Source organism: Mesoplodon densirostris, chromosome 15 (assembly GCF_025265405.1).
Source record: "Mesoplodon densirostris isolate mMesDen1 chromosome 15, mMesDen1 primary haplotype, whole genome shotgun sequence".
NCBI lineage: Eukaryota > Metazoa > Chordata > Mammalia > Artiodactyla > Ziphiidae > Mesoplodon > Mesoplodon densirostris.
The window spans coordinates 22699684-22936421 of record NC_082675.1 but is presented as its reverse complement, the minus strand read 5'-3'; the positions used below and the strand labels follow the sequence as shown (position 1 = coordinate 22936421).

The following is a 236738-nucleotide window of genomic DNA, read 5'->3' as shown; positions in this document are numbered from 1 at the left end:
ACAATGCAACGGAAACAGACAAATACATCCCAAAGAATAATTGTAAATCTTACAGGATTTCATGAAGTTGATGAGAGTGATGTTGGAGAATCACATGCAGATCTACTGTCCAGTGATGCTCTGGCAGAGTGCGACCAGGTGACATCTGAGGAGAGACTTCATGGTGATGACATGATAGGTACCTCAAAAAATAATGGTTTGACTCTCAAAGGATTAAGAGAAGTCCTGTGACCAAATGTAAAATAGACAGCTAGTGGGAAGTAGCTGCATAGCACAGGGAGATCAGCTCGGTGCTTTGTGACCACCTAGAGGGATGGGATAGGGAGGATGGGAGGGAGACGCAAGAGGGAGGAGATACGGGGATATATGTATATGTATAGCTGATTCACTTTGTTGTAAAGCAGAAACTAACACAGCACTGTAAAGCAATTATACTCCAATAAAGATGTTAAAAAATGTGGAAATAGATAACAGCCTTTAAAATGTTTGAAAAATTATCTTTTTTAAAATTCTGCAAAAGTCAAACAAAATGAAGGATAGCATAGAGTGTTCTTGGACAGCTTTGTCAGAAAAATTATACCCCGTCCCCCACCAAAAAGTCAATCCTCAACTCTTAATTCATTTTAAGGAATAAGATATAAAGATGTGAAAATATTGAAAAATTATTACACAGTTGCAAGTATAATCTGAAATTTGCTAATTACAAAATGAAATAAATTTTATTTTTCCAGCTCTGTCGAAATATAATTGACATATAACATTTTGTAAGTTTAAGGTGTGTACGAAGGGATGATTTGATAGATGATGTATTGTGAAATGATTACCACAATAAGGTTAGTTAACACATCCATCACCTCACATAGATATGAGGGGGATGGGCTTGGGGGTAAGAACTTTGAAGATCTATTCTCTTAGCAGCTTTCAATATACATAAACTTTGTTTTCTGTGACAGTCCCAATCAAATGGATTTTTTTCTCCCAAAACATGCTTTGAAGTTTGGTTCCCAATGTACATGTATTCATCCTAGATGGAATTTTAATGGTTACCCTTGGATAACGTGGACCTCTGGTATGAAAGCCGTTTCTTCCTGTCCTCTCAGCTGACCACTGAGCATCCCTGTGGCAAGGATTTTCTGAGGCAGAACTAAGAGACTCCTAGTCCTGCCAGGACCATGCACTTCATAGGTGGAAGCCTGAGCCCAGTGAGGAAAGGAAAATGGCACCTCTGGGGGTTGTTAAATAACCACCACCACCTGTGCCTTTCCTTCCCCTCAGTCTGGATCATTCCTTTGAATTCTAGACCTAGATACTCTCCAGCCCTCAGGTCCTTGAACTTCATTGTGTGTGAGAGTCACCTACCCTGGGAGTAGGTTGGAAACATACATCCCCACTCTAATATTCGGACTCAGATGACCTAAGATGAGCCGGAGAGGTATATTTTTAATGAGCTCCCCAGGTGCATGTTGCCCTAGTCTCTTTTTGGAAGTCGCTGTACTTTCCTCATTTTTCTTGGTGACTCCTCAGGTAATGCAGGAGGGCTGATTCTCTGTGAAAAGCTCCCCTCTTCTGTCTCCTGCAACTTGGACAGACAGCAAGATGAACCTCTGGGAGCTTCTTTCTCTCCCATAGTGAGATTTCTTTGTCTTTTCCCTGACCTACTTGCCTGGGACTCTGTCTCTGCCAGCATCCCCTTGGTCTGGCCACTTTCAAGCCTAGCATCTCACGGCCCGTGCTGAATAAGATTGAAATGGGGCCTAAAAATAGTTCCTTTAATGGCCCCTGCATTGCAGCCTCCACTGTCTTCTTGGCTGGAAGGCGGCCAAACTGACTCAGCACACAAGCTCGTCTCGGAGAGCTGGGACAAGGTTGCAAAGATAGCTTGTGAGGGCTGGGAGGAGGCTCTGCTTCCTGGGAAGAGGATATCAGGGCCTGTCGTCCTCCAGAAGAGATTTTCCCTCTTGAAAGGAACAAGCTGAACAAAAGAATCCTTTGGCCTTAAGGAGTAAGGTTTTAAAACTAGTGAGAAGCCCAAGACAATCTAGCCCCTTGAGCTACTGAACTGAGCCTTTTGTGTCAACAGTGGGCAGATTAGGGGGAAGGGGCCTGGCTTGGGAGGACCTCAAAGCTTCCTCTTCAGCCTTGGCCTTGGCCTTGGCTGGGGCACGTCCCAGATGGCAGCCCTCTTCTGTCATCCTCCCACACCTGGGACTCAGCCCAGGTTCCTTGCCTTTTTAAAGCTACTACCCATATTCTTGATTTCTCTGTGTCTCCTAGCCTCTCCCTTTTTCCAAGCTTGCCCTCCCCTAATTGTTTTCTCTGCAAATAAATCCAAAGACCCCTTTTATTTTAAGGGTATAGCTGATGATCACTCTGGGGAAACAAAGCTAAAAGCTGTATCCATGGACGGCGCAGAGCTGCCAGGCTTCCAAAGGAACTTTCTCCCTGTCTCTGTAGCCCCAACTCTGTCCTTTCCATGGTGTTCAGCAGCCTCTCTGTTGAGCTCAGATGTCAAGCATCGACTTTGGGTCAAGCCCTGTGCTAGTCATGATTTTACATTCACTGTCCTATTTAATTACTGCATGCTGCCAAGGGTACATATTCCCTTCATGTTTACAGATGAGGAAACTGAGACTCAGAGGGTTAAATGACTTGTCCGTTGCTCACAGGATTCTTGAGCTGCCCACCCAGGATGCGAGCACAGCGAGGTCTGTCTGCCTCCAAGGCTTTCCTTTCCACAAGAGTAGCTTCAGGCTCAACGTAGCTTCAGGCTGGCGCTCTTTCTGGGCCATTTATTCATTTCAGCAACACAAGTACACCAAGAGTACTGTGGTGGTCAAGAGTTACAGCCTGGTGTCAGACCCACCAGCTGGGTCCTGTCCCACCCCTGAGCGGCTGTGTACCCTGGGCAGATTGCATGAATCACTCGAAGCCTCAGGAGTCCTCATCTGCAACTAGAGGTGACAGTCAACCTTTCTCCCAGGGTGGTTGTGGGAATTAAGAATCAACTCAGCACTGTGCCAACACCAAGCACCGCTCAGTAAAGGGGAGCAATTTTTTTTTTTTTACATCTTTATTGGAGTATAATTGCTTTACAATCGTGTGTTAGTTTCTGCTTTATAACAAAGTGAATCAGTTATACATATACATATGTTCCCATATCTCTTCCCTCTTGTGTCTCCCTCCCTTCCAACCTCCCTATCCCACCCCTCTAGGTGGTCACAAAGCACCGAGCTGATCTCCCTGTGCTATGCAGCTGCTTCAGGGGAGTGATTCTTGTCTCTGCCTCCAGGTTTCCGCCTGGAGAAGAGGCCTCCTGAGTGAGGAAGGCCTTACCTTTCTGATGCCCTTTCCCCTGCTGGAGGGTTCCCAGGCTCTGGAAACCTCGCTCTCTCTGGCCCTGTCCCTCCTTTTCGGCCGCATGTCCACCAGTCAGTGGCCAAGCTGGGCTCTGTCCTCAGCTGGAGTCAGGCTCTCATTACCCGTCACACTAGGCCAACCACAGCCCGTTAGCCATGCATCTGTTCCCTGCTGTCTGTGGGCCTGTGTCCTGGTCCCCACCAGAGGATCACCTCAACTTCCTGGGCTCTCACCACATCTTGTTCTAACTTGGCTTTCCCCCACCTCTGCAGGTGACCTAAGGTGTGAAAGGAAACCCCAGCACTCCCCAGTGGGGCTGGTGGAGAAGGACCCTCAGAGTATTTGTGAAATGAGTGAATGGATGGGGGTCCCAAAATATTTCAAAGATGGACCCAGTCTAACAAGTTGAAATGTAAAGTCCTACAGAAAGTCTTAAAATCCAACCACTCACCCATGTGCTGGGATGTAACAACAGCTTGAGTTAAAATATGTGACAGTTTGGGTGAGCAACTGGTTTAAAATGGCTGTTGGGGCACCTGTCCTGGCAATGCAGAGAGTCGGTAGACCCTGAAATTATGCTATTCCTTCCCTGATTCCACAGAACCAGTACAATATTTACTTCCCACTGTATCCAGAATAACCACTTATAGGCTAGATGTTTTCTATTTTCTGATTTCATACACATTTATATATTTTCTTACTAAACTTGGATCACAGTGTACACATTGGGTTTTTTTAATTTAATTTTTAGAATAAGTAATACATTCACAAGCTTCAAAAACCAGAAAGCATAAGAAGTGAAATACAGTGAAAGGTTTCACTACCAATCTTATCCCCCACCTGCCTAGTTCCCATCTCCCTCACAAATAAGCAACCAAGTTGCTTAGTTTCTTTTGTATCCTTTCAAATTCTTTAAGCAAACACAATTATTTTTGCACACAAATATCATACTATATGCATCTTGATTTTTTTTCATATCTTGGATATCTTTCCTTATCAGTACAGAGATACAAAGTTTCCTCGTTCTTTTTTAGAGCTGCATAATATTCCATTGAATGGATGTATTATAATTTATTTAGTCATCTTAATGGATATTTGGTTACCAATCTTTGCTTTAGTAAATAACCTGTACACAGAGCCATTTCACCCATATGCTAATACATCTGTAGGTTAAACTTTCAAAAGTAGAAATACCAGAGTAGAGGGTCTATGTTTTCATAATTTGGAAGGATATTTCCCAATTCTCTTCCATGAGAGATATACCAGCTTATGTTCCCACCAGCAACCTATGAGAGGACTAGTTTCTCCACAGCCTCACCAAAATATTATTAAACTTTTGGATTTTTGCTGATAGAATAACTAAAAAATTGCATTCATTATAGTTGTTTTTTTGTTTGTTTTTTTATTTTTAAGCAAAAGAGAGAATTCATTGACCCAGGTAACTAAGAAGTCCCACAGAGGAAGACTTCAGGCATGGCTCGATTCAGCTGTTCAAACCGTGTCATTGTCACTTAAACACTGGCAGTAATTCCAAGGTGCTGTCTTCTCTGCTTCTATTTGTTCTTGGGGTAGCCTTTGGTAAGGCTTCTCTGCACCAACAGCTCCCACAATATCATTGGAATTGGCTCTCATTGGATAAACTTGCATGACATGTGAATCTGTGAACTAATCACAGAGGCCAGGGGATAGCGTATGATCCGCAATGCCTGGAACATGTGCATCTCTGAGTTCTGGGTACATGGGGTCACCCAAACCATGTGGCCTATATTAGGTTTCTATGGCTGATGTAACAAATTACCACTAACTTGGTGGCCTAAAAACAACACCGATTTATTCTCTTACTATTTTGGAAGCCAGAAGTGCAAAATCAATTTCACTGGGCTAAAGTCAATATTTTGGCAGGGCTGGGGGCTCCAGGAAGGAATCTATTTCCTTGCTTTTTCCAGCTTCTAGAGCTAGCTTCCTGTTTTACTTGGCTTGTGGTCCCTTCCTCCATCTTCAAAGTGCATCACTCCAATCTCTGCTTCCATCATCACATCACTTTCTCCTCTGACTCCTGCTCCCTCTAATAAGGAGCCTTGTGATGACATTGGGCCCATCCAGGTAATCCAGGGTAATCTCCCATCTCAAAATCCTTGACTTAATCACATATGCAAATTCCAGAGATTAGGACTTAGACATCTTTGGGGGATCATAATTCACCCTACTACATGGCCTGAGAGTGGGGACGTGTGGTTTCTCTTTTTATCAGTAAAAGAGAAAATGGAAGCTAGAGTGGCAAAAGCCAACAGAGACCCACAAGAATGCAACATACAACCAATTTTATTACGTAACCCTTTGTGTTTACTCTTCTATATTTGTTCTCCTACTAGACTGCAGGCTCCAGAAAAGGCAGAACACACTTCTATCTTGCTCACTTCTATATCTCCAGGATCTTGCCCAAGGTGGGTACAGTAGGAGATCAATAAATATCTCTTGAGGGGCTTCCCTGGTGGCACAGTGGTTAAGAATCTGCCTGCCAATGCCCAGGACACGGGTTCGAGCTCTGGTCCAGGAAGATCCCACATGCCACGGAGCAACTAAGCCCATGCACCACAACTACTGAGCCTCCTCTCTAGAGCCCACGAGCCACAACTACTGAAGCCTGTGTGCCTAGAGCCTGTGCTCCGCAATAAGAGAAGCCACTGCAATGAGAAGCCCGCGCACTGCAACAAAGAGTAGCCCCCGCTAGCCGCAACTAGAGAAAGCCCGTGCGCACAACGAAGACCCAACACAGCCAAAAATAAATAAATTAATTAAAAAATATATATCTCTTGAATGAATTAACACATAAAGCTTATAGTCTGTAAGGAGAAGATTAAGGTAAAATGGTGTTAAATTCAATGAGTAAACAGATTTGGGATAGCAAGAAAGGCAGGAAGTTATTTTTATAATCATTAATGTACTATTTAAGGCTGACATACATATATATATAACTGTTAAGGAATCTCCAGGTGTTAGCAAAAACCATAACAGCAAAAAAAATCCCTCCGTCCCTGTATCTCCCTCATCTGGGTATTACAACCTGCAGGGTAGACTTCTCAGAAAGAAGCCAGACACCAGAGGTCACATATTGTATGATTCTATTTATAGGAAATGTCCAGAATATATAAATCCATAGAGACAGAAAGCAGATTAGTGGTTTCCAGGGGCTGGGGGGAGGGGGAAATGGGAGAGACTGCTTAATGGGTAAGAGGTATCCTTTTGGAATATTGAAAAGTTCTGGAACTAGATAGTAGTAATAATTGTACAACATTGTGACTATACTAAATGTCACTAATGGTGAATTTTATGTGTATTTTCCTACAATAAAAAAATTTTTTATATCTATTGAGTGAATAGAGGTGAAATTCACGTAACATAAATTAACCACTTTAAAGTGAACCATCCAGTGGCATTTAGTACATTCACAATGTTGTGCAACCATCACCTCTACCTATCCCAAAACATTTTCATCACCCAAAGAGGAAACCCTGTACCCAATAGGCAGTCAATCCCTATTTCTCCCTATCTCCAGTTCCTGGCATCCACCAGTCTGCTTTCTATTTATTTAGCCATTGATGGGAATTCAGGCTGTTTCTACCTTTTGGCTGTTGTGAATAGTTCTGCTATGAACATGTGTGTATATTTTTGTTTGAGTATCTGTTTTCAATTCTTTTGAGTATATAGCTAGGAGTGAAATTTCTCAGTTACATACTAATTCTATGTTTATCTTTTTGAGGACCCACCAAACTGCTTTCCACAGCGGCTACACCATTTCACATTCCTACCAGCAATGTATGATACAAGGTTTCCATTTTCTCCACGTTCTCACCAACACTTGTTATCTCCCATTCTTATTTTATTTTCATTTTTTTAAATATTTATTTATTTATTTTGCTGTGTCGGGCCTTAGTGGCTGCATGCGGGATCTTCATTGCGGCATGTGGGCTCTTTAGCTGCGGCATGTGGGATCTAGGTCCCTGACCAGGGATCGAACCTGGGTCCCCTGCATTGGGAGCTCAGAGTCTTAACCACTGGACCACCAGGGAAGTCCCTCCATTTTCAATCCTTTTAAATTTATTGAGGCTTGTTTATGGCCTAAGATATATGATCTGTCCTGGAGAATGTTCCATGTGCACTGGAGAAGAAATGTGTATTCTACTGTTGTTGCATGCAGTGTTCTATAGATATCTGTTAGGTCTCATTGATATAAATTACTTTTAAAATTAAAAACTTGTTTCTTTTCTGCAGCAACATGTTTACTAATATAGAGGTAATTTAGGGACTTCCCTGGTGGTCCAGTGGGTAAGACTCCATGCTCCCAATGCAGGGGTCCAGGGTTTGATCCCTGGTTGGGAACTAGATCCCACGTGCATGCTACAACTAAGAAGTCCACATGCCGCAACTAAAAGAACCTGCATGCTGCAACTAAGACCTGGCACAGCCAAAATAAATAAAAATAAACAATAAATAAATAAATATTTTTAAAAATAGAGGTAATTTAATTTATTTAGCCAATCTCCTATTGTATATTCAGAGTATTTTCCATTTTTCCAAAACATAAAGCGAAGTAAATATATTTTGTATTTGAATATTTCTGTACAGACATGATTATTTAGGATACATTCCTAAAAGTGGCATACTTTGGTTAGAGTGTCTAAGCTTTTAAGGCTTTTGATATGTCTCATTATGTTGCCTTCCAGGAAGGTTTTGTCAATTTTCATTCCAATCATTAGTGTCAGAAAGTTCAAGTTGCTCTGCACACCCACAAACACTGGGTATTACTGCCTATTTGGATCTTCTGCTACAAGCACTCAAGCCACTGTGGACAGTTATCATTGTTGCTGCCCAGCATCCACTCCTTTTTTTCTGCTAACCATCCTCTAACTTTCTTTTGGAACCACACCTCACAAACTCTCAGTTTCAGTTTGAGGGGCCCAACGAGAATCAACCCCTGGACTTTTCCTGGAATATTGAAAAAGAGTTCTTTTTTCCCCCCAAGTTTCCTAAACAGGTGGGATGTAAGCCTGAAGCTTCTGGAGACCACATGGAGAGGTCCTGCCTGAGAATGAAGCCTACACAAAAGGAGACAGCTGAGAGATGAAGAAACGAGTGACAGGATCTTGGGGAACATTATTTGAGAATTCCCCTGGCTCTAGCTGTATCTGAAGCAAGTCAACCTTCTTGAACTCCTTGGTTATGTAAGCTAATATGTTATATCAATCATTATTATCAGTAGCAAGTATTTTGCTTAAACTGGTTTGATTCTGTTTGATTCCCCCTAAAAGAGTCCCTACTCTCCTCCCTCCAGGCACTTGGTAGGACTGCTCTGCCCATCCCCTCTGATGTTAGATATAACTGTGTGGATTGCTTTGGCTGATGAAATGTTGTCAGAAGAGACCTGTGCCACTTCTAGGTAGAAGTTTTAAGAGCCTGTGCGTGGTTTGCTACATCCTCTCGCCCCTGCCTTGGTGAACTTGGAAACCTGGGTCTAGATGGATCCCCTATTAGCTTGGTCTTTGAATGACCATTACGAACAGAGACCCCTGCCGACCTACCCAGAGTGTATAACATAAGTGAGAAAGATGCTTTCTTTGTGTTAAGCCACCGAGATGTAGTTGTTTATTGTTATAGACAGAACCTAACCTCTTCTTTCTGAAGCAATCCCCCTGGGAAAAAAATGAAGGATGGTTTTCATCAGCTCAGCTGTATCTGCAGAGCCAACAGCTAACCAACAGGAAGGGCACATCCTAAAGCAGTCAGCTCCTTCCACATTTCGTCTCTGTCCCCCAGGCCTCTAACATCTGACAAGCAATTCCATAGCAAATTGACTCTATTGGTTTTTCCTAAGGTTTGTTATCCTCCCAGAGGGAGGATGATTTTGTTTGGCAGATGGTTAAAGTCAGTCTGGTTGGTATCTGGCCAGCGAATCCTGCCTACAGCATTGGGTACACATCCAGTTAGGGCAAAAAAGGAGGGGCATCCTGGTCAGATCCTTCTGCCCTGCCTGTGCCACTTAGGGCCACCATGAGAATGATATCATCAAGGAGGGCTGGAGCTTTTGGCATTCTAAATACCTTCAGCATTTGGTTTAGGGGTGGCCATGTAATATGTCCCTGGAGAGGATGGAGGCAGGATGGCAGAGTAAGGATGAGCCTGGGTTCTGTGGTCAGACAGGCCTGAATTTAAATCCACGCTCCACCTCTTCCTAGCTCTGGACTTTGGGCAAGGTCTGCTTCTCTGAGCCTCAGTTTCCTCAACTGAGAAATGCAGGTTCAATAGTGCTCACTTCATTGGGCTGGCTGTTTTAGACTGTGGACATAAAGTGTATAGTCCAGGGCCCAGTCCTTGGGGATGCTCAGTAAGTGGTGACCATGGATTCTAGTCTGGACAAGTCCCGTCTTTTCTTCTGTGGACATCAGCTGAGACAATGATTCATGAGAGAGAGCCCTTGTAGCTCTAATACCTTTCTTGTCTTCCCTGTGGTTTCAAAACTGAGAAAATGTAGATTTTCTAAGTAAGGGTCACTGAGGATAATTTATTAAAAAATCAGATTCTTAAGAAAACTAATATCCATGTAATTCATGTTTTCTCTATAAAACAAATAGGAAAATGTAGCTCTGCTACCAACTGGCTGTTGGGCCTTAGGCAGACTCCTGTCTCTCTGGCCTCAATTTCCTCATCTGTATAATGGGATTGAACTAGATGCTATTTGGGTCCCTATTTGCTTTGACTGGCTATGATTTACTTATAGTAATATACAGGGGCCTTTGCCTTCTCTTCCCAACCCCCATCTATTCTTATTTTCTTTCTTTTTTTTTTAAGTCTTTATTGAATTTGTTACACTATTGCTTCTGTTTTATGTTTCGGTTTATTGGCAGGGAGACATGTGGGATCTTAGCTCCCTGACCAGGGATCGAACCCACACCCCCTGCACTGGAAATCGAAGTCTTAACCACTGGGCTGCCAGGGAAGTCCCTATTCTTATTTTCAACCATAGCTCTTAGGTTTTGGTACTTACCTCCATGTTTTTTGTTTTGTTTTGCTTTTTGTTTTTTGTTTTTTGCGGTACTCGGGCCTCTCACTGTTGTGGCCTCTCCCGTTGCGGAGCACAGGCTCCGGACACGCAGGCTCAGTGGCCATGGCTCACGGGCCCAGCCGCTCCACGGCACGTGGGATCTTCCCAGACCGGGGCACGAACCCGCGTCCCCTGCATCGGCAGGCAGACTCTCAACCACTGCGCCACCAGGGAAGCCCTACCTCCATGTTTTTAATCATATACAATTTATTGATATATCTTAAACTTTTTATTTAAATATACAATTTATTGATATATCTTAAACTTTTTTCTTAAACTTTTTATTTTGAAGTAATTTTAAATTTACTGAAAAGTTGCAAAGACAGCATAGAGAGCTCCTGAATGTCCTCACCCAGCTCCATCTCATGTTAACAATCTTACATGATCATGGTACATTTGTCAAAACTAAAATTAAAATTAATGTTGGTACATTACTATTAACTGAATTACAAACTTTATTTGGAGGTCACCGTGTTTTCCACGAATGTTCCAGGATCCAGTCCAGGGTTCCACATTGCCCTGTGTCATTATGTCATCTTAGTCTCCTCTAGTCTGTGATAGTTTCTCAGTCTTTCTTTTCATTTATAAATATTAAGCATTTTCTCCAGAGGAGTATAAGAGATGAGTATTTTTGTCAATTACACACTCCATTTTCCCTTTCCCATTTTTTGTCTTGCTTTTTGGTATAATCCATATTCATTGCTTTTGTTATTTTTATGTAAATATTGTTACCTGTTGATTTGACTAATGTGTTATAATTACACTTCCTCTTATACATAATTTTTTTGTTTGTCTTGGAGTTATTTTGTTTTCTTTGAAACTGACAATCTTCCCACACTCTCCAATAGTTCAGTAAAGGGCTTTCAATTCAATTTTATACATGGTGGATCATGTCAAATAATTTATCAGTTTAATTTTTTTCTTGGAACCCACCCTTCTCTCCCCAGACCCACGCTAGTCTAGATAGGGCTGCACAGCTCTTGTCCATCAACTCTTCTTTGTCATCATCCTGGGGATTCCCTTCTTGTCTCTTCTTTGTTATAGTCCCTGTTTTCTGTATTCTTAGATTTTCTGTTTCTTGGTTTATAGTCTCCTGTTGTTGGAGCATGTCCCCCTAGTGATTTCAGAGAAAGGGTTTATGGGAAGTAAACTTTGGGGACTTTGTATGCTTTAAATTGCCCTTTATCTACCCTCACACTTGATTTATCAGTATAGACTTCTAGGCATTTCCCATCATTGAGAAGTTTGGGACCATTCTTGTTCTTGATCATTTTTTTTTTTCCTCCTCTCTCTCTCTCTAGAAGATTTTAGAATCCTCTCTATCCCTGGGTTCTGAAATGTCAGGTCCAGTTTATATAATTCAGATGGCTGACTCCACCCTGGATCTAGAGTTTGACATGTGACCCAGCAGGTCCAATTAGTATGTTCCATTAATTTCAGGATAGGCACATAACCTGACCATGTAATGAGACTCAGTTCTCAGACTTTGGTTGAACTGGTGGGGACACAGTCTCTCTCTCCCTGATTTGTACCTGGAAGGGTGCAAGCCCATAGCTACTTAGGATCTCCATGAAAAGAAGGCCTTCCTGAGAGGGAAGCTGTATTAGTTAACTATTTTATTTTATTTTAATTTTTTGGCTGCGCGGGGTCTTCGTTGCTGCAAGTGGGCTTTTCTAGTTGTGGCGAGTGGGGGCTACTCTTTGTTGCGGTGCATGGGCTTCTCATTGTGGTGGCCTCTCTTGTTGCGGAGCACAGGCTCTAGGCATGTGGGCTTCAGTAGTTGCAGCACGCGGGCTCAGTAGTTGCGGTTCGCGGGCTCTAGAGCATAGGCTCAGTAGTTGTGGCACACGGGCTTAGTTGCTCCGTGGCATGTGGGATCTTCCTGGACCAGGACTTGAACCCGTGTCCCCTGCATTGGCAGGTGGATTCTTAACCACTGTGCCACCAGGGAAGTCCAGTCATCTATTTCTATGTAACATATTACCTCAAAACTTAGTGGCTTAAAACAACAAACATCTATCATCCAGGTGCCGTTTAGCTGGGTGCTTCTTCCTTAAGGTCTCTCAGAAGGCTGCAGCCAGGGTGTTGTCTGGGTCTGAAGGCTCAGCAGGGGAGGATCTGCATCTATGCTCAACAGTGTGGTTGTGGCAGGATTTGGTTTCTTGTTATACTGAGGACTGCAGTTCCTCACTGGCTGTTGGCCAGGGGCCTCTTTCAGTTCCAGGCCATGTGGGCTTCTCCTTCCTCCATTGGAATGAGCAAGTAGAATGAGCAAGAGAGAACAAGCAAAAGAGAAGCCAGAATCTTTTTGTAATCTACTCTCAGAAATGACATCCCATCACTTTGCCATATTCTAGTCATTACAAGTAAGTCATGAGGTCAAAATTTTACAGTAAAGACCCCACATAAATCCACAAAAGCACCACAGCTTTGAAACTCGTGTCTGGAGAAGCATGTTGGAGTCCAATTAAGTGACTATTGACAAATTGTTCCCAATAGTGGTGACTATAGTCTTCACTACAGGTGAATTAGCTACATGTGGCCCCTCTTTCAGAAAGCTCATCCCTCCTTACAAAAAAGGACACATGCAGAGCTCTTGAATAGATGGCTCAGTGTCCTCAGGACCTCACCTCTTCCCAGACTTCAGCGTGCATTAGAATCAAGTGGGATTTGGTGAAGCATTCATTGTCCCAGGCCTACCCCTCAGATTCTGATTCAGTGGTCTAGGGTGAAATCAAGAAGTGTGCATATCTATAAGGCTCCCAGATGATGCTTATGTAGGTGGTCCATGGACCTCACTGAGAAACCACACACCTGTCTACAAGATTTTAAAGATAAAAGCACCGAGCACATTGCCTGGCACATGGTTTGTGCCCGGGAAATAGCCCGAGAGGCCTTGTAACTGGTCCCAGACCCGCACAAGACCTCTGATTCCCATTCAGTCCTGTGCGTTCTTAAGAGTGAGATCAAGACTTCCCTTGCCCATCCCCCAGCCTGCCCACGGGAAAAGAATAAATAACAACAGCAGCATTTTCATTTTATAAGCACTTGGTTTTATTGCACAGAAGCAATTGAAAGTGGACTCCAGTGGAAAAGTGCGCCCTGGCATGGTTCAGTGGCCAGCGCCCAGCCCCACCTGCTCCAGCTCTTCCAGGATAGAGAGCTTTGGGCAAGGGCTCGACCACTCCTTTGGAAAACAGAAGGCATTCAGGAATAGGTTAAGACATCTCAAGCATAATGTGTTTCTAACTGCTCATTCATTATTGCGGTCATCTGTCAGTTGCACATACAGGAAATAAATGCACTTATTTGGAGAGGAGGGGGCAGTTTTTATAGTCAAGTGTTTACATGTGGCATTCGGCATATATCACATTCGGCTACATAAGCTATCATAACATAATTGTCCATCGCCTAGGGAGGGTTTGGGGTGTGGGGCCGGGGGTTGGGAGGACCCTCTCCTGCTAACACGTTGCTAATAGAAATTCCTGTTTGGTGAAGGAGGGCCCATAGTCTAAGCAGAGTTTCTTCTTAAAGAAAAGGGAGAAAAAATGAAAATTTGTTACACCGACCCTTGAGCTCCCAGACCCTCCTGAGTTTCTTTGGCTGCTCTGGATGTTCCTTTCTCCCTGCCTTACTTCTCTCCTTTGGTGGCCTTGTCTTCTGTGGCCTTCTCTGGAGGCCTGCTGTCTTTCTGGTCTGTGCTAGAGGATTTCTCAGCCTTTTCTGCCTTGGCTTTGCCTGGTGTGGAGGCCTCCTTGCTGGGCTCCTCCTTGGCTTGGGCCTCTGCTTTGGGTTTCTCCTCAGGCTTCTTGGCCTCTGTGGCCTTCCCCTCCTTGGCGTCTTTTTTCTCAGGTGCCGCTGGCATCTCTTCCTTCTTTGGCTTTTCCGGCTCTTTCTCTGCTGCTTTGCTGGGTTCTTTGGCCTTGGCATCATCTGGTTCCTTCTTGGCCACCTCAGTCTTCTCTTTGGGTTTGGCTTCTTCCTTCCCCTTGGCAGCAGCCTCCTTCTCTGGGGTCGTTGCTTTTTTCTTATCTTCAGCCTCTTCCTTCTTGGCTTCAGCTTTGGGTTCTTTGGGCTTTTCCACAGCAGGGTCCTTCTTCTCCTTCTCGGGCTTTGGAGCCTCTTTCTTGGGCACCTCATCTTTCTTGCTGTCCTTCTTCTCCTCAGTTTTCAGTGTGGCTGGAGCTTTCTCTTCCTCTGTCTTCTTTGGGGGCTCTTTGGCTTTCACCTCCTGGGGTTTCTCTTCCTCCTTCACGGGGGACTTTGCCTCCTCCTTCTTTGGGACCTCCTTCTCAGGAGCCTTGGCCTCCTCCTTCACAGGAGACTTGACCTTCTCTGGGGATTTGGCCTCCTCCTTGACAGGGCTTTTGGCCTTCTCCGGGGACTTTGCTTCTTCCTTCACGGGAGACTTGGCCTTCTCAGGGGACTTCACCTCAGCTGGGGACTTGGTCTCTTCTTTCACTGGGGATTTGGCCTTCTCTGGGGATTTGGTCTCTTCCTTCACTGGGGACTTGGCTTTCTCTGGGGACTTCACCTCCACTGGGGACTTGGCCTTCTCTGGGGATTTGGTCTCTTCCTTCACTGGGGACTTGGCCTTCTCTGGGGATTTGGCCTCTTCCTTCACAGGGGACTTGGCCTTCTCTGGGGACTTCACCTCCACTGGGGATTTAGCCTTCTCTGGAGATTTGGCCTCTTCCTTCTCTGGGGATTTGGCCTTCTCTGGGGACTTCACCTCCACTGGGGACTTGGCCTTCTCTGGAGATTTGGCCTCTTCCTTCACAGGGGACTTGGCCTTCTCTGGAGATTTGGCCTCTTCCTTCACAGGGGACTTGGCCTTCTCTGGGGATTTGGCCTCTTCCTTCACAGGGGACTTGGCCTTCTCTGGGGACTTCACCTCCACTGGGGACTTGGCCTTCTCTGGAGATTTGGCATCTTCCTTCACTGGGGACTTGGCCTTCTCTGGGGACTTGGCCTTCTCTGGGGATTTGGCCTCTTCCTTCACAGGGGACTTGGCCTTCTCTGGGGATTTGGCCTCTTCCTTCACAGGGGATTTGGCCTTCTCTGGGGACTTCACCTCCACTGGGGACTTGGCCTTCTCTGGGGACTTGGCCTTCTCTGGGGATTTGGCCTCTTCCTTCACAGGGGACTTAGCCTTCTCTGGAGACTTCACTCCTTCTGGGGACTTGGCCTTCTCAGGGGACTTGGCCTCAGCTGGTGATTTTGCTTCTTCTTTCACAGGGGACTCAGCCTTTTCTGGGGACTTGCCTTCTTCCTTCACTGGGGACTTGGCCTCCTCTTTCTCTGGAGACGCGGCCTCTTCTGCTGGGGGAGATTTTGCTGCTTCTTCTCCCCCTTCCTCCTCCTCTTTGGCCTCTTTCTCTTCTTCTTCAGTCACTTCCTCAGTCAGCTGGACCTCCTCTGTCTGTTCCTGCACAATCACAGTTTCCTTCTCTGACTTTTCTACCACCTTGATCTTCTCTTCGCTTTTGACTTTTATATGAGTGGATATGGCAGGGATTTTGGGGAGTCCTTCTAGAAGGGAGAAAGGACTCGGGCCAAAGCCAATCCGACACTCTTCACCCTCCAGGAGTTTTCTGCAGAATGGATAATGGAACAGGTTACTATTAACTCAGAGCCGATCAATGAGTTAGGGGGCTTCCTGAGTTACTCTGAAGGTCCACCGCATCCAGTGATATGCACTTTGGTGGAGGAAGGGATGTGAATGGTGGGCACTTTGAGACTGGAGAAGGTCACTTAGCAGATCATCCCAGGGACCACCCAGAATCCACACCCCAATGGCACTGCTCTTGTTGAACGCAGCTAAGGTTGCAACTTATAAAACTTTTTTCTCCTGAAAAAATGGCCCTCAAGAGAAAACACCTATATTAACAACATTTATACTTATTGTCCCTCAACTAAAATGTTATTCAAGAGGAAGGTGGAAGTATGAGCAAGGAATTCCACATGTATAAACCTGGGTTTAAGAGGTCTTAGAATGTTCCCATTTGAATTTCAAGGGTCTCCTATTACCTTATAGTCTCATCCTTTGGGTTTTAGGAACGTGGTGGGGGCAGTTTCCACTCTTTCCTACTCACTAGACATGTGACTTTAGCTAAGCCACTCAAACTCTTTCATCCTCAGTCTCCTCATTGGTAAAAACAGGGTCATTAAGAGTCCCAACCTCAGAGGGTTGTTTCAGTGAAATAATAAATAAAAAGAACCTGGCAATACCTGCCTCAGAGTAAGTGTAGGGGTTACCCATACAGACCAGGGCTTTGCAAAATTTAACGGCATGCAAATCACCCAGGTATCTGATTAAAATGCAGATTTTCATTCAACAGGTCTGGGGTGCCTTTCTAACCAGCTTTCAGATAATGTTGATTGTGCTACTCCATGGACAACACTTTGAGTAGCAAGACTAGAGATTAGAGCCAAGAGGTGGGAAGTGAAGGGTCATTAGCCAACAACTGGGACAGGTCCTCATGGGGTCAGCCCTGTTCCTTAGCAGGAAACTGCTAAGCTGGGAGGTCTCTTGACTTTCTCATGGCTACTTTTTACTGAGGGGTTTCTCTGTGGCAGTCCAGTGGTACCTGTGTTACCTGGATTAGCTCAGGAACAGGATTAGCACCTCCTCCCAACAATCCCAGGACGTGGGTTACTGTTATTATCACCCCTATTTTATTTCCCCAGGAAACAACTGCTCAGAGAGCTAGAAATCTCTAAGAGGTAGAGTTGTGAAGGCCCTTGACAACTCAAGTACCTCCTTTCCCTCCAAGACAACCTCTAGCTGGCTGGATTTGGGAAGAGGGTGAGGAGCTTTAACCCTCTGAATCACTGTCAGAATGAAACTAAGTCACTCTCAAGATATTTGTCTCTCAAAAGGTAGAATGGTGGTTGCCAGGGCTCGGGGGAGGGAAGGGAAGGGAGTGGAGAGTTACTGTTTAATGAGCACTGAATTTCAGTTTGGGAAGATGAAAAACGGTCTGGACATAGATGATGGTGATGATTGCACAGTAATGTAAATATTTTGAATGCCCCTGAACTGTATACTTAAAAATGGTTAAATGGTAAATTTTCTGTTATATACATTTCACCGCAATACAAAAAAAAATTTTTTATTTTTTTGTCTCTAAGACTGGCAGGCTACCTCACTGTGGGGCTTAAAATCCAAGGCTTCTCCTTCTAAGAACCACCACCCAAAGGCCCCCTGGCCCCCTCACCTGTAAGCAGCAATCTCAATATCCAGAGCCATCTTGACATTGAGCAGGTCCTGGTACTCTCGGAGCTGGGCTGCCATCTCCCACTTGGTGTTCCTGAGCTCAGCATCCAGCTGCTGGATGGCTTCCTGGGGAGGAGAAGTCACATACATGTCACGCGCCAGTCAGCATTCTGGCCCTCAGCACTGGAGGAGCTGGGGCGGGCTATGCAGACCCAACGTAGTCCTGTTCAGCCAGGCTTGCTGGGGCCAACCCCCACCCGGTGAAAGCTACGGATCTCATTCATGGACATGAAAGCCACCTGGAACAAAACTCCTGCTGTGTGTATAACCTCAGCCTAGGGAGTGGTCTGGAACGAAACACACCAGACACCAACAATGGTCATCACAGGTCAGTGGGATAATGGGTGAATTTTTACAGATCTTAAGCTTAGAAAGGGCTCAGTGGGAACACGGCCTTGTCTGCTTTGGCTCCCTATTGTTTTCCCAGTGCTCCAAAGTGCCTGCCACACAGTACAGGCTCGGGAGGCATCTGTTGACCGAGACAATACACAGAAGCACGCTCAGTACTAGCTGAAGCTTCTCCCCTGACCCCAAGCCCACTTAGCCACTGCTTGAAGTGAATCAGTATGGCTGATTTTTATTGCCTCCTTTTTCTACAATCACCATATATTACTTGCATAATAAGCTCTTTAAAAGAGGTATTTTCTTTTGGCAGTTGTCTTTAATGGGAGGTATCTGCCAAGGCCTTCCCCAGGCTACCCTCACTCATAGACACTGTTTATTGTTTACTGAATGCTCACTATGACCAAGACCCTGCTGAGCACACTCACTCCTCGCATGAAAAGTTCGTCTCTCTCTTTAAGCTTTATAGCTCTGCAAAGGAGGCTTTTTTTTTTCCCATTGCATTGAGGGAATTCAGAGTCAGAGAGGCAGACACTTTCCAGGGGTCACACGGCTAGAAAGACATACTGGTACCCCTGGTATGTCTGACTCCAAGGCCCATGGTCTTAGCTATGATGACCCCACTCAAAGAGGGGCAATGACTTGTCCAGGGTCACCCAACCAGGTGAGACAGCCTGGCTCTCTGCCCCACCCCTGCCCACCTGGTAGGATGCGATGTCAGCCTGATGACGGTCCTCCAGCTCGGAGCGCTGCCTCTCCAGTGAGTCCTTGGTGCTTTTGAGCGCCTCCAGCTCTGTGGTCCTGGCCTGCAGCTGCCGCCGGTACTCAGTTATCTCCTCCTGTGCCAAGCGCATGGCGTCTGTGTTCACCTTGGCTGCCTCTGACAGTCGGTCCAGTCTCACTGGGAGAGAAGGGAGTAGGGCACAGGGTTAGACACAACTGGATTTGGATTCTACTGCCCAGATCTGGAAGGTGACACACATGGGTTGAGGACCTACTGAGTGCCGGTGCCATCTTGGATGCTTAACTCACCCTATCCTTTGTGATAGGCAAATGACGACTGCCCAAGGCCGGTAGGCCAGTTTGAGCAGCAGAGCTGGGGTTCAAATCTAGTGTCTATCTGGCTTCAAAGATCACACTGTCTCCCCAAATTCAGGATCTGGAAACTGCAGGGCAAAGGAAGCCCACATTTCTGGCCCTCCTGGTTCAGCTCCCCAGCAAAGGCTGGCAGTGCTGAGGGTTCATATGTGAAACCTGACCCATGGGGCTTAACTCTGAGCTTGTGGTTGAACAAGTTAATGAGTCTGTGACCTTTAGAGGCACGAGGGCGCCGTGAGCCACCATGTAGCCATAGCCCCTTCCTTGCAGGTTTCTGCTTTGCAGAGCCCAAGGTCACTGCAGAGCCTGGGGCCTGCGTGCCAGCTCCTCTGTCCCTTCCTCCCCCTTGCTGCGCATTCTCTAGCACAGGAGCCTCTGTGCCAATGGCAGCCACACCCTGGCCCCTGTGAGCAATGGGCTGCAGGTTCCCAGAAGACTTTTCAGGGGCCAGTGGGTATCTGGAGGCTAGTCTGAACCTCCTGAATGTGGACATCCTGAATCCTGAGATAATGACACTCAGGACCTGAGTCTTGGGCGTGGGGGAGGAAGAAGGGATGCCAGCTGGGTGGTCCAGAAGTCCTGAGATGGATGAAGGGCAACGCCCAAGAGAGCAGAGAGGTTTGCTCTGGGAGGAGCCTTGCTGCAGAGATGGGGGAGGGGATGGTTCTACCACTGCAGAGGAGAGGAAGGAACTGGAAAAGCAATGCATCAAAATCCCAGCTTTTCTGGTTTTTCTCTGCTAGTACTGGCAAAGATTTAGAAACCATCCAAGTCGGTGAGGATTCTTACGCACTGTGGATCACAGACCTGTCTGAAAATCACTGAAGCCTCTGTACCCTCTCCCAGGAACAATGCAGAAGTTTTACAGACAGTTTCAGGAAGGCTCATGGAGCTCCCCAGGGTAAGAAGCCCAGTTAGTCGACCCCCCTTTCAACCCCAAAAGAAATGAAAACCAGAGAGGGCAAGTGTTGGCCAAAGTCACCCTGCAGGTGCTGGGCACAGCTTCAAAGCTGCTGCAGCTGCAACCTAGCTGACTCAGGGTGGCACGGAGTTGGGGGAGGGAGATGGGTTTGGGAGGCTCCAGGCTTTTCTGAAGGGGAGCAAGGACATTAAAGGGCCCACAAGCCACTTGAGCTTCAGGTACCAATTGGTTGTAATGGTGGTCCCCCTGGGGAGAAAGAATGTGAGAATGACCCACCCTCCCCAACTGTAGTGGGGAGGAGCCCGATAGGTGTCAGAATAGGGTTCCCTGCAGTGTGCAAGAAAGGAGGTGGGCAGCATTGGACAGGGAAGCCATGTTACTTTGAAGGGCAAAGAGCGCCCCAGCGACTAGAAGCCGGCACCGCTTTGGAGCAGTAGAGGGAACCTGATGAAGAGGGGCCTCACAGTGGGGTTACCAAAACTCGGGAGAAGGAGCAGAAAGGACCCAGAGTTGAAGGACAGATATAAGGACCCTGGAGAAGGCCAAAGGAGAACCTACAGTTGGGGGGAAGTGGGGGTGTTCCACAAGAGACCCAGAGTAAAACTGTTTTTTAACTAAGGGGCATGCACTCTGCAGGAGGAAGCTGAGCAACGCACCATCCGGTCCAGCCACCTCTATGCAGAGTCCACCAGCACCCTAAGTCACGCCACCCTTCCCCTCACTAACCGACCAACAGAGGGCGCCCCATCCTCCCTGTCCCCGCTCGCCTGCGAACCTCGGAACCACTCCTCGGACTGTAGCGTGCTCTGCACTGCGTGGCCTTCCAGCTGCGCGCGGATCTCGCGCAGTGCCGACGTCACGTCGCACTTGAGGGCGTCGCGCGCCTCGGCCTGCGCCTGAGTCTGCGCGGCGCTGCTGCCCTGGATCTGGCCGAGCAACTCGCCCACCTCCTGCTGGTGGTGACGCCGCAGGTAGCCGCACTCTTCCTGCAGGGCCTGAGCCTTCTTCTGCAGCTCGACGCGCGCCGCTTCGGCCTCCTGCGCAAAGCGCGCAAGTGCACGCGCCGCCGCCTCAGCCTCCTCGCGCTGCCGGGCCTCGTCGTCTAGGCGCTGGCGCACGTGCGCGATGTCCTCCAGCAGGTGCTCTTGCTCCAGGCGCAGCTGGCCGCGGGCCGCGCCCAAGCGCAGCACAGCGCCGCGCATCTCGCGCACCTCGCGCTCGTATAGCTCGCCCATGGCGGCGCGGCCCGCCTGCTGCTGCCGCAGCGCCGCCGCCTCTCCCTCCAGGCTGCGGTTATGTGCCTCGAGCTGCCGCACCTTGTCGATGTAGCCCGCGAAGCGGTCGTTCAGCGCCTGCAGCTGTTCCTTCTCGCTGCGCGCCGCCGCCGCCGCCACCACGCAGCCCTCCGGTCCGTTGCTCAGCGTGTCTAGCGAGTCGGTGCTGGAGGCGGCTCCCGCGCCGCGGAAGCGGCTCGGCGAGGCCGACACGGAGCTCACGGACGTCCGCGCCCATGAGTGGAAGCCGCTGGAGGAGCCGGCTGCAGAGCGCGCTCCACCCGCGCCGCCCTTGCGAGTCAGCCCGTAGTGCAGACTGCCGCCTCCGTGGAGCGGCGGGAAGGCGCCCAGCAGCGCCTCAGCGCCGCTGAAGCTCATCTTGGCCGGAGCAGGTGCGGCTGCCGGCGGAGCGGGAACCCGAGGCCGGGACGGGGCGGGCGGCACTGCGGTAGCACCCGGACTGCCGGCCCTTTTATAGCAGCCCGGCGGGGTCCAGCCCCTCAGCGGTTGCTGGGGGGGTGAGCGGGGGAGGAGGGCCCCGCCCTCTCCGCCTCCTCCCCCAGCGGCCCGGGGCCGGCTGGCTCCGCCGCAGTGAGAGGGGCGGGGCAGGGAAACCAAGGAGTGAAGGGGAATCGACGACGCAGCGTCAGAGAAGCACCCCCGAAGCAGAGTCAGGCGGTAGAGGACTCCCGGAGTGGACCGAAGGGGAGCCCCCTGATGCGGGTCGGGAGACCCTGCTACTATGTTCGGAATTAAAGAAGGAGCCTGAAGTGGGGGGAGGGCAAGGAGACCTGATGGGAATAGGGGCAGGATGCCTTCGGGATGGAGCGATAGAAGACTCGGTAGGATGAGAGGACCCCCGAATGAGAGGGAGCACAGGTTTTTCCACATAATTAGACTCTCAGGATAGGGGATGCAGAGTGTCTGCAGCCGGCCCGGAATAGGGGAGGGAGAAAAGTAAACCTGAATGGAGGCATAGTGGGCAGTACAGAGGGTAGAGGTAGAAAACCCCTGAGTGGAGGTACACTGTTCCCCTAGTAACTAGAGGGGCCACCAGGAGAGGGCTCAAGGAACTTTGCAGCCGGCTCCGGAATACAGGAGGAGGACCTGGAGTTGGGGAGGGCAACAAGGCTGCCCTGAATGGGCGTGTGGGAGACACTGCAGAGGATGGAGAAGGGAAGCCCGGATTGGGGGGCACAGTGGTCTCCGCAGGATAGGAGGCAGGAGACCCTACAACTGGCCCCAGCAAGGAGGGCCCTCAGTGAAGTGGCAGAGGGTCCCCTGTAAAGGCAGGGTGTGTAAGGGTCAGGGAACCAAGAGTGGGCGTGCTGCGGGGAACTTGGCATGAAGCTGGGAGAGTTGACGCCTGTGGGGAGTGGGGGAAGTGACAGGAGGGCTAGGAGTCACTCAGGCCAGGGTCTGCACACTGAGGTCAGCTCCACAGTTGCTGGCAAATGACCTTGGACAAGTTGTCCCCCCTCCCCCCACTCGGTTTTCCCATCTTTACAGAGAAAGGACCTTGCCCTGGGTCAGGCTGTGACTTGAGACCCCCTGCTCCCCCAGCAGCTTCTGACTTGGGGGATCTCTGGCAGAATTGGGGGAGGAGAACCCTCCTACTGCCCGTGGATATAGCAGCCATTTTCCCACAACTAGGAAGTCCATCTTTGTTCCTCTCCCCTCCCCATCTCCTCAGCTTCAACTTGTAGTCTCTCCCCGACACCCACAACAGACAAGTGGGTGCCATGCTAGATTTCCCTTCTCCCCCCCGGAGAAGTGGTGGGATACTTTCAGGGTACCAGAGTCCCTCACCCCTATAAACCTTAATTCACGTAGAAAAGAGGACCCTGGTATTTGGAGGGCCCTGCAACAGTTGGTGGTTATTTGGCTTTTTCTTAGGTTTGGCTCCTGTCAAGTGCCTTGGGAGTGGGGGCGGCGCTGCGGCTGGTGCTTCAGCACCAGGGACAGGGCCTACTGCTCATTGTTGGGGAGGAAGGGGTTAATTAGCCTCTGCCTTTCCCTTGAGGGATGGGACAGAGAAATGCCATCTCCCCCTTGCCTGATCTCTGTGCTATGCAGATAGGGAACTGAGGAGGGATGGGTGAATGATCCAGTGGAGAAACACCGGCAGCCAGAGACCCAGCCCCTTGACCTTCTGCTAGGGATCTGGTCCCCTGTTTTCTGTGACGTTCTCCCACATACACACCTGGGCTGTCTTGCCTCTCCATTGGGAGCTGAAGGGACACCCCTAGATGCCAGATGCCAGGAGGGAGCCTTGAGACCTCCTGGGGAGTCAGTGTAGACTCCCCTCCCAGACCTGAGCCTCCCTCAGGCAGTTAACCCAAACATTTACAGTTTAACATGGTTTTCATTCTGTAGGATCCCCAGGATGGGGACAGAAAAATACCCTAGGAAAGACCTATGCCAGTTCTTTTCTTTTTGCCTTCCACCTCACTCCCAGACCCCTAGTTCTAAGCGGACCCTCAGAGATGGGGAAGTGATGGCGCTGTCCCTTTAACCACGTCTTACAGGGAGGAGAGTGTGCTGGGGAGGAGGTGGGAGGGGGAAGGGAGTTTCTGGTTTTGCATGGAGAAGCAGAACATGATGAAGCATTTTTCCCCTGTTTAAAGATCCAGCCATGCTCCAGTTTGCAGGGGGCAGAAGGGCACCTTTGCAGTTGGTGGAGGATGGAGGTGAGTGTCTGGTCTGAGGCTTCTGATAATGGCATTTGGGGGGCTCAAGAGGGCTCCCATGCTCTCACATGGCTCCCCATTACTTGTCATTCTGCTTGGAATCTTGCCATTAGAGCCCTGTTCCTTTGGGTCTTTTCAGTCATCTGCATAATGCAGATGCATCCTCTGGGTGTGGGGAGGCTGACAAGCAGCTGACAGCAAGGGAGAGTGGTAGCAGAGGCTGGGTAAAAGAGGGGAGGGGCCAAGATGGATTCTTTCAAGTCTAGCGGGGCACAAACATGAGATTCTAAGCAAGAAGTCCCAAGCATGATTCATGTGGCTGGGGAAAATGATACGAGAGTGGGAGTCCTGGGGTCAGTCCCCCTCAAAGGGCCCTTCAGGCTCACCTCCAGGAAGCCATCTGTTTTACCCCTACATGTAGTCAGTTATCCCCTCCATGGTCCCCAGTGCTAATCCACCACATCACACTTACCACTCCAAGTTGTCATTGGGTGAATGAATGGATGGATGAATAAATTCCATCAGTTCTCCAGCCAAACTTGTGGTCTAGAGGGGACTAAAAATGATCCTGCCCTGAGTCCTTGAGTCTCAAATCACTTTCATCTTCCTTCCCTCAATTCTTACCATTTGAAAGTGAGTAGAACAACATATTCATTCATTAATTCATTCATCCATTCTTCACATGTTTACTGAGTGCCTGCTATGTGATAGGCACACACAAAACACGGAGGTTCAGAACCCCATAAACCTCTAAAATTGCCTCCCTGGGACAAGGGTTCTCAAGTCCTTCCCAAATCCCAATGCAGCATTTCCCAGGGCACCTTCTTGAGGATGGTGATAAGTGTTCCACAAAAAGGAGAGGAAAAGAAGAATTTCACAGTTAAAGGAGTTAAACAGGGCTCTTGGGGCAGCCCTTGGAGCCTGGACGTGGTGATGACCATCGGGAATCTCCCAGAGGTGCCGAGTTCCCCAAACTTATTAGACCACAGGCCCTTCTTGTCCCCAAGTGTCGCCCACATTGGCCCGCACTGCAGAACCCACTCAGACATGGGCTTCAGCCCCTGTTCCCCCTGGGCTGCCATCTGGGCTCCTGCGTACCCCCAAGGTTAGTGCTTTTCAGGAACAGGGCTGCAGTGTGAAGGGTAAAGCAGTACAGCCCTCGGTGAATATCGGCCAAGCATTGCTGCCACTTACTTCATTCATTCAGTGTCTACAGGATTAGACCCTGTGGTGAGCAGTGGGGACTCTGAAGAATGAGACCCTAGTGAGGGGGAATCCCCCCATGTGTACAGCAGAGAGAACTCGGCCACCACTTTCTCCTTGGTACCTCCTCAAACTTGGCAAGGATCACTGTCCCTATTATAGATGAGTAAACGAAGGCCAGAGTAAGGTAGTGAGTTGCCCGAGTTGACCCAGTGACAGGGTCTCAGATCATCCAAGCTTAAGCTGGTGCTGTACACAGTGGGTGGAAACCCATTTCTCAGGCACAGTTGGGGCCCAGATGGCCTGAGGTTGGAGGAATGAGAGGCCCCCAGAGAGAGAACAGGCAGCTGGCTGGAATTGGGGTCTGGCCCTGACAGATCGCCCAGCTGAGAGCCCCTGTGACCTGTAACCCAATGTCAACACATCCTTTACGTGGGGGCTCACTCCCAGCCTGGGCATCCTGCACCACTGTGTCATCTCTCTGTGACCACTGTTTGGGGGGGTGCATTTGCTAAACTCATTCTCTTCCTCCTTTCCATAGAACTTGACCTTTTCTAACATGGAAAATTCTACTATCTTGTCTCCTCCCATACAATGTAAGCTTCATAAGGACAGGGACTTTTGCCTGTCCTATTCAGTACAGCTTTCCTCAGCCCTTGGAACAATGGCTGGCAAACAGTAGGTGTTTAACAAGTAGTCGAATACCTGAGCAGTCCTGCCTGAGAAGCTGGTGAGCACCTGGGCATTTCAGCACCAGGCATCTGGACAGCTCCCGGCCGGCTCAGCCCTTGGAGGGTGGCCGCCGCAGGCTTGGAGCCTCCCAGCCAGCCTGAGCTGCGCACGGTCACCTTTGCTGGGGCTCAAGCCCTGCCCACTGCATTGCTTGCAAACTCACCTCAGTAATACCTTTTCCTTTTTGAGTTCAGCAATTACTTTTATGTATTTGTGAAGTGCCAAGCATTTCTCTTTCTCCTTATCTCTCTTTGGTGCTCATCATGCCTCACATACTCTCTCTCCTTCCCTTCTCTCTGTTCCTTCTTCTTCTATCACGTCCTTCCATCTCTTCCCCACCCCCAGTTTCTCTGTCCTCCTTATCCCTTTCCTCCTCCCCTCTTCCTCCTCCCGCTCCTTAGAGGTGTCCTATTTTTGCAGGCCTTGATTTATAGTAAAGGGGAGGCAGCCTCCCTCCCCCTACTCCCTTTATGAAACAGACAGCAAAAACTGAACTACGTGCAGTTTTGCATAAGCCTCCCCCTCCTAGTATCCACCCATAGTTGTAACCACAAGGGGACTGGCCCAAAGCTGATGAAAGCCTGCAGCAGGTCTGCCTGCCCACCCATCTGTCTGCCGCCCTGGGATGACACCGTGTGGGAGGCTGAATTCTGCCACAAAGGTCAGGAGCTGGTGGGTGGATTTACAGATCAGCCCCATCTCTCCCGCTCTGGTTCCCTTTGCGAGCAATTATGGATGAATGATTCTCCGGCTGTGGTTCCCGAGTCTGAGGGTGAGATGGTTCATTCGTTTTCCCTAAGGGAAAAGTTCTAGCAACTAGATGAGGCTTTCGGAGTTACACACGCTCTAGGGCTGTTTTATTCTTGTTATCTAGTGCAAGAGGCTAAGCAATAATAGGACTCAAGGCTCTCCACTAAGTAGGGGAAGAGGTACCTCTGTTTTTCTCTCTTTTTTCTTTGGATGCATTTTATTTGCTTCAGTAATGGAAATCAAATAGTTGTGCTTTAACTAACATGATTTCATAAAAAAGCATTATTGCATGGTTTGACATTTTTGCAGGGATCTTCAAATATTTTCTTTAAAGCTTTGAACCAGTCATGTTCATCATTATTTCAAAACATGTTCATCATTATTTCAGTTGAGTATGACACATCAACTGAAATTTTACATACTTGCAAAAATGTCCATCTCATCATAATTTCACTATGCAAGTTTTTCTCTTTTTTTTTGGTTTTGTTTATTTCTTTTTTTTTATTTCTTTTTTTTTTTTTTTTTTTTTTTTGCAGTACGCGGGCCTCTCACTGCTGCGGCCTCTCCCGTTGCGGAGCACAGGCTCCGGACGCACAGGCTCAGCGGCCATGGCTCACGGGCCCAGCCGCTCCGCGGCATGTGGGATCTTCCTGGACCGGGGCATGAACCCGCGTCCCCTGCATTGGCAGGCGGACTCTCAACCACTGCGCCACCAGGGAAGCCCTCTTTTTTTTTTTTACTTAATTTTTATTGGAGTATATTTGTGAGGTACCTCTGCTTTTACACCTGGCCTCTCTCATTCCAGCAACCCTATGAAATAGATACTGTTACTATCCCCACTTCACGGTTTGGGAAATGGAGGTTCAAGAGAGGTTGGGAAACTTGCCCCAGGTCACAGCTAGTAAGTGGTGAAGCTGGGATTCAAACCCAGGTCTGATGGGCTCCACAGCAAACATGCTCAACTACAAGACTGTGCTATCACCTCTCACGTTCATAGGAAGGCCCAGCTAGGTTCCCACAGGACCACTGCTTTAGAACTGGACCCAGCACTTTCCTGGTCCCATCACACTGGCTGGAGCTTTGCTCTGGGAGTTCCTTCCAGCATCTTGATGGAAGCAAGGGGGGTTGAGAACTGGCATTGTCTTGGGGAAGGAGGCCCCCCAGGCAGTACAGTCAGGAAGTTGAAATGACAGCTGACAGCTTTCTGGATGGCCTACCCTGAGGAGACAGATAACTAGACAGCAGTCATGGAACCATGATTGATGTTCACAGTGTAGATTTTTTTTTTTTTTTTTTTTTTTTTTGCAGTACGCGGGCCTCTCACTGTTGCAGCCTCTCCCGTTGTGGAGCACAGGCTCCGGATGTGCAGGCCCAGTGGCCATGGCTCACGGGCCCAGCCACTCCATGGCATGTGGGATCTTCCCGGATCGGGGCACGAACCCGTGTCCCCTGCATCGGCAGGCAGACTCTCAACCACTGCGCCACCAGGTAAGCCCTCACAGTGTAGATCTTGAGTCATCAAGAAAACAATTTTGGCAACCTCTGTGTGGTGAGCACTTGCCTGCTGTGTGCTGACCCCCTATGTATGTGGTGTCTGCAACAACTGCCCTAGGTGTGCAGGGTCATCCTCCAATACAGAGTAGGACGTCTAAGTCAGAGAAAATGACCTGCCAAGGTCACCGAGCAAGGTGGTGGTGGGGCTGTGGCTCACAGCAGGGCCACCTGCACTTCCCGGGATCCACAATCGCTCTCAGAAAAAAATATTTCAGTGGTGCTTCATCTCTTTATTCTGGAGGAGAAGGCTGTCCATAGTACATTTGAGAAAGATTCTATGCCAATGAGTTTAAATTGGGGTGTTGAGGGGGAGAACTATCAGTTGGATAAAAGTTCATTTCTGATGGTCGGTGTTGGCAGGTAAATGAGGCATCACTGGGCCTTAAAAGAGGCCCCTACAAATGGGCACAGCCAGGGCTCTGGGGACATGAAGCTTGTTTTGCTGAGGGGCAGCCACATCCTGGCCCATCCCTTTGAAGTCAGTCTACATGAGGACACACAGGGCCTGGCAGCAGCCTGGCACCACCCAAAAGCAGCAAACGCCAGCAGCAAGGAGACATGCCAGGAAAGTTTCTAAAATCTCTTCCTCGGCCCTGAGCCAGGTGCCTGCCACGGATGGGTGGACGGAAGATTGCGGGAGCCCATAGCAGACCTGGACCGGGCACTCGGTCACACACGCCAGTAAAAACTCTGCTGGGCACCTGAACCGCCTTCTGGCTTCTGGGGAGGTTAGTGGTGAAGGAAGGAGGAGACAGCTGACCTTGAGGTCTTTGCTCTCTCAGAGGGAGTTAGTGGAGAAAATGTGCTTTTTATTTAAAAATTTAAAAAATTCTGCCACAATGCTGGTCACCAAAGCAAATCCCCTGGCCCGCCTATAACCTCTGAGTCAGAATCTCTGGTGGAGGGGCCTGGGGATGTACATCCTGCACCAGTGTCCCTACAGCAGAACTGCCTGTGTTGATCTGGCCTTGACCAACCTTCCAAGTTCACTGATTGAGCCCTGCTGGTAAGTTTTTTACATACCTTATCTCATTTAGGTGTCACATCCACTCTAAGAAGCTTTGGTGAGAAAAATTGAGGCCTGGAGAGGTTAAATCACTTGCCAAGCACAAAACTTGGCTCTAGAACATGGCCACCTGGTCCCACCTCCCTGTCTTTGCTCACAATTGGACCTCTCCTGGGAATGCTGCCCCGCCTCATCTCTTTCATCCGAGACTTCCTCCTTCTCCAAGTCCTTCCTGCTGCCTTGAACCCCATTCATCACCTAAGTGCCTGTCCTGGGACCTAGGTGATGGCATGTGCTGCAGTCCCTGGTGCCTGTGCCTTCATATCCTTCCTAGACCATGAGTCCATGAGTGCAGGCAGTGGTCCTTGTACTGGGGCACTCAGGATGTGTGCAGTGGGTGAACATATGGCGGGGATATAAACACTTGAGGCACAGAGAGAAGGACACAAGAATGTTTCCTGGCGGTGGCTTTGGAGGGGGCAGGGCTGGATGGAAAGGACAGAGAGAGCTGGTATGCCCTCCCCTGCCCACATCCCTCTCTGCCCAAATCTATTCTGCCTTCCAGGCCCACCTCTGTGAAATTCTTTTTTTTTTAAATTTAATTAATTAATTTATTTGGCTGCTTTGGGTCTTCGTTGCTGTGTGCGGGCTTTCTCTAGTTGTGGCAAGCGGGGACTACTCTTCATTGCAGTGCGTGGACTTCTCATCGTTGTGGCTTCTCTTGCTGCAGAGGACGGGCTCTAGGCGTGGGGGCTTCAGTAGTTGTGTCACGCGGGCTCAGTAGTTGTGGCTCGTGGGCTCTAGAGCACAGGCTCAGTAGTTGTGGCGCACGGACTTAGTTGCTTCGTGGCATGTGGGATCTTCCTGGACCAGGGCTGGAACCCGTGTCCCCTGCCTTGGCAGGCGGATTCTTAACCACCAGGGAAGTCCCTCCATGAAATTCTTGATTCTGCCATAATCTCTTGTACCCGGAGCTTCTTCTCTGACATCGTTTCCCCCACCCCAAATTCACTTCCCCCCTTTACATAACTTCTTTTTATGCTTTAGCTATTCCATGTTAACTCTGCCTTCAGGGAGCCTTCCCTACCCCCAACGTGTGGGCTCCATAGCCCCCTGCCTTTCCCTCATTCTAGCCTAACACTGTATTCTAAAGGGCTATTTGTCTCCTAACTGGACTTTGGGCAAGGGTGACAGGCATCTCTTATTCAATGTTGCTTCCCTAGGACCTGGTACCAGAGTATTAGCTCAGTGAAGTTTGTTGAATGAATAAATGCCAGTCCACGGTGACTTCCTATAGACTGTCCTCCACCTTATCCATCTATAATTAGAGCCATCTTAGACTGCGTTTCACAGCCCAGAGTTCAAGGAAGCCAGGCTAGAGGGACTTAAAGGCCATCAGTTGTACAGATGAGGAAACTGAGGCCCAAGTGGTCAGTGGCAGGTCTGACTCCCAGCCAGTGCTTTCACTGTGGCTCACAGCTACCTTGCTTCTGGTTCTGAGGCTGAAGGTCCTTGGAAGCAGGAATAGACACGTGGACTTTATTTCCTGTCTTGGCAAGGAGGGTACTTTGCCCATTATCACAATTATTGCCTTTTACTGGGTGCTTACAAGGTGCCAGATCTTTTACATGTATCTTTCCCACAGTTTGCAATTCTCACAATTTACACAGGGAATTGTAATTACCCTTAATTACAATGAACAAACAGGCAAGTTAAATAGCGTGCATATTTATCAATGTGTCTTCTAGTTTCTCTCAAAAACTTATCGGGGTTCCATTGGAGCCTCACAAGACTTGTCATCAGCCCATTTTCCAGAGGAAGTAACCGAGGCTCCAGGGTTACAGAGCCTGTTTCTGTGCCTCCTAATACGTAGGCCGGCTCTCTGGCCTGACAGACTCGCGCCGGCAACAGCGCCCTCTACAGGCGGAGGCGGGTACGCCTGCGTTCACGGTCAGCCTCGCCCCTCGGCGCCGGAAATGCCCGAGCGCTCCCTCCGGCTTCCGAAGACTGTCGAGCACTCCTCCGAAGCACGGGCTCGGAGAAGCCGGGAGTGCTGCCTACAACTCGGACCTAACTCCCAAGCAGCCTTGGTCAGAAGTCGTCGGGTCAAAAGCATCCCTGGAGGGCTTCCCTGGTGGTGTGGTGGTTAAGAATCTGCTTGCCAATGCAAGGGACACAGGTTCGAGCCCTGGCCCGGGAAGATGCCACATGCCGCGGAGCAACTAAGCCCATGTGCCACAAGTACTGAGCCTGAGCTCTAGAGCCCGCAAGCCACAACTACTGAGCCCACGTGCCACAACTACTGAAGCCCACGCGCCTAGAGCCCGTGCTCCGCAGCAAGAGAAGCCACGACAATGAGAAACCCGCGCACCGCAACAAAGAGTAGCCCCCGCTCACCACAACTAGAGAAAGCCCGCACACAGCAACGAAGACCCAACGCAGCCAATAAATAAATAAAATTTATTTTAAAAAAGCATCCCTGGAGACCGCAGAAAGGTGGCGGCGGCCTTGGTTGCCATCGCTCCCTTCGTCGTGAATAAAGCCGGGACAGAGGCCGAGAGACCACCGGAAGGGCGGGACGAACAGCCTCGAACGCAGGAGGCGGGGCTCTGAGAGGGGCCCGGCCAGCGCTCTTCGGGGACGGGGGCTCCTGGGGAAGGGCATCGTCCCTGGGCTACCTTGCCACAAGCGAGGACACCGGTGCGTCATGCCATGGGCCTGTGTCCGGGCGTCTGTGCATCTGTGGGCAGCAACCTTCCCCTCCCCAGGCCTCAGTTTCTGCACCTGTAAAATGGGGGGCTCTTCCAGGACACTTCCACAACTGCAAAAATCGGAATTTCCTCCAGCATTTTCAGAATTCCTGTCTCCAGGCAGGCACTGAGAAATTAGAGCTGCGTCCCCGTGGAGGCGCAGAGCTCTGAGATCTCCTTCCCTTGCTGCGTTAGCACTCCAGACACTGGAGAGTTCTGGAGGTTGGGGACCAGATCCTTCCTGGTGGAACAGGCGCCCTGCAGCCAGAGATGTGACAGACATGTGACATGGCCATGAAAGTAATAAGTAATTGTGGTAGCTCAAATATGTTGAGCACTTACTATATGCCTGGCTTTGCATTAAACCTGTCACATGTATTATTTCCATCCCCCAACAGCCCTGCCTGGTAGGTCCTGTATTTGCCATCCCCAGTTTACTGATGAGACATTTGAAGCCCAGAGTCACAAAGTAGTAACCAGTCCAAAGTCACCCACCTAACAAGTGGCTGAAGCAGTAGTCCACAGTCTTACCCACTGTACTGTACCGAGAAACGTTTGACCTGGAAGGCAGATGGCAGAGGAGGAAAATGACAAGAGCCTACCAGTGTTAATAAAATATACCGTGAATTGAGCACTTAGTAAGTGTTGGGTGCTGGCCTAAGGTCCAGCATCATTTATACTCCTGACAGTGAGCCTATACTATAGGTTTTATTATTGCCACTTCACAGATGAGGCTCTGATAGGTCATCTCATATGTCTGGTCACTGCTAGTACAAAACTGGAACTTTTGGGTCCATTAATGGTGCACCCTGCCTGCCTGTATATCACTCTTAGAAGACCCCACTCTTCTCTGAGTCTCGGTTTCCCCTTCTGTAAAATGAGAGGCTTGGACTGGAAGGCCCTGGACATTGTTTGCTGAGCTCACATTCTTTGATTTTAGGGAGCATTGACATGACATCCAGAGTCCTGGGTTTGTTCCTAATTACCTGTGACTTGGGAACACCTTGTCCAAGTCGTGCGAATCTCTGGACCTCAGCTTCCCGCTTCATAAAATGTGGAGACTAGACAATCCCAGTCACCAGGGCATCTTCCGGCTTTAATATTTTATGACTGCAAATGAAGAGACAAGCTGAGGTTCGGCAAACTCTGCATCCTCTGAGAAATGGTAATGAATGTGAATCTACCACCCCACACAGAACATTCCTGGTGCTGGGCTTCCAAGGACAGACACCTATACAGGTGAAGGGGAACAATCAACAGTAACTAATGGTTCAGAATCCACCCTCAGGTCAGACCAACCCAAGACCGAATGCCTGCACTCCCTCTGGGATACCGCAGACAAGTGACTCTCCTTTCTGTGGCTCGGTTTCTGCATCTGTAAAACGGGGTGTAACAGGACCAGCTTCATTTGAGATTTGGTGAAAAAACATACGCAAAAAGCCTAACACCATTTCTGGCTTAGAAAACCCTCAATAAACACAACTGTTACCGACTGTGTCTGCAGCACCATTCTGGACACCGGGAGAGTTCCTGAGCCTTGGAACTGCCCAGCCTCTGCCCCTTACGGGTCGAGGGAAGAGAGGCAGGGTCCTGCTGAGTCATCGGGGGACCCAGATGTGGGATGCAGGCTTCCCTGTCCCGGAGGCTGAGGGCGTAGGCTGCCAGGCCTGATGACATGACGGCTTAAATAGCATTAACAGCATGCCAGCACATCCCTGGCTAGTGGCAGCCCCCGGGGAGGGACAGCAGGCCATGTGAGTGAGGAGGGAGGAGGTGGAGGAATGGTGTCAGAACTGCTGCATTGTGTGCCAGGGGCTGCAGCTCCATACAGGCTCGGGGTCGAGACAGTGTGCTGTGCTTCAGGCTCTGGTGAAGTGTGTTCACGTCCGTTGTGTCCCCAGTACAGGACTGTGTAGCCTGCACAAGGTTCTCAACCTGCAGTACAGAGACTCGACTCCTGGGGGCCTGTGGGTGAGCTCCAGCGGGCCAGGAGCCCTCAAAACTGGGCGCAGGATTGTGTGAGTGACTCCCCAAGAGGCATAAGACCCACAGATGTAAAGAGCTCTAGATTCAGGAGTCAGAAGAATTGGTGTAAGACCCTGTGATTCTAGTAAAAGGCATCCTGCGATTCGGTTTAACGGCCCACACCACCCCCTACCCCCCCACCCGCACTCCTCCCTTCCTTCCCTTCTTCCATCATCCATTCAACAAACAATTCCTGAACCTGTTCCAGGCTCAGGACTGTGCCAGGAATACAGCCACGAAGAAGACGGGAATCCCAGCTCCCCTCATCACCAAGTAAGGAGCCGATTTTATGAGGGTTGGTAGAGGGGCAAGTCCAGGAGCCATGGGAGCCACACGCTGGGGCTCCTGACTCAGCGTATCTGGTGGGGGAGGTTGGGGAGCCAGCAGGGGAGTCCTGGCTCAGTGCCTGTGGCCTTGAGCAGATCACTAACTCTGCTGAGGTTTCCCCCTCTTGCCCGTGGGCCTGATGACACCACTTTCAGGGTGGGATAAGGGTGGAGGAGATGAGGGCTTCCTGTTTGGAATAGCCAGGAGGAAGAGCATTGGTGTGGGAGTCAGGAGTCTGGCCCTGCTCCCCGCTCTGCCTTATCTCACTGGGTGACCCCAGACACCTCCCCAGGGCCTCCATTTCCCAATCACAGAGAGGGAGCCAGGCTGCCCGGTCTTCTGTGGGCAAAGGCACATGGGCAGTGGAGTGCCAAGAAAGCGAGCAGTCAGGGAAAGCTTCTCAGAGGGGGTGGCATAGCTGAGGCCTGAAGGATTGAGAGCAAGGGTTATGAGAGAACTGTGTGTGGTTTCTGGGCCTGGGGTTTCCCTGGCAGAAGCCCTGAGTGTGATGGAGGAATTTGGGTGTGGCGCCCTGGATTCAGGTAGAAGGGAGGGGATGAGTGGGGTACTCAGTGAGCTCCCAGGCTCCCTAACTGGGGGAGTTGAGGATGAAGAGCATGGCCTCTGGAGTCAGGTGGGCCTGGGTTCCAATCCTTCCCATTATTGCTTCATTGAGGCCCTTGGTAAGGTTTTCACCTGTCCAAGCCTCAGTCACTTTCATCTGGGAAACAGGAGCAATAACACCCCGTTCAAAAGGTTGTTGGATATTATATGACTCCATTTATATGAAATATCCAGAATAGGCATATCTACAGGGAAGAAAGTAGATTAGTGGTTGCCTGGAGCTGTAGGGATGAGGGGCTTGAGGGCTAATAGTTAAAGAGTACAGGGTTCATTTTGGGGGTGATGAAAATGGTCTAAAATTGATTATGGTGTGGTGATGGTTGCACACTCTGAATATACTAGAAACCATCGACTCATACACTTTAAGTGGGTGAATTGTATGCTATGTGAATTATATCTCAATAAACTGTCACCAAAAACCCAAAATGTTATTGGGAGAATTAGATAACATGCTACATACCAGGCCCATTGTAAGCGCTCCCTAAACGTTAGCTACCACTGGCATCGTTTATTCCTGGCAGCAAGCCGGCCCTCCCTCACAGAGGGCTGATAGGCTCTGGGAGGAGGAGGGGAAGGGTTCTGGCCCACCACTGCTGGCTGGGGCCCTAAGCAAGGCACATAACCTCCCTGAGCCTCAGTTTTCTCATCAGTGAATTGGGGGTGATTTTCCAGGCCTTGGCCACCTCTTGAGGCTCAGATCAGACCGTGGGTTTTGCCAGACACAAATGCAGGGTTGGACGTGTCTCCACTTACATGGAGAAGTGGGGGAGGGTGGTGGGTGTGCCCTCTCTCTGCCCCCCACGGGGCTGGCTTCCTCCATCCACTTATCTTCTGTACTGAGTGCAGGTTGGGTTGAAGGCTCCGGGTGGAGGAAAGAGCAGGGGCCAAGATAGTCAGAGCCCCCCCCGCCCGGAGCTCAGAGTCCAGGAGGAGGGGCCTACAAGGGTCTCGGGGCGAAGATGGAGCAAGCCAGCTGTGCAGGCCTCAGTTACCTCATCTGTAAAAGGGGGAAAAATAATGCCTCCCTCATAGGGCTGTGCTGAGCCTCACAGTGGCTGGCCCAGCACCTGCGCTGAATCATTATTGTCACTATTGCTATGATTAATGTCATTATCATCATCCATCAAGTGCCTTTTTTCATCCCACCTCAACTATCTTGTCACGCAGTGAATTGTGTCAGGGCTACATCTCCCCTTTCCCTGCTCCAGGCCATCAGTCAACTCCCTCAGGGCAGGGACTGGATGCCCCCTCCTGGCACTGCCCCTTTCAGACCCAGCCCCCAGGCCTGAAGAAGCTCCTCCTCTGCTCAGCCTCAGGCCCCCTTTCTGCCCCCTTTCTTCAGGCCCAGCCACTAAAGACACGTCATCCTGGGGCCTGCAGGCCTAACCAGGCAGGAAATGAAAGCCCAACTCCTGCCCTCTCCTTCTGCCCAGCTGCAGGGTAAGGTCACCAGGCCACCCCCCAGCGGGCCTTTCTGGGCATTCTGCTCTCACTGCAGCTGGGGCTGGAGCGGCTCAGCATCTCCTCCCACGTCCCTCCCTCTGCAGAGCTGCAGGCCAGGCTGGGGACTCAGCCAGGGCTGCAGCAGCCTCTGCAGCATCCCCACTGCTGTGGTGGCAGCAGGCACGGGTTGGGGTGCGGTGGGGGCGGCTGCTTCCTCTGTTGGACACTACTCCCTGCTCTGGACCCTTAGCCGCAGTGCCAGTTATAGGGCTCCCCCAAGGCTCTCTCCAGCAAACTGCCTGCAAACCACTCCCTCCCTCCCCTTTTTCCTGGTTCCCATTTGCAGACAGTCAGGTTGTTTCAGGCTGAAGCCTGCGGAGCTTCCCTGAGCACTGGGAGGAAGGAGCAGGTCCCATCCCAGCCCTGCCATAGGTGGGCTGGGCAGCCTGACGACGTGACTTACGGATTCTCTCTGGGCCTCAGGTTCCCCTTTTGTACAGTGTGAATGATCTTGAAGGTGTCCTCACTGCATCCTGCTTCTGATTTACCCTCACCTCCCCCGACCCTGAATTTCTCACCTTGGAACTGAATCTCCTCTGTGTCTGAACAGGGAGCTCGGCAACCAGGCAAGGCAGACAAGGGAGAGGAAGGATAGGGTGGGTGATGGGGATGGTGGAGAAGCCCAGCCTCGGAGCCCCATGGCCTAGGGCAGGGCTCCCCTCCCTCCAGGCCAGTCCTCACCTCCCTGAGAGTCAGACCTGAGTTACTGGAGGTGTATCCCTGTGCCAGACATGGTACTAGCGGGTGACAATAAACAAGGGTCTCCTTCCCCTTTGAGGCCCAGCACAGCCCCCTCAGCCTGGGGTGGTCAAGTCCAGGCCCCTGTAAACTGTGTAGGAGATGGGGGATGGGCTGGCAGTGGGCATGTTGTGACCAAGGTGGTTCCCAGATGTGGGGGGGGTGGGGGGGCATCACTGAACCTCCAGGTGATCTGTGATCCCTGCTGAGTGGTCAGGAAGTGGAGAGGCCAGGGCAGGCCACAACCCTGGGTGTGGGCAAGGGGCCATGGGACTGTGCAAGGGTTTGGCAGGCTGTTTGCTCATTTGTTCATCCACTCGGCAAATATTTAAGCAGCATCATATCCTTGAAGGCTGCTGTGTACCTGGGCCTGCAGAAGACAGCTGAACAGGGCTATATGCCAGGTCCTGTCCTAAGCACCTTACATGAATTAACTCACTTTTATCCTCACAGAAACAGTATGGGGTAAGCACTGTTCCCCTCATTTGGCACAGAGAAGTTAAGTAATTTGCCCAAGGTCACACAGCTGATAAGAGGTAGAGCTGGGCTCTGAAACCAGGCAATCCTTTAAGGTGGATGACAAAAGACTTTCCTCTGCTTCCCACTGCCCTCAGCACCAAGCCTCCTTCCTGTTTGTTCTGGAACAACCCATTGGGTCTTCTACCTCCAGCCCTTGCTCTTACTGCTTCTCCTGCCTGCATTTCCTTTTCTGACCCCCTTTCTCCTTTTTAAAAAAATTTAAAATTTTCTTTCTTTATTTATTGGCTGCGCTGCACGGCATGCGGGATCTTAGTTCCCTAACCAGGGATCAAACCTGTGCCCCCTGCAGTGGAAGTGCAGAGTCTTAACCAGTGGATCACCAGGGAAGTCCTCCCTTTCTCCTTTAACTGACTGACCAACCCCTGATCATTCTTCAGTGCTCAGGTGTGGCAACACCTCCTCCAGGAAGGCTTCCTTGTTGTCCTTCCCTTCCCAGGCTGGGTTAGGCTCCTTTGCTGGCCTCTCTTAGTTCTCTTTCCCTCATCCACCACGTCTCTCTCTTGTAAGCATTGGTTAATATATCTGCCTCCCTCCCCCACTGGACTGTGAGCCCTTCACCCTTACCCTGGCACCCTGTGCTGGGCACCATATGCAGTACCGAGATCGCTAGGAAATGTTGAATGACCAATCTTGACTGTTAAAGTCTTGTGGATAGTGGGCAAGTTCTAATGTCTCTGTTTCCCAGAGGAGGAAACAGAGGCACAGAGCAGTGACATAATCTACACAAGTCACAGAGCTAGTGGCAACAGAGCTAGCGTTTGCTGGAATGGCCTCCATATTGAGGATGAGATCCTGGAAGGTGACAGAGGACTGTGGCAGTAGCCCTTGCCTGGGGTCTGTCAGGCAAATGGCCAATAATCATAATAATAATAGCAATCCCATTCTAGGAGCTCTTATTGTGTGTCAGGTGTCATGTTTAACTCTTTGCATGCATGCTTTTATTTATGCTTTACCCTTACCCTATGGAGTAAGTGCTATAATTAACACTCTTTTACAGTTGGGGAAATAGAGGCTCAGGGAGGCTAAGTGACTTACTCAGGGTCACACAGTGATTTACCAATCCAGGATTTAAATTTTTAAAATTATTTATTAATGGTTCAAAAGTCCAAGGGCCCAAAGGATAGACAGTGAAAAGTCTGCCTCCTCTGCCTTGGTCCACAGCCACCCAGCTCCTCCCCTGGAGGCAACCAGGATGATTCTCAAGTGTCCTTCGGAGCAGGATTGTGTGTTCACAGGCAAACCTGAATGTGTGTTATTCAGAGCCAGGTTTAAACCCAGGTCTCTGAGTGGCTCAGGGCTTGACATAGAATGTCTGTCATGCCCTGGTGGAGACGTGGGGGTCACTGAAGTCCTCCATCCCCCCGCCGGGGCCCCTCTCCCCGCTGCCATTCTGCCCACCCCCACCCCCCAGCAACTGCCTCTCCTCTTCAGGCTGCAGCAGAGCCTGGGCGCTGGTCCAGGGCCCTGCCCGGCGACTGGGAAGGGCTGCGGCAGGCCTGGGGAGACCTCTTCCGCCCAATCTGAGACCCCCTTCATTATCCCTCACGGATGCTGCTCAGTGTGTGGGAACAGCATGTGCAAAGGCTGGGAGGCCAGAGTGAACAGAGGGGGAGTGTCAGGGCAGGCGGGGCAGCCTTGGTCTTTGGGGACCAAACTGACTTAGGTGTGGGTCCCGGCTCCAGCCCTTCCCGCTGTGGAACCAGGTGAGTCCACCTCCCTGAGTAGCCTCTGTTTTCTCATTCATGAGGATTAAGAGACAAAGTACCTCAAACTGGGGAATGTAGTTGGCCCTTGATAAGTGATAGGTGGGTTGTTTCAATTATGGAGGCCTCTGCTCTGAGCTTTTCCACCATCCCCTTCTATCTGACCGCTGAAAAGCACAGACACGAGACCCTCAGAACTCTTCCTTCTTTCCCACTTGCAGAAGGAATTGAGTGTGAATAAACATTAGGTGGTATTATTATTGTTGCTGTTGTTGTCATTATTCTTATTTGGTGCCCAGCCCTGTGGTGTCCTTGGGTGTGCAGACCCCAAGGACTCCCACCCCCACCCAACTCTCTGGGATGACACTTTGTGGGGAAGCTCAGTGGCAGGAGTTTACCCCTGATGGTGGGCAGGGCAGCAGGGGGTATGTGCACGGGTTTGGAGAGTGGGGAAGTGGGGAGCTAACAGAAAGCTGGGGAAGCTAAGAGGACAGAGCACAGGGCTTGGAATTGGATGTCTTGGTCAGTAGCCTTGACCTGCCTGAGCCCCAGTTTCCTCCTCTGTGAAATGGGGGTCATCTTCCCTCTCCCATTAACATCACGGGCTTTGGGATGCTCAGGTGGGGGAATTCATGAGAGGGTATTTGCCACCTGCAAAGTGAAGGTCACGCAGGCTGATGTAGGCTGCAGACCAGCTTGGTTCAACCCCAAGGATATTAAAAGGCTTTAATTTGCAAATGGATAGTCATCATGGTTGCCCAACATTGTGAATGTAATTAAAGCCACTGAACTGTACACTTAAAAATGATTAAAATAGTAAATTTTATGTCATATTTTTTACCACTTTTTTTTTTTAATGTGGGGGGGGGAAAAGAGGATTTGAATTAGTTACTGTATCAGTCAGAAAAACAGAGCCCACTTTTTTTTTTTTTTTTTTGTGGTATGCGGGCCTCTCACTGTTGTGGCCTCCCCCGTTGCGGAGCACAGGCTCCGGATGCGCAGGCCCAGCGGCCATGGCTCACGGGCCCAGCCGCTCCGCGGCATATGCATCGGCAGGCGGACTCTCAACCACTGCGCCACCAGGGAGGCCCCAGAGCCCACTTTAAGGGGTTCCATTGGGGCAATTTTGAAAAGCCAAACAGGAAATGGGGGAGTGGTTACTGGAACTCATGGCCTGGAATCATGGAGAATGGGCTGCAGGCCGGGCAGTGGAGCTTCGGAGGATACCCAGCCACTGCGCACAGAGGGTGGGGGGGAAATACCCTGGCTTCTTCCCACCCCCCAGTCTCCGTTCAGTGCCTCCCATTGGCTGAACCCAACCAGGGCCAGTTGGCAAAGGAACTTGGGAAATGTAGTTCACAAGGGTCAGCCTCCCGGGATGCCGAGCAGAGCAGCAGAAGGGCAGTTTTGAGATCACATAGCAAATGACCAGAACTGTTGTCTACATTTAACAACCAGGTGGGGACTTCCCTGGCGGTCCAGTGGTTAGGGCTCCGCACTTCCGCTGCAGGGGGCCCAGGTTCAATCCCTGGTCAGGGAATGAAAATCCCACATGCTGCGTGGCACTGCCAAAAAAAAACCCAACCAGGTGATTTAGCATAAAAATCTGAATTCATAGCTTCTCCTAAGACACCCTTGGGCCCATTTTCCCAGTAATCACCCCAAAGGAGGTGGGTGAAGAAAGGAAGATGGGGGTTGGGGGGTGGTGAGGCCCACCTCTGCCTCGTCGTGCTGGTGCACTGGCCTTGGGGGGCCCTGCTGAGGAGTCCTGAGGCGCCTACAGGGTCCCTAGTATTCTGACTTGCACTCAGTGAGGCATGAGGGGACCCCAGGTCCTCCGGAGTGGGGTAGAGGTGGGGGAAGCATGAGGACCCTGCACCAGGTGGACTGAACGGGCAGCCAGAGGGGCCGGCGGGGCAGGACTGGCCCCTAGAAAGAGTGCATCGGGTATCTGGGACTGCGGGAACCTTCCTATCGTAGCTCTTGGAGACTGTCTGGGCCTATGGGGGTTCTGTTTGTCTGTCTGGTTGCTGTTTTAGTTCACTTTCTGAGGCTGTCAGGCCCTGTGTTCAGATCAAATCTTCCAGGAAAGTCCAACATGTAAACGCATGGCAGAGCTATCCTGGAGGAAGAGGTTAGGTGGCCCAGAGTTTTCCTCTGAAAATCCAGAGGCTTTGGGGGATATGGAAGCATTCAGGAAGGGTCTCAGACCTGCCCAAGGTTGCACATGTTGTTTGAAGAGAGGTGTGCTTAGGCCACGGGCCTCTGGGCTCCTAGGAAACAGAGAGCACCGGCTCCGGAGTCAGTCAGACTTGGGGCAAATCCTGGGTGTAGCTCAGTGACCTCAGACAAGCCCCTTCACATCTCCTTAGAAAGGGCCAGTACCTCCTTCACGGGGTGTGGGGTAGGGTAGGGGGGCTTATGTTTGTCAGGTGCCCACACAATACCCAGCATCAGGGTTGTCCTGGTTACCAAGGGTCTAGTCCCAGGGCTGCCCTCTGACACCCACCCCCCAGTGGGGAGAACTCCCCAGATTCCCTCCTTTGCTCTTCCTGCCCCCTCCCAGGCCACGCAGCCAGCAGGAACTTGTCCTCTGCAGGAATGTGCAGGGAGAAAGTCTCCTTTTTTGATGAAACAGCGATGAGGTGATGTCTGGGTTTTTTATATCCCCATTGCTGAACTGGTGCCAGACACAAGAGTCCAGGCCAGATTCCATTAGCCACATTCGTCCTCTGGGCTCCTGGTCTTGTGGGGACCTTCTGGGGGTCCAGCTTGAGACCCAACAGCTGGGAAGAAGTTGGGGGGGCAGTGAAAGTGGTACCAAGACCTAGTGACTCCACTGGGGACCCAGGCAGGGTCTTTAAGAGCCTGCCTCATTCAAGAGTCTTTTCTTTAAAAAAAAAAAAAAAATTAAAAATAAGTAAATAAATTAAATAATTATTTTTCCTTCTTAGCAAAGTAAGAAACCCTTTGAGGCATGAACTGAGGATAAACTCCATTTTGGAGGGTAAACTGAGGCCTAGACAGGTTAATTACCTTGCCCGTAGGAACCCAGTATTAAGTGTCAAGTCATGGTCTTAATCCTGTTGATCCCTTGCTTATCACATTTTAGAAGCCTGAGTCCTCAATACCATCTGGGTCCCTGGTTGACTCAATGTGCTCAACAAAAGAAACAATGGTCTGGTGAACTTGGGGTTGTTGGTGATACTATAATAGGATCATATTTTAAATGGGAATAAAAGAAATCCCTAAAAGCATACAATTGTTACAAAAATATTCAGTTCCAAAAATGTCTGAGGTACACAGTAAAAGATCCTGAAACCACACACCCTAGAGACAAGCTCTGGAATAATTTTTTATATAGATTCCTTTAGATTTTCCTATGCATTTACAAGTAAATGCTAATATTTATGTTTTTAAAAAGATGATACGATACATTCTGTTTTGCAGCTTGCTTTTTGAAAATAACAGTAGCTCTGGAGACACAGAGGTACCTAACCAGGCAGAGTCCAGAGTTGTGGCAGATCTGGTGGAGGAGGCAGCTGGTAAAGTTTGATGCAAAATTGTGTGTTGTGTGTGTGAGCACTTTTTAGGGGTAGTGATTATGACTCTCATTAGGATCTTTTTTTAAAAAATTTTTTATTGGAGTATAGTTGATTTACAATGTTGTGTTAGTTTCAGGTGAGGATCTTTAAAAAAGATTCAGACCCAAGCCTCTTGTTTTTCAGACGGAGAAAGCGAGGCTGGTTGAGAGGGAAGGGCGTGGTGAGTGGGGAACCCAGCCCTGTGGGATGGCCTGGAAGGATGAGGGCAAGAAAGCTGCAGTCACCTGCCCTGGGCATCCTGCCTGGGCTACAGACAGGAGCTGTGCCCTACAGAGCCAGGAGGAGGGCAAGGGAGTCAGCCCTGCCTGAGCTGCCAGGCAGCGCCTCTGCAGTCCCTGCGAGGAGAATATTTACAGCCACTGGGAGCTGGGGAGGGTACAGAGGAAAAGCCTGGTGCAGCACTTTGGAAGTATGCTGCCTGCAGTGCCTGCAGTGGGCCAGCTTTTGGGCAGGCCTGGCTCCTCCAGGCTCAGAAAAGCCCTCCAAGGGGAAGGCATGGGGGTGGGCGAGGGGGAGGAGTTAAAGGATGCTGTCAGGATCAGAAACACCCCCTCTCCCCCAAACATACACAGAGCTGGTGCTGTACCCAGACCCTGAGGAGGGTGCTGAGCATGGGGCCTGGCCAGCTCTTGTTACTGATCCGTACAGCCAGCAGGCTCTACAGAGCTTGGGCTGCTCAGGCCTTTTCCAGCTGCCGCGGTGGGAGGGGGTGGGGTATGATATCACCAGTAACGATGGGCACCGTCCATCGATCGTGTCTCCTATGTGGGCCTGTGCACCCCAGCCTTCAACCCCCACAGCAACCCCCTGGGGCGAGTTCCTGTTATTCTCCCCACCTCACAGTGGCTCAGCGAGGCCAAGAGCCCACCCAAGGCCATGGGGTCAGCAGTGGCACCGTGCAGATGTGAGCCTCATACGCCCGGTGCCTGAGCCCCTGTCCTCAACCAGAGCTGCTCTCCTCTGCCCTGCTTGGGCAGAGCGGGGTAGGGGAGCCACACCCTGGTGCAGGAATAAACTATACAAGGTGAGGGTGGAGGAGTTATTATTGTTTTTGAACTTAAAATTTTTTATTTATTTATTTATTATTTGGCTGCGTGGGGTGTTAGTTGCAGCATGTGGGATCTAGTTCCCTGACCAGGGATGGAACCCAGTGTCCCCTGCATTGGGAGCATGGAGTCTTAACCACTGGACCACCAGGGAAGTCCCTGAACTTTTTTTTTTACCGCAAGTACACATCACTTTTGTAGTTAAGGGGAAAAAAAAATTTTTTTAATCTGTATTCCTTTTTTTAAATTAATTAATTTATTTTTGCTGTATTGGGTCTTCGCCTCTGTGCAAGGGCTTTCTCCAGTTGTGGCAAGTGGGGGCCACTCTTCATCACGGTGCGCGGGCCTCCCACCATCGCAGCCTCTCTTGTTGCAGAGCACAGGCTCCAGACACACAAGCTCAATAGTTGTGGCTCACGGGCCCAGTTGCTCCATGGCATGTGGGATCCTCCCAGACCAGGGCTCGAACCCGTGTCCCCCGCATTAGCAGGCAGACTCTCAACCACTGCGCCACCAGGGAAGCCCTGTATTTCTTTTTTTTAAATTTTTATTTTACGTTGAAGTATAGTTGATTAACAATGTTGTGTTAGTTTCAGGTGTACAGCAAAGTGATTTAGTCATATATATACATGTATTTATTCTTTTTCATATTCTTTTCCCATTTAGGTTATTACAGAATATTGAGCACAGTTCCTTGTGCTATACAGTAGGTCCGTGTTGGTTTAATCTGTATTTCTTTTTTTTTTTTTTGCGGTATGTGGGCCTCCACCGTTGTGGCCCCTCCCGCTGCAGAGCACAGGCTCCGGACGCGCATGCTCAGTGGCCATGGCTCATGGGCCCAGCCGCTCTGCGGCATGTGGGATCCTCCTGGACCGGGGCACAAACCTGCGTCCCCTGCATTGGCAGGCGGACTCTCAACCACTGCGCCACCAGGGAAGCCCTAATGTGTATTTCTGAAATGACTAGCAAATAGCTCAGCTTAGTGCTTTACATGCGGGGCCCAATAAAGGCCCACTGAGGCTGGACACCGCAGGCCTCCTGCCCATGGGCACCCTTCTCAGGTGCCACCTTCCTCAGACCCAGCCTTGGGCCAGGAGAAGCTTCTTCCTCTGAGTTCCTGGCCTCAAAGTAGGGTGGGCTTCCTGGCTGAGGAGGCTTATGGGCTGCTGGGGGTGTGGTGGGGTAGGGGTGGGGTGGGGGGCTTGGGAAGGGTGTACAGCCTAGATAAAGGCTCAGAAATGTGAGCAAGTGTGAGCTGATTTTGGAATAAGATCAGCTCAGGAGAACTTCTGGAACACTGCCAAGAGCAGAAAATTCTAGGCAACAAGGCCTGCTCACTGTTGGTGAAACCGCTGCGGACAGAGGGCCAGGGTGACACAGGAGGCAGGAGCCATGGTGGGGGCCCAGGCATTTCAGCGAATCCAGACCACCCTAAGCTGCTGCTTAATCACGTCATTTCTTCCTTCAGCCCAACAGACTCTATTTAGCCCCGCTTGGTGCCAGACCACGTGCTCCTAGCCACTAAGACAGGAGTATGCAGTGACATGGGAGGGGCAGGCACACACAGCTCAGGGTGGTGGTTAAAAGTCAGGCTTTGAAAGGAGCCTGACAGGGAATTCCCTGGCGGTCCAGTGGTTAGGACTCATCACTTTCACTGCTGGGGCCCCTATTCCATCCCTGGTCGGGGAACTAAGATCCTGCAAACCATGCAGCACAGCCAAAAGTAAGTAAATAAGCAATAAATAAGTAAGTAAGTAAATAAATAAATAAATATAAAAGGAGCCTGCACATCCCTGCAGAGGACAAATCCCTGCTGGCTGCGTGGCCTGGGAGGGGGCAGGAAGAGCAAAGGAGGGAATCTGGGGAGTTCTCCCCACTGGGGGGTGGGTGTCAGAGGGCAGCCCTGGGACTAGCCCCTTGGTAACCAGGACAACCCTGTTGCTGGGTATTGTGTGGGCACCTGACAAACATAAGCCCCTCTACCCTACCCCACACCCTGTGAAGGAGGTACTGGCACCCCCTTCTAAGGAGATGTGAAGGGGCTTGTCTGAAGTCACTGAGCTTAGCTCAGTGCCTGGCATACACTGAGCCTCAGTAGATGGTGGTTCTGATTTACAACCACAAATACAGTCATTGAGGAAGGTGGAAAGGGCCGTGCTAAGTGGACAAAGGCACAGGGTGATAGGGGAGCCCAGTGGAGGGGCAGCAAAACTTTCCTGGAAGAGATGCAGCTGAGCTGAGTCTAAGGGAACCTTGGAAGTGTTCTCGAGGATAGAGGGACCAGTACAGGTAGAAGGACATGAGGAATTCAACAGGTGGTCCCTGTGGCCAGAGCTCAGAGTGGGAGGGCAGGGGAGGAGGGGGAGAGGCTGCAGAGGTCACAGGGCCAGGTGCCAGGTGGAGAGCTGGACCAGGGAAGGTTCTGAGAAGGGCTCAGGCAGGGGCGATATTTGAAGGCTCCTTCTGACAGAGGCTGGATCTGGGGGAGCTGGGGATGCGACGGTGGCGGGGAGGCACTGCTGGGGGGCTGTGTGCCACCCTGGGCTGGGTGCAGACAGAGAGGGGCCACAGAACAGGCTGGGGGGGCTCACTCTTTGGCTCTCTGCCGTGGGTCCTGAAGCCTCCTCACCAGGGCTTCATGCCAGTACCCTTGAGAGCAGCTCAGCATCCCCCCTTCACCTCCAAACCCACCTCTAGCGCCCAGGTGGTGGTGCCTAGGTGTCTCAGGAAGGTGGGCGTTGGCTGGGGTGGGTAATTGTGATAGCCCCAGGCTGTGTTCGCTTCTCTTCAGTGGCTCCGGGAGGTTAGGACTGCTACTCCCCCTGGTTTACAGAGAAGGAAACTGAGGCTTGGGGAGGTTGAGAACCTTGGCCAAGGTCCCACGGCCTCTGAGTGGGGGCAGACAGAGCCAGGACCCAAATCCAGGGTCCCAGTTCCACTGAGAGCCCCTAAGTCCCCCAGATCCACAGGCCAAATGCAGCCTTGTATTACTATTCATTCATTCACTCATTCATTCACTCATATCACTCTCATGAGCCCCAGCTGCTCTGCTAAGCACTGGCGAGGCCTCAGGGAGGAACGCAGGCAGCAGACCCTGTACTGCCAGGGGGCTGCCCTGACTCTGTGTGCAAAGGACAGCAGCTCCAGCAGCAGCCAGGTGGTGGGGACTGGGGAGACCAGGGACACCACCAGCCCCACCCCTTGATGGCATCCACCAGACGCTACTGCTAAGGGACGCAGCGTAGATGCCAGCAACGTCCTCTTTGAGAACAGTATCTCCTCAGTACCCAGGCAGGTAAGCCATGTTGGGACAAGGGGATCCGCCAGTTTGGGGGTTACTGGGTGAGGAATCGGGCAGGAGTTCGGGGCTGGGGGGACACTAAAGCAATATCTTCTAAAGGGCAGCTCATGAAGAAGTTATGAGGGGTTCCATTATTTGTGGGTTTGGGAAACTGGAAACTGAGGCTCCAGCAGACAAATGCCTTCTCGCCTTGGACACTCAACAGAGAAGTGGTGCCGTGTGCATTCCTGCCCTGGCCTGAATTCAAGTCACTCTGCCACCCTGGTGAGGCCTGGGAGGTGGTCTCCTGCCCTGTTGTCCAAGCCTCTGGAGCATCCACGGTGCGTCCCCCGTGCTGCGGCCCCACGTGCTGTCCCCCCACTGGATCCTATCAGGCCAGAGCTCTTCCTGCAGAACGAGTGCCTGTGGGGGGAGCACAGGGAGGCTGAGATTAGGCAGCTGAAGTAGTAGGTGAGCATATGGGGGAGGGGGTGGGCTTGACAAAGAGGACCAGCCAGCAGGGCCGGGAGCAGACTCTTCCCCTCTCAGCGCTATTTTCAGTGTAGGGGTCTATGCAGCACGTGGCATTTCACGCTTGGGTTTTTGTCCACATCTTCTCATGCAGCAGGTGGGGAGGGTGCTATGATCATCTCCACTGTGCAGATGAGGAAACAGAGACTCAGGGAAGGCAAGTGACTTGCCCCAAATCACGCAGCCGGGCCAGGTCATCTGGCTTCTGACATCCTGCTGCACAGTGAGTGGCCCAAGAAATTGTCCTCTTTTTGGCCCTCCTGCCGTGGCTTGGCAGGAGCTGAGGTGGACGTCATCCTGGTGCTTCACCAGCACCACAGTGGCCACGTTCATCACTGGGGACCCACCGCAGGTGAGGCACTGTGCTAAGGCTCCACATTCATTATAAGGTAAATCCTCCCAGCGACTTCCAAAGGGAAACATTTGTCCCCATTTTATAGGGGATGGAAAGGAGGCACCAGCAGGGTAAGAAACTCACCCAAGGCCACGTGGCTAGAGTCAGCACTGTAACCCAGGTCCTCTTTCTCCTTGTATAAAATTGAGATATAATTCACATATTATAACATTTACCATTTTTTAAAGTATAAAAGAAGCAATTTTATTAGATGAACTCATTTACTTGGTACATTAAATCAGACAAAGAAAACTATATGCACTGCGTAAAAAGAATCACATACTCATACTCCTTGAACACCCAGCAATGGTCAAAAATAATGAATGTAGAATGGATCCCAGGACTGAATGCCAAAGACACGCGTACAGAAAAACATCAGGCTTCTAACTTCACTGAATCCAGTACTAAGCGTCCTCCTTATATTCCTCAGCATCTTCTCTAACAACTGCAGAAGATCGGTAGAGGCAGCTCCCATCCTGCACTGGCAGTCTGGGGTCAGCAGCTCTGGAGACCCCCAAAGCTGGGGCAGCTGTTGGGCGTCTGGTCATAGGGCTCTCCCAGGACCTGGTGGAGAAGTGGGATGCGAGCTGAGCCTGGCAAGGGGGCTGAGAGTCTGGTGAGATCCTGGGGGCGGAGGCTGGCTCTGAGACTGCCAGGATGGGATGGCAGAGGCTGCTGCCCAGGTGAGGCAAGAATACCTGTGCAGCCTGGGAGCAGCCACACCTGGCTGGGGAGTTGGGCAGGCAGCTTCCTAGGCGCCCGACAGGCCTGATGTGCAGCTGTGGCGACCTGGCTCCTCTAGGGGGCAACCTGAGCCTGTCATGAAATGGGAGTTCTCAACCCAGGCAGCATCTCACCTCCTGCTTCTGCAAGGATTTACCCAGAGGGTGGAGAGCCAGGGCTGTGGGATCCAGTGAACTGTGGTTCAACCTCAACCACAGACAGTGATGCATTTAGTCTAGAACAATGGTCGATGTCCACGGTATGCTCCCTGGGCACCAGGCATTGGGCATGACCTCCTTTGGTCCTCATGGCTGCCCTGAGGAGTGGTCATCAGAGGACACAGAGGCACAGAGAGAGCTAGTCATTTGCTCAGGGTCACACAGACAGAAACGGCAGAACCTGGGTCCAAGCCCAGGTCCATGTGATCCTGGGCTGGACTCTTCCCAGCTGTGCTATCTCCCAGCTCAGCTCCTTTCCAGCTGTGTGAGCCTCTATGTCCTCACCTATGAAATGGGGATGACAACTGTGCCCACCCTATGGGGTCATCATGCAGAGTAAGGGACACAGCCCAATTAAATTACTTTTTTCTCTTTTTTGGCTGCACCACATGGCATGCGGGATCTTAGTTCCCTGACCAGGGATCAAACCCACGCCCCCTGCAGTGGAAGTCTTAACCACTAGACCACCAGGGAAGTCCCAATTAAATGACTTTTGTGCAGAGTCTGGCACATAATGAATTCTTGGCAAGTGGCACCGCCATCACCATCGCCACCATCATCTCTATTATTACTGGTAAGCTGGGAGTCACCTGAATGATCTTCCAATCCACCCCCTTATTGTACAGATGGGGAAACTGAGGCCTGAACTGAGGGGTCGGTGGGTCACATGATCGGTAAGCAATGAAGGAGTAACAGAAATCCTCACGCAGCTGAGGCCTGCCACATCCAGCCTCCCACCCTGCATGGTGATAACCTCAGGCCTTCCAACGAGTGTAGCCCTCCTGGGGGTCCCAGGTGGCACCAACCCAGCTCTGTACTCCAGCTGCCCAAGGTGGAGCAGATGGAGCCAAAGCACCAAGGGTTCCTACAGATACAGTGGGCATTTGCCCTGCTCAACCTTGGAGACCCCCATTCCTCTACCCTGGATTCTTCCTAACTCCCAGGCACCCTGACACCCCTAGGGACATCACTGCCATCTGGGCATGGCCTCAGCGCCCCCTGGTGGCCACCCCAGGCCTGAGCTGCAGAGTCTGGCCATCACAGATGTCCAGCTCACCTGTGTCTCTTTACCCAACTGAGTTCCGGAGCAGGGTCCCACCCTGGATGCTGAGGCCCAGCCCTGCTCCTGAGGAGCGGATGACCCCATCCTGGTGGTGGTACCCACCCACGGAGTCCCAGCACCAACTTTGTCCCCTGGGTGCCCCAGTTCCAGGATGTCCATTTACCAAAATACCCCCAATGACACAGAGCATCTGATTTTTATGTAAGATTCAGTAGGTAACTGCAGCTTTTTGTTGTCAGCACCAGCTTGGGAAACTGTGTCCTCCTCCTCCACTGATAGCTGCAGGACAGATAGGAAAGCTGGACTCTGAGCAGGCCTGGCGGGAGGACCCCGATGCTGGTGACCCTTGGAGGCCCTGAGCTCTAAGGGCCCACCTGCTCTGAACCACTGTCTCTCCTCTGATGCAGTTAGGGTTCAAGTGGAAACACCTGGCCACAGAGAGTAAAGGATTTGTCACAAGTGTTTGAACTTAGGGTGACTGTAGGGGCATCTTAAGCTGTCTCTGGAAGGCTGTATCCTTGAGTCTGTTGCTGGAGCTTGAAGCCACGGGGTAGGCTGCCGGAAGGGCAGATGGATGTAAGCGGGCGGGGGAGCAAGAACGTGCTGGAATCCACAGACACAAGCCCGTGCAGACAGGCTGAAACCCAGGTCAGTTCTTACTGCCAGGCTGCTCCTCACAGAGCCAAACACACACCATCGGCCTAGGAGTTGAAGTTACAGGCCCAACCCTGGGGAAGGTGGGCCAGTGGCAGGCATGCAAGGACCTCTCCTGTGACCCACCCAGGGAAGGGAGCTGTGGGAAATGTCACTCAGTCTAGCCAGAGTGACACGTTACACGTCCACCACAGCCTCTGAGGCAGCCATCACAATCCGTCTAGATGCTGATGTGGACTTGGCAGTTCCCTCATGCCCTCCCTAAATTCCAGTCTCCATCAGGGAAAAGATCCTGGGCTTGGAGGCCTACAGACCTGAGCTCAAACTCTCCACCTGGATGGATGAACTGAGCTTTGAGCCTCAGTTTTTCCATGTGTGAAACAGCAGTAATAATAGTACACAGCCTGCAGCAGTAATATGAGGATTGAAGATAATGCACATAGCACACCCAGGATGCTGTGTTCAGGTAACCTAGTTCATATTAACCTAAAGAAAGCATAATGAACAAATTTAATCTGTGGTTAATAAAATCATGATCCCAAGGTAATTTGTTTGGAAAAATGGTTGATTCCAGTGCTGGGGCAGAGAAAATACAAGATGGGTCTGGAAACTTCTTTTTTTTTTTTTTTTTTTAACAGAAGAAATGTTTAATATTATCAAAATGTGTAACATTACATTTTGAACAGTTTTTCTTTCATATGGTAGCTGGATATTTGAGGGGTTTGCCAGGGTAAGGTTGTAACTCTGTAATCTCAAAGCTTAATTTGTGGTTGATGGGACGGGACATCATTTCAGATCTTTTTTTTTTTGGCTGCGCCACACGGCGTGCAAGGTCTTAGTTCCCCAACCAGGGATTGAACCCGGGCCCTTGGCAGTAAAACTCGGAGTCCTAACCACTGGACTGCCAGGGAATTCCCCATTTCAGATTTTTAATCCAAAGTTGTATTGATTTTATTGGAGCACTAGATCTTCCATGAACAAGGACTCCTTTTTTGTGTGTGTGTGTGTGGTACACGGGCCTCTCACTGTTGCGGCCTCTCCCGTTGCGGAGCACAGGCTCCGGACGCACAGGCTCAGCGGCCATGGCTCACGGGCCCAGCCGCTCCACGGCATGTGGGATCTTCCCGGACCGGGGCACGAACCTGTGTCCCCTGCATTGGCAGGCGGACTCTCAACCACTGCACCACCAGGGAAGCCCAGGACTCCTTTTTTTTTAACCCTATTTTTTAAGTTGAAGTGTAGTTGCTGTACAATATTATATGTTATAGGTGTACAATATAGTGATTCACAATTTTTAAAGGTTATACTACATTTATAGTTATTGGAAAATACTGGGTATATTCCTTGTGTTGTATAATATATTCTTGTAGCTTATTTTATATGTAATGGTTTGTACTTCTTAATCTCCTACCCCTGTATTGCCCCTCCCCCTTCTCTCTCCCCACTGGTAACCACTAGTTTGTTCTCTATATCTGCGAGTCTATTTCTTTTTTGTTATAGTCACTAGTTTGTTGTATTTTTTAGATTCCACACATAAGTGATATCATACAGTATTTGCCTTTCTCTGTCTGCTTATTTCACTTAGCATAATACCCTCCAAGTCCATCCATGTTGTTGCAAATGGCAAAATTTCATTCTTTTTTATGGATGGGTAGTATTCCATTGTGTGTATGTGTGTGTGTGTGTGTGTGTGTGTGTATACAACTTCTTCATTCATCTCTTGATGGAGAACCTGGAAATTTCTTGAGGTACCAGAAAGTAAGGAAGTGCTGAAAAAAAAGATGAGGGCTATTGACAGGAGCTAACCTTAAGGAATTCCCAAAGGCTGAAGCTGGACAAAATGATCCACAAAATAAATAAGTATAGAATTGGATTATAACTCAGAAAAAATGTTCATGAGTTCCTAAGGCTAATAATTGGATTTAAATAAAAATCAAATATGAATAGAAATAAATAATTGAATAAATAAATTAATGGGGAAGAAAGGGCAGCTCTTCCTTACAGTAGAATTCCAATTAATGCATACAGAAGAAATGAGGGAAATAGAAAATCATCATTAGGCAAACACCATAGTGATAACTGTTGCAGTCAAGAACAAGTGAGGGATGCTAAAGTTAGTGGGAAAAAGTGCGATATGAAACAGGATTTTGTATAATCTCACAGTATTTCCCCACAACATATTTATTAATTACAAAGGAAAAATAGTAACTTTACAGTGGAGAAACATGACAGATAAAACTTCAACCAGGTGACAATGGTTGACATCACCAGTAATAAGATCTATGGCAATCATGTACCATGTATCCCCTGATACCACGTACCAAGAAGGGCACATCACTTTTGTGGTATTACCAAAAATGCATGATGCTTAACGTTGATAAATTAAGGGAAAGACTGAGAAACTGTCACGGACCAGAGGAGTTGAAAGAGACATGATGGTGAAGTATAATGTGGCATCCTGGATCCTGATGCAGAAAAGATATTAGTGGGAAAACTGGTGACGTTTGAATAAAGCCTAGCGTTTAGGTACTAGCACTGTATGAACAGTTTTGATGTTTTGGTTTTGATCCTTGTACTACAGTTAGGTAAGATATAAACATTAGAGGAAGCCAGGTGAAGGGTAAATGGGAACACTCTGCTATTTTTGTAACTTCTCTGTAAGTCTAAAAGTATTTCAAAATGAAAAGTTTAAAATAATTTTATAGGTTCAAAAGGAAGTTCAGTGGGAAATCTCCTTCCCTCTGGTGTCCTTCAACTATGCAAGTCCCTTCCCCACAGGGATCAATGTTATCAGTTTCTGATATTTCCTTCCAGAATAATCTATGTGTCTGCAGCAACTAGTCTAGATCATATCTGTGGGGTTTTTTTGAATTTTATTTTATTTTTTATACAGCAGGTTCTTCTTAGTCATCAATTTTATACACATCAGTGTATACATGTCAATCCCAATCGCCCAATTCATCCCACTACCACCACCACCACCGCCACTTTCCCCCCTTGGTGTCCATATGTTTGTTCTCTACCTCTGTGTCTCTATTTCTGCCCTGCAAACCGGTTCATCTGTACCGTTTTTCTAGATTCCACATATATGCGTTAATATACGATATTTGTTTTTCTCTTTCTGATTTACTTCACTCTGTATGACAGTCTCTAGATCCATCAACATCTCTACAAATGATCCAATTTCATTCCTTTTTATGGCTGAGTAATATTCCATTGTATATATGTACCACATCTTCTTTATCCATTCATCTGTCGATGGGCATTTAGGTTACTTCCATGACCTGGCTATTGTAAATAGTGCTGCAATGAACATTGGGGTGCATGTGTCTTTTTGAATTATGGTTTTCTCTGGGTATATGCCCAGTAGTGGGATTGCTGGGTCATATGGTAATTCTATTTTTAGTTTTTTAAGGAACCTCCATACTGTTCTCCATAGTGGCTGTATCAATTTACATTCCCACCAACAGTGCAAGAGGGTTCCCTTTTCTCCACACCCTCTCCAGCATTTATTGTTTGTAGATTTTCTGATGATGCCCATTCTAACTGGTGTGATGTGATACCTCATTGTAGTTTTGATTTACATTTCTCTAATAATTAGTGATGTTGAGCAGCTTTTCATGTGCTTCTTGGCCATCTGTATGTCTTCTTTGGAGAAATTTAGGTCTATTTAGGTCTTCTGCCCATTTTTTGATTGGGTTGTTGGTTTTTTTAATATTGAGCTGCATGAGCTGTTTATATATTTTGGAGATTAATCCTTTGCTGATTCATTGGCAAATATTTTCTCCCATTCTGAGGGTTGTCTTTTCATCTTGTTTGTAGTTTCCTTTGCTTTGCAAAAGCTCTTAAGTTTCATTAGGCCCCATTTGTTTATTTTTGTTTTTATTTCCATTACTCTAGGAGGTGGATCAAAAAAATCTTGCTGTGATTTATGTCAAAGAATGTTCTTCCGGGCTTCCCTGGTGGCACAGTGGTTGAGAGTCCGCCTGCTGATGCAGGGGACGCAGGTTCGTGCCCCGGTCCGGGAAGATCCCACATGCCGCGGAGCGGCTGGGCCTGTGAGCCATGGCCACTGAGCCTGCGTGTCCTGAGCCTGTGCTCCGCAACGGGAGAGGCCACAGCAGTGAGAGGCCCGCGTACTGCAAAAAAAAAAAAAAAAGAGTTTTCTTCTTATGTTTTCCTCTAAGAGTTTTATAGTGTGCAGTCTTACATTTAGGCCTCTAATCCATTTTGAGTTTATTTTTGTGTATAGTGTTAGGAAGTGTTCTAATTTCATTCTTTTACATGTAGCTGTCCAGTTTTCCCAGCACCACTTTTTAAAAATAAATTTATTTATTTATTTTTGGCTGCACTGGGTCTCAGTTGCTGCGCACAGGCTTTGCTCTAGTTGCAGTGAGTGGGGGCTACTCTTCATTGTCATGCACGGGCTTCTCACTGCGGTGGCTTCTCTTGTTGGGGAGCATGGACTCTAGGCACACAGGCTTCAGTAGTTGTGGCTTGCGGGCTCTAGACTGCAGGCTCTGTAGTTGTGGCACACAGGCTTAGTTGCTCTGCAGCATGTGGGATCTTCCCGGACCAGGGCTCGAACCTGTGTCCCTTGCACTGGCAGGCAGATTCTCAACCACTGTGCCACCAGGGAAGCCCATCCCAGCAGCACTTACTGAAGAGACTGTCTTTTCTCCATTTTATATCTTTGCCTCTTTGTCATAGATTAGTTGACCATAAGTGCGTGAGTTTATCTCTGGGCTTTCTATCCTGTTCCATTGATCTAAATTTCTGTTTTTGTGCCACTACCATATTGTCTTGATTACTGTACCTTTGTAGTACAGTCTGAAGTCAGGGAGTCTGATTCCTCCACCTCTGTTTTTTTCACTCAAGACTGCTTTGGCTATTCGGGGTCTTTTGTGTCTCCATACAAATGTTAAGATTCTTTTGTTCTAGTTCTGTAAAAAATGTCATGGTAATTTGATAGGGATTGCATTGAATCTGTAGATTGCTTTGGGTAGTATAGTCATTTTCACAATATTGATTCTTCCAATCCAAGAACATGGTATATCTCTCCATCTGTTTGTGTCATCTTTGATTTCTTTCATCAGTGTCTTATAGTTTTCTGAGTACAAGTCTTTTACCTCCTTAGGTAGGTTTATTCCTAGGTATTTTATTCTTTTTGTTGCAGTGGTGAATGGGATTGTTTCCTTAATTTCTCTTTATGATCTTTTGTTGTTAGTGTATAGGAATCCAAGAGATTTCTGTGCATTAATTTTGTATCCTGCAACTTTACCAAATTCACTGACTAGCTCTAGTAGTTTTCTTGTGGCATCTTTAGGATTCTCTATGTATAGTATCATATCATCTGCAAACAGTGACAGTTTTACTTCTTCTTTTCTAATTTGTATTCCTTTTATTTCTTTTTCTTCTCTGATTGCCGTGGCTAGGACTTCCAAAACTATGTTGAATAATAGTGGCGAGAGTGGACATCCTTGTCTTGTTCCTGATCTTAGAGGAAATGCTTTCCATTTTTCACCATTGAGAATGATGTTTGCTGTGGGTTTGTCGTATATGGCCTTTATTATGTTGAGGTAGGTTCCCTCTATGCCCACTTTCTGGAGAGTTTTTATCATAAATGGGTGTTGAATTTTGTCAAAAGCTTTCTCTGCATCTATTGAGATGATCATATGGTTTTTCTCCTTCAATTTGTTAATATGGTGTATCACATTGATTGATTTGTGTATACTGAAGAATCCGTGCATCCCTGGGATAAATCCCACTTGATCATGGTGTATGATCCTTTTAATGTGTTGTTGGATTCTGTTTGCTAGTATTTTGTTGAGGATTTTTGCATCTATATTCATCAGTGATATTGGTCTGTAATTTTCTTTTTTTGTAGTATCTTTGTCTGGTTTTGGTATCAGGGTGATGGTGGCCTCATAGAATGAGTTTGGGAGTGTTCCTTCCTCTGCAATTTTTTGGAAGAGTTTGAGAAGGATAGGTGTTAGCTCTTCTCTAAGTGTTTGATAGAATTCACCTGTGAAGCCATCTGGTCCTGGACTTTTGTTTGTTGGAAGATTTTTAATCACAGTTCCAATTTCATTACTTGTGATTGGTCTGTTCATATTTTCTATTTCTTCGTGGTTCAGTCTTGGAAGCTTATACCTTTTTAAGAATTTGTCCATTTCTTCCAGGTTGTCCATTTTATTGGCATAGAGTTGCTTGTAGTAGTCTCTTAGGATGCTTTGTATTTCTGCGGTTCCTGTTGTAACTTCTCCTTTTTCATTTCTAATTTTATTGATTTGAGTCCTCTCCCTCTTTTGATGAGTCTGGCTAAAGGTTTATCAATTTTGTTTATCTTCTCAGAGAACCAGCTTTTAGTTTTTTTGATCTTTGCTATTGTTTTCTTTGTTTCTATTTTATTTATTTCTGCTCTGATCTTTATGATTTCTTTCCTTCTACTAACTTTGGGTTTTGTTTGTTCTTCTTTCTCTAATTGCTTTAGGTGTAAGGTTAGATTGTTTATTTGAGATGTTTCTTGTCTCTTGAGGTAGGCTTGTATTGCTATAAACTTCCCCCTTAGGACTGCTTTTGCTGTGTCCCATAGGTTTTGGATCATCGTGTTTTCATTGTAATTTGTCTCTAGGTATTTTTTGATTTCCTCTTTGATTTCTTAAGTGATCTCTTGGTTATTTAGTAACGTGTTGTTTAGCCTCCATGTGTTTGTGTTTTTTATGTTTTTTTCCCTGTAATTGATTTCTAATCTCATAGCAGTGTGGTCAGAAAAGATGCTCGACATGATTCCAATTTTCTTAAATTTACCGAGGCTTGATTTGTGACCCAAGATGTGATCTATCCTGGAGAATGTTCCAAGCGCACTTGAGAAGAAAGTGTAATCTGCTGTTTTTGAATGGAATGTCCTATAGATATCAATTAAATCTATCTGGTCTATTGTGTCATTTAAAGCTTGTGTTTCCTTATTACTTTTCTGTCTGGATGGTCTGTCCATTGGTGTAAGTGAGATGTTAAAGTCCTTATTACTTTTCTGTCTGGATGATCTGTCCATTGGTGTAAGTGAGATGTTAAAGTCCCCTACTATTATTGTGTTACTGTTGATTTCCTCTTTTATAGCTGTTAGTAGTTGCCTTATGTATTGAGGTGCACCTACGTTGGGTGCATATATATTTGTAATTATTATATCTTCTTCTTGGATTGATCCCTTGATCATTATGTAGTGTCCTTCCTTGTCTCTTGTAACATTACTTTAAAGTCTATTTTATCTGATATGAGTATTGCTACTCCAGCTTTCTTTTGATTTCCATTTGTATGGAATATCTTTTTCCATCCCCTCCCTTTCAGTCTGTATGTGTCCCTAGGTCTGAAATGGGTCTCTTGTAGACAGTATATATATGGGTCTTGTTTTGTATCCATTCAGTGAGCCTGTGTCTTTTGGTTGGAGCATTTAATCCAGTCACGTTTAAGATAATTATTGATATGTATGTTCCTATTACCATTTTCTTAATTGTTATGGGTTTGTTTTTGTAGGTCCTTTTCTTCTCTTGTGTTTCCCACTTAGAGAAGTTCTTTTAGCATTTGTTGTAGAGCTGGTTTCGTGGTGCTGAATTCTCTTAGCTTTTGCTTGTCTGTAAAGCTTTTGATTTCTCCATTGAATCTGAACGAGATCCTTGCCAGGTAGAGTAATCTTGGTTGTAGGTTCTTCCCTTTCATCATTTTAAATATATCGTGTCACTCCCTTCTGGCTTGTAGAGTTTCTGTTGAGAAATCAGCTGTTAACCTTATGGGAGTTCCCTTGTATGTTATTTGTCATTTTTCTCTTGTTGCTTTCAATAATTTTTCTTTGTCTTTAATTTTTGTCAATTTGATTACTATGTGTCTTGGCATGTGTCTCCTTGGGTTTTTCCTGCTTGGGACTCTCTGCACTTCCTGGACCTGGATGGCTATTTCCTTTCCCATGTTAGGGAAGTTTTCGACTATAATCTCTTCAAATATTTTCTCAGGTCCTTTCTCTCTCTCTTCTTCTCCGACCCCTATAATGCGAATGTTGGTGCGTTTAATGTTGTCCCAGAGGTCTCTTAGGCTGTCTTCATTTCTTTTCATTCTTTTTTCTTTATTCTGTTCCCTGGCAGTGAATTCCACCATTTTGTCTTCCAGGTCACGTATCCGTTCTTCTGCCTCAGTTTTTCTGCTATTGATCCCTTCTAGTGTATTTTTCATTCCAATTATTGTATTATTCATCTCTGTTTGTTTGTTCTTTAATTCTTCTAGGTCTTTGTTAAACATTTCTTGCATCTTCTCGATCTTTGCTCCATTATTTTTCTGAGGTCCTGGATCATCTTCACTATCATTATTCTGAATTCTTTTTCTGGAAAGTTGCCTATCTCCACTTCATTTAGTTGTTTTTCTGGGGTTTTATGTTGTTCCTTCATCTGGTACATAGTCCTCTGCCTTTTCATTTTGTCTGTCTTTCTGTGAATGTGGTTTTCCTTCCACAGGCTACAGAATTGTAGTTCTTCTTGCTTCTGCTGTCTGCCTTCTGGTGGATGAGGCTATCTAAGAGGCTTGTGCAAGCTTCTTGATGGGAGGGACTTGTGGTGGGTAGAGCTGGGTGTTGCTCTGGTGGGCAGAGCTCAGTAAAACTTTAATCCTCTTGTCTGCTGATGGGTGGGACTGGCTTCCCTCCCTACTGGTTGTTTGGCATGAGGTGACCCAGCACTGGAACCTACGTGGCTCTTTGGTGGGGCTAATGGCGGACTCTGGGAGGGCTCACACCAAGGAGTACTTCCCAGAACTTCTGCTGCCAGTGTCCTTGACACCATGGTGAGCCACAGCCACCCCCTGCCTCTGCAGGAGATCCTCCAACACTAGCAGGTAGGTCTGGTTCAGTCTCCTATGGGGTCACTGCTCTTTGCCCTGGGTCCCAATGCGCACCCTACTTTGTGTGTGCCCTCCAAGAGTGGAGTCTGTTTCCCCCATTGTACACCAATGTTTCTATAGCATTATTCACGATAGCCAAAAGGTGGAAGCAGCCCAATTGTCCACTGATGCATGATGAATGGATAAATATAATAAAATATGGTCTATCCATACAATAGAATGTTATTCAGCCATAAAAAGGAATGAAATTCTGACACATGCCACACCATGGATGAATCTTGAGGACATTATGCTAAATGAATTAAGCCAGACACAAACGGACAAACACTGATTCCACTTACATGAGGTACCTTGAACAGTCAAATTTGTAGATACAGAAAGTAGAATCGTGGTTGCCAATGGCTAAGGGAAGGGGGAAATGGGGAGTTTAGTGTTTAATGGGTTTAGAGTGTCAGTTTGGAAAGATGAAAAAGCTCTGGAGATGGATGGTGGTGATGGTTGCACAACAATGTGAATCTACTTAATCCCATTAAAGTGTACACTTAAAAATGGTTTAAAAGGCAAATTTTATTTTATCTATAGTTTGTCAAAAATTTAAAATTCCCTTACTGTTATTTTAGTGGGATTTCAGAAAGGAGCAGAATCACATGCCCATGTTGAATCCACTACCTGACCCAGAAGTCTCAGGAGTTGTTTAAAAGAAAGGGTTTTATTTGCCGGGTGTGGGGGTAGTTCTCTGGTTTTATTTTTAATTTCTAGTTTTGTAGATTGTTATCAAAGAAGGATGTATGAACTCCAGTTCTTCTATATTGGAATTTATTGACATTTTCTCTGTGCCCTAATCTATGGCCTTTAATAAATGTAATCACTATGCTTATTTAGTGCCTGCTAGCTGTTGCTCTAGGAATATTACCTACAATATCTACTGTAATTTTCTTGACATCTGTATAGAGTATTAGTACCACTTTCTAGATAGGGAAGCTGAGGCTCAAAGAAGCTACGTCATGTGCTCACAGACACAGCCAGGAAGTGGCTGAGCCGAACTAATATTAACACAAATAACAGCTGCCTTGAAGGAGGGTTTCTAGGTTGCCAAGCGCTCTACAGAAGTTCTACAATTTAATCTCTGTAACAGCTTTGCACGAAGGCTCAATCAGCCCCATTTTCCAAATTGGAAAGTGAGGTCCAGCTGGGGATTTGAACCCAGGTGTGTTTCAGAGTCTGGGCCTTTTCGACTGCACCAGCGGAGGGTCACCCAGCCCTCTCAGGGGCACCTGAGAGAGGGGAGCAGAGCCCTTTGAGAAGCAGCCTGCGGTGGCGGAGAAACCAGGAGGGTTGAGCAGCATTTTGTTCCTGGGAAGCCCAGAGACGGTGTAATGAGAACATTTGCAGCAGGGAGAGATGGGGGCAGCGGAGGAGGGGTCCTGGGCAGACTCTAGGCCCCTCTGCCCTGGGGGCTGTGCCAGTCCTGGCCTGGGCGGGGGAAGATGTAGCTGCCCACCTTCAGCAGGTGGGACACTGGCCTAGTCAGTGAGGCTTGTGGACAGTCACCTCCTGCTTCCTTCCAGAAAGGCTCTGCGGCAACTTTTAGAAATGTGTAAGATAAAAACAACAGAAACAACAAGCACACACAAACTGAAGTAGAGGAATAGTAATCACAGGAAGAAGAATCTAGAAAGAAGGCCTAGACGTAGAAAGGCTGATGTGGGGCTGCCCATGCAACAATTACATTGGAAGGGAAGGGTGGCAATTAATGTCACCCGTGCGCCCTCTAGTGGGCACAGACGGAAAGAATATTTAATTTGTTCAACCTTTATTTATTATGCACCGGTGTGGAGGGAGGGTGGGAAGGGCGTGCTCTGAGCTTCTGTGTGTCACAAAGAGGAAGGAACTTGCTGAAGGTCACACAGCACCAGGTCAGTTCTCGACACCACCTTCCTCTGATTGGATGAGACCTCATAGGCAGGTGAGGATGGGACAAGGGGGAAAGCCTGGGCCCTGCAGTCACCAGCCCTGGCCTGGACTCCCAGCTTGGCGCATTGTTGCCTTGTGAAGTTGGGAAAGTTCCTCAGCCTCTAAGGGCTTCAGTGTGCTCACCTGTAAAGTGAGGGTTATCGTAGCACCCACCTCTTGAGAACAGTGAGTGTTAAATAAAGTGATGTAGGTCAAGGGTATACAAAGTACTTGGCCCATGATGGGTTCAGAGTTCTCAGAGTGGAGAAACTGGGGCCCAAAGAGGTGCACAGGCCTGTCCAACATCAGCCAGCACAGTAGGCCAGGGTAGAAAATGAAAAACGTCCTCCTTCAATCAGGAGGTGATGTTGTTAGTAATGGTGTATTTGTTGGAAGAAGCTGATTCTCTCTCCAGGTGGGCTTGGCCATCACGGCTCTTCTCCACCCATCCTGGAGTCTCAGAGGGCCAGGGTGAACCACACGTGCCCCAGGTGCGACTGTCCTAGCCACAGCGCTCAACGTTTGATGGTGAGTGTGACTCGGCCGTGTGGCCAGCTGGGTTTGGTGGTGGAGGTGGAGAGGGAAGCCCCCAAAGGCCCCCTTTCCCTGCTTCCGTCTCCCACCTCTGCAAGCCATAACTATCCGGCCTTTGGCCTCGTCTTGTTAGTAGCATCCTTTTAGCTTTCCTGTCAGGCTGAGCTGTGGGAGAGAAGGCCCAGGCCCACAGGGGAGTGGGGGAGAAATCGGCTCTGCCCACTGGCCTAAGTCTTCTCATCTTTCCTTGGAGACAGTCATGGGATTGAATTGTTGGGAGAGTTCAGTGGGTTAATATGTGAAAAAGCCAAGCACAGTGACTCGTTTACAGTAACTGTTGGTAGGAGGAATATCATCCTTCACAGTTCAGGCTGGATGTCACCTCCTCCAGGAAGCCATCACTGAGTGGTGTTATAATTATCCCTTTGTCTTTCTCCCACACTCCACCATAGCCCCAAGGAGGGATCATGCTGCCTTTTGCTCATTGTTGTATTCCCAATATGTCTGGCTTAGTGACAAATATATTTTAGGTGAATGAGTGGGACTTGTGAGAGCACATATCCAAGGGCTCTGGGGCCAGTCCCTCAGCGCTGCCACTCACACACTGTTTGGCTTAAGCTCTTGGAGTTGCAACAACCCTCCACCTGGATAAAGTGGGGCTGAAGTGAGAAGGAAATGAGACCCTCTGCACACTGCCTGGCCCACCATAGGTGCTCCATAAACATTCATTGTTGCTCTGCACTTCCCGCTTTGGACTCCCATAGCCCCCAGCCCATCCCCTACCACAACACCAATCACACTCGTGTCTGCTGCTCTGTCATCCTACCCAGACAAACTGTAGGGTCAGCAAGAGCAGGACCTTTGCCTCAGCCATGCGACTATCCAACACCCAGCCCAGGGCATGATTCAGATCAGGGACTTAGGAACTGCTTTCTGAAAGACCCAGATGTCTGGTTCCCTTGCCTTCCTGCCTCTACACTGTTGTCCCTGGATCACCTTTTCCTCCTGTCTCAGCCTATGCAACTGTGTTCTTATGGGGCAAAGCCTAGCACAAATGTCACTTTCCTCAGGATATCCTTCCTGAGCAAACTGACGCTGTGACTTCTGTCTCCTTGGAAATCTTCAATCTCTGACTGCTTCTACCACTAACTTGTCACTTTCACATAAGCTGTCCAGCTTGGTACCTTTAAGTTCCTTGGTTTGTTTTGTTGGATAATTCTTCTCTTTCCATGTCACATTCCCAGTGAAATTTTGTTTTCCAATGAGGCCGATGGCATTTGCCAACATTTGTCATTAGGGGAAAGGTGGTTCCTCCAGACAGCTGTATATAGCACATGGAACATGGCATGTACATTTAGAATTCTATTTGTTTCCTGTCTACTTCAGAAGAGGATTTTAAAAGTGGAGTAAGGTCTGTAATGTAGTTAATGGTATTGTTCCAGTGACAATATCCTGGTTTCAATATTATACTACCAATATATAAAATGTCACCATGGAGGGAAGCTGGGTGAAGGGTACATGATACCATTTGTGTACTATTTTTGCAATTTCCTGTAAGTCTATAATTATTTTAAAAATAACATTTTATAAAAAGTAGTTGAGGGACTTCCCTGGTGGCACAGTGGTTAAGAATTCACCTGCCGATGCAGGGGACACGGGTTCGAGCCCTGGTCTGGTAAGATCCCACATGCCGTGGAGCAACTAAGCCCGTGTGCCACAACTACTGAAGCCCACGCGCCTAGAGCCCGTGCTCCACGACAAGAGAAGACTGCAATGAGAAGCCCGCACCCTGCAACGAAGAGTAGTTCCCACTCGCCACAACTAGAGAACGCCCACATGCAGCAGTGAAGACCCAACGCAGCCAAAAATAAATAAAATAAATAAATTTTTTAAAAAAGTAGTTGAGGCTGATTAAACATATAAAACTATATTAAATATTGAAACAGTAATATCTGGATTAGATGGGACATACAGACTTGGCTGTGCATGCTTATTTATCAATACATTTTATAATATTAAAAGTTTGGTGACAACCTAAGTGTTCAGCTGTAGGGGATTGTTTTTTAGAACAGTGATGCCACCCATATGTAGAATTCCATGCAGGCATTGGAAAGCACCAAATAGAAATGTATTTATTGCTTTGGGAAAGCTTTACCAATATCTTGGTGAGTTAAAAATACCGCATGATATGTTGAGTCCGGAAGGGTATTCACCAAAATGTTAAAAATGATTGTCTCAGGTCGGTGGGATTGCAGATGATTTTTTATCTCCTTTTGCTTACTAGTATATTTCCATTTCTCTACAATGCAAATATTATTTTAAATATTTTAAAGAGAATGATCAGAAATTATCTAGGAGGAGGAGAAAGTTAATAGTACCAGAGTTGGGAGCGAGATAGCTATAGCAATTGAGGTCCTGGCCGACCCAGCAAAAGGGGAAATGGGACATTATGAAGTTCTCCTTGGAGGGTCTGAGGTTTTCCCCTAAAACGCGGAATTCCCCTAAGGGCTGCACTGAAGGGCTGCGAGCGCTAGACTAGACTTACAGCTCAAGTTTAACTCTTCCCTTCACAAGGTAAGTGCTCTTGAGCAACACCTGCCCCTTTCAGAAACTCAGTTTTCCCGTCTGTAACACAGAAGGGAAACGGACCTCAAAGTCTATGCGAACTTTTCCATCTCCATCACGTTAAATTGCTTAACGGTTAGCTGGCCTAGTTTTTCTCCGCGCTCTACCGAAGACAGCGGCAGAGAAGGACGTGTCGGGGGCGGAGTTAATTCCGGTAGGCCGCGCCCCTTCTGGCCCCACCCCGCGGGCCCCAACCCCCGCCCCAGCCAGTGCACCCTTGACCCCGCCCCCAGCCCGTGCGTCCACCGGAAGTGCCCGCACGCGGGCAGCTCACTTCCGCCCGGCAGGTGACAGCCGTGAGGCTCGGAGCGGCCGGCGGCACGGACGCACCGGGAGAGCGGGAGGACAAGGCCGCAGACATTTTACTGCCGCGTCGAGCAGCGCCGTGGCGCCGGGAGCCGTTCGGACCTGTGGGTGAGGAAACGGGAAGCCCGGCGAGGCCGGAGAAGTGGTGGGGCGGGGAGTCAGGGGTCTGAGGTGAGGGGTTTCTGGGGTCAAAGGTCACGGAGAGGACAGGGAGCTGGAGGGGCTAGAGTGGCTTCCCAAGCCAAGACGAGGCAGAAGGGCTGCGGATTCATTCATTCGCGCCCCCTTGGCCACCGGCCTGCACCTCAGCCACCCCAAGTCCGCAGACCCTCCCGGGGCGCCCTCCCGGAGAGACTCCTAGACTTAGGCCTGAGGGAGCCTGTGCCTGGCCAGACAGGAAACTTCTCTTCGGGTACTGGTTCCCCCGGCACAGTCACCCCCGTGGCTATCTTGAGGCCTCCTCGTCGTTCAGGGCCTTATCTCTTTGCCAAGGTTCAAAAAGGAAAAAAAGAAAAACTAAGAAATGGCCCGGCGCCTCCTCCTCTGGGGTGGGGTTGGGCTTGGTCTGTCCGTAGGCACCTCACGGACAAGTTAACTGGGGACACCTGTAATAATGCCAAAAGTACTGATGGAAATGCTAGCTACTGGTTACTGAGCTCCTACTGTGTACCAAGCCCTATGCTAGGCACTTATAATGCCACATTTAAGCTTCCCAGCAACCTTTGTGAGGTAGCTACTGTTGTTATCCCCATTTTATCCACGAGGAAACTGAGGCACAGAGGTTAAATCACACCTGTAAGTTCAATCGGGTAGTATAGACAAGAGCCAGGGTTCCCACCCAGGCTCTCAAGGACCTGTAAGTGCAGAGACAAAGGAGAGGCTGGGGCAAGGTTGGGGTGTAGGGGCTATTTAATATCCTTAGCTACCATTAAATTTGCACGTATATAAAGATGTAGGCTTCTTGCTTCTCGTCTGATCTTCATAAGGAGTATTTGATTCACTTTCTTCAGGATGAAACAGCCCTGCAGGCTATTGCTATAACTGATTACCTTTCAGGGCAAGAGAGGAAGTTTTTCCTGACTATTGAGAACTGTGAGACATAAAACAGGCTGGCCATGAAATGAATTTAAGAATATCCAGGACTTCCCTGGTGGCGCAGTGGTTGGGAATCCGCCTGCCAATGCAGGGGACATGGGTTCGAGCCCTGGTCCGGGAAGATCCCACATGCCGCAGAGTAACTAAGCCCATGTGCCACAACTACTGAGCCTGCGCTCTAGAGCCTGTGACCCACCGCTACTGAGCCCACACAGCACAACTACTGAAGCCCATGCACCTAGAGCCCGTGTTCCACAACAAGAGAAGCCATGACAATGAGAAGCCCGGGCACCTCAACGAAGAGTAGCCCCCAGTTTGCTGCAACTAGAGAAAGCCTGCGTGCAGCAATGAAGACCCAACACAGTCAAAAAACTAACTAAAGAAATTAATTAAAAAAAAAAAAAAGAAAAAAACAATATCCAGAACCTCTCTTGAGAGTGGTTGAGCTGCATTCTTTTTGGAGTGAAGAGAGGAACCACATGACCGCTAGAGGATCTTTTGGCCCTGGGTTCTTAAAGAACATTCCCAAGGGAAGGGTCTGTGTCTCTGAGAAAAGTACAGGCCCCATGGCTTCTTGACTGGGGAGCCACATCTTGTCCAGGAGCTGGTAAGGTGGTTTCATGGCCAGAGGATGAGGCTTTGTGAGTCTGAGCCTTATTCCTTTGCAGAGACATTCACTTGCTCCTGTTCTGCCTCAGTTTCCCTGACAGCAGCACAGACCTGCTGATTTCCTACCCACTCCTAGGTATTATAAGCCTTAACGAACCCTTGAGGGTTTCTACATACTTCTGAAGAAAGCTGCGATATAAATATTACTGTAGTGCCTGTTTTTAAACTCTACGATCTGTTCTCCTAGTTCCATTGAATTCACGGAAACTTAATATTGTCACCTTATCCCCATCCTTCCAAGGGAGGATTTGAGATGAAGTGACTTGTCACAGATGGTAGGAACATGAGCAGAGCTCAGAGCATCTGGCTCCCTGTCCTGAGTTGAGCCCACCAGGCTCCTTCGACCTCTTAGAGCAGCTTCATGAAGAGTGGCTTCACTAGTTTTCAAAGACTCAGATCCCTTAGAGGTTGTGTAGAGATGATCTGTTGAGTGTGGTTTGAGCAGAGGCTTCACCTGAGCGACATGAATAGCTCAGAGGTGTGATGGAAAAAGCACTCCTCGACTCCCCATCAGTCAACCCTGGGTTCCAGTCCCAGCTCAGCAGCTTCTTGGTAGTGTAACCTGGAGCCTTCTTTACCTCAGCTCTCAAATAATACCTTCCCCTTCCCCCCGCCCTGCACCGAACACTGGCATATGTGGGGGTTGGACAAGGACATTTGTCAGAGCCTGTTGTGGTGGTGGGTGCCTTGACCCTAGGCAGTTGACGCCCACTGGGGGCCTGGTTTTGGGGGTGTTACTTCCATCTGCAGACAGAGACCTTTATGTACATAGGACTTCTCCCATCCTTCTTGTTTCACTTCCTAAAAGTGTTTCAGAAGAAATTCAGTCTGTTGGTCCTGCTGGCTCTGGGCTTGGACTTTCATCTTTTTCTAGTCATCCTTTGAAGCTGTTGCATGTCTTGACTGCTCACTTCCTGAAAACCCCCACGCCTGGCTCCAAAGCCTGATGTGCTGATGGTGAGCAAACATTGCTTGGTTATGAGTTTCGCGCTTTGGTGTCTTTCTGAAAGCTAAAGGGGCATCTGTTGCTTGTAGGTATTTCTTTTTCTGAACAGGTCTTTTTGCCTAAGATAGGTCACTGATAAATTATCAGAGCACAGGAATGGTTTTTGTGTTCTTCTTCGCTTCACACAGAGAGGAACAAATAACTCCAGAGAGAGAATATTACTTGGGCAAGTGGGGAATCCTTTAAAAAAAAAAAATTCTGGGCCTCCCTGGTGGCGCAGTGGTTGAGAGTCCGCCTGCCGATGCAGGGGATACGGGTTCGTGCCCCGGTCTGGGAGGATCCCATATGCCGCGGAGCGGCTGGGCCCGTGAGCCATGGCCGCTGAGCCTGCGCATCCGGAGCCTGTGCTCCGCAACGGGAGAGGCCACAACAGTGAGAGGCCCGCTTACGGCAAAAAAAAAAAAAAAAATTCTGCTTGAATATCCATCAGTGGATCCTCATTGCTCTCAGGCTGAAACTCACATTCCTTAGCATGGCCGTCAAAGCCTTTTGAGCTCTGACCTCTGCCGGGTTCTCCTGCCTCATCTCTCCTACTCCTCACTTCCAGCCTCTCCCCAAGTTCCAGTCAAACTCAACTGCTTGCCACTTCTGCCAGCCCCAGTTGTTTACCTCTGTGTCTTTGCATTGTGCTGAGCACCAGTTCCTGTCACACACACCTGCTTCTTTGCTAGATGACTACTTGGTGCTTCCCATCTGATCATCTCCCCCATCTTGCAGGCCTGAGCTGGATGTCCTGTGGCATTGATCACAGTGGGTTGTCATTGTCTGTATACTTGGCTGTCTTCTAAGTAAACAGCTCTTAATCCCTGGAGAGGACTTGTTTTAACTGTCTGTGTCTCCAGCACCTAGTGAAATATCTGGCACATAGTAGGTGCTCCGTAAATGTTTGGTGAATGAATATCACATTGAATTTTTAGGATTCCTTGACTCCTAAGGAATTCAGAGCACTTCCCAGGTGATCTCCTGTCCATCCTTATGTCACCCCAGGAGGGTAGGGAGAAATCTGCCCAATGGTGGGAATAACTACTCTCGAACTACTGCTCCCACCCAGCCAGCCATCAGAGTGCTTCAGGGCCTCCAGAGACCTGGGGGTTGGGGAGCAGCAGGAGATGCTGGTGGTAACGGCTCTCCCTGTGTAGTAGTAAAAGTGGCTAACATTTATCACGCACTTGGTGGGCTGGGTACTGCTGAGGGCTTTGTATGTATTCACTTGTTTTAGCCTCACAAACCCCTCAAGTATGTGACATTGTAATTCTCGTTTTGCAGTTGTGGTATGGTTGTGCCTGTTAGGTTGTGTAGACCCCTTGAGAGCCCAGGTTGTACCCTCTGTGGCCACCTTTCCTTTCCCAGTCCCTTGTTCTTGAATTGTCTCCTGTTATTTAATGGAGCTGAGGAAGAACTTGGCTATGGTTCTAGCCTCCCAAGCCTCATGCTTTTTGGGTCTTTGGCCTTGGGCTTGACCTCTGACCTCCATTAAGAGGGTCTCCCTGGAGTTGGGAGGGCTTCTCTAGTCAAGGTAACAGTATGGTTGGTTGACTACAGAATGCCCAGAGGTCATTATCAGACAGGATGCCTTAGTCACTGATCCATTGTCTCCTCTGTGGACTTGAGTTGCAAGATGGTAGGTTTGGAAGTCAGGTCTCAAAAGCTTTAAAACTGGGACTTCAATGGCGGTCCAATGGTTAAGACTCCACACTTCCACTGCAGGGGGTGCGGATTCAGTCCCTGGTATGGGAAATAAGATCCCACAAGCTGTGTGGCGTGGCCAGAAAGTTTAAAAAAAAAAAAAAGTTTTAAAACCAGCCCTTCAGTGTTGTTTTTCAGCACTGAAGACATTCGTTACAGCTGAGCTCTATAGAGGACTAGCCTTGGGTGACTTACTTTTTTATCACACCCTAATTGCTTTTAGGGTCCTAAGCATATTTAGAGTAGAATGACAAAATTTCATTATAGCAAGCTATTGAGTCTGTTCTGTGGTTTTCACTCTGATCTCTAAGGGCTAGGTGGCTGGATGTTGAGACACTGAGGACAGAGCCTTCATATGCCCAACATTCATTTATTCGTTTGTTCGTTCCTTCATTCATTCAGTATTTATTGAGCCCTGCCGTGTGCCAGCACTGGGCTAAATGTGGTGACAGGTAAACAAGCCAGACAGTTTCTGCCCTTGGATTGCTTACCACATTCTAGTGGGGGAGAGAGACAAAGAAGAAATAGACAACAAATGTAATAATTAGAAGAACAGATAAATCATGAGGGAAATGAGGCAGAGCAGCTCACCTCTGTTAAAATGTAAGCCAGATCTCAGGACTATTGCTTAAAAACCTCCAGTGGCTCTCAGCTCATTCAGAGTAAAAGCCAGAGTCCTTACCTTGACCTGTAAGGCCCCCTCCATTCTCTGACCTCATAACCCACTGCCCTGCTCACAGCTCACTCTGTTCAAGCCACATCGCCTCCCTGCTGTTCCTCAAACAGGCCAGACATACTCCCACCTTTGCACTATTTTTTATGCCTGGAAGGCTCTTCCCCAGGCAGTGTCACCTCTCAAGGAGGCCTTTTGTGGCCACCCTGGTTAAATTTCAACCTCCCACTCGTCCTCCCCCACACTCCCTGTCCTCCTTCCCTGCTTTCTTTTTCTCCATAGCATTTATCACTGTCTGAGATACTATATATGTTACTTATTTATCTTGCTTATAGTCCCTGTCTGCCATTAGGATGTAAGCTCTATGAAGGGAAAGGTTTTTGTCTGTTTAATTCACTGCTTCATCCCCAGCATATAGACCTATTTATGGCTCAGTAAATATGTGAATAGGAGTACTGGGCTATGAGGACAGAAAAATACCTACTTAGTGCGTTCAAGGATGGTATCTTTGAAGTGATGTCACCTAAGCTGAGATTTGAAAGATAAGTCTAGAAGCTGGAGAGATAATCCAGGCAGAAGGATCAGCAAGTATGAAGGCAGTGAAGAGCTTGGCAACTAGAGGAACACAGAAGGCCTGTGGGCCTGGAGGGTTATAGGCGGAAGGAAGGGCCTAGCTGAGCTCACATCATAGCCTGTGTCAGAGCCCCCTCTGCACACCTCCCTCAGCAATTCGTTTCCCCACTTCCTGCAGCTCTGGTCACTCTGAGCTGATGCCCAGGGCTGGGGATAGTGATCTGATGGTGATCTGAAGGAAGTGGCCTGAACGTTTTTCCCATTGGTGATGTTGCCACCTGACCTTCTACGCTTTGCCCTTTCTTCTCTCTCTTATCATTTATTTACTTACCTTCCATTTACTGTCTGTAAAATGGGCTAGGGCGTTTGGCATTCTCAATTTCAAAATAGCTTGACAACCAGAACAGATGTAGCTCTGACCCTGGCAAACACCATGAAATCAACGTTGGGAAGCTGCTCTCTAGCTGAGGTTGGTTTACAAAACATGAAATATCCCCAAGAGGAGGATTGAGCACCAGTCATTTGAATATTTACTGAGCAGCTACTACTTGCCAGGTACCAGTCTAAGAGCTAGGAATACGGTAGGGAACAAAATGAACAAAATCCTTGTCCTTATGGAATTTCATTATGGAGGGGAGAAAATAGGTAAGTGTTTTATCCTATGTTGGTGATAAGTACTTAGAGGAAAAAACAAAAAGAGGAAAGAAAGATAGGAAGTGTGGGGGATTTGTTGGGGGCGTGTACAGTTTTAAATAAAGTGGTTGGAGAAGACCTCAGTGAGAAGGTGACATTTGAGCCAAGACATGAAAGGGGTGAGGGATACATAGACTACCAAATGTAAAATAGATAGCTAGTGGGAAGCAACTGCATAGCACAGGGAGATCAGCTCGGTGCTTTGTGAGCACCTAGAGGGGTGGGATAGGGAGGGTGGAAGGGAGACGCAAGAGGGAGGAGATAAGGGGATATATGTATATTTGTAGCTGATTCACTTTGTTATAAAGCAGAAACTAACACACCATTGTAAAGCAATTATACTCCAATAAAGATATTAAAAAAAAGAAAAAAAAGAGGTGAGGGACTGGGGTGGGGGGGAGGAAAGAAATAGGTGCGGGAGATTAAGAGGTACAAACTTCCAGTTACAACATAAATGAGTCACAGTTATGAAATGTACAGCGTGCAGAATATAGTCCATAACTATGTAATATCTGTATGGTGACATATCACAACTAGACTTACTGTGGTGATAACTTGGAAATATGTATAAATATCGAATCACTGTGTTGTGTAAAAGGAATTAACATAGTGTTGTAGGTCAATTATACTTGAAAAAACAAACAAACTTATAGAGAAAGAGATAAGATTTGTGGTTACCAGAGGTGGGGGTTGGGGGAAGGGGAATTGAATGAAGGCAGTCAGAAGGTACAAGCTCCTAGTTAAAAGATACATAAGTATTAGGAATGTAATACACAACATGATAAATATAGTTAACACTGCTGTATGTTGTGTATGAAAGTTGTTGAGAGTAAACTGTTAGATTTCTCATCACAAGGAAAAAAATTTTTTTCTGTTTTATTTTGTATTTATATGAGATGATGGATGTTCACTAAACTTATTGTGATTATCATTTCATGATGTATGAAAGTCAAATCATTATGCTGTACACCTTAAACTTATACAGTGCTGTATGTCAATTATATCTCAATAAAACTGGATGGGGGGAAAAAGATGAGGAGCTGAGCCATGAGACTTTCTAGAGAAAGAGCCTCCTTGGCAAAGTGAACAGCATGTGCAAAGGCCCTGGGGTTGAAACATGCCTGTTGTGTTCCAGGATCAGCAAAGAGGCCCATATGGCTGGAACTGAGGGAGTGATGGGGAGAACAGTGGAAGAAGAGTTTGAAAGAGATAATGACAGGGAGGGTGTGTGTGTGAGAGAGACAGAAGGGGTATGCATCTCATCCAGGGCTTTGTGGGCCATGAGGCCATGGTAGGGACTTTGGCTTTTACTCTGAGTGAGACAGGGAACCATTGGGGGATTTTGAGCAAAGGGGTGCCACTGTCTGATTTAGACTGTCATGGGACCATTCTGGCTGTTGCCGGGATGGGTTGTCAGGTGCAGTGTGGAAGCAGCTTTGGTAGCAATCTCAGTGGGAGGGGATGATGGCCTGGGGCCAGGTGGTAGTGATAGAGCTTGTGAGAAGCCCCTTCATGGACTCTGAATTCATTTTGAGGGTAGGCCCGACAGGAATTGCTGATGGATTAGATGTGTGATATGAGAGAGAGTGTGTTATCAAGGGTAACTGAGGTTTTGGGCCTGAGAACCTGTCAAAGATGGTTTTGGTAATAACTGGATAATGAAGACTGCAGGATGAGTCAGTTGGGGGATAGGAGGAAGCAAGTGGTAGTTTTTATCATTTTAAGTTTGAGCTGCCTGTTAGCTATATAGACATTCCAGTGATATCAGGCACTTTGAATATATGAGCTGGGAGTTCAGAGGAGAGGTTGGGCCTGGGGATGTAAAGTTGTGAGTTGTCAGCACATAGATGGTACTTAAAGGTACGACACTGGATGAAGCAAGCAGCTGGAGGAGGGAAGAGGGCCTCTGGGAAAGGGCAGAGGAACCAGGCCTGAGCCCTGGGGCACTCCAGGTGTTGAAGGAGAGGGAGAGGAGGAGGAACAAAGGAGACTAGACAGTGGGGTAGAAGGGAAAGTAGAGAGCATGGCATCCTGGAATCCAAGGGAAGAAAATGTTTCAAGGAGGATGGAGTGATGAGTAGCATCAAATGCTTGTTAGCATGAGACTTGTCATTTAATAAGATCACTGCATCTTCTGCTCGCAGGGTCCAACTCACCCTGGCATCCAAGGCTGTCTTTGAATCTCATCCTTCCCTGACTAACCTCATCTGCTCCTTTCCCTGCCATGATCTTGCCTTCAGCCAAGCAGGACTCTCACAGACTCCTAAATATGTGTGCTTGTTTTGGCCTTGGATATGTCACTCCTCTCTCAGCATCTCTAACTCCTCATTTTTAAATAGAATTAAATGACACAGGGGCTCTAAATTACTTAGCACAGAACCTGTGCCCCAGCCAGTGTTTGTGTTGGTTTAGTTATTCCCAATTCACTCCCTGTTATGCTGGCATCTTGTGGGTCTTCTCCATGTCACCTTCGCCCCACCCTTTCCAAATCCAACACATATTTTCATGTCCAGCCAAGCCCCTTTTAATCCAAGAGGGCTTCCTTTGATGCTCCACTTATCTCAAAGTCTCCTCCTCAGAGCTTTGGTGGCAGTTATCTGGAGGGCATGATTACTCTGCTGTTCCCCTGAAGTCCTTCACCTGCCCTCTGAATCTGTAGGGGCCATCAGGAAAAGATTGCTCTTTGTCTACTGTGTGTGAGCTCCTGTGTGGGGCGCAGTTGCAGGCTTGGAGCCAATGGTGCTCCACACTGTTAAACATGCTATATCCAAAATGTGACAGATTTTCAGAAAGTGTTCCCAATGTATAGGCGGGAAAACTGAGGTCTCGGGAGCCTAGTTCTGTAGTCTTTGGCCTCTGTTTCCTCATCTTCATTGATTTAAGGATTGTTCAGAAGAAGCCCCTATTATTTCGTTTATTTATTTATTTATTTATTTATTTTTGGCTGTGTTGGGTCTTCATTGCTGTGCCCAGGCTTTCTCTAGTTGCGGCGAGCGGGGGCTACTCTTTGTTGCGGTACGCAGGCTTCTCATTGCAGTGGCTTCTCTTGTTGCAGAGCAGGGCTCTAGGAGTGCGGGTTTCAGTAGTTATGGCTCACGGGCTCCAGAGCACAGGCTCAGTAGTTGTGGCACATGGGCATAGTTGCTCCGTGGCATGTGGGATCTTCTCAGACCAGGGTGCGAACCTGTGTCCCTTGCATTAACAGGTAGATTCTTAACCAATGCGCCACCAGGGAAGTCCCTATTATTTTGTTTTTAAGGAACTTTTCCTTGGTAGCAGATCTTTCCACGCATTACTGCTTGTAGATTAGTCGAGAACTGGCCCTTGATGCTAGAATTCAGTCCTAGAGACTCAGTGCTGATAGAAGAACATTTGCATGTACCATTTGTCTGCCTTTAGTTCCTTTTCATTTTGAGACTTTAATTGCTAGTGGGTCTCAGAAGATTGACTTTGACTAATCAATTTTCCTCCAAATCCCAGGAGACCCATAACTGGGTGATCTCACCCAGACAGGCTTTCACTAGGCACATTACCAAACTTGACATTCCTGCTGTCCAAACTGGATGGGCTGGCCCTAAAATAACCTCTAATTCAACCTTCGCGGGACTCGGCAGGGATGTGTGGCAACATACTTCACATACCATTTAGCCTTAGAGTGTGTGTGTTTCTGCCAGGGTTTCCTCAGAGAGGAGGAGCTGCCTCACTGGACACAGTGGGACATGTGTGACCTCATTATGGGGCAAGAGTAGAGTGTGTCGGCGCTACCATTTTCTAGCTGTGTGACCCCAGACAAATGCCTTGACCTCTCTGGGCTTCAGTTTCCTTATATGTAAACTTGGGATATTATCAATACCTTCTTCACAGATTACTGTAAAGCTCTTTACGTAGTTTCTGGCCTATAGCGCATATCCATCTGTCATTACCACTTCCACTGCCACCTTTGTTTCAAATCTTGTGCCAAGCCCAAAGAAGAATACAGCTTTTTTTCTCATAGTAATTGAACTGGCTTGAAAGAGCCTATCTGAGTTTGGTGACCACATCGTCTCAGAGAGAAAGTCTGAAATCTGGTTTTTCTACTGCTGACTCACCTTTTAATCTTCAAGGTGGCCTTACCTGTTTACCTGTCTGTAATGTGAACTTTAGTACTGACTTGTGAGGACCTTTTCCTTTTTTTTTTTTTTTTTCAATTTATTTATTTTATTTTTCTCTGTTTTGGGTCTTCATTGCTGCACGCGGGCTTTCTCTAGTTGCGTTGAGCGGGGGCTGCTCTTCATTGTGGTGCGCGGGCTTCTCATTGAGGTCTTCTTGTTGTGGAGCACGGGCTCTAGGCACATGGGCTTCAGTAGTTGCGGCACACGGGCTCAGTAGTTGTGGCTCGCGGGCTCTAGAGCGCAGGCTCAGTAGTTGTGGTGCACAGGCTTAGTTGCTCCACAGCATGTGGGATCTTCCTGGACCAGGGCTCGAACCCGTGTCCCCTGCATTGGCAGGTGAATTGTTAATCACTGCACCACCATGGAAGTCCCCCTAGCTTAGTCTTGACTGTCCTTGAGCAGGTTTCTGAAAGCTATTCATCAGGCAAGGGTTTAACAGTGAATTTCAGCACTGAAGTTGGAAGCCACCAACACAGACTTTTAAGGATCAGTTTTCCCTGCCCGGATATCCTTGAATTCAGAGATGGGTCTTGGGAGCTGGATCAGACCCTGTCAGATGTCTCTCTCCCCGTTTTGTTTCCTCAACTTCTCTGGCTGGTCTCACTACACCGATAGTCTCCCTGGTTCCATCACTGGATGCTGATGGCGTGCAGTCCACTGTGCTGGTGCTGCTAACTTCATGCTTCTCGTCCAACTGCAGAGTATGGGCTGCTCTGACATGAACCACTGCCCTGAGACTAGAAAAGTCCTCTCCCTGGCCATTGGCTGGCCATTTGGGGAATTGCTTGGCTTGTTACTGTTTTCCCTTCTACTGAAGACCTAATGAGGTTTGCTGGCCCTGGCTGCATTCTGAATTTGTTTTCTTTTTTGTCCCCTTGGAAACGTTTTCTGTCAGGCTCTGTGAATGATCATGCTCCATTTTCTCTTGTTTGATACCCAGGAAGAACACTCTGGTGAGGAAGTGGATTCCACCTCTAGCAAGGAATCATAGAACATGAGATTCAGGAGGGATCTTGTCCTTTAAACTTTGTTTTCAAACTTTGTTCTATGGAACTATGGGGTGTCTGAAGGGCCCCCGGTGAGGAGGGGGAAAAGTGGGCATAGTGAAATGAGTCAGGCTCTGGGCCCTCACCCTTACTTCAATCAGAGCAGTTCCACTTTTATTTTAAACAATTTAGAAACGGGGTGACGGGGGGTGGGGCTTGAAAAGCCATTGATCTGGTTGAATTCTCTTGTTTGACAATTGGAGAAAGGAAGGCCCAGAGATGGGGGGTATTTGCCCAGGGTCACACAGCTGTTGGTAGCAAAGCTAGAATTCCTGGCAGCCATCTTGGCATTGGATCAGCCGTGCCATCTTTGTGGAAGGTTAGCTGCAAAGCCTCACGTTCCCGGTTTGCCCAGTTGTCGCTGTCTGGCACTCATCAGGGAGTCCTATTGTTTTGATCTGTTATGGGCCTTTGGTTTTCTAGCTTCTCTGGGAACCTGTCCTTTCATTTTGCCAGCAAACATTTGGTGAACTCCTGGAATATGTCAGACATTGTGCCAGTCACTGGGTTGACAGCATTAAACAGGAAAGATCCTAAGTTAGAGTTGTGAGGAGGGCTGTGGAGAAGTCCACAGTATGATTGACTCAAATGTCAAGGAGGCTTCTGCCCCTCTGGGTCTGGAGAGGGGTCCTCTGGAGCAATCGTGTTTGAGCAGAGACTGAAGGAGGAGCCCGGGGCTGGGGATAGTGTTTTGAATTAGATGCACCATTGTTTTCTAAACTGCATTATGTTTAAAAGAGATGATACATGCATAGGATATAAAATTCCCAAGATAGACAAAGGTAAACGATGAAGGGTCAGTCTCTTACCCCAACCATTGGTAATCCAGCTTCCTTTCTTGGGGAAACCACTGTCCACTTTTCTTATTTACCCTTTCAAGGATAGTCCATGCATTTGCAAACACTTGGTATTTATTTTTATTAATATTTTAATTTTTAATAGAAATGGTAGTATACTACATATAGTTTTTCATCTTGCTTTTTTTCAGTTAATATCTTAGAGAGTGTTGCATACAAGTACATGTAGAACTGGCTCATTCTTTTTCATGTTTGCACAGTATTCCCCATGTCTGTATGTAGTGCCATAATTTTTTAAACCAGTCAGTCCTCTGTGGGAGGACATTTAAGGTGTTTACAGTGTTTTGCTATTATAAAGGATGCCACGTGAGTAACTGTATCTACATAGTTTTATACATATAGAAGAAACTCCTGGAAGCAGAATTGCTATGTCAGTGGGTAAATACCTTTGCAATTTTAGTAACTGCTGTTGCCAAATTACTATAGAGGTTGTAGCAATTTAGACTCTCACTACCATCATATGAGGGTATCTATTTCCCCACATCAACACCAACAAGGAGTGTTAGCAGACTTCTGGGCCTTTACCAATCCAATAGCTGATGGATGGTATTTCATTGTAATTTTAATTTCCATTTCTCTTACAAGTAAGCCTAAACCGTTGTATTTCATGTTCTATGAATGGGTCACATCCTTCGCCATTCTTCTCTTTGTAGTCAGTTTTTATGTATTAAGGAAAATAAGCTTTTGTGATGTGTTGCAACTTTTTGTGTGTGTGTGTTTCTTTTGTTTTGTACGCCATTTGGTTTTTATTGGTTTTGGCCATGCAGGAAAACTTGATTTTTATAAAATTGAATTCATAGATCTTTTAAGACTTCTTGATTTTATGTCATACTCAGAAAGGCTTTATTTCCTTTGGATTATACAGTGCTCTATTTTTCCTCTCCAGCATTGGGTTCTACTTTGTTATTTAAAAAAAAATTAATGTTTGTTTAATTTACACCAAGTGAAATGCTCAGCTCTTACGTGTACAGTTTGGCTAGTATCTGCATCTAAATACAGATCATTTCCGTCACCCCTAGAGTTCTTTCACCCACACATAAATCAGTCCTTCCCACCTAGAAGCATCCACTGATCAGATTTCTGTCACTGTAGGTTAATTTTGCCTCTTCTGCTTATTCTAGAATTTCATATTTACGATGTTTATGTTTGCAGTTGTCAGTGTCTTTCATTCTCACATTATCCCCTGTCAGTGGTGAATTCCCCATTTTTTTTAAATTTATTTTTTTATTTATCTTTGGCTGCTTTGGGTCTTCGTTGCTGTGCACGGGCTTTCTCTAGTTGCGGCGGGCGGGGGCTACTCTTCATTGCAGTGCGCGGGTTTCTCATTGCAGTGGCTTCTCTTGTTGTGGAGCACAGACTCTAGGCGCGCTGGCTTCAGTATTTGCGGCTCGCGGGCTCTAGAGTGCAGGCTCAGTAGTTGTGGCGCACGGGCTTAGTTGTTCCATGGCATGTGGGATCTTCCTGGACCAGGGCTCAAACCCGTGCCCCCTGCATTGGCAGGTGGATTCTTAATCACTGCGCCACCAGGGAAGTCCCTGAATTCCCCATTTTTAAGAGATGAAGTTGAATTGTAGAGATGAAGTAAACTGTAACCTCAGCTCAGTATTCTTCAGTTAATTATTATTAGCAAGTTTGAGACCTTGGAGAAAAGTTGAAATATATTCAATATTTTCTTTTTTAAAAAATTAATTAATTTATTGATCTTGGTTGTGTTGGATCTTCGTTGCTGTGCACAGGCCTCTCACTGCAGTGGCCTCTCCCATTGCGGAGCACGGGCTCCAGGCACGCGGGCCTCAGTAGTTGTGGCATGTGGGCTCAGTAGTTGTGGTGCACGGGCTCTAGAGCGCAGGCTCAGTATTTGTGGTGCACAGGCTCAGTTGCTCTGTGGCATGTGGGATCCTCCTGGACCAGGGATCGAACCCTTGTCCCCTTCATTGGCAGGCGTATTCCTAACCACTGCGCCACCAGGGAAGTCCCTCAATATTTTCTCAAAAAATTTTTTTTTTGGTGGCGCTGTGCAGCATGCGGGATCCTAGTTCCCCAGCCAGGGATCTAACCCATGCCTCCTGCACTGGGAGCACGGAGTCTTAACCACTGGACCACCAGGGAAGTCCCTTAATGTATTTTTTAATAGATTTAAATTCATTTTATTAGCTTAAAACACAGAAAGATATTTTTAATCTCCTGGTCATAAAATTACATTTAGATTTGTGATGACTCAAAAATTTAAAAAGTGTTGAGGACTTTTTTTCTTAAACCCAACCCTAACTCCAGTTGCTAAAATTCAAAGTCTTTAGCTGACAACATTTTTTATGAGTTTTTTCCTTTCCTTTTCTTCCTAGGGCCTCATTTTTCCACTCTTAAATTACATCTTTGTCCCTGGCCAGTACGTCACTGATTCTCACCAAGGACTTCTTTATAATTCTAGAAAACGTAAGAGAAAACGACTCTGTTTCAGACCTTATTACTCAGTTCATTTCTTTACACCTAGTGACAAGGGAAGCAGCCCTGTCAATAGGATTTAAAACCAAGAAAAAAGTGAGATTAACAGGAACTGGCCCTGGGATTGTGGCATCAGAGTCATCTACTGAGAATGGATGTGGGGAGGGAGGACAGAGGTAGGGACAGCAACAGTGTCTCCTCAAAGACAAACTGGTCCCAGGTGTGCCCCGCTTTGAATTTGGACAGTGCCATCCCCTTCAGGCATTGTTTGGCCTGTAAATACTGAAACTGAGGGGTATCCCAGCATAGAATGCTGTATCCTTAGCAGAAGTAACTCATCACATTGGCCAGAGCAGCTTCTGAAACAAAAATTCCCTCCAATGATTGCTTTTTTTAATGCTCTCTCTCTTTTTTTTTTTTTTTGCGGTACGCAGGCCTCTCGCTGTTCTGGCCTCTCCCGTTGTGGAGCACAGGCTCCGGATGCGCAGGCTCAGCGGCCATGGCTCATGGGCCCAGCCGCTCCGTGGCATGTGGGATCTTCCCGGACCGGGGCACGAACCCGTGTCCCCTGCATTGGCAGGCGGACTCTCAACCACCGCGCCACCAGGGAAGCCCAATGCTCTCTTTTTTTAATGCTCTCCAAAGTTGGAATCTAAACACTAAGCTTTTTCTTGCCTAAATTGGCTGCTTGCTTTCAATTGTGGCTCATGTACATGGTCAGAGTCTTGGCCCCTGTGGCCTCCATTAGCAGGGATACAATGCATAGTGACGGCTGAGAGCAGGGCCAAGAAAAGCACCAGTCTTTCCTGTGGCATCTGCAAATCTGAGCTCAAAGTCTGACTGAACTGTAGGGTTTTTTCCATTCCTGCAGAGAGAATGAAAAATCTCTCTTGCGCTGATAGCCTAGGCAACTGCAGTGAAAGAACATGAGGAGAGAGCCACCCTCAGTAGATCCACATGGTGCTGGTGATCTTTCATGGTGAGGTGAGGTTTTTTAATCGGTGCTCTGGGGTGGCTTTGCAAAAGCATTTTCATTTCTCCCTATCTTCTCCTTCCTCCTCTACCTTAATTTCCTGTATGTGAAACAACTTCAGAGGGATACAGTTTCTGCATCAGCAGTCCCACTGGGCCCTCTGCAGAGGGATATGTGAAATAGATACTGCGGAGGAAAGAGGCCGCCAGCGCCAGCTGTCACATGGGGTGGCGGCTTAAGTTTGTGAGTAGTTGCTTAGCACCTGTAAATGGAAGAGTGTCATCAAAAGCTCCAGCTGTAGGGGCATCAGCAGCTGTGGTGGCTTCACTAGTTGACCCTGCAGCTCTCTTGCTTTTTTTAATCCCCCAAAGAGAAATTTTCCCACCCTTTCTTCCATCTGGGTGGTTGCATCCAACACAGATCTGCCAGGCTGTGTTCTGGGAATTCAGGGCCCTTGGATGTTGTGTTGTGCCTGCAGATGAGGGGAAAGCCTGTGACACCCTCCTCTACCAGAGAAGGAAGAATTTCTGGGCAGCACTGAAGTTGGACATCTAAGGTAGTTTTTGCTTTGTTCACTTTGATTTCCTTCTAGATTTAACGTTGGAGGGGTTTGTACGTTACTTTCTGTGATTCTTTTGGCCTGTGATTTTTAACCCTTCTTGCCTTCATTGATCCCTCTTCTTCAACTAAATTTAACCTTGGGAAACCCAAGGTACTCTCCTATTCTGGATACCTCTGGTTTTGCTCTCAGGCCTGTGACTTCTGAAGCCATACAGCCTTTTATTGTGTGACAGACATGCCATTGCCTTCTTTACCTGCTCATTCTCAGAGCTCCACAAAGAACCTCTAGGTTGGTGAGGTTTTTCTGAGAAAATGGCTTTCTCTGTGCTCAAAATGAAATTATTATTATTATTTTTTTTTTTTTTTTTTTCTTGCGGTACGCGGGCCTCTCACTGCTGTGGCCTCTCCCGTTGTGGAGCACAGGCTCCGGACGCACAGGCTCAGCGGCCATGGCTCACGGGCCCAGCTGCTCCGCGGCATGTGGGATCCTCCCGGACCAGGGCACGAACCCGTGTCCCCTGCATCGGCAGGCGGACTCCCAACCACTGCGCCACCAGGGAAGCCCAAAATGAAATTATTTTTAATGTATGTAAACTCCGGTAGGAAACAAATGCTTATATAGTTACCTCACAGCTGTTGAAGAGCAGGCTGAGGGTCCCTGGGCTTTTCAGTGGCAACTTTTCATTTCTTTCAACAACTATTGACTGAACCCTGGCCACGCTTGTGTGGAGGATGGATGCAGCTGTGGACCAGGCCGACTTGGGTCCTCGCCTTTGTGGATCTGTCTGCAGCCCTAACCCCTGCTGCTGAGACTGGCAGTTAGCGGCCCCGCAGCGGCACTGGCATCAGCAGACACAGGGGTCTCTTCTGCTCTTTCCCACAGCTCCCACAGAAAAGTGCCATCATCCCTTTTCAACCTGACAAAGCAAAGGGAATGTGGAATTGTGTCTTTTTCTTTATACTTTTGTCAGCGAAGCCTTTATTCCTTTATCCTAATGGGATCCACAAAGGCTTTAAGACAGCCCTGAGGCAGTACTTATTGGTTCCCTGTTGGTTACTGAAACAAAACCTATGGGCAGGCATCTCAGTTGGGAAACAGCCCTGTTGCCATCCTGCCATAAATACAGGCTTAAACTGGAAAAATACAGTTGGGCTGCAGGGGAGCTGTGTTGCCATTGTTTCCAGAGATTTTTTTTTTTTAATAAATTTATTTATTTTATTTATTTATTTTTGGCTGCGTTGGGTCTTCGTTGCTGCGTATGGGCTTTCTCTAGTTGTGGCGAGCGGGGGCTACTCTTCGTTGCAGTGCATGGGCTTCTCATTGCAGTGGCTTTTCTTGTTGCAGAGCATGGGCTCTAGGGGCACGGGCTTCATTAGTTGTGGCTCGTGGGCTCTAGAGCTCAGGCTCAGTAGTAGTGGCACACTGGCTTAGTTGCTCCGCGGCATGTGGGATCTTCCCGGACCAGGGTTTGAACCCATGTCCCCTGCATTGGCAGGTGGATTCTTAACCACTGTACCACCAGGGAAGCCCCTCCAGAGACTTTTGAGATGTTCCTTGACTCTTCACATCCATCCCGAGAGTAACCTTAATCTCCCCCCACCGATAGCAATGAATTGAAAGAAGATAATAATGGTTTACATGTTTGAGTCTCTTCTATAGAGGCAACAGAAGGGACCAAGTGAGTGAGTTTTCTGCATGCAAATGTCTGTTCTTTGGGGTGTGTGGTTTTCTGTACCATGTGAAACTATAGGTAGGACTGGAAGTTGAAAGTCTCATGGCTTTTTGGACTGAGTCCTTAAGCCACTCTCAGGGTTCTGTCCTTTCTCTCAGATGGGGAAGCAGAATTCCCTCCTCTCTAGAGCACAGGTGCTGAGCTCAGATGGACCTGAAATTGTCTCCCAGTCCAGCCACTTACAAGCCATGTGACCTTGGGCAAGTTACTTAACATCCCCGAGCCTCAGTTTCCTCATCTAAAAAGGGGGTAAAAACAATTACTTTATTGGTAGAATTAAATGAGATGATGTGTGTAAAGCTTTAATAGGGGTTCAGTAAATGATAGCTTCTTAATACATGTTAGAACAACCCCTGAAGCCTCTGCCATGCATCCAGGGTACTTGGCTCCTGTGTAGCTTCTTTTATCTCTCATCTGTTGACCAAGAAGAACTATTGAAGTTACGTAGTAAATGCTCAGCAAATTGTTGAATGAACGAGAGGGCCTTGGTACTTTCTTTGCCCTGTTGCCTTAGACCAGTACTTCACAGTGTGAGTTTTACCCTAGGAGGTGTCCTGAGAGATGCTTTGAGAAAACTGGCCAGTCAGATTTGGGGAGTGCTGTAGAGTCTGCAGTGTGTAGTTTCTAGCCCTCTCTAGAGATGAATAGTGCCTATCACTGTTTAGAGAAGCTTGGAAAAGTTGGATAGAGAAGAAATCTCTCTAGCTTTTTAACCTTGGCATTTTCCAAGCTCCTTTGACTATATAGGCAATGATAGTGATAGTACTTCCATGAGGCTTCATTGAGTTCACGTGTGAGAAGCACTTAGTGCTGGGCAGAGTGAGCACCACAGAGGGGCTGCTGTAACCATGACTGTTCAGCGCTTTTTAATTTGTGGACTCTTCCAAAGTATTGAGCCATTCCCTACTGATGGACATTTAAGTTATTTCCAGTGGTATATTGTTATGGACAGTGCTGCAGGATATAAAACTCTTTTATCCTGTGCAGGTATTTCTGTGGGAGAGATTCCTAGAAGTAAAATCACTGGGTCAAAGAATATGCACATTTTAAAATCTGATAGATCCTTTGGAATTACCCTCCAAAATCTAATCAGCCATTATCTAACAGTTCATTTGCCCAGTAAAGAGATGAGAAGTTATCTCCCCTCACCAGGCATGCACTGGATCCCTCTCCCCTCTTGTGAAATGAAAATGGAATGGAACACAAGGGCAAGTCACCTCTTTTCTGTCTTGCAGAGTCTGGCCACAGATAAGGGACCAAAATGACGGACTCAAAATATTTCACCACAACCAAGAAAGGTACTGTTTGTTTCATTGTGGGGTCTTTTTTTTTTTTTTTTTGGCTGCCTTTGGTCTTCGTTGCTGCACATGGGCTTTCTCTAGTTGCGGCAGGTGAGGGCTACTTTTCATTGCAGTGCACGGGCTTCTCATTGCAGTGGCTTCTTCTGTTGCAGAGCACGGGCTCTAGGCATGTGGGCTTCAGTAGTCATGGCACGCGGGCTCAGTAGTTGTGGCTTGTGGGCTCTAGAACGCAGGCTCAGTAGTTGTGGCGCATGGGCTTAGCTGCTCTGTGGCATGTGGGATCTTCCCGGACCAGGGCTCAAACCCGTGTCTCCTGCATTGGCAGGCGGATTCTTAACCACTGTGCCACCAGGGACATCCCCATTGTGGGGTCTTACCCTCTTCTTTCCTTGCCCGACCCTTCTGCTTGCTCCCTGTGGTAGTGGCATAGAGGCCTGGAAGCAAGTGGCAAGAATCACTGAGAGCATTTTGAACCTTGTGGATCCAGAAATTTGAACTGCGGATGGTGTAAGAAGTATGACTACTTCTTTCAGAATTCCAGAAGGAAAAAGCATTAGCTCCAAGTATAGAAAAAAGCCCTCTTTTGCTCCCCATGGCTTTAAATTGTTAAAAATGATGCCTCGGCTTCCCTGGTGGTGCAGTGGTTGAGAGTCCGCCTGCCGATGCAGGGGACACGGGTTCGTGCCCCGGTCCGGGAAGATCCCATATGCCACGGAGCGGCTGGGCCCGTGAGCCATGGCCGCTGAGCCTGCGCGTCCGTAGCCTGTGCTCCACAACGGGAGAGACCACAACAGTGAGAGGCCCACGTACCGCAAAAAAAAAAAAAAAAAAAATGATGCCCCACTGCCCAGAGGAACGAAAGCACACAATCCTGTCATCAACTGCACAGTGGTATCTGTGCATGTTTGGTCCTTATCGTTGGGCACGTTTTACGTGGTTGAAGTCAGAGTTTATATCCTGTTTTTCATCTGGCATTATCATAAACGTTTCCCCACAGTTCTGAAGACTCAGTCTGTTGAGTTGCTGCATCAAAATTTGCTAAGCTAGTCTTGTATTGTTTGGGTATTACAGTTGATTTTGCTTTTCGGGAAACGGAGTTTGTTGTAGTGGCTGACAAATGCGCTTTAACCCTGTAAGTATCTTTCTGGCTGGCCCTTCCTTCTTCCTTCCTTCCAAGTGAGATTAACACTCGCCTGCTGACCAGATGAGGAGAGTTTGTTGTTGGGTCAGCTGAGTCAGAACCTGCAGTCCCCTCATCAGGTGGTTCATTTCTCAGTCCAGTCAGTTTTCCTGTGTCTTCCATGTGCAGTGGAGGAGACAAACGGAGTCTCTGACCTGGCTTTGGTTGTCCTTGGGCAGAGAGGACAGTTTATTTATTTATTTATCTATTTATTTTAATTAAAAATTTATTTTATTTCATTTATTTATTTTTGGCTGTGTTGGGTCTTCGTTGCTGCATGCGGGCTTTCTCTAGTTGTGGCGAGCGGGGACTCCTCTTCGTTGCGGTGCGCGGGCTTCTCATTGTGGTGGCTTCTCTTGTGGAGCACGGGCTCTAGGCGCACAGGCTTCAGTAGTTGTGGCTCATGGGCTCTAGAGCGCAGGCTCAGTAGTTGTGGCGCACGGGCTTAGTTGTTCTGCGGCCTGTGGGATCTTCCCGGACCAGGGATCAAACCTGTGTCCCCTGCATTGGCAGGCAGATTCTTATCCAGTGCGCCACCAGGGAAGGCTGAGAGGACAGTTTATTAAGTAGTGATCACTCTAAAGGGCAGTGGGTGCTGTGATAAGGGAGGGGTGGGGCCCGTGGGAGGGCTGGGGTGGAGCTAGACAGATAAAGGGGGGCGGAGTGAGTGCTGGCCCAGGTCCATCAGGGAAAGGAAAGCCTAGGCACAAGTTACTGAAGAGTGTGATGGAAGAAAGGTTGGAGAGGTTTGTGGGGCCTGGCGAGCCAGGTCAGAGTGGGTGAACAGTGCCGAGTAAACTGAGGTGTCAGTAGTGGGTTTTTTTTTTATGGGTTTTCTTTTGAGGAAAATGTCTAGAGAAATGTCTGGGACCAAATTTGACATCATTGATGGTTTTAAGCAGGGGGAGGTCAGAGGCAGATTCTAATCAAGGATTGAAGTGGGTGAGGCTGTGGGGAGGCAGGGAGATCAGAACCACAGTTCGCATGAGAGATGATGCTGCCTGAGCTGGGGAGGAAGGTGGGGGTGTTGGGGATAGAATTGGATGCCTCGTATGTGATTGAGGAGGTAGGCTTGGTGACTGGTTGGATTTGGGGCACATTATAGGAAGGAGGCATTTCTGAAGCAGGCAGATCCTGGGATCACCCCACTAGCCTTCTTGGGGCCAAGGTGACTCGGGCCTAGATCCATCAATTGACTGCCAGTTGTACTGAACCTGGCCAAACACCTCAAACAAAGCAGGGGCAGCCCAGCAGCAAGGCCCAGGGTCAGTCACATGGTCTGTTGGATCCCATAGCACAGACACAGCCCCCTTAGTCTCTTGGAGGAGAAGGGCGTGTGTTCCTTCAGCTCTCCAGAGCCTTGGATTTGAACTGCAAGGTCTGCAGATTCCTTCTGGCTCTGTTGAGCAATATCCTCAATGTGGCCTTGCCCGGGCTGTGCTGCACGATTGTTCTTAATTAACCTGCTTACTGTCTCTCATCTCAAGTTCTTTGCTGAACACCACATTGTTCAGTCATTTAAAAAATTTTTTTAAAAAGAACAAAACAAAATAACTCTGTTAGTTTTCTTTTTTTCACTGTAAATCCATCTAGAACTTCTTCTAGGACTTCCCCCACATGATAGTTTCTGCTTCACCCCCAACCCAAGTAACTTGAGAGGGAAGCCCGGGACTCTCCTACAAAAGAGAGAGCCAAGACAGAGGTTCACGTGGTAAATTAGTAATAATAGTGACCACCTTTAATGCAGGCCACTGAGTGCCAGGCACTGAGCTGAACGTTTTGCATCTGTTACATGAGAAGAGTCAAGGCCCCAGGCAAGTCAGAGAGTACAGACAAGGAAATGGTTTCAGAGAAGCAGGGTGAATGTCCTGGGTCGGCCAGAGCACATGGGCTTTGGAGCTGGCAGACTTGGTTTTGAATCTTAGCCTTCCTCCTCATGGCTGTGTCCTTGGGCAAGTTCCTGAACCTCTTCTGGCCTCCATTTGCTCATCTGCAAAATGGGGGCAAGTGTGGAGTTGTTGTGAGGATGCAATGAGAAAAGGTGTGGGAAGAAGTTAGGGAGGTGCCTGGCTTAGAGAAAGGCTCAGGAAAGGCTGGCTGCAGCTGGTTTAAGGGCAGGAGGCCTGTCTCACTCCAGCATCTGCCCTCTTAACCTGTTATTGGGGTTATCAGGCCCCTGACTACCTCTCCATGGCAGGGCCCTGAACAGTCCTACTTCCTCGTTTGCTTTTTCCAGATCATCAAGTTCTTAAGAACAGTTTATTAAATGCTAGAGCCCTCGTGGGACAGCTGAATTCCCATTTTCAGAGCCGAGCAACCACTTGTGGATCAGGAAGTGAAACCCTGAGTGAGCTCTTTTAACTCAAAGCTCTAGGAAAACAGGAAAAGCCTATGTGTTGAAACTGAGCAAATCCTGCCCTTTTCCCTCAAACCTTAAGTCCCCAGGTTCCATCCCACGCTGCTTTGAGGGCTTTGGGTGAGGGTGGCTGAGGAGAGCTTTGCTTCCCTCGGCATGTTTTTAGCCATCTGGCTGAGCAGGACCTGGCAGCACACTTTTTGTCTCCCTCAGAACCTCTGTAGCTTCCATGGCTCCTCTTCCCTCAATCTGACGTGATCTCCAACCTTCCTTCCTGATAATTCAGTTGTTTCTGCCTCTGCCCGCCCAGGGCCAGGGTCTGAAACTGCCTTCCGCGGGCATCACAGAGTGTCTTCGCTGCCTCCCTCCCATTCTTTTGGAAGTTGGGGACTGGGAATCGCCCCTTGGCAGAGTGGAAATGGATCACTCATGCTGCCTCCTTTTTTAGGGGAGATCTTCGAGCTGAAGGCAGAGCTGAACAGTGACAAGAAGGAGAAGAAGAAGGAGGCGGTGAAGAAAGTGATCGCGTCCATGACCGTGGGCAAAGACGTCAGGTGTGCAGGGGTAGGCCGGCTGGCAGCTGGAGGCAGCTGACAGAGGGAAGCTTTTGAGCTTGGGCCCAGTTCGATCCCTCCTTTAAGGTATCCCTAGGGACCCATGTCTCCCCTGGTGTAGCTCCCTTCACAGATCTTTCCAAATAGAAGGTTTTGTTTGCAGAGGGGTCATGCGCTCAGATGTTGATGGGGTCAGGCAGCAATGGAGCAAGTGAAATGGGCTGGGTCGAAAAGGCAACAGGCAATGCAGTGGATGTGCTCTGAGCCCTGTCAGGAACTCCAGAGGATGCTGCCTACTGGAGAAAATGACCCCAGGTCTTTCGGTTTTTAAAAAGAACAGGGAATCTGGATTTTTCATTTTAAATCTCCTTGTTTTAGATTGCCAGATGAGGAAATTCCCTGGCAGTCCAGTGGTTAAGACTTGGCGCTTTCACTGCTGTGGCCCCGGGTTCAATCCCTGGTCAGAGAACTAAGATCCCACAATTTTTTTGGTGTGGGCAAAAAAAAAAAAAAAAATGGCCAGATAAAACTAAACAAACAAATAAACACTGTGCAAGTAAAACACACCTGCACATTGGGCTTGTTAAATTTGTCGTCAGTTTGCAGCCTCTGGTGTGCATCTGTTGCCAGAACACATCACATGTAGAATTGTGGCCACTCTTTTGCTCATGCATCTCCCCAGCCTGGAACGTCCCTTCCTCTTGTCCATTTACACTTCTGCCTCCCTCATCATGCCGGCTGACTACCCTGAACACGCAGCATTTGCTGTGTTCGTGTCGCCTGGCACTAATTGTAGACTGTCCTCCTCTTATGTATACTTATGCTTACCTGCCCACCACATTGTTGAGTCCCCAAGGACAGGAGCTGGGTTCTGTGACAACTTAACACTTGCACAGTGCTTGAGAGTCAGCAAAACACTTTTAAATGTTTTCCTAGCAATTCCCATACTGTAGGTAAGGATATTTTTCCTGCCAAAGAAACCAGAAACAGTGACTGCCCCATGGTCTCATGGTTAATGGAGGAACTGGACTCATGCTCAGCCCTTCTGAAATCCAGACCCAGGGTGCTTTCCCCCATTCCCTCTCCTTTGGGCCCTTTTGGTGCCCAGTCCTGTGCCTCACAGGCCTGGGTGCTGACGTGGAGCAGCTCCCCATCTGGATCCCTCAGCAGGAACCCACAGCTCCAGACTTCTCCATGGATTTCCCTGTCCCATTGCCATGCTCATCAAGGGGCCTCTTGACAGCACACAATAGAAACAGTTCTGCAGAGAAACCTGCTGAGGACACAGCGGCAAAGGAATCAGGCATCTGCTGGAAAACTGGGCCTCCTTCCGAGACAGATTCTTCCCAGGACAAAGCTGCTTTCCTTCAACTAGAACACCCCTGTCACAGAGGAGGCACCCCTGTCATCTCAAATGAGCTTGTTGTGCTGATGTGATGGGCCCAAAAGAGCAAGTCAGTCCTCTCAGCTCCCCCCGTTCCTGGTTCGTCATCTTCCAAGGTGATGCATCAGCTTCAGCTCTGACTGGACTCTGCTGCCTGTCGGGGCTCAGGAAATTAACTTTGACCTCTTAAGTCTGTGTTACCGGGTCCTTGCCCATAAAATCACAAAAATTGAGAAGGGAGGTGATAGATAATTCCAGAGACAGAAAATTGACCACTAACCATATTTCACATGTCAAGGGGCCTGTGATCCTGGGACTGTGGGGTACCATGTTGGGAAGGGTTCTGCCCAGTATAACAGCGGTCCTGAGCACGGGCTGTGGACTCAGACCTGGTGCCTTAGGCAGTTGTTTGATATTTGTGAACCTCAGTATTGTCTTCCGTAAAGTGGGGATAATCCACTGACTTCTCAGGGCTGTTCAACGAGATCATTATGTAAAGCCCCTAGCACCAAGCCTGGTGTGTAGCGCGTGCTCTGTACACATGGGCTGGTTCTTAGTGGGTGCCTTGTAGTGACTGCAGCCCAGCCCACCCCTGCTCCCCTAAGCCCTCTGCAACCAGCAACCCAATATAAGCAGCCATGTCAAGTATCAGAGAAGGAAAAACAATCGTTTTCATTTCTGTAGTACCTCCTAGATGTCAAGGACTAGATTCCTTAAGTATGTTGTCTCTTTCAATTATCACAAGGGCACTGTGAAATGGGGTTTTGTTATATCTTTCTTGCAAATGAGGAAACTGAAACTGGGGATAAAAGAATTTTCCCAACTTGATTCAGCCAGCAAGAGGCAGAGCTGGGTTTGAGCCAGGTCAGATGGGCTCTAGAGCTCATGTTTGAACCCTGTGTAAAGAACAGGGGACTTTTTTGCTTTTAAAGTCACCCTTTGGAATTCCATTTCTACCAACAGATGTTCACGGTAATGGAGCTGTTACCCTGCCTTTTACTAAGAAGTCCTGTTATGTTTTCCTTCCCTCCTTCCCACTCACCCTCCTCTCCAGCCCCCATTAGCTGCCTGAAAAGTCTTCCTCTTCTTTTTTTCCACCTTTCCCACATTGACGCTGCTTTGACCTGCCAGTGCCCTCTTCCCCGACGTGGTGAACTGTATGCAGACGGACAACCTGGAGCTGAAGAAGCTGGTGTACCTGTACTTGATGAACTATGCCAAGAGTCAGCCCGACATGGCCATCATGGCCGTCAACACCTTTGTGAAGGTAAGTAGAAGCTTGGTGTGGGGCTGGGGCGCTCACTGCTCCATCTCCCCTCAGTCTCCCGGGGTGGGGCGCTACAGCCTTGGGTAGAAACACGGAGGATCCTTTCCAGGCCATCTGACTCCCAGCCTGGGGGTCTCTTCCTCCAGCAGAGGGCTCCCGTTGTCTCCAGAAAATCTGATGCTACAGACCCTGCTAACTCATTCCACGTGAGGTCGCCCCAGGCCTTTCGATCCCCGTGTGCCCTGGGGTGAGCCATGGCCCTGTGTCATTTGCCAGCTGAGGTTGCAGCATGTGTCTGAGGGCTTCCGTATTGCCCTTCTAGACTTCGCTCCTTTCTGCATGTTCTGTCCTCCAGATTGAGGAGAAACAGGGACTTGCGTTGTCAGCTCTGTGCACCTTTAAAACCTTAGCTCCCCAGCCCTGTCGATGCTTATATGTGGGCGAATGAGGGTTCTGTGGCCCAGTGGGAAGATTGAGGGTTGTGGTGTTGGGTGGACGCGGCTTGAATTGTGGCTCTGCTCTGTGACCGGGTGAGCTCCCGACCTTCCTGAGGGCCTCAGCTCCCTCACCTGTGAAATGGGAACAGTATTGTGTGTCTGCTGTAAGGATCAGAGGGAACAGTGCAAAGCCTGGTATCTGGCAGATGCTACGTGCTACACACATGGCACTTACTTTTGGTGCTGTTGGCCGCAGTCGGTGGGAGATCTCACAGCAGCTGTCTAATGTTGCTCAGCTCACCCCTGCCCCTGGCCAATGGCTGGTTTCCCTCAGGACTGTGAGGACCCCAACCCCCTGATCCGGGCCCTGGCTGTGCGGACCATGGGCTGCATCCGTGTTGACAAGATCACAGAGTACCTGTGCGAGCCACTCCGGAAGTGTCTGAAGGACGAGGACCCATATGTGCGCAAGACGGCGGCCGTATGCGTGGCCAAGCTCCACGACATCAATGCCCAGCTGGTAGAGGACCAGGGCTTCCTGGATACCCTTAAAGACCTCATCTCTGACTCTAACCCCATGGTAAGTCTCTGCCACCCACCCTGCCACCTCCACCACCTCCAGGGTTGCTTGGGAAGACCTCTGCTTGACCCTCCACCAGGCAGCCCCAGTTCTTGGAAGTTGGAGCCCTGCGGGGTGGGCTAGCTGTTTTCCTACCCGCAGTGGTTTGGGCGCCATCTTTGGAGTGAGCTAGACCTGGATTCCCTTCTCTGCACAGCCCTCTCTAAGGAGCTGTGTGACCTCAGGCATCCTACCTAACCTTCCAGAGTCCTCTTTTCTTCATCAGTAAGATGGATCTAATTCTGCATGGCTGCCGGGGGTGTTGGGAGGCTTAAGCCGTTAAGGTAATGTGCCTGGCGTAGCCTGGCACAGCCTGGCACACAGTGGGTGTGCACCTAAGACTAGTACCCTCCTCCCCCTTCCAGTCACTGTCATTGTCACCATCCTCTCACCAAGACTGTCAGAGAGCTCTGAATGTGAGGTACTTCTCCCTTTCCCCACTTCTCTGCAGGGTTGTAGAGAATCACCCTTAAAGTAGCGTAGCCTGGAGGACAGGGCACCAGAACGCAGCTGGGAGGGGAGCTGGTCTCCTCACGGCTGGTGATGACAGCAGTTTGGAGAACAGTTCGGTAGGGCCATGTTTAAAATGAAATATACAACCCACCCAGCCCAGACGTCTCATTCTGTGTCCCTCTGAAACACTGATCACACACGGGTGCCGAGTGGCCAGGACGGCGATGGCCGTGGGAGCACTGCTTAGTTACAGGAAAGTTGAAAACCACGCAGAACACACATAAAAACGGCTGCTCTGGTGGAAATGGGTTGCAGCCCCAGAGCTTCACCTGGCAACCCCTCTGTGCTCCAGCCCCTCCAGCCCCCGAGGGGCTCTGCAGGAGGAACCTTCTAGCTCTGAGAAGCACAGTTGTCAGCTCCCACAGTGAGCTGCTTTAGCTGGTAGAGTGGGACTGCGTGTTAGGTAGCAGGGAGCGCTATCTGTTGCGGGAACGTGGAGCTACATCTTTCTTGTTTTGTGTTTTTCTTTATTGGCAGGTGCACTGACTTTAGTTTCAGCTTACAGAGGAGTCAGTAGGGTGCGTGCTTGGAGTGGGTCTCGGTGCTCCAGACCCTGCCCTTCATATTCCTTTCATATTCCTTTCCGGATGTTTGAGCTCTGACTGGCCAACATCATTAGCCTCACTGCTTCCCTGGCCTGAGAGCAGCGTCCCAGCCTCTGCCCCTTCCACCCTCTCAACCAGGTGGTGGCAAACGCAGTGGCTGCCCTCTCAGAGATCGCCGAGTCTCACCCCAGCAGCAACCTGCTCGACCTGAACCCGCAGTCCATTAACAAGCTGCTGACGGCCCTGAACGAGTGCACCGAGTGGGGCCAGATCTTCATCCTGGACTGCCTGGCCAACTACACACCCAAGGACGACCGGGAGGCCCAGAGGTAAGAGGCTGCCCTTGCTTGCCGGCCTCACCAGGCCCTGGGGTGGGAGGCTCCAACCATGAGCTGGCCCCAGGCCTCCGGGGGGCTTCTTTCCAGGCCTTGCCCCACAGACCATCGTCAGACACAGAGCCAGCAGGTTGACAGTGGTGTTGCTTCAGGCAGTCAGCTCACTGCTCACTGAGGGCACAGAACAGAAGCCAGGGCCTGACCTGGGAGCTGACAGATCTCGGTCACTGTGGACTGAGGAAAGAGGTGGACAGCATGAGAGCCACCACTCGTTGAATTCTTACTGGGTGCCTGGGGTTCTGCTGGGTGCTTCCTATGCGTTAGATAATCTTTAAAGAAACTCTGTGAAGGCAGCCCCATCATTGTCCCCGTTTTACAGGTAGGGAAACTCTGGCTTAGGGAGGTGGAAGAAATCACCTGCGTCACCCAGCTGGGTCTCCCCTGACTCTTGGTCCTAACCAACATGGTATCCTGCCCCTTTTGAATGCCCTCACAACAGAAGGGCGTGAGTTGACATTCATCCAGTGTTTACTGATTGCCAGGCACTGTGCTCAGTGCTGTACATGCATTGTCTCATTTAAGCCACCAGCAACCGTGTGAAGTTGGCATCATCATCTCCATTTTTTTAGATGAGGAAACTTGAGGCTCAGAGTGGTTTTAAACTGCTTGGGGTCAGTTAGCAGGAAACAGAACCAGGAGCTAGGTCTTCCTCCTACAGAAGACATGCTATCTTGATAACTAAAAACAAGGTGTTTCCCCTTGCTTGTCTCTCCTATTTGTCCCCCTTGGAATGGACCACAGCATCTGTGAGCGGGTCACCCCCAGGCTCTCCCACGCCAACTCTGCTGTAGTGCTGTCTGCTGTGAAGGTGCTGATGAAGTTCATGGAGATGTTGTCCAAGGACCTGGACTACTACGGCACGCTGCTCAAGAAGCTGGCCCCGCCCCTAGTCACACTGCTGTCGGCCGAGCCGGAGCTGCAGTACGTGGCCCTGCGAAACATCAACCTCATCGTACAGAAAAGGTACTGGGACCACCACATATGGGTAGTGTGTGCCCTGGGGGAGATCTCCTGCTGGGAACAGGGGCTCTGAAGGGAAACTGACCTGTCACCGTGCAGGATATCTCAACAGCTTAACCCAGGGGTTCTGAGCCATTGGTATCTTTGTCCCACAGGGGGACATTTGACAATGTCTGGAGACATTTTTGGTTGTCACAGTGGGGACTACTGGCATCTAGTGGGTGGAAGCCAGGGATGCTGCTCAACATCCTACAGTACACAGGACAGCTCTGCCCCCCCATAGAACTATCCATACCAAAAATGTCTGTAGTGCTGAGGTTGGGAAACCTCGGCTTAGCCTAACCAGATAGCATGCCGGATAAAGGCTAGCATGCACTTCTTAACCATGGAGAGTGGATGGTCCACAGTCCACACAGCCTTCCTGAAACAGGCTGTAAGATTGTGTATGTGTGCGCACACTCATTTTTCCTGGGTAAGAGTCCATAGCTCTTGGGCTTCCCTGGTGGCGCAGTGGTTGAGAGTCTGCCTGCCGATGCAGGGGACACGGGTTCGTGCCCCAGTCCGGGAAGATCCCACATATCGCGAAGTGGCTAGGCTCGTGAGCCATGGCTGCTGAGCCTGCGTGTCCGGAGCCTGTGCTCCGCAACGGGAGAGGCCACAACAGTGAGAGGCCCGCATACCGAAGAAAAAAAAAAAGAATCCATAGCTCTAGAGGCTGGAGGACTCCAAGATGAGGCGCCATGGATTTTGCATTAGCCTCAGGGCCACTCAGAATGCTGAGCACCCAGTTTCCGTCCACCCAGTAGGAATGACCACAGTAGTGAGCCACTGCTTAAGGGAAGGCAACTGACACCCGGGGTGGGTTGGGCTAAAAAACAAGGACCAATCCAGTAAGGGTGCTGGGCAGCTCCGTGGAGTGGGGCCAGACTCTGCAGTTCTACTCTAACTCCAAAGGGCCAGCCTCTTTGGTCAAATGGCTGGATCAGCAACTAACTCAAAAGCAGAACAAGGGTCTCTTGTGGACAGGGAGCATGTGTGGAAGACCACACATGCTCCCTGTCTTTATAGCTTCAGTCTGGTTCTTAGTACACACATGGGGGCCCAGAAAGATCAGTGGAATTCAGACATTTGTGAGGGTTTGGGAGGTAAATTGGGGCAAGCTTTCTGAGTGCCTGAACAAAGGGATGAGACTAGGGATTCACAGTTGCAGTGCGGGGTTTAGTGAGGTGTCGTGACCTGTGGATCCCAATCAGCAGGAGGGGCTCCCTGTGCTATATTTAACAAGGCAAACCTCCTAAGAAGTTGACCCTGTTGCTGAGGCACCACCAGGCCCAGGCCCAACATGTTGTTGGGCAGCTTGTGCCGAGACCTGATGGCAGAAATCACAACTTCTGCCGCCCAGCTCAGGATCCTGCCTCACTTTGCCAGGACCTCCCCGCAGGCTGCTAAGCAGCACTGAGGACCACCTGGGCAGGGTCCCTCCTTTCTCTTTGCTGGGTCTTCTCGCCTCTTCACCGTCTGTCCTCATTCCTTTTTGTTCCTGCTCTCTTTTCTGGAAAGGGTGCGGGAGTAGGAGTCAGGTAGGGGTGGTGACTCTCATCTTGCTCCCGCCCTATTAGCACTAGATGTGTGACCTAGGGCAGGCCCCTCCCCCCTCAGGTGCCGGTGAGGGAGGAGCAATGACACTGGTGACAGTTCCTGCCTAGCAAGTGCCTTCTCTGAGGCAGATACGGATCATGCTAGATGCTTTGCATCTGCCTCTCACAACAGCCCTGTTATGTAGGTGCCTGTGTCGGGATCCCCAGGACCACCCCCCCACACACACACACACTTAGAGATTCACTAGAAGGACTCCCAGGAGACAGCATATCATTGTTTTCATAGCTGAGGTTTATCATCCACCTAGTAGGGCTGCACAGCTGGATCATGAGGGAGAAAGACAGGTGGAGTCTGGAGGAATCCTCGTGCAGGCTTCCCATGGGGGGTCACACAGAGCATGTTCCTCCCCCAGCGACAGTGCAGCAGCATGTGTGTAATGTTTCTGCCCAAGGATGCCTGTTTGAGACTTAGCACCCTGGGTTTTTTGGGGGGGGATGAATCATAAAGGCACCCTCTGCCTGACACCTACCAAAATTCCAGGCTCCTAGAAGGAAAACAGGTGTTCAGCAAAAACCATGTTGTTTATACAAACAGTCAAGGCACAGTTAACCACGTTTATCATTTAGGGAATGATGAGAACACTCCCAAAAGCTGAATTCCCAGATGCCAGGCCTTTCTAAGACTGGCAACTCAGGCCTGCAAAGGTAATGCTTCTGACACAGAACGCTTCCTATTTCGTGAGTGAGGAAATGGGCCTGAGGTCACCAGCTAGGATTGGAACTGAGGCCTGACTCCCAAGCCTGTTGCCTGATGCCTGTGGCCTCTTGAATGTGATCTGTTTCTTGCTCATATTCCCTCTTCCCTTCCTGGAATGTGGTTGGACACACAGGGGCTGGTCAGAACCTTGGTTGGCAGGTCCTGTGCCCAGGAGCGTGCAGCCATGGGGGCGACTGCTTTCACGGATGTCAGTTTCCATGTCCGACCCCAGAAATGTCCCAGCAAATGTGAAAGGGTTTTCTCACAGGGCCTGTGACTTGCTCTTTGCTCTTTGGGCAACCTTGCCCACCACCAGGCCTGAGATCCTGAAGCATGAGATGAAGGTGTTCTTTGTGAAGTACAATGACCCCATCTACGTGAAGCTGGAGAAGCTGGACATCATGATCCGCCTGGCCTCCCAGGCCAACATCGCCCAGGTCAGCAGAGGGTGGTGCCCAGCGCACCGGGCTCTGTGAGCAAGCTCTCCACAAATGTTAACTGATATTTATGTGATTAAAGAGTTTGTTCTCTCTGTTATTACTTCACATCCATTGAAGTGGTAGTTAGGTGGATATGTTAGCTAGATCAACCAAACTTAAGGATTGTCCATCCCTGCCAATTAGTCCTTCCTGTTTTCCTCTTGGGGCACCTGACAGCTCTCTCCCTCCCTTGGAACTTCCACCTTGAACAGGAGGCAGAATCCCACCCTTTTAGGGGTGTGTGCATACCCGCAGACCAGGGGTGTTCCAGGAGGTTGCCCTGCCAGATCCCCCCCAACTGCATCTTTGTTTGGGCCACAGGTGTTGGCGGAGCTGAAAGAGTATGCGACAGAGGTGGATGTGGACTTTGTACGGAAGGCTGTGCGAGCCATTGGCCGTTGCGCCATCAAAGTGGAGGTGAGGCTCTGAGACTCTGTCCTTGGCGGGGGGAAGGAGGAAAGGAAGCTGAAACCAGGAAACCAGTCTGATTCCAGCAGAATCTGCCAGCTGCTCATGGTCCAGGAAGGCCTGAGGGTCACAACTGGAGCCCCCAAGGCACCCACGGTACAGATTTGGTTGGGCTCCTTCTCATCTGTAATCTCCCTTGGGCCTCTGAGTTGCTGCAGATGAAATTAGCCCGTCATTGTCAGGGGTCTCCTGCAGCATTAGCTAAGACAGTGTGGCAGCCCAAGCTGGTGGTGGCCCTGGTAGACTTAGCTCTCACTTTGTGGAGCTTTGGGGCAGGGGCTCTGCCTATTGGATGTTTTGGCAGGTATCATGATTCAGCTGTCCATGTGCCCTTATCTTCAAATTCCCAAGGGTCATTCAGACCCCTGTGTCCTGGCACTTCGTCCCTCCCATTCTCTGCCTCTGGAGAGGTTCCTTGATCACTGATCTGATTCTCCTTAAATGGGTCTCCTGGAGGCTAGGGGATCTGGGACAGCTGGTCAGTTCAGCCCAGCCCCTTGAGACGTTTTCCATTTGGCACCCGTGATGGCAGTCTGAGAAATCTCTCCCATAGAGCCTAGTGCAGTGTGTTGGAGTAGAGGGTGTGGGGAGGGCTGGTCCAAGCAGAGACCTCCTAAATGCTTTTGGTCATGGGAGCCCATTTTGTGGAACAAGTAGAAGTGAAGCCCTGCTCTCAGGGCTTGGCCTAGAAGAGCTCCAAAGACCCTCCCTGCTCTCAGAAGCTCTACTGGCCTTCTCCTCAGTTTAATTCTATCTCCCTGTGTCCCTGCCATCCCAGGACCATCATTTTGTACTCATTCTCCCACCTGTTACCTGCAAAGAGGGTTGTCCCGTTTTCCTACTGTGAAAAGGAAGGTGGGCAAGGTGTGACGAGCCCTTGACCAAGGCATGTCGGTCAGAGGTTCTGCTGCAAGTGGGTGCAAGGCCTTGCCCACACTCTCCTCTTTCCACACAGCAATCCGCCGAGCGCTGTGTGAGCACGCTGCTCGATCTCATCCAGACCAAGGTCAACTACGTGGTCCAGGAAGCCATCGTGGTCATCAAGGACATCTTCCGCAAGTACCCCAACAAGTATGTGGCTGCCCCCCGGCCCCATGAGGGTGTTGTGGCTCTACTGGGGATGGGCTGGTGGGGAGGAAAAGCAAGGAGGAGCCTCTCCCTCTTCCTTACTTTTCAGCTGCAAACAGCATTCTCAAAAGAAACCCTTTATTTTTTTCTTATTTCTCCTGAGCCGCCCCTGCTCTGCTCCCCAGGCCCAAATAAGAACTGAAATGTAAAGGATAAAACTCAAATCCTGTTACTCGCCAGCCTCTCGGGCTCTTGTGGGGCAGCTGCCCGTCTCTGTTGGCCCCTCCTGGGCCTCCCCTGGGTGGCCCGGGCTCCCTCAGTGCTCACGTGCCAGCCGTGCCCTGGTCTCCAGGTATGAGAGCGTGATCGCCACGCTGTGCGAGAACCTGGACTCCTTGGACGAGCCTGAGGCCCGGGCCGCCATGATCTGGATTGTGGGCGAGTACGCTGAGCGGATAGACAACGCGGATGAGCTGCTCGAGAGCTTCCTAGAGGGCTTCCATGACGAGAGCACGCAGGTGAGACGTTGGGTGGCCGACTTGGGCATGGCCGGCAGCTCAGCACCTGCGGTCCCTCCTGCCCTGAAACCCTCCTCTCAGCCAGGAGGCCTCAGGGCCCTGCCCCTCTTAAAACTGCACTGATGGTGCGGACAGACACAGGAGTGCCGTATGGGTGACAGGTGTGGCCCCTTTCCTCCCACACTGCGGTACCTACGGGGGACATATGAGGACACTCTGTGGTGGTGGATATTGAAGACTGCTAAAGTTTCTGGTTTTTTTTTTTTTTTTTTTTTTTTTTTTTTTTTTTTTTTTTTTGCGGTATGCGGGCCTCTCACTGTTGTGGCCTCTCCCGTTGCGGAGCACAGGCTCTGGACACGCAGGCCCAGCGGCCATGGCCCACGGGCCCAGCCGCTCTGCGGCATGTGGGATCCTCCCGGACCAGGGCACGAACCCATGTCCCCTGCATCGGCAGGCAGACGCTCAACCACTGCGCCACCAGGGAAGCCCTCTGGTTTTGTTTTAATTTTGTATTTATGTTTGGATAGGTAGTACATTGACTTGGTTCAAAATTGAAAAGACACGAAAGGATATATAGTGAATATTCTGTTTCCTACCACTTTCCTGGTCACAAGTTCTCCTGGAGAACACCATGTTATTTATTGGTTTCTGGCAGGTACTTCCAGAGAGAGAGAGTTTAGGAACACACTAGCCAGTTCCTCTACAGAGACTTGAATAGTCAATTTTCATCGCTTGTGGTACTTATATTCCGTAAAGTCAAACACTAATTTAGTAATGCTAGACCATTGCTCCCAGGAGAAATATAGAGTTGGGTTCCTACAAACCCCAGTCACAGCATTTTTATCAGCTGGTCAAGGTAAACCTTATTTTATGTGTGTCTCTGTTTAGAGACACCTTATTTATTAATACATACTGTTGATTCATTAGCATTGAACTCATAGCCAGCAGCATTGTAACTCACGCCTGAACAAAGCTCATCTAACACATGTATTTTCTCTAAAAGGCACTTCACAGCCTTCTTGCGCTTAGGAACACCAGACAGCGCTTTAGCACTACACTGGGAGTGGGGTGGGGGCATTTAAAACAGCAAAATCACCAACTAAAAGCACCAAAGTGTGAAAGACATGGCACTAAGTAGACTGTGAAGAAGTCACTTGTTTACAATATGAGAGCTGAGACAGACGGCAGAGCACCGCCTCACTCGACCTCATCTGGGAATGTGTACTTCAGGCAACTCGAATTTTTCACTGCTGTGCACGTCTGTGAATGACCGTGAAAATGCCACAAGCACTGATTTCAGGGTCACCAGTAAATTTTAGCAAGCAGACAAATTTGCAGATATGTCCTCTGTGAATAATGAGGATCAACTATATATATATATATATATTTCCTTCTCACTTTTAAAAAAAATTATTTATTTATTTTTGGCTGTATTGGGTCTTCATTGCTGCGCACGGGCTTTCTCTAGTTGCGGCGAGCAGGGGCTACTGTTCGTTGCGGCAGGCTTCTCATTGCAGTGGCTTCTCTTGTGGCAGAGCACAGGCTCTAGGCACACGGACTTCAGTAGTTGTGGCACACAGGCTCAGTAGTTGTGGCTTGTGGGCTCTAGAGCGCAGGCTCAGTAGTTGTGGCACACGGGCTTAGTTGCTCCGTGGCATGTGGGATCTTCCCGGACCAGGGCTCAAACCCGTGTCCCCTGCATTGGCGGGCGGATTCTTAACCACTGCGCCACCAGGAAAGTCCCCTCACTTATTTTTAAATACTGATAGTAAACTATACAAATTGAAACTGATCAGTACCTTTCATTTTTCCCTTAAAAATACATTGGAAGGCCATGCCATTATTAATTTATGCCATTATTAATTTATTAATTTACAGTTTCAGAGGAGTCCTTCATGCAGAAGGACCATGTTTGTTTAACCAGCCTCCCCTGATGGATATTTAGGTGTCCACAGCAAACAGTAGTTGGGTGGTGGTGGTGGTGGTGTTTTAATTCGGTGGCCTGTTTCCTTTGCCTCCTGGGTTCACAGCACAGTTCAGAGCTTTTATAAGAATACTTAATGCTTTGCAGTTTGGGAACTTATTTATTAATTTTTGGCTGCATTGGGTCTTCGTTGCTGCGCGGGTGTTCTCTAAGTTGCGGCAAGCAGGGGCTTCTTATTACGGTGGCCTCTCTTGTTGTGGACCGCGGACTCAGTAGTTGTGGCACACGGGCTTAGTTGCTCTGCGGCATGTGGGATCTTCCCAGACCAGGGCTCAAACCTGTGTCCCCTGCGTTGGCAGGCGGATTCTTAACCCCTGCGTCACCAGGGAAGTCCTAGAAACTTACTTTAGATTGTCTCTTTGAGCCCCCTCGTCCTGGCTCCTAAGCCTCTCCAGCCGTGGACAGGGAGCGCTGCGTCTGGCCTGTCTGAGGGCAGGGGCAGTGGCATCTTGGCAGGGGGACTGCTCTGACCTGCAGACTAACAGGAGCCTCAGTGTGTGGGGGGGGAGACTAGAAGGGAGCTGAGGTGGCCCTGTTCCCAGGCAGCACTGCAGACCCGACAGTGGTGAATGAGCGCTGGCAGCCAGCTGCCCGGGGTTGAGGAGAACTTGGTAAAGAGTCCCTGTGTGGCAGTTGTGGTGACGTTGACGATGATGGTAGCTGTTGTGCATTGAGCAGAGGACACAGTTAGTTCTTTCTGTTTGTTGTCTCATTGACTCTTCCCATCAACTCTGTGAGGTGTTGCCTGCATTTTATAGATGAGGAAACAGACTCAGAAGTTAAATGGCTCGTCCAGGGTCACCAGCTGGGAAGTGGTAGAATCAGAGTTCAAATGAGGTGTGATCTAACTCTGGCTCCAAGTAAGCTGCCATAGATTGGTCTTCAGAGCTCACAAGAACCCCCTGAGGTAGGCCACACCTCTCCCTCAACGACTGAGGGTAAGTGGCTTTCTCTAGGCTACCCAGCCAGTGACTCGAGCCAGGTCTGGAAGCCAGTCCCCGAGCCACCTCCTGCCTTGGACACAGCTAGCCTGCTCTTCTGCCATTGGCCCATGTGTCACCAAATTGCAGGGCCTCTGGATGCTTAGTCCCAGAAACAGACTGCATCCCCTCAATCCTGCCTCCTGCTGTCAGCCTGCCCTGCATACCACGGTAGTAGCTAAGCCATTTGTTTTTGTAAGTGCCCTCCTGCCACACAGGCCCAGGAGGTGCAGCCAGCCCCGTTGCCACCCTTCTGCCCCAGGCCTGTCCCTAGCACAGTCCGGGGAGCCTCAGGCTCTCCTCTTGTCCCAGGACTGACAAAATGCGATGGGGCTAAGGAAGGGCTATGCACAGAGAATTGTTCTTTCAAAGGTGTGTTTTTAGTCAGCAGGTTTTTCTTAAGTGCCTGTTACACACCAGGCACTAGAATGAACAATAGCCAGGGATGCAGCAGTGACAGACACGGTCCCTGCCCTCAAGGGGATCTCTCCATAGGGCGGCCCAGTGGCTGGAAAGCATTTCCAGTACTGTGGGGTGGCGCTAGTGAGGGGGACAGGAGGCTACAGAAGTGGGGAGGGGACACAGGAAGGTACGTTCAGGTGAAGGCAGTGGCAGGTGAGAGGTGGGGCTGGTGAGGGCGGGGCAGGAATGGTTCCTGCCCTCTGGTGGAAGCACAGTTCCTCACAACAGGCTGACTGTGTGGGCCCTGCTGCCCTAGTCTGCTGGGCATCCCTGGCACCTGTTCCACTTGGTGGCAGATGGTCTTTAATAAGGATACCAGGCACACGCGTTGCCTCCGTAAGCTGCGAGCTCCTGAAGGCTGTGAGGCCTGGAGCCCTGATGGGTTTCTGGGACCCTAGCGCTGGGCAGCAGCCCCCACCTGCCTTGGGTTGCCAGATAGCACCGTGGCCAGCTCCTTCCTGAGTGGTCGGGCCAAGGTCCAGGCCTCTCAGCACTACCTCACCCCTGCTGGACTTGGCCTGTTTGTGTGGCCAACCCCAAACTCAGGAAAGCTCTTCTCAGCCTTTGAACATCGTTTTCCCCCTCTGAGGTCCTCACCTGGTTTCCTACTGTCCCCACAAGAAGCTTACACTCCTTCCTCGCCTCCTCTCTGTCTTCCTGCAGGTCCAGCTGCAGCTGCTGACAGCCATTGTGAAACTCTTTCTGAAGAAGCCGACAGAGACTCAGGAGCTGGTGCAGCAGGTCCTCAGCTTGGCCACTCAGGTGGGTGCGCAGCCTCCCTGCTGTGCCCAGCACAGCCCTTGTTCCACGGAGGGAGCTTCAGTCCAAGAAGCCAGACCTGGGTGGTCCTGCCCCTAAAACTGGCACCACTGGGATTTGGCCTCAGAGCATTCCAGGATCCCTGCTCAAGGAGCTCAGTCACAATCAAATAGAGGTGGGGCGGGGGCAGGTGGTGACTTTGAGCTAGACCATACTTGAGAGAGGAGAGGGAAGTCCCTGAGAACCGGGAGGGCAGACGGTGGAGGAGGCAGGGAACAGAGGCAGGAGCGGGCTGGGGGGAAACCCGGGGGCTGGGCCACATCTATTCAGGTGGTTTACAGGTGTGCTCCCGCCAGCGCTCAGGTTGCCATCATCAGTCGCCCTGTGATCCCACCCATGTCATGGGACTACGGATGGGGTTCCCCCTTCCCCTCACCTGGTTGCTCTGAGTTTCACTGGCTTCTCATCACCTCCCAGGACTCAGACAACCCGGACCTGCGAGACCGCGGCTACATCTACTGGCGCCTGCTCTCCACGGACCCCGTGGCTGCCAAGGAGGTGGTGCTGGCGGAGAAGCCGCTCATCTCGGAGGAGACAGACCTCATCGAGCCCACGCTGCTGGACGAGCTCATCTGCTACATCGGCACCCTGGCCTCCGTCTACCACAAACCTCCCAGCGCCTTTGTGGAGGGGGGCCGGGGCGTCGTGCATAAGAGCCTGCCACCCCGCACCGCCTCGTGAGTACCGGGGGCCACTCGCTGGCCTGAGCCTCCCCACCTGCTTCCTCGGTTCAGTAGCACAAGCACTCGGGCCTGAGTCTGAGCAAAATTACGATTCTAGCAACTTTTTAGTGAATGCTTACTATATACCAGGTATTGACTTGGTGACAACAGCTCTGAGAGATGTCCCCTCTTAAGAGATGGGGACAAGAGGCATAGAGAGCTTGAGTGCCTGGTGCAGCATCCCAGGCAGCAGAGCTGGGCTCAGACTCGATTCTGCCTGACTCCAGAGCCCCGTTCCTCTCGCCTTCCTGCTCTGCGGCTCCCAGGGTTGTTGGCCTGGTTGTCCAGTCCTCTGGGGACCAGCACCCGCTCTTCTCTTTAGAGCGGGCTGAGTGAGGGGAATACAGATGGCCCTCCCTTCCCTCAGCCCATGAAGCTGGATCTCTCGGAGAGCCAACAAGATGGATCAGGCGTCGGAAGGGGGAGGAAGGGGGGATATAGACAGGCTTCTGGGACAGTGAGGAGACCCAGGTGCCTGTCTTGAGGGTGGATCCTGGAGACTGGGGGCTCTGGCCTCGCTGAGATAGCCTGACCCCCCACCCTGCTGAGTCTCTTTCCCTGTCCTGGCAGGAGTGAGAGCACGGAGAGCCCAGAGACGGCCCCTGCCGGAGCGCCCCCTGGCGAGCAGCTGGATGTCATCCCCACCCAGGGCGACCTGCTGGGCGACCTCCTCAACCTGGACCTCGGCCCTCCGGTGAGTGGCCCACCCCTGGCCACCTCATCGGTGCAGATGGGAGCTGTGGACCTTCTCGGCAGCGGCCTCGACAGCCTGGTATGTCCTGGGGCCCCCTCTGGATGAGGTTGATAGTGATCTTTGGAGGAGCGATCGTTGAACGCCCTCTCAGGCACATTTGCCTGCGAAGGTGATCATGTAGCTCCTTACACATCGGTGAGAGACTGAGGCTTAAAGAGGTCAGGTGACCTTCCTTCCAAGAGCACACAGCTGCTAAGTGGCAGACACAGGATTTAGCCCCTTGCCGGGCTGCTGAACCCCAAGAGACCTGGGGCAGTGTAGGGCTGTCCTAGCCCATTCCCCTGAGTCTGGCACCTCGGCCCTGTAAGGTTGGAGGAGCCATACCTGCATCCACTTACCCCACATGCTGCACTGGTTGGGGGTAACAGCCCAGCAGGCCTGAGAGAGGCCCATGAGAGGTCAGGGACAGTCCCTCCTCCCCTGTGAAAGGGGGTGGTAAGACTGGCCTGGGTGTTTCCTTGGGATTTCTTCAGGCAGCTGGTAGAGCCGGGTGGAGGGGGCAGTGGGCCCCTTGTCACTTGGCCATGCCTGGCTCAAGTCCCCAAGGCCACAGTATAGGAAAGGGTAGGAAGGACAAGGGTGGTCAAGTGAGGCCAGTGGGTCATGCCCTTCATAGAGACAATGTGAGCCCCTCAAAGGCCCGGCACAGCCTCGCACCAGGCCCCTTTTGGGTGCAGCAGCAATGACTAATTTTCTCCCTCTTTCCCTCTCTTTCTTATCTCTCTGTGTCTTCTTTCCTGGCTTTTCTCTCTGCATGTGGCTGCCTGTTCTCTTCACCCTGCCTGCTTCTGCTTGGAGATGGGGGATGAGCCTGAAGGGGTATGGTTCAACCCTTGTGCCACCAACCCTGCTCCTCCTAGATCTCCCACCCAGCATCCCAAGGGTCGGATGATGTCAAAGCAGTCCCTCCCTGCTAGCCCTGGCCTCTGTCCAGTGTCCTGGCAGCCTCCGCATTGACTGCCCAGCATCCAGCTGCCGTTGGGCCCCCATGTCCATTAATTCCTCATCCCATCCTCACTACCCTACAATGAAGTTGCCTTGTCATCCTGAGGCTTGCCAGCCCTCTCAGTCCCCACAACCCCTCTCTGACATCCTGGGGTGCGTGCTCTCATCTGATGAGCACAGCCCCCTCGCAGCATTGTGTCTCAAGTACCCCTTTATCCATGGGCTGTTTGTGAGTGTCCCCAGCCCTTTCCCTCAGGGCCTGCGGAGCACAGGAGGGCTCGGCCTCTCCTCTCCACCCACCTCACTCTGTCTTGTTTCTGCAACTTAGAGTTGATGTGATGGCAGCCCTGCAATACCCCCTCCTGGCCTGCCCCCCTGTTTTCTAAAGGGCCAGGTGGCCACACTCATCCTGAGGCCCTGATGTCCCTGCCTTTGATGCCCGCCTCTGACCCGTTTCCCTTCCTTTCTAGATCGGGGCCCCCAACTTCGTATCACCCCCAGCAGCAGCAGTACCAGCCAACCTAGGAGCACCCATGGGCAGTGGCCTGAGTGACCTCTTTGACCTGACCAGTGGCGTGGGCACCTTATCAGGATCATATGTGGCTCCCAAAGCAGTAAGTGCCATGGCTTCTCTTGTGGCGGGACGTGTGGGCTCCTTAAGTGGCCCACTGTGTGGGATCGGCTCAGGCCGGCCAGGATGGGCTCCTGGAGCAGCAGTTGGCCAGCACGATGCTGAGGGCAGCAGGGAGCACAGGGAAGGGATGCTAAGTCGGGCGTGGAGGCCTGGGGAAGGCTTCGCAGAGGGTGGTGTTGCTGGAGCTCAGGCCTTCAGATCAAGTCAGAATTAGCAAGGCAAAAAGGGGGAGAGGGCTCCAGGCCCAGAGCTGAGGGAGAGCCCACACCTTCCAGAAAACTGGCAAAAGTTCCATCTAGTTGGGTCAATGGTTCTCAGTGCTGTCCTACCCAATGCTCCTTATTGATAACGGGTTTTATAACGCCCCTCCTTTCATAATAAATGAGATCTGTGGACTGTACATCCTACCTATACATATAATTTCAAAAATGGTAAGATGTCATCGCATAAAAGAGACTTAAAAGGAAGAGAGTAAAATGATATATTTCAGTGTCGTGGAGGCTTGGGCATGCCCGCCCCGGATCTGATCACATTGTTGGGTGCTGGCAGTAGTGCAGAGTCACAGTGACACCACAGCTATTGAGAGTGTTTGTAGCTCACGTGCCATGAGTGATGTGGCCAGAGGTGCCATTAGTTTCTGAAATGGTGACTGCCAGTTAAGTTCCAAACAAAACAAGGAACAGGCTTCCCTTGATTTTCACCATCATTAGTTTCCTGGAAATTTCAGGGCATGTTGAAACCATGCAGAAAATACTCAAGGGCTACAGGACAGTGGCTCATTGTGAAGACCGTTGTCCTCAAGGCAGCATCCCTGACCCCAGCCCACTAAACACAGTGTGTCCCCCCTCACCATTGCCTGCCTGGCGGTGCCCCACAATGCCCACTGGGCCAGCCCGGGCAATACCCCCGCCCCCAGACTCCCGCCTGGACTAGAGCTGAGGAGGGAGGAAGCTGGCGAGGTCGGCGGCACCAGCTTTGAGGCTTTGTTCTTGATCCTGATTCAGCAGGAGACATTGGAAGGTTTTAAACAGGGCTGAAGCAGATTTGCACTTGAGAGCGATCCTCTGGCCACCATGTGGAGGTCAGACTGGAAAGGCTAGAGCAGAAGCAAGGAGCCGGTGAGGAGACTGGCAGGAGTTGGCTGATGGCTGCCGGACAGCAAGGCACTTGTAGGGGTGGAAAGGAGGCTGGACTGGAGGCAGGCATGGCAGGACGTGGCAGGACATGGGGCTGGCGGGGAGGGGGATTCCAGCTGGAACAGTGGGCAAGGGGCAGGGTGAGGGAAGGAGAGCTGAGTTCGCGGTGTGAGAACACGTGGGCCTGGCACTAAGGAGAGCACAGTGTGGGCCAGGCTTTCAGCCTCAAGGAAGCTGCCAGAGGGGACAGACGTGGCCTGATCCCTCACAACACTCAGGTCACACGCCACGTCTGCCGCTTCGTTCCCAGCCAGAGCCCCTCTCTCTCTTCCGAGGTCCCCTCCCCAAAGCAGGACACAGCAGGGCTTCAGGGGCACAGGGACATCTCCCTCATGACTGGGGAGCTATGAGCCAGCACCTGCCCTGCCCTGCCCGCTACACCACAGTGCTGGTGGCCAGAGCCCCCAGCCAGGATTCCTGGCAGGATCTGGGCCCGAGGGGCCCCCAGCAGACGGCAAGTCTAGTGCTAGCAACCACACACTTCCGTGCCGGGTACTGCATGAACATGGCATGGCCACCATCCCGCTAAGTCCTCCCAGCAGCCTTATGATGCTGTTATTCCCATTTTTGCAGTTGAGAAATCTGAGTGCTTTTTCCTGAGGTCACATAGCTGATAAGTGACAGAGTCTGGAACTAAATGTAGGGCTGTGGCACCAAAGCCTCTGCCCCCAGCCCTTATGCGATCTTCCTGTTTTTCTTTAAAGATTTAATTTCATTTATTTTTGGCTGCATTGGGTCTTCGTTGCTGTGCACAGGCTTTCTCTAGTTGTGGTGAGCGGGGGCTACTCTTCGTTGTAGTGTGAGGCCTTCTTATTGCAGTGGCTTCTCTTGTTGCAGAGCACGGGCTCTAGGCGCGCGGGCTTCAGTAGTTGTGGCTTGCGGGCTCTAGAGCCAGGCTCAGTAGTTGTGGCTCACAGGCTTAGTTGCTCCACAGCATGTGGGATCTTCTTGGACCAGGGCTTGAACCCGTGTCCCCTGCATTGGCAGGCGGATTCTTAACCACTGCGCCACCAGGGAGGTCCCCCTTATGTGATCTTAAAGTGTTTTAAGAACCTCAATGTGCCTATCTTAATGTCAGGGGTTGTCAGAATCAGCTGGCCCTCAGGGAGCTTGCCCTCTGCATGTGGGTTCATTTTAACAGGTATTATCACTGCTTTGTCTTAGTGGAGAGCCAGATGAGTGTACCAACTGGAAGGAGAGGTGAGGGGATCCCAGGTTAGGAGTAATCAGGGCAGGCTGCCTGGAAGAGGAGTTCTTGCAACATGGGCAGGACTTTCCCTCCCGCTACCGTAGTCACAGGCGGGTTCTGGGATGTGGGTGTGCTCTCCCTCCAGAAGCAGTGGCTGTGCGGGCTACATTTTCCTGACAGCGCTGTGACTACCTCGAATTGTTCTGCGTGCATTCCCCACTCCTCCTAGTCAAGGGGAATGAGGCTCTCTGTACAAGAACTTGGAGTTCCTCAGCACTTGGGCCAGTGGATGCTGACAGTTCTAGACTCCATGAACCTACAATGACCAAGAGAGATGAGGTCCCCACCCTCGGCAGTCAGGATGGTGACAGTGCCAGAAAGAGCCAGTTCTGCAAGAACCTGGGAAAGGAAGCCAGGTTCCTTGGAGGGGCAGAGAGCAGGGAAGTCACCGTGGGAGCCCTCTGAGTGCTGTGTGCCAAATCACAGCTCATGGCTAGAGCAATGAGATTCTGCCCTCACAGATTTGTCTGGGGGAATCAAAGAATGATCAGAGTTAGCAATTAGGACGGGGTCAGGGTGGGGTGTGCTTTCCAAGCAGAGGGAACAGTGTGTGTGTGAGGACCAGAGCCCAGGGAGAGCAGGGCACCAGGCCTCGGAGGCCGTGGGCAGTGGAAGCATTGCAGGATTGAGGGGGTTCAAGGGTGCCCTGATCAGATTGCATTTTAAAAGGTGGCTTTGGGGCTTCCCTGGTGGTGCAGTGGTTGAGAGTCCGCCTGCCGATGCAGGGGACACAGGTTCGTGCCCCAGTCCGGGAGGATCCCACATGCTGCGGAGTGGCTAGGCCCGTGAGCCATGGCCGCTGAGCCTGCGCGTCCGGAGCCTGTGCTCCGCAACGGGAGAGGCCACAGCAGTGAGAGGCCCGTGTACCGCAAAAAAAAAAAAAAAAAAAAGATGGCTGCTGTGGAAATTGGGGATAGAAGAATTGGGCAGCTATGTGGGTGGCTACCATCTTACCTGGGGAACTCTGATGGTGGCTCAGACGCAAGCGGTGCCTGTGGAGAGGGGAGAGCAGAGAACGTGGTAGCAGATGGGAGGAGGTGGTGTTGACAGGACCTGAGCTGCATGACCATGGTGTGGGGGTCAGGGTGGGCTGAGGGCTGGTGCCCAGATGCTCTGGTTCCTGGCGTTGGCGACTTGAGAGACAGTGGGGCATTCACTGACACAGGGCACCTGGGGAAGCTGGCCTGGGGCGGGGCTGTGAGCTGTCCTGGTGAGAATGGCAACTTGAGAGGCATTTGCGCGTCCACAGATGGCCCCCACTGGTGTCCCTCACGGGCAGAGCTTTAATTCATGCTGTTCGCTTAGCAAACGTTGCCTGCATACCAATCTCACACCAAGCTCCGAGCCAAGGATGCAAAGACAGAAAAGCAGGGCCCTCCCCTCAAAGAGCTGTCTGGGGACCGAGAAGACAGTTTATTTGCTAAAACGTCACTGCAGCGGGAGCCTGGAGAAGGAGCCTGGGGGCAGGCTTCCCAGAGGAGGTGGGCTTGAGCTGAGACTCGGATGACAAGGGCAGCCAAACAAGCAGCAGAAGGCCTGCCAGGCAAGGGGTCCTCTTAGTACTGTCCTTGGTCAGGCCAGTTTGTACAATTAAAGGCCAGCCCTGCCTTCTGCGAGGAAGGGCAGGCTGTGAGAGCCAGGGAGGCCTCAGGCTCTGGCCGAGGCCCAGAGTGCCCTTGGCTCTTGACTCTCCTTGGCTTGTCAGGAGGCTGGCAGGGCCCGCTTGTCTCATCGCCTTCCTCAGCCCTGCTTCTGAGTCGTCCTTCTCTGACATCCGGAGACTCGGCTCAGCCTTGGGCACACCAAGTTCCTCCCTGCCCTGCGCTGCTCCAGCATGTGGCCACACGGCTCGGGGGTCCTGGGCAGGCTGTGCAGGAGCCTTCCTCCCATCCCACGGTTCACATGGTCGTCCCCTGATGGTAAAGGCAGGTGTGATTGATCTGAGAGGCCGCTTTAGGTGTGAGGGAAGGGGGGGGGTGGGGGAAGGACCCTCATGTGGGCTGTGGAGTTGGGGGCATGGTGAACACCAGCCCCCTTCCCATTGTCTTCCCTGCAGGTCTGGCTCCCAGCTATGAAGGCCAAAGGATTGGAGATCTCAGGCACCTTCACCCGCCAGGTGGGCTCCATCTCCATGGACCTGCAGCTGACCAACAAGGCCTTGCAGGTCATGACCGACTTCGCCATCCAGTTCAACCGCAACAGGTGAGCTCCCTGAGGCCAGCCTGCTGAGAGCCCATGCTGGTGACTGCAGGCAGGCGCTGAGGGCTGTGGGCCTGGAGCTTCTTTCTGGTGAAGGAGGATATTCCTCACAACCACATCTCAGGCCAAAACTCTCTAAAGCAGTGATTTTTCCCCACAGTAACCTCTTTATGTGGACACCAAAGTATGAGGTGGAGGGGCAGCATACCTCCCCTTATTTTTGCCTTCCCCCACTGCCCGGGGGGCATTTTACTGACATAATCTCCAGATCTGAGCAGCTCCCGTCTCAGGAGTCTCTAAGAAGGAGGATGGGGAGTGGGCCTGCCCGCCAGCCTCCCCCATGTGGCAGGATTAAACCACCAGACAGGGCCTCTGTGAACGGTGGCTGCTCCAGGCTCCTCACCCCCACCAGGTCCCCTGTCAGTAGGGAAGTTCTCCTGTCTGGCACCATCAGGGTCTTCATGGACCAGGCCAGCTAGGCCAGGGCTCTCTGGGGGACCCCAGCAGCCTCTCCTGATGATCCTTCTTCCTGAGTGGCTCTAGTGATGAGCAAACTGAGCCTCTAAGAAGTTGACTGAAGGGGCTGTTTCCTCAGGGAGAGCCTGTGGGCCAGTGGTTTCCTACCGTCTGTCAGACCAGGGAGGGTGGGCAGCTCTGCTGCTTACCCTCAGGGAACCCTAGAGGCCACAGAAACACTCCAGTGTCTCTTACGCTCTTGAGCATCCTCCTGATTTGCTCACATGCTGCTATACCAAGAAGCGGGGCTTTTCTGAATCTCTGTGGCCATCTTATGATCTAGCCAGTTCTGGCCCAGACAGTAAAACCCAGTATCTCGCTTGGGATGGTCACATCCCTCCTGGGAGATGGCGGTTGGTCACTGAGAGTTGGGCAGTCACAGAGTTTTCAAATTAAAAGAAACTTAAAGTCGCCCTGGTTTGTTTTGTTTTGTTTTGTTTTTTCCCCTGGTTTTAAATGGAACTCCTTGAGGGCAGGGCAGGGCAGGGGCACGCTTACCTGGGCCTGCCCAGCACCTCACCCAGAGGAGAAAGAGGAACAGAGATGGGCTTCAGGCCTTCAGCTGTCCCAGATTTCTCTTCCTGTTCCTGTGGCCATTGAGGGGTGGGGAGTGGGGGTCAGGAGCTTGTCCTTCAGGCCTGGGTCTGGGCCTGGGATGAGGCCGGCTCACTGGAGAGGCTTCTCGCCAGCTGCTGCCCAGGCTCCGGAGCCCCAGGAGCCCACCTGTCCTGTGTCAGCACCTGTTCCCCCGCCACCCCCACGGGGGCTTCTCTCTCCCCAGCTTTGGCCTGGCCCCCGCCGCCCCACTCCAGGTCCATGCGCCGCTCAGCCCCAACCAGACTGTGGAGATCTCCCTGCCTCTCAACACGGTGGGCTCAGTCATGAAGATGGAGCCTCTGAACAACCTCCAGGTGTGTTCCGGGCAGGGCTTGGCACCCCAGTCCTTACCTACCTGCCCCGGGGAGGAGCCTGGGGGAACCGTCTGGGGCCTGGCTGGTGCTGGCAAAGGGCTGTCTGTGGAATCTTGCTCTTGGACACAGACTGGGGGCGGGGATGGGGAGTGGGGGAGGCCGGTGGGAGGGGGTGTTGGGCATGGCTACTGGGGAAGTCATGAGGGGGAACCTGCTCAGGTGGGCTCACAGGAAGCAGGCACTTCCTGGGGCCTCAGGGTGTCAAGCATCAGGGACTAATCGGGGACCCCCTTGTTCCTAGGTGGCCGTAAAGAACAACATCGACGTCTTCTACTTCAGCACTTTGTACCCGCTGTACATCCTCTTTGTGGAGGATGGGAAGATGGGTGAGTCATGAGGGTGCCCCTGGGGTCCCTAGAACAGATGGATTGGCTTTGCCCCACGATAGAGTCCATGAGTTGCCAGCTCCCCTGCAGAGTCCGGAGTGAGGGTCACACCTTCACCGGGGCCCCCAGGGTCTTATCTGGCCAGCTCTGCTCCTCAGTCTTGCCTGCAGCCTCTATACAGTCGTCCCATGGGCCCCCCGAGGCAGGGAGCCTCGGCCATGTGTCACACCTGATGCCCATCCCCTGTGCCCCAGCTGGAACCCCTGGGAAGACTCATTCCAGCACCCAGAGGGCATGGAGCACTTTGCCCACATCATCTCTGTCACATCAGAAGCCCTGTAACACTGCTGTGACTAATGAGCAGGGTGCTCGGCTCCAGAGCAGCGGGAGGTCAGATGTGGGTGGTAGTGGGGAGAGCTCTGAGGCCCAGAGGCAGGAACCCTCAGTCTTTTGGGAACAGCACAACTGGCCATCCTCACAGAGCTCAGGGTTTGCTCAGGGAAGCAGGAGGGGCTGTGGCAGAGCCAGTCCTGTCCTCAGCTACAAGGTGGCACTGCCCCCCAACCCACTTCCTGCTAAGGGTTACTGAGCGGGACCAAAGGTGTATCAGGATCCCACCTCTACCCCTCCAGACCGGCAGATGTTCCTGGCCACGTGGAAGGACATTCCCAATGAGAACGAAGCCCAGTTCCAGATCAGAGACTGCCCCCTGAATGCGGGTAGGACTCCTGAACCCCGCCCCCACTCCATGCTGCCCCTCGCCTGTGCCCCAGGCCTCCCCATCTCTGACCGGAGGCCTTCTGACCCCCAGAGGCTGTGAGCAGTAGGCTGCAGAGCAGCAACATCTTCACCATCGCCAAGAGGAACGTGGAGGGCCAGGACATGCTTTACCAGTCCCTCAAGCTGACCAATGGCATCTGGGTGCTGGCGGAGCTGCGCATCCAGCCCGGCAACCCCAGCTTCATGGTGAGGGCCCCCGCTCCTGCCTGCCTGCCATGGGGCCTCTGCCTTCCTGTCTGGGCAGCCTCTCCCGTTCCCCTCCTTCCCGGGCCAGGGGTCGGCCCTGAAGGGGGGGCACTCTAGCCCAGCTGAGCTGGGATCCCTTTGAGCCTGGCATTGGAGGAGCATCAGAATTCTGACCTTAGAAAGCTTCCAACTCAGTCCCATCTAGTTTCTCAGATAAGACACAAAATTGGGTCTCAGAACAGTGAGTTGGACCAGAAGATTCTGTAAAATTGGGCCCTGTGAGGCGGCCCCATTGGCCCAAGGCCCGTCTGACTGGGAAGTGGCTCTGCTGGGCCCCGGCCCTGGCCCTCCGGCTCTTCCCCACCTGAGTGTCCTCCTGGGAGGACGTGGATTCTGAGCAACTCATCCTTCCTGACCTTTGAGTCAGACCTCAGTCAGGATGTGGCTTCCCAGAGGCCAAGCCGTTGTTCTAGGCCCCAGAGAGCCCAGGCTTTGCTTCTCCCTGCACCCAAGTCTCGGGCAGGCATGACCCTCCAGAGGCTGCTCCCTGGGCCCCACTGGTGGTGTGGGTGCAGAGGTTGGGTGGGGCCTCGGCAGTGGCTTCGGTGGTGGTAATTTCCGTCTCCCTGTGTTCGGTTGCTGCATGTCCACCTTCCCTGCTGGTGCCCGTGGTGCAGGACTTGGAGGTTAGCGGATTGCTTTTCTCTTCCTCTTCCCCTCCATCCTCCCAGCCATACCTCGCACACCCCATCTCTTGGACCGGCTCTCCTGAGTTGGCCTCACCCCGCTGCTCCCCAAAGCCGGGCAGACATGCATGCAGTCTGCAGGCCGGAGGATAGGCTGCCCTGTGCTCCCCAGCCTGGTGCCTTCACTTCCCACAGTCAGTGTGCACAGAGCCCTTCGGAGGAGACTGGGGCCCTGACTGCTAGAGCGCCACGTGCCCCTCCCCCTTCCCAGCGGCCCCCTTCAGAGCAGTGATGTTGGCAGGATGGGTGGCTGCGCTTGTCTCTGCTGCCAGGGCTCTCCAGGCTCTTCCCACAGTTAGAGCCGAGCCAAGTCTGGCGTGCCTGCTTCCTGTGCAGGGAACCAGAAAGACCACCCAGCGTCCCCATGGCCTCCCTCCTGGCCCCAAACTTCCTCTGCCTTCCATGGGCTGTGGGGGTCCTGGCAGCTCTGCAGGGTGCGGCCAGCACTGCCTGGCAGCCTCGGGCTCGTGATTCACGCTGCAGAGGGCCATGGTGGCAGGCGGACAGCAGGCGTGTGGGCTGCGAGTAAATTTGGTCCCCACCCGGCTGGCTGCGGCGGCCGCCCCCTCGCCTACACCACACAGCTGCCCCAGCCGCTGCTGCCACCAGGCCATGTGTGCGCACCACCCTCTCCCATCTGGTTCCCTCCTTCTCTGCCTTCCCCACCTGTTCCTTCCTGGCCCTGGAGAGGAGCTCTGGGAATGAGCGCTCCCTGTCCCCCGACCCCTCTCTCCCTGCAGCTGTCCCTGAAGTGCCGAGCACCGGAGGTGTCCCAGCACGTGTACCAGGCCTACGAGACCATCCTCAAGAACTGAGGCCCAGTCCAGCATCCGCTCTAGCCTTCCACCAGCCGCGTCAAGGAGCCCCCTGGGAGGTGGCAGCACCTCCTTCTCCCGGGAGGGGCTGGGTGAGGCTCCTGGCACCCACGGGCTTCCCTGGTCCTGACAGTAGGGCCTGCCCGGGTCCTCAGGATACTCCCGTGTTTGAGACCCCCCTCTTTCCATTGCTGCTGACGTTTAGCGTCAGGTGAGGAGGGGACCAAAGGAGCCAGAGCGGCACAAGAGCTGGACGGGGAGATCCAGGGTTTTTCTCTTGCTTTTCCCAGCACCTGAGGGCGAGCACACAGTTCCCTCCTCAGGCTCCCAGCCCAGGAAGCCCCCTGCCCCAGTCTCTCTTGGGGTGGTGTTAGTCTCTCTTGGTGGTGCCCTCCCCACCGCCTCTCTCTTGGGACGGGCCCTGGCAGGCATCCTGGTGTGTGTGGAGGGTCCACTGGGTACCGGGAGAGCTGCTCTGTCAGGGCCTGGGGCTCCCAGGGCCTACAACCCCACCCTCCCGAGCACTGAGCTGCTCGGGGAAGACCAGGCAGAAGCTCCCAGAGCCCCTCCTGGGCTCCTGCTCCCCTGGCAGACATGCACGCCTGCTCCCCCTCTTGCCCACGAGGACGGTCTCTGCCTCTGATACATTCCTCGATGTGCCCAGGGTTCCTGGAGCGGAGACACGGCTGAGAGGTGGGGCATGTGGGCGAGCAGGGTGCATCCTGTCTGGGGTTTCTCCTTAGCATCTGCTGCCCCTCTCCTGGCCTCCTTCAGTTGTGTCTGACAGAGCATTAGGTTTTCCTGTTACTGCTGTTTAATAATAAAGAAAGATTCTGCTTTTGGCAATCACGGACACTTTTTTCCTCTTCCACCAAATGTCAGAATTAAAAACTGCTTCCAAGTGGTTGAGGATGGTTTTCTTGAGCCCTGCAGTAACGATGTCTAATATATATAAATAGAGACTATATATTGTATGTTTACTCTTATTTTCAAAAAGAGAAAGTGAATAAAAATGATGACATCAAGTGTGTCCCTGGCCAGTGTGTCAGGTCCTGAGGCTCTTCTGGGCAGGGTCCTGGATCTCCTGGGGTCCAGGGTCAAGGGTTTGAGCTGTGTCAGCCCCTCCCTAGCCCTGCTGACAGTACCTTTCCCTCTCTTGTCCTTGGAAACTGCCTGCTGAGGCCTGCTGGTCTCCCAGCACCTCTCCCACCCTTGACTCCAGCTCCACCCCAGCCCACGCCGTCTTGCCTTTAGATGCTGGGAGGGCCGAGCCCATCTTGGTTTTCCTCAGCTCCTGGGAGCGGCAGGGAGGCCCAGCACCAGGCCTGGCTGGGCGGGCTGTTCCCCGCCCTGCATCTGCAGCAGCCTCCCCAGCCACCACCAGGGACACCTCATGTGGCCCCAGTTCTGGCACTGGCCTGGCTTCCGGGGTGGGGAGGGAGGTGGGGGGACTCTGGGCAGGGCTCTGTGGGCAGAGCTGCCAGTGGGTTGTCAGTGCCTCGTGGCTGGTGGGCCCTCAGCCCCTTCTTGCCATGGCCACTCCCTGCACCCTGCCCATGCCAGACACACTGCTGTAGGAATTGGCAGGGGCGCCTGGCCTTCCACTGCCCCACCTCTGACCCCTGGGGTGTCACCATACTGCCCTGGGACCCTAGAGTCTAGAACCAACCAAGGCCCCTGACTGCACAACCCCAGTTCTCTCCTCACCTGAAAGTTCCGGCTCAGAAGGCCCCACACAAACGCAGCTGGAGTCCCCTCCATCTGTGGACTCACCGCAGCCTGCCCTGTCGCCTGCTGTCCTGACCTGCTGAGACCCAACGCCACCCTGCCTTGTGAGTGCACTGCTGTCCCCAGTGGGGTGATGATGAGGCCCAGGACCAAGCTAGCCCCTGAGGTGAGGGGGAAGTGCCAATGAGGAAGGCTGTCCCGGCCAGACAGAGGCCCTTGGACTGTCATCGGACACCTTGGGTTCATGTACTCAGGCCTCAGGTGGTCGTGGGAGGAAACTTACCATGATTTTGTCTCTCCAGCTTTCCTGTCCCTCCCTCACCCCAGTGACACCCATCACATGCCTCCTCCCTCTCACGTGCTCTCCCCGGTCCTGGTGTGCTCAGGCGTCCTTATTCTCAGCTCCCGATGCTTCTCAGGGGCCTTGGCATCTCGCAGAAGATTCTCCAGGGTCCTGAGCCTTCCCAGCCAGTCGGGGAATTCAAGACAGCAACCAGTTATTTGAGAGGGTCCAACAAACACCCAGGGGCCTGATGGGTTCCCTGTGTGCCAGACACCCTGCCAAGGGCTGCGGTGTGACCTCACTGTACATTTTTTTTATCTTCAACTAGTGGTTTGTTTTATGGAGAGAGTGTTTCTGGACCACGGTGAGATCAGTCACACAAAGGATAAAGTTCTCCCTTCCACACTTCCTCAGTTCTTATTTTCCTCCCTAGAGGCAAAGTTCATTGCTACATTTTGGTTTTCCAGGAATAATTCTGTGCCTGTATAAAGCAAATCCAGGGACGTGTTTACTAAATAAATAGTAGCACATCCTAGACGCTACCAGCACTTTGCTTTATTTACCTATCAGTACAAATAGAGCCACCTTGGAATTTCTTGTGCAGATGGGCTGGTGTCTGCAGACAGACATTCTGGCTGTTTCCATCTTCTGCGAGTCCAAGCAAAGGTGCAGTGAATATCTTTCTAGACATCCTTGCTCGTAGACACAAATGCAGCTATAGGATCTAGCCCCAGAATTGCTGGACCAGAGGGTATAAGCATTTCACATTTTAAATTTTAGTTCTTGTTTTGAAAAGATAATGCATTCACATGGTTCAAAATCCAAAAGGCAAAAAGAATGTAGAAGTGAAATAATCCTCCTTCTCATTCCTCTCCCTAAAGGGACCAATGTTACCTTCCAAAGAGACTCGATGACGTCTAATACGATTTTTTCCCTTTTTATACACAAAGAATAGCATGGAATACACCCCAATCTGCATCGTACTTGTATCTTGGAGACTTTTCCATTATTAGCCCATTATAGAGAGCGGCCTCATGCCTTTATATAACAGCCGTGTGGTTTTCCATCGAATGGAGGCACCGTGATGAACCAGTCCTCGCCATGATGTCCTCTTAATTGTGTCTGGTGGTGTTGGTGCAACTGATACTGCAAAGAACAATCATTTTCATGTCGGTAAATTCCTCAGACTGAAATTGCTGGGTCGAAGGTAGGTGTGTTCATCATTTTGATAGCTACTGCTAAAGCTTCTCTAGTTTACAGCCCCACCAACCAGGAATGTGACGCCTGTTTCCCCACACCCTCATACACTCGGCGTATCGCAGTGTGTTTAAGTGACGGGCAAAAAACTGTACCTTACTGTGCTTTAAACATGCCTCCGTTCATGTGTTTTCAAGCCATTTGTGTGTCCTTTTCTGTGAGCCGTTTTCATATTTGTTGCCCTTTGTTGATATGGTTATTGGTCCTTTTCTTCCCGATTTGTCATTATTTCTCCCCATGTTTTTACTTTTCCATGCTGAAATTGTGTTGGGCATTGTCTTCTTTTAATCTCTTCTTGCTTTTTTTAAAAATAAATTTATTTATTTATTTTTGGCTGTGTTGGGTCTTCGTTGCTGTGCGCGGGCTTTCTCTAGTTGCGGCGGGGGGGCTACTCTTCGTTGCGGTGCGCGGGCTTCTCATGGCAGTGGCTTCTCTTGTTGTGGAACACGGGCTCTAGGCGCGTGGGCTTCAGTAGTTGTGGCACGCGGGCTCAGTAGTTGTGGCTCGCGGGCTCTAGAGCTCAGGCTCAGTAGTTGTGGCACACGGGCTTAGTTGCTCTGCAGCATGCAGCATCTTCCTGGACCAGGGCTTGAACCCGTGTCTCCTGCTTTGGCAGGTGGATTCTTAACCACTGCACCACCAGGGAAGTCCTAATCTCTTCTTTCTTTCCAGTGCTTGTCTCATCTCAGTTTTTGCATTTTGAGCCTGTTCCATGTGGGCTTTATGTTAGGAACGAGGTAGGGATTCAACTTTCTTTCCCCAGATGGTTACCTAGTTGTTTCCACACCATTTACTGAATAATTCATCTTTTCCCCACAGATCTGAAATATCATTTGTATCATATACTAAATTTCCACATATATATCAGCGCTTTTCTGGACTCTGTTCAGTACCAGAGAATTTGTCTATTCTTTGGTCATTGTGTTTGTTTTTGTTTTTGTTTGGCTGTATCGTGTGGCTTGCGGGATCTTCCCCAACCAGATATTGAACCCAGGCCATGGCAGTGAAAGTCCAGAATCCTAACCGCTAGGCCACCAGAGAACTCCCCACCACTGAGTTTTTTAAAAAGTATTGTACCTTTATATTTTCATAATTTATAGTACCCTCTTATTCACCCTTTTGGTCCCATTTGAACTTTAGAACTAAGTTTCTTTTTTTTTAATGATGGTATTATTTTTATTTGGATCACATCAAATGTTTATATTAACTTATGGAGAATTGACATCCTCAAAACTATGTGAGGATAATAATATTAATAATATTAATCTGGACTTCCCTAGTGGCACAGTGGTTAAGAATCCGCCTGCCAACGCAAGGGACACGGGTTCGAGCCCTGGTCTGGGAAGATCCCACATGCTGTGGAACAACAAACAAAATAAATAAATTTTAAACCTGCCGAAAACAAATAATAATAATATTAATCTGTACATCCAAATATAGGAGTAGATACCTTTCCATTGGTTCATGCTTTCTTTTACGTCTCTATAACCTTTTTTTTTTTATAAATTTATTTATTTATTTTTGGCTGCGTTGGGTCTTTATTGCTGCACGTGGGCTTTCTCTAGTTGCGGCGAGTGGGGGCTGCTCTTCATTATGTGCACGGGCTTCTCATGCGGTGGCTTCTTTTGTTGTGGAGCACAGGCTCTATAGTACAGGCTCAGTAGTTGTGGTGCACGGGCTTAGTTGCTCCACAGCATGTCGGATCTTCCCGGACCAGGGATTGAACCCGTGTTCCCTGCATTGGCAGGTGGATTCTTAACCACTGCTCTACCAGGGAAGTCCTGTATAACCTTTTAAGTTTTCTTCATTTAAAAGTTCTTGCATGGGGAATTCCCTGGCAGCCCAGTGGTTAGGACTCAGCGCTTTCACTGCCAGGGCCCGGGTTTGATCCCTGCAAGCTGTGGTGTGCCAGAAAAAAAAAATTCTTGAATGCACATTTATTCTTCATAGATACATGTGTTTTTTCTATTTTTTTGTTCCTTTTGTAAATGGGATATTTTCCATTCTTTTCTATATATATAATATGTTTATGATGTAAATGTTTATTAATATATAATACACAAGAATAAGAATAATATAATATAAAGTAAATAACAAATTATATAACATATAATTTAAAAACTAAACTCCAGACTTTATTCAGTTTTCACTAGTTTTCCCACTCATGTCCTCATTCTGTTCCCGGATCCCACGTTCCATGTGGTTGTCATGTTTCCTGAGTCTCCTTAGGTCTGTGACAGTTTCTGAGACTTTCTTTGTTTGTCATGACCTTAACCATTCCGAGGAGTGCTGGTCAGGTATTTTGTAGACTGTCCCTCAACTTGGGTCTGTCTGATGTTTTTCTCACAGTTAGACTGGGGTTACAGGTTTTTAGGAAGGAGGCGCCCTTCTCATCCCATCGTATCAGGGGTCCACGCTATCAACGTGAGTTGTCGCCATCACATCAGCCTGGATCACTTGGCCGAGGTAGTGTTTCCAGTGGTCTCCACTGCGAAGTTACTTTCTCCCCTTTCCACACACTGTTCTTCAGAAGCAAGTCACGAAGTGCAGCCTACACTCGGGAAAGAGCATGGGGGCAGGGAGCAGCTACATAAAATGTTTGGAATTCTTCTGTAAGGAAAATTTGTTTCTTCTCCTGCATTTATGTATTAATTCAATCATTTTATATCAGTTTGGACTCATGGATATTTATTTTATAATTTGGGTTTAATCCAAAAGTGCATTATTTATTTTGTTGCTCAAATTTTTTAAGCTTTGGCTACTGGGAGCTCTTTCAAGTAGGCTCTGTGTCCCTTTGACATGCCCCCATCCTTTGGCTTCTTTTGAGCACTTCCTTACTTTCCAATACTATAAGATGCTCCAGGCTCATCTTTTATTCATCCTGCTCCAACCCTAGCATCAGCCATTTTCCAGGAAGCCTGGAGAACAGAATTAGAAACCAAGATCTGGGTGCTGGGTGTGTTTGTTGCTCTTGGGGTGGTACTTCTAGGCCCTTTCGGCAGACAGAACTAGGAAATATCCGTCTACATACTTACCTGTGTGTACACACACATGCATCCGTTATAGTTTGTAAACTACCATATAAAATGAAATTATTTTATATGTACAAACTTAGTCTCCCCACCAGCCTTACTAAATTGTCTTGTTTTCCTCTTTGTATCATCTCATTTCATCCCACAACAACTATATGAAGTCAAGACCATTATTATCCCCTTTAGAGAAGGAAACTGAGGTTCAGAGAGTTTAAATAACTTGTACAGATGACACCCCTCCATGGAGGAGGTTTCAAACCCTAGAGGTCTCACTCCAGAGGCCTGGAAGCCCTGCCCTGTGCTGCCTCCTTGTGTCCTGATGGTTATAAAACCCCACGGCATTCAAGGGGCTGACCGGCTACAATCAATGGGCAGTCTTACGATGGCCACCAAGGACCCACCATGCATGAGGCATCCAAGTGGTAAGGGTTTCCCCCATCAGGACTCTGGGGGAGTGAGTTAAGCTGGGACAAGTGATTAACAGGCAGGACAGACTATGATTAATGGTCAGTGGACTGACGCAGATGCCTGGGCGAGAGGAGTCCAGAGCAAATACCCCTGGGAGCTGGACGTGGTCCACGGTGTTCAACCCCAGAGAAGGGCTGGAATCAGGCCGGATGGGAAGAAACCTTTTGGGCAAATGTCAGGCAGTGGCCAACAGGCAGCCCGAGTTCTCTGGCTAGCTAGTCTTTGGGAAGCCTGGCCCTGGACGGCCCACTCCTGTCTCAGCTCAGCTCCCTCAGTGACAGGGGCTTCCTCAGAGTCCCTCCCTACAGGGCCACAGGCTCCAGCTGACCTCCTTCTGAAGCCCTTCTGGTCTCTGAGCCCCAATGAGGTTGGGCTTCTCAGAAAGTCAGCTTCAGTGGCTTAAGGTCCTGGGTTCTGGTCCCTGTGCTGCCACTTTCCTGCTCATCCCTTTGAGCCTCAATGAGCACAGCTACAGTCAAGGCTTGGCACATCACAGGTCCTTTTTTTTTTTTTTTTGGCCGGACCTTGTGGCTTGTGGGATCTTAGTTCCCCGACCAGGGATCGAACCCATGCTCCCTGCAGTGGAAACTTGGAGTCCTAACCACTGGACCACCAGGGAATTCCCCCACAGGTCCTTGATAAATGGGAACGGCTGCTAGTGATACTGATAGGAGAGTTCCCTTGGGAATGTGTCACCCCCGTGGAGTGTGACGACTTTGTGGGAGCTTTTGGATGTACTCTGTCCAGAGTGTCTTCCATCACTCCAAAAACCACGCGCTGGGGCCCTGAGATGCCTCACACACAAGCCCTGTTTGTGGTTCCCAAAGAAGCCCTACCCAATAAAAGGGCGCTCTGTCAGAAAGTGAAGCAAGGAAGGTTTCCAAGGTAAGGACACCCAGAGCTGGCTCCCACGTGTGGGCGGGAGGGTGGTCCAGGCAGGGGTTGGTCCCGAGTGCCCCAAGGAAGACCATAATGATGTCAGCCCCACACCCTGCTGAGTGCCAACAGGGAAGGTGGTGCCTAGTTTATTTACTCCCTGCCTTGTTCCCCAAAGGAACTGAGGCAGCTCACAAAACCCAGATGCCTGAAAAGTTAAAAAGTCAGAGGGGAAATCGGGTGAAGGGAAAAATCACAGCAGAAAGTAAGATAAAGCCAAGGGTCCCCACTCACTGGGCCTGAAGACCTGGAACACCTGCCAGATGTAGCCACAACTCTGGCTCTGCTCTCCCTAGTGGCTGAGAAGAAGAGTGAAAGCAGACCCATATCCCTGATCCAGGTACCATCGCCTGCTCCCAGGAGGATGAACCCCACTCCCCACTTCAAGACTCAGCTCCTTCTCCCTCTCCCACTTCTCCCAGGCTGGGGTGGGCATGTTGTCTGTGCTCTTACAATTCCTGCATCCCATCCCTAGAACCTTCTCTCTTAAGGCAGGACTTTTTAAAAATATCTCAGCATCCTGACAAGCAGTAAGATTGGGGATGTTTGTTGAAGGGACAGATAAGAAAAACCCTTGTTCAGTGCAGAAACAGACATGCCTGTGCATTACCCCCAGTACCTGGGCCTCAGAGATGTGGGAGCCCCCCACTGTAGGGGGTAGGCAAGCAGAGGCAGAGGATGGTGCCAGTAAACCCAGACTTCCCAAGCCCTGATGGGGAAGGAGCTTCCCGCCAGCTCCAGGGAGGGATTTGGGCTCTGGGAATCTGGCGTGGAGGCTGCAGGGTTTGAGGGAAGCTACAGTGGAGACTTAGGCAGAAAACTTGGCCTTAGCTATGACGAAGGTGGTGTCGACCAATTTCTGGATCTTTCAGCATTGTTCGGACAGGGATTTGGGGCTGAGCTGCTGGGACCTGGTGCATACCGGGTTCAGCACCCTCTGTTCCATGCCCCCCTCTATGATGCCATTTGACATGTTATTTAGTGCTGGCCATTTACCCCTGTGGGCAGGAGGGAGGTGGGAGAGCTCCTCAGAAGAGACCACAGGGAGGTGGGTCAGGGGCCACCCACTGCCCCCCAACCTCGGAGAGTCCCCTCTCCAGCCTTAGTTTTCTTTTCCTCTCTCAGAGACACCAGGTTGAGGCTTTGATTCAAGGGTCACATATCTTAGTATAGGGCTTGGCACATAGTAGGTTCTCAAGAAACGGTGTCTGCCTTTGATGGATGTGGAGCAGAGCCGGCGCAGTGCGGCAACTCGCCCAAGGTCACACAGCTGGGCCGGATCCGACCCGGGCGCCCTGACTCCAGCGGGCCAGATTTGTGAGGAGCCAGCTTGGGGGAGCGGTGTTTGGAGGAGGGGACAAGGATGTGGGCGAGAAGGGACTTCTATTTTGGAGCGGGTGACAGGAGTGCGGAACGCAGAGGGGGCTGGGTCCCTCCCCGGGCTCCCCGAGTCCCAGTCACCTTCCCGCGACCCTTCCCGGGAGGGGCGTCCCGGGCGGGTAGGGGGGAGGTGGGAGGGGCGGGCGGGCAGGCAGTTACCTCATCGCCGCCTCCGGGAGGCTCCGCTCGCTCGCTTTCTCGCGCCGCCGGCTGGGGCGGCGACTCCGGGCGCCGGAGCTAGAGAAGGACAGAGGGACGGAGGCGCCGAGAGGCAGTGCCGCCCCCAGCGCCCCTCTCCGCCGCGGGACCCAAGCAGGGGGTCCGACCTCGGTGCGCCGCGCTGCGGGCGGCGCCTCCAGTCGCGCTGCGGGAGGAGGCCGTGTCTGTGCGCGGCGCGCTCGGTCTGTTCCCTCCGGAGCTTGGTACCCGCCGGAGCTGCTCGCACGTCTTCCGTCGGCCTGCTCGGCTGTCTGTCTGCCTTCCCACCGCCAGTTGCGTCCTCCGGCCTGGCCTCCCTGGGCCCCGGGTGCTCCGAGGGGCGATGAGGAGCGCGGCGGAGCCGGGGCGCACCGGGCAGGGCGCGCGGCGCGCGCCGAGCGGCGTCGGCCCATGAGGCTTCTCAGCGCGGGGCGCGGCAGCACGCGCGGGCCATGGGGGGCAGCCTGCGGGTGGCGGTGCTGGGCGCCCCGGGCGTGGGCAAGACAGCCATCATCCGCCAGTTCCTGTTCGGTGACTACCCCGAGCGCCACCGGCCCACGGACGGGCCGCGCCTCTACCGGCCCGCGGTGCTGCTCGACGGCGCCGTCTACGACCTGAGCATCCGCGACGGCGACGGTGCTGGCCCCGGTCAGAGCCCCGGGGGGCTAGAGGTAGCAGCTCGAGGAGTGGGCAGGGGCGTGTGACAGCATGTGTGTGGGTGGTCGGTACACACGTGCGTGTCCGCGTGGACGGCCCAGGGGTGCCCGACTGTGTTCATGGGCTGAAGAATGAATGTGTGTCCTGGCGTTTGTGTGTCGTGACCCCTTCTGCTGGCCTGAAGTTGCCCCAAATCAGGCCCGAGACCCGGCGAGTTTGCAAGGTGGCTTTTTCTAGCTCGCTTAAGTGCCTCTCTATTTGCCTGCCTCCGCTGGTGGGTGGGGATCCGTGCGTGGGGGAGCATGGTCCTGCCTCCCTGAGGGTGAGCGTTGTGGGTCTGGGGCCTTGAGCAGAGCCGCACTGGGAAAGGTTGAAGCCAGACATAGGGGTGTACTTTCTAGGGGGATCATTCTCTGCTCCCTCATTCCTGTGACCTTTAGCAAAGACTCGTCTAGTAATTTTGCAAAGTCCAGGACAGACTTTGAATCCTTAGAGCTGATGCCTTCGAGAGGTGAAGAGGAAAGAGCAGGCAGCATTAAGCAGGGGTTCCTGGAGGGGGTGGCATTTGGGCTAAACCTGGAAGGATGAGTGAAATTTTGATGAAAAGAAGTGGTGGAAGCATTCCAGGTGGAAAGAGCAGCATGTGCTTAGGCCAAAGGCCTAAACGTGTACAGCTGCCGCTAATTAGTGGTCTCTGCGGGCTGGGGGAACACCGGCCAAGGGCTTTGGAATTAGGCTGAGGCATAACTACCAAGGAGGAGGTCTGGGGAGGGGCGGGGTTTGCCCCGAGTTGAACTGTGGGAAACTGGAGGAGGAGGAAGAAGATAGGAGTGAGGGGAGAGGAAACCCAGAGTGAAGGAGGGCTGGGGGCTGACTGGCTTCAGGCACGGTTTTAAAATTCATACCCCAGCGGCCGTGAGGACAGTTGGGCCCAGGGAGCTTGGGAGAGAGGGCGCACAGACGAGGATGAGGTTGGCCAAGGCCTGAACATGAACTGTGGATTTAGCGTCAAGGCCCCTGCTGGAGGCCTGGGCATGGAAGAGTGGGAAGGGGGGCTCCGACAAATTCTGGCCTCCCGCCCCCAGGAGTGGCCGGACCCTAAAGACTGGAGCTTGCAGGACACGGACGCCTTCGTGCTCGTCTACGATATCTGCAGCCCAGACAGCTTTGACTATGTGAAGGCGCTGCGGCAGCGCATCGCGGAGACCAGGTAGGTGAGCGGCAGGTCGGAGGGGAGTGTTTGCGGGTCTGGCCAGGCCTTTGCCCGAGGTGAGTGAGGGCGTTCTTCCGCCATCTTGGGCCTGGTCTCAGGCCTTCCGGGCCTGGCCTCTAGCCCTATGCGGTCTTTAGGCCTGGGTCTTTGTGTCTTTGTGGTTCTGGTAATTTGCTGGGGGGTCTCTGGCCGTAAGAGGGGAATGTATATACCCACTTGGGGGGGTTCTCCGGCCATGGGGTCCGTGGCACCGCGACCCTCTTCCCCATTTGGCCCTCAGGCCGGCGGGCGCACCCGAGGCGCCCATCCTTGTGGTGGGCAACAAGCGGGACCGGCAGCGACTGCGGTTCGGGCCTCGGCGCGCACTGGCTGCGCTAGTGCGCAGGGGCTGGCGCTGTGGATACCTCGAGTGCTCGGCCAAGTACAATTGGCACGTGCTGCGTCTCTTCCGGGAACTGCTGCGCTGCGCTTTGGTGCGCGCACGCCCTGCGCATCCGGCTCTGCGCCTGCAGGGGGCGCTGCATCCGGCGCGCTGCAGCCTCATGTGATCGAATTGGACGACACCGCTGATGGCGGGGAGGGGTCCTCCATTTGACTGGAACAACTAGGGACCCGGATTGGACGAGATTGCCCAACTTCTCTCGGATTGGACAGGACAGTCTCCTCCCTGATTGGCTGAGGAACGCTCCCACCCAGTCTCCTGGGCGACAGGCTTCTCTTTGAATCTCATTGGACCCAGCTAGGCCCCATTGGACAGTCCTTTCTGGGACCTCATTGGGTCACGATCCCATTGGATGGAAGGGACTTGGTATGCATCTGATTGGAAGCTCTCAGACTGCTCTTGGAGTTTCATTGGACAAACGGTTAAATCCCGCCTCTCAGGAAATAAAGGGGGAAACAACTCAAGTGCACCTGGCACTTCTGGGATGGCAGGATAATCTTAAACCTAAAGGTTAGAGCTGCCAAGTATTGCCCCCTGGCAATTAACTCCAGAATCCCAACCTGTAATGAGGGCCCCCAAATGGGTGTGATGGCCCCAAGGCTGAGTCCCCAAGAAGCAGACACAAGTAGCTGGAACAAAACTTTACTGTCAGGCTCTGCAGGGCCACAGGACCTCAGGAAGGGTCCTTATTGGGCTGGCCCAGCCCCCTCTAAGGCATTCAATAATATTAGTAATTAAATAGCAATGCTCATCCCCCAACCGGAATGTACAACAGAGGTCCCATTGTGCCATGTGGTCCCAAGGGGTCTGGTCCCATGAGGTCTGGTCCCCAAGAGGCAGGGGGTGCTCCCTGATGCAGAGGGGTTAAGGCCACAAAGGAAAAGGAGAAGGAATGGGGTATTGGGGGCAGCTGGGCTGGTCCATCACATCCAGGAATCTGGCTCAGCCCTTGGGCTGACTGAGTGCAGGGCATGCCAGGCCCCGGACTCCGTAGGTCCAGATGGGCGGCGGGGGCCCCTCGGTGTGGGGATGCGTGAGGGTTTTCGGTCTGGCTGTGTGTCCATCCGGCCTCGTGCCCAGGTCCTCAGGGGCTCTGGGCCGGCCATGGGGCTCCCAGGTGCATCTGGTGGGCCCCCTACCCCGGGGCAGGGGTTGCCTTCATCGGAAGAGCTAGACAGAGCTGGGCCTCGGGGCCCGGGCAGCCCATTGGCCATCCTGCCAGAGTCTGCGGGTTGGCCACACTTGCCACCCAGGATGCTGAGGGACGAAGAGGAGGAGCTGGAGGAACAGTAGGCTGAGTCAGGAGCTGGAGGGTCTGGGCCCCGAACCAGGTCAGAGGCTGGTCCCGTCGGGGTCCCGCCAGCAGCAGTCTCAAGGGCTCGGGCATTGGCCAGGAACTCCTCTTCCAGGCGCCGGAATAGTTGCTGCTCCTGCTTTGGGTCAAGCTGCAGGGGGGTGCGGAAGACACTGGCCGGGGTGGTGCTCAACTCTGGACTGGGGCTGGGGACCCGGGGAGACCGGGGGGCTGCGGGGCTGTGGGCACGGGGAGTCTGGGGGCTGCTCCTGCCCCGTGGCATCCACGAGTGGTGCCCATCTCGGTCCCGACGCACCAGCAGCACAGCCTGCTCTTCACGGCTCTGGCTCCGGGCCCGCCGGGCAGGGCTGGGGCCCAACAGCTGGCCTCCCCTGCCTCCTGGGGCCCCACGCAGCCGCCCCCGATCCAGCCGGTCTCTGGACTGGCTGCGCGGGGCGGGGGGGCGTCTCGGGGAGGCAGGAGTGCCTGTGGTCACCCGACGGCTGGGCCGTTCCCGTCGGGGGCCAGTGCCTGAGTCTTCACTGCGGGCACCAAGGGGGCCGCTCTGGGCTGAGGAGGCTGAGGAATCGCTGTCCCCGGAGTAGCGGCGGGAGCGGGGATGGGGGGGCAGCTGGTCCCGGGCCCTGGGGCAGGGGAGCAAGAGAGAGAGCTGGGGCAACGCGGAGCAGACTGGCGTGCAGAAAGGGCAGGGAGAGTAAGGAACCAGCAGCCGCGTGGTTGGGGGGGTGGGAGAGGCACCTGTGGTGTGGTGACGGGGGTGCCAAGGGTGTCTGTTGCCCTGGGGACTTCCAGGGAGAAGTGAGAGGCTCTGCCACAGCTTCCTGCAGCCAGGGCCACCCCCGCCGCCCCAGGGCAGCAGAAGTAAGGCCCTAAGCTCCCCCTCCCCGGGCCTCCAGTTTCCTGGGCAGGCCAGCGGGAAGCAGGGTTGGACTGGCCGCCACCCAGCCCCCAAGGCCCGCCCAGCTGTGTTGTTCGTGTTGTTCGTTTGGTTGGGTTGCCATGGAGACGGGAAGCCAGGCCTGCCGCCACCCCGCCACCGCCCTCATTTCCCCCCCCCCCCCCCCGGGAACTTTTCCCAGGGTGTGAGTCACGGAGCACAGTCATCCAGGCCAGGGCGGGCGCCCCCACCCCCACCCCCTGGACCCCTCACCCCGTGTGTCCTCCTGCTTCTCACCTGAGCGGGGTCTCGGGCCCCTCCTTCGAGCTGCGTAAGCTGATGGGTGTCACCTCCGGGCGGGAGCCCCTGCGCTCACCCCCGGGGGCCGGGCTACCAGCTCGGGGGCTGTGGGTGGGCGACACCCGCTGTGGGGAGAAAGTGCGGGCCCTCGTCTGGGGTGGGCGGTGGGCTGCAAGGAGAGAGGACGGGTGGCGCATGAGAGGTGGGGCCACAGAGGTGCCCCCCCGCCCCCCCCCCGTGGGCACTGACCCGTGGAGGAGCAGCGGCAGGGGTCGTGCTTGTCCAGGTAGTGCTCCAGCGTGTCCCAGCCACCGCCCACGCGCACCATCACGTGGCTTCTCAGCACCTGTGGGAGCCCGGCGTGGGCAGGTCACGGCCTGTCCCCCCCACCTCTCAGGCTGCCACCTGCTCGGGTAGCCCCTGGCTCTCACCCGCACAAAGATGAGCAGACTGGAGTCTCCCACGCGGTACTTCCCCTCCGAGACTTTGATCATGGGAAACTGGTCTGGGCAGGTGCAGCGCCCCAAGATCTCTCTCACCTGAGGCCAGAGAGAAGCTGGAGGTCAGGAGTCAGGTCACTCCTCCCCTGGCCCGATGTCAGCAACTCCAGGGTCAGAAGGAAGTAAGTCCTTCTGGAAGCTCTCCTTCCCCTTTGGCTACCAGGGGTCAGGGAGCTGACTAGGAAAAGATGGAGGGACTGTGGTCGGGCCAGGGCCTGGGACCCCAACAAGGCACATCCTTGAAGTCCCTGAGCCCTGGGGGAGTCCTCACTCCCCCTCACCCACTTCACAGACATGAATGTTGAGACCCACAGAGAGGCCAGGTTTGGGGTGGAGGCAGGTCCCACACCCCATGGAGGCAGGAGTGCCACAGACATATGGGGCACACGCATACACCAATGTGCACACCAGCCACCCGCCCAGCTAGCATACATCTGCCCACATGCTCCCCCAGGTCGGGAGCTGCCAGGCTGGCTATGTGGGCGGCCCGCCCGCCTCCTTGCCACAGCGGAGCTGCTGAGAAAATGAGCAGGTGGAGCTTCTGGTGAGCCTGGCCCAGGATGGGGTGGGGTGGCAGCCTCTGCCCACAGCCATCCGGCTACCCGCCTCCAGGGCGGACACATCATGTTCTAACCTCCTGATAAGAAGGAAACTCTTGGCCTAGCTGTGGGGGTGTTAGGGACACCTAGGTCCCGGGAAGAGGAGGAGGGAGCTGGGGTCATGGTCTGGCACCTCCTATGCTCAGGGTAGAACTAATCCTGCAGCTCCTGAAAGGACTTCAGCTCCCAGTAGCAGCAGCTACTCCAGGCTTGGGTTCCCAGATAAGTGATGTGTGCAGGGCCCTGGGGAGAAGGAGGGACCTGCAGAGCCCCTGGGAGCTTCCCTAGGCACTCACTGAGCACCTACTGTGTGCCAAGCGCCTTGCCCAGGACCAAACAACACAGGCACCCATTCAACCTCGAGCTCAGTGATGGTGTGAATGCAAATGTCTAGCAGCTGAGTGCAGGGAGGGCATACAGGAGGGGCTCAAATCACGCAGCCCCCAGGATGAAGGAACACCTAGCACTTATCTGGTGCATGGTTACCACAGAAAGGAAGCAGGGAGATCGTGCAATGGAGCCCGAGTTTTCTCCCAGGCTGTGCTGGGCCCTGTGACCTCACCCAGCACCTCTCCCTCTCTGGGCCTGCTTTACTCCTTGGGGCCAGGTATCCACTTGGTGCTCAACATAAGCACTCTTTCCATGGGGCAGGCTGTCCTGCAGATATGAGGATAGGCCCCCGGAGGTTGCGGGCACCACCCTGCTGTCTGGTCCCTGGGTAAAGGGAGAGTAAGCCAGGCCGCCGGGCATACGTACTCGGGGACTCACCAGCTCGTCAAGGTTGCGCAGGTCGCTGGGTGTCATGCGGGGCCCGCGGGTGGGAGCCCCCGGGGCGGTGGCGATCTCGGCGGCAGCAGCAGAGGCGGTGGCAGCGTCCTCCCCGGCACTGGGGGCGTTGGGGGCCGGGGGCGCAGCGCGCAACTCCTGCTCAATCTCCTGTTCGAACTGCACGAGGCGAGGGGCCAGCAGGCCGAGGCGGGCCCCGCGCCGCGCCACCTCCAGCAGGCACAGCACCACGCTTTTCTCGTTCTTTCGCAGCACCAAATCCTCGGTCTCGAACATGAGCACTTCAGGCACACCCAGCTCTGCGCGGCACCAGCCGATGAAGGTGGCCACATTGTCTCGGGCCATGAAGGAGCCGGGTGCCACGCTGTGTGCCTGGAAGGCCACCCCACGGGCTGGGTGGGCGGTGGCCATCGCGCGGGCGGCCTCGGTGATGGCATTGGCATGCTGGCACAGGGTGGTGCCCGTGGCCAGCCCCGTCAGGAAGCCATCGCCACCGCTGGGCAGACCCAGGCCGTACAAGGCGTTGAGCCACTCGGCCAGGTCCTCCTTCATGGCCTCCACGTAGGCCTCACTTGAGCGGAACGGCCGCACGCTCTTGGCTGCCGAGCCCGCGATGCCCACCACGGGATCTGCCATGCCCAGGCCAGCTGAGTCACTGTGGGCAGGGACACGGGTCAGGATGGCTGTGAGGACCCAGCAGGCGCTCAGTACAGGCTATGCCGCTGACCACCTGCACCCGCCTGTCATTTCAGACCAAATGCCTGGGTTTGAGCCCTTGCTGTGAGAAACTCTTCGCCTTAGTTTTCCCGTCTGCAAAATGGTTACAATAATAGTACCTTCCTCATAGGAACTAATGGGATGATTTTTATAAATGACTTAGTGTCCATAAGTGTTTGCTGCTTGGTTCTTTGGGGGAGGGGGGATTTAAAGACTTGACAGAGTCCTCCCGCCCAGGCAGGGAGGCACCCATCCTTACTGCCTCTGTGGTAGGTGAAGAGATGAGCCCTAGAGAGATGTAGCCCACGGCCCTGGACTCACAGTAGGAACCCCGGTCCCGACCTCAGAGAGGGGTTAAGTCGACTGCTCAGGGCTGGTGGCGATCCCACTTCCTCCGGAAAGATCCCAGGTCCTCCCTCAGCCCCCCTTCCGTAAGGACTGTGTCATTCTAACGACAGAACAGCAGCAGTAGTAAAGTAATCGCAATGACCTTGGCCAGGTCAGAGCGTGATATTATCTCCATTTTACAGATGAGGAAACTGAGGCGCAGAGCTCACTCAAGGTCACAGAGCAGTGGGTGGCGGAGCCGGGCCGACCTGCCCGCGTTGCTGAAACGGCAGCCGGTGGCCCGGGCCAGGCCCCGCCTCCTCCAAGGAGCCTCTCTAGCGCCCCAGGCTGGTGCCTGTGAGCCGGGACTCAGAAGGGCCTTCGCCAGTCCTGGCTGTCCTCTGGACTTCGGCCCAGAGAGGGTGCGGGGCTGCCCAAGGTCACACAGCCCTGGGGAACAGAGGCCCGCGGCTGCCGCCGCCAGGTCCCCTTCAGTGTGCGCTGGGCAGTGGGTGCTGGGGGTCCCCGCGCTCACCTGGCTCATCCCGCGGCCTCGGGGAGCATCGCCCCGGCGGGGCCGGAGCCGGGCCGGGCCGCCGCAGGGAGGCGCCGCCCGAGCTACAGCGGATCCCTGTCCCACCACCGCGTCCTCCGCGCCTGCAGTCTCCGCCCCGCCTTTCTGGAATTCGGATCCGGCCCGGAGGGGGTGGGCGGGGCCGCGCTCTCTTAAAGGGGACGCGCTGTTCCCCGGCCTGGGGAAGGGCTGGAGTCTCCAGATGCGGGGCGGGCCAGGGACTCGGCCCAGCCCTGAGCGGAGGCGGGACCACGGCCCCCAGGCGACCCTTCCAGCCCAGAAGTCCCATCCTCAGCCAGGCTAGTCCCCACGGTCCTTTCCACCCTTCTTGGTCTCCTGGGGGGGGGGGGGGTTGGGTGTTTCTAGTTGCTCTGCCTCCCCAGATAGTGGCCTCCCCGGGTGAGCACAAACGGGCAGTTCCCAAGACGAACTCAGGAAGCGATAGGGGCCTGGGGATGCAAGTCACCTCCGGCCGGAGTGGACCTCCTTAGCTCAGATAAATGAGGCCGTCCAGCCTTGGGTGGCGGGCTTCCTATCAGCAACGCCGGCCTGGGGGAGGGGGAGGATGGCTCCGTTTTACCCCCACTCAACCAATGGCTCCTTATCGAGTGCTCTTTGTTAACCCTCATGTTAGGGGAATCCGTTTCTCACATGAGGACACTGAGGCTGGGGGTGGGTTAGGTGGGTGGCTGAGGCCCACGTTTCTGATGCTGCGGCCCATACCCTGCAGTGGGGACAGGCCAGTCCTGGACCACCTCTGGCTATCGGGGTGGGCCATGGAATAAACGGCAGAGGCTAGGCGGCAGCCTGGCTCTGGAGAGTTAAGAGCCGCAGGTTTCTTTTCAAACGGCAGAGGAGGGACCTGGCTGGGACCTGGCTGGGACCAGCGGGAAATCCTGCCCCAGCTGCCGCTGGGCGGGGACACCAGGCCTGGCTGGGCAGCAGCCTCACTGGCCAGGCGGGGCTGCTGCAGGGAAGCACCACCACCAACAGCCGATGCTCAGAGCTTTAATAAAGCTCCTACTGTGTGCCAGGCCAGCTGTGTGCCCTTGACCTGAAGGAACCAATGAGTCACCTCTGTGAGGGACACTCATGCCCAAACTTGGGCTGAGTCAGGAGAGTAGCTGGTGGCGCCGGGATTTGAACAATGACTATTATGGGAATACCCTCATTCAAGGATCGGGGCATTTGTTACCTACTATGTGCCTGACCTCCTGGTGGCAGGCTGCTCACATGCATTATCTCACTGAGTCCTCATGACCTTTCAAAAGGTGGGCTCTTGGCTTCCCTGGTGGCACAGTGGTTGAGAATCTGCCTGCTAATGCAGGGGACACGGGTTCGAGCCCTGGTCTGGGAGGATCCCACATGCCGCGGAGCAGCTAGGCCCGTGAGCCACAACTACTGAGCCTGCACGTCTGGAGCCTGTGCTCCTCAACAAGAGAGGCTACGATAGTGAGAGGCCCGCGCACCGCGATGAAGAGTGCCCCCCACCCTTGGGCTTCCCTGGTGGCGCAGTGGTTGAGAGTCCGCCTGCCGATGCAGGGGACATGGGTTCGTGCCCTGGTCTGGGAAGATCCCACATGCCGCGGAGCGGCTGGGCCCGGGAGCCATGGTCACTGAGCCTGCGCATCTGGAGCCTGTGCTCCGCAATGGGAGAGGCCACAACAGTGAGAGGCCTGTGTACCGCAAAAAAAAAAATAAAATAAAAAATAAATAAAGAGTGGCCCCCACTTGCCACAACTAGAGAAAGCCCTCGCACAGAAACGAAGACCCAACACAGCAAAAATAAATAAATAAACTCCTACCCCCAACATCTAAAAAAAAAAAAAAAGGTGGGCTCTTACCCCAATACCCAGGTCATGCAGGTCCCACTCTACCCTCTCCACAGCCCCCTCCAACCACTGCAGAGTGAGGAAGGCCCGTGCCTAGAAGTAGTAACTAACGGCTGACATTGACATGGAGCCTACTGGGTGCTGTGTCTTTTGGCACTGCAAACCAAGAGCAAAAAAAGGGGAACAAAACAGAGCCAGCTCCCAGGCTCACAGTCTAGGGGTGGCTCCTGGGCTGCAACGGGGACAAGGCACTGGGGAGAAGAGAGCGGGAAGCAGGAGTAGAGGTGGGATGGGCCTGCAATTTTTTTAAAATTTATTTATTTAGTATTTATTTTTGGCCGCGTTGGGTCTTCGTTGCTGTGCGAGGGCTTTCTCTAGTTGCTGCACGCGGGGGCTACTCTTCGTTGTGGTGCGTGGGCTTCTCATTGCGGTGGCTTCTCTTGTTGCAGAGCATGGGCTCTAGGTGCGCGGGCTTCAGTAGTTGTGGCTCACAGGCTCTAGAGCACAGGCTCAGTAGTTGTGGCGCACGGGCTTAGTTGCTCTACGGCATGTGGGATCTTCCGGGACCAGGGATTGAACCCCTGTCCCCTGCATTGGCAGGCAGATTCTTAACCACTGTGCTACCAGGGAAGTCCCTGTTTGTTTTTTAAAAAATATTTATTTGGCTGCACTGGGTCTTAGTTGCGGCAGGAGGGATCTTTTTTTTTTTTTTTTTTGCGGTACGCAGGCCTCTCACTGCTGTGGCCTTTCCCGTTGCGGAGCACAGGCTCCGGACACGCAGGCTCAGTGGCCATGGCTCACGGGCCCAGCCGCCCCCAGACCAGGGCACGAACCCATGTTCCCTGCATCGGCAGGTGGACTCTCAACCACTGCGCCACCAGGGAAGCCCACAGGAGGGATCTTTGTTGCAGCATGCGGAATCTTTAGTTGCGGCATGTGGGATCTAGTTCCCTGACCAGGGATTGAACCCAGGCCCCCTGCATTGGGAGAACGGAGTCTTAGCCACTGGACCACCAGGGAAGTCCCGGGCCTGTAATTTTTTTTTTTTAATTAATTTATTTATATTTGGTTGTGTTGGGTCTTCATTTCTGTGCGAGGGCTTTCTCTAGTCGCGGCGAGCAGGGGCCACTCTTCATCGCGGTGCGCGGGCCTCTCACTGTTGCGGCCTCTCTTGTTGCAGAGCACAGGCTCCAGACACGCAGGCTCAGTAGTTGTGGCTCACGGGCCTAGTTGCTCCGCGGTATGTGGAATCTTCCCAGACCAGGGCTCGAACCCATATCCCCTGCACTGGCAGGCAGGTTCTCAACCACTGCGCCACCAGGGAAGCCCAGGGCCTGGGGTTTTTGATCAGTGAACAGTAAAGGTGAGGGAGGTAGCTGTGTGGATATCTGGAAGGAGAGTGTTTCAGGCTCAGGGAATAGCCAGGGCAAAGGTCAAGGTGGGTGTGTGCCTGGTGTGTTCAAGAAAGAGGGAGGGGGCCTGTGAGGTTGGGTGGAGGCAGATGGAGGTGGGGCTGAGGGGGCCATGCCTCTTTTGAGGGACCTGGGAGCCATGGAGGGAATTAGAGCAGGGGAGGGGTCTGACCTGACTTAGGTCATAACAGGTTCCCTGTGGTACTGTGGTGGGCAGGGCAGGGGCCCTGGAGGAAACCAGGTGGTGCCAGTGTTGAGAGGAGTTGGATTCTGGCTGTATTTTGAGGGGAAAGCGGATAGAATGTGCTGGTGAATCGGCTGTGAAGGTGAGGACAGAGTCCCAGGTTTGGGGCCGCTGATACCTGGGGAGGACAGGGTTGCTGCAGATGGGGCAGGGGAAGATCAGGGTGTGGAAACTAAGTAAGTCAATTCTCAATGCTTTTCTGTGTTCTCCTTTTACAATTTCGGGAAAATGAGGCCCAGAGAGGGCAAGGGATGTGTGTGGTCAGCAGCAGCTGTGCAGGAATTTGACCCCTGCTCATATCTACCTCGTGTCACTGCAGGGCCCTGGACACAGGAGAGGTCAGACTGAACCTAGGCCCTGCTGTTGGTCATTGGTGAGACGGTTAAGCTCCCTAAGTCAGTTGCACTGTCTGTAAAATGGGACAACAGCAGTCACACCAGAGTTGTGAAAATGTTATTACTCAGCCAAGTGCAGCCAGGGCATATATCCACTGCTCCTCTGAGGAGGAGGAGCCATGGGGAGATTGTTCCTCCCTATCTCCAGTCCCCTGAGCTGTGGCCTGCCATCACAGAGGCCCACTGCAGACCAGAGACTCCAATATTCTGACTCTAGGACACATGGCAGGTGTGGTGCCCACTGGTGTGGCCAGGCCCATAGCCCAGGCCATGGAGGGCCTTGGCTTTGACCCCCTCTATCGTAAGGCGTCCTCTCCTCTTCCTGGCGGGACCAAGGGAAGCAGGCACTGCTGGTGGGACGAGAGGTTTGGGCTATGGTTGTCCTGAGCCCATCCCCACAGACCCCACAGGCCACCTTCGAGTACAGAATGCTGTGGCTCCAGTGTAGGCTTGGGCTGGCCCTTGGGCAACGGGCTCATGGCTGATTTCCAGCCTCGGCTGCTGGGTGCTAGGGCGCAGCCTGCTGGCCTTGGTTGCAGCCGGAGGTTGGATGATGGGCTTGCCGGCAGGCCCCAGTGGTGCTGGGCAGCTCAGGGCCTGGCTGGTTCCATCCGATGCCCTCCGGGCTAGACTGACCTGTGAGCATGGCCCAGGATGAGTTGGTGACCCACCGGGGGCTTCAGGATGCTTTGTCCAGATGTGGGTCCAACCATGACGACTGCTCCTGCCCCGGCTGCGGGGTGAGTGACCCCAAGCTCCCCTGAGCTGCCTCCTGTGCCCCGGAGAAGCAGGACCGGAAAGCCTGGAAGGCCCACTTTCCCACCAGCCTCCATCTCTCTGTGCTCACGCTCACTCTGCGCCCGGCAGCTCTTGTCAGGAACGGGGCAGGATGGGGCGCTCCAGGGCCCGTGGTTGGGCCTAGGGGCGTGGGGTTTGGCCCTGTCACTGCACTGTCCTCGGCTCCAATTTCCTCCCTTGGAGGTGAGCCACTCCCTGTGAGCCTTTGTCCACGTGTAGGGGCAGAGATCGGTCTCTCACTCACCCCTGAACCTTGGCCTGGATCTGCGGGGTGTGGCCTTGTGGGACCACGAGGGTGTGCGGAAAATTTTTATTCTAAGTGTGACTGACCAGGAGCTCTTGAGAATTGGGAGCGGCGTGAGGAACCTGGTTTCCACTCCCCACCCCATCCCCAGGCTTCAGCCAGCTCTGCGCAGCCCTTTGAGACAAGGCTTGGAACCCACGCCGCCTGAGGGCATCTGAGGTCAGTGCAGTCCAACGTTTCTTTTGGCTGAGAGGACCTGGCCTGCCTGACATAAGCACCTCCACCCTGGGCCTAGGCGCCAGGGACTCGAGGCTGCTCCTGCGGGGGGCCTCAAGCTCTGGGCAGGAGTTAGGCAACGCCTGTCACACTCGGTGGCTGTCCCTGCAGCAGCTGCTGGGAGGGCTGCTCGTGATCCCCTAGCTTGGGCTGCAGGCCGGGGAGGGGGTGGACCGGGCACCCAGCCCTTTAGAAATAGGATGACTGTGGCCGGCAGGTCAGGAGCGGGAAAGCACAGGCTCTGAGGAGCCCCCTCGGGCCTGAAGGCAAGTCCCAACTCCTCACCTGAGCCACGGGGCGCTCACACTGCCTCAAGGGCTGATGAGCACTTGGCACGATGCAGGAGCCCAGTGACAGAGCCCGGTGATGTCGTGGGTGCATTCGGGCCTCAGGAGTGTGAACTCTGGCTCTTGACACCTGCCAAGACTGAGGTGGGAGCGTCCTCGGCTCCTTGCGAGAACAGCACTGGCCTGTGTGGCGGGACTGCGTAAAGGCAGAGAGGGCAGCTCGGGTCACGGGGGACTGAGGGAGGCCAGATCTCATGAGTCATGGCCAGGGTGGCAGGAGCCTCCAGAGGGTTTCGAGAATGGTGAGGTCGGTCAGCCTCTGTGGGGTAAGGGCTAGAAGGGTGGAGGGAAGCTGGGAGCCCTGCGAGAGGGCCGTGGGAGGCATGGGATTTTGGTGCTGCGTCTTGGAGAGCCTGATGGTTTGCTTTGGGGTCTGAGAGAGCAGGAGTCAATGAGGAACTCCAAGGTTCAGGACGAGGGGACAGACTTCCACTTGCTGAGAATGGAGTGGAGGGAGTTGCGGGGCAGGATCCAGCCCTTTCAGCCCATCAGATCCTGGGAAGAGCTGGCACTTGGGAGAAGGGTGGGCGGTCAGCCAAGCAGTCAGGGGTCAGAGGAGCCCTATCATAGCCTGGGAGCCCCTGTATTTAGAGGTCAGGCAGAGGAGGAGGGCAGCAGGAGCTGGGAAGGCACCACCAGTGATCTGGTGACATGGAGATCGCTACTGTCTGGGCAGAGGCAAGACTGGTTGGAAGTGGTTTCTAGAAAGGGAGAGGAGGTGGATGCCGAGGAAACAGTAAAATGGCTTGGTGGCTGGAGGGGGATTAACGAGGGGTAAGGGAGGGTTTTCTAAAGGTGCAAGAGCAATGCGTATTCATTTGGGAAATGGGCTGGTAATGCAGAAAAAGAGGAAACAGGAACCCACATGGTTGTGTGTAAAGTACATCCAGGTGGGCTGGGGAGAGAGCAGAAGACCCGGGGTGAATGGTCAGACCGTGAGGCCAGTAGGGTGCTGTAAGCAGTGTACCCACTTCCCCAGGCCCTGCTCCCACTGGGCAGGGGATGGAAGGGAAAATTCACTCCAAACCCTTGCCCCTTCCCCTGGCTGAAGGTGACAATCTCTCCTTGAGCATCTGCCTGGGGACACATTTATGGACTAAGTTACAATTGCTTACCTGGAAAATGGCTTTTCCCAGATGGACGTGTTAAGAGCCTTGGATCTTTGAATGACTGAAACCTACTGGCCTGCTTTGGATACTTATCTTCATGCGGCTCCAAGAAGAGACCAGACTGACCACAAGGCCAACAGGTGATGGGTCTGGGGCTCTTCACATCTCCTCCCCGACAACAGAAATGTGCTCTGACCCCACACAAGGCAAACAACCAAGGCAGTCTTAACCAAGGCCTCCATTTTAGTCTTAGGCTGTTTACCTAATTTTAAAACTCTAACCCCATAACATCAAGGAAGCACAATAACCACTACCACTTGAGTAGCAAATATAAAAACGGTTCCCCTCCTTAGCTGTCACTAAGGCAGACCTGCATCCTGAAGCGTGTGGAGCCTCAGAGGCCCACCAAGTCCGCCACTGCTGGGAGAGGCGTTCACAGAGGGCCCTGTGACCCAACGCTCCCTCAGAGGGCTCCCAGCCACGGATCCCCAGCACAGCACCCGCCCCCCACTGCAAATCCGACAGACCTGGGCTATGACGTCCCCTTGAGACACGGCTCAGGGTCAAAGTGACACTCGAACCCCCTTTCCTTTGCCAGCAGCACCGTGACCAACACCGCACTGTCACATCTTGACCGTTCTGATTTCCTCACACATGACGCTTGAATGAGCTGTGATCTGGGGGGTTGGGGGCATGCTCCCAGTAGATGTGCAGTGGCTGCAGAACAGAGGCCGAGAAGGATGACGGTGTATAAACATTTGGAATTTTATTTAAAAAAAAACATCACAACCATGAACATTGTTACAGTTAGAGAGGCCCTCTTGGTTCTCCACAATGATACTGAGCATGCTCACAAGGGATTCCCATTGTTTAGTCTTAGTTAAACAACCATCTTTAAAAGAAGGAAAAAAAAAACTCGGCACACTACCATTTAACTTGTTTTAATGTTTCTTCACAAATGGTGAAAAATACTAAAGTACAGACAGGAATAATCATAATGTTGTGGCCAACATTATAAATATGGAATTATAAATTTAAAACATTTTCTGGTTTAAAAAATAAATCTGGTAGTCAATGCAGCTCTGCGGGGTCTCTGCGTCTAGTAGGGCCGGTCTCTGCGTTCCTGACGGTGCTCGCCTCTGCAGGGCAAGAAGGAAAAAGGGGCAATGTGTTAAAATGGGGAGAGGAAAGGAAGCCCTTCCACAGCCCTGTGCTGAGCTTCTTGCCTCATTCCCACAGAGCGGGTGAGACCTGCTCCACAGCTGGTTCTACCACCACATACTTATCCATTTTTCCAGGTCCTCCACGCCCGCCTCTTCTTCCTCCCATCTGTTCCATCAAAGGTCCAGGGGGTCCCCCAGGGCCACCTCGTCTTCCTCCACCAAAGCCACCGCGGTCCATGCCCCGGGTGCCACGGAAGCCCCCTCTGTCTCCACCACGGCCACCTCTGAACATTCCACCAGGACCACCTCGATCCATGAGGCCACCTCTTCCTCCCCGCATGCCACCAGGGCCACCTCTGCCACGGTCACCGCCTAAGGGAAGGGAAAGTACAGGAGAGGACAGAGAATGGGTGAATGCAGAGGTCCCCTCAGGATCTGCTGTCTTCCCCCAGAGCAGAACGGATATTTTACTCACCCGAACACCTGGGTCACAGTTTAGAACTGATGATGGAACTACAGGTGACCCTTGAACAACAGGTTTGAGGTGCATGGGTCCGCCTATATACACATCGATTTTTTTCCACTAAATATCAACTACAGTACTACACGATCTGAGGTTGGTAGAATCTGAGGAGGTGGAACCACAGATATGGAGGGAGGGCCGACTGTAAAGTTCTAAGTGGATTTTTTTCTTTTTTCGGTACGCAGGCCTCTCACTGTTGTGGCCTCTCCCGCTGCAAAGCACAGGCTCAGCGGCCATGGCTCACAGGCCCAGCCGCTCCGCGGCATGTGGGATCTTCCCGGACCGGGGCATGAACCCCTGTCCCCTGCACCAGCAGGTGGACTCTCAACCACTGCGCCACCAGGGAAGCCCCTAAGTGGATTTTTTGACTGCACAGGCCCAGCGCCCCAACTCCCGCATTGTTCAAGGGTCAACCGTGTAACTTAAAGAGCCCCAGTGTCCAGGGCTGCACTTGCTGAAATCACCAACCTGGTTTGGGCAGCTGAATTTTGTTTACCAAGCCCACCAAGTTAACACAAGAGGTTTAGTGCCAAGAAGCTGAGGGTACCTACCCGGGGGTGGGAAAGGTGGTGGGAGGAAGCCTTCAGGCTTTGGGGCCTTACACTGGTTGCACTCTGTTCTCCACGCAAAGTTCTGGTTTCCACACCCCCTGCATAAAGTTACATCACAACAGTATCACTTACTGAACAAGTGAAGGCACCACCTATTGAACAAGTGAAGGCACCACCTGAGCAGAAACCACCATCATCATCACTGAGTCCCAGGGTCCAACACCAGTAAGAGGATCAGTCCACAGAAAACGGCTTTTGAGCCGTAGCCTCAGGCAGCAACACACCACAGCACCAGAGTTTGATCCAGCAAAGTCTCTGTACAACCCTGTGGGCCTGAGTCCAGTGGACTGTGACCTTCTCCCAAAGGCTCCAAAACAGCCAGTAAAGGACCGACTAGGCCACCACCGCCCCCAGCAGAGCCATCAGGGTCATCATGACGCTCCTCGGCCTCTCCAGAATGGGAATATGGGGCAAGATGAAGGGAGACTGCACTCGCGGGCTATCAGTGCGCCCAGAGGAGTACATACGGGTTGGGGCACTGCCAGTCGCCAGCTCGGTGCTGGACATTTCCTCCTCCAGAAGGGTTCCCTCGGGAACCGCGGGGCCCTCTTGGTGGGAAGCCTCCTCTGTCTCCTCCACGGCCTCCCATGCGACCCATGGGTCCTCCAGGACCTCCTGGGCCTCCTGGACCTGCAATAAGAAAGCATCAACCACCTCTTTGCAGCACCAGACTTGCTACAGGCATACGTCTCATGAAGGGAATCAGAGATCACAGCTGTCGCTGCCCCATGACCTGGCCCATACTCTCCCACAGGCCCAAGGGCTAGCCACTATCATCACTGCAGTTAGCTCCACAACTTGAGAAGGGCAGATGAAGAGAACCCATCCTCTTTCTTTTATTCCCACAAACTTTTACCGTCAGCATCCGGTAGGCTAGTATCAACGCTACACACCTTTTCAGTATTGCTAATGGGCTTGCCTTCACTCTAGAAACCAAGTTCCTCAAAGACAAGTGTACTAAAAAACTTCCGAAGCAACACAGAAAGAGCGCACAGACAGCATCCAGTACATACCTCCTCGGAGCGGCGGCGGCATCCCTCTGCCCTCACGGGGGGGCATTCCTCCCCGCATGCTGTTCATTGGAGGCTTCTTCCGAGCAAGAGAAACTTTAAGTTTGCTCCCTTGAAAATCTTTCCCTGAAACAAGGTAACAGAACGCCAATTACTCCCAACCTCCAACTCTTAGTCCCCTTGAGGGACCAGGCAAGGTTAGATGACTCCTTTTTCACCAACCCCGCCCTATTATCAAACCAACCATTCCTGCTTCATCAAGTGTGCCCACCCATGATGTTCCCTAAGATTTTGACAGGCAAGGCCAGAAAAGCCTTTAAAAGAAACAAACAGAAGAACAAAAAAATAGGGTGAGAAGCAAGGACAAGCAGAGCAGGAAGTGGCCAATAGAGGAGAGGCAGAACTTTCTGACACTTTAAAGTTGGTTTTGTGTGAAGTGAAATTCCAGGACCAATGTCAAAGCCACATATATATGTAAACGCAAATGTATACGGCTGAGGTGTCTGTGGGACTTCTGCACCTCTGACATCTGTGCTTAGATAAGAATTACAACTTTAGCATGAGGCTTTGAACAACAATGACGGAAAGTAAGGGATCTCTTAACCCACGGTCAGCACCCGGGCCCTCATGTGGCTGAGGGGAGCGCGACAAGCACTTCCCAGCAGCCATCCAGTGCTCCTCCAGGAGCAGACAAAGGGTCTTCTTGCTCCTTTGGCTCTTGAGGTCCTCCTTCCTGCCATGTCCTATGGCCACACAGAGGGAGAACCTATCTGTCCCCGGTCCCTAGAACCACTTTAAGAGAACAACATTCTAACAGCCAGAATTAAATACATCAGAGCAAGACCCTTTCTTTACCCACAAGCTAACACAGGCAACACTTGCTACCAGACCCTCTGTGTGCCCCAGAGGCGGCAGAGCTCAGAAGGCCTGGGGCACACACCCTTGTAGACCTTGGGTTCCTACCATCAAACCACTCGACAGCAGTTTTAGCAGTTGGCGGGTCTTCATAGGATACAGTAGCATCGCCTTTGGGCTTTCCTGTTTCCTTGTCCAAATAGATATGGATCATGGGTTGTCCAGTCCTCTTGTTTATCTAGGCATAAAATAGCATAATGAAGCTGTGACTAGAATATACTAGTTTTCAGGGGAAAAAATCCATGTGAAATTCTTCTTTTTTTTTCCATCCAAGTTCTTTAAACTGTCAAAAGCAGTAAATTTTCCAGATACACATTCAGAAGGATGTTGTTATAGTTTATCTCTGAGTGGTGGAATTATGGGTGACTTATTTCCTAAATAGCTACCACAAATCTGTACTTAGAAGACTTTCCCTCTTAGATGTGTTTTATCGTAAAACCAAAATAGGTTTTATCATAAAACCAAAGTTCCAAATTGTGTAAATGAACAGTACAGGTCCCATTCCTTCCCCAGCCACCTTTTCCTGTGTCCCTGCACCTGCCCCAACACCCTGTACGTCACCCTAACAGGCACCCAGTGAGCAGCCACCTAGGACTCAGTCAGGCTTTGATGCCATCATATAAGACACATCTCACATAAAAATTACCCTGAAATCATTAAGTAAAACATACAGGGCTGTGAGTGTGCTAAAAGGAGTCTTGGTTATCTCAAGTTCAACACAGCCAGTTTTTCCTCCAGAGACAGAACAGATGACTAGTTTTTCAGCTCAACACCAGATGCAAGTGGCTTGAATTCAAGAGCCACACTGCACAAGAATATGGCTTTATGTGTTTTTTGCATATGATCAAACTCTTATCTGCATTTATAGATAAATTATGATATATATATATGCTGATACCTATGTTTTTATAAAGGACACACACATAAACACTGAAAGGAAATGTGGCGAAATAGTGCTATAAATGATGGGGTATGTCAGTTTAAAATCTGTAATTTTACAAAACTTTGATAGTAAACACTGCTTTCTTAACTACAAATAAACCCCACATACCCAAATAAACAACATATAAATCACAAGTAGAGAGAAATCTCCTTATATGATTTAAGATTTACCAAAATCGCTGGATCAGAAAACGCCATTCAAAATAGACCATTAACTAAAAAATAAATCTAAAAATAAAATAAAGATCTGCAAAACTTTTAAGGAGATTGGCTTTACCAAAGACCTAATAAATGGAGAAATACAATGTTACAATGTTAATGGGGAGTGAGGGGGGAAACTACTCAGTACTATAAAAATGTCAATTCTCCTTAAATTCTTAGACTCAGTGACTTCCCCGCAGTGGTTAAGAATCCGCCTGCCAGGGGCTTCCCTGGTGGCGCAGTGGTTGAGAGTCCGCCTGCCGATGCAGGGGACACGGGTTCATGCCCCGGTCCGGGAAGATCCCACATGCCGCAGAGCGGCTGGGCCCGTAAGCCATGGCCACTGAGCCTGCGTGTCCGGAGCCTGTGCTCCGCAATGGGAGAGGCCACAACAGTGAGAGGCCCGTGTACCGCAAAAAAAAAAAAAGAATCCGCCTGCCAATGCAGGGGACACGGGTTCGATCCCTGCTCCGGGAAGATCCCACATGCCATGGAGCAACTAACCCCGTGTGCCACAACTACTGAGCCCTCACATGCAGCAACGAAGACCCGATGCAGCCAAAATAAATAAATAAAATTCTTACAGGTTCAGTAAACATCCAATAGGTTTTTGTGGAGGTTTTTGCCGCTCTGCACAGCATATGGGAATCTCAGTTCCCTGACTAGGGATCAAACAAGTGCCCCCTGCAGTGGATGCGTGGAGTCCTAACCACTGGACCGCCAGGGAATTCCTCCAATTGGGGTTTTTTAAGGAACTTCATAAACTGGTTCTAAAATGTATATATATATAAAATGTATATATATAGAAGAACAAGGAGTAAACAAGAAAACATTTCTGAAGAAAAAGAATAAAACAGAAGAATGTGCCTTACTGGGTATCAATACTGAGCGTAATTAGCAGTGCTACTAGCATAGGATCACGCAAATTAACCCAGTATACAAAACAGCCAAGAAACCGCTCCAGGCAGAGGTGTACTTTCTATGTGAAAGCATTCTATACCACCAGGGAGAAGATGGCTCTTTCAAAAGATGTTGCAGAATAAAAGGTCTTGCAAATAGAAAAAAAAAAAAGACACACACCAGTAAGGTAATGACCTCTAAGTTCAACTACAGTAAAATTAAGAACTTCTACTCATCAAAAAAAAAAAAAAGAATAAGTGGGCCACAGGGAATTCCCTGGCAGTCCAGTGGTTAGGACTCTGCCCTTTCACTGCTGAGGGCACAGGTTCAATCCCTGGTTGGGGAACTAGGATCCTGCAAGCTGTGTGGCACGGCCAAAAAAAGAAAAAAGTGAGCCACAAACTGGGAGACCTGTATTTGCAACAAAGACAAGAATCAGCATTCACAGACCTACTTGAGAATGGACTTGAGGATATGGGGAGGGGGAAGGGTAAGCTGTGACAAAGCGAGAGAGAGGCATGGACATATATACACTACCAAACGTAAGGTAGGTAGCTAGTGGGAAGCAGCGGCATAGCACAGGGAGATCAGCTCGGTGCTTTGTGCTTTGTGACCGCCTGGAGGGGTGGGATAGGGAGGGTGGGAGGGAGGGAGACGCAAGAGGGAAGGGATATGGCAACAGATGTATATGTATAACTGATTTACTTTGCTATAAAGCAGAAATTAACACACCATTGTGAAGCAATTATACTCCAATAAAGTTGTAAAAAAAAAAAAACAGCATTCAGACAATAAAGAACCACTAATAAATCAACAAAGGACAAACAACTCAATGAAAAATGCGTACAAAACACAAACAGGTATTTCAAAGAAGACAGTGTGCCATTATAACACTATTAATGATCAGGAAAAAGCAAATTAAATTACATTTCCATTTTCTTCTACCAGATTAGTGAAAGTTAAAAAGAAGGTGATCCCGGTGAGGCTGTGGCAGGTGTGCAGTCAGAGTGCCAGTGGGAGTCCAAGCTGGTCAGCCAGACAGTTATTTTGAGGTTAAACACTGTACACATCTTAAGAACCAGCAGTTCTACACCTGGGCATAGTGGGTTCTCATTATCTGTGGATTCCAATTTGCAAATCTGCCTACTCATCAGTATTTTGCCTACCAAAATCAAAACTTGTGGCACTTTTTGTGGTTACTTGCAGACATGCACAGAGCGTGAAACACATGTTGCCAGATGCACATGTTCCCAGCTGAGAAGGAACAAGATGATGCTCTCCCCTCTCGTTCTAGCTCTCTCTAGAAGACCAGAGGACAGAGACTGGGAGGATGGGGCAGTGTTCTGTAAGAAGTTCTGGCTCTGGGACTAGATGGATGAATATGAATACCAACTTGGGCAAGTCACATTTCTGAATCTTTTTTTCTTTGTAAAATGAAGTGAGTAGGATCTATCAGGATGACTTTTTTTAGAATTTATGATTATAATATATGTGAGATGTGTGTATTTGTACATACTTCCCCCAGGGACAGTGGCTCAGCATTCACTAATTCAGTGTTTATAGTGATTTTACAGAACTTAACTACCATGAATAACAAGAATCAACTATATACACAATAGAGAAACTAGCACACCAGGAGACAGGTACAAGGACATTCACTGGAGCACATGGCTTATAAACTAAAAAGTTACCAACAGCCCGTTAAGAGAAGTTATGAATAACTTGTGATGTATTTATGAATGAAATACAAGATGCCCAGACTTTTGGAATTTTGACCTAGGGACCCCACCCTTCTCAAAATCCCAGTTTCTCTTAGTTTTCCTCATCTAATTAATAACCCCACCACCATTACAGCAGCTCAGACCAAACCATTCTAGCCACACTAGCTTCTTTGAGCTTACCAGGCAAGCTCCTGCCTCACTATTCCCTCCACTATTCTGAAATTATTTCCCTGCTCCTAGTGGCTCTGTTCCTCATTTTATCCCTGTTCTATCTTGCTGTATTTATTTTCCTCCCTAACAATCATGATCACTGAATATAGCACAACTATATTCCTTTTTACAATATGTTCCCCACTATATGTAAACTCCAAGGGTTCTTATCTGTTTGTTCCCAGTATACTGCCTTACAGTAGTGTTTAATAAATACTCTTCAAAATTATGTAAAACAAAATATTACTGAGGACACATCTATAAAGTAAAGAAAGGGAATGATAAATTTCAGGATGGGAGTTGAGAGAAGGGGTAAAACTGGGAAGACGTATACCAGGTACTTCAAAGGTACTCATATAAAGCCGTACTTCCTATGCTGGGATATGGATACGTAAGTGTTTTGTTTTGTTTTGTTTTTTGCGGTATGCGGGCCTCTCACCGCTGCGGCCTCTCCGGCTGCAGAGCACAGGCTCCGGACGCGCAGGCCCAGCCACTCCGCGGCACGCGGGATCCTCCCGGACCGGGGCACAAACCCGCGCCCCCCGCATCGGCAGGCGGACTCCCAACCACTGCACCACCAGGGAAGCCCCGTAAGTGTTATTTTTAAAACTATGTCATATTCTGTATTTCACAGTTAGTAATGTTCGTGTTAAGTATTCTTACAATTAACATGATAATTATAAAAATGACCCTGAGTTACCAAGTATGCTTAAATCATGTTTAGCATTTCTTTTCTATAAAAAAATTTTGTTTTTTGTATTTTAAGGAGCAAACCACAATATGGACAGTCCAGAAGGAAAAGTCATGCAACTTCAGAAACTCTCAATTCTCTTTAAAATGCTCTGTGGTTGAAAGATCTGCCAGATCACATGGTCACGCTTTTACTTACCTTGACAACTCCACACTGCTTAAAGAAGTCTGCCAGATCATCTAGAGTCACATTGTCACTTAATCCTTGCACATAAATTGCACTGTTGTCACAGTCTTCATCTGGATCTACAGGTGGGCCTTCCAGAGAAAAGTAGACAAAGGGAGTTACTGTCATGTATCCATAAGGGCTTATTAACCAATGGTCACTACTGCCCACTGGTATTCATCACAAAGCTAAGAGAACTACCAACCTTACTAATAAGAATGACATGGAACTCTTGGTTTACTTTATTTTTGTTTAAGGTGGTTATGAGTAGTCACTCATGATAAAGGAAGCCCCAAACTGCTCTTGACAGCAAGAGTATCCCATTGATTTACCAGGCTGTTGAACCCCAACACACACTTGCTTCTGTGCTATTCATTTATAAAGTACAATATAAAAATCAGGAATTTGGAATTACCTAAATCAAGATCTGGTCCTTCGTCCATGGGTCCTGCCAACCAGGAAAGATCATATAAAATACTGTTAGTGCACGTCTTGCAAGCTACAAACCTTACAAACACACATAGCTATCTACTACACCACCATGTGATGGGGCTTCATTAAATTCAAAATGACCCGCACTGCTAAAATGGAGCAGTGCCCCTTTAACATTGTGAAAGGTTTGCTAGGGTTTGCTTTTTCTTTGCTGGTTTGCTTTTAAACCATTAACCAAATACACTCTCAATGCTTATGTGCCAAATTAGTGTTAAATTTAAGTCAAATTTTTTCCTCCAAATAAACCAAATTTTAAAACTGTATTCTCCCCCATATTACAGAAGCAGTTGCTCAATACTTCAAGTTACCCTTTGTTTTGTAACCATAGGTTAACCTTATTACCCCTAAGACAATGCCGGCAGTACCCATTAGTCTCTTTTGTATAGATCATTTTTAAACCGCTTATGAAACTAATATAAAATTATAGTTTTCTAAAAACTGACTGTATTTTTTTTTAAACACTATCCATGGTAATACTCAAAAACTTACCACCAGGCTTATTGAAGCCACCTCGCTCTCCAGCGCTGCTGGGGGGATAAACGAAGAAATGAAGGCCTTTCCCTTTAAAAGCCAGTACCGCTCTGAGCCTTGGGGGGGCTCGTGGGGAAGAAGGGCACTGGCTAAACACATCTCCAAACAATGCATCTCTCTCATCTTGTCACTATGCCTTTCTTCAGGGCAGCTCGCTCAAATTTCCTTTATATACAACCTTGCTCCTCTGATTGTACACACCACTGTGGTTGGTTCCTTTCATTTCGGGGGGCTGGTATTAATAGTGCAATACTTGGCAAATTGGGGGAAAAATACATCCCAAACACCCACCCCGTCAGCTGAAAAACAGGGAGAGCTTGGTGTGGAGAGAAGTAGCAAGCTGGGGTAACTGCTGTGATGAATCTTTTCATGTTCATAAAGGTGCACCCTCAACCTCTCCCAGGGGAGAGCCAAGTGAGGCCCTGGGCTTCCTAACAAGTCACAGTATAATAAAGCAGGAGACACCAAAGTAAAGGCCTAGAACACACACCAGAGGACGCATCCAGCCGATCTTCAGCATAAAGCCATACATTTCAGGGCACTAATGGGTTTAACAATCGCTGTGAAAGGAGAATTTACAACAAATACCAAGGCTCCACGGACTGGGGGTGCAACTTTATAGACATATCAGTTGAAAACAATGACAATGGCAGTATAAAATCACCGCCTTACATATTTTAAAGGGGGAAGAAATATGAATTGGGCCTTTTTGTTTTTTAAAAAATTAAATAAAGGCAGCTCCTCAGTGGGAGGCCCTGAGCTTTTTCTAACCAGTATTGCACCTTTAATACCTGAATATACAATTTCAAGCTGTTGCATGCAGCTTTGTTTCCTTTTTAAAAGTACACACCATAAAATGTTCTCTCTCTTTAAACACAAAAGTTTACACTTTAATGTTACACAATTCTAGAGTATTATACCTCCTCTGGTTCATTACCAAACAACAAGTATGCAGTTACCAAAGTTACAGAAGGATTCCATTTATACAATGAATACATTTTGTTAAAAATATTCTATGTATATTTTTCCTCTCCATATGGACACCGTGTCTAGTCCCACTTTTCATTATGCTGCCGGCTGAGTACTGAGTACGGGTACTTTTTAAGTATTGAAGTGTATACAAGGCTCTCACTTTGTAACCTGTAGCATATAAATGCGACAAAGCATGTTAAAAAGTTTCCACGTTTAACAGCCAATGAAAATATCAAAATACTGAGGCAATGAAAAAGGGCATGTTAACAACATTGAGTGCCTTACCTGCAGAAGACACTGAAAACCATCACCACACCACAATAAAAAAGAGGGGAGAGGGGAAAGCCCTTGTCCTGTCCCCAAAGGATCCAACCGACTGCTTCACAGTCTGTTGAAAAACCTATGAGGAAAGCCATGATGTTTTCTATGGCTTCAGGAGAGACTTCTCACCCAGAAAGAGGGAACCCCTCTACTAGCAAAGTCTAGCAAAATTAGTAGAATTATTACTTCTGGAGAATTAAAATGAATAAACTTGAAATTGGTTTTGCAATCAAAAAATACTAAGGATTCTAGGTGATTGGAAACGTGATGATAGTGATTTCAAGTGTCTACATCTATTTAAAACATCCATAAAGAAGGTGAAACCTTTATAATGGAATGACATTCTTCAAATCAGAATATTAATTTTACTTTATACCAAATTATTCATAAGTTTTTGCATCTTGTAAAATGACTTTCTTCCAATAAAGATTTCACCAAAGACTTTTTAAGTTATGCAGAATATGCAAAACAGTATTTTAAACCAGTATTGTTCAATAGTAAACAGACTGCTAATGTAAAAAATAAAGACCAACTTTTTAATGTATTTAATCTTGAAGTACATTTCTAAAGAAATTCTATTCAGTTTTTCCTTGAACCTACAGTGGCACCAAATCCAATTTATACTTACATTAACATTCTGCATAACTTTTTTTTTTTTTTTTACTATTTATATAGGGACAGAACACACACAGAACTAAGCCTTCTGGATTATGTTAACCAACATTATACCTCACCTTCATCAAAGTATAGACACCAGAAAGGGGAGAGGGTATGGGAGAAGGGAGGGGAAGGGTAGGCACAGGTAACAGGGTTATGTTACTGATCTAAACAAAGTTTTCTAAACCAGATTGTGCCATCAATTAAAATGGTCAAACCGATTTAGACTTCTCAAAATCTCCAATGGGAAGAGTGATCCCATAATTATATACGTTACTCTTCAAAAAGCTATTGGACTTCTTGTGTACCAGATGCACCTCAGGCCATAGTTCAAGTGTTATGGGACCAAGATCTTCATCACTATGTTCAACAGTTCCGAGTACAAACAGAAGTTGGGGACAAACATTGTGGAAGACAGCTGCATTCCTTTTTTGCAGTATATATACCAGGTTATTTCAAGACAACCATTCAGAAGCAATTAGTTAAATACCTAGGGTTGTTATAAGAGTTGTGTGTGTTCCATCCCAAGTCTATTACCCCCAGAGGCTTTTGACCTCTGGAAACCATGAAGGGAACTGAAAGCTCTAGTTTCAAAACCATTCTTTGTTCTCCCCATCCCAACCAAGTAGATTGGCACTGAAAAAAGCAAACTGCCTCTAGATATGCCACAGAGATGACATTTCCATGTTTTGGAAGATGGCTTGGGCTCATCAGATTATCCATGGAAATGCAGAAATAAATTTCTTATGTCTTTCAGTCCCTTCTTTCCATTGAAAATCCTATGGATGAAACAAAATTAGGTAAAAGGAGAAAAGGTTTGCTCTTACCCCATTCCACCGCGTCCTCCTCCCCGCCCACCTCTGCTCATGCCTCCACGATCAAATCCCCCTCTTCCCCTGCCCCGGTTATCAGGGCCACTCATGCTCCGGTTCTCTCCTGGTCCGGAAAATCCTCCAGACTCCTGCCCATAAACACCCATGCTACTGGGGTGGTCCTGTCGGAATGAACCTGAGGAAAGAGTCACATCTGTAAGCCGTGGACCAGCATTTACACCACTGCCTGTTGTACTTTCTCCTGGAATCATAGAATTCTCAATTGCAAGGCACAAACCAAGGTACCATCTTCTTTACACCTGATTAAGCACCCCTGATCAGTGGGCTTTTTGAAGTTCAACAAGAACAGCTGGCTCATTAAGGCTGAAGTAACCTCATATAGTTCATCTAGAATAAACCACTCCCAAACAAAAAAAGGACTCTGGTCAACAGTTTACAGGGTTCTGTATCCTAAGATGTCTTTAAAAAGTTGCTTCTTTAAACCACACTCAAGAAACAAAAATGGAGCCAGGTTTCTTGGGGGTTGCTAAGGGGTAGTCTCCATCATGTAGCACTACTCATCTCATTGTCATAATGAGACATACTCGGGATGGAATTTAGTTAAAAGACAACAACAATCCAGGTAAGAGATTAAACTGTGAAAACAGTTTTTTGTTTTTGGTTGCTTTTCCACATAAAACTGTAAGCATTCTGTGAAACTTTTTTTGGTTTGTTTTACGAATGTAAAAAAAAACAAAACATAGCATTCTGTTAACTATCAAAATTGCAGTAGTCTTCAATAGCTACCCACTCACTCTCTCTTAATAAGCTGCGGTGGGCAGGCCATAAGAAATGCTGGCTTCACTCACTGCATATAACCTCCCCAAAGAGAGCAGGGCTGGCAGTCTACAACATTTTCTCTGGTCAGTTACAAACTCTCTTTTCTTGTAAGGCATACTAATAACAATTAAATTGGAGAAAAGCCAGGATATTAGCCAGGATATGATACCTTCAAGATGCATCCTGGAGTTCAAAAGTACACAATAGTAAAGAGCATTTCCCCATTTCAGAAACTCCAAACATTAACCATTCTTATTTGGTTTTCTCTCTTAGCAACTCACTCTGCTGCCCGTAGCTGCTGCTCTGTTGGCTATATTGACTTGGAGCCTGGCTGTAGGATCCAGTTTGGGGGGGGTAACTAGTGGGCGGCTGTTGCCCATAGCTGCTTTGTTGACCATAGCTACTCTGTTGTCCATAGCTGCTCGGTTGACCATAGGTGTTCTGCTGGGAGTAACTGCTCTGATCATAACTAGTCGGCTGTGTAGAAGAATAGCTGAAAGTAAAAAAAAAAAAAAAAAAAAAAAAGCTTGTTAGGAAGGAGACTTGTTATTTCTTCTAGTCCCCTAAACATGAGACATAAATAGTACATAACATAGAAATCCTTAAAAATGCAGCTACTTTCTACATATTAACATACAATGGATTTAAAATAAGCAAATGTTTTTGTATTCAGAATAAAGCTCTGAATGGAAGGGAGGGGATATTATTAAAAACAACCCATCTATAAAATGTACAACCCTAGGGCCTCTCCTTTACCCCCACCCTCATTAAAACAATAGTTATTCTCAACCAAATTCAAGGCAAATTTGGGAGTTTAGGTGCTTCCTGTATTAAGGGAAGAATATGCAGATGTGCTACCAGGGAAGGTTGCCCCAGCAAAAAGGCACTGAGAAAAATGAGGCAGTTAAGTGTGGTATTCAGTCCTGAGGCTGCCTCCAATAATTCCCTTGAGTGATGACAATTTCTCTGAAGCTAAAAGGCCACTTGGTGTGTGTTTGGCCACTTTTCTCTTGAGGATAAGTCTAAGTTTCAAACTGCTTTGGTATGTATACAGTTTCAAACTTTCAGACATGCCTGATCATCTATGAAATCCAGGCATTAATAAAGAAAAGATGGACAAGGAAACATCAGTTATCGAGGCATTGTATGAAAGATAAATATTACATTGATATTCATCTTCACACATGTCAACTACAGGGCAGGGAAACTAAACAAAGATACATTCTTACACAGAAATAAAGCTTGAAAGAACTGGTATTAAACTCTGGATGAACCACGATAATGAAAAACCAAAAAGACGACACATTTTAATTCTAAGAACAACAATTTTAAGTATCACCACCTCCCCCTCACCACAGCTGTAAGGATTCAAAGGCCTCTCTTCACACCAAGTGCACCTATTCCACTAGCCAGATTAAGTGCTCTCAGCATGACAGCTGTGGGTGGGCCCTGTGGAAGAACTGCTAAAGCCCTGCCCACTGCTGCTCCAAGCTGAACAGAGACACTTACCAGTCAGCTGTATTGCTCATAAGCCTGCTCATGTCTGCTGTACTTTAATGTATAAACCAATGAAATGAGTACAAAAAGGGGAACTGTTAATTCTACCAAAACTAAGTTAACACTTTAGGACACAATTCAGACAATTCATTTGAAAACTTGCATCAAATTAAATGTGAGAACTTGCAGTTCTTCCTCTACTTTAAAGAAACCAAAACTGGACATTGTAGCTGCTGGTGTGGTTAATGTACGACAAAATACAGAACAAGTAAACTCTTAGTCAAAAGGAAGGGCCTTGGCCTAACCGTTAGAAGGCTGGTGCATGGACTTCCCTGGTGGCCCCGTGGTTAGGAGTCCGCCTGCCAACGCAGGTTTGATCCCTGGTCCGGGAAGATCCCACATGCCATGGAGCAACTAAGCCCGTGCTCCACAACTACTGAGCCTGCGCTCTGGAGCCCACGACCCATAGCTACTGAAGCCTGCACGCCTTGAGCCCGTGCTCCCCAACAACAGAAGCCACCACAATGAGAAGCCTGCACACCGCAACTAAGAGTGGCCCTCACTCACTGCAACCAGAGAAAGCCCGCGCGCAGCAACGAAGACCCAGTGCGGCCAAAAATAAATAAACAAATAAATTTATTAAAAAAAAAGAAAAAGGGCCTCCCTGGTGGCGCAGTGGTTGGGAGTCCGCCTGCCGATGCAGGGGATGCGGGTTCGTGCCCCGATCTGGGAGGATCCCGTGTGCCGCGGAGCGGCTGGGCCCGTGAGCCGTGGCCGCTGGGCCTGCGCGTCCGGAGCCTGTGCTCCGCAGCGGGAGAGGCCACAACAGTGAGAGGCCCGCATACCGCAAAAAGGAAAAAAAAAAAAAAAAAAAAAAAAAAAAAGAAAAAGAAAAAAAAGCCTGGTGCATGAATGGACCTTTAAATTAAATATAAAATGATTAAGGTGAACTTTCTTTTTTCGAAAAAATAATGCCCTGCACTTTACCCAGCTCAAATGCATTGGAGAATGTGGCTTCTGTGGTTCTGTTTACCTGCTTTCATTGTTTCTCATCTGAATAAACTAAAAGAAAAAAATTCAAAGAAAAAACCTAGAGTGATAAAAACGTATTTAGAAGAGTTTTTGACTGTCAGGCACTGCTATCAGAACTTAGGACTGAGGTTTTAATGTACAATATGTGGTCAGGCTTATCACTGGGAGAATCAGATAACATAGCCCACCTGAGGAAGCAGAAGCAAGCTGGCCAGCCTGAAAAAAATCTGTTTTGTTATTCTACTAGTTCACTGGACACAAGAACAAGAATGAGAAGACTGACCTGGTAGGCGGATAGGATGGTGGTGCCGTGACTGGCTGCATGGGGTAGCTCCCAGGTACCTGGGGATAACTGTAGTTACTCTGTCCATATCCTAGGCTGGGCTGGTTGTAACCCCCTGTGCTAGATTGAGGTTGACTAGTCTCAGCGGGTTTGTTACCATCCTGCGGTCTAAAAGGAGAAATAAAAAAGTGAGACTTTTTTCTCAACCACAAAACTCTTGGGTAAGAACTCTACAATCTATGAGCAATAAGCAATGTTAGTATTGAGCTTAGAAATATATACAATTGCAAAGTGAACTACATCAAAACCCAATGTCGGTCCAAATGTTTCTGCTGGAAGACAACACTAAAGATGGGGGAGACTTAATCTCATCCACAGAAGAGACATCAACATGCTCCATTCATTCCATATCAGCAGCTACAAAAGGCAGTTACAATACTTTGTACTGCCCATTTAAGAGATGTGGGAGGGGAGGTGGTTTGTTCGGGAAGAGAATGCCTTTTCTCAAAAAGGACCATTAAAGACAAACATGAAACTTTAACAATAATGCAAATTCTGGGTCAGAGTAACATTTACATAAGTCCATGGCATTTATAAGTTTGGACAATCTGTGGGTTTATGTCTCTTTTTATGTTTCTCATCCATTAAGAAGAGACCTGAAAAAAACATTTCCTAACTTGAACTGCCAGAAATTAATCTAACCCTGCCTCAGTCTCCATAATGGAAATACCAGAGTAGGGCAGGGACACACACAGGGATGGAGACAAACACACACACTCCTCTCACACTCAGGTGAACTGGAAAATAGCCTTGTTAAATGACGAAACCCAATCTTAATCCCAAGGGAAAAAAAGAGGTTTCTATTATCCCTTTACCTTAACAGTTTATAACAGGGTTGTAGCAAAGTGAGCAGATGCTATTTTAAGCAAAGCCCAAGAATCAGCAGGCAGACCAGGGAGGATGTGGAAGCACTGGTTTCTCCAAAGAGCTGAAACAGGTCACAAGCCCCCTCTTTCCAGGGGAAAAGGGAGTAGCTACCACTGATCACAAGACAGCTGTTATAAAGTGTTAAGGATCGAAAAATTAAGAAAAAGTAACCAAAAAGGATGATTTATTCAAAGACCGATTAGTATACACCCCTACCCCCCAGCTATGGCTTGGATATACTGTTGCAATGGAGCATCAAATGGGACTTCAAACATCTGAGAATACTCTAGGTCAACTGAATTGGGACCCTACAGGAATCAGCTTAACACTAACCACTGCACAGGCTGTCTAGAAGAGGTAAACTACCAAGTAGCTCTGATTACGCACTGTGCATTTTAGAAGTAACCTCATGAGTGTTTGCCAGAGCTAATTTCTTACCTCTACAGCAGACAAAAAGTCTAGGTTACAAGTTGATCTCTTGTTTACTCCCTAAAAAGTCTTCTTTCAAACCAGAATTCAATGTTCGTTCAAGACTGTATGCAGAAGCCACCTAAGTGCATTGCCTAAAGCAAAGACCTGAAATCTTCTGTTAAGTAATAATTAATACTGTTTACTTGCTAATCAGTCACGGAGTATGAACTTTGCTCAAATATTCACCCTATAGCAGGGCACCCAGTTAAGAATTTATACTTGCCTGGGATATTTAGATTACCAAGCCAATACATAATACAGAGAAAATCATGTCACCGACGTTTGACTTCTGGATATGGATATACCCTTTACTGACAACTGGATCGTGTGACTATTTCTTGAACCACATGATTCTACCCCCTACCCCAACTGTGAACTACAGTGTTTTTCCCAAAGAGAAAGGTGTTACCCATTTACAGGGTCAATAAAACCAAAGGTAAAAGCATCAAAGTACAATTCTATCAGTTGTTCTGTTGTGAGGAAACCACACTCAATTTTCTTCTGGGCTTAGCAAAGTAAATAAACAGCTTCCTCCTACAGAGAAGTCCACTCTTCTGAAACTAGACAACCCACTCAGTGACATTCCTCATTTTGGCCCCTGGATGGCACCATTTCTCTACTAAATGAAGAGTACTGTTTGTGGTGTGACTGTACCGGGTGAAGAATAATTAGTTAACACCTAAGTATGTGAGTACACACTACAAAGGAACCAAGTCATATATTCTCTAAGTGAGGCCTGCTCTCTTTTCTGAAAGCCTGAGGTTGCTGCATTAGGAGTAGGTGAGGGGGCCTTACCTTGCAGGCGCGGTGGCTGCTGGCTGCTGCCCATAGGCTGGATAAGCAGGCTGAGTGCCATATGCAGACTGAGCTGCATAGGAGGCCTGGGTGGTAGTGACTGTAGCAGTGGTGGTATCGTAAGCACCAGTGCCGTACCCCTGGACAGGCTGACTGTATGCCTGGGGGGCAGTTGGAGTAGAATATCCTGGAATAAAGGAGAGCTATGTCAGATTTCTGGCTCCTCAGAGACCTGCCTAGACACTCATTAACAGGACAATCTGTAAACCACCTACTTTCAACCATCATGATATTTAGCTCCTTTAAATATTTCCCCTTCAGTAAATATAGCAACAAACCAATATTTAAAGCCTAAGTTCTCTGAAAATACTCAGTTTTCAGCAAAGCACTATCTCTTTTGCTCTAAACCACACCTAAAAGAAAGGAGAGAGAGTAGGCCACAGAAAGTGCTGGTATAGAAAAAAGGGCTCCCTTTGCCCCCACCTTGAAAGCATTCAATAAGGCACAAGTCTGCTTTCACTAATTCTATACTCCCAACAGGAATAAAATGTCCCAGAAAGGGAGGTAAAAGGCAAATGACACAACATCTTTAAGTAGCTATAAAATAATGATCTATCATTTGGAATTATCTGCTTTCAGCCCCAAGCATCATGGGCAGTTCACGTTTAAGGAAACTGGAAACTGCAGAGAACATGTGTTTAATTTTCAGTGAGATGTTAACAATTGATTAAACACTCTAAGAACTGCTAATTTTGTTTCGGGTAACAAACAACTAAGAAAATGCTTGTTACCAGCACTAAGATTTGAAATGGCACATTAGTAATAAAGACATACTACAAATTATATTTGCTTACGTACATATGACCAACAAAGGTTTTCCCTATTTAACTTTTCTGATAAATTATTTTAAATTAAAGTTAACATTCCCAAAATAAACATCGAAAAGGTAAATGTTTTTCACATAATAAAACCATTTGAGATTCTAAGCCGGTCATCAAATTACCCACCCCATTTCCCTTATTTACCCACCGCGAGCAAATGAGTCTTTTTCCTGCTCAGCAATACTGGAGGTGGACTCTGCAGCCCCCTTGCTATTTCCCTAACCAAATGTTACAGACCTGCTGTCACGGGTGTGCAGAGACCAAGCTAGGCTCTTTCCCTAGTTCCTGCCTCTGCCAAACCAGGTAGGATGCATGCCCTTTCTTTTCTTTCTTTTTTTTGCCATACTGCTCGGCTTGCAAGATCTTAGTTCCCTGACCAGGGACTGAACCCAGACCCTGGAGTCCTAACCACTGGACTTCCAGGGAATTCCTGGGATCCATGCCCTTTCATCTGGAACTTGGGTTTAGAATGTGACAACTCCCACCCCTGGACCTGCAGCTCCTAATTTGCGTCCCTTTCCTATAAAAAGTATTATAACCTTTCCTGGTGCTTGGCTTCCCTCCCTCCTACTCCTCCCTCATGGTCAACGAGCACAAGTAAGCCATGCAATAAAAAGTTGGGTCTAGCTGTCAGCATTTATGTCCATCAAAGAAAAACCCAAATCTCACTAAAGTAAAAATGTTTCAGTACTTAAACTTCAGTTAGAATAAAGTGTCCTCACTATATACACAAAAATAAATACAAATACCAATTTAGCCAAATACCAACAAATAGCCAAAAACAAATACCAACTTCCCTTTGTACAATCTAAAGTGTCATCTTTTGTAGCACAGAATATAATACTTTCTTCTCCATCCCAAACATTTTAGGGAAATTCTGAAATTAATTATACACATACTTCCTTCTCAAATATGTTGGGCTGAAGTGTATATGGAAGCGTATTTCACAAAACAGGGAGCCCCAAGCACTGGACGTTTTTCGAGTTGGCATGTTATTCATCTGAACTGTTTATTTAATTTAAAAGTTCTTTGCAGAATCCTAATGTCAACCACATAAAGCACTCATTTATTTAACTGGAATCTAATTCCACCTACCCTATTACTCCTACACAGATTTTTTTTTTCCCTACATGAAAGGCCATCTATAAGATTTACAAGAAGAGGACTTCCCTGGTGGCGCAGTGGTTAAGAATCTGCCTGCCAATGCAGGGGACATGGGTTCAAGCCCCAGTCCGGGAAGATCCTACATGCCGCAGAGCAACGAAGCCCGTGCACCACAACTATTGAGCCTGTGCTCTAGAGCCCGGGAGCCACAACTACTGAAGCCCGTGCTCCGCAACAGAAGAAGCCACCGCAATGAGAAGCCCACGCACCGGAACGAAGAGTAGCCCCCACCCGCGGCAACTAGAGAAAGCCCGCGGTCAGCAACAAAGACCCAATGCAGCCAAAAATAAATAAATACAATTAAAAAAAAAAAAAGATTTATAAGAACTAAAAAACAACAACAAAAAGTGACAAGGGCAGTAACTCCTGTCATAAAAGTATCCAGCAACAGAGCCTTGCAGTGCTAAAGATTACACTAATAGACACTGGTTAATTAATAATTTTTTTAAATTAATAATCTTTTAATTAATTGTAGTACCCGCACAAGCAGTCAATCAAAATGAGCAAAACTTAACAGAGCAAAATGATTTAATGACAATAAAAAAGACCAATAGCAAAAACACAACGTATCTAATATGTGTTGATAAATTTAAGGAAAAAGGTAGTAAGAAACATCACACAAACGAACCAGAATTTTTGTTCAACTTCAACGGTAAAAACTAAAGTCTAAGATTTCTATTCCAATTAATGAGTTGAGATTTATATAGCTCCCTCTCATGAAGCTTAATTTTAAAATATTCTAGAAGTGTCTTTTTATATATTTCTTCCAATGATTATCCAATGACTTTTTAAAAATAAATTTATTTATTAGTTTTGGCTGTGTTGGGTCTTCGTTGCTGTGTGCGGGCTTTCTCTAGTTGCAGTGAGCAGGGGCTGCTCTTCGTTGTGGTGCGTGGGCTTCTCATTGCAGTGGCTTCTCTTGTTGCAGAGCACGGGCTCTAGAGCGCGCGGGCTTTAGATGCGGCGCGTGGGCTCAGTAGTTGTGGCTCGTGGGCTCTAGAGCGCAGTCTCAGTAGTTGCAGCGCACGGGCTTCACTGCTCCGCGGCATGTGGGATCTTCCCGGACCAGGGCTCGAACCCATGTCCCCTGCATTGGCAGGCAGATTCTTAACCACTGCGCCACCAGGGAAGCCCTATCCAATGACTTTTATGTGTAAAGACAGTAAGAGGTAAGGAAAAAAGCATTAAATGTTCCTGAACCTACTTACTACCGTCAGGGTCCTGCTTGGTTTGGTTCAGCCTCAATTTGCTCACTAGGTTTAGTTTTAGTTCCTACACTCCAAAAGCTGATGGAAGAATTTGGGGAGATATGAAGGGTCTTCCATAAACTACAAAGTGAAAACATGGCTCCACAGAATCTAGAAAACTACTGTTATTTCCTATAAATGACTTTATCATGTTCTTATAAAATGATCCTAAGGCTCCAAAGGCTAGATCTAAGCTGTATTACTTCAGATGATACTTATTTTTAAAATAAGTTAAGGTCAAAAAGATAAAAAACATCTAGTTATAATAAATCAGTCATGGGGATGTAATGTGCAGCATGATGACTACAGTTAGCAATACTGTATTGTATATTTGAAAGCTGCTAAGAGACACGATCCTAAAAGTTCTCATCAAAAGGATGTGTGGGGCTTCCCTGGTGGTGCAGTGGTTGAGAGTCCGCCTGGCGATGCAGGGGACACGGGTTCATGCCCCGGTCCGGGAAGATCCCACATGCCGCAGAGCGGCTGGGCCTGTGAGCCATGGCCGCTGAGCCTGCACGTCTGGAGCATGTGCTCCGCAACGGGAGAGGCCACAACAGTGAGAGGCCCGCGTAAGGATGTGTGGTAATTCATTTTAACTAGACTTACTGTGGTGATTTCACAACATACACAAATACTGAATCATGTTGTACACCTAAAACTAATGTTATATATGTCAATTACATCTCATTAAAAACACAATAGCTTGAAAATGTAAAGTTCATCCCACAATTTCAAAATCCTGTGCTCAAAATACAAACTGCAGAGTCTCAGTTCCAGCTCTTCCTACAGTTGCCAACACCCACAGAAAGTTTAAACATTTCCCATCCTATTCAATGATATGCATTAATGAGATAGATTAGGAAATACTTCCCAACAAATCCAGGACATTGTCACGAAGTGAGATAAATTACAGGTGGGTTTCTCCCTACTAATGACTCTGATAGACCATATATAACTTGGGGATTAAAGATAGTTTGAAAAATAAAAGTTTTTACATCTTTAAGGTAGGGATCCTGAAATGTCACACAGCACCAAACATAAAAAAGTTATTGTAAAATTTTCACAGGCTCCATTTCAACCCCAGTATTAGGATACAATTTATTCTAATTCTTAAAATAAAAATTTTTTTTGCTCTCTGGAATGCTGTTACATATATATTTAAGACATACTATGGATTAAAATAATTCATTAACACTTAAACAGAAAATAAAATGTGTCTGGACTGGAAGCCAACCAACAGACAAACATAATACATGCAAGGTGGCAATCTGTCCCTCTGAATAAATCTTATCATGCAATCTATCCTTCAGGGAATAGGGGGAAATCAGCTGGGAAGTAGTCACCTGAAATACCTTTGAGAAGGTGAACAACTATTATTAAGGCTTGACACAAAATAATGTAAAATAAAACAAAGCGAAACCTTTCCCAAAATTACATAAAGAAAAGGGACATGAATCTGCGAATGGCACCTGAAGCAGTTTTCCATTAGCACCTCATTGTGTGTGATGTTAGAAAGTTTGAGGGTTAAACAAATGAAAACACCTAAAGGGTTAACATTACAGGGTTAGACAAGATGGAAAGCAATTCCCATGCAAGAATGAGCAGGATAGTCAAACCTGTACTGGTCCCTTCTACTGTGGAAAGCACAAAACAAAAAGTAGAGGGCACACTATCAGATGAAGCAAACAGATGTGAAAATCAGTTTGATTTTTAAGCAGCTCAGTTTAAGAAGGCTCATTCTTTCCCAGTATTAGCATTAGCACAGTCTCTTATATATTCTCCATTTTGTCGTGAGATTACTCAATACACTGTATAAAATAGTTAAAAGGAAAAGTTCTTTTTTCCCTTGGAATTTATCCCACCCACATTCTATTAGAGATCCCTCAAGGAGAATATAAGGAAAAGGGAAAAAACAAAACAAAAACCCCCAGCTCCTCCTAAGAATAAAGGATTCCCAAACGCCAAGGTATCAACCAGAATATACACCCAAGAGCACAAGTAACAAGCTTCTTAGCAAACACCCTAGCTAATGTAACCCCAAAGTCTCTCTAGAGTCTTACCAGTGGGAGGCTGTCCATAAGAAGTTGCATAGGCGGTCTGCCCATAGGTTGCAGTGGTCTGAGCCTGGGTATAGCTGACATCAGTGGGCTGTCCATAGGTTCCGTAACTTTGTTGCCCATATGCCTGCTCAAAGAAAATGGATTTAAGAACTTCATATATGAATCTTGTATTTTAGCAATAAAATGGACTGACTTCTAAGTTCCTAAATTGGAAAACCAAAGTCAAAAATATGCTTTCTGGGACTTCCCTGGTGGTCCAGCGGTTAAGACTTCACCTTCTAATGCAGAGGGTGCGGGTTCAATCCCTGGGCGGGGAGCTAAGATCCCACATGCCTCGTGGCCAAAAAACCAAAACATAAAACAGAAGCAATATTGTAACAAATTCAATAAAGACTTTAAAAAATTAAAAAAAAAATATGCTTTCTAATAAAAAGATTTTAAAAAAACCGACAAGTGATCACAGTATCATGAATGCTTGTTTCCCCTTATCTAATCCACTCATATTTTCATAAACTACAAAAAAGTTCCCGAGATAATCAGGCAAAACCACAATTTAACGATACAGGAGATTAACAAGATGCCCTCAAATGATTAACAATGAGGGAACAGGTGTATAACTGCCAGCACTTAGTGTAGCAGTTTTAGCAAACAGAAACAAATGCTAGGAAGATAAAATGAACAATGAAAATGAAAATGGGACTAAAATCTGTCAGACAATTTTGAAAACTATATTTTCAGCTTGAGACAAAATTTTAAAAATCATCATACCACTTCAAAGAAAATGAACAAGAACGCTGCATGTCTTCTTAAGAAAGCAAGAGTGCTGTCTTTTGAACCTGGACATCAGCAATACTTAAAACCTGGCAAGGAATGAACTGTTTTTTCAGATATTAGCAAGATCACATTCTAGATGTGAATGACCAGTTATATAAGATCAGCCAGAGACATCACATTCTGCCTGTCCTATAATGTTTCCATGGCAGAGCTACTGTATCCATTTTATGCCACAGACCATTTCAGAATTTGAGATGATATTGAGAACACTAGGTGGCTAATTTCTAGTATCTGTTGGCCTGGACTTTAGAATAGACTCATGTACTAGAAAGAGCTCAAAAGCCCTATAGTTAGGCAGCCATAAGAGCTAACCCATCACTTAATGTGTGACCAGTGGCGAATGGTGTAGTATCGATGCACTGCAATTTTTCATCTGCAAAATGTCATAATGTCACCTTCCTCTGCAGAACTGCTGTATGATTAAGTTAAATAAATTTAAACACAAAATATGTAGAAGGAACAAGCATGGAGCAAAACACCTAACTTGAGAAACCATACTAGGAAGGAAAGGAGAGCTAGCAACTCCCAGTTTGAGGATGGTTTCATTACAATGGCACTCCCACTGTGAAAGTTTAAACGCCTGTGTATTTTATGATTACAAGCACATTATACTCTTCTACTACCTAATTTCTGAAAAAGATTCGTGCTAGCTATTGTTTCAATGGCTGATGGAAATATTTAACTTGGGGATGCAGCCACAAATAATTATCTTAAAGATTACCTGGGTGGTCTGTGCATATCCTTGAGTGGGCTGGGCGGTGTAAGCACTGTAGCTGTAAGAGAAATTAAATGCAAGAACTGAATATAGAAATCCAGATTCCATTACTAAATCCTCTACAATTAAAGGAGGCTCTGTACTCTAAAAAACAACCAATCACACCCAAGGTACTGCTGTAAAAGTCTGACTTACCCCTGCTGGGCTGCAGCTTGGCTGTAGGTACTGTAATCTAGAGAAAACAAGGAGAGAAAATAGTGTGAAGCCAACGTTTACAAACAGAAAGGAAAAAAGGGGGGAAGGAATTCAGGTGGCAGGAAGATGAATTTTTTTTTTTTTTTTTTTTTTTTTTTTTTTTTTTTGCGGTACGCGGGCCTCTCACTGTTGTGGTCTCCCCCGTCGCGGAGCACAGGCTCCGGACGCGCAGGCTCCGGACGCGCAGGCTCAGCGGCCATGGCTCACGGGCCCAGCCGCTCCGCGGCACGTGGGATCCTCCCAGACCGGGGCACGAACCCGCATCCCCTGCATCGGCAGGCGGACTCTCAACCACTTGCGCCACCAGGGAGGCCCAGGAAGATGAATTTTTAAAACTGTATTGAGGGACTTCCCTGGTGGCACAGTGGTTAAGAATCCGCCTGCCAATGCAGGGGACACGGGTTCGAGCCCTGGTCTGGGAAGATCCCACATGCCGCGGAGCAACTAAGCCCGTGCGCCACAATTACTGAGGTCCGTGTGCCTAGAGCCTGTGCTCCACAACAAGAGAAGCCCCCCTCGCCATAACTAGAGAAAGCCCACACACAGCAATGAAGACCCAACACAGCCAAAAATAAATAAATAAAATAAATATATTTTCTTTAAAAACGGTATTGAGAGGACCTACAGGACAACACAGATCCAAATGAGTACCTCTTATCTTTCAACACCAAACTAAAAAAATCTGAGCCAGTTAAACAGAAAATTTGAACAAAGTGCCAGCTAATGAGGTCAAGATCATCTGATTTGGCAAAGATACTTTGCATGTTCCCATGACTACAAACCTCCCTTAACCATAGGCTGTCATTTCAAATATATGATCGTCATCCTACAACTAACAGGAGAACAAGATAAACTCAAGAGGATCAGAAGTTTTACCTTCATATAAAAAGGAGGCATGCAACAATATAACAATGTTTAACACCAGAATGGTTACATCAGTAGCTACATCTCCTCAAAAACTAGTTAAAAAAAAAAAAATCACTCCCTCCCTTTAGCAAGTTAGACCAACCATACATAATTCCCTAGGAGGACTGTGAAATGAAATGGCAGAAAACAAGAGGACAATTATCTCAATCCAGTGTTCTAAAGGGTCACATCTGTAGAATAATTTAAAAACTAGACACATTGTAAGTACCAGTGAAGCAGTCAAGGCAGAATCATGATCACTGGCAGAGGAGAAAGCATTTAATCTTTTGGGGAATAACTTGGTTTTAGGTAACATCATCTTTTTAAATTCAAGTGATTTCAACTTAAAAAAAAAACAACTTATCTTCCCCTCTCCTCTCTAAGTAAAGCTTCCTACAACTTTCCTTTTCATAAGAAATTTACAACATGCACAAAAAAGGACTAAAAATGAAAACAAAAAAACCCCTCTGGTCCACTGAGGCGTCTGCAAGTAGTGAAAACAGAAAATAAAATGGTTAAGAGGTTTTCATGGCACTACTGAATCAAACATATATTTTTAAAGAAGTTAAAGTAATTATTTTTTAAAAATCCTGCCCAATTCTTTGCTCTCCACAAGAACTATGTATCTTATTCTGTGTTAGAAGGCAACACTGTCATTAAGGCAGACCAAAGAGTCCTTTCTTCTCCAATCAGAAAACAGTCCCTCATCTGAAAGCAATAGTTGACAGCTCTTTGTGGAGGGGTTTCTAACCCCACTCCATTCAAAGCCTGCTTCACAGTTCACCTGGCCTGCCCCCAGAGCATTTTGCTGAATCCATCTCTTCAACTTGGCTCATTTTTCATCTCTCTACACTTCACTTGACCACTTTCCTTCCTCTGTACACCCTTAACTCAGAACCCTGAATCATCAACATTATCAAATCAACGGCCAAAGGCTATGTATAATGAACAAATTGATTTGTTCAAGACAATCTTAGCTCTGTGACATATAAAAAAAACTAAATGCAAATCACTTCTTCCATGTTGTAATTACAAAATAAACATACCAATGAAGCATCAAAAATCAAATATTTCAAACTACCTTCTGCAGAGGCTTCTGTATGAGAAATGATTCTAAATAGCTGACATGTAAGCTCAATGTCTGCAAGAGGACTGCTACACAAGAACAGTTATGTAAAACATCAAAGTGGCGAAGCTGACATGAACAAGGAATGATCTCAGATCCATGGGAAACCAGCTGACTTAGCCCCATATTGGTGGGCTACAGGAAGGAGCAAATGTGCTTCATGAGAACTTATGTTATCCACCTACAGCATACAAACACTATACGGCTTCAAAAATCTACAGTTACACATTGGTCAGATTATTTAGCAGTTATGTTCTTTTGTTTTTTTAACTCCCAAATCTGCAGCTGAAGACTTTACTAAAAATACAGGACAGGTTGAGGAGAGAATGGGCTGTGACTGGGGGTGGGACGGGGGACCTCCAGAGTACCGACAATGTTTTATTTCTTGGTCTGAATGGTGGTTACTTGGGAGTTCGCGTTGTAATTCTTCGTTAAAGTGGACATATACTCTAGGTACTTTTCTATATATGCTACATATGAGGAGGAAAAACAACTAACATTACCCAAGGTGGTGGCTTTTAGATACTTTAAGGCAGTCACGATCGAAACTGCAGAGATTTAGAGCTTCAGACTACGTCACGAGTTAAAAGTCATTATGGGACAACTTTATGGGAGCCAAAATACTTTGCTGTAAGGTCAGAAGCTAAAGGCTGAAAAAGCTCTTAAAAGGTCTAGCCTAACCCCTTCATTTGGACTGAAAGGAAACCAAAGTCCAGATAAGTTAGTGACCCCCCCAAAGGGCCCCCAGCCAGGCCTACTACTGTGTGTCTACATAATCCACAATTGTAATTCTAATATAGTATGTGGTGGTTACCAGTAAACAGAGCTTGAGCAAAGTAGGACGAAAAAGGGGCAAGTCCAGCCACACACAAATTTGAACACACACATATTTACTCCCCAAATGTTAACAGGGAAGGGAGAGTAGCACTCCCCCTTACAAAATCCTAACACTGCAGGGAAGAGGAAGGTGGAAAGGGCTCTGAGGAAACCATTTCCCACCAAGATGTGTCTAAGACTGTGGTTATTTCAGAGTTCTTTCTTCTAAGGGCACTCTGTACCCTGGCACTAACAGCCAGCATCTACCTGCTTGTTTACTGACCACATAGTTGCGGAGAGTTCTTAAACTGCCATTCCGTTGCTGGATTCTGGACCCTTTTCAAATTAAAACTCTGAAGGACCCAGAGCTTTTCCCATCTTCCATCTTCTCCAACTGCCTCTTAAGGCCTGGAGTCAGGCTGCCTAAGAACACCCCCGGAGGCAAAAATGCCCCACTCGACCAATAACCACAAATTAGTGCAGGAACAGGCTGCAAACTGCAGGTCACGTTTAGGCTACTCTCTTACACACTCCGGGCGTCAAGGACCACCCCAGACATCATATTCCAGCTCCCACCCCAGGCTTTCAAAGTTCAGTCCGCGCCTCCTTCCGCTCTCTTCTATCAGTCCACGAAATAAACAAGCCTCTCGGCTTAACCTAAGCGAATAAACGTGCGAAACGATTACTTAAGTATAATTCAAACGCCGACTGGGGCCTTTTGTTTCCCGTTAAGTCAAAGAGGCCAGAAATTTCTTTCGGTGGGGATTTCTGGCCACACGATCCGGGTTGGCCTTATACAAAAAATCTCCCTCGGCGTTTGCTGAAAAATGGCTCTGGGAATTGTTTTTTGGGGCGGTAAAGGGAATTAATAATGGTAAAAAGCGAACCCCGAAGAGGCAGCCGATTGGGGGGCTGTAAAGGAGCGACGGGGCACTCCGTCTAAACCCCATTTCGGGCAGAAGTTCGGCTTGGGGGTTGGAGCCCGCCGAGGACGCAGCTCGGCGGCCCCGGACGCCCCAGCCGACCCGGCTTTAAGAATGACGGGGCTCCCGCTCATAGGTCGGCGCCCCTCGGCTCACAAATCCGCGAAACCTTTTTTATTTGCTTTTTTTCCCTCGTCTTCTCGGTGAGGCAGAGGAGCGCTCGGGCTTGGGCTGCCGCCCTGGAAATGGGGTTGGGGTGGGGAGAGTCAGAGGGTCAGCGGGTCTGCGGCTTCTCGAGCCGCCGCCGGCCCCCCCACCTCCGGTTTCGGGGTGCCAGGCCCGAAGCCTAGCCAAACCCTCCCCCCACCCCCACGCGGGGGCCCAGAGGCCGCAGGCCCCGCCCACGTGGCGGGCTGCCCAGGGCGCGGGGCCCGACGGCCACCACACAATAGAGACCAAAGCAGGCCCCGCGCGAACCAGCCGCCTCGAGCCCCCCGCGCGCGGGGGGCGCCGGAAGGTTCCAGAACCGGCCTGCCCAGTTGGGGGAGGGGAGGGAGTGGAGGGGGACGCCGGCCGTCGAGCTTCTCGAGCCGCGACGGGTACCTCATACCCCTCTCGCCAGGTCCACTCAGTCGTCCCGACCACCCCGAGAAACGAGCGGTCCCCAATTTGGGCATCCCGGCGGAGCGACCGCAGTTCAACCACACTCACCCGTGGACGCCATTTTCTCTCTCCTTCCTTCTCGTTCTCTCAACGTCCGTCTCCCTCTCGCTTTCCCTCTAGGCGCCGCACTGCGCAGGCGCGAAACCCGCAACCTCGGGCGCTACCATCGGGCTAGGCCACGGGGGTGGGAGAGGGAGGGACGAACCACAGCTTTCTCGCCCTTCGCGCCCGCAAATCTAGTCCTAATCCTCTCTAAAGAGTACCGGATGTGACGTGTGGGCCAAAATAGCACCGCAGGGGCGGGAGCGGCTGGTGAGCGGATCTTGGTAACAAGTCGGAGTGATTCTCCGGTCGATGCTAGGTTGTTTGGAATGGTTACTCCCGCTGGCTCTAGGGACCGTCTCTGAAGAGTCGGCCTTGGAGGGAAACGGAGGCCGGCGGGAGGGCTGGGGGAAGGGACCGGGGCCTAGAACAACTGCTGACTAATAGGCGGGCGGCGGCGGCGGAGGAGGGGGTGGCGTGCCGACCGGTCGGCCCGGGTCACGCGCCCGAGGGCGAGCAGAATGGGCTCGGGGCGCTCGGGTGTCGGCGGGAAGCTAGAGTACTGACTCCCAGCCAAGGGCTCCACTCGGCTTTCTGGGGGCGGGGGGCGCGCTGCGCTGTGAGTACCCCAGACACGTGGCCCGGTCCGCGGGGGAGGGGGCCAAGGCCGGTGGGCTGGATGGGAGGCTCCGAATGTAGTGCCCGGCCCGAGACCCCCCCAGTAACGGTCAAGGTTGAGAAGACCTTTTAATCACCTCTCATCCAACAACCTTGTTTTCACAGAAGGGGAAACTGAGGCCCAAGGACTTGGGGTACTTTTCCTAAAGTCACAAAGCTGAGCCCCACCCACACCCTGGGACCCCCCCCCCACACACACACGCACACTCTCCATCACCCGGAAGAATTGTCCCCGTCCTGTCTTTACATTCTGTCCTCCCGTCTTCCCAGTAAGGTAGGCAGGGCCTGATGCTGCACAGCCCCGTTTTATAGATAAAGAGGCTGAGACCTGGGGCGTTCAGATCCCAGTTCTGCTGGTCCATGGGCAAGTCTCTCACTCTTGCTAAAGTACATGGGGTGGGGGTGGATTGTGAGGGTGCAGGAGAAGGCTGGCAGTGGGTGCCTTGGCTCCCTGCAAGGCTGGCATCTGCCTGACTTCTTGGACTCAACCCAGTCTCCCTAGGCAGATGCCCAGGCCCAGCGAAGGGCAGGGCTCACCAAATCCTTCAGCGGGACCTGGAGCAAAGCTAGTGTCTTTCTTTCAGTGAAGACACATAAAGCACGAGCTATGTGCTAGTAGCACCCTGGGGAACTTGACCATGAGTAAGAGGAGCACCCCTCCTCCCCTAGTTCAGACCACCTGCCTAGAGAAAAACAGGCCAAGCGGTGCTCACTGGATAGGGTAGGCTCCAAGATGTGGAGGGACCAGAGGAGGGGAAGGGGACCTTTGAGCTGGGCTTCAAAGGGTGAATAGGAGTTTGCTGTTAAGAGAGATGAAGGGAAGGACGTCGCAGGCAGAGTTTTCTATATTTTTCCTGCAGGAAACTGGTGGGTGGGTTTTGATGCCAAGGATGCCCATGACAAGGGAGCAGATGAAGCAGCCTTCTTGTCTTTGGGATTTTGCTTCCTGCAATATAAAATCAGTTCAGTGGGAGTCCTGAGGCAGGCTAGGGTACAGGAGTGAGGGGATTCCAGCAGGGCCTAGAGGACAGGCTGTATGGGAGGAGGGAGAATGGGAGAGAAAGCCTTGCCTCACGGGCAGGAAATTGGCACATTTGAGGGCTGGAGCAGCTGCTTCCATGTTCAGGCTTCCCCTTCTTGGGGACAGCCAGGATGGCTACAGTTTATCCAGCAGGAGCTGTGGGACTGCCTGAGTCCATTCCTTTTTTTCATCCTATGAGGAATGGATTTTCTTAATCCCCAATTTACAGATGAGGAAGGAGAGGCTCCAGATTTGCCCAGGGAGAGATACACAGCAGGAAGAAGTGGAGTGGATACTGAAACCTTTCTGTGAAAGGGAGGGTAGGGTCAGAGGGGCTGTGGTCGGGGCTCGAGGAAGGGGACATCTCTGTCCAGTGTCACTGTGTGCACTCAGGGTGTGAAACTCTTGTTGCCTCTCCTCCAACCCTTCTGCTCCACCCCCTCCCTAATCTGCCTGCCCTTTGGCTGGCCTTACCCGCTCTGTCAAGGGCAGCTCAGGCCACCTGGAGCTCTAAGTCAGTGGAGGGGAGGAGGGAGGTAGGAAGGTAGCTGGTCTGTAGCCTGAGGGAAGAGGGAGGCAGAGGAAAGCTGGAGATGGCCCTGAATTTGCCCTGGGGGGCTACACAAATCCAAAAAATTTTGGGAGTCCAGGGCCCCCGTTCAACTTCCCATTCCTTGTGCTTCCCACTCCAGGCCCCTTTCCAGGGCCCATCAGGGCTCAGGGACCTTTTGGCCTGGCCTCTTCCCATCCTCACACATCGGTGGGATGGCAAGATGGCTAAACACATGGTTAGGCTCTGAGGTCCTCTACGGCCAAGTTGCTGCACCCACCTCTCCAGCCTCAGTTTTTATTTCCGTAAAATGGTGCTGTTGATATGGTAGCCGAAAGGAAGTCAGATAAAAGCTGCAATAATAACTGTTGTTATTGTTTTCCTTTACCCCTAGCACACAGCCCCAAGACCACCTTTGACCACCTTCAGACAAGCTATGCATGCCAGAGGTCCCCCTGGCCTACTGACCCCGGCGCTGCCTCTCGCCTCCTCCGTCCTGATGCTGCTCATGAGCGGCCTGTGGCTGCTGGGAGCTGGCCCCAGCCTTGTCCTGGCCCCAGAGCTGCTGCTGGACCCTTGGCAGGGTGAGGGCTGGCCACATGGGCCTTGGAGGAGGCAGGAGACTTGCTGTAGGGCCTGAGACCAGTTGGCAGGAGCAGCATGCATCCTGCAGTTGTCAGGCAAGGACAGGACCCAGGGCCCCAGGGAAGGTCAGCCTTGGACGGGAGCATGCCCAGCTCAACTACAGCCAAGAAGGGAGGGCCGAGGACCTGGGCAGAGGGGCCAGCACAGGGGTGGGAACCTGTGAGTAGGAATTCTTTTCAGACGGCTCCCCTTTCTGGTGGCTTTCCCTTAAAATAAACTAAGACTTTCAGCTAAGCCCAAGAACAGGAAGGAGGCACTAGGGGTTTGAAGAGTGACCCTAGCTGAACACCTGTTTCCCAAGAATGACAGCTTCCATTTACATTTGAGGAACCCAGATGATGCTTACAGAAGTGAAGTGACTTATCCATGGTTGGTTGTTCTTAAGAAGACTGAGTGTTGGGTCTGGCTTGTTCTACTTAAAGCAGCAGGGGGGTGGTCACAGTGTTTGGAAGCCCTTGGTCCCCACCACCAGTGATTAAACTACTGGCAGTGGGCAGACTTTGGCTCCCGGGGAGGGGATGCTGGCTTAGTGGGCGGCCCTGGCGGAGGGTGTTTCCCCATCTGGCACACCTGGGCCAGTCTTGGGGGTTAGGGCCACTAACCTGGCACATAAGCCCATTCTCTCTCCCAGCGCACCGGCTGCTGACACATGCCCTGGGCCACAAGGCCCTCCCAGGGCTGCTGCTGAGCCTGCTGCTCCTGCCCACACTGGGCTGGCGGCAGGAGTGCCACCTGGGTACACTGCGGTTCCTGCATGCCTCCACCCTCCTCGCCCTGGCCTCCGGGATGATGGCTGTGCTGCTGGCAGGCCTCGGGGTGTCCAGTGCAGCCGGGGGCTGTGGATACATGCCTGTCCACCTGGCCATGCTGGCGGGGCAGGGTTACCACCCTAGACGGCCCCGTGGGGCACTGCCACCATGGCTCCTGCCGTGGCTGCTGCTCGCCCTGACACCACTGCTCAGCTCCGAGCCGCCCTTCCTGCAGCTCTTCTGCGGCCTCCTGGCTGGCCTGGCCTGTATCCTTTGCCTGGGCCCAGGGCTCGTGTGGACGTGTGGGTTCTGTGGCTGGGCCCCCAGGGTGCCTGGGAAGGAATTGGCACAAGGGGTCGGGCCCCCACATTCACACATCCCACGAGCATCTCCAAGTCCTCCTCTCGCCTGGCTCTGGGCTGGGGACTGGGGGCTTGTGGCCATGTAGAGGTACCAATTACAATTTAAAGGAGAGCCTGGGAGCTGAAGGGCCCAAGGAGGCACTTAATCTGGATGTCCCAGTGGAGGTGGGTCTACGCCGAGACCATGCAGAAGGAGGGGTTCAGGTGACGAGAAGTGGAAACAGCGAGCACGGGCCCGGCAGACAGTACAGAGGGTGTAAGGACCAGGGTGAGCGTGAGCCTGCGGCTCCCCTGGCACCAAAAGGGGGAATGACCTGAGGCCGGTGGTGCAGGTGTGTTAACCAGGCCTTTGCTCCAAAGATGCTTAATGCTGTCGGGGACAACAGTGCAGTCAGAGGGAACAGTGGGTGCAGGCTGACCCCGGAGTCGTTTAGGATTGGGGACACCTGGCTGAATCCTGGAGAGGGGAGCATGTCTCCCTGGCTGGGGCAGGGCCCAGGGGTGGGCCTGGTCTCACAGGCCTGAGCAGGCACACAGGCCTCCGGGGACAGCGGGCAGGGGGCGGCTGAATGGGGATGAGCCAGGTTTGGGGATGAGGCACATCTGGCTCTGCCTCTCATTGGCTGGGTGGCTTCAGGCAGGGCCCTTTTCCCTCTCTGAGCCTCCGCTGCGGACGAGGGTGATGACACCTCCCTGGCAGGGCCACAGTGAGGAGACAGGAGGGAATTCCCATCACACACTTGGCACAGGGCCTGGCATGTGGCGCAGGCTCACCCCTGGCTGGATGTGGTTTTCCTTGACCGGCCGCCCTGCCCTGGGCAGACAGACGCGGCTGGGGCCTTCCGGTGGCTGGAGATCTCTGAGCAGCGGCTGCAGGCACTGCAGGAGGGTGTCCTGTGCAGGGCCCTGGCGGGGTGCTGGCCGCTCCAGCTCCTTCCCACCCCAGGCAGCCTGGCTGAGCTGCCTGTCACCCATCCTGCTGGAGTGAGGTGAGGGTGATGCTGAGGACACTGGCCCCGGTGGTGGAAGCCATGCCGGCGGCTGGCAGTCAGGCCTTCTGCTTCTGCCCCTCCAGGCCGCCCACCCCTGGACCTCCTTACATGGCCTCCCCTAGCCTCTGGCCCCTCGGCGAAGGCTCAGCCCCGCTCCCGCCAGGCCTGGGGCCTGTGCAGCCGCTCTGGGAGGGCTCCTCAGAGGTGAGACTGGCCTGGTCTGGGCCCAGCTTCCCCCCAGGGACCCCGCTGTGGGCAGCCCTAGACGAGCAGATGCTGCAGAAGGGGATCCAGGCCTCGCTCCTTGAGGGGCCAGTCCAGGGTCCCGAGAGCCCACTCCGGCTGTCTAAGTCCTCCGTCTCCTCCCTGCGGTAAGGTGGGGTAAGTAGGGGTGGGGTCCCCTGGTGTGGGGGCTGGAGGCGGCCCTGACACTCCCCCCTGTCCCCCCTTCCCACAGGCTGCAGCAACTGGAGCGCATGGGCTTCCCCACGGAGCAGGCAGTGGTGGCCCTGGCAGCCACGGGCCGGGTGGAGGGTGCCGTGTCACTGCTGGTCGGCGGGGAGGTGGGCACCGAGGCGCTGGTGACTCAGGGGAGGGGTGGGCCCACCCACCCTGAGGGTCCTGGGCCCCCCTAGCACAGGCAGGCTCTCAGGTGAGAAGAAGCCTGGCCTGTGGGTGGGAAGTCAGAGCCCAGCCCTGTCTGCTGAAGGTCAGGGTGGGTTCAGGGGCGGCCCCCCAGCATCCTGCCCTGGTATTTAGAATAAAAACCAGTTCACTTTTCAACCTGGACCTCCTTGGAGGCAACAGTTGTGTCTGACTCTTCTACGTTAGCATCAGGGGGATGAATGAATGAATGAAAGAATGAATGAGCAGTGAACGAATAGCCGACTGCAGGAGAGCAGCTCCCTGATGTCCAGAGACACAGTGTTACCGAGCTTCTGCCTCAGGGTCTTTGTTGGGCTGGACCCTCTGCCAAGGAGCATTTGTCATGTGTTTCCCAGCTAATTTCTACCCATCTTCAGGTCTTGGCCTACACGGAGACCTTCCTCCAGGAAGCCTTCCCTGATTTGCCAGGAACAGCATCCCTTCACTGCCCACAGCCCCGTGTCCCTGCTGGACAAGGGCCAGTTCAGTCGGTGTCCTCAGGCCTGGCCCAGGGCAGGCTCTGAGGCCTGTGGCTGGGCCCTGTGGGGCCCCCCGGGGGCAGGAAGCAATGTGGGCGTGCTGTGGGGGAGAAGCTTCCTTAGCTTTGTAGAAGCAGCTCCTCCCTCCTGGCCCCTCTCAGTCCTTGCCCCCTCCCAGGAAGGGGAGGTGTAGCCAGAGCCTAGAGGGCAGAGGGTGGGGCATGGGTGTGAGTTGCTGATGAGAACTCTGCAAGGCAGAGGGGCCCGGAAGCTGGACTTTGAGGGGCAGTACAGGGGGCCGTAGGTCCCGGATTGGCCTGTGCTCTGGTCACCCGTGAGGCTGTACCCCAGGCCAGGGCCAGAGTGGAGGGGCCGCAGAGACTGACCCTGCCGTTGGTCACCAGCCAGGGGCCAGAAACAGACTGGGAAACCTGAGGACTACACCATCAGTCTCATTTTACAGGTGAGGAAACAGGCTCAGAGAAGGGAAGCTGCCCCGAGGTCTGGTAGCTCCTGCTGGACACCTGGCCAGCGGGTGGGGATGGCCTGAGCCTCTGTTCTGCTCACCTACCCCCATTCCCCAGCTGCCCAGGTGATGGCCAGGGGAGCCCTGGCCTCACAGTAGTGCTTTGCAGGTGGACAGTGAAGGCCACTGAGAAGACAGGCTGCTGGCCCTGCCCGGCTGCCCCTCATCTAAGCACACACTGAGACCAGGCCGGTGGGCAATGAGGCTGGGGGCCTTTATTGGCCGATACACACTACCTCCTGGTGTCTGTCACAAGCCGTTGTGGGAACAGGTGGCCCCTCCCTCTCCATGCCCCCTCCGCCTGGGACATGAGAAGGACTGAGGGTTCAGGGGTCAGAACTGAGACAAGGAGCCCTGAATGTCCAGTCAGATCAGGTAGCTTGACCTCAGGGCCAGCAACCCAGCACCAGAAAACAAGGAGACGAGGGGTACAGGTGGGCCCCCCAGGTTTGGCTGGGGAGTTGGGAGGTGAGACTGCCTGCCCTCATCATCCCTGGGTGTGCTGAGGGCCGGGCAGAGCCCCAGCTTCCAACTCCCTCAGTTGCTTGGGGCCTGGATGGCCGGGCAGTCGATGAGAAGACAGAAGCTCCAAACCTGCCGCCCCTCCCCACAGGCCTGCATCACCCCATTTCACAGAGGGAAACTGAGGCCCGGGGCCCTGAGCAAAGCCTCACCTCTTGCCTGGACCACATCTCCCTCTCAGGCTCCAGTCCCAGCTTAGCCTCATAAGAGGCAGATGCGCACGGGCTGCCAGGACCAAGACATGCCCACCCCAAAGGCCTAGGTGGCAGAAGGGACCCTGAGGATATTAATAAATACGGATGGCAGACCTTGGAGGCAGCTGGCCAAGTCCAGGCTGGGAAGGGAAGCCTGGCCTGGCCCTTGCCAAGGGGCCACCACCACACTCAGTCTCTCTCGTTTTGGCTCCTGGGGGCCACGATCCGGTAGCTGGTGGCGTGTCCTCCCCTCTTGCCCCGCAGGAGGCTGGGGGTGCCCGTGCCGGCAGGGTCTGCCCCTGACCCCTCTGGTTCTGTGGGAGGGAAGGAAAGAGGCCGGGTTAGTGACGTCTGTGTGAGGTGCCCACCTTCCCTTGGCCCTCTGGGGGGTGGGGGGTGGTGCTCTCTGCCCAAGTCTGAGAGGCAGAGGTGTGGGAAAGAAGGGGGTCTGAAAAGCTGGTTAGTGCCCCTCCCCCCAGGAGTTATTAGCCCCTAACCCAACTAGAACACTCAGGGCCTCTATTTGATTTTCTCTGTCAAGTGGAGATCAATGAACCCACCATGTTTCTGAAATGCTTAGCGTGTAGTAGATGCCCCAGAAAAAGTATAGCTTTTTTTTTTGTTAACATATCTTGGAGCGGAGGTGTGCCCTGAATCATTCCCATTTCAGAGCTGGGTAAACTAAGGCCAGGCATCAGCCTCACTCTTCCTCTCTTTTCAGGTTAGGCCACCTATAGTGGGGAAGGGTTTAGGAAGGCCAGGCTCTGCCACTGACCTACTGTGTGGCTTTGGACCTCTGTCAGGGCCTCAGTTGTCTCATCTCTAAAACCAGGGGGACATTTCCAGATACAGAGGCCCTGGCCAACTCCAGTAATTACTGAAGTCAGTTCTGATTTGGCTATGGTGAGATATGCCCCAACCTGCAAATAAGCTGGCCCCCAAGAGTAAAACCAGATAATTGGCATTCTTCCCACCTGGAAAACTACTCAACCTTCAAAACGCAGATCAGGACCTACCTCTTCCAGGAAGCCTTAGGTAACTATCACCTCAGTCCCTCTCAAAGTTAAATGAGGGGTTAGGCAGCTCGGAAGGATGGGTTGTTTTTTCAGGGGGAGGGCCCCAGGATGGAGGACCCCAGGATGGAGGACTTGGCTGAGCCTTCGAAACCCTGTTCACAGGAGAGACACTTTGACTCTGGTGAGCACCAGCTTCCCACTGAAGGCAATGCCAGGGAGGGAGCTATACCCTCATAACTGTCTAGCGCTCTGACCCTGTGTCCCATGCACCTCTGGGCTGAGATTTGGGGCCCTTGGGGCAGACAGGTATCTGCAATCACAGTCAAGGAACATTTCATGCCCTAAAACAGGGAGCATAGGAGGAGGGTAGCTCAAAGCTCAGGTTCCAACATCAGCTCAGGCCAAGTCCTGGCCCCACCATGCCCCAGTTATGTGGCCTTGGGCAAGTCCCAGAACCTTTAAGCCTCATCTGGAATGTGGGGATGACATTCCTGTCGTCACACCCTTGCAGAGTGTTCAGTGTGACCAAGAGTGGAAAGTGGTTTTCACAGTAAATGTTGGATTATTATGGTCACTAGGTTGGTGTGTTTTCGACCCAGGGCTCCTGCAGGTCTGGTCACTGTGAGTCAGTCATGAGATGCTGTTCTGACATGATCAAATTCAGGGCCTTGGTTTCCCCCGGGCCCCACTCAGTGCCTAGCAAAGCAGAGGGGTCAGGGAACCTTTGCTGATGGAGCCCAAAGAGCTGGCGCTTTAGAGGCCTGACCTTGGGCGGACCCCTGGCCTCACCACTACTATCCCTATATCCCGGGGGAGTCACACGAGCCCTCTGAACCTGTGTTTCTTCATCTGTGAAGCGGGCACAGTATCCCCCACCTAGAAAGCTTGTTGCAAGGACTGGAGATGATGGATGTAAATTTCCCGGCCCAGGTGGACTGGATGTGTGACAGCTGTTACTATTATCATCATTATTGATTATAATCTAAATATGAGCCCCATCTGGGTCTTCTGTTAGCACCTGCTGTGGATGAGGGGCCAATGGGGAAGGCTCCATCTCCTCCACTCCCCTCCTCCTGGCCACACTGCCAGGTGCCTGGCACCTCCTCCCTGGGCTTCTGGAGACAGAGCCGGCTGAGGGGGGTGGAGCACAGATCCAAGGCCACAGTGTGTCCCTTCTGGCTCCCCTCCCAATCCTCCTGAGAGGGGAGTCGGGGGACACCTGACAAGGAGCTGAGCACCTGGGATTTGGTCCTTGGTCCTTCCTCTGGGAGAAGGGAGGAGGTCTGGGAGATGGTCTGAGTTTTCAGAAGTTGGGGAAGCCCTGCGGCATGGCGAGAGCAGCTTTGGAAGCAGAACCCACACACCTTCCCACCTCTAGGCCTTTGTCCCCACGGGGGCTGCCCTCCCACCTCTTCCTCCTGGCACACTCGTAGGGACCTTCCATGACTAACGCAAGGGTCCCATCTTCTGGGAAGGCTTCTCCTCCCACACACCCTTTGGTGCTCCTGTACCCCATGGCCCTCATCTGTATAGATGCTGAGGATTTCCCACCACCCGATGGGCAGCTCCCCAAGGAGGGTACCCTGAGATCTGCCTCAGATCCAGCCTGCAGTAGGTGTGCCCTACAGTTTTGCCAAATGAAGGAGGCTTGGCTCTAACCTTGGTTCTCCTTCCTGCTGGGGGCCTCAATTTCCCCATCTGTAAAATAGATGGGAGGTTGGACATGATGTCTAAGGCTGTGTGCACTGATGCACTAGGACTGGGCTGAGAGATGGGGCAGCTGGGAGAAGGGCTGGGGCCTCTTCACGGGTAGGTGAGGAATGGGATGGCCGATCCCTGACTCTCTCCAGGGCCAGCCACAGGCTCCAGTTTAACGTGGAGAGACCTCCTTAGGCCCACTGTGACAGCCAGGTGGTGTCTAACCTTCTTCTGTGCCTCCCTGACCTACTTTCAAGGACCTTCTCAAACGGGGCCCTGCCAGATCTTCTAGCCTCTGTTCTCACCCTCAGCAACCTCACGGAACTGTCCCTCTGGGTTCTCTCTGGTCTCCTGGCTTTTGTTCATGATGTTTCTCTGCCTGTTCACTTGCCCCCGATCCTTGCCTTTCAGGTCTCCACTTAGATGCCTCCTCCTCCAGGAAGCCCTCCTGAGATGCCCTCTGCCACCCCCCAGCCTGAATCAGGAGCACTTGTGGGCTTTGGTGGCCACCTGTATTCACTCCACTGTGGTATTCCTCACCCTAGGTTTAACGCCCAGTTCCAGGGCTTCCCCCCAGCACCCTAAGCTCCATGAGAGCAGGTCCCTGTCTTATCTGTTGGAGCCTGTGCCAGCGAGGTACCTGGCACAGAGCAGGTGCTCATTCACTCAAGAACTAGTTACCAGAACCTCCTCTGTGCCAGACACCGTCTGCTGGCCAGATGGAAGGGCCGAAGAGTGGCTGTCTGCTAGTCTGGATCCAGTATTGGGAGGCGCCTTCTGTGTCCCCAGGCCCTTCCCAGGCCCTTCCTGGCAGGGGCTGCCCCTGCCTGCCCACCCTGCCGTTACCTGGCCAGATGATGGCTTCCAGCAGGGTGACCCGTCTGGCCAGGAGCTCCAGCTGAGCCTGCTGCTGCAGGAAGCTCTGTAAGCTAGGAGCCTGATGGGAGATCGAGAAGAGCAGACGGTGCGTGTCCGGCCTCTGGGGGCTGGGCTGGGCACCGAGGGTGGGGGGCGGGGCCAGTTCCTGCTGGCTTCCGGGCAGGAGCCTGGGCATGAGTCTCTGTTGGGACCTTGGCTGCTCCTTCGAAGTGGGGACAGGGCTCGCTTGTCTCCTCAAGTGACCAGATAGGTGGAGAACTGGTGGGTGAATGCCTGGAGGAGGGTCTCTCAGGCCACTAAAGGGGGACCGTGGGGCCAGGATGGCCTGCCCAGTGAGAGCCTCTGGGGTCAGAACTGGTGGGTGCTACATTACTCAGAGTCCCCTGGGACCTGAGCCTGGCTCTGTCACCCACAGTCCCCTGCACTTCTGGAGTCTAGCCCCATGACCTGTTGTCCTGTGGGCCTGCAGACTGGCTCTGTTCCCCACAATTTCTCTTGAGCTGAGGCCTGACTGGGGTCTGGATTCATTACCCATAATCCTCCTGGGGGCCTGGGCTCTGACATTATTACCCACAACCCCCTGCACTGTTGCAGTCTGGCTCTGTTAGCCACAATCCCCTGCAGCTCTGGAGTTTGGCCCATAATGCCTTTCAGACTCGAAATCTGTCACCTCTGGTTCCCCTGCAGGCCTGGAAACCACATTACCCACAATGTCTGGAGCCCCAGGTCTTACCACAGGGGTGGGGGCCTGGGTTTCTAGGGCCCCCCCCTTCACCTGTGGACAAGGGACCAGTCATTGAGAGATGGGTGGTCTTGACCTTTTAGGTCCCCACCTGGAGAAGGGCAGGTACCTTATCCAGCCTCTTGACTGGACCCAGGCAGCTCCACCCTGGAGGGCCTGGGGAAGCCTGGCAGGCGGGGGCTGGGCTGTCTGTCCGTCTGTCTGTCTCTACTCACCATAGAGCCCAATCATTGTTTCCAAGATTAAAACCCTCTCAGCTAAAATCTTCAAAGCCTCGCGGAGTTGGTGCAACCCCTCCCCCTGTGGAGGAAAGAGACAGATGCAGCCGTGAAGGGGGCAGGGGAGGGGGCCCTGCAAAGCTTGTTGGAGGCCCATGCCCCACCCTGGACATGCACCTGCAGCTCCACACCACCTGTCACAGCCCAGGGCCCACGGACAGCAGGGACAAGACCAGGAGAGGATGGGAGGGGGACAAGGCAGGCAGAAGCAACCTCCTCAGTAGGATCCCACCCAGCTGGCTGCTCTTTCCTCCCACCCCCGCAAATCCTGCTGCACTGGGGGCGGGGGGAGGCCAGTCTGCAGGGGCGGCACTGCTGTCCCAGAGCCTGCCACAGAACCTGCCCAGAGGGTGCCGCAGAGCCCCGGCCCCTCCTCCATCTCTGTTGCCTGAAACCAGTTGGTCTCACATCATCTGCATGATTCCTGCCACATCCCTGGGCCACTTGTACTCTGCTTTACTTAACAGTCTTGAAACTGACTCCATTTTGCCTTAAATACTGTATGTGTCTCACCCTAATTAACTCCATTGGTGGGATCAGGCTACTTACCGACATCCTTCCCACTCACGTCCAAATGAACATGAAAGAGTAAAATCAGAAAATGTTTGTGTGGCATCGCTGTTGGGAAGCCACGCTTAAAATGCCGGCAAAGCTGAAGTTCAGGCCCAGGTGCCCCTGCCGCAGCCCTTTTGAGCCCATCCCTCCCTGGGCTCTGACTACTCCAGGTCCATATGCTGCACATCCCGGAGCCCAGCCCTCAGCCCCGCCCTCTCTTCTCAGCTGAGTCTCCAGGCCCGGGGATGCCGCAGCGGCCCTCAGACCCCTCCCCTAGGCCTCCCTGCTCTGGGGTCTCCTGTCTCAAGTGGTGCCGGTGCTGGCCAGGGACCACCAGCTGGCCCTCACCTTCACTTCTTCCCAGTGTCTGTCTGTCTGTCCTTTCCTCCGCCAGCATAGGGTCCACAGTCTTGCCACAACTCCACACTCCCTCACTCCTTCCTCTTTCCGAGTCCAGACTAAAGCTATTTCCGGAATGTAGATATCTTAATTCTGACAGAGCACCGGGACAGCAATAGAACTATTCCAGCCCTGACGCATCTGGGAGTCTCTCAGAGCTTCACTTAGTACAGATTAAATGAAGGGATGAGGTATAATATGCATCTTGGTACAATTACTACCTTCAAGAAAGCTGTTCCCACAAAAACATCTAACAATCAAGAGTCCTCCCAACGTGTCTGTTCTGAGCGAGCCCACTGTGGCCATGCTGAGACTGTCCCTTATGATCTGGCTGTCCTGTCCACAACACATGGATGGGGCCACTGACTGGCCATTGGGCCTGGGGGTCACCAGGTCACACTAAAGTAATCTCTCTTCAAGTATTACACCCATCTAAACATGGATGACCTTCAAAAATTACATTAAGCCACTGCCAGCATCGACAATGGGACAAGCTGATGTCATGAGCCTCCTGATGAGATGCAATAAGAGGGCACCACATCCCCAGTGAGTGCACCTGCCAAGGGTATTTAATCTGCATCTCATCACGAGGGAACAGTCAGACAAATCTAGGTAGTGGGACAGTCACAAAATGACAGTCAAGAGAAAGAAGAAAAGGGCAGGGGGCCTATTTTAGATTAAAAGAACCTAGAGACATGACAACCAAATGCAACACATGAATCTTGATTGATCTTGTTTTTTTTTTTTTAAACCAGCCACAAAAGGCATTTTGGGGACAACGGGTAAAATTTATATATAAGCTGTATATTAAGTGGCATCATTTCACTGAATTAATGTCAGCTTTCTCAGGTGTGACAGCGTTACTGTGGCTCTTTGGGAGAATGTCCATATTCTTTCAAGACACATGCTGATGTGCTAGGGGAGACGTGGATGAGGTCTGCAACTTACTTTCAAATGGATTAGAAAAAAAAGATCTATAGATATATAAAGAGCAAAAGAACAAAGGCAGCAAAACACTAATAATTGGTCAGTCTAGAAGAAGGGTACAAGGATAGTCATTGTACCAAATTTTCTATATATTTGAAAATTTTCAAAGTAAAAATATGGGGGAAAATGCCAAAAAAATATTCTGAGTGGGTGGCCTGCTGTTTGCACTGATGACGTCCCAGTGCCCTCCAATCCTGGCCTGAGTGTCCAGGGTCTGTTGGACACCCCCACTCGGCTGTCATGTAGACATTCCCCGTTCTCCATGGAGAAAACTCAGCAGGCCAGCTTCTCCTGGCTCTCTTCTCTCTTTTACTATTGTAAACGTCTCCCTTAACTTCTCGCTCCCCGCTTCGTAGCCAGACAAGCACCCAAGTGTCCCTCAGCTCCATTGACATCTGCCCCTCTTCACTGTCCCCCTTCCAGTTCTGGCCCCCACAGCCTCTTGCCAGGGTGACCAGGACAGCCTCCTGTCTAGTCTCTCTTTCTGCTCCCTTCTCCCATCCTTTCTCCACATGGCAATCAGAGGGGTCTTTTGCAAACAAAAATCTGACCATGTCACTTCCCTACTTATAAATATTTCAATGACTCCCCACTGCCCATAGAACAAAGTTCAAATTCCTCAGCATGGCCTCTTAAGTCCTAAAAGCCTCTATGACCTCTGTCTCACTCCTTGCCTGTCACACTCTGTCACTCCAAGTATTTGCAGCTCCTCAAACACCCTGGGCCCACTCTTGCCTCAGGGCCTTTGCATGTGATGTTTCCTCTCCTCTGCATGAACACCCTTTGCCAGGCTTCGGCCTGGGTCTCCTTATCCAAGAAGATGCTAAATCCACCCCTCTACAATCATAGCTGAGCTCCCCCTGTCCTGTCACTGCTGGTTACTGGTCTGTTTCCCCCCACCCCACTGTGACCACCCTGAGGATGGGGACTGTGTCCAAATTACATCTATGTCCACAGTGCCCAGCCTGGGGCCTGGCACCCACCAAGGAGGCGCTTGGGGAAAGTTAGATGGCTCCCCCAGTCCTGGGAGCTGAAAAGCCTGGGCTTCAGTTCAAGCTCTGCCAACAATTCACTCTGTGGAGTTGGGCCTCAGTTTTTCCTGTCTGAATAAGGGGTATGAGCTTTGGTCTAGATGGGCCAGCTGAGCCCCGTCACTCCCAGGCAGTGCCTGCAGTGCATCCTCGTGACCACTGGGTGTCAATGCTGAGCCACAGCCAGGTCAGTGGCTCCAAAAGCTTCACTAAGTGGGGGTTGGTAGGTGGAGTGTGTATAGGAGCCCTCAGGCCTCTTCCCCACACAGACCTCATCCCCACCTGCCCCCAACAGAGCTGGTCCCCCAGCCCCCAAAGCCTCATGCAGCCCCCAGCCCAGCGGGTCCCCTCCCAGGCAGGCGGCAAGCAGGGGCAGAAGTGCAGGTGGGTGAGGGAAAAGCAGGTGGATGGGCAGGGGCCCTGCTACCTCTTGGGGGGGCCCCTCCCACAGGTGGTCCTGAGTTTGAAGTCTGTTCTGGGAGAGTTCAGGCATCTGTTCTCCTGTTCGGACCCCCATATAGGGATGGGGCTGCCCAGCCTAATTCAGCCTTCATCCCATCTCTCCCACCTCCTCTGGGCAGGGTGAAAAATGGCCCCCAGTGAAGGGGCCCCCAGTGAAGGGGCCTAGAGGTGGCAGAGGGCTGGGATCACATGGGTCTAGCTGACCCCCAGCCCAGCTCATGCCCAAGCAGGCAGTATGCTTAAGAGGCTCTGGAGCCACTAGGGGGTAGAGGGTGGGTAAGGGAGTGGGGTGGCAGTGAGGGGCTGGGAGAGGCTTGCCAGAGAGGTAGCAGGACCCCAGAAGTCATGGAAAGACATGGGGGAGGGCTCGTGCAGGGTGGGGGGCTCCCACGGCTGTATCCATCACTGACCCCACAATCAGGAGCAGAGAGGGCAGGGCAGGCGCTGGGTGCTTCCCATGTCTTCATTAACTAATGCCTGCCAGGAAGTAGGGTGTCCCAGCCAGACTGCACCAGGGAGAGGGGTGGAGGAGGGAGGGAGGCACAATACCAGCCTCCAAAAGAACTCCCCAGTTGCCTCTCCTGTCTGCCCCCACCCCATCCAGTTTTCCAAATGTCTCCTATGTCAGTGATAGTTTCCAGGTCCCTGCACCGTGGGGCTTTTAGTCCTCCCCCCATGTCTCCTGGGTGGGTGATTTCTAGGCCCTGAAATTCATTCACTGCAAGTCTCTCTCGTGATTGTGAAGGTTCTAGGATCCCACATGTGGTTTCTAAGTCCCCTTTCCCATTTATTCTATGTCTGCTGTGTATGTGACAGTTTCTAGGCCTCCCTTCCCAGTCTTCATGGGCTTCCTTTGTGTACAGTGGTTTCTAGATCCCCCATCTCATTTTCCATGGTTTTCTGGCGCATATGGCAGTTTCTAGGCCTCTCCTCCCACTCCTCATGGGTCTCCTGTGTATGTGATGGTGTCTGGGACCTCATGTTAATTATAGGTCTTTTGGCTACAATGGATCTAGGTCCCCTGACCTCATTTACCATGTACAATGTGTCCATGGTGGTTTCCAGGTCTCCCTTCCTGTGATTCACGGATTCCTATGTGTATGGTGGTGTTTAGTGCCCTGTCCCTTTTACCAAAGCGCTCCTGTGTACCTCAGCGTTTCTACACCTCCTTTCCTCTGCTCCATGGCTCTCCTAAGGCCTCCTGTCCCATTCTTCTGTGTGGATATTGTTTTCATGCTTCCCTTTCTTTTGCAGACAGGGGAGCAGAAGCCAAAGCCCTTGCAGGGAGGGGGCTATGGAGGCAGGGGATGCAGTCTGGACTGGGTCAGCCCAAACTGCCCAGGAGGAACTGGCAGGGTCACCCTGGCCTGGAAAGGCCGCAGAAGGAAGGCAGAGATAGGGATAAAGACAGAGACAAAGAATGTAGGATCTGCTGATAAGGCTGGCCCTGCCCACTGGGGAGGGACAGGGTAGGGGAGGACGCTGGGGCTGAGAACTGGCAAGGCTCCCCACTTGGAGATCAGGTTGCAAAGGGGATCTGGATGGGGTGCCCCCACCCCCAAATAATCTCCTGAGTGTCCAGGGCGGGGGGCAGCGGGAGGTCAGTGCTGCGCTAGAGCTTACCCAGTGGCTCTTCTCACCAGGGTCTCCTTTGGGGCCAGGTTCTCCCTGCAAGGAGAGAGAGGTAGGAACAGTGAGAGAGGCAAGGAGAGAGAGAGGAAGAGAGGCTGAGCAAGGATGAGACAGAGAGTAGCTCATTTGGGTGAGATAAAAATGCCAAAAAACAACTGTTTGAAGGCAATGGAAAGTGATAAAGAGCAGCCAGTAACTGAAGGATATCTGACCTTAGAAAGAAGGGAACCGCACTGGGTAACATCAGTATATTTATGGCTTTTCCTCTGAGGGCTCATCCCAACCCCCTCTGCCTGGCAAACAGCTCAAGCAGGAAGCTTCAGTCTTATTGGCCTGAGGAATCAGAGGTCGGGGTCAAGACTGCCAAAGAAGGAGGAAATTGAGGGGAAATGCTGGAAAGCACGGAGCCACAGTAGGGGAGCAAAATCTGTATAAATACTCCACTCTAATCCTTGGATGGTCCGTGAAATGCCCATCCTAAAGTCACAAAGCTGAGTTGGAGCCACAACGTAGAGCAAAACTCAACACTCTTCAGAGGAAGACTGTCTTCACTATATTGTCTATATTGTCCAGGATGCAATACAAAATTATTAGACATGTGAAGAAATGGAAAAATGTGACCCATATGCAAGAGAAAAATCAGTCACTAGAAACAGATCCATAGCCAACCCAGGTACTGGAATTACCAGACATGGAGATTAAAATATCTGTGACAACTATGTTAAAGGATATAGTGGAGGGACTTCCCTGGTGGTCCAGTGGTAAAGAATCCACCTTCCAATGCAGGGGATGTGGGGCAACTAAGCCTGCATGCCACAGCTACTGAGCTCGTGCGCCTCAACTAGAGAGCCTGCGTGCCGCAAACTACAGAGCCCGTGAGCCCCGGAGGCGGCATGCCACAACTAGAGAAGAGAAAACCCGCACGCCACAACTAGAGAAGAGAAAACCCGCACACCACAACTAGAGAGAATCGCGCGCGCCGCAGTGAAAAGCCCGCGTGCCGCAACAAAGGATCCCGCGTGCCTCGGTGAAGATCCCGCCTGCCACAACTAAGACCCAACGGAGCCAAAAATAAAAAATTAAAAAAATAAAAGAATCTAGTGGAATTGATACAATGCGTGATGAGATGGGGAATTTCAGGAGGGATGTGAAAATTATGAAAAGAGAATCAAATGGAAATCCTGGAAATAAAAATGATAATACTTGAAATAAAAAATTCATTAGCTGGGATTAATTGAAGATGTGCCATAACAGGAGAAAGAATCAATTAACTTGACGAAAGGTCAATGCAATAATTCTAAGTGAAGCACAGAGAGAAGAAAGATTAAAAAAAAAAATTAACAGAGCCTCAGACTTCCCTGGTGGCGCAGTGGTTAAGAATCTGCCTGACAATGCAGGGGACACGGGTTCGAGCCCTGGTCCAGGAAGATCCCACATGCTGTGGAGCAACTAAGCCCGTGTGCCACAACTACTGAGCCTGCGCTCTAGAGCTTACGAGCCACAACTACTCAGCCTGCGTGCCGCAACTACTGAAGCCCACGCACCTAGAGCCTGTCCTCCGCAACAAGAGAAGCCACGGCAATGAGAAGCCCACGCACTGCAACAAATAGTAGCTCCTGCTCACCGCATCTAGAGAAAAGCCTGCGCAGAGCAACAAAGACCCAAATGCAGCCATAAATAAAATAAATTAATTTTTTAACAAAAGTGGGAGTAGCTATGTTAATTTCAGACAGAGCACACTTCAGAGCAAGGAAGGTTATCACGGATATAGAGGGGTCAGCACTCCATAAAGACATAACAATCCTTAATGTGTATGCACTTTACAACAGAGCATCAAAATATGTGAGGCCAAAACCGATAGATCTGCAAAGAGAAATAGATGAATCCGCCAATGCCATTAATCAACCAGATAAAATTGACATCTATAGACCACTTCATCCAACAAAAGCAGATTACACATTCTTCTCAAGCTCACATGGAACATTCACCAAGATAGACCACATTCTGGCCCATAAAATATAACTCAACAAATTAAAAAGAATAAAAATCATACAATGTATGCTCTTAGACCACAATGGAATTAAACTAGAAATTCCTAACAAAATGATAACTGGAGGGAACTCCCCGGCGGTCCAGTGGTTAGGACTCCAAGCTTCCATCGCAGGGGGCATGGGTTCGATCCCGGGTTGGGGAATTAAGATCCCACAAGCTGCGAGGCACAGCCCCCCTCACAAAAAAAGATAACTGGAAACTCCCCCAATACTTGGAGATTAAACAAAAGGCTTCTAAATAACAGGTGGACCAAAGAACAAATCTCAAGAGAAATTTTAAAATACTTTGAACTACATGAAAATAAAAATGCAACTTAGCAAAATTTGTGGGAGATAGTGAAAGCAGTGCTTAGAGGGAAACTTAGTATAAATCTACACTAGTCAAGACAGTGTGGTATTGGCTAAAGAATAGTCAAATAGATTAATGGAACAGAATAGAGAGCCCAGAAATAGACCCACATAAATATAGTTGACTGATCTTTGACAATGGAGCAAAGGTAGTCTTTTCCACAAATGATGCTGGAACAACTTGACATCTAAATGCAAAAACATGAATCTAGACACAGACCTCATACTCTTCACAAAAATTAACTCAAAATATATCACAGACCTAAATGTAAAATGCAAAACTATAAAATTCCTAGAAGATAACATAGGAGAAAACCTTGATGACCTTGGGTTTGATGATGACTTTTTATTCTATTTTTATTTTTTTATTATTATTTTTTAAAGTCTTTATTGAATTTGTTACAATATTGCTTCTGTTTTATGTTTTTTTTTGTTTTTTGGCCATGAGGTACGTGGGATCTTAGCTCCCCGACCAGGGATTGAACCTGCACCTCCTTCATTGGAAGGCGAAGTCTTAACCACTGGACTGCCAGGGAAGTCCCTGATGATGGCTTTTTATATACAATGCCAGAAGCACAATCCATGAAAGAAATCATTGGTAAGCTGAACTTCATTAAAGTTACAAACTTCTGCTCTGCAAAAGTGAATGTCAAGAGAATTAGAAGACAAGTTATAGACTCGGAGAAAATATCTGCAAAAGATACATCTGATAAAGGTGTACAAAGGTGTATTCTGTATATGCAAAATATACAAAGAACTCTTAAACTTCAACAAGAAGAAAACAAACAACCCAATTTTAAAAGCTTTTGCACAGGAAAGGAAACCATCAACAAAATGAAAAGGCGACCTATGAAATCGTAGAAGATATTTGCAAGCCACATGTCCAATAAGGAGTTAATATCCAAAATATATAAGGAACTTATACAACTCAATAGCAAAACCCCCAAATAAGCCAATTAAAAAATGGGTTAAAGACCTGAATAGACATTTTTGCAAAGAAGACATACAAATGGCCAATAGGTATGTGAAAAGATGCTCAACATCACTAGTCATCAGGAATATGCAAATCAAAACCACAACTTGAGCTATCACTTCACACCTGTTAGGATGTCTGTTATCAAAAAGATGAGAGATAACAAATGCTGGTGAGAATGTGGAAAAAGGGGAACACTTGTATACTGCTGGTGGAAATGTAAACTGGTACAGCCATTATGGAAAACAGTATGGAGATTCCTCAAGAAATTAAACATAGAACTACTGTATGATCCAGCAATCTCACTTCTGGTTATCTATCCAAAGGAAAGGAAATCACTGTCTTGAAGAGGTATGTTCATTGCAGCATTATTCATGATAGCCAAGATATGGAAAGAACCTATGTCCATTGATAGATGAACAGATAAATACTATGTGGGTTATACACACACACACACACACACACACACACACACACACACACACAGAGGAATATTATTCAGCCTTAAAAAAGAAGGAGGGCCTCCCTGGTGGCGCAAGTGGTTGAGAGTCCGCCTGCCGATGCAGGGGATACGGGTTCGTGCCCCGGTCTGGGAGGATCCCATATGCCGCGGAGCGGCTGGGCCCGTGAGCCATGGCCGCTGAGCCTGCGCGTCCGGAGCCTGCGCGTCCGGAGCCTGTGCTCCGCAACGGGGGAGGCCACAACAGTGAGAGGCCCGCATACCGCAAAAAAAAAAAAAAAAAAAAAAAAAGAAGGAAATCCTGCCATTTGTGACCACATGGATGAATCTGGAGGGCATTATGCTAAGTGAAATAAGCCAGACAGAGAAAGACAACTACTGTGTGGTATCACTTATATGTGGAATGCAAAAAAAAAAAAAGAAAAGAAAAGTTGAACTCAGAGAGAAACAGTAGAATGGTGGTTGCCAGGGACTGGGTTGTGGGGAGGGAAGGAATGAGAAAGGTTATCATCGTGCAGGTAAAAGGGTACAAACTTTCAGTTATAAGATGACTAAGTTCTTTTTTTTTTTCTTTTGGCTTCATCGTGCAGCTTGAGGGATCTTAGTTCCCTGACCAGCGACTGAACCCATGGCAGTGAAAGCGCCAAGTCCTATACACTAGACTGCCAGGGAACTCCCAGATGACTAAGTTCTAATCTAAGGATCTAAGATATAGTATGGTGACCATAGTTTCTTATAAAAACTTACAAAAAAGTTTATAAAACTAAACATACTCTTACCATATGATCCAGCAATTGCACTCATTGGTATTTAACCAAATTAATTGAAAAGTTATGTCCACACAAAGACCTACACTTGGATGTTTATAGCAGCTTTGTTCACTATTGCCAAAACTTGGAAGCAACCAAGATGTCCTTCAGTAGGTGAATGGATAAATGAACTGTGGTACATACAATGGAATATTATTCAAAAACAAATTAAAAAGGGCTATCAAGCCATGAAGAGACATGCTGGAACCTTAAATGTGTATTACTAAGTGAAAAAAGCCAATCTGAAAAGGCTACATACTGTATTATTCCAGCTATATGACATTCTGGAAAAAGCAAAAATGTGCAGACAGTTAAAAGATCAGGGGTTAGAAGGGAGAGAGGGATGAATAAGCAGAGCACAGAGGATTTTTAGGGCAGTGAAATATTCTATATGATACTACAACGGTGTATACATGTCATTATACATCTATTAATACCCATAGAATGTACAACACCAAGAATGAATCCTAATGTAAACTATGGACTTTGGGGGATAATGACATGACAATGTGGGTTCATCAACTGCATCAAATGCACCACTGTGATGTGAGATGTCAATGGTGGGGTAGGCTATCCACGTGTGGGGACAGGGAGTATATAAGAATTCTCTGTACTTTCTACTCAATTTTGCTGTGAACTCAAAAAATGCTGTAAAAAAGAATTTTATTCATTAAACAAAACAACCAACGAAAAACACAACCCAGCAACCTTACAGATCCGGGAATCTCAGCCAACCCAAAGCAGGATAAACAAAAAGAAAATCACAGCCATCCACATCATGATCAATCTGACGAAAACCAAGGGTAAAGAGAAAGTCTTAAATGCCAAAGGAAAAAAAGACATATTATGTACAGGGGAAAAACAATAAGAATGATAGTCAGTTTCTCATGAGAAATTGTAATTGTCTACGTAAGCCAGAGGACCACGGAACAACATCTTTAAAGTAATAAAGGGGGATAAAACTGCCAACCTATCATTTTATATCCAGTGAAAATATCTTTCAAAAATTAAGGTTAGGGCTTCCCTGGTGGCGCAGTGGTTGAGAGTCTGCCTGCCGATGCAGGGGACATGGGTTCGTGCTCCGGTCCGGGAAGATCCCACATGCCGCGGAGCGGCTGGGCCTGTGAGCCATGGCCGCTGAGCCTGCACGTCTGGAGCCTGTGCTCCGCAACGCGAGAGGCCACAACAGTGGGAGGCCCGCGTACCGCAAAAAAAAAAAAAAAAAAAATTAAGGTTAAATACAGTTTTAGATAACAAAAGCAGTGAGGATTTGTTGCCAGCAGACCCACACTATAAAAAAGGCTAAAGGATGTTCTTTAGGCTCAAGAGAGATGACACTATATGAAAATCTGGATCTACAGGAAGGTATAAAGAGTACAGAAATGATAAATACATCATGAGATGGAAAAGACTATTTTTCTTTGTTTTTTAAACTTCTTTAAAAGTCAACTGTTTAGAGCAATAACAATGTATTGAGGATTTATAACAAATACAGAAGTAAAATATATGATGGCAATAGCACAAGGACAGAAGGGAGTGGATTATACAGTTGTAACGTTCTTATGTATACATGAAGAGGTATAATACGAATTCAAGTAAAAGGATGCATATTGTTATCCTTAGAGCAACCATGAAAAAAATAACACAAAGAGGTATAGTGAAAAAGTCATTAGTAGAGACAAGACAGAACAATTCTCAGTCCAAAAGAAGGCAGGGGATCTAAAAAAAAAGGTACAAATGAACTTATTTACAAAGCAGAAATAGAGTCACAGATGTAGAAAACAAACTTGTGGTTAACAGGGAGGAAAGGGGGGAGGAGGGATAAATTGGGAGATTGGGATTGACATATACACACTACTGTATATAAAACAGATAACTAATAAGGACCTACTATATAGCACAGGGAACTCTACTCAATACTCTGTAATGACCTATATGGGAAAAGAATCTTAAAAAGAGCAGGTATTTGTATATGTATAACCGATTCACTTTGCTGTACACCTGAAACACAACATTGTAAATCAACTATACTCCAATAAAATTTTTTTAAAAATCTAAAATTAAAAAAAAGAAGGCAGGAAAAGAAGGGGAAAAAAAGAAATAAAGGAGAGATTGGGGTAAACAGAACACAAATAGCCAGATAGTTGACTTAAACAGAACCATATCAATAATAATATACATCACTAGGGCTTCCCTGGTGGTGCAGTGGTTGAGAGTCTGCCTGCCGATGCAGGGGACACAGGTTCATGCCCCGGTCTGGGAAGATCCCACATGCCGCGGAGCGGCTGGGCCGGTGAGCCATGGCCACTGAGCCTGTGCGTCTGGAGCCTGTGCTCCGCAACGGGAGAGGCCACGACACTGAGAGGCCCGCGTACAGCAAAAAAAAGAAAAAAAAAAAAATATATATATATATATATATCACTAAATGTAAATGGAGGGACTTCCCTGGTGGCACAGTGGTTAAGACTCCATGCTCCCAATGCAGGGGGCCCGAGTTCGATCCTTGCTCAGGGAACTAGATCCCACATGCATGCTGCAACTAAGGGTTCACATGCTACAACTAAGGAGACCACGAACTGCAACTAAGGAGCCTGAGAGCTGCAACTAAGGAGCCTGCCTACTGCAACTAAGACCCAGCGCAACCAAATAAATAAATAAATGTAAATGAGGAATTCCCTGGTGGTCCAGTGGTTAGGACTCTGTGCTTTCACTGCCGAGGGCGCGGGTTCAATCACTTGTTGGGAAGCTAAGATCCTGCAAGGTGGGCAGTGTGGCCAAAAAAAAAAAAAAGTAAATGAACTCAATAGTTAGGCTGTTTAAAAAAAAAAGCAAGACTCAAGTATGTCTTTTTTCTTTTTTTGGCCGCACCACACAGAATGCAGGATCCCAGTTCCCTGACCAGGGCTCGAGCCCATGTCCCCTGCGTTGGCAGGCGTATTCTTTTATTTATTTATTTATTTATTTATTTATTTATTTGGCGGTATGCGGGCCTCTCACTGTTGTGGCCTCTCCCGTTGCGGAGCACAGGCTCCGGATGCGCAGGCCCAGCGGCCATGGCTCACGGGCCCAGCCGCTCCGCGGCATATGGGATCCTCCCAGACCGGGGCACAAACCCGTATCCCCTGCATCGGCAGGCGGACTCTTAACCACTGCGCCACCAGGGAGGCCCGGCAGGCGTATTCTTAACCACTGCACCACCAGGGAAGCCCAAGACACACTTTTAATAGAAAGACAAACAAGTTGAAAGTAAAAGGATTGGAAAAGATATATCATGCAAACACCAAGCATAAGAAAGCTGGTGTGGCTATTTTAATATCAAACAAAGTAGAATTCAAGACAAGAAGTATTACCAGAGAGAAAGATATTCATTTCATAAAGATAAAAGGACCAAGAAGACATTAAAATCTTGAATGTGTATGCACCTAATAACAAAGCTTCAAAATACATGAAGCAAAAACTGACCAAACTAGAGTAAGAAATAGACAAATCTACAGTCATAGCTGGAGAGATGGAGAAAGCGAGAAATACAAAGAGTCAGAGAGATGGAGACACAGAGTGAAGATAGAGAAAGAGAAACAGGTACAGAGACACAGAGCCAGAGAGAGGGAGATGGAGGCAGCCTGATCCTAAGAGGCTGATGGGACCCTGAGACAGGGGGTGAGAAAGGAGATGGAGCTTGCTCTGGACCAGACAGGGAGGGACAGGGGCTCTGGCCATAGGAGATGGAGCCATAGCAGGGGTCTGGGCCTGTGGGATCCTGGAGGGGGTGCTGCAGGGTGGGCAGCATCACTTACCTGCTGCCCCATGGAGCCCTGGGGGCCGGGCTCCCCACGCAGTCCCTGTAGGAGGGAGGAGAAGAATGGAGTATGCTGTCAGAGGGTCTGACCCAGGGTGCCCAGGACTCCCCAGAATCCTCCACCCAGGGCCACCTCAATACTCACTCTCTCGCCCTTCTCTCCTGGGTGGCCGGAGATTCCTTTGGGTCCAGTGGGGCCTGGGGGTCCCTGAGCAACAAGACAGGGCCTCAGCCTTGTGCTGGGGCAGGGTAGAGGGGGCAGGGACTTAGGGGGCAGAGGGGTAGGGAAGGGCACCCCAGCTTGCCCTGGGCCTCTGGGCCCTTCACCCCACACCCAATGCCTAGCACACAACAGGAAGTGCATACAGCTCAGTGTTCAGAGCGATGGCCCTGGAGTCAGAGAGTCCCTGCATTGATCTGGAAGCTGCCATGTGCTGGCCACAGACCTAGGGCAAGAATCTCCACCTTTCTTGGCCTTAGGTGATAACAATGCTTGCTTCTTGTTACATGGACTGAATAAGAAGATTTATGGAAAGTATTTTGCACATTAAGTGCTCCATAAATGCTTGAATGAATGAATGAAAGGATGGATGAATGGATGATGGATGGATGAGCGGATGAGTGGGTGGGTGGGTGGATAGGTGAGTGGATGGATGGGTTGGGTGCAGGGGGCGGTGGATGGATGGACAGAAGAGTGGGAGTACTTGGAGAAATACTCACTATATGTCCAGGATTCCCAGGGATGCCCATGGGACCAGGAGGTCCAGGAGGACCTGGAATAAGACATGATGCCCTCAGGTCCGAAACAGTACAATGCCAGGAAGTCCACCATCAGCTCCCTCCTGATAGCCAGCCCTAGTCTCTCTGCCATCCCTCAACCCTGCCCCTTACCCTAGACCTGGACTCAACTTACCCATGGGTCCTGGGGGGCCTGGGGGCCCAGTCGGTCCCTGGGGCCAGTAGCTGCTGGTCTCAGTGAAGGTGTTGGACAGAAATGGGTCCCCTGGGGGAGGAAAGATGAGTGAGCAGGGCTGGGCTGGGTGGGGCAGAGTGAGGCAGTCAGTTTTTTTTTTTTTTTTGCGGCACACGGGCCTCTCACTGTTGTGGCCTCTCCCGTTGCGGAGCACAAGCTCCGGACGCGCAGGCTCAGTGGCCGTGTCTCACGGGCCTAGCCGCTCCGCAGCATGTGGGATCTTCCCGGACCGGGGCACGAACCCGTGTCCCCTGCATCGGCAAGCGGACTCTCAACCACTGCGCCACCAGGGAAGCCCGGGCAGTCAGTTTTAACCTGTCTCTTCTGCCAAGCCAGCTTTGACTGCCCTGTGGGAAAGCCTGTAGCATGGCTGGGGCCACCAGGCACCCACTCCAAGGGTGGGGAGTCAGGAGACTGTTGGCCATGCAGGACCAGGAAGCAGGGAGACACTGCCAGAGTCTAGCTAGTGACATCCAGCAAGTGTCTACCCTGCTGAGCCTGTACTGTCACATGCCTAATGGGAATAATAATAAAAGTTACCATTTTTGACCTTACTTTGTGCCAAGCTTCTGTGCATGGTGTCATATAGATAAGGAAACTGAGGCTCCGAGACGGAGAATGTTTTGTTGTTGTTGTTGTTTTTTGGCAATGCCCCGCCACACGTGGGATCTTGGTTCCCTGAGCAGGGATCAAACCCGTGCCGCCTGCACTGGAAGGGCAGAGTGTTAACCACTGAACCGCCAGGGAAGTCCCTTGGAGAGGGAGAATGAATGAATGGTGCCTGGTCACGCACCAAAGGTATGATGCAGATGGGGTTGAACCTGGCACTCCAAGAGCTGACCCCTGGCAGTGCGCGTGCAAGTCAGGCTTCGGAGAAGGTGAAGGATGCGCGTCAGGGCCCAGCTGGGCGGAGGGGGTAGGGCCTCTCTGATCACAGAGGCAGGGCTATGGCCTTGGGAGTTCAGGGCTCACGTCCTGCTGCTAGGCTTTGAGCTTCCCAGTGCTCTGAGGGCTGGATCCCGGCCAGCTCCAAGGCTCGGTGGGAGGGCCTGACGCTGGTGGTTCCCAGCACAGGCTCTGGAGGGCTCGTGGATCTGAAGCCGGCCCCCCTGTGCCCTGGCTGTGTGATCTCCCCTCTCTGGCCCTCAGTTTTCCTCATCAGTGACAACAGCGCCCACTGCAGGATCAGGTGACTTATGGCCCAAGGGCAAGCCTGGTATACAGAAGGTGCCTGGCAGATGGTCATGCCAGCCTCACCCCACCACCACCTGGACCTGCTGTGACCCCAAGGGACTCACCATGCTGGGAGATCCGGGCGTAGGGTGGTCCAAGTGGGGCTGGGGGGCCAGGAGGCCCTGGGGGGCCTGGAGGTCCCCTCTCTCCAGGGTTGCCCACAGCTCCAGCCTGGCCAGGGCTCCCTGGGGGGCCCTGCGGACCTGTAATGGAACCAGGGGGTTTGGTGGGTGTGCAAGAGGCAGGGAGGCCCAGGGTGGCTGCAAGAGGGAGGGATGAGGCAACCAGGGCAGCAGGTACGAGACGGCTCCAGAGGCCACACAGGCCAGACTCCCTCCCTGGCCGTCTGTGAGGGGGATGAACACAGCCCTCCCCTGGGGCTTCAGGACAGTGGACACTTGGTACACAACAGGTGCCTAGCAGACGCTGATTTCCAGAATGTTCTCTCCTCTCTCTTCTAGGCTTTTGCATGAGCTGCTCCCTCTATCAGTCCTCCCTTGGCGCTACCCGGTGTGCACTTCTGGTCATTCTGAGGCCTCACCTAAGGTGTAGCTCCCACTGGGAAGCCCTCCCCGTCCCCCACTCCATCCAGGCTGGGTCTGGGCTTCCTTCCTTAGGGCTCCCTTAGCTGCAATGTCCCCCATAAGAACCCTGGTCACATGGGGGGGCACTGCTATTTCTCCCCTGCCTAGGCCCACGCCCACTAGCCTTCATGGTCTGGGAGCTCCCAGAGGGCAGGGTCTGGTAAGGAAGGCCCCAGCCTGGGCTCACCTGAGCGGGGCTGGCCAGGGGAGCTGGAAGGGCCGGTGTCGTGGGCACTCACCTGGCGGGCCTCTCATCCCCATTGGGCCCCGGCTGCCAGGGTCTCCCTTGGGGCCAGAGGGCCCAGGAAGCCCCCGGGCACCAACTCGATCTGGGGGAGAAAGTTCATCAGCTCCGCAGCTCCGGCCTTGCGCTTGGCCTGCCCCCGGCCCTGCCCGCCCCGCTAGCACCTACCATCTCGGGGGAGCAGAGGGGCCCTCATGTTTTCTCTGGTTCCTGGTAGCCCTGGGGTGGAGGGGTAGGCAGGGGTCAGTGGTATCTAGAGTTCCTACCCCTGCTCCACCAGCTGCTGGGCCTCCCAGGACTCCAGTGCTCAGGGGCCCCTGGAGACCATCCCCTCAGGCCCAAGGGAAAACTAGGAAGACTGAGGCCCACAAGGGGGTCAAGCTGGGAGTCAGCAGCAGGGAGGGGGCTGGATCCAACTCATTGCCACACGGGAGCGTGTTCCCCACTGACCCACTCACCTTGGAGGCCTCCATCCCCGGGGCTGCCCTGGGCAGCTGGGGAACCCCAGAGCGGGGCGAGGTCCTCAGGGGCAGCTGGGGTCAGGGGCACTGCCTGCTCCGTGACAGTCAGCACCGCCACCTATGGAGGAAGAGGACAATAGGGATGGGGTGGGTACCAGGGTCTTGCCAGGGTCAGGCCAGCTCAGGGCCCTGGTGTTGGGGGGCAGGAGGCCACGTGGCTGGCGGAACCCAGCCTGGAGTGGAGACCCGGACTCACAGGGGCCCAGAACTTCATCAGAAGTGACTATGGTTTTCAAAATGCACAATTCATCACATTCATTGTAGAAAAGTCACCACACACCATCACAGTCACCCACTTTGAGTTCTGAGACTATCCTCGTGTTTGCTGGGCCGTGTGGTTTTTTCCTATGCTTACCTGCATGATAATAAGTATATTTATATACATTTATATGCATACATAATATTAAACTTCTCTTGGTCTGTTAAAGCACCACAGGCTACAAGGATTTTTACTAAATTTGAAGGGAAATTTGGGAGGGTCTGGCATGAAACAGAGGTGCCGAGGTGTGTACAAAACCACTTTTGGACCCAGTGGAGGGGAGAGCCTGAAGGGTCAGCGGTGTCCCCTGAGCCACTTACTGAGGATTAAGAGAGGCCAGAACGTCCGCAGACCAGGAAGTGGGGGGCCGTGTAGACCTGCCCAGAGAGAAGCTGACCCGGAACTGAGACCCAGCCCCCAGATCTGAGCTGAGCGGCCCCTCATGCTGGCTTCCCCTGGGAGGGAGCTTGGGGAGCGGGGTGGGGTTCCTGGGGTGCTCACACCTCATAACGGGGGTTTTAACCCATGCTGTTTAGAAGCTTGGTTTTTCCACTTGATAGATCAGGGGCATCTTTTTGTGTTGGAAAATGGAGGCGTTGTTAATGGCTGTCCAGTATTCCACTGAGCCACACTTGCTCATTACACAACCACCCCTTCTGTTGTTTGGTTTTCAAATTTTCCTCTTAATTAACACTTGGATGAACACCTTTGCAACTAATCTTCCTAAGATAAATTCCCAGAGGAGGGAATGGATATGCAGATTAATGTAAATGCATCTATGTGTGTTTAGAAAATCTGGAAGAAAAGATGCTTAAATGTTGGCAATCGCTCTCTCTGGGGGCACAGGTGACAGAGGCCAATGGTTTTCTGGTAGGTTTTTCATGGTGCTGAGTTTTTCATGTTTCTAAATTTAGAATGTCTTACTTTTTAATGGTTAAAAACTTTTTATCTTGAGATAATTTGAGACATGCAATAGATGTTTTTGCTTTCTGGAACTGGGAAGATGGATGGCATTATGGGTGGGTGGGATAAAGGATGAAGGTGACGGGGCAATGAGGGGACCCAGCCACGAGCTCTGGGGGGGTGTCTAGGAGTCTCTGGGTGGGATGGGGATAGGAGAACCTCACGGATCTCCTGGAAGGAGAGCAGGCCAGGCTGCCTGACTGTGCGCAGGCTTCCCGGGGTGGGCGCTGGAAGGGAGGCTGAGAAAGCTGGATGGGAGGGTGATGCCTGTCTGGCCTGGAAGCTGTTCACCCACCTTGGCCTCTAGAACCTTTAGCCTCTCCGTCAGCTCCGACACTTTGCTGCAGTTGAGACAACCTGCAGGGAGGAAGCAGGCTGGGCCAGGGCTCCCAGGTTCCCCTTGGAGCCCCTCAGCCCCTGGGGACAGGATGGAGGGAGGGGACAGATACCTGATGACCCCAACCCATGAGACAGCCCATCACAGGGAAGGAGCTAAAGAGTCACAGCCTGTCCAAGGTGAGCCATGCCCTGTGGGTGTCCTTTGGCTCCAGAGCCTCCAAGGGGACTGTTTCTCTCAGAGCAGGACCAGGGATCTGACTCCTCATCCAAAACGACTGCATCCCACATGGGCAGGGCTGGCCTCAGCTTGAAGCTTTGGGGACCGACACATTACAGTCCAGACTGGGATGGCCTTAGGTGCCACGCTCTGACCCTTCTTCCAGAACCACCGTCCAGCTCCCTGGCCTCCTCATTGATACCCCAACGTTATTCCTAACAGTGCCGGGCAGCCGCCGAGCACGATACAAGCTCGCCTCTCCGGTCCTCACCATGATCCTGCGTGTTAGGACAAGTGTCACCCCATTCACACCTGGGAAGGCTGAGCTCAGAGCAAGGGTGGAGTGAGTGTGTAACAGGCAAAAACCCTGGGTCGAGGCCCAGCGCTGCCCCTTCTTGGTTGCGGGGCCCCAGGCAGGGCACGTCCCCTCTCTGACCCTCAGCCTCCTCTTTAAAGTGGCGACAATGATGCCTTCCTGGGGTGAGGTTTACACAAGTTGATTATGGAAAGCTCCTGGCACAGTGCCCCGCATCCTACAGACACTCAGAAAAGTGTCATTTCAATAAAAAAAGGAAAGTGGGGGCTTGGACCTGTGTCTGAAAGACTCTGGTGGTCCTGGGTCTCAGGTGCCTGGGCCCAGGTCAGACTCCCCTTGGGGGCCCTTCCTCCACCTTCCAGTTTTCTTTCCAGCCTGCGGTGGACAAGCGCAGGGTGCTATCCCTGACCCTCCACTGCTGGGCCCAGCTGGTTTTTAGGACAGTCACCACCAGCCCCTCCAGCCTCCCCTAGCCCAGGGGGACCCCAAGCAGCTGCCCCAGGACCCACCTGACAGGGCTGTGGGCCGAAGTGCCATCCGCCACATGGCGTTGCCCGACCACCCGGGCTCCACGAAGCCAGGGGAGCCTACAACTGAGGGACAGTAAGGGTGAGAGCCCTGCTGGCTGTGACATTTTGTTCTGTCCCCCCCTCCCCCACCTGCTACTGCAGCCACAGAGGGATCCCTACTCCCCTTAGTGCAAAGGGAGACAGGCCCAGAGAGGTGGGGCAGTTTACCTGGGTCACACAGCATGAACTGGGCTGAGCTGGGACAAGGCGATCAACCTGACGGGTTGAGGGGAGAGGGGCTGGCAATGGGTGGGGGCCATGCGTGAGGCTGGGGGCTTCTCCAACAACCCCAGCAAGCTGCATGGGTTAAGAGCTTAGAGTCAACAGATGCAAGGTCAGGTCCCAGCCCTGCTAATTGCTGACCTGTGTGACTCGTCCTCCCTGGACCTGCTGATTTTCCCATCTGTAAAATGGGATCATAAGGTCTCTACACCTCCCAGGCTGGTGGGAGGTCTGAGGATGGCCATGCATGCAAAGGGCTTGCTGAGCACACACAGGGCCTGGGATGCAGTAGGTGCTCAATAAACACAGCAATGTCACCATCCACCCTCTCCCTGCCCCACTTGGTAAGAAGACACCGAAGTGGATCCAGCTCTGGTTTTAAATGAAAACCAGAGGGAGGCTGGCTGCCTGGGAGGGCATGGGGGGCCTGTTCCAGGAGACCACCCCTGCCGCCACCCCTGTGAGGAGCAGGCCATCTTGGCTGGTCTGGCTTTGGGGACCTGGTTCTCTCCACAGCTGGAGGGTTGGGCTGGCCAAGCCAGGGGCGGGGGGCGCAGCTGGAGGGGCTCTGAAGCCAGCAGTGGCAACTGCCCCCCCCACCGCCAGCCCGGGCCTGCCTTTTAAGGCCGCAAAGTGTCGCCTGGGGGGAGACAAGAGCCAAATAAGGCACGGGCCTGGCAGCTCAGAGCCAGGCTGTGGGCTGGTGCAGGGAGTGAGAGGCGCCGGGAATTCAAACCAGACGGGTCCCTCTGGCCAACCCCCAGCAGGGTGGCTGCCAGACCCTCTCCGGGTCCCACCACGGGGCCTTCGCTCAGGCTGGGCCCGCATCCCCAGCATGCCCTCCCTGGGGGCCTGCGACTTGCCCTCTCACAGGGGGTAAATCTCACCTGGGATAGAAGAAGGGGGTTGGCAGCCCACAACTCGGGCAGGGGTTGGGGGCCCTGTGGGCAGAACAACAGCAGTGGGGGGTGGTAATGCCACCATGAGTCACACCCGGTGCTAAGCCCAGCTCGATCCTACAAGGTAGGTAATAATAATAACAGCCAATGTTGTGCAGTACTTATGCTGGGCCCGGCACATTCTAAGCACTTCTCATAAACAGTCTTAACTCACTGTCCTCACAAAGCCCTGTGAGTGGGTGCCAGTAACCCCTCTGCTTTACAGATGGGGAAACTGGGGCACAGAGTAGCTTGGTATTACCACCCCTCTGCCCCCCCCCACCCCATGCTCAGATAAATGGATGAGTGAATATGAATATTTCCCTTTGGGGGGAAACAAGGCAGAGAGGTAAAGAGACTGGTCACCCAGCTGAAGGCTGGAGCCTGGACTGGAACCCAGGTTAGTCTAACTCCAGGGCCCGTCCTCCTCTCTCCTGGGCCACCTGGCACTGCAAGTCCCCCAGGTTCCCCTCGGCAGAGGCAGGGAGGCCCGGCGCCCATCAAGAATGCTTCCTGAGAAGAACAGCCTTGGTGAGCCCTCCTCATCCCCTTTGCTCCCAGGTGAAGATGTAAAAGGCCACTGGATGACTGCTTCCAGGAAGTCGACCAAAAGAAGAGGCCGTCCCTCCAACCCCATGGAAATTTGGGTTTTCTCTGGGATGAAGTTGGGCAGAGCGTCCGCCCTGCCCATCCTCCCCACCACCCTGCTATCGTCTTCCATTTTTTCCATGGCACTTTCCACCCTGTAACATGTTATCTGCTTGCCAGTTCCCCAGTCTGATCTTCCGCCCTCCTTGGCTGGAACGTGAACTCCACCAGGCAGGGACCTCGTCCGTCTTGTGAGTGGCTGGGGAAAGTGCCCGGCGCGCAGTAGGGCCTCAGGGCTTCACTAAACCTCTTGTTGAGGAATGCATGAATCACTGGCTGAAAATGAATTTAAAGCAAGCAAACAAAATAAAAGGCAAAATAATGTGGACGGCAGACATGACTGTCTTGAAAATGAACATAAGGGTTCTAATGTCATGCCAGGGGGTCCCCGAGTTTTTAATCTGTGAACATATGGTTGGAAATTCTTTTTCAACTCACTTGCTTTGGGACATTTCACTGGGAGTCAGAAAGAACTAGAAAAACTAATGAAAGCATGGTCTGACCAGCAGTGCAGACATAACTGGCTCAAAGAAATTGTGAGTTAAAATTAAAAAAAAAAAAAAAGAAAGTTTAAATAACAAAAACTGTCAAAAAGACCAGAAAATATTGGTTCTGGATTCAAGATTCACAAAAAGTGGCCCCCCAAGCTCCCCCTAAATTCTAATAAACGGACAGAAATACTTTAAAGGATGAACCAGGTTGTAAATGGCCCTATACCACACAAAATTCCAGTATGTAAAAAGCCTAGGGCTGGGGGAGGTCTCCTGTGGGATAAAAATGTCACATCCCTCCCACTGGTGTTGAGCCAGGGCCCCTGGAGCGGGCCCCAGTGGGCTGAGAGCCCCCATCACCCTAGCCTGGTGGTCCACACTGAAGGGCCCCTCCCCAGCTCCAACCTTGACCTCCAAGGAGCTCCCTGCTAGTCCCAGGACCACAAACCCTGGCTCTACCCTGGGACCCTGACTGTGGGCCACTTCCCACCATCTGGGAGGTCCCGGCCAGCCCTACACACACATACACACACACACACACACACGCGCGCACGCACTGCCTCCTCATCCCCACAGCCACTGCCCCCATGTCACCTCCTCCAGAAAGCCTTCCTGGACAGACCAGGGAACCCACCAAAGCCCCCCACCAACAAGCTTTCATCACTCCATCTTGACCTCCACAAGGCCAGTACCATCTGCAGTTTCTAGCCCTGTGCCCCCCTAAGCAGCCGCCCTTCCCTCTGCCCAGTGTCTCATGTTCCTTCTCAACAGATCCTCATGAGAACACGGAGGCCCGGAGAGGAGAGGCTGCCCGTCCACACGGCAGGGCCAGGGCAGGAGAAGAGGGGAGCGGAGCATGGTGTTTAAATCCCACCCTCAGCTGGGAACGGGGGTGTGAGACGTTGGCGGTGTCCCTGGGCTCCAGTTCTGACTTTCTCTCCGAGGGGCTTATGCCGTCATAACCCTCCCCCCAGGTCTGTTGGGTCCAGTGACCACAGACCACATGAGCGCAGCCTCCCCTGCCCCAGCCCAGCTCCCCTCCTGGGAATTTACTTTGCAAATGTAAATATTTGCTACTGTTGGCCTGAGCCAGGGTTTGGGGTCAGGGCTGGGGCTGGGAGCTCCAAGAACTCTCCAGCAGCCCTCTGGGAAGCCCTGGTCTGTCTGTCCTGGTCCCTCTGCGGGTAAAATGAGGTTCCCACTCATTTCCCATGCACCCACTTAACGCCAGACCCGTTCCAGGAACCAGAGAGACAGGATTAGTGATGAAAGGGTGGGGATCCTTGGAGCCAGGCGGGAGCGCCAAGAAGGTTACAGGCAGAGAGGACAGCCACTGCCCAGGCTCTGGGGTGGGAGAGAAGGCCATAGTGGGCCCCGGGCAAAACGGAGGGAGGGTGAGGCTGGGGCACCTCGCTGGGGCAGCTGGGAGGGCAGAGGGGGAGCCTCCCGGCTGGGGGTGGAGGATACACTGGTGGGAGTCAGAGGTGGGGGCCACTGAGCCTCCCAGACAGGAGTGGAGTAGATGGGTGGCAGATATGGGCAAATTCCAGCAGCATTTAACCTGCAGGATTCTGAATCAGCAGAGTAAGGCACAGGCTTGGCACTGCACCTGGCATTTGGTTAGAGCACAAGAGCCACGTTTGGGAAGGGCCCAGCCCTGGATGGTGGAGAGGTCGAGGGGCCCAGGAAGTGCTGGGCTGGAATCTCCGTCTGCTTTTAATCTTTTTTACTGTGTGACCCTGGGCAAACTTCTTCCCTTGCTGTTTCCCACCACAGAAGACAAGGGCTGTGGGGGTCCACGGATGGGGAAGGGACAGGTGTGAGGGGCAGATGGGAACAGTGAGGGGGAAAGTGGAGGCTGCCCAGCTCTGGGGGAGCCCATGGGGAGGGGAAGGTGAGGGAGCCCCCTCTCCTCTATCTTTCTATCTGGGAGGAGCTGGGGCTGAGGCTGGCTCCCATCAGTCCCAGCTGTCTGAACATGTGCCCCACGAAGTCCTTGGCCAGCACTGCTGCAGAGGAAAGACCTCGGCTCTGGTCAGACTGAAGGGCTTTGAATCCAGCTGTGACCCAGAGCAAGGCACTCCTCTCTCCCAGCCTCAGTTTCCACAGCTGGACCTTCTGTACCGTGACATGATGGCACGATGCAGGTGAGTACAAATCGTGGTGCCCAGCACAGAGGACAGTGGCAGCTTTCCTCCCCCTTTATGTCAGTGGCAGTCATAAAGTCTACATCATTATGACTGCAGGAGGGTCTGAGGCAGGGCAACATTGCAGACCTCAGGTCAGAGCCTTTGGGAGAATCCCAGCCATGATGTTTACTTGCTGTGTGACCTTGTGTGAGACCTATACCCTCTCTGAGCCTCACTTGCATCATCTGGACAATGGGGTTGTTGGGCGAGAGATCGGTCTGCGGGGAGCCCCTAGAGGCAGGGTGATCACTACAGCCCTACCCTCAGCAGAGCCCAACAATCCAGGCAACTCAGGGGATCAGGACCAGCCCACGTGATGCATTCTGGCCTTGGCCATTCCTTGCCCGTTGTTTCTGGTGGTAGCAGGCAGCCAGGTGAGAGCCTGGGCCAGTCTCCTCTCTGCCATCCAGCCCCAAGGCCTGGAGGCACTGGCAGATGGACGCTTGGTCAGACTGGTCCCAGTCCCAGCTCTCACATACTGAGTGACCCCAGGCCAACCCCCTCACCTCTCTGAGCCTCAGTTTCTCCATTTGTAAAAAGGGGCCCATTCTAGCCCCTTCCTCACGGTTGTCAAGAACATCAGAGAAGCCATCCTCACTCATTATCACGGAGTGAACACGCCCACTGTACAGATGGGAAAACCAGAGCTAAAAGCCATGAAGTCTGCTGGCCTCACAAACATCAAGTCCAGAGAGTAGAGGCCTGTTTGCTGAGCAGCTGACTGAGAAATGGGGTCTCAGAGCTGGGAGGCAGGGCAGACTCCCCAGCACAGGGGGCCAAAGGGGAGAGGAAAACATTTATTAAGTAGCTATGCTGGAGGCATGTCTCTGATCCTCTTAATAAGGTGTGAGGCAGGCACTTCTCCGTCTGAGGTGACTTTCAGATAGAGACGGGGTTCAGAGAGGTGAAGTGACTTGCCCCAGGTCACACAGCAGAGCACGGCTGATCCAAGGCTGGATTCTGGAATGATAGGTGTTTCCTTTCCCTCTTCCGCTCACTCTGGGCCCTGTTGCCCCTAGTGACGCAGCTCTTTGACCTCAGGTCATGTCACAACACCAGACAGACCGCGAGGGCAGTCACCAGCAGGGAAAACAGCTGGGGGAGCCCAGCCTGAAGCTGGCTGTCATAGGAAGGGCAGGGTCCGGCGTGGGTCAGCAATGTCCTCATGCTTCCCCGTTCCCATTCCCAGGGCCCCAGCAGAGCAGTTTTCTAGAATATCCAGGCCTTGGCATCCCTTTACTCGGCTCCAACCTCATGGGTGTGGAGAGGCCCTTCCTGTCCCATTGGGCATCACGCCACGTGCTGCCCTCCATGGGCTGTGGTGCCACCTGCTTCATTTCACCCTTGCAACATCCCTGGGAGGCCGACTGTATGATCCTGCCCATTTCACAGGTGAGGACACTGAGGCCCAGGGCAGGAGAGCCCTAGGTGTTGCAAGAGCACAAGGCAGCTTGGTGCCCTTTAGAGAAGGTGCCCCTCCCTCTGAGTGGGCACGAGACAAGTGCCGCCTGAACTGCAGCCTCCCCAACCCCCGGCCCGATACCCCTGCACAACGACTCGCACGGTGCACGGGGAGTACCCGGCCCAAGACCACACAGCTGGTGTGTGGCAGAGCTGGCCCGTCCCCAGGCTGGAACCCCAAGGCCCTGCCGAGGGAGACGTCAGGGTTGGCCCGGCCCCAGTCCTTGTCTCGCACCCCCACCTCACCCCCGCGGGAGAGCCCCAACCCTTGGCTTGGTCGTGGATGCACAGCCTACAGCTGCTGCACTCAAGGGCATGGGCGCTGCCGCCACCTGCTCCACGATGGCCCCATAGACCTGGGAAGGTTTGCCCTTGGGAGGGGAGCCAGGGACAGAGTGGCCTATGTATGGGCAGGCGCTCTGCACCCAGGGGGCCCCACACCCTGGGGACTCGCCCCCTCCTTACCACCAGCTCCTCTGTGGCCTCCTTGGCAACAGTTCCCCCTGGCTGGCTCCCCTCCTGCCCCTGGGGCCCTTCTGCCTCCCCCTCTTCCTCCCAGCATGCAGGGGAGGGCGCTGTTCCTGGCCCCCTCCCTTCCCTCCCTGTGTGCCCCTCCCAGCCTCCCACATCTGCCTTGGTGAGAGTCTCAGCCAGTCTCTTTCCCTGCCATCCAGCCCCAAGGCCTGGAGGCACTGACACATGGATGCTCGGTCAGGCTGGTCCCAGTCCCAGCTCTCACATACTGAGTGACCCCAGGCCAACCCCCTCACCTCTCTGAGCCTCAGTTTCTCCAACTGTAAAAAGGGCTGCCTCTCTGTACGGGACCCCTGCTGGACGTCGGGCAGCTCCCCCCTCCCTCTGGCTGCCCTGCTCCTCCCCCACTGTGCTGGGGGCTCTCCCACCCCACATGGAAACCACCAGGCTCCCTCCCTGCCCCACTCCATGGGGAGTCTGCCCCCACCCCGTGTGACTTCACCTCTCTGGCTTCCGTTGCCCCATCTGTGAACCGGGGCTGCTGTGGGGTCTCAGGGAGGTGAAGTGTGTAAACCTCTCAAGAAACACCTATGAATGGCGCTATAAGCATCACCTTCCCTTTATTCGGAGGCTGTGCTTCACACATCGGTGTTTCTGGAATCAGAATGCATCTTTCCACCGACAGTCACATTAATGTGCTACTTGGGGGCCCCGAATGCCTCTTTCTATTGAGGGGCCTACGGGCCTGGTTCTCAGGCTGGCTCTAGGCCAGTCCATCCTCTTTCTGGACATTCTTCGGAGCACACTGGGTTCAGCCAGGCAGTGAGGGTGGATGCAGCCTGGACCCCTCAGCAGAGGTAGGCGCCCTCGAGGAGACAGCGCTGCCGGTAGCTGTGTGGCCAGGGGAGGGGCGGGCTGCCTCCTCTGCGCCCCTGCTGGGTGCTTGGCCCCAAACCACCAAGCTGCACGCAGAGAAGGTGGTGGGTGAGCGGGGGGCCTCTGCCTGGGACACACTCCACACACAGGGTGCCCAGCTGAGTCCTCCCATCCCTGAGGGCCTGGGAGAAGCCAGGCAGACCTGGGTTCGAATCCTGCCACTTAGGAGCTGTGTGCCCATCCACGCCCTTGTGTGCCCATCACACAGCCTTGTTTTCCTCACCTGCAGACTGGGTGTAGCCATCCCGACCTTGCTGACCCACTGCACTAAGTGGTGCTTTGCTTCCCTGCACCGTTACCACCTCCCATGGAAATGTCCCCAAGTTTGGAGGAGAGGCTTGGGATGTGTGACCTAAGACGTGAGCTACCCAGCATGTATGAAATTCCTCCAGGGGTCCTGACAGTGTCCCAAGAGGCAGGTGGTCAACACCCGTGGGAGAGCAGACACCCACTGTGGCCGAGCTGTGTCTGGTCGGCAGCTCTGTGCAGCAGCCCCGGTAAGTGTGGCGCTGCGCCCTTGAGCACCTACCGACTCAGCGACGGTTTACAGTTCCCTCCCACAGACCTGAGGGGAGGCACCTGGTCTGCGCTTGGGGCAGTCCTACCTTCCTCGCAGCTGGACCCCGAGCGCCCAGGGCAGCACCTCCACTCGCGGGCTGTCACCGTCTTGTACATCACCTTGTATGTGGGTCTCACCACGGTTCTGTAGCTGAAAGAGTGCCCACGTGGCCTGGTTCAGATGGGCCTTCCGCCATCCCTCCCACCATCCATGGGGACAAGCCCAGAGCCTCCAGGGTCCTCTGCCACCTCCAGGTCCCTCTGGAGCCTCTTTCCTCATGCATTCTGGGCCTCAGTCCTTCCATTCCCTCCCCAGCCCCCAGCTGGGGAAATCTAGAAACCAACTGGACAGGAAGCCCTTGCGAGCTGGGCTAGATTGTCCCCAGCGGTGAACGCTCACTGAGCGAAGGCGTGCAGGTGAATGCTGGAATCCCTCCCCCAGGAAGGCCCAAGAGCCAAGGGGAGGCGCTGGGAATGGATAATGGTCCCTTTGTCCGCCCACCCTTGGGGTCCCAAGCATCTCCCGCACGGGGTCTCAGCCCCAGCACCAGCTCTTTGACCAGGCCGTGCCGACAGCGGGAACGCCAGCAGCTCCTGCACCACGCGGTCTCGCTCACCTGTTCCCAGGGCAGCTCATGGGCCAGGGGCAATTCTGCAGCACGCGCTGCAGGTAGGTACCATTCTGCACATGGCACGAGATGGTGCGGGTCACCACGTATGAGCACCAGTTCCTGAAACAGACCAGCAGAGAGGAAGCTCAGGTGCCACTCGCAGCCCATGTTCTCTCTGGGAGCCCCGAGTCTCCAGGCAGGGAGACCCCTAAGTTCTCCAAGTTCTTTGGGCCCTGGAGGGAGTCTCTGAGCTGAAGTGGCTGAGCAGTGAATTCCAGAACCCTGGAGGGGACAGCTGTGCTGGGTGCTCTCGGAGGTCTTGGGGAACGAGCTGCAGGGGGCCAGACGGGAGCAGGGCATCTTGACTGGGGCTCTTCCTCCTCAGCATCTCCTTTCCAACCCTGACCCGTCCAGGCCACCACTGCCTCCCACCTCCCACCTGGACAAGGGCAGTGAGTGAGTGTCTTTCCCCTCACTCTCTCCCCAGAGGGAGGGTCAGACAGCAGAAACCTGGCAGTGTCCCTTGCCTAGCCCTACCCTCAGCCCTCCAAGTCTCCTGCTCCCATTCCTGCTGTGGATCCCTCACCTCCAGGCCTTTGCTCATGCTGGTCCTGATGCCTGCAGCACCCTTCCCCCAATTCTCTTCCTGACACCTCCTACCTTCGAAGCCCCGCTCTGCTGTCACCTCTTCCCTTGTCCTCTTCCACCTCCACCCCCATCTCAATAGAAGTGATGGTTCCCTGCCTGGGATCCTAAGCGCTCTGTATCCCTGTCATGCTGAATTAAGCTGGTGATTCATGTCTGCCCCCACCTCCCTCCCTGAGGCATGTGAGAAAGAGGCTCTGTCTCACTTATCCTTAGGTCCCCTCTGTGTGACAGCTGGGATGCACAATCAATATCCCAAGCATGGAGGACTGACTTTTTCAAATGGCAACAAATAATCATCTTGCACTGCACATACTGAGCACCTACTGTATGCTAAAGGTATTTACATCATCTTCCCACAGTGAACCAGAAACCCCCCCCCCCATTTAACAGAGGGGTAAACTGAGGCTCAGGGAGGGGAAGACAATTGTTCATGTTAAAGAGCTGGTGCATGGCGGATCTGGATTTGAACCCAGGAATGTGGACGGCTCAGCCTGGCCCCCACCTCCATCCCAGAGGCCCCATCAGCTCCCGTCTCCTCCCCACCACCTGAGCCACGGTCTGTGGATCTGTGAAGGCCTCAGCCTGGGAACCTGCTGACCCTGGGCTCCAGGCCACAAAGGAAAGTCTGGTGGGGTGGGGGCTCAAGCTGAGAAGGGTCACCTGAAACAGTCACTCCTTTCCCAGCACCAGCAAAAAAACACAGGCCCGTGACCCCGTGCAGGGCTGAGGGCCGATGAGCACCTGGAATGTCCCAGCCATCACAGAGGTGCCTGCCACCTCGGAAACCCAGCCCTGCAGCTGCGGCCCCACCCCCACCCAGCCCACCTGAAGGAGAAAGTCTTTGGCGGGGACCAGTTGACAAACTCGCTATGGGACTCTGCAGAAGTCCCTTCACCGTTCTGTGTCACACTGAAATCAGTCCAAGAGGAGGAAACACCCTGGCCAACCGCACGGAGGTGGGAAAGCCAGAGAAGGGTGGCTCTGATCAGTCCAGTGATGGGGCAGGAGCTCAAAAGAGCCCTCGGCCAGGGAACCCACAGCAGAGGTGCCAGGCGCTTGTTACAGCACTGTCAGTAATGGCGCAAAACTGGAACAGCCTAAGTGGGACCCCTAGACACAGAGAACCAGGTGCTGTGACAGAGTCCGAGGTCTCCATGTGCCTGCTTAAGGGGGAAAAAGTATGTGTGGACCAAGAGAATGACATTTCTATTAATACATGAAAAGCAGAGAAAGCCAAAAGACTGTAAATGTATGTACATATAAAGCTATGTGTGTATTTTTTAAAAAATTTTATTTGGCCACGCTATGCGGCTTGTGGGACCTTAATTCCCCAACCAGGGATTGAACCCCGGCCCTTGGCAGTGAAAGCACGGAGTCCTAACTGCTGGACGCCAGGGAATTCCCTATGTGTGTATTAAGTGAGGAAAAATCACATGCCTAGATGAGTTCCATCCACTCAGTCCGCTGTGCTCACAGTAGCCTCCGTTTACCATGCCAGGAGCTGTGCCCAGGGCCTTCCACACACCTAACTATAAGTGCCACTTTACAGATGGGAAGACTGAGGCTCTGGGGTCTGGGATGTGCCCTGGGCACCCACGATGAGCGACACAGTCACGGTTGGAACTCAGCTTTTTCTAACCCCAGGGCTTGTGCTCTTAACCACAGGCTGGAAATGTTTCTCCTAATGAGCAAGTGGGGATTTTATACGTTTAAAAAGATGCATTTCAAAAAGGCCCCCCAGTGCTTGCTTCGGCAGCACATATACTAAAATTGAAACGATACAGAGAAGATTAGCATGGCCCCTGCGCTAGGATGACATGCAAATTCGTGAAGCATTCCATATTAAAAAAAAAAAAAAGGTTCTGAAGAACCTAGGGGCAGGACAGGAATAAAGACGCAGACGTAGAGAATGGACTTGAGGACACGGGGAGTGGGAAAGGTAAGCTGGGACGAAGTGAGAGAGTGGCATGGCCATATATACACTACCAAATGTAAAATAGATAGCTAGTGGGAAGCAGCTGCATCGCATAGGGAGATCAGCTCCATGCTTTGTGACCACCTAGAGGGGTGGGATAGGGAGGGTGGGAGGGAGACACGCAAGAGGGAGGAGATATGGGGATATATGTATATGTATAGTTGATTCACTTTGTTATAAAGCAGAAACTAACACACCACTGTAAAGCAATTATACTCCAATAAAGATGTTAAAAAAAAAAAAGGCCCCCCACCCGTTAGAGCCTCTGGGTCCCCAGAGCTGTGGTTTAAAACCCACTGGGATCTTGTTTGGGGGGGACATAAGCCCCTTTGGAGACTGATGTGAGTTGTCGCTCCTCCCTCCAAAAATGCATAAAACTTGGGGTACAAGTTCAGGGGGACTCAGGGGCTCCCTGAGCCTGTGTGATGTCCCCCAGGCTAGCCCAGGGGCTCTGTGAGTGGAGGAAGGAGGGAGGGAGGGAGCAACCTGGGCAGAGGACGGCCAGAGCGTGGGACACAGGAGGAGGGCCCTGGGCACGGACTGAAGACTCCATGCCAGTGTACAGACTCACACACATGCATACACATCAATATGCACACACACATGCAGACATGAAAGCACACAGGCTCACATATACAACTTCCAGACACACGTGTCCATGTGCACACACAGACCTGCAGAAGCGTGCGCACGCACACACACACTACAGCACGCAATCAGACCAAGATCAATCTGGCAGGACACATAACCACAGAAATGACTGTCCAACTTGCACTCGGGCCCACACCTGCAGACACAGGGCCGTGCACCTTCACACACAAGTGTGCACACACCCCCCATGCCCAGCCCCTGGACTGGACTGGGGGAGGCGGGCCTGTGACTGCCCACAATTGCCCTAGCAATTCTTCTGACCACGGGGGAGCCAGAGAAAACAATTTTTTTCTTCTTCTTACTTACTTAAAATCTCCCCCATGTGAGTTGCTGCCTGGTTCCCTGGTTTATTTCCGACCAGCTGGAGTTTGCTTGAATCCCCTGCTTAGGAGACACGGAGCTGATGGCCGGCTAGCAGACATTTTAGACAGGAGGGGACACTCTGGCCAGGTGGGGTTCAAGGTCAGCCCCTCGTGCCCTCCACCTGGGGGGTCACCAATAATTACATGCTGCCCCTCCGTGGCCTTGAAGATCCAGCCCCACTGCTGCCAGGATAAGCCCGAGCTCCTCCGCAGGGTCCTAGCCTGGCTCCGCCACCCGCCCACCCCTCCGGCCACTTTCCAGGGGCGCTGCTGGCCTGAAGTCCAGAGCCCACCACGCTGCCCGTCGCCCTGCAAGCCCTGACCGCTGGGTCCTGCACACTTGCGCTGCTGCTCTTCCTCCTTCCTGCCCTCCCTCCCATGCATGTCTTCTCCCCACCTCAGATCTTTGCATAGGAGATTCCCTCTGCCTGGAAAGCCCTCTCCCTGCTCCAGCGAACTCCTATTCATCCTCTGGGTCTCAGTCCTGAGACTCTGGGCACAGTTGGGCACCTGCAGGGGCCCCCCTCAGCCACTCACAGCAGCCCTGAGCTTTTTCCTCCCCCGATGGTGCTGGGGGAGGGCGCTGGCAGGGACCAAGCCAGTATGGGGCTCCGCCCGGGGGCGCTCAGAGAGGTTTGCTGAATGACTGAGAACAGACAGTGGCCCTGGGCAGAGGAGCCAGGACCCAGGTTCCCAGAGATGGGTGCAGTCCTTGGAGGCCCCGCCCCCATCCTGCTGCCCTTGGGAGCTTCTTTTCTGGGGTGTGGTTTGTGACAAGATGCCCAGGAACTGGATGACGCTGGCTTACCTCCTGTGGGATGGGACAATGGCAGGGGCTGGGAGGAGGCAGCACCTCTCCTGGACCTGCCACTTCTGCCCACTCAGCACCTCCTGGGCCTCCAGAGGCTGCCGGGAGGAGAGAAAACAGGCCAGACCAGCTCGGCCTGGCACTGGCCGCCCCCACGAGGGGCCCCCCCGCATCTGCCCTCCACCCCCTGCCATGAGGAGCTCAGGGGACTTTGTCTCCACGAGGCCCAGGGCTGTGATCCGGAACAGTGATAGGGGCTAATTGCAGGAGGCAGCCAAGCGGGCTGGGGGCCAAGGGCCGCTATGAAAAGGAGAGGAAAGAAAGAAGACCCACAGGGTGGGGGTGGGGTGAACAGAGCCCGAACCCCACACCAGAGGCGAACCCCACACACTGGCTCTGCTGCTTCCTAAGTTGGTGACCTTGGACAAGGCCCTGACCAGCTCGGGGCCTCACTTTGTCCATCTGCAAATGGGGACAGCAGACACTCCTCCTGCAAGGGAGGTTTCATGCAGAGCCCTTAGCGCAGTGCTGACGGCTTTTGGTAGTTCTTGTTCCTGGACCGTGACATAGGGCCCACACCAGGCAGCTGTGGTCCAGGGCCTTCCCTGAGGGACACCAGCACTGTACCTTCTGCACAAGGTCCTCCCCTTGACTTTGGGATAGGGATTGTCAGGCTCTGCATTTTACCAAGTGGAAACTGAGGCCCCAAGAGAAGTCACTTACCCAAGTCACCCCTGTGGGTATAGCGCTGGGATCTGAGCTCCCAAGGGAGGGGGTGGGGAAGAAAATTCTCCACTCTCCTTGACTCTTGGATTTGCCCAAAGGAAGCCAGTACTGCAGGGGAAGAAGCCTGGACCAGGACACCCGTGACGGCTTCAACTCTAGAGCCACAGCACTGAGACACTGAGATGGGTCATTAAAGGCTGGAAGGGCCCTCAGAGGGGCAGGAAGCACCCCCAGCAGGGACTGAGGGGGCAGATAGGGGCAAGGGCGAGACAAGGCAGCTCTGCACAGCCCTGGACACCCTGGTTCCGGGGGTCTCAAAGTCTTGCCACATTCTTGGGCCTGGGGGCGGCCCCTTGGATGCCTTCCCGGGCCTCCCCCTCCCCAGGCACAAAGCCTCTTTTCTCCCTCTGGTCTCTTGGCTGCCAAGGGGTGCCTGGGGCACTGGGATAGGGGTGGAGGGAGGGCTGATGGGGAGCAACATCCCCATGCCGTCTCCAATGATGCTGGGACGGGGCCACAAGGGGAGGTCCTGGCAGCCAAGAACCACAGATTCCTTGGCTAAGGGGTCCCTCCCCTCACTCAATGTTGGTCATAGCAGGAACCACTGTACATCAGGCCCTGCACTGGTTCCTCCCGTGGGGGACTGTCCTCAGAACAGGCCTGTGTGCAGGGGATGAGGGGAGGGAAGAGGGGCACTGAGACCTGGGGCCCTGAAGAGACCTGCCTGAGGTCACACATTGAGTGGGTGACAGAGCCAGGAATAAAACCCTGCTCTATCTGAGGCCAGAGCCCCTAATTCCTAACCACAACCTGCAAACCTTTCTCAGCTCCCCAAGCTGACAAAAGCTCGCCCTCCTCCAGGAGAGCTGCTGGGGTGAAAAGTACACTGGATCTGGAAACTGACTGACTTAGATTGAGGTGCCTTTTCCTCTCTAGGCCTTGGTTTTCTTATCTGTAAAATGGGAGCAACAGCATTGCCTACAGAGCTTTTGTGATGCTCAGGCCACTGTGAGCCTTCTATGACCAGATGGGGTGACAGTCCCCAGTGACCACCAGATACCTGCCCACAGACACCATCCTGCTCCCACATAGCAAGTCCTGGGGGGCCAAGGAGCCCAGGCTGGGAGGCAGTGGACTGGCTGAAGGGGCAGTCCAGGCCTTATGCCTTCTCAACCAGCATCCTGAGCTTGACACTGGGGACCCTGGGCGTTCACATCCTCGCCCTAGGCAGGTCATGTCTCCTCTCTGAGCTTCATCTTCCTCCTCTATGAAATGAGGACCATAAAAATGTGTGCCTCCCATGGCAGTCGGGAAGATTCTGGAGGGTATAGGTACAGGTGAAATGCCAGCCCAGGTCAGCATGCATGGTGGTGGCTGTAACATCTGCCAGCCATCCGTCCCTGTCTCAAGACAACTGCTCCTCTGGCCTCTGATGCCACAGCCACCTCTGCCCTCCAGCCCTGCCCATGTCACCTGCTCTTGCTAGCCCAGCAGGGGCACGCTGGCCCCTGACCACTGGGAAAAGGGCATTTCTGAAAAGAATTAAAGAATTGAGCCCGTAGGGGGTGGGGGCCGGGCAGGCCTTTGAATGGGATGAAAAGGCCTGGAGAGGCCTGGCTACTCCGTATTGTCTGCCTCAGACAAGAGCGGCGGCTGGCCCTCGAAAAGGGACCCCAGCAGGGGCAGGGGCAGGGGCAGGGGCTACAGCCAGGACAGGGGCCTGGGTAGGTTCAAACAGTGTCACCAAGGCCAGAAAGACACAGATTTGAATGCCAGTTCTTCTATTAATGGTCAATGAGCCTAGAAGATTATGTTAATTCTCTGGGGCCTCAATTTGCTCATCTGCTAAATGGGGACAAGTGTTCCCTACCTCATTCAATCCTTGAACACTGCACGTAAAGGGCTCCCTCGCTGGTATTGGGAGATGCTCCATAAACACCACCAGATAGAATGCTCCCTGCTCCTCAGAGAGCAGCAGGAAGACAGAGCACTTGCTCCCAGCACAGTCCAAAATGCCAGGTCCCTGGGGGCCGACACTGACCCTCAGTCTGTGAAACTCCACCCCAGTCTTCGTCCTTTGAGGGAAATAGCTGGGATACTAAAAAAAAAAGCCAGGAGCAGAGTAAAGCGGGGAGGGTCCCCCAAGTGTCAGCTAGAGGGTGCCCTGGGCTTCTCCTATGTGCAGGAAGGGGGCCCTAGGGAGAGGGTGGGGGAAGTCTTGGTGGTTTCCTCCCTCGGGGGAAACCACCCCCTGCGGCTCTTGAGGTGAAGTGGTGGGGGGTGGAGAAGGCTGTCGGGGGACTGCCGGCTCTGTATACGTGAAGTAGGTGACCCCCGCAGGGCCTGGAGCTTCTGCCAGATAGCGGGGAGGCCCAGGGTTCCTGCCCCAACGCGGGCTGGCAATGAGGTGGGGAACCGGGTCCTTTCCCAATCCCGGGCTTGCACGGAGTTTGGGGCGGGGGCGGTGCCTGGAGTCCCTTTCCCAACCCCGGGCTGGCAGGGCACAGAGGTGGTGCGGGGGGTGGGAGCAGCCCTTACCTGCGTGCAGAGAACGGGGCTCCCCCAACGCTCCACGCGGCGCTGCCTCCCGGGAGCAGAAGCCCGAAGCAAAGCAGCGCCCAGGCCCGCGGGCCGCCCATGTTGCGCCCGGCGCCCTCCGCGCGCGGCCCCTCGCCGTCGCCTCCAGCCTGGCGTCCCCGCCCGCGCAGCCAGCCGCCCAGGACGCGCGGATCCCGGTTCCCAGCGCAGCGGCGGGAGGGCGGGCGGGAGGCGGGCGCGGGGCGGGGGCGAGCGTTCCCGGCCTCGCCCGGCCCCTCCGCGCGGCCCCCCGCCCCTTGCGCCGCCGCTGCCAACCCGGAAGGAGCCCCGGGGGGCCAGGGGGGCCGGGCGCCCCCGCCAGGAAGGTCACCAGGTGCCCACCTGAGCCTGCTGCGCCGCGTGGCCCTTTTGGGGGCGCGGTGCCAGTTTCGAGGTGCCCTCCCACGTGTTGCAAAGTGGGGAGCTGAGGCCGGGCCACGGTCTCAGACGCAGCCAGGACCCAAACCCAACAAGCCTGGGCTAATGATGCGGGGGCCTCATCCCCTCTCGACATTTTTGAGGGTTCTAGTTCCCGAGCCACGAGGGACGGTCCATCCATGCAACAAATGCTTCCTGAGCAGTGAACGCCACTGTGTGCAGGGCACCTCACCTCCGCTTCACACCGTCTCTCGGTTTAATCTTCAAACCACTCTGGGTGAGGTGGGCACAATTATCCCCATTTTACAGAGAGAAAAAAAGAGGCCCAGGCACTCGTAGTCCCCCTGGGAGAAGACCTGGGCTGACCCCATAAAGTCAGTGTCCACTCTTATCACCATTTTACAGATGGAGAAACTGAGGCAGAGAGGAGATGTCATCTGCCTAAAGCACCCCATCAGTGGTTGGAAGAGCTAGGATTCAAATCCAGGTCTCCTGACTTCAGAAGGGGTGTCAGCTCTTTAGCACAATTAAGGAAGAGTGCAGACATCAGTTGCTCTGGGCCTGGGTTTCCCCATCAGTGACAAGGAAAGGACTGGCTTACAATGGAGTTACTTCATCTGGGGTACATGGAGTTACTTCATCTGGGGTACATGTGAATCCCACCAAAGTGTATGAAAGTATGGTGTGTGTGTGTGATACATATGTGTGCAGGTGTGATGGAGGCATGTGAAATGTGTGATGCCTGTGTGCATGTGTGTGATGTATGTGTCTGTGACAGAAGTGTATGTTTATGTTCTCATCAGAGGGCACCCAGACCCTCCCCAAACTCCAGGACAGTCTCTGACCTCCCCCCAACCCCCTTCTGCCAGAACTATTGGGCAGCAGGCAGTCCCAGGCTGGTGAAGCCCCTACCACCCTGGCAGTGCACCGGGGACCTGTCCTACGGGATCCTGCTGTGGCTTGTCCAGATCTAGGATCTCTGCTAGAAAAACTCCAGCAAGAAGGGCATGCTGGCCCTGACCTCTGATTCCTGGGACTACCTCTCCTAGACTCACCAGAGCAGCACAGGGCCCTGGGCTGAGTCAGAGCGGGGAGGGTGTGCCAGTGGAGAGAGCCGACCCCTGTCCCCCAAGGGGGCAGGCAGTGAGAGCTGGGTTCAAACCCTCCCTCTGCCCCCTCTGCCCCCTCTGCCCGTGTTAGCTTGGGCAAGGCCTGCCCCTCTCTGAGCCTCAGTTTCTCTTTGTAAGGAGAACAGTTGCACGTTCCTTACAGGGTGTGTGCAGGAATGAGATATGCCTTGGCCCGCACAGTCCCCTGCTTCACGTGGTTCCCCCAAGGGCTCCTCACATCCTCCAACAACATCATCATGGTGCCAACTTTGCCCCCCTAGGGGAGCTGACTCCCTCCCTTCCATTTGTGATTTTTGGTCACCTCTATGTGCCATCTGTCTGACCCCCAAGAAAAGCAGCTTTGCACCTCTCTGGTTAGCTCTTATTTTTGACACAACTAGATCAGTTACTTAATCCTCTAGATAACTTGTCACTCTCAAGGGGCCATCTCATGAGATGGTCCCAGGCCCATCTGAGGCCTGGTCAGGTGGCCACGATCAAAACCCAACATGCTGGGCTTCCCTGGTGGCGCAGTGGTTGAGAGTCCGCCTGCCGATGCAGGGGACATGGGTTCGTGCCCCGGTCCGGGAAGGTCCCACATGCCGCGGAGCGGCTGGGCCCGTGAGCCATGGCCGCTGAGCCTGCACGTCCAGAGCCTGTGCTCCGCAACGGGGAGAGGCCACAGCAGTGAGAGACCCGTGTACCGCAAAAAACAAAACAAACAAACAAAAAACCCAACACCCCAAAGGGCACTTTGGAGGGTATGCAGCTCTTTAGGAAGGGGAAGTGCTGGGCAGTGGCTTCTGTCCTGGGAAGGCCCAGGAAGGCCACAGAATGAGGAGGCACTACCACATCTGTTTGCAACATGTCTGAGATGCTCCTGTGATGAATGGCATACATGTTCCTTTATCACCAAACTCATGGGCGCTCCAGGCCACTGTGACTTTCTCCAGCAATGGATGCTCCCAGGAAAAGCTGTTATCAACATTTTGACATCAGAAAGGGTCCTATCCTTACTGAGGCTGGGGTCCCTTGGTCCAGGATATTTATTTAAAACTACAGCTAGACCCCCATGCCAGTGCAGCCTGGTGGTTACCACATAGGCTCAGTACCCCATAGGCCTAGGTGTCAATTCCAGAGCAACCACTGGACACTGTGTGACCCGGGACAAGTCACCTCCCCTCTTGGAGCCTCATTTCCTTGCCTGAAAAAACAAGGCAGTTTTAAGACATGGAAGCAACCCAAGTGTCCATCAACAGATGAATGGATAAAGAAGATGTGGTACATATATACCATGGAATATTACTCAACCATAAAAAAGAATGAAATATTGCCATTTACAGAAACATGGATGGACCTAGAGATTATCATACTAAGAGAAGTCAGAGAGAGAAAGGCAAATACCATATGATATCACTTACATGTAGATTCTTAAAAAATGGTACAAATGAACTTATTTACAAAACAGAAACAGACTCACAGATATAGAAAACAAACCTATGGTTACCAAAGGGGAAAGCAGGGGAGGGATAAATTAGGAGTTTGGGATTAACAGATACACACTACTTTATATAAGATAGATAAACAACAAGGTCCTACTGTATAGCATAGGGAACTATATTCAGTATCTTGTAATAAGCTATAATGGAAAATAATCTGAAAAACTGAATATATATATATATATATATATAACTGAGTCACTTGCCTGTACACGAGAAACTAACACAACATTGTAAATCAACTATACTTCAATTAAACAAACAAAAAACAAGGCAGTTTTTAAAGCTTTGGGTCTCTGTGCGGTGGTCCTGGGGCACAGTACGAGGCCCCCTTTTGAGGGCCCACTCTCCTGGTGGATATCAGCTTATTTTCTGGTCCTTTTTCCCCCCTGAGCAGGAAGGGCAGGAAATGCTGCAGGGACCTGGGTTTGGTCATTTGAGGTTTCAATGTTTGCTGAGATGGGGAGGAGAGGGGCCTGCTGGCTCAAGGCCCCTGTGGGTGGGGCCTCTTCCCTGGGGGGCTGATCTTCTCAGCTGCCAAGACCGAACCACAACCGCCAGTAACAACAGCAGCTTCCGGTTCGGTCTGAGCGCTGACCGTGTGCCAGGCGCCATGCTAAGCATTTTGCTTGCATTGTCGCCTGCCCTCTTCTCCCACACCCGGGAGGCCTCCATATTATCCCCAGGTGCGGGGCCCACGGCTGGTGAGTGATGGGTGCCGGCCTCTGCACTTACGCATTAGGCCACACTGCTGCCCTCTGACCCTGCAAGGGGGTTTCTTTGGGCAAAAAGAGAACTCAGCTCAGATTTAGACTCTCGTCGGGAGGCTGAGGAGGTGAGAGGGAGCACATGCATAAACACACACACGCACACACACACACACACACACACACCCCAGGAGCAGGCCATGGGATCTGGGAAACACAGCCCTTCTGCTGTGTATTCACTGACACATCCAGCCGGCCTAATCCAAACAGGAAATGCTGTTCTTCTAACAGCAAACGAACCTGGGTCGCAGCCTCGCTTCCCTGTGAACTGCCCCTGGAGCCTGTGCTAAGAACCTCGTCCCTCTGCCTATGTCCCAAGGACAGTCTCCCAGGCTCGGGGTGGGGAGGGCCCATAAAATTAGCCCTGCTTGCACACCAGCTTGTGTGAGCCGAGGTGCCCCAGTTGATCTGTACCCATGTCGTGCCCATTCTATAGGGGAGGGAGCAGCCCAAGAGGCCTGGGGGTACCGGAGCCTGTGGCGGCAGCCTCCAGGGGCCCAGTCAGCGCCAGCGCCATCGAAGCCTCTGCCCAGACAAAGGGCAGGGCCAGTGGGCCGGCCTTCCAGGTTAGGGAACAATGCCCGCTTTCTGTGCCTTTGATCTGGAGGCCTGGCCCTGCGGCCCCTCGCTGGGCCAGGGCGGGGATGCTGGGGGACCCAGAGAGCCTGCAGCTGCCCAGCCAAGTTATTTATGCTCCATGGAGCTGCCCTTCTCACCCAGTTCATTCCTTCCTCATGAAGCTGGGACTGGAGCTGGAAGGAGTGATGGGAGGAAGGAAGCTGTCGGAAAATCATAAATTAGGGCTCCGAGAGAGGGCTTTCCTGCCCTCCTCAGGAATCCTCAGGGGGAGAGACCGGCACCTTGGGTCAGGGGAGGAGGACAGGGTGGCAGCCAGGGCACCTGTATTTGGAGTGTGGACACCTGGATGTCTGCATGATCTACAGTGAGTCCCTTCTCTCTGGGCCTCAGTGCCCCCATCTGGAAAACGGGGGAGGGAGGGATACAAGACTCGGGGACTTTCCTGTGACTGTGCTTTGTTGACTGTGAAGAAATGGACAGATAAGAGGCCTTCTCCTTAACAATGTTTGTCCCACTTCCCTTCTTCTGGTTCCTTGCCCACAAATCCCCTCCTTTCTGCCCCCCACCTTTGCCCTATTTCCCTTCTTTGGGTATCCCTGGCTCGGCTTCTTTTTCCACATCTCTCCTCCTGCAAAAACAGACTAATGAGGTGTCCTTAGGCAACATCCACCTAGCTGGCAGGGTAGAGGTTGGCTCATTTACACTAGAGTGTTAATGACTGATATATTGAATATTGTTAAATATTGGGGCCCAGTTAACAGGGATTCTTCCTCATTTAAACCCTAAATCACTAGTAGTGGGCTAGTAATCACTTCTAGGCTAGTAAGGGGGATGCTTGGTGACCAAGGATCTAGGAACAAGGTCTGCCAAGTGAAAGGGCCTTCTGTGTGGGAAAATATCCTTTTCCCGGCCACAATGAGGTGAAACCCACCCCCTGCTGGACGCATCTGGAATGGTGGCCACAAGTCCCTGTGGTTTAGATGGACCTGGCAGGCACAAAGGACAGGCAAGAGGAGCCACTCAGAGCGGAGACCCTGGAGCTGCCTGCCAGCCCTGCCAGTCCCAGGAGGTGCCTGCTGGGCCAGGAGCATGTGGGCCTGCCCCACCTGACACCCCCAGGATGAATGGGTTCCACTCTGAGGAAGTGATTCTGAGGAGGAAGAGGAGAGGGAGAGAGAAAGAGCCAGAGAGAGATATAGAGATATAGAGAGATACTCAGAAAGAGAAAGAGAGCCAGCAAGCTGGAGACAGAGGGAGAGATGTCAGCCAGAGAGATGTAGAGAGAGGCAGATGGAAAGACAGAGAGACAGAAAAAGAGACAGACAGACACAGAGAGAAGAGCACTTGGGGAAGAGGACCCCAGGTTGTCGGTCTCAGCTCCTGTGGGGACCGGGCAGAGGGGGCAGGACCAGGGTGCCAACCCAGCACCATCCTCTGCATGACAGGCTCTGCCTCCCTCAGACCCACACTCCCACACCCCTAAGAGGCAGGAGCTAGTCCTTCTGCCATCTGCTGTCCTTGCCTGGCACTGGCTGACCAATGGGCTCTGGGCTGCCTGCATTGGTATAAATTGTGCCTGGGAAGCCCTGTTAGGCAGATGGAGCTGCTGGACCCAGAAGAGATGGATTTCTAGCCTGTGGCTTGGCCCAGGGAGTCATAAGTGGATGGACAGCATATGGGGCATGTGCACCCCTAGAGCGCCTGGACTCCACGCTCTCCCTGCCCTGCCCTCCTGTCCAGCCCTGCGGGGCCAAGCCTGGATCCTCTCCATCTGCCCACTCCTCGGCTCTGTCCCTTCCAGCTTCCTCACCCTCTCTGGGATGTGGCCTCAGTTTCCTTGGTGGCTTCTCACCTCCTCTCTGACCCTTCCAGTCTTTTGGGATCTTCCCAAAGGTGACTGGAGGTAGTTCCCTGTGAGGGAAATCTTCAGTGTCCCTGCTGCCCTCAGGGTGGGAACTGAACGTGGCCTGGCCTGCTCATCCTCCCTGTGTCCCAGACCCTGGGACACCAAAGCGAGTCTCCATCCTCCCAGCCAACCCTGTGCTCTCCAGCTGGACCGCAGGACATTTTTTTTTTTTTTTTTTTTTTTTTGTGGTACGTGGGCCTCTCACTGCTGTGGCCTCTCCTGCCGCGGAGCACAGGCTCTGGACCCTCAGGCCCAACAGCCATGGCCCACGGGCCCAGCCGCTCCGCGGCATGTGGGATACTCCCGGACCGGGGCATGAACCCGTGTCCCCTGCATCGGCAGGCGGACTCTCAACCACTGTGCCACCAGGGAAGCCCTGGACTGCAGGGCTTTCCCATCCCATCCCATCCCCTGTGCCTACCAATGCCCACTCCCCCTTCTGTCACAGCTCAGACATCACCCCCTCCCTGCCTCTGGGAAGGTGTCCCATACCAAGACTGGATCCAAGACTGGATCCAAGACTGGATCACATGTCCACTGGGCTTCTCCACTCACAGCGTTCTATGCAGGAGCCATCTGTTGATTTGTCTGATTCCCCTGATGGATCATAAATAGATGCTGGGCCCTTTCCGTAATCTTTCTAAGAGTACTAGGAAAACTACATACCCCAGAATCCATAAAGGATACACTGGGTACATAAAATTTTCTGCATTGAAAAAGAATAATATGATTAACTGTGGAAAAAATTTTCAACATATCAATCAGAAAAAAAGACAAATTTCCTCCACATATAAAGAGCTCTTACAAATCAATAACATCAATCAATGACCCAATAGAGAAATAGACAAAAGTTATGAACAGACAACTCAGAATGAAAAGGCATTCAATTTCACTCAAAAGAAAAAATTGCAGATGAAAACCACAGTGAGATAGCACCTTCCAAAACTGATGGTAAGGACTTAAAATCTTTGATAAAATGAGTTGGCAAGGATGTGGAGAAATTGTCACTTCACATATGCCCTCTTTGGAGCACAGTTGGTAATATGTAATAGAAGGTAAAATGTGTCTTCCTTTGACCTAGTAATTCCACAGTGAGGAACTTTCTTACATGTATATTTGCAAAGAACAGAAAGAAATTAACTGCAGTACTATACGTAGTATCAAAAGACTGGAAACAACCTAAATGCCCCTTGCAGGAGACTAGTATATTAAGGTACACCCATCAGTGGAATGCTGTATTGCCAGTAAAAAGAACAGAGATAAGTGAAATGTGGTATACATATACAGTGGAATATTAGTCAGCCATTGAAAGGAACACAGTACTGATACATGCTCCAGCACGGATGAACCTTGAAAACATCATGCTGAGTGAAAGAAGCCAGAAACAAAAGGCTACGTATTGTATTTATATGAAATGTCTAGAATAGGCAAATCCCTAGAGACAAAAAATAGATTAGTGGTTGCCTGACATGGAAAGAGGTGGGGCTCAGAGTAGACACAGGCAGACAGTGATGTGGAGAGAGCAGAGAGACAGCAGGAGGACAGGATGGTGGACAGGAGCAGGGGGAGGGGGCTGGGCAGCAATGACCTGTCTTCTACTGAGTCAGCCCCGAGCCTTTATCTATGTGCCTGCAGATGGCATGCATTATCACAGCTGCCCATGCAAAGGTGTTCTGCCCAGGAAAGGGAGGCCAGGGAGGCTGATAAACTGCACAGCTAGTGACCACAGAGTGAGACTCAACGTCTTGCTGCACAACCTTGGAGCAGGTGGTCGGGACAGTCCAGGTTCCAAATTGGCCCTGGGACCCTGCACTGTGCCCAGCCCCCTCCTGACAGGGCCCATTGGCCCATCTGGGCTGCTTGTGCGCTGCCCCAGTGGGATGTTCCCAGGAGCACAGCTGACCTGCTTAGACTCCTCCAGCAAGAAGGGCAGCCTGCTGTCAGGAAGGGGCTGACATTGTGGGGTCTGCAGCCCCCGCTTGGCCAGGAGGATGTTTCAATCCTGCCTGTATCTTCCTCACTGTGTGACCTTGGCCAAGTTGCTTCCCCTCTCTGAGCCTCAGTGTATTTGCCTGGAAAATGAGGATAGCAGCATTTGTCTCAGGGTAGGTTGCTAAGAGGAGAATTCAGATGAGCTCCTTATGCAGGGCCTGGCATATTCTGCTCAAGAAAAGTACCCACGTGACTCTGAGGCATGGTGTATGTAGTCTGCAGAATGAGAAATCTGGGCAGCTTGGGAACCTGACAGACAGAAGAGTCAGTCTTTGGCAAAGAGAATATTGGGGAAGAATTTGGTGTTTTCTAAAGGCCCTTTGTTGCTACTAGTTGTTGCCTGACATTCTTCTATTGGCCAATCTCTTGGACTAAAGCAAGGAAAACCCATGTTGAAATACAAAACTTTTCTCTAGGAGGGCTACTGTATTTTCTCAAGACTAGACTGAATAGTTTATCTACTGTCATCGTGACTGTGACTAGCTTTGCTGGCCCAGGGATCCGGTTCTTTCTAAAACTGGGGATAGTTTTATTTGTACTCTGCCTGCAATTAGGAAGCTCTGCCACTAGGTGGCGCCTTGGGTTTGTACTTGCACATTAACGAGTGTTTTTTGTTTTTTGTTTTTTTGCCCCCTGAGTCACTCCTAGAAGTTACCTTTTGAGAAGAATAGATAGGGATACAGAGACAGTCTTTAGTCTGGTGGAAAAGAGTGTTGTGATCACTTAGCAATGTCTACCCTGGATGAAGGAGTGGAAAGCAGCAGCTTCTGTGCCAGGCATCCAGCCACCTCTAGACTGTGCTTCTGAGTAGACAAGAATGTGTTTCTGTTTAATGATACTTTTTAGAATAAGTGGAAATCTTTAAAACACTTGATCGTGAATATTAGAATTACTAATCTCTGTTTAAGAAGGGATGCTTCTAAGAATTATTTTTGTAATAATGAACATGTAGTTTGGGAAAAGGTTTGCAGCAAGATATTTAAGAAAGCAAACATGAAGTTTCAGCCTTTCTTACCGGTCATGAATGGTTAAGAATTTCCATTTTTTCCCCACAATCATTTTAAAGAGAGACACCTTTAATGCCTTTTCTTACCTGCTTTTTCCTATGTGCTCACAGGCAACTCTCATTCTTGGAGTTGAGATGTTCACAGCTTCCCTCAAGTCTGCGGCTGTCTGCTCACTCGGCCTCTGTCTCAGTGAGCCCGTTCTTGGAAGAAACTATAAAAGAACAAAAAAGGCGTTTTTGGCCGCACTCTCCTTAAGAATTGCTGGGTTTTACAAAATCACTCTTTTTCATCAGTAATCCCTCAAAGCCTTCTTAGAATCTTTTTAGTGGTAAAACATTATAATAATATAATATCATTAAATTTTTTCAAAAAGAAAATAAATCACTTGTAATCCATCTATCTTGATGTAATGATTCCCTAGATTTTTGTTTGGGGTTTGGGCTTCCCTTCTTTTTAGTGATTTTTTTTTTGGCCAAAGAATGAGAAGTTCCAGCCCCATTGAAAATCTTTCTCCCACCTCCAGACAGCTGAAAATCCTCCTTCTTTCTTAGCTGTTAGCTAAACTCTTAGCTGTTTGTCCTTTGAAGTTAAAGCTGGTTTCATTTCTAATCTGCGCTGAATGGTTCTTTATTGATAGTCACATGAGAGATCAGAGGAAGCTGAATGCAAGGGCCAGGAGTTGTCACAGTTTCTACATACACGGCCCCCCGTTCACGATCCATATAAGTAAACAAGAGCAAAGGGATGTTTCCAGGGAAGGACACCAGATACCTTTGTTTATAGGGATTATGGGTGAGTCTGTATTTTCTTGTTTCTAATTTGTGGCTTTGGTGATCTCTCTTGTTTTGCGTTTATAATTTAAAATATAAATTATTTTTAATTAAGAAAAACACATTCACCACACTTAGGTATAGACCCAAGAGAAATGAAAACATATATCCACACAGAAACTTGCACACAAAGGTTCACAGCATCACTATTCATCATAGCCCCAAAGTGGAAACAACCCAAATGTCCTCAGCTGATGAATGGATAAATAGTGGTCTATCCATATAACAGAATATTATTCAGGCAATAAAAAGGAATGCAGTGCTGACACATGCTACAACGTGGCTGAATCTGGAAAACAATATGCTAAGTGAAAGAAGCCAGACACAAAAGGCCACGTACTGTAAGATTCTGTTGGTATGAAATGTCCAGAATAGGGAACTCCATGGAGGCAGAGAGATTAGTGGTTGCCTGAGGCTGGGGCTGGGGAAGGGGTGCAGTCGGAGGGAAATGGGTCGTGACTGCTCATATGTATAGGATTTCTTTTTGGGATAATGAAAATGTTCTAAAGTTGATTGTAGTGATACTTGCACAATTCTGAATACACTGAACACTATTGACTTGTACAGTTTGGGTGAATTGTACGGTATGTAAATTATATCTCAATAAAGCTATTATATAGAAAACACACGTACATACATTCAAACAGAACTTAAGATTTTAAAGGTGGGAAAAAAGTGTTTCCCTAGACTCTGAGGAAGGAAGATGGGCAGGGGTGGGAGGTGGGAGGAAAGGTCCAGCCATGTCTGATCCCCACGCTACCCCAGACACACTGCAGGACGCCAGCTGTGCCCTGCAGCGGGTGGTGGCCATTCTGCAGTGAGCAGGATGGATGTGGGTGAGGTGGGCCCTGCTCCAGCCAAGCTCATGGTCCGGAGAGCAAAGACAGGTGAACCCACCTTATAACCCCCTGGGACGACTTGTGACGGGGACAGGCTGTGGGAACTCAGGCCCCTGATTCAGTTGTCAAGGGGAGTGCAGGAGAATCTCTCTAAACAGACTTGGTAGATGAGCAAAAGTCATCCAGGTGAAGCCCACGGGAAGAGTCCCAGGCAGAGGGAGCGGTGGTAACCGCACAGGGGATACCTGAAGGCAAGAGCACGGGTGGACCCTTGCAGGAACCAAGGGCAGGTCAGTGTGGTGGGAACAGGGTGCAGGGAGGGGAGCAGGGAGACCCGAGGCCTAAGAGGTCAGCAGGGCCCAGCCGAGGGAGCTTCCTGAGGCTCTGGGAGCCTGGGAGGCTTTAAGTTGGAAGGGACTGGGGTCTGGTCTCTGCTTCTGAAAGATTCCTCTGGCTGTGTGCCCTGGAGGCTGGGAGACGGGGTAGTTGCAGTGGCCCAGCTTGGATGATGGCAGCTGGGACTATAAGAAGGGGTTGAATGGTGACCCCAAAACATATGTCCACGTCCTGGAAGCTGTGAATGTGTCCTTATTTGGAAAAGACTCTCTGCAGATGTAATTAATGATTTTGAGGTGACATCATCCTGGATTACCTGGGTGAGCCCTAAATCCAAGTACAAATGTCCTTATAAAGGACACTGGAGGAGAGACAGAGAAGAGGAGGCCATGTGGAGACAGAGGCAGAGATCGGAGAGGGATGCAGCCACAAGCCAAGCAATGCCTGGAGCCACCAGAAGCTGCATGTGGCAGGGAAGCATGCCCCTCTAGAGGCTTCAGAGGGAGCCCTGCTGACATCTTGACTTCCGGCTTCCAGAAGTGTGAAAGAATAAACTTCTGTTGTTTTAAGCCACCAAGTCTATGGTCATTTGCTACAGCAGCCCCAGGACACAGACACAGGCAGGCACGTGGGGATGGAGAGAAGTCACCAGATCCGAAGATTTTTAGGAGGTAGAAATAACCTCCCCTCACACCTCCTCTCCTGCCCGAATTCCCAAGCATTGTCTTTTACTCCAACTGCAATGATCAAAGCTTCATTCCTTCAACTGTGGGCTGTGTCACCCACTTGTGAAATGGGATGGTAACAGCTGCCCTGCAGCTAAGGATGGGGGAATGTGTATGCCCAGTGCCTGGTACACGGCGAGCATTCAGTACATGCGATGATGGTTATAAATTCACAAAACCTTAGAGAGTATGTGAAATACCCTTTCACTTTGCAAACGTCCCCAACCCTCAGAACCTTCCCCACTGGCCTCCGGGGAGGCTGAGAGGAGTAAGAGCGTAGTGGAACGGAGTTATGGGTTGGATGGTGTCCCCCTAAAAGATGTTGAAGTCCCACCCCTTGAAATGTGACATTATTTAGAAATAGAGTCTTTGTAGATGATCAAGTTAAGAAGAGGTCATTGGGGTGGGTCCTCATCCACTACAGCCGTGTCCTTACGAAAGGGGAAATTTGGACACAGAGACAGATGGAGGGAAGATGATGTGAAGACACAGGAAGAAGGCCACCTATGAGCCAAGGAACGCCTGAGGCCACCAGAAGGTGGAGAGAGCAATGGAACAGATTCTCTCTCCCCACCCACAAAGGCACCTGCTGAGCCCTCAGCTGCAGACTCCCAGACTCCTAGCCTCCTGAGCTGTGACACAGTAAGTGTGTTGTTTATACCCTCCAGTTGTGATGCTTTGTTACTGCAGCCGCAGGGCACGAGCTCAGGTGAGGATAAGATGAGTCTCACGGTCCGAGGAAACTGGGCATTCCAGGGCCTGTAGGGGTACCTTGGGTTGGTGCCAACCCCTGTCATCCACAACAGTCACCGTCCAGGCCAGTGGCCAGGCTCGGCTGTCTCTCTGCCCCCCACCGTCCCAGCAAGAGGGCACCAGGCGCTTCCAGGACAGAAGTCCGGGATGCATTTGGAAACCCTGGAGGAGGGGTTTTCCAATTCGGCCCTATCCTGGTCAGCAGGGGAACCACCATCTGGATCCTGTCTGCAGCCCCTGGCAGGGGAATCAGAGCAGAGCTGTAGCAAGTAATCAGGGAGGGGCAGCTCCCTTTGTGGCCAGGGCTCCTGGTGGGAGACAGCAGGTCCTGCAGGCTGGCCCTGGGTCAAGCCCTGGCTCTACACTTACTTGCTGGGTGAACTCAGGCCACTCATGTCACCTCCTTCGTTTTTGCTTTCTTACCTATTAAATGAGAATAATAGTAGAAGTTACTTCCAAATGTTGCTGCCAGCATTCAGTGGGAGAATGGGAGTAGCAGGATGCTTGATGAAGGGAAATTTTAGATTTTTTTTTTAACTTAAAAAAATTGTAGGGCTTCCCTGGTGGCGCAGTGGTTGAGAATCCGCCTGCCAGTGCAGGGGACACGGGTTCAATCCCTGGTCCAGGAAGATCCCACATGCCGTGGAGCAACTAAGCCTGTGCGCTACAACTACTGAGCCTGCACTAGAGCCCACGAGCCACAACTACTGAGCCCACGTGCCACAACTACTGAAGCCTGTGCGCCTAGAGCCTGTGCTCCGCAACAAGAGAAGCTACCGCATTGAGAAGCCCGGGAACTGCAACAAAGAGTAGCCCTCACTCGCCTCAACCAGAGAAAAGCCCACGTGCAGCAACGAAGACCCAACGCAGCCAGAAACAATAAATAAATAAGATAAAATAATAAAATACATAAATTTACTCTAAAAATTGTGGTAAAATATACATCATTTAAATTTACCTTTTTAACCATTTTTAAGTGTATGGTTCAGTGGCATTAAGTACATTCATATTTGTTGTGCAACCGTCAGCACCATCCATCTCCAGAGCTCTTTTCATCTTGCAAAACTGAAACCCCATCCTCATTAAACACTAACTCCCCATCCCTCCTCCCATCCTGCCCCTGGCAACCACCACTCTATTTTCTGTCTCTATGAATTTGGCTGCTCTAGGGACCTCATATAAGTGGAATCATACAGTATTTGTCTTTTTGTGACTGGCTAATTTCACTCAGCATTATGTCCTCAAGGTTCATCCATGTTGCAGCATGTATCAGAATTTCCTTTAGACTTTATTTTTCACAAGAAGAATGTTGTGAGCGGCTTTGTGCAGTGGTGAGCTCCAGCCACCTTGGCAGGAGGTGCTGAGCAGCCCCTCTGTTCTAGGTAGGTGCCATGGGCCCAGAGGAAGGAGGCCCTGGGATGGGTCTGCTCTCGGGGCTGCCTGTCTCCTGACCTCTCGTCTGGGGAGCTGGAAGGGGACATTTTATTAAGGGGGCTGGAGCTCCTGACCCACTCTCTTGTGAGTTTCTAAAGTTTCTAGGAGGAGACCCCAGGGTTCCAGGGACCTGCACTGGACTGAGGGGAGGTGGGCACTGGTTCCCAGCCTGCCGGGGGCTGGGGTGGGATGAGGAGATGGCTGGGTGCACACACATTATGTATATGAACCCGTGTGAACTAAAAACGAGGATTGACTAAAATACTGAGGGGACCCAGGTTAATGTGGGGTGGCTCAGCCAGCATCTGACCCAGGTCTTGGAAATCTCCCCTCAAGGGCTGCATCTGAGTTCAGGTTCTGCCATAAGTGCAGCCAGGCTGGACCCTGCCTGAAAGAATCCCGACGTTCCCAGACATGGGATGGAGACCCTGGCCTCTGGGTCACTGTCTGCCTCATGCACGGCTGCATCTCCATGGCTCCCTCCCAGCATGTAAATGGCCCTGGGTACCACTCCACAATGGAATGGTTCTTAGGTGGATGGTGGACTCAAAAGGCCTTGGGGTCATCCTTCTGCACAGAGATCTTCACTGTCCAGGTAGTAGGAGATGCAGTAGAAAATGGGACCAAGCATGGAACCTGGAGGTTAGACAGACTTGGGCCACCACAGGCCTGAGCAAGGGTCCTCACCCCCCTTCACCAGCCACAGTCTCCTCATTTGTAAACTGGAGATAATAACAACTGTGTTCACCTGACAGGGCGGGCGAGGATTCGTGGGGTGAAGTACAATGTCCAGCCTGGGCCTGGTGCCTTATGAGGAAATGGCCCTGTTACCATTAGGAGAGAGGACAGCTGCCCGGGCTGAATGTGCATTGGGACGCCCCCTTGGATGCTTTTTTTTTTCTTTTTGGATGTGTCAGCTCACTTTCTAGCCACTGGCCTCTTCTAGAAGTTGCACACAGATAAAAGGTCCCAGTTAATGAGGATTCTAGCTAAAGTTTAAAAATTCACAGCAAGCCCACTCCGCATAATAATGTATTAGAAACACAACAATCCTTTAATCTAGAAGGAATTAATTGCTGGGCTCAGAAATTCAGGGCACGCTGACAGAATCCTTAATTTCTTGAGTTGATGGTTTCAGAAAGCGACTGATTTTAAACTGGCTTCTCTCTACATGTAAGTAAGACTCCCACAGTTCTGACAAAGGGCGAGATTGTCTCAATGCCTCACTCAGTAAGAATCATGTATGTGGGGTCTGAATTAATGTCAGCTCTGAATTTTTCCTGCTGGGTGGAACGTGGCTGACTTGAATCCCCAGGAGATTCAATGCTGGCTCTGTGGCTTGAGCATCCCGGGCCTGTATAGAGAATGGCTTCATTCGTCCCACACACACGTTTGCTGAGTGGCCACTCGGAGCCCAAGTTCAGGTTCGGTGTTGGATATGCAGGAGCATATAAATAAAAAATCTTTGCCTAACCTAAGGTTGCAAAGATTTTCTTTTCCTATCTTTTCTTCTAGAAGTTTTATAGTTTTAGGTTTTACATTTAGGTTTATGATCTATTTTTGAGTTAATTTTTATATACAGTGCAAAGTGTGGATCAAAATTCTTTTTTAAAAAAACTGCATATGGATGTCTACATTAGTTTCTTGAGGATGCCATGACAAATTACCAAATACTTGGTGGCTTAAAACAACTCTCTAACAGTTCTGGAGTTCAGAAGTCTGAAAGCAAGATGTTGGCAGGGCCGTGCTCCCTCGGGGCCTCTATGAGAAAATCTCTTCCTCATATCTTGTAGCTTCTGGTGGCTGCCTGGCATTCCTTGGTCACATCACTCCCATCTCTGCCTCTGACTTCATACTACCTTCTCCTTGTATGTCTCTCCTCTGTGTGTCTCTTATAAACAAACTTGTCATTGGATTTAGGGCCCACTCAGATAATCCAGGATGATCTTCTCATTTCATGATCCTTAATGTAATTACATCTGCGAAGACCATCTTCCCAAATTAGGTAACATCCAGAGGTTCTAGGAATTAGGATGTGGACGTATCTTGGGGGTGGAGGTTCAGCACACTATCATTGTTTTAGCACCATTTGTTGAAAATATCAATACTACCCTTTCTCTATGAAATTGCCTTTGCACCTTTGTTGAAAGTCAATTGACCATATACATACATGAGTCTATTTCTGGATTCTTTGGTCTGTTCCATTAAATCACTTGTCTATTTTTATACCAATGCCACATTGTCTTCATTGCTGTAGCTTTATAATATCTTGAAGGCATTTACTTAAGTCCTCCAACTTTGTTCTTTTTAAAAGTTGTTGAAAGGACTATTCTAAGTCCTTTGCATTTCCATATAAATTTTAGAATCAGCGTGGCAATGTCTACCAAAAGCCCTACTGGGATTTCGATTAGGATTATGTTGAATCTGTAGATTGATTTAGGGAGAATTGACATGTTTGACAATATTAAGTCTTTCGATCTACAAACATGGCATACTTTTCCACTTATTTAGACTTTTTAAATTTCTCGGAACAACGTTCTGTACAATGCTTCATACTTTCTGTTGTATTTATCCCTAAGTATTTCATATTTTTGTACTATTGTAAATAAATTTTTTAAAATTTCCAATTGTTTGTTGCTAGTAATACTATTGATTTTTGTATGTTGATCTTGTATCTTTCATCCTTATTATACTCACTTACTTGTTCTCATAGCTTTTCTGTAAATTCCATCAGATTTTCAATGTAGACATACGTGTTATTTGCAAATAAAGGCAGTTTTCCCCCTTTCTCTCAAATACAGATGGCTTTTATTTCTTTTTCTTGCCAGATTATATTGGCTAGAACCTCTCGTACAATGCTGAATAGAAGTGGTGAGAGTAGACAGGCCTGTCTTGTTCATGATCTTGGGGGAAGTATTCAGTCTTCTGTCATTAAAGATGATGTTAGCTGTAGGATTTTTGTTGTTGTTGTTTGGTGTTTTATGTGTAGATGTGTAGGAATTTCCCTTCTATTCCTGGTTTGCTTGAAGTTTTTTTTTAACAGGAATGCATGTTTTTCTGCATTTACTGAGATGCTCTTACAGTTTTTATTTTTCAGTCTATTAATACAGTGAATCATACTGATTGATTTTCCAATATTAAAGCAACTTTACATTCTTTAGAGAAATCTCACTTGGTTGTGATGTATTACTCTTTTTACATGTCATATATTCAGAGATGGCTTATGGAATAGTGGTGTGAGGAACTCGGTGGCTCCCTCTCCCCAGATAAACAACTATAATTGATAACAATTATTTGTAAAATAAACAAACAAAAAACACACTTAAAGTCTCTGGAAATTGCCTTAAGGGCATACAGCAAACAAAGAAACATTTATTCAAGAAAATCTAGTAAATCTCAGAACAGCAAGAGTCTGTAGCATTTGAGACATGGCACATTCCCTCCCTCCCCCACCCATTTCAGATCAGAAAGAATCAGCAAATGAGGATAGACTGACAGAGATTATACAATCTGAAAAATGGAGAGAGAAAAGAATGCAGAAAAATGAACAGAGTTAGAGAAATGTGATACAGCATTACATGCACCAACAAATGTATAATGGGAGCACCAGAGGAGAGGAGAGAGAAAAGGGGGAAGAAAAACTATTTGAAAAAATAATGGCTGAAAACTCTCAAATTTGATGAAAATGTTAATTTACATATCCAAGAAGCTTAATGAACTCCAAGTAGGAAAAATGCAAACAGAGCCACATCCAAACACATCATAATAAAAAAAATGTTCAAGGACAAAAAGAAATTCTTGAAAGCATCAAAAGAAAAGT

General features: G+C 50.9%; 7 protein-coding genes and 2 non-coding genes across 15 annotated transcripts; 5 read left to right on the top strand and 4 right to left on the bottom strand.

Moving 5' to 3' along the window:
• Positions 1–14087: 14087 nt before the first annotated feature.
• On the bottom strand, positions 14088–21749 carry NEFH (neurofilament heavy chain). The gene is made up of 5 exons (XM_060119530.1): positions 20873–21749; positions 18779–18978; positions 17677–17801; positions 15399–16050; positions 14088–15344 (listed from the first exon to the last, which is right to left on the bottom strand). Exons 1-5 carry the CDS (start codon positions 21747–21749, stop codon positions 14088–14090), a joined length of 3111 nt encoding a protein of 1036 aa, XP_059975513.1.
• Positions 21750–65285: 43536 nt separating this feature from the next.
• On the top strand, positions 65286–117018 carry AP1B1 (adaptor related protein complex 1 subunit beta 1). Of its 3 annotated transcripts, none has more exons than XM_060118271.1 (21): positions 65349–65439; positions 84725–84787; positions 88775–88880; positions 91396–91531; positions 92303–92548; positions 93784–93974; positions 94782–95003; positions 97672–97792; positions 98156–98251; positions 99258–99373; positions 99723–99888; positions 103978–104076; positions 104551–104810; positions 105426–105627; positions 107025–107168; positions 111690–111835; positions 113130–113259; positions 113561–113645; positions 114278–114364; positions 114457–114611; positions 116098–117018. In XM_060118271.1, exons 2-21 carry the CDS (start codon positions 84751–84753, stop codon positions 116170–116172), a joined length of 2820 nt encoding a protein of 939 aa, XP_059974254.1. In that variant the 5' UTR covers positions 65349–65439; positions 84725–84750; the 3' UTR covers positions 116173–117018. The 3 variants fall into 3 exon arrangements, with proteins under 3 accessions (XP_059974256.1, XP_059974254.1, XP_059974255.1); XM_060118272.1 differs by lacking the exon at positions 65349–65439 and adding an exon at positions 81727–81751; XM_060118273.1 differs by lacking the exon at positions 84725–84787 and having other exon boundaries at positions 65286–65439.
• LOC132503324 (small nucleolar RNA SNORD125) lies at positions 112329–112425 on the top strand. The gene has a single exon (XR_009534575.1). It is a non-coding gene; the product is annotated as a small nucleolar RNA SNORD125 (small nucleolar RNA).
• An 8888-nt stretch (positions 117019–125906) lies between the features above and the next one.
• Positions 125907–127872, top strand: RASL10A (RAS like family 10 member A). The gene is made up of 3 exons (XM_060119676.1): positions 125907–126125; positions 127197–127321; positions 127605–127872. The coding sequence occupies exons 1-3, from the start codon at positions 125907–125909 to the stop codon at positions 127870–127872; spliced, it is 612 nt and encodes a 203-aa protein (XP_059975659.1).
• A 520-nt stretch (positions 127873–128392) lies between these two features.
• GAS2L1 (growth arrest specific 2 like 1) lies at positions 128393–133812 on the bottom strand. 2 transcript variants are annotated; one of them, XM_060119367.1, is made up of 6 exons: positions 133723–133812; positions 132114–132798; positions 130690–130797; positions 130508–130604; positions 130256–130427; positions 128393–129704 (listed from the first exon to the last, which is right to left on the bottom strand). In XM_060119367.1, the coding sequence occupies exons 2-6, from the start codon at positions 132777–132779 to the stop codon at positions 128690–128692; spliced, it is 2058 nt and encodes a 685-aa protein (XP_059975350.1). In that variant the 5' UTR covers positions 132780–132798; positions 133723–133812; the 3' UTR covers positions 128393–128689. The 2 variants fall into 2 exon arrangements, with proteins under 2 accessions (XP_059975350.1, XP_059975351.1); XM_060119368.1 differs by having other exon boundaries at positions 132126–132798.
• A 7347-nt stretch (positions 133813–141159) lies between these two features.
• EWSR1 (EWS RNA binding protein 1) lies at positions 141160–170920 on the bottom strand. The gene is made up of 17 exons (XM_060119671.1): positions 170799–170920; positions 166257–166293; positions 166068–166119; positions 164513–164636; positions 159161–159347; positions 156968–157135; positions 154437–154648; positions 153331–153511; positions 150512–150546; positions 149946–149978; positions 149504–149622; positions 144689–144818; positions 143729–143851; positions 143183–143345; positions 142656–142753; positions 141701–141953; positions 141160–141557 (listed from the first exon to the last, which is right to left on the bottom strand). The coding sequence occupies exons 1-17, from the start codon at positions 170809–170811 to the stop codon at positions 141518–141520; spliced, it is 1968 nt and encodes a 655-aa protein (XP_059975654.1). The 5' UTR covers positions 170812–170920; the 3' UTR covers positions 141160–141517.
• Positions 170921–170936: 16 nt separating this feature from the next.
• Positions 170937–176572, top strand: RHBDD3 (rhomboid domain containing 3). 4 transcript variants are annotated; one of them, XM_060119674.1, is made up of 6 exons: positions 170937–171062; positions 173436–173625; positions 174318–174701; positions 175624–175786; positions 175873–176160; positions 176247–176572. In XM_060119674.1, exons 2-6 carry the CDS (start codon positions 173478–173480, stop codon positions 176422–176424), a joined length of 1161 nt encoding a protein of 386 aa, XP_059975657.1. In that variant the 5' UTR covers positions 170937–171062; positions 173436–173477; the 3' UTR covers positions 176425–176572. The 4 variants fall into 4 exon arrangements, with proteins under 4 accessions (XP_059975657.1, XP_059975656.1, XP_059975658.1 ...); XM_060119673.1 differs by having other exon boundaries at positions 170937–171076; XM_060119675.1 differs by having other exon boundaries at positions 171052–171111.
• A 1772-nt stretch (positions 176573–178344) lies between these two features.
• On the bottom strand, positions 178345–218826 carry EMID1 (EMI domain containing 1). The gene is made up of 16 exons (XM_060119383.1): positions 218726–218826; positions 211024–211137; positions 210454–210557; positions 202430–202513; positions 201344–201405; positions 199764–199884; positions 199474–199524; positions 199301–199390; positions 198543–198680; positions 197185–197274; positions 196992–197044; positions 196417–196479; positions 196270–196314; positions 187826–187870; positions 181716–181806; positions 178345–178469 (listed from the first exon to the last, which is right to left on the bottom strand). The coding sequence occupies exons 1-16, from the start codon at positions 218824–218826 to the stop codon at positions 178345–178347; spliced, it is 1377 nt and encodes a 458-aa protein (XP_059975366.1).
• Positions 213406–213512, top strand: LOC132503337 (U6 spliceosomal RNA). Its single transcript, XR_009534585.1, has one exon. It is a non-coding gene; the product is annotated as a U6 spliceosomal RNA (small nuclear RNA).
• Positions 218827–236738: the final 17912 nt, after the last annotated feature.

Coding starts and splice junctions, on each gene's coding strand:
- EWSR1 (XM_060119671.1), bottom strand. Junction 166,120..166,256: donor CAAGCTGCAGCCCAGCAGGG/GTAAGTCAGACT, acceptor TTTCTCTTACAG/CTACAGTGCTTACACCGCCC. Junction 144,819..149,503: donor AGCAGTGTGGAGTTGTCAAG/GTAAGTAAAAGC, acceptor TTTTATGCCTAG/ATAAACAAGAGGACTGGACA.
- RHBDD3 (XM_060119674.1), top strand. CDS start 173,478: ATGCATGCCAGAGGTCCCCCTGGCCTACTGACCCCGGCGCTGCCTCTC. Junction 174,702..175,623: donor CCTCCTGGCTGGCCTGGCCT/GTATCCTTTGCC, acceptor CTGGGCAGACAG/ACGCGGCTGGGGCCTTCCGG. Junction 175,787..175,872: donor ACCCATCCTGCTGGAGTGAG/GTGAGGGTGATG, acceptor CTGCCCCTCCAG/GCCGCCCACCCCTGGACCTC.
- AP1B1 (XM_060118271.1), top strand. CDS start 84,751: ATGACGGACTCAAAATATTTCACCACAACCAAGAAAG. Junction 91,532..92,302: donor CCGTCAACACCTTTGTGAAG/GTAAGTAGAAGC, acceptor GGTTTCCCTCAG/GACTGTGAGGACCCCAACCC. Junction 105,628..107,024: donor GCAGCGGCCTCGACAGCCTG/GTATGTCCTGGG, acceptor CTTCCTTTCTAG/ATCGGGGCCCCCAACTTCGT.
- RASL10A (XM_060119676.1), top strand. CDS start 125,907: ATGGGGGGCAGCCTGCGGGTGGCGGTGCTGGGCGCCCCGGGCGTGGGC. Junction 126,126..127,196: donor AGAGCCCCGGGGGGCTAGAG/GTAGCAGCTCGA, acceptor TCCCGCCCCCAG/GAGTGGCCGGACCCTAAAGA. Junction 127,322..127,604: donor CAGCGCATCGCGGAGACCAG/GTAGGTGAGCGG, acceptor TTTGGCCCTCAG/GCCGGCGGGCGCACCCGAGG.
- EMID1 (XM_060119383.1), bottom strand. CDS start 218,826: ATGGGCGGCCCGCGGGCCTGGGCGCTGCTTTGCTTCGGGCTTCTGCTC. Junction 196,315..196,416: donor CAGGAGAGAAGGGCGAGAGA/GTGAGTATTGAG, acceptor TCCCTCCTACAG/GGACTGCGTGGGGAGCCCGG. Junction 178,470..181,715: donor GGAAGCCATCATCTGGCCAG/GTAACGGCAGGG, acceptor TCCCTCCCACAG/AACCAGAGGGGTCAGGGGCA.
- NEFH (XM_060119530.1), bottom strand. CDS start 21,749: ATGAGCTTCAGCGGCGCTGAGGCGCTGCTGGGCGCCTTCCCGCCGCTC. Junction 16,051..17,676: donor ATTGAGATTGCTGCTTACAG/GTGAGGGGGCCA, acceptor TCCATTCTGCAG/AAAACTCCTGGAGGGTGAAG. Junction 15,345..15,398: donor CAGAGAAGGCCAAGTCCCCA/GTGAAGGAAGAT, acceptor GTGGAGGTGAAG/TCCCCAGAGAAGGCCAAGTC.
- GAS2L1 (XM_060119367.1), bottom strand. CDS start 132,779: ATGGCAGATCCCGTGGTGGGCATCGCGGGCTCGGCAGCCAAGAGCGTG. Junction 130,798..132,113: donor ACGAGCTGGTGAGTCCCCGA/GTACGTATGCCC, acceptor CTCTGGCCTCAG/GTGAGAGAGATCTTGGGGCG. Junction 129,705..130,255: donor GGGCCCGAGACCCCGCTCAG/GTGAGAAGCAGG, acceptor CCCCTGCCCCAG/GGCCCGGGACCAGCTGCCCC.